General features: G+C 39.7%; 2 protein-coding genes and 2 long non-coding RNA genes across 9 annotated transcripts; 2 read left to right on the plus strand and 2 right to left on the minus strand.

Moving 5' to 3' along the window:
- Nucleotides 1-5,407: 5,407 nt before the first annotated feature.
- LOC107978309 lies at nucleotides 5,408-111,360 on the plus strand. Of its 4 annotated transcripts, none has more exons than XR_004768532.1 (4): nucleotides 5,408-5,483; nucleotides 6,978-7,721; nucleotides 102,902-103,091; nucleotides 110,887-111,360. It is a non-coding gene; the product is annotated as an uncharacterized LOC107978309 (long non-coding RNA). The 4 variants fall into 4 exon arrangements; XR_003482486.2 differs by having other exon boundaries at nucleotides 7,409-7,721; XR_003482488.2 differs by having other exon boundaries at nucleotides 7,409-7,721; nucleotides 102,902-103,026.
- On the minus strand, nucleotides 80,318-183,680 carry Ndufs4 (NADH:ubiquinone oxidoreductase subunit S4). Its single transcript, XM_027401435.2, has 5 exons — nucleotides 183,527-183,680; nucleotides 145,998-146,076; nucleotides 108,453-108,625; nucleotides 101,818-101,891; nucleotides 80,318-80,538 (listed from the first exon to the last, which is right to left on the minus strand). The coding sequence occupies exons 1-5, from the start codon at nucleotides 183,625-183,627 to the stop codon at nucleotides 80,435-80,437; spliced, it is 531 nt and encodes a 176-aa protein (XP_027257236.1). The 5' UTR covers nucleotides 183,628-183,680; the 3' UTR covers nucleotides 80,318-80,434.
- A 71,465-nt stretch (nucleotides 183,681-255,145) lies between these two features.
- On the minus strand, nucleotides 255,146-260,821 carry Fst (follistatin). 3 transcript variants are annotated; one of them, XM_027401433.2, is made up of 6 exons: nucleotides 260,222-260,821; nucleotides 258,102-258,293; nucleotides 257,501-257,719; nucleotides 256,963-257,187; nucleotides 256,039-256,266; nucleotides 255,146-255,281 (listed from the first exon to the last, which is right to left on the minus strand). In XM_027401433.2, exons 1-6 carry the CDS (start codon nucleotides 260,304-260,306, stop codon nucleotides 255,199-255,201), a joined length of 1,032 nt encoding a protein of 343 aa, XP_027257234.1. In that variant the 5' UTR covers nucleotides 260,307-260,821; the 3' UTR covers nucleotides 255,146-255,198. The 3 variants fall into 3 exon arrangements, with proteins under 3 accessions (XP_027257234.1, XP_027257233.1, XP_027257235.1); XM_027401432.2 differs by having other exon boundaries at nucleotides 256,039-256,269; nucleotides 260,222-260,816; XM_027401434.2 differs by lacking the exon at nucleotides 255,146-255,281 and adding an exon at nucleotides 255,421-255,558 and having other exon boundaries at nucleotides 256,039-256,269; nucleotides 260,222-260,819.
- A 12,990-nt stretch (nucleotides 260,822-273,811) lies between these two features.
- Nucleotides 273,812-277,547, plus strand: LOC113834140. The gene is made up of 3 exons (XR_003482485.2): nucleotides 273,812-275,249; nucleotides 275,454-275,564; nucleotides 277,450-277,547. It is a non-coding gene; the product is annotated as an uncharacterized LOC113834140 (long non-coding RNA).
- The last annotated feature ends 10,811 nt before the right edge of the window (nucleotides 277,548-288,358 follow it).

Here is a 288,358-nt window from a genome sequence, read left to right on the forward strand (position 1 = left end):
GTGTTCTTTGTTTCAGGTGGAATTTAAGAAAAACCAGATTTTTCTTTCTTATTTTTTAATTGTCATTTGTCTTAGATGTTTGTCTTTGATGATGAGCACTGGTCCCCTTAGATGAACAGGTTATTTGGGAGCTAAGCATGTCTTTTGTTACTTCATGAGTAAGGGTTTTTGTTTGGTTGGTTGTTTTTCCTGGATCCTTTCAGAAGCAGGTGCCAAGTTGGAACTTGACATGTGAGAGGTGACCTTAGGAAACGTCTGTGAAGGGAAACAGGAAAGAACAACAGAAGGCAGAGCCTTCAGACAGAGCCAGAGGATGGAAGAAAGGCCAGGGAGGCCAGACTCTAGCCTGCAGTGCAGTTCTGAGAAGGTCTTGACATGTTGGGTAGGGCTTTGCCCAGCAAGGATGCCTATTGCAGAAGTTCTAGAGTGGGCAGGGCCAGTCCTGGCCCCAGAACATCTGTACACATAGGCACTGGCTGGCAACAGCCCAGGACACACATAGTTTCAGCATGACTGTAGTGCATCCCAAGTGGCAGTTGGGGGCTATCAACCAGCTGTGCCTTTCTGGAAGGAAGCTCTGAATGGCACATCCCCATGGCTGCCATGGTGAGTCAACACAGTAGGGTACAGGTCTGAAGCAATCAAATGGGAAATTCCAGAAATAAAAATGTAGGGGCTGTGTGCTGTTCTGAGAAGCAGGGTGAAACTTGGGGTTGTTCTGATCCCTCCTGGAGTATGGATCATCCATCTAGTATATCCATGCTGACTACACTCTCTGCCCATCTGTCACTGAGTGGCCATATTGATTATTGATCAACTATCATAGTGTTTCTGTGTAAGGTGGGGTGAGCATAACTTTATTACAGTGCATTACAGTTTTTCTATTTTTCTATTGTGTTGTTATCAATTTCTTGGTATTTGTAAATTAAAATGTATCATATGTAGATTATATAGGAAAAAGATAGTATAAATGGAGTTAGCAACCAGGCATCCACTGGGAATCATTGACTATATTCCTTGTGGATGGGGAACTTTTTTGTTACATCCTGAAAAAGTTATCTGAGGGTATTCTTCAGATGAGTAAACAATGAATCAAAAATTGATTAATCAAAATTGATTAATCCTACCACAAAAGTCTGACAGTGACAGGAAGAATGGAAGATGGCAAAGGAAATAGTTAAATCTTAATAACTGTTAAAATGTATAGGTAAATTCTTAACTATTTTTACTTTTATTTTTATAAGCTTACAATGAAACAGATTTCCTTATGAATTCTCACACATACTTAGTTGGATTGACCCTTCCTGCCTCCGTCTCTCCTGTCTTCCTTCCCTGTCAGTGTTGATTCCCTCCCACTGTTTTCCATTCTCTTATCACACGTGTTCTTTTACCCTTCCAACCCTTTTCCTCAACGCCTTATTCCCACCTCATGGCCCCTTTCTTGCTTTTTGGACTCTACCCCCACATTCCTACATATATATACACATATGAAAATTAGAGGCCAAGGTTTACATATGAGAGAAAATCTGTGGTGTTTGTCTTTCTGGGCCCTAGTCACCTCACTTAATGTATTTTCCAGTTCTGCCCATTTTCCTAAATATTTCATGTTGTTTTTCTTTACAGGTGAATGAAATTCCATTGTATATATGTACATATGTTCTTTATTCATCCGCCAATGTTTAGAAATCTAGGCTCAGTCTATTTTCTTCCTGTTGTGAACAGGGAAGTAATGAACCTGTATGCACAAGTATCTCTGTGGTAGGATATAGAGGCTTTGGGTATATGCCCAGCAGTGGTAGACCTGGGCCACAAGGCAGTTCTACTTTTAGTTTTGAGAGCCCTTCACACTGATGTCTGTGGTGATGGTACCAGTTTGCAGTCCAGCCAATAGACTAAGATCCCTCTTTCCATGCATCCTCACCAGCATTTGTTACTTGTTTTCTCGTTGACAGCCACTCTAGCTGGGATGGAATGACATCTCAAAGTAGTTTTGATTTGCATTGTCCTGATGGCTAGGAATGGTGGACCTTTATACATTTGGGAACTGTCCAGTTCAATATTCCCATTTTTGAATCAGCTTGTTTCCTTTTTAGTTGTTTTTGTTCTTCCTATAGTCTGGATATTAACCCTCTGTCAGAAGTATAGTTGGGATTGTTTTCCCATTTTGCAGGCTGTCTCTTCATTCAATTAACTGTTTCCTTCGATGTAAGGAACTTTAGTTTCATGAGGTCTCATTTGTCAATCATTGCCCTTATTCTCTGAGTGACTGGAGCCCTATTCAGAAAGTCCCTGTCTATACTCTGTCTTGAAGTGTTTTCTTTATTTTTCCTCCAGTGGTTTCAGCATTTCAGGTTCAGGGTAAGGTCATTAATCTATCTGGAGTTGATCTGTGAGGAGAATGACAGATACAGATCTAGTTTCATTCTTCAACATGTGGATATCCAATGTTTTTATTTTACCTTCATGTTTTATCACTTTATTTTTTAAATATTTATTCATTTAGTGTGTATGTACCCACATGCCATGATTTGTGTGTGGAGATCAGAGGACAACTTTTGTCAGTTGGTTCTCTCCTTCCACCACATGGATCCTGGGTATTGAACACAATTCACCAGGCTTGACAACAAGCACCCTGATCAACTGAGCCATCTCACTGGCCCCTGGAATATTAATAATCTTTAAACCCTTAAAATGAAGGCTACAGTAAGAAAATGAAAGATGGAGAATGACAATGATAAAACAGAAGTAATAAAAACACCAAGAACTGGAAGCAAAGTAAAATGTCAGTTTTAAAGTGCTTTGATTAACTTTCACAGAGAAATAAGAAAAAAATTATATATATATATATATATATATATATATATATGATGTAGTTTTAAAAATTAGGATAGCCCCTAAATAGCTGAAATTTAAAAGTCAGTAATAGGATTGAATAAACATTTCCAGAAAGTAGAATTCAAAGACGAGCTGGAAAATAGCCAAAAAAAAAAAAAAGAAGACAATTAATTAACTAAAGAAATTCAATGTAAAACTAATTGGAGTTCCAAATATGCCAAAGGTAAGTAAAATGGGGATGCAGTATCCAAAGAGATGGATAAGAAATGTTTTACAGAACTGACAGACTGGTGGCTGACTCTGGAGTAAATGGCCTATGCAGTAAATGGAGAAAGATGGACATGCAGGGTGTTCCAGTGAGGTTTCAGAATAGCAGAGATAGAAGACAATGTAGGAGCTTCCATCAAGGAAAAACAGTCTATATACATGGGGTAAACATGGCATCAGAATGTGCTGGAAAGTGGGTGCACTGGAAACCGGGCAAAAAGAAAACAATTTCTTATAGCATGGAGGCAGTACGTTTTTACCCTGTAATTCCTGCCTGTTTTTCGCTTCTTCCCAATTCCCTCATCCTCATCTTCTGCCCTTCTCTATTAGAATATCTGAATTTTATTTTCAGGGTTGGAGAACTGCTAAGGATTACTGCTGACATTTCTATGTAGTGATAGATTTATACCAATTATTTTACTCTTTGTTTCACCATTTTCAATTCCCCCTGCCATTCTTTAAGCTATGATTTACTTCTCTGTGGGTGGGATGTAGACAGACTAATGATATTTTCAAAGACTCCAAGACTGAAAAACATTTAGCTTTTAGGGTTTTTTTCCTCAGGGAGCCTCTAGAAGAGGATTGTTCTGCTAAAATGGGGAAGCAAATTTGCTGTAGTGCTCCCCACAAACTGATCACCCCAAGGATGTGCATCAAGAATGAATGAATCCAAACATGGGTGAATCTTACAGTTCTGAGGGGAACGCTCTTTCTGGTATATTGAAATATCAGACATTGGTGCCAAGGCTATCCTCCGCCTCCTCCATCTTCCCACACAGCCATCACTCCAGATTACAGACCCAGAAACTTCCCGGTCTCTTTCAGTCAGCACCAGCCTGTACATTCATCCCACTGGTCAGTTCTATTCCACTCATTACTCCCTTCAGGGACAAGGACTTTGGTCCCCTAAAGCGAACAAAGTTGCTCTTGCTTACTGATTGGAACTGTAATCTGTGTGAGAGCAGAAGCCATGGCATGTTAGTCACTGTTTTATCCCCACTGTCCAGTTTGTGATCTTTCACTGGACCCCTCTCAGGGACACACATTTGAACTGTGGTCATCGTTCGATGGCATGGATGTATTGATTTATTTTTCACTCATTTAAACTTGTTTCAGTTTCTAGGCATTTGAATTCTAACATTCTGGCTGAGAGATGCGAGATCTTGAACAAAATGAGGGAAGAGTAGTAATATAAAATGTTCAGGAGATGACAGTAAATTGTTTAGTAAGCCAAGTCCCCTCACAACCTTCATCTTCCCAGCCAATTAAAAGAAAAAAAGCAGCAGCATTTTGGTGACCTGTAGGCTATGAGCTTCTTCTCTGGGCACCAAGTGGCCAGTCTATCTCTATTTCCAAGGGTCAAATGGGAAGATATTAACTTGTTTCTAACCCAGAAAACCAGCCAGTGTCTGGCCTGTTTCCAGCGCCTGAAGGGCCGGCAGAGGTGGAGGGTGTGAATTTGAGAAGAGAGTGGCTCAAGTAGTGGGGTACCTCTCTCTTTCAGGCTCAGAAAACTGCAGTTTTCATGTGACCTATCCTCTTCAGATTGTTAATTCTTGGTAGTTTCTGGCAAACAGATCCCCATATCTTGGAGGGTGTGGTAGCTTGAATGTAATTGGCCCTCCTAATCTCATAGGGAGTGGTACTATTAGAAGTTGAGGCTTTAGTGGAGTGGAGATGGCCTTGTTGGAGGAAGTGTGTCACCATGGGGGTGGGCTTTGAGGTTTCCAATGCTCAGGATAATGCCCAGTGTCTTAGTCAACTTCCTGTTGCCTACAAGCTATAGTGAAGGACTTTAGAATTAACAAAGAAATAACTAAGAAGAAAAACAATCCGCTCACCCTAAGAACAGGGAGACCTGACTTAAAACCTAACCAAGGTCACAATGACCCAAGCCCCTGGAATTTCTTAGCTGGCAGATATAACTCCCTTACAAGGCCACAAGACAACCTAACTGAATACCAAGAATTCCTAGAGGGCCACCCTGCCCTAGGGTCATGAAGATAGAAACAGACTATCCCACTGAGCCAGGAGACCATCCGGCCCCAAAGATAAGAGATCTCCAAAGGATCTGTGACTCTGGTCACGTACCCAAACCCCTAAAATCCTATGGTTTTTTCTCCTATAAAAGGAGCCTGCTTTAGAGGAACAGGGCTTCTTCTTTGTCTGTCGGACTGGGAAGCCCGTTTGCGCAAACGTCCCATAATAAACTTACCTCTTGTTTTTGCATCAGCTGGACTGGACATTGAGTGTTTTTGGGGGGATCGTCCGATTTGTAGAGACTCCTCGGTCCGAGGGTCTTTCAATAGGACTGTCAGCTACTCTTCCTGCATGTTTCCGTGCTCCCCATTGTGATGATAATGGCCTGAACTTCTGAAACTGTAAGTGAGCCACCCAGATTAATTGTTTTCCTTTATAAGAGTTGCAGTGGTCATGGTGTCTCTTCACAGCAACAAAAAACCTAAGTAACACAGAGGGACTGAAGTTGAGTCATGATATGTGGTGTTAGGAGTGGATGGTTTTCATCATATCTCTCTGGAAATATTTGAATAAGTGGCCTCCCTGAAAAGAGAGGCTTGGGGCCAAGGAAGAGAAAGATATGTGTACATGGTAAAGGAGCAGAGTGAGACACACCCTTCTGTGTGTCTTTCCCTCAGTGCATTAAGGCAGTGGTTCTCAACCTTTCTAGTGCTGTGACCCTTTAATACAGTTCCTCATGTTGTGCTGACCCCCAGCCATAAAATTATTTTCATTGCTACTTCATAACTGCAATTTTGTTACTGTTATGAATCATCATGTAAATATCTGTGTTTTCTAAAGTCTTAGACCACTTCTGTGCAAGAGTTGCTGGATCCCCAAAGGGGTTGCAACCCACAGGCTGAGAACCACTGCACTAAAGGAAGTGAGCTAGGAGTGGCAGAGGGAATGACTAACAGTGAGGCCCAAGCTGAATGTCTTTCTATGGCAGAGCCTGGAAGTTCAAGTTTAACACTGAGAATGCCACCAAGTTGGAGACACACTAGAATAATCTAGAGGTTAAAAAAAAAAAAGAAATACAAATAATGCACGTGCCAACCCCTAAATTGATTAAACCAGAAATTCTGGGTGTGCAGACTGACTGGGTATTGCCAGCTGGGAAACAGTGCCCAGCTGATTCTACTATCCACTCATCTCATGAAAGGGTACTTGAAGGCAGGTGTCTATCAAGATCTGTGGCCTGCCACCCCTGCGTTGCCTGGAGCTTTACAAAGACCAGCCCCAAACGCTAAGTTAAAACTCTCATCTTAGCAAGCTTCTCAGAGCATTTGAAGGGACTCGGCAATTTGCATGTCACTGAGAGAGGGAACAAGTGTCCTCAGCTGTGACTTGTTAAAATACTTATGGAGACTCTCCTTAACTAGTCCCACCTTTCCTCTCAAGTTTGCCAAGCAGGAGCAGGGATTCCCTGCCATTGCTAGGTGGGTAGAACTCTATCCTTTGGCCCCCTTGCTGCCATGTGTATCCATAGGTTCATCTAATCAAGCCATGGCATGGGTTTTAGCAGGAAAAATGTGCACTTGGCTACTTTTCTTTCCCTTTCCAGTCCCCAAATCTAGAGTGTGTGTATCCCGACATTGCTTGTGAGACAGAATAGCCTTTCACCCCAACCTGGGCCCCAGTGCACAAGCCTTCATGTAGATAGCACCTTCAGTACCACCTACTCCTTGGTGCCGTTTCCTTCGGAAGGTCACAAGACAGCCTGCACCTTAGAGTGTCCTACTGTCTAGTGGAGAGTTTGGTCACACACATAGAGGAATGTTGTCCTTTTATTTTACTTCCAGCCCCACTGCTCAATCTACTTAGATAGCTCTTAGTCACAGTCTCTTAATTCACAGGTCCCACCCTCCTTACAGGAACCAAGCAGAGCAGTGAACACCAGGCAGAACTGCATACTGCATAGCAGATGACAAGGACCTTAGACTTGGATGGAGGAGAAATCAGAAATAAACTAAGACTGACACACAGCCCCACTAGAGAAGAAATCCAACAATACAGCTCAGCTTCGATTCTGCCTCAGCTGCAACTTGGCCCCAGCTAACATCACCCTGGGAAATCGTTTCTCTTTAAGTGCTGGCAACCCATTGCTGTTTCATAAGTTGCTTTTCGCGGTGATGAAATGGTTGGTGTTTGTCTTGACTGGCTTAAGGAATACCCAGAGAGCTGGTCTAGCACTGAGTCTGGATATGTGTGTGAGGATGTCTTTAGAAGAGATTGGCATATGAGTGACTGCATTTGCTGAGAGAGACTTTCCTTCTCCCCTGCAAAGGTGGGCAACAGCCAATTTGCCAAGGAACGGGATGGAACAAAAAGGAAGGGGTCTGGCAGTTGTCAGTATTTGCTGGAGCCAGTATATGCATTTCCTATCGTCAGTCACCAGAAGTCCACATCTTTGGGCCTTACAAACTCTGGAACTTACATCAATGCCCTGAAATGTCTCAAGTCTTCTGCCCTGCACTGATGATACCAACTTCCCTGGTTCTCAAGTCTTTGGACAAACCCGAGTTCCACCACCAGCTTTCCCGAGCTCCTCCATCTTGAGACAGCTGTTGTGGAACTTCTCCACCTCCATAGTTAGTTAGGTAAGCCAATTCTTATAACAAATCTCCTCTTGTGTTTCTGTCTGCCTTCCTGTCTGTCTGTCTGTGATATTGGCTGATTACAGGGGAAATGTTTTACTAATATAGTAAGCAAAAAGATAAACCACAGGGCAGATTAATCAGTATACCCATATTTATAGCAAAGAAACCCCACACATTTTAATATAATCCTAATTTCCTGCTTTAAAACATCTTTTATGTAGCCAGGCATGCTATATAAAAGCAAGCAATAGGAGTATGCCTTTAATCCCAGTGCTTGGGAGGCAGAGGCAGGCGGATCTCTGAGTTCAAGGCCACCCTGGTCTAGAGAGCAAGTTCCAAGACAGCCATGACTACATAGAGAGACCATGTTTTGACAAAAAACAAACAAAAACAAAAACAAACATCCATCCATACAAACAAAAACTAATCTTTTGTGTAATGTGAAATGTCTCTCGGGCTCAGAAAGCATTTCTCTGCAGAGGCAATGAAGCAGCTCACACTCGGTATCTAGCTGTGTCATGTATTTTTAGCCCTATTCATCCAGTATGAAGGTGCAGACCAAACCCTTCAACATTCTCTCTACAACAGGCTTGCTTGGGAAGTCTGGGGCAGGTGACAATAATGACACCAAGAGTTTATGTTCCCAAGTGAAGTCAAAACATTCACCAAGGAACCTCATAAATCGGCTAGACTGAACTAAATAGTAAAGGGAAGGTGAGGGGACCACAAGCCCCTGGGTGAAAAGAAAGCAGGAGAGAAGCTTGAAGCAAAGAGAAAGCAGGAGGCAGGGATGGTTGGACTGGCCAATGAGTCAGCATCTAGTGTCTGTTCCAGCTTCAGCAGGTATTTACACAGTATCTACTAGTGGCAGGCATAGTTGTCCATAGTAAAGATTCCACCTTGAGCCAGCCTGGTTAAAATCAAGCCCATTTTTACACCATGTACCCTGCATCCCCAGCCTCTTTACATCACTGCCTCCCATCTTCACACCACAACAAACACCCCAATTCTAAGCTATGTTGTTACAACATCCTTGCATTTTTGCATTGCTTTCCCATTAACCATCCTGGACTCCAGGGATCTTGACAGACTTTGGTCTCCTCAGAAACTTGGAAAACCCTCAGGCTCCAATATTACTGTTGTCACCACAAGTTCCACATGTCCTATGCAGTGGGGAGAGTACCCTAGTATAATTCATACTATTGTAGGTCCATGCAATTTGGGTTGGAGCAATTGGCAGAATTTATTGTCTTGTGTCCTCTACCTGAAATAGAATTGTCAGATGTTTCATTCCAAATTTCCAACTCCTGTGACCTCTAAATTAAACCTGAAAAGCTTGGAGAGGAAACAGCCATCGGTAGCTCGAAGTGTTCTCTTGGTCAGATGTTTCACTTCATAGCATCCTTGTGAAGGAAGACACATGGTAACTTCATGCTGACACATAATCACTTCAGCTTGTTAGAGAGGACAATGGCAGTTCCCTCAAGAACAGACATACTGATCGTGTGTGATAATTGCCTCTGTTCATTCGGCTCATGTTCTTTATCAAGAAAGAAACGGTGATCTGTGACCAATGAGAAGTCTTGGGAAATTCTCACTGTTTACATCTGTAGAGGTAAATGTCTGTGGACAATGCTATTAATTCCCATTGCATGGGTAAATATCTGCACCCATATGAAAAACAGTAAATCACTTAATTCACCCACTGGGCATTAATAATAGATGTGGTTATTTTTCTGGGAATTCACTTTATTTTCCCTTTAAGTATTTCTGGTTTATTCGAATTTCTTTTGACTACAGTGACAATGACAGAATTCAACCCTGCCTGTTTAATCTGACATACCCATGAGGCCCAAATGTCTATTATAAAAGGGCCATGGTGCCAGCACATTGCTTCTTGTAGGGGCTGAGGCATTGAGTCCTCAGTAATTTACTCTTCATGTGTTGCCATTGCTTTCAAGGGAAGTCTATACCAGTCTTGCCTCAATGCACCAAGCCAGCTCCCTTCCCATCTTACAAAATTTTCCTTTGCTCCTGGAACTCTGTCTACTCCCCTCCAGCCCTTTACCCGCCTTGTTTTTTTCCCCCTTGTTAAACGCTTTCTTCTGTAGACATTATCCCAAATAACTGCTGCCAGTGCTATGTTGGAAGCACAAAACCAGATCCAACTGACAGCTGTAAAACAGAACCCTCAAGTCTCTATTCTGATAAGTGGATTTCTCTTTCTGATGGTGGTGGTTGAGTCACATTCATTGGCTGGGCAGACAGAAGTACAAAACATCTAGATCTTGAAGTCTGGAACTGGGTGAACATAGGCCTCCCAATAAAGAATATTCACAGGCAAATCCATGAGGCTGACTGCCCTGTATCCTGGATACTCCTCTTGGTACATGGATATCCCTCCAGGGACATTTGCCAAACCTTCTACTTAGCAAGATCTCCTTCATGTTTCTTGCTCATCCCTGGCTTCCCTTGGCAGGTGCTTCTGGTTGTGTTGGCTATGCAACATCTATTTTCCCAAGTTTTTCTTGTTGACAGATTTCTGATATTTTCATAAGTGACCCTGTAGTTTAGGAAAACTGAGGCCACCTTCAGAACTACGGGTTGATATCACATCTTGAGATGAGGCAGAAGCATGGGTGACCCTCAGTAGAGGATGCCAATCATATTTCCTGTGCTAGAAACTGGTTTAGAGAAGGGTTTGGGAACAAGTCTTCTGAGATACTATGAGTCACAGTCACCTAGACAGCCAGGGTGGCTTTCAGTCCATACTAATCATCCAATACAGCCAAGAGGGGCCACTGCTTGGCTCTGGGAGTTTTTAAATTCACAGAAGAGATAACAGCTCTTACTGAAGTGCACTTGACTTTTATGGTCTTCCTAGAGGTAATTTACTGGAGAAAATCTGGTTATCTAAAGCCAAGGCAGAAAACTTATCACATGGAATTTGCATATTAAACTTGAGAGAAGCAGCCACACTTGACTTAGTATAGATATTTGGTTTGTCCAAATAAACAAAGCATTCTATGGGCAGATGCAAGAGTAGGAAGACACCGGGAAGACAGGTGAACTGGTTTTACTGCTGGTTTTATCCCTATTCCCTGTTAACCATATCATTCAACTCACCCAGCATGAAACTCTAATGGCAAAACCAGAAATCTTGTTAAACGCCATATTCTGCATACACACATTCAGCTAATATGGAGCCTCTGAACTGCCTGGCACTGTTTAAATGACATGTAACTATACACAACTGTTTTCTCCGGCTTGTTCTCTAACTCAGGAGAACAAACCAAACCATCCAGTATCATATAGAAGCTGTTCAGTGTGCTCTGGTGATAAAAGGAAAAGTGGAAGGGGGCAGAGTCCATGCAGGACTGGAATCCACAACCTCGACTCTTCAACCTTTCATTGTCATACTCCATTGTAGTTCTTTGACCATGAGAAATCAACAAAGAAGCTGTTTTCATTAGTGATAATGAGCAACAGGGCCTGGGTCCCTCCTGAGGCAAGGAAGACACATATATGTGGCATGACTTGACTATAATGAGAATCACCCATGAAAATACTTAAGGGTGGCTAACAGGCCCCAGTGGAGGCCACAACTCAGCAACACATCCCAGAATTTAAATTCTCCCTGTGTTCTAAGCTCTGTTTTTGGAAAAGGAAAAGACATTTACAAATCCAATCCAAACCCCCAACAAAATGGCTTGAAGAGTGGGCAATGGTGTGCATCTAATTTACACCCATGTCAGCTATGGGAGTGGGGGATGCTGGCCCTCAGCTAAACCAGAGCTACACTCTGTAGGGCTTTGCTCATTTGTGAACACAAACCCGCTCCTGGCCTCTTCCCATCAGACCCTGCCTTACACGGCAGGCACTTCCCGAAACATTCATTTGCATGTTCATCTTCTTTTTTTTTTCTTCTTTCTCAACTCACAGGCAAGAAAATAGTCAGTAAGTAAAATTACCCACGGCATATAATTTTATCCACATTTCTCACAAAGGTTGTCTCCTCCAGACTTCAGCAACTAGTTGAAGCCATCAGGAAGGGATTAGTATTGTTATGAAATGTGTATAATTGATTATGCCAGATCCTCATTAGGGTTGGCATCTGGCGGGCTCCCCATGTGTCTGAGGGTTGGTGTGCATGCACACACACAGAATGTGGAAAGAGATAAATAGACCAGTGCCTCCCACAGAGTAGGTGATCAGCAAATGCAGAACTGACTTGTAAAATGCCTGAGCCTTGCCATTCAGCCTAAAAAGCTAACTTACTCTGGGAAAGAGAGCAAATGTCTGAAGCTGTGTTGCAGATATATTGCTGGTCTGGGGATGGGGGTGGTGAGCCATCCATTACTCACAGATGGGGCATGTGATTCCAGCCCAGCCAATGATGGGGTATCCTCTGGCCATGCAAATTAGCTCAGAGAAGGATGGTGGATGGTATCTTAGCCAGGTCAATGTATCTTTCCTGAAGCTGTCCTGACACAACACTATCTGCTCTTCCATGCCCCTGCTAAGCTGGTAGAATGTGAACCTGGACTCTGGCAGCTTTGCCTTGAGGACAAGGCCAGAATACGAGCAGTCACTTGAGTTCCTGGTTATAGCTGTCACCCTCAACAAGGTTCAGCTGAGTTTTTCTCACTTGAAGAAAAGTCATTCATTGCCAGTTCACAAATGATCATAACAACATGGCTACCACTTATTATCTACCATGGGACAGGCATCATGTCAGGTCCTTTAGAAAAAGTGTCTCCTTGCTTCTGTGACAGCATGCTTTGTTACATAATGTCATATTTCAGGCTAGATTTTGTGGGGGACTGTATTCATAGCTAGCCTTGTCCAGAAGTTAGTCATACCTGCATAGCAGCCCTGTGCATGGCAAGTGGTCCAGGCTGCCAATCCATGCTTTTTCTACCCTATGTCCTATCACTAGTCATCCTACTGGCCATATCAGCTCTCATATGATAAGAAATGAAGTCTTCTGGTTTCAGAAGACCAAGGGGCACATAACAGTGACTCGTGGATATTCATTACTTATTTGTAAGTGAGAATTCAGAGTATCCCATTAAGCAAATAATATGAACAAGATGGTAGAATATTCATCTATATCAATGTTCCTTTTGGAAAATGGTTTTATGGGGTCTGGGCTTCCCCATACAACCCATTTGTAAGAGTACTTGCTTGCCATGCACAAGGTTTAATCCCTGCTCTGAAAAAAAAAAAAAAAAGAAATAGCCGATGTGGTTGGTGGTACACACTCACAGTCCTAGAACTTGGCGGGCAGGGTCATTACTCCACTTTCCATTTCCATAGGTCTTAATTTACTAGACTTGCATGTAAATGGGAACATATTGGTGTGGTCTTTTGTGACTGATCCCTTTTTTTCCATGCAATATCAAGGTTCACACATGCTAAACCATATGCTTTATTCTGTTTTTATTATGATGTTCTCAACTTCTTTGGGGCTTAAGGAGCCTTGCAGAATCTGATGAAAGCCGAGGGCTCTTTGTCCTGAAAATACTCGTATGCAACTGTTTCTAAGTGTTCCTAGAGCCTGGAATCCCATCTACAGAACTCTGTGTAAACATATTTCTCATTAAAATAGTTGGGTGTGATTTTACATGGTAATTCCCTTCAATGGACTCGTCTTTTGTGGATCTGTAACTCTGAGGTGACATATATGGGGGACAGCTTGTCTGGGAACCCACTGGGTCACACCATGATCACTAACGACAGCTGTAGAGAGTCCTTCTTTTGGGACCTTATGTAGATGCAAGAGGATTAAATGTGAATGCTAAACACAGTGTGAAATGAGAAGTGTGCATGGCTTACTGTGTGGTAAACTTGAACACGCACAGCATGTTTATATAATAGGCTATAAATGAGACACAGAGCAGTCTGGTAAGAGTTTCCAGTCCCTTCATATAGTTACTGCTGGAATCTTATCAAGTGTGGCAGAGAAAAGAGCTGTTTTTCTAGATGGGTTGGGGCTCTGGTGAGATTTAGTTTCTCACTAAGCAGCAGTCTGCTCTTAGACGATAGATTTGTCTTCTCAAGGCCTCAGGTGCCACCATGGAAGCCTTCTGCATTGACAGAATAGGAACTGTTTAGATAATTGAAAATATTGTAGGGTTTTTGTTTTTGTTTTTCAGTGTCAGGGATTGAATCCTGAGCATTGTACATGCTAACCAAATAGTCTACCACTGGTCTCACCTCTAACCCAAAACAATATTTTAAGAGGGGATTGTACAAGGTAAACATAATATATATATATATATATGTATATGTATATATATATTTAGTATATTATAAATGTATAAAATGAGTATTTCTACATACACACGTTTTATTTTTTACTTAAAACACACATTATTAGGTCCATATAAGCATATATACTTAATGAATACTATTTCTGACATTCAAAATAGTATTTGCAAGCTGGGCTTGGTAGCATGTCTGTAAGTCTAGCATTTGGCAGTAGGAAAGCTACATATTCAAAGCTAGTCAGGGCTACATATTGAGACTCTATCTCAACAAACAAACCAAGTACTCACACTGGGTTCAACATAAAACAGGTATTTGTTTTATACAGGCCTTTTGATCAGGGCTCCAAACCATTTTATTTTTATTGGCTATACCCATAATGTGTCACAATTCTTGTCTCATTGAAGTGTGTCATAGATTACAAGCATTTACTCTATGGTATAAGTGCATAATTTATGTTTAGTTTCACCCCCCTCTTCTAATCTTTACTGTCTCCTTGCCTACATCTAATTTGATACCAGCTCTTTTCTTTAGTGACTTGCCCTTTGTTAAATCCTTTCTAAATTTCAGAATGACTATTATGGAAATGGCTATGCTTTGCTGAATAATACTCAAATGTATTACTTGATTACAGTAAAAGACTATGCCATTGGTTTAACCTTTTTAAGTGGACTCTTAGTAAGTCTATAGCATCACTGTTAGACCCAGTAAGGAATGGTGGGGAAAAATTTACTAACTACTGGGTTTAAAGGAATGGATGGATGACAGATATGTAATATGACAGATATATGTATATATAAATGTGTGTATGGTCATATGAGCATGCCCATATTCATATGGCCCACCTTCAAAAGATAGGATGTAATGGTCACACCGCTCTCTTGATTGCCTCTACACTGTCTATAGGCCCCATGCCTGAGTATTAGGACATACACACTTGGATCTCTGCAAGCTGTCATCATTTCCCATGTGAACTCTGGCAACACCTCCTTCATAGCTATCTGTCTGTCTGTCTGTCCATCTATCTGTCTATCTATCTATCTATCTATCTATCTATTTATCTATCTATCATCACACAGTCCCTTGACTTGAGTGCACATGCATAGTTGTGCTGGACTTGGGGAGTATGAATAGATAGTTTCCTTAGTGGGTACATATAACTTGAGACTCTCAAATCATCTCATATTTGGAATATAAATGGACTCTCCTTCTAAAGACTTTGTAGAATCTTTTTCTGTTCTCATTAAATTCTTCCTAGCATAACTTAGAAATAACAAAAATGGTTGGTACTCTTCAGAGCATTTCTTTCAAACTCCTCACCTTCTGTGTCTGATCTCTGGTCATATGAATGTGCCAAGACCCACCTTCCAAAGATAGGACTTGATGGTTGCACCATTCTCTTGCTTGCCTCTATACTGTGTCTGGCCCCATGGAGGCTTTGCTATAAATATCCAAGTAGTAGGACATACACGCTTGCTTCTCTGCAAGCCACCATCACTTCCCATGTGGACTCCTGCAACCCCTTCCTTGTTTCCCTGAAAGCCTTTACAATCCAGTCCAACACTGTTCCTGCTCAGCCACACACCAGTCACAGTGGACGTTTATGGCACACAGATCTGCCCCTGCCTCCTTCAAAGTGCATCCTGCTGTGGCTTCCCAGTCTCTCAAAACAGAAGCCAGATTTTGGACAGTACCCAAGAAGTCTTTTGTGAGAATGCCTATCCACCTTTCCAGCCATCTTTATGCCACCCCCTCTTCCTACTCCCTATGCTCTAGCATTTTGTTTAATTCCAGCTCCCTGTACAATAATCTACAGTCTCTGACTTCTTGTCTCTGTGCCTTCTAGCACCTGTCCACCGTCATCAGGGGGCCCTTTGATAGCAACCTAAACTTCCACAGCATCTGTGCTAACCCTTCCAAACATTCTTCCAACAGGCAGATCCTAACCCAACATCTGACTCCCTTAATAGACTTCAAGGCCAGCTAAGGGGCAGGACAGTGCCTGGACAATTATCGTTGAATCTCCAATCTAGTATCTGGTTTACAGAGATGAATGTTCATCTACTGGGTTGACAGTTGCATCATGTTTTCTTCTCAGAATAACTTGTCTTTTGATGGGGGTCTCAAGGTAACACAGAATCCTAATGCCTTCACCCAAGCAGGCCAATGGGTGAAGTGTCTTCAATGCAGGGGAGTGTCTTCTACTTGTGCCTTCTAGATAGTTACACTATGGGACCAAGAGCCCAGTAGGTTGCAAAGATTTATTTTTAATTCATATCTTTTAAATGCCATCTCTAATTGTATTAATATATCACAGTATTCAAACTGCCCAGGGAATCCTGGGCTCCTTGTCTTGAGGGGGTCTTGGAAGTCTCACAATTTAATTTGCATTCATGTTGGCCACCCACAGAGCACATTAAAGGTACAGGGACAGTGGTAAAAACACAGCTGTGGAGAAACAAGTGGGGCAGGCATGAGACCCAGGGTTCCTTGTCTGGATCTCCTGGCTCTCCCTGAGCATGGTGACCTCTGGCTTTCAGGTGACAGAGCAAACTCTGGGCAACAGACTAGATGTTGAACTTAGGTTTCTTGTCTGTAGTTGCACCTCGTCTCTCACCCTCTCTGTTTTCAAATTGAAATGCGGAAGAAGTTACATCAGATATTTCAACAGGAAGGCTAAAGAGCTAGGGGTACGGGCACATACCTATCACATCAGCTCTGGGGAGGCAGAGACAGGAGGACTATGCACTTGAGATCAGCATGGGATATCTAGTGAAAACTTGTCAAAAGATAAAGATAGGAAGGGGGAGTATAGTAGGAAATTACCAATACGGAGTCAGGTAGAAATATAAGGGTATTTAATAGGGAAAAGCCTTACTTACAGAGCGAACCAGCCAGCCGGTGGTAGTCTGTACAGCAAGAAGCAAAGAGAAACCGAAACCGAAACGCAGTCCCCCTACTCACTCTGACCACACCCTCACAAGCCCTCAGGTACTCCTGTAGCCAGCCCCTAAGAAGGCGTGGCTACAGCTTCCCCTACAGGGGAGAGCTGAAAAATGCCCACAGCCAATCCTGTCTCCATTTCAACATCCTATATTGGAATATGCACTGCCTTCCCTCTTACTCCATGATATTCATGCAACCCACTCGGTGTCTTTCTGTGCCTGATAGTCAGTGGCCTCCGTACGGCCACATGTGGAGGACCATAGAAACTCCAGACCTCAAGCTCTTGTCTGTAAGGAAGACTGGCTTCATTTCCTCTGCAACATTTCAGGCTGTTCTATTTTTTTTTTTTTTTTTGACATTATGTGAGGCTGTGTCTTCAGAAGAGAAAGAAACTCACACAGTGAAGTATGACCTCATGTTTGAGATGATTACCGAAACGAGGCCTCCTTGGTCTATTCATTTTCTACATCACTTTCCATTTTAAAACATATTGGTAACTTCCTATGTCTTCCTGTAAGCAGACAGACATCCTTGCCAGAAGGGGAAATGGGTCATTTTAAAAGAGCCAGATATATTTGCTGATATTTCAAAGGCATACTATAGACCTGTGATGCATTGCTGTGGAGTTGGGTTCCGTTTATGTCTTCCATCTTCCTTAGGCAGACAGGAGAAATAACCCAGTTTATGATGAGTTCTGCATATGTTTATGGGAAAATGTTCTGTTTTAAAGAGACCTTTCACCTTAGCCAAATGCTCATTCCCAGGGCAGTTTGAAACAACCTGTGTGTGTTTGTACTGTGGCAAGTTTCAGACATACACACAGAGGGTATAGCTTTTCTCCTGTGTTTGAAAAGTAGAGTTTCAATGTGTTCTCAGATACCAGGATGAGGAAGATTCATAGTGTGCTGGTTTTAATCAACCTCAGCAGTTCATCAACTGATTAGGTACTCAACTGTGCTGGTACCTTTAAAAGAATCAGGAAGTGATGAAAAGGTTATGGCAAATGTCTGAAACCAACCCACCTGAGCATAAAGTCTGAGTGGAGCTATTGTTTGTATGTTTAGATATGTTTGTTTCAGCAACCAGTATGCATGGAGGTTAGTCCATGTAAGATGCATCAGCAGTTCCTTCCACAAGACCACTCCAGATAAGACTCACCCCTATTCCACAGAATAGCTACAGAACAACTCTATCTTGTCCACATCAAAAGTTAGGCCGTCTTAACCTCCTTTGCAAATGGTGTCGTTTTATTTTCTGAATTTTCCTTCCATGCTTGGCACTTAACCTTAGTGTATCTTTGTGTTCTGTTTGGCAAAATGAGATAATAGAAGGTATCGTTTGGCTATGAATCCCTTTCCTGGGTAGATATTTAGGATATAAGACAAGAGTTTGACCATGTTTATTTGGAATGTGTGTGTGTAGGTAGCAGCACTGCTGGATTTTTCTTTTGTTCTTTTCTTGTCCACATCTGTACCTGAGTTTGGTTTCTAGCATCCATATCTGTCAGATCACAATAGCATATAACTCCAGCTTCAGAGAATCTGATACCTTTGGCTTCTTTGTGTGTCTGTACTCAGATGCACATACCCACACAGACCACAAGCACACACATCATGTAAAATAAATCTTAAGTATAAGTAAGGCCATGTATTTTAAGCCCCACTCTCCAAACTGGCCATATGGGTGTAGCATTCTGCCATGAGCAGCTCAGCAGGGAAGTGGTGGTAGCGTGGATATGGTGGGAGCATCCAGTCCAGGATGGCTGCATCTGTTGGGGTCACTCACCGTTTTGCAATCAGAAAGTGCCCAGTGAAAGGCTTAACGGGGAAATTCAATGCAGTTTCCTTTGAACAATGCAGTTTCCTTTTATCAGCCCCTCCAATTGATGTCTATACAGAGCGAGCCAGGCTTCCCAAATACACCAGTCTGTTTCAGATACACAAGATTAAGTAGCTAGTGACATTCAAGACCAATTGGCCCACCCAGGAGGACTGAAACCAGCAGAAAAGCTGTCAGATTTTGCCTTTTCTCCATTAATCTTAAAGCTTTTCAGTGGTGCCAGGTCGCATCTCCATCAGACAGGCGGAGAAGGGTGTCCAGCCACTTTCCATACCCCTACCCAGCACCCTGGTGTAACCCCTTCATTGCTGAGCACACCAACTCAGCATTTCAGAGTTTCTTTCCAGGGCTAGAAACAGATCTTTACTGGGCCCATTGCCTTACCACAGCAAGAAAGATGGGAGACCACACAGATCTGGACCACTCCCTGGAGGCTGTTTCCAAGGGAGCAGACTTTGAGAGCCACTGAAGGTAAGGAAATGGGCTTTCCCTCAGGAATGCAGAAGGCCCACTAGACAGATGCAAAATGCCTGTTAGGTTGAGAGGAAAACACAGGATGACTAAGGAAGCTGGTGCCAAGGACAGGAAATGAGGTCTGGATTTATAACGCTGCTCCCACCCCTCTTAGTGCTAAGTCCCTTTCGGAGCTTGTGACCTGGGTAATAGGTCACCAGTGAGGAGCAGAGAGATATCTGCCATATGTAAGTGGAATTCCCACTGGACCAGGATTGTCAATAGCTTCTGGCTCAGTTCCTGGCTGGGGCCACTTGGGCCGAGGCCATGTATGCAGGTGTCAGGATAGGCAGGCAGCCCTCAGGCTGGACAGGGGATTCTTGGTGCTGGCAGGATGGGAGATGCCTCTGGCTTTCTGACACCAGGTTTGGCCTTTAAGGAAGGAGCTCAGAGAACTGCTGGCCAGAAGAGCCAGGATCTTGTCTTTCTTTCTCTAGTGAACATCTTTTTGGTAGCGCTAGTCCCACTGTTCAGCCCAAGCAGCTTCCCAAAGATAGGTTTCTGAGAACTGTGGGCCCAGTTCTGTAAGCTGGGTGCTTTATGCCAGTAGGTATAGACTGACCTGAATCAGAAACTGAGTGCAAGCTTTCCCTGAAGCCATTCACAGCTCATAGTTTTAATACAGTCTTACTCAAAATCCCATTGGTGAGTAGCATGGATTGCCCACAACAGCCTATTTTGTATAGCCCCCACTGTTCCTGCCTATCCACACAGCTCTAGGTGGGAGCAGAGGGCTTACCTTTTCTCACTACAGTCTTTGGTATCAAGGATAACTTGTTTTTTGTTTTATTTTTTTCCAGTGTGTCATTTATTTATTTATTTATTTTGGCAAGCATATAACTTTACTACTTACTAAAGATGAAATCAAATTTGCATGAACAGTTGAGCACTCACTGAAACACCTTGGATTCATCACATATTTGAGTTTCAATTAGCATATATATATATATATATAGAGAGAGAGAGAGAGAGAGAGTGAGAGAGAGAGAGAGAGAGAGAGAGAGAGAGCAATAATGGCAATATGCTATTCATCAATAGCAGCAACAGCTTTTCCAGGTTCTGCAGTCATTTGAACAAAATTGTAGAGACATCCAGCACACTCTGTTTAAAAAAAAAAACAAAAAACAAAAACAAACAAACAACAACAACAAAAACAAAAAAGTAAAAAACAAAATCCCAGAAAACAGCACAGTTCTGTTTAGGACCCCTTTCTACCAGGAAAGTCCATGGGCTCACTTAAACAATGTTTCTTCGCTTTCCACAGCTGTCCTGGTGAATTAGAACTATACAAAGGTAGGGTTGCATCTTTACCAGTCTCACCCACCTGTTGGAAACAGATGCACCCATTGTCAGTTCTACTGACATCTCTGTTAAGGGAAATATTAAACCCAAAGCAAAGAAATCATTGGCATTATTATGTCTAGCATAATAATGTGTGTAGTGAATACTGTCTTACAAATACATGGATCCTAGTTGACTATCATTTCATATTTCACTATGAAGAAGCACTATGGAAAGGGAGCCCAACACAAGATGTGTTGTCTTGATACTTGGTGCTTTTCAACTTTATTATGTGCACATTCTGACTAATGCATTGGGTATACAAAGCCCTTGAGTATTTGTTAGGAATGTAAGTGTCCAGCATCAGTATGATCCATAGTCTAATATTACACTTAAGAAACGATAAGGAGTCCCACAAAGGGAACCTAAGCCCCTGAGGGCAGATGTTTTGTCTGGGAATTTAACAAACAGGCTTTGTGTGAGCAGGGCCTCTCTAGGAAAGACCAGCACTCCAGATCATAATCGCCCTGTAAGCTGGGGGCCAGTCTGTGTGATTGAGCCCCAAGACCATGCTGCTTGACACCCAGTCCTTAGCACCTGCAAAATTCTGAGGATGGAAAACCTCGGGTGGGTGACTGGGCTGACCTGGACAGAAGTCTGGTGAGCAGCTGGCTTCTAGCCACAAGTGCTCAGTGTCATCACCCAGTGGAGCAGTGTCCACTGCTCTGGCTTCCTTTCAAAGTGACAGCACAACCTTACCTCCCATAGAAATTCAGAATTTGGTAAGTATCGCCCACTAGGAGGAAAGCAGATTCACTTCCGGACTGCTGGTAACCAAGGAAGTTGAAGGTTCTGAGATCCACCCAGCACCACCCCTCAGACAATCCCACCTCTTAGGGAATTTGTCTCTACACTGTAGAGAGGGAGGAGAAAAGTCAGACAGCGTTCTTCCCCAGGCAAGATGCTGCCTAGGGAGGTACAATGGTCTGCCAGGGAGTGATTGACATGTGGGCCTTCAAGCCACAAGGCAGGCACCAGCTTTGTGCACATCTTTAGACTCCAAGGATGCAAACTGCAGAATTAGATTTGGAATTTTACTGTTTGGAACTAAAAACCCCTCCCCACCCTCCTTTTCTTCTATTCAGGGTAATTTGGCATGGGTAGAAATGTACCATGTCTTTATTTCAGCAAAGGCAGATTTTGCTTCTGGAGATAATCCTGAGTGCTGTCCCCTAGTTGTGTTAGCAAGCATTCTACCCACTAAGACACCTCACTGATGCTGTTCCTTCTTTTTAAGTCATGTTTTCCTCTTCTTCTGTTCCATTGTCTTCTAAGGGAAAGAATCATAGCCAAGTGTAAAAGTGCAGTTGACACTGAAACACAAATGGCTTGCAAAAGATAAGATATTTGGGATCTGCAGAATGTTTGCCTGCAAGCCTGAAAACCTGACTTCAGCTCTCAGGACCCACACAGTGCAAGGAGAGAACCAGCTTGACCTCCGACTCCACCTGTGTGCTGTGGCATACACACACACACACACACACACACACACACACACACACACACACAAATGAGAAAATAAATAATTGTTTAAAAATATAAGATTTTTTAATAATGATTGAATTTTCAGTATAGAATGTTTTGTTATATGGACACACATGAATTTACAATAAATAAATCAGTCTTTTTTGTTGTTGTTGTTGTTTTGGTTTTTCAAGACAGGGTTTCTCTGTGTAGCTTTGTAGACCAGGCTGGCCTGGCACTCACAGAGATCTGCCTCTGCCTCCAGAGTGCTGGGATTAAAGACATGAACCACCACTGCCAGGCTAAGTCAGTCTTATAGCTTGCTTTGTATTATTGAAAGCAAAATGTAATCGATTTAGGTTTAGAAAGTAGTATGTAAATAAAGTAAAATGGTGTGTGTGTGTGTGTGTGTGTGTGTGTGTGTGTGTGTTCATGTACACATAACTAAGATACAACAAGGTCCACTGTTTTGGATGTTAACTTAAAAAGAGAGCAAGGCTGGGGATGGTGGCCCTTGCCTTTAATCTGAGCAACTGGGCAGCAGGGGCAGAGGTGAGTGGATTTCTGTGGGGGGGGCAGCCTGGTCTGAATAGTTCCAAGATAGCCAGAGCTACATGGTGAGACCCTGTTGTGGGGGTGGGTGGGGGCACTTGGGTTAATTATTTTTCCTTTGGTGGTGAAGAACTTGAGGCTTTGAGTAACATTTATTTGTTCTCTTCTTCTTTTCCTTCTATCCACCCTACCCCCTGCTTCTTTGTTCTTGTGAAACAGAGTTTTGCTATATAGCCCAGGCTAGCCTTAAATCCTGGATCTTTCTGCCTGTTCCTCAAGTGCTATGTTTACAGGCATGTATCACCGTGCTCAGCTCATCATTCCTTTTTCAAAATGTGTATGTGTACCCAAACCCCAGGTAACAACTTGGGGGAGTCACCTATTTTCTTTCCAGCATGTGGATTCCAGATATGGAACTTTGTTATTAGCCTTGTCTGCAAGTGCCTTTACCTGCTAAGCCATCTCACTGGCCCCACTCTTCCATTAAGCTGCATTTCCCACCTCCTTTATGTTTCATCAACAATCATTTGCTCCCTTCTCTTTGCCAGTTCTTTGTACTTTATACCCCATTCTTAGGGCATGTCACATCAGCTCTCTCCTCCACCTGTTCTGAGCACAATCACCTCACAATTGTCAGGGTAAACAGCTAATTTTAATTATATTGAAATACATATGCACATCTAGGTGTATAACATGCAATGAATCTGCACTATTTTGCACTCAACATTCCTTGGTAGGACCATCCCATTAGCATACCATTTCCAACAAAATGTGCTAGAGACATTTGGAAATGGTCCCTGTTCTGGGATGTTTGACTTCTGTGTCTTACCACCTACCAGCCAAGAGTTCCAACTGGGGGCTTATGGGAGCCAGGCAAGGCAGAGTTTCAAAATAGAAAACCTGGCCAGTCAGGAGGTCAGGGCCTAGCCTCCTCTGAGAGGGTGCTGATTCAAGTTAGATTGTGTACTGCTTATGCTAAAGATGGTCTTTAGGGCCCACATATGTGGTGTCCACAGCAACAGGTCATCATCAACAGCACAGGAGAGACACAACTTATGTGTCTCGACTTACACTGTCTGGCAAAATGGCTTCTATGCAGTCATGACAAGGCAAGGGGCAGTCTTCAGGGATAGTTTAATTCAATGAGGCAATTCTCACTGTTTCAAAAAGCATGTTGGAAAAGGAAACATTTGTTCATAATTAGGCATGAACATTTAAAAGCACTTAAAAGTACATTTGTTTAGTTGGCCAAAATTTTTCAAAATACTTGACTCAATTGGATCTGGAGACATGATTAAAGGGACCTGGAGTGGTGAGCAGATTGAGAGACCCAACTGGAGTGACCTAATAACCTTCATGAGAAATGCCTGGATCACCAGAAAACTTCATTCTGAATCATACATCTTTGAACCACCACCACCAACAACACATGTATACATACCAAATGTATACACACAGCACATATGCACTCCCATACCACATGCAAACCACATGTATACATATACCACACACACACACACACACACACACACACACACACACACACACACACCACATGTGGATATACACCCCCACACCAAATACACACATGCCACATGTGCATACACACCATACATATCACATGTACACAGACAATACACACATATGAGTAGATACACACACACACACACACACACACACACACACACACACACACACACACACACAGATCAGAGTCCCCATATGACTACTTTTATAGAGTCAGGCTTTAATGAACTGTTTATTAACCTTAGAGGGCTAGGAACGGTCATACAAGAAAGCCAACAGAGTTTCTGTCTTCATATGTCTGAGAATATGTGTCCAGAGCCGTACTGCCTCATACAAGTCCAGGGACAGGAACATGCTTGTGTCAACCACCTAGTAACAGCCACTGGCTTTTGCTTAGATTTGAGCTACAGGCCAGCATTCGGGTTCCAAAGCTGTTTTTCTTCTGCCAGATTTTTATGTTATGACTTTTTTTGCCTTTGCTTTTTGTCTGTTTTCCTGTGTTTACAGGATCATTGTTTTGTTCTTGTGGTGGTTTGAATAAGAATGGCCCCAGTAGGTTCATATGTTTGGAAGCTCAGTAATCAGTGAGTGTCACTATTTGAAATGGATTAGGAGGTGTGGTCTCATTGGAGTGGGTGTAGCCTTGTTGGAAGAAGTATGTCAAATCCTGTGGGGAAGTAAATTAAGTATGACATTGTATGAAATGATCTGACACTGCTTTGCTCATGGGCACTAAAGTCATGCCAAGATACAGCTGTATCTGGTTCAGAGCTCACTGTGGCCTTGCTGAGAAGGCCATGGGCTGCAGTGTGTGTGGTGCTGTGGAATAACTGTGCTGGTTAGCATGTGAGAAGAATTGGAAGTACTTTGAAGCCACCTTGTTTACCTTAACACAAAAAGTGTGGACAAGCCATGAGTCCCTCTCCTTCACACACTGTAGCATCTGGAGAACCTTCTCCAGACCAATGCAGTAGAAGATCTGTGACTCAGTTGCCAGGAATGTTGTCGGCATCCAGCAGGGCTGCCCTCCTCTGTGGCTGCTGTCACTCACTTAGTAACCTAGACTTTTTTTCAGAAAGCAGTCCTGTACTGCTTCTCTGCCTGCTTGGCTGTTTAGAGGTGTGGCTCTTTGGGATTTTCTGTCTCTTGGGCTATCTTTGAGACATTGTTTGACCACTGTGCCTGCAACTGCCTGCTTTCTGTCTTAGCTCTGTGCATGGCATACACTGTATCTTAGGGTTTCTGGCATGGTGACAAAGCAGCGTGACCAAAAGCTATTTGCAGAGGAAAGGATTTATTTCATCTTACACTTCCATAACACAGTCCAACATCAGAGAAGTCAGGGCAGGAGCTCAAGGTATGAACCTGATGGCAGAAACATGCAGGAGCCACAGAAGTCAAGCTTCTCACTTGCTTCCCATCACAGGCTCAACCTGCTTTCTTATAGCATTCAGGACCAGGGATGTCACCACCCACAGTAAATTGGGACCTCCAATATCAATCATCAATCAAGAAAATGCCCCTGCCCAAGTGACTCCAGCTGGTGTGTCAAGTTGACATAAAACTAGCCACCCCACACAGACTCCTGCAGCTCACATCTCTGTCAGTGTTGGTTTGCTGGCCTTGGTCCAGAACTGGGTAGACAGTACAAGAAAACAAATAGGGTGTGAGCACAAAGCCATTTGCTCAAGGTCACTATAGTCCTTGATAGTGCCTTCTTATTCACCATGATGATTTTCAGTCTCTAGAAGTGCTTTGATATCAGGGACCCTTTTGTGTGTTGATATCTCCCAAAAGGAACATGTATTCTTGAAGTCTTTTTAAACACTAAGGCATATTCGTGCTTGTCCCAAAAAGCCTGCAGACCTGGCCCTGTAGGTTACAAAAGGAGCAATTACCTAACTTTAGTCAAGAAGCTGATTTCTCTACCAATCCTTAAGTTGCCTTGCAGCTAAAGTTTGAGTGTGGGACTGGGAGTGGAGCATTCACGCCCATCACATCCATCTAGCCTTTGATTGGGGAACAGAAGGCAGAAACAGGAAAGCAGCCATTGGTGAGGGTGGTGGGCAGAGTCCCTGTTTTAGACATAGTTTCTTCCCTTTTGAAGTGAGGCTGGGAATGAGAGAACACCAGTGCCCCTGAACTCTACCACTTGTATTCAATTTGAACCAAATTTAGCTTCCCTGCCATAGAAGGCTCCCGAGGGCCAGGCCTCAACTCTGAGGCCACATTCTGGGGTATATGTACAATAGGAACCAAAGATAGGTGAAGACAAGAGTAGAGAGGGGAAATAGGTGTTGGGAACGAAAAGCAAATGAGAGTATAACTTAGCACCCACCCAGGGAGGGTTTAAGAAGATTGGAGAGAGCCAGGTGGTGGCCCTTGGGAGGCAGAGGCAGGTGGATCTCTTGAGTTTTAGGTCAGCCTGGTTTATAGAGGGAGTTCCAGATAGCCAAGGCTATTTCGGAGAAAGCCTGTCTCAAACCAGAGGTGGGGGGGGAAGGGGAGAAGGAAGGAGGGGGAAGAATAGGCAGGCAGGTGGGCCCTGTTTGTAAGTGGCATGGGGGGGCAGAGACTGACTCTAGTTCCACTGGTTCAGCAGGTAATAGATGAAAGCATGTCGTCTTTGTAGCTGAGGGGAGCAACGCTGAAATCCCCACATTGGCTTTCTCAGTGGAGAAAGGCAGAATGTTAGGCAGGATCATGTCCTCTTTCTCTCTACACTTTGAACTTAAGGGTAATATCTGGGATCTATTGTATTAAAGCAAAAGCCACACAACTCTATTGAAATCCAAAGATAATCTCTGTACACACACACACACACACACACACACACACACACACACACACACACGGCTGGAAAATTCTGAAAGTGCCAGATATCTTCTCAAGATAGGTAAAACACTTAGTAATATTTCAGTTGGGAACAAAAATTGGGAAGAGCCTGCATATGTGTGTGTGTGTGTGTGTGTGTGTGTGTGTGTGTGTGTGTGTGTGTGTATTAGGTGGGGGTGGGTCAAAGGAAGCAAGATTTTATTTGAATTAGAAACAGAATACAGCTATGGTGTAACCTGAAGGCCAGAGAACAGTTTGGAGTTTCACCTCAAACTGAGGTAGGTATATGGCTAGCCCATTGTTGGGATCAACTCCAGTACCCTCTTCAGAAGAGCAGCTCAGGCAGTAGGAAAACCATGTCATAGATTTACTTGTTGCTTTTTTTTGAAGTAAGTGGAAGAATTCATTCTTCCATATATTCATCCATTCAGGTGTCCACTCGTGCAGGGAATATTTATTAAGCCCCTTAGGTGTGTCTCTGTTGTCAGCAATTTTCTTACTCTGGTGGTTGAATTAATTCTGTCTCAACCCACACAGTAGCCCTGAGACAGGTCCATTCACTGACCTCCCATTTTACAGAGGGGGAAACCAAAACAGCTTATCCAAATAGAAGCTGTCAAGAGCATGGGTGTTGTGGGCACTAACAGTACCTTGAAGGGTAAGTAGCTCAGCCTGGGTAGAAGGAAACCAATGAGAAAAGATCGGTTGCCCACATACTTCCTTCACAGTCAGTGGAGGTCAGGTCAGGTTGTGTGTCCCTTGGGTGTCCCATGAAGTTGTTAGGCTCTTCCAAAAGTGCAATGAAGCAAGCAAAAGGACATTCAATGTGTGGTGTTTACTGCACAAGTGGTATCTTGTCAAACAGTGGCACTATACCAGCTTACAAGGATTTGCCACTTAGCCTGAGGTCCCTCTGAGCTCTCTTCCCCCTCTATAAAGGGAGGAAAATATGCAAACGGAACTCTTTTGATGTTCTTAAGTAAAATAAATGATGATATGGAGCAGAGGATAAATATGAGCACTTTCTTATCCAGTGAAGAGCTCCAGACATATTTTGCCTTCATTTAAAACAGTTATATAAATATGTGCTGGTGGAATTTTTTTACTAAACCAAATACCCTGAAGGATTTTCACTGTCCTTGTCCAACTTGCTTCTGGAAAATGTTGACCTCTGGATTGCTTAGACTCTTTATGCTCACCTTAGAGTCTTGATTTTGTGGTAGCTTTTATTATGGTTTAGCTACATTGCCTGCCCAGTGGCAGGATGTGATGTTTTTATTGGGAGTAATATAAATTACAGCCTGCATTTTTCCACATACATCTCCCTATAGGAGCAGAGGGAATGGGGGATCCACATGGTGTCTGTAGCCTCGGGAATACTGGGATCTCCTTGAAAGGGGGAGGCAATGGCAGCAACGGAGAGCTTTCTTGGTATTTCTTTGACCCTCAGTAATGCCCACCAGTGGGTTTGGAATGGGAAACATATAATTTGAGTCTTCAGGATTTCTCTTAATAAGAATGTGTGTGTGTGTGTGTGTGTGTGTGTGTGTGTGTGTGTGTGTGTGTGTGTGTGTGTGTGTAACTTTGGGTCTTGTTCTTCAGGTCCTGACTACCTTTGTCATTGTTTGAGAGGATTCCTCATTACTGTGTAGTCTCTAGGCTGAGGGCATAACTTTTGTCTGACACGTTTTTCCCATTTTTCCACTTGCAAAGAATACTCTGGTCTGTTCTTCCAAGTGAAACTGATGATTTGCATCTTTGTGGCTCATAAAGGAAGCAGACATTCAAGCTATGTCGTGAATGCCCTTATGTTGTAGATAGAACCAGCAGTACTTGTGGAATACAAAACTTAACCATGGTTGCTTTGAGTTTAGTTTTAATTTTGGAATAACCTTAGAGAAAATTGCAAAAATGGCAGAGTGTTTCAGGATGCCTTCCCCCAAATGTGTCCTGATGTTAACAGCTTATGTAATCACTGTCCATTTCCCAAGCAGGGAAATTAAGTTTATTACTACTAAGCTTCAGGCTCTATTTGGACTTCAGCAATTTTCCATTGATGTTCATTTTTAGTTCCAGAACCCGGACAGCATACTGTATTGCATTTGGCTAGATTAAAAAAAAAAGAAACCTAGCTTATCTGTCTGTTCCTTTTTCCTGATAATGACTGTTTGCTCAGCGTCAGTGGAGTCTGGTATATACAAGGTAATTTTAAGAAAAAGAACTTTGATTTTCTTATTGTTATTTCCTATCTGTGTTATTTCATTCCCTCTGCTGTCTTGGATTTTCCTCAGAGTTGTTCTTAGTCTCTTGAACTGACCAGTCACCACACCAAAGTTTGCTTTGAAATTGTATATAGTGTATCTTTATGTCCATATGTTCAAGGTTCTCTGACTTTCTCTGCATCCTGCTTTGTATATCTCGAAGTTTTGACAGAGGTTTTGTATTCATATTTGAAATTGTATGATATTTTTCTTAATTCTTCAACTTCTCAGAGATCTATGAGGCTTTTGTTTGGTGGGAGAATTTTTTTTAGGATATCCAATTTCCTGGCATATGAATTTCATAGTTGCCTCTTCCACACCTTTGTCTCCTTGTACCATCAGCTTAGTGTTTCCACTTTCATTTACTTTATTTATCTGATCCCATTCTTTCTGTGTGTGAGAGTGTGTGTGTACATGTGCATATGTATGTTCACATGTGTGTGGGGACATGTATATAGTTACACATGTGGACATGAATGTGTAATCACACATGTGCCTACATGTGGAGGCTCCAGTTGATAACATGTTTTCCTCAATCACACCTCATGTTGATATTTTGAGGCAGGATCTCTCACTGAACCTAAAGCTCCCTGATTCCAGCTCCTGCACTCCCTAATTTGCTTGGGGAATACCTTGTCTGCCTCCTAAGAGACAGGAGTACAGGCAACCACCACACTTGCCTGCCTTTTACATGGGAGCTGCGGCTCCAAACTCAAGCCCCCATGCTTCCAGGGAAAGCTCTACATTCACTTGGCCATCTCTTCCTCCCCAACTCCTGCTTTCTTAATCTTTGGAAAAAACAAAAAAACAAAACAAAATAAAAAACCCTCTAGTTTTGTTGACCTTTCTATTGGTCTGGTTGCTATTACACTTCTTTCTGCCTCCTGGCTTGTTTCCCTTGTCTACCAATGCTGGATTATTTTTAATACAATTCCCTGTATTGTAATATTAGGCTGGTTATCTTGGATCTTTGCTTCCATATAGGCATTTATTGCTATAATCTCCTCTACCTGCTGCTTCTTCCATGCCACGTGTTCAGTATGTTATATATTCATTTTCATTTGTCTCAACGCGTTTTAATTTCCTCTGTGGTTTTTTTTGTTTTTGTTTTTTTGGCCTATGGGATTTTTAGGAGTAGATTCCCTGAGTCTTGTGTCTTGTGTACTTATGAATTTCTAAGATTCTTCCTGTTCTTGATTTTTAGTTTCATACTGCTGTGATTGGAGAAGATAACTTGATATGATGTCAATCTTCCTAAATTCACTGACTTACTTTGTGGCCTAACAGATAATCCATTCTGGAGCCAGATGCACACATATTCCATTGCTTGAGAATAACACATATTATCTTTCTTTCTTTCTTTCTTTCTTTCTTTCTTTCTATCTTTCTTTCTTTTTTTTTCTTTCTTTCTTCTTTTGCAGATTTTTTTATTTGAATTAGAAACAAGATTGTTTTACATGACAATCCCAGTTTCCTTCTTCCTCCCGTCCTCCCCTACCACGCCCCCCCCCCAACTAACACCCTACCTATTACATATCCTTTCTGCTCCCCAGGGAGGGTGAGGCCTTCCATAGGGGGGTCATAAGAGTCTATCTTATACTTTGGGATAGTGGCTAAGCCCACCCCCGTGTGTCTTGGCTCAGAAAGTGTCCCTCCATGTGGATTGGGCTCCCAAGGTCCACACCTATGCTAGGATAAGTACTGAACTACTACAGGAGGTCCCATAGATTTCTAAGGTTTCCTCACTGAAACCTATGTTCCTGGGGTCTGGATCAATCCTATGCTGGTATCTCAGCTATCAGTTTGGGGAGCAAGAGCTCCCCGATGTTCAGCTCAGCTGTTTCTGTGGGTTTCACCAGCTTGGTCTGGACCCCTTTGCCCATCACTCATTCTTCTCTGCAACTGGATTCCAGTTCAGTTCAATGATTAGTTGTGGGTGTCTGCTTCTACTTCCACCAGCTGCTGGATGAGGGCTATTGGGTGGCATGTAAGTCAGTCATCAATCTCATTATCAGGGGAAGGCATTTAAGGTAGCCTCTCCTCTGTTGCTTAGATTGGAATAACATGTATTCTGTTGCTGCTAGATTGTGTGTGTGTGTGTGTGTGTGTGTGTGTGTGTGTGTGTGTTAGGCCTGTCATCAAGGTGTAATGGAACCCTGCTATTTCTCTCTTGGTTTCTGTCCGGATGTTCACTTCATCACCAAAACTGCTGCATCAAAGTCCCCTTCTGTATTTGTCTGACAATCTGTTTTTCTGATTAATCAATTTATATCTTCTGTAATTAGGTTCTCTAATATTGTACATTTCTTTATAATTGTTATATATTCCAGCTGATCTTTTTACCACTGTGCAGTTATCTTCCTTCTCTCATTTTACAGTTTTTGATATAAACTCAATTTCATATAATATTAATATAGTCACCTCTGTTCTTTAGTTTCTATTTGCATGAAATGTCTGTTCATTTCTTCACTTTCAGTCTGTGCTTGTCCCTGAGGTCAGTGTCATTTAAAGGCAGTATCTGACTGTGACTTGGGTTGTATTTCGTTTCCATGGTGATTTTTGTGGTTGTTGGTGTGTGTACACGTGTACACATGTATTTAATACAGTCAACTATCCTATGACTATTATAACAACCTTTCTCTTCCTCATTATCCTTTCTTGTTCCCCTCTCCCTTTATATCTTTCCTCCCAATAGATCCCCTTCTATTTTCATTCACATACACCAAAAAACTCAAAAAATGAAACAACAACAAAAGCCAGATATACTTAAAATCTAGTTACCAATATGATAGAAAAAGTGATATTTGACTCTCTGAGTCCTTGGTTGGAGTGTCTATGAGTGTCTATTGTAAGATGGGAAACATCTTACAATAACTGGCTGTGGAGGCACATGCCTTTAATCTCAGCACTCAGGAGACAGAAGCAGGCAGATCTCTGAGTTGGAAGACAGCCCGGTCTACATAAAATTGTACCACCTATATTTTATATTTTAATCTCATAATTCACATCTTTATATATTGTGTATCCCTTAAAAACTATTGTAAATACAATACATTTATTTTTAAAATTTATTATTTTATATGTGGAGAATTTTCCCTGCATGTATATCTGCATACCACATGCATGCCTGGTACCCTTGGAGGCCAAAGGAACATGTCAGACCCCTGGAACTGGAGTTAAAGACAGTGGAGAGTTGCCGTGCTGGGAATTGGACCCAGGACCCCTTAGCAAATAGTCAGTGCTCTTAACCCCGAGCTTTCTCTCCAGCCCCTTTTCAATAAGTTTGTTTTTTAATATTCACGCCAGACGTAGGAATGGTTTCTGCACCACTGCATTGTTAGAACATTCTGAATTGGACTTGATGCTTGCATGTATCCTTGCATTAGTAATCTCTTCCCCTTCCCTTTCCCACGGTCAACTCCCATTAGCATTTCTCCTGAAACAGATCTGGTGGTCACACAGTTCCTACACTATGGTCTGGGGAGGCCTTTATTTCTTCCTTCCTGGAGGACAGCTTTTCCAGGTAGAATGCTCCAGGTCAGGAGAGTTTCTTGATCTATGTGGTTTCTACAACTGGATGGTGACACCCCCTTTGTATGTGCTATGTCCTTTCCTCTTGCAGCTTTCAGGACCTTCTCTGTATCTTTAGGTGTCAACAGACGATATGTCCAGCTGTTGTACTATTGGGATTGAATTTTATTGTAATCCCTCAGCTTTCTAGTACCAGAATATTTACATATCTTTACAGATTTATTACTCTTCTATGTAATTTTTCTGGCCTTTCATCTTCCTCCTGTCTTTTTAAACTTCTATAATTTGAAACTTTGTTCTTTTGATTTCTTTATTTCTCTTTACTCCTTTTCCTTTTTGTTCCTCTAACTGGGTGATTTCAGTGTCTGTCTTTTTAGCTTACTAGTTTATTCTTCTATTTGATCGACTGTTGTTAAAGTTTGCTGTGGAATTTTTCAGCTCAGTCATTGTGGTCTTTAGTCCTAGAATTTCTGTTTTGTCTTTCCCCTGGCTTCTGTCTCTTTGCTGAACTTTCCATGTTGTTGATGAATTGTTTGCCTGATTCTGCTTAGTTGTTTATCTGTAGTCTGTTGTAACTAATTTGGCTTCTTTAAAATTGTTTTGAATTCTTTGTCAGTTAGTTTATAAACTTTCATTTCTTTCCTTAGGGTCACTTTACTAGCATTTTACTTTCTTTCTCTAGGGATGTCATATTTCCTGATTGTTCATGATCTTTCTTGCTGGGCATTGGTGTTTGTGCAGCAGAAATAGGGATTTATTTTTGTCTCTAGAAGCTGAGCAAACATCTCATCTTAGGGCATCTAAAGATGCCAGACTGTTTGGCATGATCTCCAGGTAGCTTTTCTCAGGAATCCTCAAGCAGGTTTAGTTATGTGTCTAGGCCAGCAGAAAGGTGGGTGGCTCCAGTTCCACAGACATATTGGATGGGTCTTTTGATAAGACCATGGAAGTGGGCCTAGTGTCTGAGTCTACAGTGGCATGTATGGTCTATAGTACTTCCCTGGAACCTTGTTCTACACGTTTGGTTTGGAGCCACAGTCTCCAGAGTTAGCTATACTTGGGTACACTAGGGTGAACTCAGATGCCAGGCTTGCTGAAGAGGTTCTAAATATTTGAGTCATGAAAATTGGCCTAGTACTAGGAGATGGCAAGACTTAATAGCAGCCAGCATGGGGCCTGGGTTTACAGGGGCCAGTCTGAAGCTGGAGTTATGTTGGCCAGGTATATAGGCCAGCCTAGAGCTTAAAGCCATGGAGACTGAAGAGGAGGAGGAGAAGAGGAGAAGATTGAGAAGAGGAAGAAGAAAAGGAAGAGGAAAAAGGGGAGGAAGAAGTTGTTAATTTTGCTTCTTTTTTACATCCTCCTATTCTTTGGAGTATACCTTCTGTTTTTTGTCTTAAACAACCTTAACTTTTAAAACACAATAATAGTAGGTTTTTCTTCCAGACTCTTCTATTCGCTTCAGAAATTATAATGGTAATTCTCATGTTTGTTGAGTCCACTGAAGTCCATGTGTGCTTCACAGCATGATGCACTCTCATGGAGTCTAATTAATTTTCATTTAAAGCTCATTTTCACTCATGATCTGTGGTGGTGGGGTGTAGAGATTGTCTTCTTTGGTTGTAGAAACATAAGGCAAGAGGTGTTCAGACTTCCTTTAAACAATGAATTCTTGGGACATCCTTTGCTGAAGCAAGCTTACCCAGGTGGAGTCCTTTGATCTTTCTTTTGTAGAGAGATCTGTCTTTCTGCTTCTAGATGTCTACCATCTCCAGGCCCACATCTCAGTGTATTCCCAGGAGTCTTGATACTAAGGCTCACCCCTTCCCAAACTTTGAGAGCATCCTGATTCCTGATAATTTCTCAAGCTTCAAGTTACTCCTCCATCTCTGGTTGAAGATCTGACCTCTCTATTTTTCAATTCAACTTTGTAATTAATGATTTCTATGTTGTTTTTATGGCTTTCTTAGATATTTGTAACTAGAATGTTTGCTATTATCAATAACTGGGGGAGGAAGAAAATACTGTGGTAAATGACTGGATTTGGGGCATTTCCAGGGGCAAGGTGGAAACCTAGTGCAATGGAAACTCCATGGAACCTATGAGAGTAACCATAGCAAAGACTCCCAGTAATGGGAGATGTGGAGCCTGAACCAGCTATCTTCTGTAATCAGGCAAAGTCTCAAGTAGAGATTAGTACACCATGCCAGCAAAAATCCTTCAACTTACAGTGTGTCCTGCTTGCAGAGCGTTCTGGGACCAAAGAGACTTTATGCAGCAACTGATGGGAGGCAGATGCAGAATCCCACAGACAAACATTAGGTGGAGCTTGGGGAGAAACAATCAGAGGAAACCAGAGCCGTGAGGGACACCGTAAGAAAGCAGCCACAGAATCAATTGACCAGGGCTTGGGGGCGGGGCCGGGGGGGTTGCAGAGATCAGGGAGCCTGTAGGGGTCTGACTTAGGTCCTCCGCATATGTGTTATGGCTGAGTTGCTTGGTGTTCTTGTGGGATTCCTAACAGTGGAATCGGGGGCAGTCTCTGCCTGTTTTGCTTACTTGTAGCACCCTTTTCCTCCTGCTGGGTTGCCTCATCCAGCCTTGATGTGGTTATGTGCCTAGACTTATTGTAGCATATTATCCCATATTTGGTTAATGTCTCTGGGAGACCTGCTCTTCTCTCATCAAGACAGAGGGGCAGTGGATCTGGGACAGTGGAGATGTGGTGGTGGGAGTCTGGGGGAGGGGAGAGAGGGAAAATTGCAGTCGGGATATTATATATGAGAGAAGAATTAAAAAACTTGAAATTTTTAATTGCATTTATTTACATTTCAGCTTTTTTGTATTCATTAGTCAAATGGTTTTTTAAAATCTCTGTATCTCTATTAAGACTTTCTAGGTTGTACAAATGAGAAGTAAATAAACTGCTGGCATTTAGCAAATATTAGAGATAGCTCAGTGTAAATCCAATGCATATTCTGTGTGACACACAAAATTGTCTGAGTTGATGATGCTATGATCAAGCTGTTTTTCAGATGGAGACAGAGAAGCCTTGGGAAGATGAACTTCTTGAGGGTCACACAGCTATTGGGCACTTGACTATGCTGGAATCCATGATCCTAACCCCAGGGCAATATTGCCTGGTATCTTAGACCATGGGGTCTTGTTCATTGTCTTATCTGTTTGCTGTTGTTGTTTGATTTTGATTTTGATCTTCTTTCTCTGTCAGAACATCCTGGCTAGTGCTGACTCATAATTTCTACAAAGAAAGGGGGAGATCCCTGGCCTCAGAGATCACTGCTTTTGTGCTTTTGTTCTTTCCTCATTGACAAAGCTGAGAAATTCAAGATAGGCTTGAAGATTTGTCCCATTCTGAGAGTAGCTTATTCCATGTAGTTGCTCACTTAAAAAATAAGATTCATCAGTAGGGGATGAGTTCAGGTGGTAGAGTGCCTCTCTACCTAGCATGCATGAAGCTTGAGATTTAGTCCCCAGAACCTCATGAGATATGGCAACATATGCCTAACATCCCACCATTGAAGGAGGTGAGACAGGAAGATTGGAGGTTGAAGGTCATCCTCAGCTAATGCCAAATTTGAGGCCAGCCTGAAAGAAGTGAGAACCTATCTCAAAAACAAACAAACAAACAGCAAAATCCCTACTGTGCCCTTACTGCTATTAATCTTTTTGTCTGCCTGGTGGATTCCTCATTTCTGAAGTGCTGGTCAGATGGCAGCAATATCTCTGGGAGAGCTCTCTTCACCTTTAGCTTCTTTTTAGTGCACTGTTACTTACCCATTTCATGTGTGTGCACATGTGTGGGTATTCTCAAGACATAGCCCACACGTGGAGGCCAGAGGAGAGTCCGTCTCTCCTTTCTCCATGTGACTCCCTGGGATCAGGCTCCATACCCATTGATCTATCTCATAGGCCTAACCCTTCACCTTTAAGGAGAGGATGGGTGGTGCCGAGTAGTAGCAACAGCCTCTGGTGAGAACATGAGCTTCAACTTCAGTATTGTTCCATTTAAGCCATGTCAGCTCCTGAAGTTCTAAGCAAGTCTGGGATTCTTTATGGTAGGGTTGGAGATGACAGTGGGAGAAACCTCAGAATGCTAATGCCCTTCTCTAAGTACATTTCCAGGCAGTTCCGAGCCACAATAGAGAAGGCAACTAAGAAACTCCGAGACTCTGTAGGTTTTTGGGAAAAATAATTTGGCAATTTGTTTTTATGGATTAATTGTGCTGACCATCAAATAACACTAAACACTGTTTTCATTAATTACATTGTAATTTTGGTCACTCATATGGGATGTTTGGGAAAATAAGTGAAGCTTGTGTAGCTACCTATTTTGTGAGATTCCAGTATTAAATATACAGCATGCAGAGACAGTAGAAATAGAAAAATTTCTGTATCAGACTGCATTGATGAGAATGGAGCCATTTAATGCTACAAAAATATTACATTACTATTGCATAGAAAGCTACACTGCTTGCTGCTTTCAAAACTGTGGGCACTGTCCTCTACTACCATTAAGTAACATTTCTTTTGCCTAGACACTGGACATAATTCTTTCTTTCTTTCACCCATTTCTAAGACATTATAATTAAGATCAAAATTTAGTATGTAGGAAAGGACTGTAGAGGAATGAGTGTTATATAGGTGTATGGAAACGTGTGAGACTTTCCTGGTGAATCAGGACACCTGTGTCCATTCACCCCAGATAGAGAGCACGTGACAACCTAAGGTAAAGATCCTATTCAAGTTCAACTTGATGAACCATGGGCCTTTTTATTTTAAATTATGAACTATTTTTGTAATGTATTGTGAGATATGTGTATGTGTGTGTGTTTGTATCATATAGCACCTTCAGAGGATTTATAATTGTTCTCTAATCAACCGTCATTTCTGTAAGAAAAGGTATGAATATTTATACTTGGCTGTGATAAATACAACTCTAAATCATCTTGTCGGGGTTTCCTGCAAAATGACGCGTCTCTAAAAGCATAACATTGCAGATTTCAGAACTTCCTGAGTTTGGGCAGGAATTTAGGACAAAGGACTTGGGCCAGCTCTTATGCTGTAGCTAGAGCCCCCACTTTTGATACATACACATACGGGTAACAAGTGGGCTGCAGCACAAGCTTAAGAGACTAGTCATATCCCCCATAATGAATGGTGATGTTAACCTCCCCATGTCTCCTTCGCAGAGAGAAACGTGTTCACAGAGCTCTTGTGAGGATGAATCGTTTACCTCTGATATCCTTGCTTGGAACCTGGTGTTGAACAGGTGTCTTGTTCACCATCCCAGGAGTTGTGACAACTTGCATGTTTGTTTGCTTGCTTCTATGAGGGGATGCAGCTGACATGATGAAGTGGAGATAGTGAGAGGGCATTTGTTGGGTGTCATTGGTCAATATTATCACCCCGTATTCATCCTTCAGGTCTATTCAGGCTATTGTGCTGGTTGAGTCTACTTTCTATCTGTGTCTATGTTGGAACTGAGTCTGCCTACCCATAGGATTCCATAAAGAAAGCAGGTTGGGTTTTTTTTTTTTTTTTTCAGGAAGGGGATTATTCCTATTCCCCCAAAAGTAAACTGTACTCCGCCATTAATTTTAGCCTGGGCCCAAAGGACAATTGAAGCAAAGCAGGATCCCAGGGGACCGCCCTCATACTTAAACTATGTATCTGTTCCAAGTGAATCTAATCAATCAATACCCAAGTGAGCGGACAGTTTCCATAAACCATTCACTTATCTTCACCATCCCTCCGGAAATTCTGCATAAGCTTTCAGCATTGCAGGCCAGAGGTTTGCTCCCTGTTGTAGTCCAACAGGTTGATCTGAGCTGTGACTCAGGGAGGTCACTGGAGGCAAGTCACTGGTTCTACAATTAGAGTTACAAAAGCCAAACCATTCAGTTCTAAACCAGAGCTCTGGGAGGAAGCAGCAAGCAAAGTGGAAGGGCATTGTGTTGTATGGACACAGTTGAAAGTAATTCCACACAGTTTTTTTGGTAAGTTTGTGAGTAAATAGTTTCGTTGCGTAGAATTGTCTCTGTGTGGCAACATGTCAGTACTCAAACAGTTTCTGATTTTATGCTATTTTGGATTTTAAATTATGAGATCAGGGATGCTCAGACCATATAGAAAAAAAACTGATTATTTTTTCTTCTTTTCGGGAGTAATTCCCAAAGAAATTGAGCATCTCCTTGTCACTGCTAGACATCATACAATTTTTGAAATGGAAAACAATTTTGGTTTCAGATCAGTCATTTTCACCCCCAAATCACTCATTAACTTAATTGGATTTTCCTTACGAAGAATTGCCCTAGGCTGAATGTTTGTATGCCAAAGCATATTTTCACTATGAAATTACTAACCTCTGAGAAAACTAATAGTCTTAATAAGACCCATGCTACTGGAAACTGCTGTAACACAGTGACCTTTGTAACCTTTGTTTGTCACCTTTGTCCCTGTTTCTGTTTGTTACTTCATTAGTTTGATTTACATTATCAAGGTCATTACGTCAGAACCCACTCAGAGGAAACTGTAGTCACAACATAGGTAAAGAATCTCTTGCTCATTCCAAAATGATTTTTAAACCACTGTTGTCTTAGTTAGGGTTTCTGCTGCTATGAAGAGACACCGTAACCATGGTAACTCTTATAAAGGAAAACTTTTAATTGAGATAGTGGTTTACATACAGTTTCAGAGTTCCAGTCCATTATCGTCATGGCAGGGAGCATGGTGGCATGCAGGCAGACGTGGTGCTGGAGGAGTAGCTGAGAGTCCTGTATCTTGTGGGCAACAGGAAGCTGACTGACACACTGGGCAGTATCCTGAGTGGAGGAAACTACAAAGCTTGCCCTCAGAGTGACACACTTTTCTAACAAGGTCAAACCTATGCCAACAAAGCTACACCTCCCAATAGTGCCACTCCCTCTGGGGGCCACTTTATTTCCAGCCACTGCAACCACTATGAACAAATGATAGCTCATAATAACCTATGGCGTTTCCTCAGTCTATTCCCCACTGAAAGATGATGAGTCTCTTCCTTATTAGACACTAAGACCCCCCCTTTTTTTAGAGTGCTTGCATTGGCTGATGATGAAAGAAAACAGTAGCTCTGATTTGAAAAGCTGGAGTTTTTTTTTTATTTTGTTGAGATTTGTTTTATTTTAGTTTCTGTGTATAAGTGTTTTGTTTGCATGCATATATGTGGACCACATTTGTGCCTTGTGCCTGCAAATGTCAGAAAGAGGATGATTGATCCCTTTGGAAATGGAGTACGGATGGTTGTGAGGTACTATGTGGGTGCCCTTAACCACTGAGGCATCTCTCCAACCATAGCTAAGCAAACCTGGCTGCATTTCTCTGTAGAACTGTGTGTGCTAGAGGAAGCCAGCATGCCCAGGTCTCTATCAGGAAGCAACTTTCAGTTCTAATAGCTAAACATAAATTGCACTATTATTTTCTGTCTTCTAATAAAAGATATTTTGTATGTTTGTATGTGCATGGCCCTATAGGAGCCCACAGAGGCTAAAGGCAGGGTGGTGGTGCATCAGTTCCCTTGGAGCTGGAATTACAGGCATCTGTGAGCCACCTGATGTGGGTGCTAGGATCTAGATTCCAATGCTCTGACACAGCAGTTAAGTGCCCTTACCTGATGTTGAGCCATCTACCAAACCCCTCTTGTCTATCTTTCAGCTTTAAGATTAGGTTCAGATCATAAAGAGGAAAAACATAGACTTGTTTGTAGTTAGAACTACCATGAAACCCTCAAGAAAGATAGTCCTTTGCTTTATTTTACAAAATTTTCTAGGATTACAGTGTTAGACCTATTGTAGTGGTATGAAAGAAAATGGCCCTCAAAGGGAGTGTTACTATTAGTAGTAGTGGCCTTGTTGGAGGAAGTATGTCACTCTTAGGGTGGGCTTTGAGATCTCAGTCAACTTCCTGCTGTCTTCTCATCAACGTGTAGCAAGTTCTACATCTGCCTGCATGTCAACATGCTCTGTGTCATGATGACAACGGACTGAACCTCTGAAACTGTAAGCCACTACCACAGTTAAGTGTTTTCTTTGTAAGAGTTATCATGGTCATAGTGTCTCTTCACAGGAATAAAAACCTAACTAAGACACCTATCTTATCAAACCCTAAAACAAAGATTTGTTTGTGTAAGGAGTGAAGAGCTACAAAAGATAGTAAAGTCACTTGGAAACAACTCAACAAATCTAGAATATGAAATGATCTATTTCAAAACTAACAAAGTCTTGTTTATAACTCATAATAGCAAAATAAATAGGCAAACAGGTTTTTTATTCAAATCTAAAAAGTTAAGTATAGCAAAATTTTGATGGTAGTGGCAACGTTAGGGGAAAAGTATGACTATGTAGTAGATTTTTACAAAGGCAAAATGCTGTGAATCTACTTTAAATTTCATAAATAAAATGCCAGCATGTATGGAGAAATGTTAATATGAATTTAATCTACATATACCATATGAGGATATTTTTGTTGTGAGTATGAAATTTCATCCATAGTTTCATGTGTTTGAACACTTGATTGCCAGCAGTGGCACTGCTTTGGAAGGCTGCACCCTGAGGAGATGGATGTAAGTGAAGTTTTTCATTGGGACCACCGGCCAACTCCCAAATAACTACACAGAGACTTAATATTAATTATAAATGCTTGGCCGATAGCTTAGGCATAGAAAGGAGATTTTTTTCCATCTATCTCTGTTCCACTGGATCAGTTTTCCTCCACCTACCAGCTCCCATAGTTGCTTAAGAAATAAACAACTCAGAGACTTAATATATATTCACAATTGTTTGGCCATTGGCTTAGGCTTCCTACTGGCTAGCTCCTTTTTTAATTATTAAACCATTTCTATTAATCTGTGTATCTCCAGATTACCTAAGTGATGCCCTGGGATCCTACCTTCCCAGAGCCTACATGGTGATTGCCCTTTGTCTTTCTTTCCCTGACTCCTTGTTTAACTAAATTCTGCCTGTCCATTGGCCAAAATAGCTTTATTCATCAACCAGTAAGAGAAACATACATTCACAGCATACAGAAGAACATCCCCATCATCTCCTCTTTTCTGTCTAAAGAAAAAGGAAGGTTTTAACTTTAGCATAGTAAAATTATATATAAAAACAGTTATTAAGTAAGAATTAGAGTTACAATATTTAGTCCATTTACATTTGGCAAAATTTAAAAAAAAATAATTCTATCATCTATCCTATCTTTGTGAGTCTAAAGTTTTATACCTAACTTATCTTTTATCATAACTTTTGTCATATCATAAGGAAAACCATAACCATAATTGTTTTCAACTCCATCAAAGACCCAGAAGGTTATAATATAAACTCCAGAATTAACAGAGATATCTCGCTGCCTAGACAGTCATCCAAAATTTTTCCTTAACGTTAGAGCATCCATCTTTAGTCTATAGGCCCAGAGTATATGGCAGACATTTTAATGAAACAAGAATCTTGAAGTTCCATCCTGTCCCTTGGCAAGTTTAGTAGTTACTTTCCTTTGTAATCTGCTTGACCAGTTTGGACAGCATGCTGTCAAGTAGTCCAGGCAAGAGCAGTTTTTTGTCCAAATGGCTATCCCTGTCATATTGAAGGCAAACTCCATAATGAATTTCTTCAATGTCCACCTTCCTCTTTGATGTAATTGCTGCTGTCACAAGATGTGTCTCATTGTCACAAAAAGCCCTAAGCTAACAAACCATTTTAAATGCCATAATTTGTAGGTCTTTGAAAGGTTTTGAAGAATACCTATCTGAAATATATCTTTATATATCTAGAATACCTAACTAACATGACTACAAGTTATCCATCCCAATGCAAAGTATTCATTTCTATATCATATTTCATTTTTTCCTTTAGAAAGAGATTTACTGTGATCATCAACCATTTATAATGAACCCTGTTTAAATGAAAAAATTATAAACAATATTTGGGAATTTGGGTGTAGTTTTCTCCAAACTGCTTCCTGCCGTTTGGGGACACCGTCAACCCCAAGGAGATACTGAGAAAACCCAGAACCATGGCTAAATCCTGGCTGTACTAGTCTGTGTATGGGGCCGGCATGAGAGTCAGAATCAGGAGGCTGTGCTTAGTTCTGTCTATGCATTACAACCCCCCCTTTTTTAAAGATTTTAAAAGTCTTATATAGAAACTTGAGAGTCCCACATTGGACTGCCAGAATATAAAAGGGAAATTTTCTCCATCTATATCAGTCCCACTGGGCCTGTTTTCCTCTGTCCACTGAACCCCATAGTCGCTTAAAAAATAACCACTTAAAGACTTAATATATATACTTATAATTGTTTGGCCATTGGGTTAGCCTTCTTACTGGCTAGATCTTGCTTATCCTATCATTTCTAAATCCCCTTTTTTGTTTTCAGAAAGAAATTCTTGAATCCAATCTGCTTTGTTTAGTTTTTCCTTTAACCATGATCAATAACAACTTGCAACCAATCCCTCTAAATAATGACAAACATTTATAACCCACTAAAAACCAAAACCACCCACCCCACTTCTTGGGTATGTGTGCATTCTGTTCTCTAGACTGCTTCCTATTGTCTGGGGGCCATGAAATCTTTAAGTGACCCTGATAAAATTGTGATAATGATCAAGTCCTGGGAGAGCTAACTGTATCATTGATTGTCCAGTTTCTGTGTGATAGAAAAATATAGAGCTTATCTGAAGTCCTGGCTGAAGTAGTCTGTGAAGCCGGAACATCTCAGTAGCTTTGACATTTTTCTGGATGCATAATTTTGAGGAAACTTGAACAAAGGCACTCTGAGAGGCTGGATCACCTGGGCTATTTGTTTTTATTGGTATCTGGTCCTTTTCTCTGAAAACACACAAACTTTTAAAGGTAATACACATACCTGCACTAACACAAGTATGGGGTATGTATATGCACAAGTCAGCTAAAGATGATTTTTGTTCTATGTTTGAGCAGATAAACTTGACAGTTATCTGTCAAGTTTAGAAGTCTGTTTGGACTGTATAATCAAATGGTCATGAGAACTCTGTAGCCAACAAGATTTATCATGTCTCATCCAGTCTCAGAACTGTTTCCTTGTAGAGGGATCAGCATATACATCACCTGTCTTGTAGGTTTTGTTTGTTTGTTTTTTGCTTATTTGTTTTAAGTCTGTAGCCAAGATTTTCAGGAGGTCTCCCCAGATCAAATCTGGTCTTTATTAATTTTGAAGAAATCTGTAGTGCCTCCCCATGGAAACAAAAGCAAAACCTCTTCCCCAACACAACATACTTTTTGACTTCCATTCTGAAATTAAGACATTCTTAAAATATATAGGTTGGTTTAATTTAGCATTTTCCATAATGCAATGTCTCTTAGCAGCTATTGTTTTTATTTATTAGCATTTAAAAAATTCAAAGTCAACAAAACACCATACAGGATGCAGACACCCTGTGCATTTCCCATCTTTTTTTGGGGGGGGGTTTCAAGGCAGGGTTTCTCTGTGGCTTTGGAGGCTGTCCTGGAACTAGCTCTTGTGGATCAGGCTGGTCTTGAACACACAGAGATCTGCCTGCCTCTGCCTCCCGAGGGCTGGGATTAAAGGTGTGTGCCATCACTGTCCGGCTGCATTTCCCATCTTTATGGGTTTATTTATTACTTTTCTCTTTCTTTAAAGACTTTATTATTTTAAACTTTATTTTTATGACTGTCTATATGCATTTTCTTTTCTTTTTTAGTATCTTAGCACATTTTAAAACATATTGTACCTATTTGTGGGCTTTCTTGGTCTAGACCTGGCTCTCTGAACACCTGCATCCTCTTCTGACCATTTGAGACACATTTTAACTTGGTAGGCAGTGGCTAGACCATGTATATACTTAAGGTAAGAGAGTTTTCCATTTTAAACCATTTGATAATAAACTGTACATTCAATAGTGCTTTTTTCCTATGCATTTCAAGACATAACCCTGCAAATACTCTCTTTCACAACTATCATATATTTATCAACAAATATTTTTAATTTGGATTATGTTATTTTAATTTCTGTATTCTAATATCTTTCAAACAAATAATACCTTTGTAAGCCCTGCTTTACAATCTAAGATCAAATATAACCCTGAATTACCAATTTCTTTAGCCTTGTTTAGTCTGCTCAAGTCCACAAATTTCTTCATATATATGTGTACACACACACACACACACACACACACACACACACACACACACACACGAGAGACACTCACACAGAGAGAAAGAGAGAGAGAGAGAGAGAGAGAAATTTCCCCCTTTAACAGGACTGTTATCACTTACAGTTTACTAGAAGTTTTTGTTCAGAGAGTATCACATTTGGTATTGTCTGATGCTCACCTGCCTTCAAATTGATGTTACCTTTGGTCAAGCATCAACATGTTGTCTGTCTTTACTACCATATGTAGGGGACATTGTAACCATGCCTGCTAGGGGCTGGCTACAGGTGTGCCCTACAACCATAATCTGTATTTTCCCTTGCAATCATGATGACTCCATGGGAGGCTACCATGGAAATATCTTTCTACTCATCAAAAGGTTCCTCTAGGTTTAATATCCACTGATGAATCTTGCTTGATCTAATTTTTCAAGTGCCTTCTTGAGGTATGATTCACATATCATAGTAATTACTTTTTGTGCATGTCTATTATCATTTCAGAGCTGTGCAACCAGGACCACAATCTCATGACATTTATATCATCAACAAAAGAAAGTTTGAACTTATTTGTTCACTAACCTTTTCCACTTCTTCAGCTTTTGTTTTTTTGTTTGTTTGTTTGTTTGTTTGTTTGTTTTGGTTTTTTGAGACAGGGTTTCTTCTTTGTGTAACTTTGGAGCCTATCCTGGCACTTGCTCTGGAGGCCAGGCTGGCCTCAAACTCACAGAGATCCGCCTGCCTCTGCCTCCCAAGTGCTGGGATTAAAGGCATTAGCCACCAACGCCTGGCCATCTTCACCTTTCTTTAAGGTAGAAAGTTGACTCATTATTTTGCAATCTTTCTTCTTTATAATTGAGGCTCTTATAGGCGTTATACATTTGCTATGTTATATTTGCTTTGTTCAGTTAATTTTTTCCTAAATTGCCTTTTCATCCATGGGTTATTTACAGATCATTGTTTACTTTTGTACATTTGTGAGTTTCTCTAATTTCTTTGTGGGGTTTTTTTTGGCTTTGTTTTGTTTTGTTTTTCGAGACAGGGTTTCTCTGTGTAGCTTTGGAGCCTATCCTGGCACTCGCTTTGGAGACCAGGCTGGCCTCAAACTCACAGTGATCTGCCTGCCTCTGCCTCCCGAGTGCTGGGATTAAAGGCGTGTGCCACCAATGCCCAGCCTTTCTTTTAAATAATTTATTTAACTTTTATTTTATGTGCATTGGGGTGAAGATATCAGATCCTCTGGAACTAGAGTAACAGACCATTGTAATCTGCCATGTGGATGCTGGGATTGAACCTGGGTCTTCTGGAAGAACAGTCAGTGCTCTTAACCACTGAGCCATCTCTCCAGCCCTTTCTTTGTGTTTTTAATTTGTAATTTCATTGTATCACTCCAATGCTGGGAAAATTCATTGTATGGCTTCCATTCTTAAAAATTGAGTCTTGTTTCCAATGTACCTGTTCATGTTATATCCTTTAAAAAAAAATCCATATGCACTTGAGAAGAATTTATATTCTGATCTTGTGGAATGTTCCATAGATGCCACTTAGGTCTAGTTACAGACAGTGCTATTTAAGTCTTTTATATCTTTTCTGGACTGTATCATTTGACCTGCTATAGTTTGGACAGTGTTCCACAAAGGGCCATGTGTCAATGGTTTAGTCTTCAACTGCAGTATTTTTGTGAGTAAATGGGACCTAGCTATTGACTTTCCATCACATGTAGGTGGGTGCCCTCAAAGGGTATGTTAGGATCCTGGCTCCTCATCTTTTTTTCTTTGCTTTCTGGTTACCAAGAATTGAGTAGTCAACTCTGCCCATATTCCAACATTGTTTGTTGCTTTACCACAGGTCCAAAGCAATAGGAACAATGTGACATGTGTGGCAGCCACCAAAATTGTGAACTGAAATAAACACACAAAAAAACTGATTTTCTTCTTCAAACTGATTTCATTCAGGTGTTCATTAGTCACAGAATACTAATGTAGTAGGCATTATAATGAGTTGTTATTGAAATCTCCACTGTTATTACAGACTATTTTTCCATTCAATTCTGTCAGTGTTTCATAGCTATGCTTATCTTAGGGTTTCTATTGCTATGATACAACAGCAAGAGCTGGGGGAGGAAAGGGTTTATTTCATCTTTTACTTCCTGGTGGTCATCTATCACTGAGGAAGTCAGAGAAGGAACCTAAGCAGGACAGGAATCGGGAGACAGGAACTGAAGCAGACACTGTAGAGGAATGCTGCTTACTGGCTTGCTATGCATGACTTACTCAACTTGTTTTCTTACTGACCCCAGGACCACCTGCATAGAGGTAGTACCAACCACAATGGGCTGGGCCCTCCTGCATCAATCATTAATCAAGAAAATGTCCTACAGGCTTTTCCTATCGTTTTTTTGGAAATAGTTTTTTTGTTATTATTAGAAACAAGCTTCTTTTACATGTCAATTCCAGTTCCCTCTTCCTCCCTTCCCCTCTACCCCTGCCCTCCCCCATTCCAACCCCTTTCTGCTCCCCAGGGAGGGTGAGGCCTTCATGGGGATCTTCAGAGTCTGTCATACCATTTAGAACAGGGCCTAGACCCTCCCCCATGTGTCTAGGCTGAGAGAGTATTCCTCTATGTGGAGTGGGTTCCCAAAGTCCATTCGTATACTAGGGATAAATACTGATCCACTACCAGAGGCCCCATAGATTGCCCAGCCCTCCTAACTGACACCCACATTCAGGGGTTCTGGAACAGTCCTATGCTAGTTTCCCAGATATCAGTCTGGGGTCCATGAGCTCCCCCTTGTTCAGCTCAGCTGTCCCTCTGGGTTTCTCCAGTCTGGTCCTGACCCTTTGCTCATGACTCCTCCCTCTCTGAAACTGGATTCCAGAGTTCAGCTCAGTGTTTAGCTGTGGGTGTCCACCTCTGCTTCCATCAGCTACTGGATGAAGGCTCTAGGATGGCATACAAGGTAGTCATCAATCTCATTTTTGGAGAAGGGCAATTAAGGTAGCCTCTCAACCACTACTTAGATTGTTGGTTGGGGTCAAATTTGTAGATCTCTGGACATTTCCCTAGTGCCAGAATTCTCTTTAAACCTATAATGACTCCCTCTATGATGGTATCTCTTTTCTTGCTCTCCTCAATTATTTCCCTGACTAAATCTTCCTGCCCTCTCATGTCCTCTTCTCCCCCTCTCTTTCTTCTAGCTCCCTCTACCCTCCCCCATGCTCCCAATTTACTCAGGAGATCTTGTCTCTTTCCCCTTTGCTCTATGTCTAAAATCTATATATGAGTGAGTACATACCATGTTTGTCTTTTTGTGACTGGGTTACCTCACTCAGGATGGTTTCTTCTAGTTCCATCCATTTGCCTATAAATTTCAAGATATCATTTTTTTTTTCTGTTGAGCAGTACTCATCCATTCTTCAGTTGAGGGACATCTAGGTTGCCTCCAGGTTCTGGCTATTACAAATATAATGCTGCTATAAACATCATTGAGCAGATGTTCTTGTTGTATGAATGTGCATCTTTTGGGTATATGCCGAAGAGTGTAATTGCTGGCTCTTGTGATAGACTGATTGCCATTTTCCTAATAAATGGCCATACTTATTTCCAAAGTGGCTTCATGAGTTGTCACTCCCACCAGCAGTGGAGGAGTGTTCCCCTTTCTCCACATTCTCTCCGGCATAAGCTATCATTGGTGTTTTTTATTTTAGCCATTCTAATAGGAGTAAGATGGTATCTCAGAGTTGTTTTGATTTGAATTTCCCTGATGGCTAAGGATATTGAGCACTTTCTTATCAAGAATAACAGGAACATACCTAAACATAATAAAAGCAAGATACAGTAAACCAACAGCCAACATCAAACTAAATGGACAGAAACTCAAGGTAATTCCTCTAAAATCAGGAACAAGACAAGACTGTCCACTCCATACCTCTTCAATATTGTACTTGAAGTTCTAGCTAGAGCAATAAGACAGCAAAAGGATATCAAGGGGATACAAATCAGAAAAGAAGAAGTCAAACTTTCACTATTTGCAGATGATATGATAGTATACATAAGTGACCCAAAAAACTACCAGGGAACTCCTACAGCTGATAAATACCTTCACCAAAGTGGCAGGATACAAGACTAACTAAAAAAAATCAAAAGCCCTACTAAATACAGACAATAAATGGGTTGAGAAAGAAATCAGAGAAACATCACCCTTTACAATTGCCACAAACAGCATAGCTTGTCTTAATCTTTTGGAGGCATTTTCTCAATTGAGGCTCTCTCCTCTCAGAGGACTCTTATCTGCGTAGTATTTATTCTTAATCCTTCGTGATTAATTGGCCCCTTTATAAGAAACTTCTTTTTGTTCCTAATAACAGCTTGTCCCTTGAAGCCTATTCTATATATTAGTGTAGCTACTTTACTAATGTCTGCCGTTTTGCTTGTTATGTCTTTTCTTTCAATCTACATAGGTTTTGTTTAGTGTTTTTGTTTTGTTTTTGAGAAAGTGTCTTACTGTATATCCCCAGCTGGCCTGGAACTCATTATTTAAACCAGGCTGGGCTTGATTTCACAGAGATTCACCTGACTCTCTATCTCCAGGGATGGGATTTAAGGCATGAGCTACCATGCCCAGATTACATAGTTTTAAAAAATATGAAACTTACATAATCATAGAGTTGGATTTTTAAAATTTTAAATTTCGTTTGAGAATCTCTTTTCTTGTGTGGTTGGCTCATTATTGTTTAATGCAATTATTGACATAGTTGGATTTGTATCTTTCACAATGTGATTTGTTTTGTATAGATTTTATATACTTTTGTTCCTCTCTTCTTCCTTTTCACACATCTTTCACATATATGGTTATATTTTAGAAAGTCCTTTCAATTTCTTAAGCTTTTAAGTGTGTTATGAGTTATTTTCATACAGGTTTTTTCAGGACTCATATCAACATGTACGCCAGAATAATAATAATGAAGGTTCAGTAATGAGGAGAGGCTTCACTCCCGGATAACTCTACTCATTCCCCATGTTCTTGTGCTGTTACAGATGTGTTTTCACACCAGTGTATGTTATACACAAGAATGCTACATTGTAAATACAGCTCCCTGTATCTTCTAGATGAGGTGAGGCTTGTTTAGGGTTGTATGGCTGTAGGCATCCATATTCTCCTAGCTCATCTTTTAAATGCACTAAAAGAGTAGAGAGGAATAATTATAATGTCTTTTATATTTACTTCTTTTATATATTGTCATGGTTACTCACTTTTCTTCATAAACTCAAATTATTTATTGGCTGGTTTCATTTCCATGTTCCACTATAGCTTCAAATATCATTTTTTAATGATATTTGAGAAGTGTGTTAAGGGCTGGCCAGATGGATGCCTCACTGGGTAAAGGCACTTTCTGCCAAGCCTGGTGACTTCAGTTTGATACTGAGGGGCTATAAATGGAAGAAGGGAGCTGACTCTCACAAGTTATCCTCTGGCCTCCACAAATGTGCTCTCTCTCTCTCTCTCTCTCTCTCTCTCTCTCTCTCTCTCTGTATTCTGCAGGTTGGAAACATCCTCTTGGTCTGCTTTCAAATTCACTGATCTTTTCTTCTACAAGTTAAAAATCCACCATTGACTCTGGTTGTGAGTTTTTCAATTTGGTTCTGTTACTTTCCAATTCTAGTATTTCCATGTGATTGTTTTTACTTCAAAACTTTATTTGTGAGTAGTTTCATTTGATGAGTCATTGTTATCATACTTTCCTTTAGCACATTAAATATGGATTCATTTGACTATTTTAGTTTCCACATGCAAGTCAGATCATATGGCAGGCCAAATGACTCAATGGGTAAAGGCACTTTCTGCCAAGCCTTTCTATGTTTAGATAATTTCACTTATCAAGATCTCTTTCGTGCGCATCATATTGTAGGATGACAAGATTTCCTTTCTTTAAAATGTGTCCAGTAAAATTCATAATTTGCTTACTCCACATTCCTTAGCCATCTCTTCATGAATGTGCATTGTACAGAATTAGATAGTTGTCCCTCTATCGTGGGTAACACTGCAGTAAACATTGGAGAGAGAGTACAAAGCAACTCTTTGAGGTCTTGATTTCAATTCTCTTGAACAAAAAGCCCGAAGTGAGACTCCTAGGTCATATGTCAATTCTGTTTAACCTGTTGAGTCATCTCTACTCTATTTTCCTGGAAAATAAACTGATTTCTTCTCAATAATATGCTGGAACTCTCCTTCCTCTGCCTCTTCACCAACTTCTGTCTTTTGTCTCTGTAATGTCAATATTGACATATGAGAATGATGTCACATTGTGGTTGGGCTCAGATTTCTATGATGGTTAGTGAAGTTTAAACACCTTTTTATATACCTGACAGCCACTTGGATGTCATCTTTGGGGGAGATGCTTATTTAAATCCTGTGCCAATTTTCAAATGTATTTATTACTTTGCAACTGAGTTTATGAGTTCTTTATATACTGTTGTTGCAATCCCCTTATTAGATAAGGGTTATTTTTTAAAACATGTTTTATTTATTCACTGACAAGTTCACACACACGTGGATAATATATATATATATATATATATAATATATATATATATATATATATATCCTTAATCCTGCCTACCCCCAATTACTTCTCCCAGACAACCTCTCTCAACATGTCCCCTTCCCACTTCCATGTCCTCTCCAGTTTTTTTAACTCACTGTGTCCAATTCGTGTTGCCAATGGATCTTCGAGGTTTGCTATGTGCAGGTAGCTAGAGTTGCTGTGAATTCATGGGTGCAACAGTATGTCACATCCAGAAAACAGTACCCCAGAAAACTGCTTTTATCCTCTGACTCTTACCTTTTTCCCACCCCTCTTCCTCTGTATCCCTGAGCTTTGATGGGGTTATATAGATGTCACATTTAGGACCGACCACTGAAGAGTCATTTATTCTCAGCACTTTGACCAGTTATGAACCACTGCACTCACAGCTGCCCTCAGTAGAAAGAAACTTCATGCTTGGCGGTGGTGGTGCTCTCCTTTAATCCTAGCACTCAGGAGGCAGAGGCAGGTGGATCTCTGAGTTCAAGGTCAGCCTAGTCTACAGAGTGAATTCCAGTATAGCCAGGGCTACATAGAGATATATTGTCTTGTCTTGAACCCCCCCCCCCCCGCCCCTAGGAAAAAGAAGAAAGAAACTTCTCTGGCTCAGGTTGACAGCATCACCGATCAAAAACATTTAGAAGGTGGTCTGAGAGCCTACTCATTTATCACAACAATAGCAGCAGATTCCCTCCTAGGGTCCATGATCTCCTGAGCCATGGACTCTTGACCAGGTTTGCAGTGCCAGGCATGAATCCTTTGCTATGAAACAGGCCTCAAATCCAATTTAAAATGTGGAGCTACAGGGTTTTTAAATATCTCCTACCATTCTGTAGGTTGCCTTTTCATTTTCATGTTTGATCGCTTCCCATACTTTGTAGAAGCCTTATAGTTTTACTTAGTTCTACTTGTTTATTTTGGCTTTTGGTGTGATAAAACAAAATAAAAAAACCAAAAACATTGCCAAAGCTAATGTCAGAGCTACATTTTCTTCTAGGAATTTTATGGTTTCAATTTTCAGACTGAAGTTTGTCTTCTATTTCGAGTTTATTCTTGTGCATGGTAAAGAATCCAGTTTCATTCTAGTTTCCTCAACATTTTAAAAAAGAGACTATTATCCCTTCACTTGTAGTATTGTAGCTTTATTTCTGTACCCATTATTCTAATATACTAGCCCATATATTTGTTCTTATATCTTTGCCATGCAATTTTGATTACTGTTACTTTGTAATTTAAAAAAAATAGAAAGTGTGATACAACTGAAATTATTTTTTTTCTTGTTCAAGCTTGCCTTTCCTCTGTATCTTTGGTCATTCCATATGAATTTTGACACGAGCCCTGGCATAAAACATAAATATAATGTCCTTTTTCTGTGTAAGATATCATTGAAATGTTGCTAGATTGTATTGAATCTATTTATCACTTGGGTAATTAGGACATGTTAACAACATTAATTCCTTTAGTGTATGGTCATAGGAAATTCTTTCATGTATTTGTATTTTCTTTCATTACTCAGTGTCTCAGTTAGGATTTCTATTGCTGCAATGAAACACCATGACCAAGAAGCAAGTTGAGGAGGAAAGGATTTATTTGGCTTACACTTCCAGATCATAGTCCATCATTGGAGGAAGTCAGAACAGAAAAATCAAGGCAGGAACCTGGAGGCAGGAGCTGATGCAGGGGCCATGGGGGCATGTTGCTTATGGGCTTGCTTCCCCTGGTTTGATCAACCTGCTTTCTTATAGAGCCCAGGACCACCAGCCCAGGGATGGCCCCATCCATCATGGGCTGGGACCTCCCCCATGAATCACTAATTGGGAAAATGCCTTGCAGCTGGATCTCTTGGAGGCATTTCCTCAGCTGAGGCTCCTTCCTCTCTGATGACTCTAGCTTGTGTTGAGTTGACAGACAAATCAGCTGTACACTCAGTATCTGACACTTTCCAGTGGACACACACTTTACCCCCCTTACATTTGTTTTGTAGTGTTTTACTTTGTCATCATTATTTATGTTTTATGCCAGGGTTCGTGATCAGATTGGCATTTCACAGTGCATAAAAAGACAACTAAATTTCCTTTCTTCCCTCATTCCTTTTTCCCGTCCTGCAACTTGTGGTGATTTATTATTTATGATTTATTAAAGCTTGCCTGAGGGTTCAGAATGCAAAGCTGGCCACAAGACACAGAGGTCAGGCAATGGTGATACACACCTTTAATTCCAAGACTCAGGAGACAGGCAGATAGATCTCTCTAAATTCAAGGCCACCCTGGCCAACACAAGAGTGAAGAGTAACAGAGCTCACGCCTTTGATCCCAGCACTTGGGATCACACACCTTTAATCTCAGCACTAGGGAGTTGGAGTGATATGGCTGGGCGAAGAAAGGAATATAAGGCAGGAGGAGACAGCAACTCAGAGCTTTTGTCTCTGAGGGTTCTTGGAGACAGGATTGCCATTTCAGCTTGGTAGAGGTAAAATCTCCTGGTTTGGCTGCTTTGCTTCCCTGATCTTTCAGCTTAAAGCTTGAACCCCAATATCAGTCTCTGGGTTTTTATTATTTGTGTTATAACAACTTCACTGTTTTTGGTAAATAGTTCTAAAAGGTATTTTGTTTTGTTTGGTGTGTGTGTATGTGTGTGTGTGTGTGTGTGTGTGTGTGTGTGTGTGTGTGTGTGTGTGAGAGAGAGAGAGAGAGAGAGAGAGAGAGAGAGAGAGAGAGAGAGCTAGCTTCAGGTTTCTTTTTTTTTCTTAAGGGGATTATTCCATCTGCAAAGAGAAACCATTATTATATTTCTTCTTTGGATGACCTTATTTATCTTGCTTGATTTCTCATATTAGAACAATAAAGAATAGAAATGGGTATGATGAAAAGGATGCCTCCTTGTCCTAGCCCTGCTTTAGAAGAAAACTGATACCATATCATCTTTGGGATGTTAGCTGTGGTTCTGTCATATATGACTTTTATTTTGTTCACATGCATTCTTCCTATGCCAAATTTGTTGAGAGTTTATTATTGTTCATTTGCTTGTTTTTTTGAGATGAGGTTTCATGATATAGCCTAGGCTGGCTTTGAACATGCTATGTAATCCAGTGTGGTCTTGAATTTGCAACCCCCCTGTCTCAGCTTCACTATCATTGGTATTTGTGATATGCAGTACCACCCCTGGCTTGAGATTTTCTATGTTGAACAGATGTTGAAATGTTGTGTGTGGTTTAGTATTCGGTCTTGCTGTATTATCCAAACCAGTCTGCAACTTACTATATAGCCAAAGATAGCCTCAACCTCATGGCAATCTTACCTCAGCTCCTAAGTGCTGCCATGCCAGGCCTAAGCCACTGCTGTATAGCCAGACGGTGTGTTATCAATGACCTCTTCTGTGTCTATGGTGAGGATCAATTTCATCTTTCATTCTAATAAGGTAATGATGTATCCTATTTATAAGTTTTCAAATTATGAACGACTATTGAATGACAAGAATAATGCCTATGGGCTCATGATTTTTTTATATAAAAAATAAAACATTATTTTAATGTGCTATTGAATTTAACATTTTCTTGAGAATTTATGCATGTATATTACTCAGAAATATTGGTCTTTTAAAGGTTTTTTTTTGTTTTGGCTTTATATCAGGTAATGTGGGCTTATAAAATGAGTGTGGAAGTATTTTTTTTTTCCTTTCAATATTTTCGCAGGAGTTTGGAAAAGATTGGCCACTACACTTCTTTAAATGTATTATAGAATCTACCAATGGAGACATCAAGTCTTGGGCTTTTCTTTGTTGCAAAGCCTTTGATTACTGATTTAATTTCCTCCCTTATTATTGTTCTATAGATTTATTTTTTCATGGTGCAGACAGGTCGATCATGTTTAGGAATTTTTCTTTACATAAAAGTGCAGGTAGGATGCTGACACATGACTGTCCACACTCCTCTTCTCTGATCCTCTTGTGTTTCTATGACATCAGTTGTATTGCCCCCCCCTTTAATTTTATTCAAGTCCTCTATTTTTTAGTCTAGCCAAGGATTCTTAATTTTATCTTAAAAAATATTGGGTTCTGGCATTACCTCCTTTCTTAGGCCAATTTGTGGCTTAGTTTGCTATCTTTATTTCCTTGGGGTGTCAGCTTAGTTTTTGGACCCCCCTTTTTCAGTATAGGTATTTATTATCACTATAAAGTTTCCTTTTACAACTGTTTTTGCTGCTCACTGCAAGCTCCAGTATGTTGTGTTTCCATTCTTATTTGTCTCAAGATACATTTTTATTTCTCCTTTGAAATTGGCTACATATTTGTGCATGTTCCAACTTTCCCCCTTTTATTGGTTTCTAGTTTCATACTGTTATGATTAGGAAAGATATTTAATATGATTTAAATCTCCTTAAATTTATTAAGACTTTTGTGTCCTAACATATGATATCCTAGAGAATGTTCTCTGTGTTGGGGAAGGGTGTTTCATTCTGCTTCTGCTGAATTGAATAGTCTGTTTATTTTAGTTAGTTCTGTTTGACTTACAGTGGTATTACGTCTATTGTATTCAGGCTGGCTGATCTATTCATTGCTGGAAATTTTATTGTTTTGCTGTTTATTTCCTCCATCAGCTCTGTTTCATTTGGGTGCTCTAGTACTGAATATATGCTTACAATGGTTATTTTTTTTTTTTTGAGACAGGGTGTCACTACACAGTCCTGGCTGGCCTTGAACTCACAGAGATCTGTCTGCCTCTGCCTCCTAATTGCTGACATGCTTGTGTTTCACAAGCATGACTATTGTGTAATTTTGATGATTCGAACCCCAAGCCACTATAGTAGTGCTATCTTGGTCTCTTGTGATAGGTTTTGTAGCTGGAGTTTAGTTTTTTATTTTCTAAGAAAAGCCACAGGAAAGGTGATAGGATTGGGCAGTTTAGCCACTATACAAGATTGGCCAGTGTTATGATTCCATGGGGTTATCAGGAGATAGAAGGTTCTTCATGTCTCTGCTTTAGCCAGTGGGGAAAGCCAAGACTCGAACAACAGTGAAGGAGAAGGATGAAGCCCCCCCCCCCCCCCCCCCCCCCCCCCCGTGGGCAGTGTAGTGAGCACTTTTTCCCACCAGCCTGGTCCCACAGCTGCATCAGCCCCAAATGAACATACAGAGGCTATATTAATTATGAAACTGTTGGCCAGTGACTTGGGCTTCTTATTGGCTAGCTCTGTCTTAATTATTACCCATTTCTATTAATCTATTTATTTCCATGTGGTCTTATCTTACCAGAGAAGGGTCTGGACCTCTTACCCCTTTGCAGTTTCACATGGTGTCTGACTCTAACTACATTTCCCAGAATTCTCATCTCCTAGACCCGCCTATCGTGCTGCCCTATTGGTCAACAGTGTTTGACTCATCAACCAATAAGAGAAACATATACAGAATAACGTCTCCCAACACAGTGACAACCATTTTATCTGATCACACACTTTTAACTAAGACCTTAAGACTAGGAGATACATAAATTCTTTGGGTCTCTTTTTTCTCTTCTCTCCCCTTGCCCGCCCCCTTCCCCTTTACCTCTCTCTCCACCTCTCTCATTCATATAATCCAGCCTAACTCATGATCCTGCCATCTCAGCCTTCTGAATGCTGGTGTTAAATGTTTTCGTGACCATACTTAGGTATCATTGTGGCATTTTTGACCATCTATTTTATCTGAGTAAAACTACTTTATTCATTTTTTTGGGGGGGTTACTATTTACACACAATAGTTTTTTCTATCTTTTTGAAGGGCACTGGCTCCTGTTTTGGCTTCCTGTTTTCATCTTTCTTTCCCTCTCTACCGATACCTTGAAGGTGTGTGTGAGCAGATGCTTCGATGGCCCTTGAAGGTGTGCCCACAACTCTAGCCCAGTCACTAGGATGGAATGCACATAAACACTTGGTTGGTTGGTCAGCTAGAGTGACCATCCACCTCCTGATGATTCTAGTCAGGAAGGCCTCATTAGCCCTTTGACAAAACCCCTGAGAGACAACCGTTTGAGAGCTCTGCTTGTGTTTAAACTATTGTCTACAGTAAAACCCTTTTTTGAAACGTATTCAGGTTTGGGAGGTGAAAGACCAGGAAACCACTAGTTCTCAGTGGTTATTGATTGTTCCAGACCCTTGCCCCTAGTTATGGTCACCTGAGTGGAGAAAGCCTTCACTGTGCTCAACAACACTCCTCACACTCATTTCACTTTCACCCTGTGTTTGTTTTAATGCCCAGGCTGGGGTTTTGTAAGTTTTATTTCCTTTTTCTTTTAAATCACCACATATTTTAATGCTTCACCTACTCTGTCTTTTGATTGAGGAATTTAAACCAAGCACATTTAAGTAATTGTTGGTAGTAAGAGCTTGTGTGTGCCATTCATTCTTTTCTGACTCTTGTATTGTCCTCTGGCTTTTTCTTTTTGTTGTCTTACTTTGTGATTTGACTTTTTTTCTTTTTGAAATGACAGGTTTTTGTTCCTCTGTGTTTTCTGTATGTACCCCTGAGTTTTCCTATTGTATTACAAGATTATATACAGAAAACATTATATATATAAATATAATAAATAATATATATAATAAATATATATATAATACACATATATGTCTTATGCTTACCTCTCCATTTCTAAAATACTTGTAACAGTTGATTTTAAGTAGATATAAATTTCAACCCTCCAGTCATTCTTGTGACATAAAAATTTACACATTTTAATAATGTGTCTAAAATATTGTACCTATAGTTATTTTTCATACTTTCAATAGGTAGCTAGACACCAGCAGATTTTTGAAGGTCATTGAAGATGGATCTCTCCATCTTTGTCAGCTAAGAATGGAAGCTGGAGGGCTCTGCTTGCTACTGGTGCTTGGCAGTCCTCTATCAGCTGTCACTGCTGGGCCTATATTACCTGTCATTGCTACTAAAGCAAATTAGAAGACAGAGATTAGAAGAGGGGACAGTTTTATATCAGTGCTTGGGAAAATGGAACAGAGACTATCTCGAAGCAAAGTAGTCACCATTTCTGAAAGGGAAGGGTCTCAAGGTTTTCATGGGGAAATAGGTGGAAGATGTCCATGCTGGGCAGAGCCCCTTGTTTGTCCACAGGCTGTTGTCCAAATCTGTCCTGAAGAGGTTTGCCCTGCAGGCTTATTCACATCAAGCCAACTCCATATGTCCGCATTAACACTCTAATTTTTCGGGTAGAAAGTAGTAGGTGAAGGAAGTGGGAACCATCACAATTGTCCCTCCTTAGAAGTTCAAATACAGGGGAGAGAAAGGAGGGGTGGTCCAGATGTAAAACAAATGAAATAAATTTAACTAATAAAAAATTCAAATACCACGTGAAAAGAGGGAGAAAGAATTACAACTGCCTCTGAAATTCAAAGTGAAAGTATAGCCATAGATGAGGCCAAAGGCAAGAAGGTGGAAGTCACAGGACTTCGTTGAATTCAGCCAAAGGAAGGTTATTTCCTCCTGGTAAAGCAAGACCTTTTATTTTTTAGATTCATTTTGACTTTTGCTGCAATTCTTTCTAATCTGCTAATCTGTTACATATTACTCATCAAAAGAATGGGGTCTGAGTCATGTCTCCAGCCCCAGCTAGAGACATGGCGTTCTGAACTGGCTGGAAGGTCAAAAGTTTACTATCTAGCAGAAGGCTGTACATACCATTGTTTCTCCTTTAAGAGTCAATCCAAATGGGACTGTCAGTCACCCAGACATAAAACGCCCCTCAGGAAAGACGTCTGTTCCAAGATTAGAAATAGTACAAAGCCTATGTAAACATGTAGATCCCTCTGGCCACCGCCCACTCTGTCCTCTTCATCTTGTAATAAACCCCAGATAGCTTCTGCACTATGCTGCATGTCTCCAGGGGATTCTTTCGAGGGAGAGCACAAGGAAGGGAGGTGACTGGGAGGCTGGAGTACCACCCTGCTAAGGGTTAGGACATTCTGAATTTGTGTATATACTGACTTTGGCCAGCGAGTTTTGCATCTCTGTGTTTTTTTTTTTTTTTTTTTTATGTTGAGAATTAACATCCCATTGCTTCCACTGCTTGTTCTAAGCAGATCTGCTGAGGAATCTACTGAGGAATTTTCATTCTTTTATTCACTTGGGGAAAGTCTTTTCTGTCACCCACTTCAGGGTTCAGGGCCAGCTTTGCTGTGACGTGGTCTTGGTTGGCAGACATCCCATCCTTTCAACTCTTTGCATCTATCATCTAACTCTGCTGACCTAAAAGATTTCCAGGGAGAAATCTGCTTGCAGTAGTAGGGAGCTTTCTCTCTCTTACATGCAATGAGTCTTTCTTTCTTTCTTTCTTTCTTTCTTTCCTTTCTCTCTCTCTCTCTCTCTCTCTCTCTTTCTTTCTTTCTTTCTTTCTTTCTTTCTTTCTTTCTTTCTTTCTTTCTTTCTCTGTCTCTGTCTCTGTCTCTCTTTCTTTCTGGTTGCTCTCAAAATTCTTCATCATTGATTTCTAACAATATGTTTATATTGCGTCTCCATGAAAACCTTATTCCAGTGTGTTTGGAGCATGCTGGGCGTTATGTGTGCTCATCCCCTCCACGGGTTTTGTTCTTCCTTCTCTAAACTAGCTTTCTACCTTTCTTTTTTTCATTCTCTCTAAATAGACCAATTGCTTCACTTTGGGGATTCTTAATCTCAGCAACAAAATTATTTAAAAACAAGCTTGAAAGGAAGCTCGAAGACAACTTTACTAGGGTTTAAGAGAAAGAACAACAGGATGGGCATGCTGTGGGCCTTGGCAGCTGCCTGGAGAAGAGAAAAAGCCAAGCAGTTTGCAGTGGAGGTCTACAGGCAGCCATATGACAAAAGGACTTCAAAGGAAACATGACAAAGCCCAGTGTAGCATGGAAAGCATGCTCGGCTCTGGGTCAGTGTCTGAAAAAGTGAATAAAACAAGTACTAGTTATGCTTTTCTGAGTCCTAACTAGCACCATGGTGCTTCCTGCGGGCATCCCTAGCATCTGCACCAAAGTTGGTCTGGGAAGGAAAGTACATTGTTTCGTTAAGTGGACAATAATCCCTTCATCTCCTTTTGGGCAGCCTGAAATGCCAGGTCTCTACCCTAGGCAAGAGATGGAACTCAGAACAAAGCCCATGTACCTTCTTCACCTTTTCATGGGGTTAGGGTTAGGGTTAGGGTTAGGGTTAGAATTCCATGATGAGAAAGCAGATATTTGCATTTCTGGTGTTACCAGGGGATGAGAAGTAGCATTAAAAGCTTCAGTAGCCACAGGCTACTGTCTTCCCTTTTCTTCTCTGGGAGTGTGCTGTTGATACTCCCTATTATATTTTTATTTCAGTCATTAAAGTCTTTCACCTCTCTTTGCTGAATGGTTTTGTTCATGTATCATTTTCATTTAGTTGTCTCTTTATGTTCTCTTACAAATTGAACTACTTTAAGATTATAATATTGAGTTATTTGTCAGGCAACTTGTAGACCTATATTACTTTATGGCCAACCACAGAAGCTTCAGTTTGGTGTTTTTATGTTCTTTAAAAGTTGCTTTGTAAGAAGCACGCATTGCCCTGTTCTGACTGGCTCATCATTCAGCCCACAGAGGGATTCTAGAGTTCTTTCAGACCTTTTATAGGAATGTGCCTACTTCGATCTTCTTGAGGAAACCAGGTAACCAGGGCTGTATACTTTCTCCCAATATGACAAATTGAGGTTTAGGTTCCTGTTTATTTATCATAGAATGATATCCTTGGATATTTAAAGTTTTGCATGATTTCTCAACTGCACAGAGTTACTGTGGCTACTGGTACCCGTGTATAGCACACGCAGACAATGGGTAAGAAATGGATGCACAGATTTGGGGTTACGTGGCTAGTTGGAGGGGTTCTACAGGTGAAGCACCCATGGATTTTTAGGGAAGGCTCTTAGTGAGGGCCATAAGTCTGTTAATAGGATCAGGATTCGCTGTTGAGATCACCATCGTATTTGCTATAATACTGTGTTTGCTGCACCCTCATTGCCTGGGTGGGGAAAACAAATAATGGAATCCACCAAAATCAAATATCCTTGATGTTGCACAAACAAACAATAAGGCAAAAGCAACTTGGAAGTTAATTTATTTTCATAGAAAGGTGTACCAGGACTCAACTTCAGATAGTTATTATTTTAACACAGGTAGTGACTGATCCTTTCCCCCATTGTCTGGGGTCTGACCTTGCAGTCTTTCTACTGGCTGGATTTAAAAGTATTGGCACAAAGGAAATGAAGGGGTAATGGAGACAGCTGCTCTAAGTCATCACATTCCCACAATGTACAGGATCTTCTCATAAACAGCTTTACCAGGTGGGGGAGATTTATGAATATTGGCCCTTGGCAGGCTAGCTCCCTTTGATGGGAAAAGAAAACTTTCTTACAGGGGTGTGATCAAAGTGGGTCTCTTAGGCAGTACTCTATAAAGTCACACGCTTGTGGTTCTCCCAACCTGCCCTCACTTCTGGTGGAATGGAGCCTGTGGTCCAGCTCTGCAACAGGTGATGGTGGCAGTGCAGGAGGTATTAGTTCCCGACATAAGTTACAGACCTCACTTAAAAAGATGATAGATTTTCATGAAAAGTGTGTTGATTTCTTGTATGCTCTTTACATCAGCTTCTAAAATGGTAGTAGCTACATTATCATTTTTAAAAAAAATTTCTAGTCAGGGTTTCTTTGTTTAGGTTTGTAGACCAGGCTAGCCTAAAACTCACAGAGATCCACCTGCCTCTACCTCCCGAGTGCTGGGATTAAAGATGTGTACCACCACCACCCAGCTCACTATTTTTTTTCAAGAGATGACCTGTCAAGTTTTTTCATGTAGATACTTTGTAATTCTTGTTTCCTAATCAAATTTTATCCCTCATACTTTCAAATTGTTGATTTTTTTTTCAATTCCAGCATTTTCTCCAAATTTACCACTCAGGACTTGGTATTCTCCTTTGAAACAGAGATTCTTGTTCCTCCTTTCTGTTCTTATTTTAGACAGAATCTCACTATGTAGTGCTGGCTGGCCCTGGAATTTTCTGTGTAAACCAGGGTAGCCTTGGACTCACAGAGCTCTGCCTGCCTCTGCCCTCCAACTGCTGTAATTAGGGGTGTGTGTAACCATGACTGAATCTCCTTCATTCCTCATTAAAAGCTCTCCATCATTCATCATCTCTATTGTTAGTAATGAATTTATGAGTTCTTATTTTTCCCCAATGGTGGGGTCATACTTCATTGTTACGTGATCAATTTTTTTTTTCTATTCAATTTGTCTGGGTTTAATCAGTAGTAGTCCCTTCCAGTGACATTTCCATATATCATTTTTAACTTTTTTTTCTCACTATGTAGCTTTGGCTGTCCTGGGATGTGCCATGTAGACCAGGAGGCCTCAAATTCACAAAGATTCACTTGCCTCTGCCTCCTGAGTGCTGCTGTTAAAGATGTGTGCTATTAATTCAGGCTGTTTTGTTTGTTTGTTTTAAACTTAATGGCAAATTGAGATTTTTTTAGCTCATATTCATCATAACTCAGTCATTTTGAGGAGAAGACCCAGCTAATTTCAGGGAGAGACACTGTTATAGACTGTTACCCAGAACTTCATTACTAGAACAAATAACACCGAGACAATTTATAAAGAGAAAGGGATTACTTGGGCTCACAGTTTTGAGGGCCCTGTGAATGGTAAGGGCAATGTAACAGAGCAGAACTGCTTACCCCATGGTGAAGACATGGAGAGACAGGAAGAGTCAAGCATCCTATATCAACTAATTGCTACCTCCCTATAGTGCCCTGCTGGAAAAGAAGCTTTTAACACATGGGCTTTGGAAGGGACACTCAGATCCTAACTATAGCATTTTCCCCAGCCCACAAAAGTTTTTGTTCATCTCTATGTGTTAAATCCTTACCCAAGAATCTCCAAAATCTTAACTAGTATAGCACTGCTCAAATTTTCAAGTCAAAAGTCTCAACTTTGAATTGTAAAACCCAAAAAAGAAGCTACATACCTCCCAAATGCAATAGCATGGGATAAACATTCCCACTTTAAAAGAAATGGCAAGTGTCATGAGCTCAAAGCCAGACCAAACCCCAGCAGTGAAAACATTAAGTCTGAAATCTCCATGTCTGGCATCTGGGCCACACTCTGGTGGGACGTAGGACCCTAAGGACTTGTGCAGCTTCCGCCTGATGGACTCATTTGCTGCAGCATTTGCTCATGACCACTCTCCTGGGCTGACTCGATTCTCTGAGGCTTCTCTCAGGAGGACTTGAACATCTTTTGTTTTCATGAAGTCTCCGGTGTAGTTTTAGCTTCCTCACAGCTTCATGCATCACCCACGAGAAGATGCTCCAAGGGACTCTTCCCCTGCAACAGACTGCCTGGCCGGAGGGACCTTTCTAGGAATCTCGGTGCAAGCACTCATTATCATGTAACACGTTTCACACTCTTTTAAAATCAACAGCATGTGAACGATGCCAAGGTCTGTATGTAAAACCACGCATGCCTTCAGAGGCTCCATAGCCTTGGCAGCTAAAAGTCCCAAGGAATGTATTCCTTGGGTGCTTTTGGAAGCACATGGTGCTCAGGGATCTCATTAAAAGAATTAAAAATGAATTAAAAAAAGGGGGGGGGGAACTTGGGGGCTGGAGAGATGGCTCAGCAGTTAGGAGCACTGACTCTTCTAAAAAGAGGAGCTTGAAATTGTTTGGGGGAAATCCTGGGATGGATGTGGCTTTCCAGTTTTTAAATTGTTGGCATCTTTTGAATTGTGCTGTTCCTCTCTGGCTACCTTGATGTTCATTCTCAGGTCAAAACGAAGGTTTTCAACATCCCTCAGCTCTTTCTTTATGCTCCCATTTCTCACTGTAAGTCTAAGAGTGGCCAGTAGTATCCAGGCTGCTCTCTTGGCTGCAAACTTGGCTGCCTGGAAACCTCACCACACAGATAAACTAGTCCATCAGCTTTTAACTGGGCTCTTGCTGTAAACTGGATGGCCTCCACCCAATTCCCCATTCTTCATTTCCATCAAAACCTTGTCAGCAGGATCTTCACTATGCATATTTATGCAGGCATTCTGTTTTTTTGCACTCCCAGCAGTCACCCATTAGATTTAGCCCACAGGATTCTAGACTTGTCTCTGATTTGGCTGTCTACACCTTTTCAAATTTCTATTATAAACCAACTGTAAAGGCCTTTCCATGTTGTTTCAAGTGTAGTTAGAGAAACAACAATCACGGAAAGGATTTTTTTTTTTTTTTTTGAAATCCTATTTATTGTGTGTGTCAGCATGTAGCTGAGGGTGCTGTGGTGCATATATGGAGGTCAAGAGTACAACTTGTGTTAGACCCCCCGAAAACTCAAGTATCCGGGGTCCCAGGCCACGACTTCGGACACCCCAATCACCAGGTGGATTCGAGAGCTTGCTGCAAACTGCACGAGGCTTTATTGTAATTTAACGAGCTAACCCCATGTTAGCTCGGGTCTTTCACCCACCCGCCATGGCGGATGGCTAGCAAAGACAGTTTGAAGCCGCTGCATACAGATCTTTATAGGGCAGCATAAGGGGAGTGTCTAGGAGTATGCACAGGCTCAGGATTGGTGTGCCTCCAGGCTTGGAGGGCTTGCCCTGTGTTGATTGGTCAACTGGTTTTTATGGCCCATAAGCCCTCCCAGGGTGGTTGCTATGCTTTGTGCGTCATTGCTGTGTGCTTACCTGTAAAGCACACCAAAGGGTCGTAAAGCATAGCGCCACCAGCTAACTTCTGATTGGCTCCTTGTCACGAGACAGGCATCTGACTTCCAAGTGACCAAGGCAGGTTTATGGCAAGCACGTGTTCGGCTGTTATGGATGCCGAAAGGGGAGCAGGTCCCTTCACTTGCAGGGGTCAGTTCTCTCCTTCCACCATGTGGGTCTCCAGGACTTAACTCAGGTTGTCAGGCTTGGTGGTAACCATCTTTATCTGCTGGCCCAAATCTTTCTTCTTGGTAATAATTTCCTATGTTAGTCAGTGTCTAAGAGATTTATTGCTGTGAAAGAACACCATGACCAACACAACTCTTATAAAGGAAAACATTTAATTGGGGCTGGCTTACAGTTTCAGAGGTTTAGTCCTTTATCATCATGGTGAGAAGCATGGCAGCAGGAAGGCAGACCCATATGGGGCTAGAGAAGGAGCTGAGAGTTCTACATTTTGATCTGTAGGCAGCAGAAGGAGACTTCCCCACTAGCCCTAGCTTAAGCATTTAAGACCTTAAAGCCCATTTCCACAGTTACACACTTCTCCAACAAGGCCACACCTACTCCAATACCTCCTAATAGTGCCACTCCCTATGAGCTTATGGGGACCAATTACATTCAAACGACCACAGTATGTTAATGTACATGTAGATTTACACGTGCATATATTATTTTTGGATATCAATTTATTTTGATGTAATTCCCATTTCACCCCACAAAACTTATTTTCCCCACACCATATTTGTATGGATCCTAGTGAAAAAAAAATGGCTTCCCCCAAATATCAGTATATTTATTAATCCAATTTTACTGTATATCCAAATTTGTTTCAGAATTTTTTTACTCATACCATTACATAAAGACATCATACTGAAAGAGAATTTACATATTTGTTTGAAGTGGTCTCCAACCATCCAGCCAAATCTAATACCATGGATATAAGGTCAATTCTGTGTTCAAAATAACTTGAGTGTGTTCTTCCTTCTACTGCACTGTGGTTCTGGTTTTCATTTAAGATATATACTGGATCATCTCTCTGTTTTGCTTTATATTTTAGGACTTTTCCCCCTCATATTTGATTTACTTTTCTTTAAACATGTAGAATGTTAACATGCTTACAAGAGTCAAAACAACACAAAATTATCCATAGAGAGGTATCATTCATCTCCAAATCCTCTGCTTGGTCCCCATCTATCCCTTGGAGGTCAAGAATTACACTGGTTTCTGTTTTTGCCTTGTTATACACAAAGTAGAATTATATGTGTGCCTATCTATATATGTACAGTACATACAATATACACCAGCTGTGTTGTAGTTTTCTTTTTCCTAGAGGTTATTCCATATCAATTTGAAAAGTTTTTATTTTAAATAGATAGGTAATATCCAGTCTATTGATAGTCTGTAATTCAATCATCCAATTTCTCTTTTTAAGGTTTTATTTTTAACTGACCTAACATTTATAGGATCCAGTGTGATATCTGACTACAAATATAGACTATGAAATTATTGAATCATGTTGACTATCACCTCTTATAGCTTCTAGTTATTTTGTAATTTTCAGTACAATAAATTTAACTAGACTCTTTGCTGTGAAGAATACCAGAACTTCTTTTCTAATTGTAACTTTGAGCCTGTTGATCAATCTGACTAGCTTCTAGTATATTTTTTTACACATACACTCAGTTACTTTGTGTATGTATGTATACATTTTAATTATCAAGTTATTAAATATAAAAATATTTTACAAAAAACATCAATTTTTACTGTGTTTACTCTTTGAATCATTAATTTAAAGCTAAGCCTATCCCTACTCAGGCTTCAGAGAAATTCACCAATAAGATTTCTACACCCTCCTTTTCTTGCTGTCAAGGCCTCTCATCCTTTTGGTGTTTATTCATGTGCATGGTGCAATCAAACTTATCCTAAGACCACTCAAAAGGCCACCTTTCCCTCCAAGTGTTGTGAATGGTGTCTCTATTGCACACTAATTTCTCTGTGTGATGGGTCTTTTGCAGAATTTCCCATTCTGCCAGATTGGCCCATTCATCTCTCATGTTCCTGTGGTGAAGTGTAACTAGAGCTTTGTGGTATGCTTGATGCCCTTGGCTTGTGTTTTCCTTTCCTCCACGTATAGAGGTAGGATGTGGTTGCAAAGGGATCTATCACAAAGGGACTTACACCACCTTTCCATGAAAATAGGCCAGAGATGGCCTTTTCAGGCTTTCTGACTTGCTTTCAGAGTCTTGCTTTTAATGCTTTTCTGTGGCTTCCGTGATGCACTGGGGGAGGAGAGGTGGGAAAGGACCAAGGAGTCCTTGCTTCTGAGACACTTGCAACCTCCTTTGCTTCAAAGTACACCATACTCTGGGTTCTCCTTTGAGCCAGATAGCTCCTGGTAATCTAGAGACTTTGATCCTAAAGAGACTCTTCATTCAAGAGCCCTCTGTTGGCTTCCTCTATCCTGCATTTCCCACCTCCTCTTTACTTACCAGAAATGTTTTCCCCAAGGGACTGCTTTGCCCTTTCTTCTCTCTTCCTCATTATCCTTATTGCCACATCACTGTACAGCCTAGCAGTCTTGGCTGCTTCGCTAAGGTCCATTTCCTACCGTCTGCCATGGATCTTTATCTGGAGAGCTTACTGGACCTTCTGTTAAATACAACTTGAAGTGAATTCATCTTCCCATGCATAGATTTATAAACAGAAAACCAAATCACACCAAAAAGAAAATGCTTCATCAAACAAAGTATGTTAAGAATTTTGTTTTATACAACAATGGAAAGCTAAAGTATCTTATTTTCTGGTTTTTACAGATGCCAATTTTAAGATTTCTTCTGACATTAATTCATTTTACCTTGTTTCACATGGAACACCCTGTTCATAGTACAGTTCCAGGAGATCTGACTATTGGCTGTTCTGTTTATGAATTCTAACAGTATATGCTGTACCATATAATTCAGGTAACTGAGGAATAATACTTTTGATACCCTTTATAAATTTATTAATTTATCCATTTGTTTATTTATTTTGAGACAGGGTCTTTCTATATAGCTCTGGCTATCCAGGAGCTCACTATGCAGACCAGGATGGCCTTGAACTCACAGAGATCTACCTGCCTCTGCCTCCTAAGTGCTAGGATTGAAGGCATAAATTTATTTCTAAAGACATACATACAAAAATCTAAAGATATAGCTGGGCGTGGTGGCACACGCCTTTAATCCCAGCACTCGGGAGGCAGAGGCAAGAGGATCTCTGTGAGTTCGAGACCAGCCTAGTCTACAAGAGCTAGTTCCAGGACAGCCTCCAAAGCCACAGAGAAACCCTGCCTCGAAAAAAAAAAAAAAAAAAAAAAAACAAAAAAAAATCTAAAGATATATTTGTATATCATTTTAAAACTTGTATATTGCTGGTGGTATCAGAACAATAATTTTATTTATCTGACCATCCATTCATTTAGCAGTTCTGAGGACCAAACTTGGGGTTTTGCATGTGTGAAGCAAGTACTCTAACTCCCTTTAGACCATTTTGTGTTTGCAGTGGGATACAACAAATGAGTAGAAATATAGTGACAGTAGACACCGGGGGGGGGGGGGACGGGGGGACAACAAGAATGACAACAAGGACTAGAGAAGGGTAACTGTTACGGTGGAGAATGGCATCTACATGCCCTGTCTCCTCCCACAGGAGATAGTTAGGCCTGGACTAGCATGTAGCTAAGGGACCACTTCTAGGAAGAGCTTTCACATTAAGATAATGTACTTTTATTCCCCAGAATTCCTGTCCCCAACTTTTTTTTTTTCTTGGTCTTTGCTCATTCATATGCCTTCCCTGGTACTTTAGGCTTCCTTATTCTGTCTTTAAAGCAATCCTCTATCCAAAATCACCCCCAACCCCATACAGCTACTTGTCTGCCACTGACTACTTAACAGCATGCCCTTTCCCCTCCTCCTCTTCCAGGCAGCGCAGATGTGGCCTGTCCTGTGGGTTTTCTTTTACATTCTAATGATACTATCCTTGGACGACTTCTGCTTGAGTTCCCTATTAAGTTCTTTTATTAATGAGACTAAGAACTTTCAGGGAGTATCATGATTTCCCTGGTATCAACAGGACTAGAAATGGTTACTAAGTGTGTTTGTGTGTCTGTGAACTGTCTACTAAATGGGTCTTTTAATATAACAATGAGAACCTACAAGCCCTTAGTCTTGGTGTCTACATCCTGCTCTCCAATAAAATGAACAGTGCTCCTCAGAGAAATGATGCTAGTTATGATGAGGATGTATGTACAAGAGCATAAAATGTTATAGGAATCAATAAAGTACTCAAAAATGGATGAAGAAATATTAAGGACACAGGAGTCAGTTTGAAGAGCGCATAATGGCATGACAGTAAGCAATATGAATCCATTAGTTAGTAGTAATGAACGTAACCATGACACTGACAACAGAAGCCTAGTTGGGCCAATTAGTAAATTAGAAATAAATGACAGAACAAGAAGATAAACACCAACTAGGGAAATGTCTCAATTTGAACATGCAATCATGAAGACCTGAGTTTGAGCCCCAACAGCTACAAAACAAATTTATTGGAAAACTGGATGCATGCCCTTGGAAATGTCAACTTTCATGTTAGTAACGTCGTAACAGATCAAATTTAGCATGAGCAGTGCCTGGACAGTGACTTGTGTCTTCAGAAGTGAAGTTTTGAGGACAGACTTATTACAGAGAGAAAAATCTTACCATAATTGTTGAACCCAAATCTCATCACAAGGTAACAAGTACAAAAACATAATTTTGGAATCCTATATATTTGAATTCTTAAATAGTGTCCAACGATATGAAAGAAAAAGATCAGGGGAAATGTTTTCGGCACAATTACATTCAATTTAAATTAAAAAAAATCATTAACAGGGAGGGAAGGCAGGAGAGATGAATGTCTCAGCAGTTAAGAGCACTTGCTACTCATGCAGAAGACCTGGGTTTGGCTCCCAGCACCCACATGGTAGCTCACAATCATATGTAACTCCAGTTCCAGGGGATCTGCCACCCTCTTCTGGCCTCTGATGGCAATACATGCATCTGCTATATGTGCAAACATACATGAAGGCAGAACTCATACACATAAAATTAAGAGATTAAAAAAAAAAAAAGCTTGGCGTAGTGGCACATGCCTTTAATTCCTGCACTTCAGAGGCAAAGGCAGGCAGATCACTGAGTTCAAGACCAGCCTGGTCTACTGAGTGATTCCCAGGACAGCCAAAGCTACACAAAGAAATCCTTGTCTTGAAAAACAAAACAAAAACAAACAAAAAGGTTCAACAAAAAGTATTGGCTAGAGTACACTCTAAATTCTACTCTTGAAAAATTGTTAGGAAGAACAACACTGCAGCTGGGTGCTGTGGTGTGTTCCTGTAATCCCAGCACTTGGGAGACTGAAGCAGAAGGAGCATGACTTTAAGGCCAGCCTGGGCTACTCTACCATAGCCAAAGAACAATGTTAGGCAAAGTAACAACACTGAGAAATACATTAATTTATTTTTATTGTGACACTGTTATTCTAATGTAGAGACTAGCATATTGTTTTTTGTTTTTTTTTTCCTGGAAAGATATATGAAACTCATTTCACTTAACTGTCCATCATCAAATGTTCCATCATTTTATGAAAAATCTTGGAGAAAATTCTGGTGAAAAATAAAAATATCTGTGACTTTTAGTTTAAGAGAACATATACTATTATAATACACTGTTACTAAATAACATTATTAATATGCTTGATTTTCAAATGAGCATTGCTTTTGTGCCCTCTTAAATGAACTGATTGGATAAAACATGCCTAGGAGATCTGAATATACCTCTGAGGGCCTTTCCAAAGACATTAGTTCCTGAAAGCACTACTGTAATGAACAGATAATCCCTTGATGGATTCATAATGTGATGGCATTACTGGGAGGTGGTGAAAGGCTGGAGGCGGAGCCTAGTCTTGCTCATTCTCTTTGCTTTTTTTGGTTGCCATGATTTGGAGTGTTTGCTCTGCTCTGCTGTTTGCATCATGATTAACACCCACAGTTTCTTTCTGAAACCACAAGCCAAAATAAATCCTTTCTCCCTTAAGTGGATTCTGGCATCTGGTCAGAGAAAAAGGAGTAATTAATACAGCATGTTTCCTGCACTAATGGAATCTCTTGGGTGCATTCTTGTTAAATACCACCGAGTGAAGACACTCAAGCTTCCTTCCCAGAGCCGTCCCAAATCCCAGCATTCCCTTTCTTCAGCTCAGACCCACTACTCTAGTAACTAGAGTCAAAAGAACGATGGAAACAGTTTGCATTTATAGGTGATCAATTAAACCATAAGCCATAATCTAACTTTTCTTTGCAGCTTTGTGAGTTAAACTTATTTATAGTTGAAATTTATCTCCAAAGAAATCTATTCTGCACTAATTATATGATCTTTTTCAGTGCTTAAGACTTTTTGAGAGATTATCTTTAAAATTATTTAGAATAAAACACAATTTTATTTTATTTTATTTTATTTTTGGTTTTTTGAGACAGGGTTTCCCTGTGTAGCTTTGGAGCCTATCCTGGCACTCGCTCTGGAGACCAGGCTGGCCTCCAACTCACAGGGATGTGCCTGCCTCTGCCTCCCAAGTGCTGGGATTAAAGGCGTGCGCCACCAAAGCCTGGCCACAATTTTATTTTTTAACAAATTGATGCTTAAATTAAAAAATCATTTCATAAGTATCTTGAGCATTTAGTATAATTTTTAGATGAGTGCAAACAATATTTTGAGTGATTATTTAAGCAATGCAATTTGCACTGAACTAGCCTGTGGGTGAGCCTGTTACAGATATTATTTGTAGTCTAGCTAAAGAGTTACTAGCTAATTTATTACAATTGAAGTGCAAGACACTTTTTAAAAGGAAAGATGGCTCAATGATTAAGAGCACTGATTGCTCTTCCATAGGACCTGGGTTCAATTCTCAGCACCACATGGCAGCTAACAACTATCTGTAACTTAAAGATCTGATATCTTCACACAGACATCCAGACAGGCAAAAACAACAAGCCACATAAAAATATAAATAAAAAATTAATAATAACAAAAACTCTAAATGTTAAATAATGAAATTTTTACTATCTGTGCTAGAACAATGTCAATTAAAATCATAATATATTAAGTGAAAAAAAGAGTTTGGCATCTAGTGCAATTTTCTTATTTTTCAAATGTAAAATGGTATTACAATTTTGTTTTGTATAAGCAAAAAAGGAGAAATGTATACACGGGCATAAATAGCCAGAAATAGCCCCTAGCTGTGTAACAATTAGAGTATACTTCACATTAACATTCTTCTGTGTAATTTTTATATAGCATGTTATTCTAACACTTCTAAATTCAGATTATGTGCAAAGAAATAATTAGCAATACAAAAGAAGCAGATTATGAAGCACCAAATGGTCCTGTCAGTTCTGTAAGATCAACTTCATAGGGCTGAAGAAGTTAGGCATGTACTCTTAGAGGAGACAGTCCCCCAAGCCCCAATACCTTTCAGGGTACACAGGAAGTACAACCATTAGTTTATTAGTGATGAGTAGATATCCTAGTCATTTAATCTTTACCTTCTCCATTTTAGAAACATGAAGAAAAATTTAACTTTATTAGGATCACCAAATTGGTATTTGAATGCCCTTACTTGGTTTGGATTTGGGTTCAATCTAAACTAAATAAAGACTCCATTGAATAGTCAAGAGTTATTCTTATAGGTCTGTCTTTGTATGTTACTTGCTCTTTTTTCCTTGCCACTTTAATAATTTTTTTTCTGTATGTTTAGTGTTTTTGGTATTATCTGTTATAGGGAATTTCTATTCTGGCCTAATCTATTTGGTGTTCCATATGCTTCTTGTACCTTGATAGGAACCTCTTCAGGCTAGGGAGATTTTCTTCTATGATTTTTGTTGAAAATATTTTCTGTGCCATTGACCTAGGTTTCTTCTTCTCCTCCTTCTATTTCTATTACTCATTGATTTTTTTTTTTTATAGTATCCCAGATTTGCTGGATGTTTTGTGCCTGTTTTTTTTTTTTTTTTTTAGATTTAACATTCTCTTTGACCGAGGTACTTCTTTCTTATCTTCAGTGCCCAGCCATGTTCACTGCTACTGTGTTCATAATAGTCAAATATTGGAAACAGCCTGCATGTCCTTCAATGAGCAAATGGGTAAATTAAATGTGTTTCATTTACATAATGGATTATTACTCAGTTATTTAAAAAATAATGAAATTTGCAGGTAAATGGGTGGAAAAAAATCATCCCAAGTGAGGTGACCCAGAAAGACAAATATGATATGTATTCACTTATGTGTGGATGTTAGCTGTTACGTCTTTGATAAACAACCTACAATATAACCACAGTGGATAGGTACAGAGTAAAGGACTAAAGGGGAGGGAAGGATATCCCTAGGAAGGCAAAATAGGATAGTTATGGATGAGTGAGGCAGGGACAGGGAGAATCAAACAGGGAGGGGGAGTCAAGAGAGGGCAATACACAGAGAGAGAGAGAGAGAGAGAGAGAGAGAGAGAGAGAGAGAGAGAGAGAGCTAAAACTATGTGTCATTTGAGGGATTAAATGGAAACCCATTACAGTAGAAGCATCCTAAAATATATACATATCTGAAGGCAATTTAAATGAAATTGCCTTCTCACTAGACCATATTCTTGGTTTCTTTTCTCTTAGCAATGCTGTTAGTGTTTTTTGTTTGTTTGTTTGTTTGTTTTTTGTTTGTGGCAATCAGAGGGCCAAGGAATGCCACAAAGTGACACCATGCAATGGACCTCACACAAGACACTGATTGGGGGTGGGTGGGGGTGGAGTACTACAAAAGACTGCCACTGAACCAAGATGGAAGAGAAAGAGAGCACCATGAAGGCTTGGGCTGTCTCTAGGGTATAGCAGACATGTATTGGGACAATGTGAGACTTGTGACAGTGGAAATGTTTGCATTTGGCAGCTGGGGAAGGCATGGCACTAGGGGAGCATTTGGTTCTGGGATGTGGGTGGGTCTCTGTTTTCCAACACCCCCCCCCATTCATTATAAAAGGTGAGGAAATAAAGAGGGGTTTGTGGTGAGGAAGTAATGGGGGCCCCTCCTCTTTAGATTGCTTCCTGTTGTCTGGGGCATCGACATCTTCTGGGGAATGATGGTCCTCACTGTCAGGACATATTCTTTAGTCTTGAGTCTCTAGCTCTGTGACTAGGAGTTGGTAGTCTTCTAACAAAAACTGATTGTTTAATTAGACAACTTTTTGGTATTTGCCATTGGAGAAACATAGAGAAGAAATTAATAAAGCAGGTTGCAATTAGTAAAGGCAGAAAATGAGGAGGGGGGTATCCAATTGATATGGGGTTTTCAAAGGCCCAGGGGCTAGAGGCATCGAGTTGTTCCTTACATTTTTTTGGAGGTCTGTTTGAAATTGTTGGATTGACTGACACAGCAGCAGCATTCCTCATGGAGAAAGAGGCAGAGGCTACCTTTTTCAGGTGTCGGGTACCTAGTCCGAATTGGTTTCAGAGTACTACTGCTGCCAAGGAGCCAATTTGTCCTTGAAGGGTAAGGTTTGGGGCACCTGTTTGAGGTTCTGGATGAACTAGGATGAAAACTGGTGATAAAAGTTAGAAAGGTGGTCATTCCTGCTATCCCAGTGGTAAAACCCACAGTTAATTTCTATCATGGCCACAAGAAGCAGGATTTGAACTGCCCTTTTATTATGTCTGGCAGCTACTGAGTCCATAACCAGAATCTGTAGGGGGTCTTCTCTATGTATCCTCCCCAACTTGGGGAAGGGAAATGCTAGCACGCAAACTCCTAGCCAACTGGCAGGTTGGTGATGGCAGACTTAAGTACCACAGAGAATTGAGGTGCTGTGGATGGTAGGCTGAGGAGGGGTGGGTTAGGGTTTTATTGCAGTCTAAGAAATTTAAAATGTATCCCAAATGCCTTAAAGCAGTTTGCCATGCCAAAGAGGATGGTCTCTCTCCTATCTCCAGGGGTTGAGTTATTGGGATATATTTTCTTTGGATTTGAATTGTGCTTATGAGGGGTCAAGGGTTGAAGAAGTGGTAGAGTTTACCGGTAGACCTGTTTCCCACCTGAGAATCCCATGGGTCCCTGATACACAGGTAAAAGGCCCCATCTTGTCGACAGAAGAGGGAGCCGGAGCGAGGATGCACATGTGGCAAAGGGTACTGGCAAGACTAGTATGCACAGGCTCTATATGTCTGGCCATTCTTTACAACAACCTTCTGTCTGGTCATAGAGGAAGCAGGTGAAAAGGTCATGCATAGATTGAAGAAGGGGTGCATACAGGGGTGATGGGATTTTCATTGGCTCTTGAGAGCCTGAATGGAACAATTCCCTAATCCTACTTAGGAGGACTGTTTGCTAGAAGTGGGGGTTTGTGAACCTCAATCTCTGTATGTAAGAGTTGCCCTGGAAAGAAGCAGATGAGGGAAATACGGAAAAACCTATGTGTATTCAGATTTTTCTTTGGGCTGCCAGCTCACAAATAATGACAGAGGGTTATTATTATGAACACTTGGCCTTAGCTTAGGTTTGTTCCACTAGCTATTACAACTTAAATTAACCCAATTATTTTAATCCTTGTTCTGTCATGTGGCTCATTACCTCATTTCTCTGTATTGCCCATGTAGCTTCTTCCATGACTCCTGGTTCTCCTCTACACCTTGGATTATCTCCTCTTCTTTCCTCTCTCTGCCCAGAAGTCCTGCCTAGCTATTGGATGTTCAGCTCTTTATTAAACCAATCACAGCAATATTTCTTTACACAGTGTACAAACATCCCACAAAACCTATGTCCAATCCAGCAAAGTGGAGCATGGCTGCCAGGGTGAGCTCATTCTTCTGGAAGTAGGGACAAGGTGGTTGATCTTGGTGTCCTCTGAAACTTATGGGAGGAGTGTCCCATTGGGGTTGAAATGTAGGAAGGGAAGTTATCTTGAGGTGGAGGAGTAAAGGGCTTGAGATGGGATAGTGAATCCAGTGAGGGAGAGCCTCAAGCTTAGTGGCTGCGGGGGTTACAAGACCTTGAAGGGTCACTGCCACTTAAGGGTAAGGGGTGATGGATGTTGGTCTGGAAGGGAGAGAAAGACCTGAACCCCGATGTTGCTTGGGATGGACAGGTGTTGTTGTATTGACAGAGTAGTGGTCAGTAAAGCTCTATATAGAGGGAGTGGAGAGGACAGTATAAGAAGGTGAGCAGGTAAGTGATCATGAAGGAGAAGGTTTGGGTTATATACAGGGATCAGAACTGGTCATCTGTAGATGAGTTCAAATGGGATAGCCTGCTGTCTGAGAAAGGCCAGAGGTAGGAGTGTTACCCAATCAAGGTAAAGCTCTTGTGAGAGTTTGACAAGGGTGTTTCTTTAAAAACATACTTTTATTGATGATTTGGGAAGTTCACATAACACAAACCTATCACCCTTGCATCCAAGTCCTCCCCCCCAAAGACACACACACACACACACAGAGAGAGAGAGAGAGAGAGAGAGAGAGAGAGAGAGAGAGAAAGAGAGAGAGAGAGTCCAATTTTTGTTGCCCATTTTCACTGGAGCATGGTCAAACTCCCAGTGGCCTGCCCCTTAAAGAAAAGTGTGTCTTTCTTCATCCACACTCCCCAGTCACCATCTATTGTGGAGAGCTCTTTCCAGATGGCAACGTGGGACAGGAGGATGTGAAAGGCAGTATCTGGAGTCTCACGTAGACATTTAGGGATTGTCCTTGTGCCAATTGGAAGGCATGGTTGAGATTTATTAGTTCATCCTGTTGTTAGTGGTGTGGGCAGGGAGTGCCTGCGCCTCAACCATAGTGTCACTATCTAACACTATATATGGCTTAACCCACTTTTTGAATCCCCTTGTATAAAAAGGAGCTGCCATCTGTATACCAGGTGTAGATGGCCTGAAGCAATGTGCCCTCCTGTATGTGAGAGGGCAGTATTTCCTCTAAGGTTCCAATGCAAGAATGAAACAGGGAGTGGTTTGTGTTTGGTCAGGGAAGATCTGAGATGTTGAGGGATGGGCATGATTGGGAAGTAAGTGTGGCATCTTCTACTAGTGCCACCTGGAAAGAGAGAACCCGGGAGGGAGGTAGAGTTTGCAAGCCTTTATACATTAACAGGTGGGACAGGTTGTGGGAGAAGATAGTGGTAGGTGACCCAAAAGTTATTGGATCCACGAATGAGGAGTTGCTGAAGTGCATATGCAGGGTACCCATCCCTGGGTGGTAAAGTCTAATTACTTTGACAGGTATGGCATGGGTGCAAAAAGAGGTCCCAATTGGTGGAGTCCTCTTTATCTGTTACATAGAGGGAGAAGAGTTGGGCTGGTTCTAGAAGGTGTAGTGCTGGGACCTGAAGGAGGGTCTGCTGGAGCTTCTGAAATGGCTTGGTAATAGAAATAAGGGGTTCCTATGAGGAGGCAAGGGCTGCCTCATATAGAGGGCAGGCAAGGGGGGAAGCAGGAGGGGATCCAGGAATCTAAGAAGCCAGCTAATCTTAGGAATGAGAAAATCTCTTTGGTAGAGGGGCACTTGAGGGACAATCCAAGCTAATTGCTCTGTGGTTTGGGGTAGTGTTTAGTCCCAAGTAGATGAGGGATAGACAATTGGAACTTAGATGGTAAGACTATAGCACCAGTTGGAAAAGAAATTTAGAAGAGGAGAGGTGTCAGTTTGGCTAATTTGGAGGGACAGACTGCATAAGAGAAGGTGTTCTACATACTGTATAAGTTTAGATTTGGGAAGAAACAGAGTAGATCAGAGGCCTTGTGGGAGGTCTCAGAACCCCTGGGGTAGGACAGTCCAGGTGAGTTGGGTAGAGAGGTGGGTGTCAGGGTCAGTCCAAGTGAAAGCAAAGATGACTGAGTATCAAGGGGGCCAGAGAAGAAGGCATCCTTGAGGGAATAGTGGACAGTGTAAGGGTAGAAGGGGAATGACTGCAGAATTGAAGAGATCTTGAGCTAGGTGGTAGGCCGCAGTGGACTTTTTAATTGCAAGTATGGGGTGTTAGAGGGGGATGATAGTGGTCAAATAGAGTTTTTTTCCTTAGGAGGTCAGGGAGGATAGGGTAAGTCCCCTGAGACTCTGGAGTGAGAGTGGCTCCTGAGTTTGGGTGTACTGGGTAGGGTCTTGTAATTGTATGACAACAGGGGAATGGTGTTTGGCAATGGAGGGTTTTGGGTATCTCAGACTTGGGGGGGGGGTCCACCTAGGAGTCTGGCACAGGAACTGACATGTAGCAATCAGTAGTTTGGGTGGCTAGGAGGAGGAGTGTGGCTACTGACGAGCTTGGGATCAGGCAAATGGGGGGAACAAAAGGAATAGAGGCTCGCACTGTCTAGAAGATCCTTTCCCAGTAAGGGGATGGGACAGGTTGGCACCACCAAGAAGGAATGAGTGAGATGGACACCCCTGAAAATGCAATTGAGTGATGGGGTCTGGTGAAGTTGTAAGACTGTCCCCCGACCCTGACAATAGGGCAATGAGAGGTGGGTCCCCAAAGCTCCATCAGTAACAAGTAAATAGCCCCAGTGTCCAGAAGGAAGGAGATGGACCTTTCTGATACCATCATGACTATCCGGGGCTCCCTGTAAGAGATGACAGTGGCTGTGCCAAGGGAGCCTGGTACCCCTTCAGTCTCCAGGTCTAAGATGTTGCCTGGATGGCTATCTGGGTCTCATATCCCCACACCCTGAGGCACATAGGGGGCAGTCAACAGGTCAACATCCCTCTTGATGACACTTCGGACATGGCCAGGTGGTCTGTAGGGATTAGGCAGGACTAGGCCCAATGACCTTCCTAACCACATTTGAAAAAAGGACCCAGTAGTCCTCAAGCCTTAGGAAGCAAAGGAGCCTGGGTAGTCGCCAAAAGTGGTTAATGGTGTTGGCCATTACTAGCTTTTTAGAAGCTATTTTGCAGAGAAAATCTGTTTATCATCTCTGTTTATTTCTTGGCTGTTTAGTGGAATACGTATTCACGTGTTCTTAAAGGATTGTCAATATGCTCCCCCAAACAAAACTGTATTCTCACTCACTTTTTTGAGCAATGTTTTACAAGTACTTATATGAAATAATGAAGGAAATGTAAACTTACACACTGAAGAAGATACTTACAATCTAAAGAGGTAATATTCTATTACTAAAGCCCATTTCTTTTAGCTACTGTAAGCTACATGGTGCATGAGTTTGAAGCAAGCAGTTCCAGTGTCACCTTCAGTGTCTGGGAGCACTGTTATACTGAGCCCATTATTTAATCCTTGTTAGGTCTTGATTTGTGTTTCTTCTTTGCAAAATGGGCAACATTAAGTGCCTTTTCCTGATATGGTGATTGTGAGTGTTGGTAGCCATGGCATTTTTCTAAGAGCATGACGAGAACATGGCTTTGTGGGTATTCATTTGGGCCACACAGTTGTAACTAACAAAATATATTTTCTTATATTTTAAAAACACAACAGTTTAAAAACACCAAAGGTCCCAAAATACTTGGCTTTATTCTGTTTGGAATATCAATTTCCTAAGAATAAAAGATCTCCACTGGAAGCACTCACAATCACTGGATGCCATCTGGCAGAATGTGGTGTGGACACATCCATTTACTTTCACAAGCACTGAGAAAACACAAAGCTCCAATGGAAAAGGAGAACATTTTCTATAAGGGAATTAAGTTGAGGGTTATCAGGTTGTAGGATAATCGTGCACTTCTCTACCCATGGCAAAAGAGTTTCCCAGACAGTTTAGTATTGATGGCTTGGAGTTTATACATAATTGATTTGGGAGTGGCTATGAAAAGCAATCAGAAAACACCTGTTTCCAGGCATTTGCTTTAGTGGATTCTAAGTGCTATGATTTCCTAGAGGGATGAACACCTCAAATCTCTCTATGCAGAAAACTGTAATGTGTTCAGTGTGAGATATCAAAAACACTTCAAATAGAAAGTGCCAAGTGTACCTGTGGTTTGAAGGTCACATTTATTAGGAGATTAAGAGGTGCATTATCCATGGACTATAAATAGTGCACAGCTGACTTGATTCACAGTCAAGCAGAAATGATGCCAGTGCCAACCTATTTTGTAGACACTCTTGTTCTTTTGTTCCAAGAAAAGTTTGCACCATAAGACTTGGACTTGGGTTTTGGAACCTTCTTCTCTTCCACGTCATAGCTCCATCCTAGAAGGAAACAAAACAAAACCAAAACAAACCCACAGGAATAGAATTAATGAGGATGCTTAAAAAACAGCAAGCAGAGGGTAACTTTTATAATTTCATGTTCATTTATCAATAGGAATAGATATCAACATGTGAAATATAAACATTTAGTAATTTGTTTCCTCTCAGTCCTGTGTGCAGGAGTTCAAACAATGCCTGAAGATGGGTTGTCATATTTCAAAGTAAAGGTATAACTTATGATTTAATTTCTCCTTACTTAAGATTTCTTGCTTAGTTACCAATGGCTATGCATTATATAGAGTTAGATTTTTATACATGGCTTAATAGGTGACATCTTTTACCACTACAAAAACACTCAATAATATAATTCACCTCACTGCTCTAAGCTCTAAGATCTAGTGTCATTATGACAGTCTGGAACACATCTGATATAAAAGAGATCCCCTCATTCCCCGGAGAGATTACAAAGTTCTGTCCCCTTACTATAACTAAAGTCAAAACTGAATTTCAATATTTGTTTAATGATTATGTGACTAGTTCAAATCATAGACTAACAACACCAATTTTGAGATCTGACTAAAAGCCAGCTGGATCCGAACATCTGGTGAGGCCTTGAGAGTTGTACTTAAACTCTCAATTTCGGGAGATTTTAAGGCAAACCTAACTGAGAACCTTTTGTCAAAAATGTTCTTTTCTGAGTTTGTGTCTGTCTTCTTTCCAAATGCCTTTGTGTCTGTTTTATAACTTTGGAAACTGAACTTTTTTGTAAGAATATCTCTGGTTTTGAGTCCCATTTAGTTCTCCCCAAAGAGGGGGAGAATCAAATCAACACTCCTCCTCGAACAAATTGTACCCTTATGCTCCCTTAGGCTAAGCCACTCTTACAGCTTCTATTTTTCCACTTTCCCAACATTCTTTTCTCTCAGGACTCTTTTTCAAATAACTCATCTTGAAGCCTATTTCATGATTATCATGTATAAAATGTCCAAACTGCATATTATACAGTCAAAACAAGTGACTTCTTCTTTGTACAAACTCTAAAGAATTCCAGTATCTCTTCATGGGAACACTACTTGAGTACAGTAATGAGTAATGATAAGGACAGTGGGTCCCTGTTAGGAATTCAGTTATCAATTATGCCATAAAACATGACCTGTGAAGTTCGAAGTATCCACCCTACTGTAATTGTCCCAGAAAGGAAAACAGTAGCACTGAATATGATACTTTAATCTTTTAAACAACTTGATTCTCCACCATTCTATTGTTAGAATTTAATGTTCAAACAGAGCACAATACTTATAAGGAAATTGCAACCTAGAAAAGCAAATTCAATGTCAGATTAGCTTCAACTCTGTCACAATCTTTTCTTTCTCTCTTTCTTTTTTTGGTGGATAGTGCATACAATATAATTGGCAGTGAAAGGGCTTATAAAGAAAGCTCCATGGCTTCAGAATGGCCTTTCTCACTGTATATCAGTTCCCCAAGATGTCTAGAGTTTGGAATGTGGCAAATGTTTGAATGGCTGCCTCAATTTAGCTGTGTGATATATGTGAGCTCATCACAATAAAATAGTTAAGAAAGCCATATAAAAATACCTATTTAATTCATGTGCTCAACATTACTCTCAGAGTAAATGTTTTGAGTACTTTCTTACTGCTCATGAAGAAAACACTATAGTTTAAGAGAAGCTGATTTCATAAAATAAAGTATATTACGTGGTTATTTCCACTTCAAAACACGTATTAAAAGATATTAGAACAGTACATACTTAATAAGTTTGTCATGAGGAATGGGTCTACTCAAAGTATTAATGTAAAATTTCCATTACATATGACTGTGTGATGAACTGGATATGATTAGTAACAACCTAGCTATCAAGTATTGATAGGTAAGTTAATGGAGTTGTCTGAGCATGATCATTTAAATATCACAAACTTCTAAGGCACTTTCCACATCAATCAGCAAATGCTTAAGTGTAAAAACACAATTTAATGAAGCAGATACAACAAGTATTTACTGAATATTCGCTATTCGTTTAAATTACTGATCGCTTATTATATGTGAAGGACTAATTTTAGAGACTGGAGGTAAACAAAAGGAGTACAACAAAGCAAAGCTCCCCAAGCTAATAGGGAAGAAAAATTCATAAATAAACACATAGTAATCAAGGTGCTGAAATAGATACTATCTGAAAGAAACTAATGACTTTGAGATAGGCAAGCCCTCCCTCCCTCCTTCCCTGAGAAGGTAACAGACCTGGAGGTGGTCTGGGAGTGCACCAGGTGGTCATCTCTGAGGAAGGTTTCAGGTAATGAAAAAGTAGCTACTTAAGCCCTGAGGCAAGAACAACTGGTGGACTGAGGTCTGGGTTTGAATACTTGGCTTATGGGGCATATATATAATTATATATATAATAAGTTATACATATAATATAGTTATATATGCCAGGTGGTGGTGGTACACACCTTTAATCCCAGTACTTGGGAGGCAAGGGCAAGCAGATCTCTGTGAGTTCAAGGCCAGCCTGGTTTACATAGAGAGTTCTAGGACATGAGAGAAATCCCCCTCCCAAAAAAGTTATATGCAATTGGTTTTATTTTTTATACCTAAAATAAATATATCTATTTATAAAAGAAAAAAATAAAGCACATAGAAAATAGGTTGACTTCCCTTATAAGCCATACACTGTCTACCTCATATAGAAAACTGAATTTCTTTAAATATAACTTGCAGGGCTGGAGAGATGGCTCAGTAGTTAAGAGTACTAGCTGCTCTTCCAGAGGTCCTGAGTTTGATTCCCAGCAACTGCATGGTGATTTACAACCATCTACCAGAGGTCCTGAGTTTGATTCCCAGCAACTGCAAGGGGATTTACAACCATCTACAGTGGGATCTGATACCCTTTTCTGGGAAAAAAACAAAAAAACGGCAGAAAGAACATTCATATACATAAAATAAATAAATCTTTAAATACATACACACACACACATATATATGTATGTATGTATCTTGTAGTTACTGTTTTCATTTTACCCACTTCTTTCAACTTGACGGTGATTTTCTTTCATTTAAAAAGTATTTTTATAAGACTTTTAAGAATTGCTGAAAATGAAGTCTATGTGCCCACAGGGCTCACTCCAACTATGGAGGAGAACCAGGAAGTTTTCTAATGTCAATTCTATGTCTTGCTATGAGAGTCACTGGTTAGGTTACTCAGGAATTCTATGATCTTTTTTGCCAAATGATGGGTGAGAAACATGCTTTCTCTACTGCCTGCCAAGACAGACTTTCCAGTTTAATAATGTCGTCCTGGAAGGAAACAAAGAAATGGGGATGTACCCACAAATACTGCGAATTCTACTGCTTACCTTACATCAGAACCTAGACACAGTTCTACTATTACCTGTTCTAGTTAGAGACTTTGAAAATGCCATCAAGGCATGAGACAAGAGCAGAATATTCAGACACAGAAATGAGCACCTGGTTTAGTTTCTCCTGAAAATGTAAAGCTAAACTATATCGTTATCAATGGTGATCCAGTTCAGAAGAAACTTGTGGTCTGGAGCTGATCTCTATGACTGCTCCACCAGTCACATGACTGTTACGCTACACAGGGACAACTGTCTCCCATGATGTTTTTCTGTGGAAATCAACACTGTTCCTAAAGCTGAACAAGTGACTACGCTTGTCTGAAGAAAAGCAACAGGGGTCATGAGACAGGCTGATGGCAATCATCGTAGACAGTGAAAGTAAAGTAAGGCTATGTAACTTTAGATGTTCATTCACTCAGAACACATTTCTGCTTTGTTCTGGGACATTATTACGAAGAAACTTTAAGAATAACACTTGAGATATTGAATATGTATTTAGCAATGGGTAAGTCACATGAATTACAGTAGTTCCTTTATTTTTACTTCTCATCTAAAATTTGTTCCTAAAAAGAAAGAATTTTATATGAAATAAAATGTAGAATATTTATTAGTAAAATATTCAAAATGTCCAAATTTCTACTTTATCAACTTGAAGTTCTTTAAAAACAAAACTCCAAACTTGTATTTTAGATGAAACAGAGTATATTGTCTAAAGAATGCTTATATAAAACGAAGGTGGTGCAGTCTACGACAATGGTCCCATATGTCGTCTTATTAGGTCACTCAAAACCAGGCCCTGCTTTTTCCAGCTGTGCAACAAGAAGATCAAAGCAACTGAGTCCAAGGCAGCTGCCCAGGGATGGAGCAAAGCTCCCGGGACTGCCATCACTTCCCACCGAGGAGAGCAGCCATATGGCAGAGATTAGCCACAAATCCACCCACCAGCACCTACATGATGAGAGAGGCTGACTGCTGTTTCACACAGTAGAAAGCTTTCACAAAAATATTTTCAATGTTAAGCTATATAGCATAAGAGAAGTACATCTGGCAAATGCTTAGGAAACTTAAAATGTGATCTTTAATGTCCAATAACAAATTTCTCTTTCAAAAAGCAGGCTATCTTTTTTTTTTTTTTTTGAATTAGAAACAAGATTGTTTTACATGACAATCCCAGTTCCCTTGTCCCTAGGCCATCTTATTTTATAGATCTTTACATTGTGTCTGGATTGTTCTATTTCCAATGCAATGATTGGTGCAATCTTTTCACACATGAACATACACCATGCCTGCATGCACACATGCCTTTGAAAACAAACCAGATCACAATAGTTATGACTTTCATATGAGATAAAGAAAAGTACATTCATTTTGATTTACAGAACCATTTCCTTTGTGGCTCATTATAAAAAAAATCACACAGAAACATTCACTTGCTCTTTTACTGCTTTTGACAAATTTTACTCTAGAAACCCCGATTCTAGTCCTGTGAAAGGTTCTTCTCCTTTTATAACATAATCACAAATGTGACACTAATTAGAATGGAAGTGATCAGTTTAATAACTTGTGCTGGAACAAGCAAACACCACCAAATGTGAAACAATTGGAAGATACTGCTACATCTTGGAGGATCTGAACAAACAAGTCTGAGGCACTAAGGGAAGCACAGGGTAAATACTTAAGGCTTCAAGCAGCTTCACTGGATTCTAGTCTGGTATATCACACCCAGTGGAAGGCCAAGCAGACACCTCGAATTTAAGATGAGGAAAGGTAGAAAGACAGCTGTCCTGAAATTTCACTTCAAAAGTCCCACTCTAAAATGATTTTAAGTACTTTAGATATTCTTTTAGAAAATACTATGGAAGTGCCTAAGTTTGTGAATAAATTGGTGGAACAACCCTTTCTTTGAAAGAACATATGCTGTCAAGAAGCAAATAAAGGCATACATAGAGTGCCTGGAAGATTTATTAGATTAACAAACACCCGGTACCTGCTAGAGCTGAGGCACCATTCAAAATGAACTCTTTAAATTTATTTTTCAAATAATATGGTGTCATACAGATTAGTATTTTCCAGGCAGTAATTGGAAACAACTATTCAGAATCTGCCATAAAACTAACCAAGATATCAACCAATTACTGTGACTTTTGTGTTTAAAAGTACAGCTGAAAATCAGTTAGAAACTTAGAACTCGACAGGCGTTGGTGGCACATGCCTTTAATCCCAGCACTCGGGAGGCAGGCGGATCTCTGTGAGTTCGAGGCCAGCCTGGTCTCCAGAGAGAGTACCAGGATAGGCTCCAAAGCTACACAGAGAAACCTTGTCTCGAAAAACCAAAAGAAAAAAAAAAAAAGAACTCCTTTAAAAAAAATTTCCTTTCGACCATAGTTGCAAAAAATCACAACGAGAAATCTTGAGGCAATTAATCTGGGGCATGGGCTATGCACAGGAACCCTACCTAACTCATAATATACTAGGAATCCCACCAAACCACCACAGAGAATCCTACCATAAGACAAATAATTACACAGGGGGAGGGGTCCTAAGGAATAACCCTCTTCCTATTCTCATCCTCATTCCCTCTCTGAGCACCCTGAAATCTCTCAACCAGTGGTTAGGGATAAAGAGCTAAGCAGGAAAAAAAAATCTTTTGTAGGCTATTGGTACAAACAATTCTCACCTGTGAATTCACTTATTCATAAAAATTCATTTGTGGCCCCCACATCAATATACTCATCCTTCTGTGACCAGTTAGGATGTGCACAGAAGGGAGACAGACTTTCAGTGGCCTCCTAGCTGAGGTCAAGCAAAGTGCTCTCACTGCCTCCTTGGTTCAGCCCTCAGACTCAAGTGTCCTCTTCAATGTCTATTTGGAGCCACATTTTTTGTTTTGTTTCTTGTGGGTAGTTTCACTGACTGAAATAGTTCCTGGGTATGGTGCTAGGAGACAATGATGTGACAATATGGGTGTTGTATAAACTTTGTTCAGGTATTAACATGTTGTTGTTTACAAGTTCAGTGTAAAGTATCTTTAGGAGACACATACAACAAACTAGTGTTGAAAGGACCTGACCAGAGGCTTGGAGGAAGTCACCTCTATTGTCCTAGAACAATTGTCCAGTATTTGCTACTTTAGTGTTCTGTTGACATCAGAGAACATGATTATCTCCAGTGAAGTAATGGCTACAACTGACAGGCACATAAATTCTGTCCTATCTCCCACCCACTGACCTTATTCTAAAAATATCAAGTTTTGTTTGTACCTATTTGAAATTTATCTCAACATTCCTTACCCCATGTAAGTTAATGCTGTCCTTGTTAGATCAAAAATTGACAGGCAGACAGACAGACAGGCAGACAGACAGAGTAGGCACCCTCCCAAAAGGCAAATCCACTGACTTGGTCCAAAATGCCAGTCTTGGTTCAGCTCAAACTGGACTATAGAAAGATTGCAGTTGGATGCTTTCAGCACTTCCCAGGAACCTATGACCAGGTTTCTGTATGTCAACAAGAGCCACTTCTCTGGCTGAAGGGACATCTGGCTTTCTATTGACATGTACCTACAGTGTGAACCAAAGCCAATGCTAGCCTCCAGACCAGATTCCCGTTCACACACACTTGTTATGCATCTCAAAGCTTGTGTTAGCCTCTTGGCCCTTCTCATGTTCTCTACTCCTCCCCTTTGCTAGCTCCCAGGCTGTTCTAGATTACAGCTTCTTCCCACTCTCTTTATAATATAAAATAAGGTTTCTCCCCCTGCCTCTGCTATTCTCTCTTGCTATTCTCTGCCACTCTTCCCTTGCAGATAGTTCTGGATATGTCCAGGCGGCTGCGGCTTCTTCCTTCTTCTTCTTTTTTTTTTTCCTTTTCTCTTCCAGATGCCTCTGGATATCCTCTTTCTCTTATCCACAATAAAAACCTTCCTCCTGACCATGGAGTGACTATTTTGGTAGTGTCTTTACTGTGGCCTTGTTTATAGTACTGACTTGCATTTTTTGAGCTGTTTGTAACAATCTGCCAGGCTTTTTTGTATCTCATGAGTAAAGTAAATTCTTTAATTTATGTGTTCACTTCATTCACAAGTCAAATATGAGTGAAATGGCCAGGGAATATGGATTAAGTAAATTCGTGTCCCCATTTGCTAACTGAAGTTTTACAGTAACAGAACAAAGTTTCTGATTCTGTCACCTTTTAAAAACATTGGTAGGAACACTAAAGTAGGCAGGTTAAGGCAGAGGGCTCTCCTCGGTTACACCAGGCCTCAGACGCTATCTGTTGTCTGTTAATGCCCAAGATGTTATGTCAGGCCCAGGTGGACAAATAATTACTATTAAGGGGATAAAGACACTCCAAGAATTGTAATTTAGCTCTGCCCTGAATTGTAAATTCTGCTCTTTACACCATCATTACCACTTTCTGATCAGGAGAAGGTATAGTTCTTCATCCACATTGCACTCAATAGAAGGAAAGAAAGGGCTTTCTGAATTAGAGATATGCTGGTGGAGCTAGTCATGAGAATTAATGGCAGCACTTCTAAAACTTCAGATGGGTTAATAAGCACACAACTCTGAAGTTTTACTAATTCATACCAAAGAGCTATTGTCTTTTCAGAAACTCCAACTTCATAAACAGCAAGGATTAAATAAGCAGATTCCCTTGTTTTCTTACCCAGCAGAATAAATTTCTAGAAACTTTTCATTTGTTTATTAGGATCTTCAAATAGCCAGACTGTAAAAACAAGTCACAAAATTAATGGCAAAATTCAAACCAGAAAAGTGGAGTTAGCAGTGTTCTCTTGTGCTTCTGTGTATTGGCTGAAGCACAGGTACAGCGTTTTTTTTTTTTTTTTTGAGGAGATGTATGCCTACCATTGGTTGGTGAATCTGTTGTCTCATGCACACCTCCAAAACTGGTAAGCACAGACTTTTATTCTATTTGAATGTGTTCTTATTCAAGTTACCAATCAAATAAAACACTATTACTTTGGGTTAATGTTTATAGTCATGAGAAAGTAAAAGTCTCTTTTAACTGGGTTGATTAATCCCTCCAGCAATTTTATTTCAAAAGAAAATCATGTTCTATAGAATTTGCCTTAAAATTTTATCCCAGAGAGAGGGGGGGGGGGTTCTGTATAGCACTGGCTGTCTTGGAACTTGATTTGTAGACCAAGCTGGCCTTGATCTCACTGGGCCTCGTAGTGGTGGTGCTTGCCTTTAATTCCAGCACTTGGGAGGCAGAGGCAGAGGCAGGTGGGTCTCTGAGAGTCCAACATTATTTTTAAAACCTTAGACTGGAAAGATGGCAGAGCAGGCAAAGGTGCCTGTGACCAAGACTGATGACCTAAGTACCTGAGTATGATCCTCTTTCAAGTTGTTCTCTGACCTCCACAATGCACCATGGCATGTGCACAGTGTGGCACTCGCGTGTACGTACACACACACACACACACACACACACACACACACACACACACACAAAGTAAATAAATAAAATGCTTTTAAACTCAAATGACATGAATGGATATCTAGATCGGTAGTAAATGAGATGGTTTACTGACCCATTAAATATGACATGATTCAGGAACATTAGTCCACATATGGCACTTGGGTATTTAATAATGAAACAGCAATAGCAGAAAGGCTACTCTGATCTCTGGCTCTTTTCCCATGAAACTAAAAGAACTGTTTATCCTTCTTTTGAAATAGTATGTAAGACCCTCATGTATTCTACATGCAGAGAAAAGAAATGCCACAGAGAAGCAGAAAGGACAAAGTAAATAAACAAGCCTAAAGAAATCAAGCCTAAGTCACAACATTCTCTGTCCACCCAAACCTAGGCACAACCATGGGGTCAGTTCATCACATTCTGCACATTTTAGGGTGGGGTAGAGTCACATGTATCCTAGACTGGTGTTACACATCATATAGTATGAGCTTCTCATCCTCTTGCCTCAACATCCTAAGTGCTGGGAATACAGGGTTAAACCACCACATCCACTTCATGTATTTCCTACTTATTCCCTTTGTGATTTCATAATCAAAGTGACTCTAGGTAAAAGACAACTGATAAGAAAAGAAGAGGGGAGAGAGATGTGGGGGGGGGGGAGTTGCCAGGTGTGGTGGTTCATGCCTTTAATCCCAGAGGCAGGCTGATCTCTTGTGAGTTTGAGGCCAGCCTGGATGACAGCTTGAGTTCCAGGACAGCCAGGGCTACAAAGAGGAAGTCTCAACCTTCTCCGTTAAAAAAGACAATAGATATAATAATGGCAAAGAGGGTAAATCTTTTTATGTAAACAATGAAAAATTTTGGGAGCAACATGACAGGATTTGACTTATTTGTCAAGGAGAAAAAGAACATTTATGTCATAAAGTAAAGAAGACAGGCCCAAATACAGAAAGCTGATGAAAGCAAATGTGGCTTCCCTGGATTATGGCACATGAAAATATTAAGTCTGAAAAAAAATCCATAAAATACGTAGAGATCTTAGCAAAGTCTGCTTCATGTTGCTGGCCCAGGTCCTAGGTTACTATTTCCTTGTATAATATAAAGGTTATCTTTCTAGCACCTCTACCTCCCTCCAAGGCAAATGTTCTGGTTTATCAGTGATTTAATAAACTCTCTGTTGACTTCAAGAGCTAAGGTTTTTACAGCTCTGCTACCCTCTCTGCTAATTTTTATGTTTTACTATGACTTTGAAATGAGTAGCCAAATTTCACTATTTAGGTAACCATGGTCCTATTACAAGCTTATCCATTCATATACAGTACCTCCTGCTTTATTATGTATTCTGTGGCACTGGCTATCAAACCCAGGGCTTTGTTTATGCTTGGGTATGTGCCCTATTGCTGAGCTACAATACTTGACCCTTATTTTTTTTTTACCTTTCCAAAACAAAACATACAATGTTAAGACTCCACAGGTGACCTCATTAAATTCAGACACTCTTTCACACTGCAAAGGAAAGTGTTTGGAATAAGTACATTTATCTGGCATGCAACCACTGAAAAGCTGCTTTGGAAGAGACAGACATTAAGTCAGGAGATGCTTGGCCACTCTGGGGTTAAATTTGATGGGTAAAAAGGTTACCAAAATAAGCACATCCAAGGTTGTGTTCCAGTCTACGAGTATTGATTGGGTTTATTTTCTCTGCCAGTTAAAGAATTAAAAGTCAGGGAGAAGAGAGAAAATTCTGCTAATGGGCCAGAAAGACTCAGCAATGAAGAAAGGTATTTACTGGGGGTGACGCAGTACACAACAGACCTTCCCCAAAGTAGAGGGGGACTGGGAAGCTGAAAATCACCGTTCTTCTGGGATTTTTTTCCTCTCCCTCTCCTATTCTAGGATTGTTTGATTTGAAGAAAGAATGGTTGTCTGGCCCACAACTGTTGTGTAACATGTCCTGTTCTGGCCTCTACTTGTAGAGCCAGTCGGTCCATCAACAAGTGACCTGCTGTCAGAGAAGAAAAAAACCTATAAGGCCTTTGTCTTATGCTGCCAGGCTTTTGTTAGGTCCTGAGGATGAGGAAGAAGTTTGCCACCTTTTTTTTAACTAGTCATGGCTCCCTTCCTTATTGACCTCCTCCCTGGGAGTCTGTCTACCCCTAGTCCTGGAGATTGGTTAAACTGTCACTGTCTCTATGTCCATTTATCAAAGCCCTTGTATTGCTTTGCTTAACAATAGAAAACTATTTCAGTTACTTAAAAAAAAATGAACTCTAGTTTAAATCTCATCTTCCAGGTCAACAAAAATTAATTTGGAATCTATAACCACTTACCTGAGTTTCACACACAGGTATTTAGTATGTCCGTCAAACTTACTGTATCTCTGCCCTTGCTATTCTTCCCTAATTTCAATACATTTTACTGCATGCTTCCTATATTCTTATCTCAAGAACATTATCTCTACAAGGGAAATTACTGCCCTGAACTAGCTAAATGAAAGGTACTCAGAGACCAGATCTTTCCCACCTGTTCCTTTCCTTTTTCCACCCCAAGACAGAACACAGAAACTGAAAGTGTTGGTAATGGTGTTGCATTCATATAATTCAAGTACGTACATGCCTGAGCCAGGAGGATCACCAGTTCCAGTATAACCCAGGTTACAAAAAGGCTGCAGGCCATCCTGGGCTACACAAGACCCTGTCTCAAACACAAACAAAACAATTAAAAGGAAAGAAAAGAAACCCTGTCAGTTTTCCTTGTTTGACTGTGATCTGGTTTGATTTATGACTTCCTTTTGTTCTGTGAACATAAAAGTTCATGTAATCACTTCCATAATGGAAAGTATTATTGTGGCAACCCTGTCACTCATATTCTGCTCAGAATAAACTTATCTCTTAATTCCCTTTGCTGTGAAACTGTGTTTTGTGTGAACATTCAAAACCCAAGGCTGGCTATTTTTCCTGCTTCTACCTCTATCTTCAAAGGGAGATTTTCTCCACCAACAGACCCACTGTGAGCACAAAGCGGTTTCACAGCTTGTTCTGTTCTCTTATTCCTGAGGAAAACCTTCCTCATTTTGAGAATTTCAAAGACTTTTACAGCTAACAACAACGGGAAAAACACAGGGGGTAAAATGCCATAGCAGAGAAAAAGTCACAAAGTTCCAAATCAGATCAAACAGGGGGGAAAAAAAGCCATTTCTGGCTTTTATTAGCATGTAAATGGTGGTAGACTTTAGGCCTCTACCATCCATATTTTCCACAGCTGTCTCCCACCTCCTCTCTCTATGAGGTAGCTTCCTCTTCCTCCCCAGCTTTCACAGAGCACAAGGAAAGACAAAAGCCACCTGGGTGAGAAAGGTTGGTCTTTGCAGTCACAAAGAACAGAAGTAAGGTTCATCTACATTTCAGAGACCTCAGATTCTTCCCCCCTTTTACAAAGGTTATCTTTGAAGAGTTCCTTTGGATACATGCAGGCTGGAGGTTTGGGATGTGGCATTACAACCCAAAGACAATCAGGATCTTTGTATTCTCTTTACTTTGTATTAAGTATTCGGGATTAGGGAAGAGTTAGAGGAGTGAAAGATGCCCAGTAGGGAGAAGACTGAATCTGAATGAGCCCCATTCAGTAGGCTTTCCAACTGTCCAAATCTAGAGAACCAGCCTTCCACAGGAAGTGAGGTGTGATGAGAAAGAACTACATGAAAAGACAGAAGCCAGGGACACTTCAGAAATTAGCAACTTGCTGGGAGGAAGGAAACTTCTAGTTTCAGGAGTTAAGAGCATTCTCATGTAAAAAGAAGGCCTATATAATAACTTGTTTGGTTAAAAATTAGGTGATTTCCTCTTATTTCTCATTTGCATTCTCAGATATAGGCCAATGAAAGATTTAGCATATAATAGAGACAATATGTACCCTAAGGACTCTAGGCCAGGGCTGTCCTGGAGATGTGTGAACATGTATTTTGTTTTTTAAAAGTTTAGTAGTCACATCAAAGAAATGAATGAAAAGAAGAAATATTAGTCTGAATCATATACTTAGCTCAAAGTATTAAAAATATTTTTGACACATAATAAAAACTATTAATGATATTTCAAATTAATAGCACGCCTTAATTCTAAGCAGGATACTGAGAGTAGTGTTACCTCCCATTATGGTTAGAATGGCTCTAGATGAATTTTCAAGTCCCATCAGTGTGTCAGAAACAACACCGCACATGGACTTTGAAAACATGGGCTCCACAGAGTCGAGATACCATGTCGTCTTAGGCTTTGTCTTTAATGTCTTTAAATTTCACAACACTTAAAAAGTAAGCCTTTAGAACAAGGATCACATACAGTTTAGAAACAATGCCAACAGTATGAAAAGATTTTTAAGAATGCTGCAATATACTTTGGGGCGATCAGCCTTAAAAACTCAGGATATGCTCCACATTAGTTTGACAGAAAAACATTTGGTGTCTGTAGGGAGTTTCCCAGACACTAAAACGTATGTGTTGTGGCTCTGAAAGAGGTATCTCCAAGGCTGGTGCTTTGGTCTGCCAAGTACTTAAGCCAAAGGAGCGATCTCAGAGCCAAGGTCTCTCCGGCCTTCTCCCATTCTCCTCTTTCTGGCTCTGCTTTCCCAACGAAGTTTTTTCTTTATTCCCTTTATCTGACCATTATGGTTTAAACTGAATGTCCCCCAAAGGCTCAAGTGAAGGCTGGTCACAAAGGGGTGACACTGCTGCAGGAGCAGGGTCTGTTTGGAGGAAGCTGTATAACTAGAGGTCATCCCTCCCCTCTGCTTCTGAGGCACTGCCAGGTCAAGTGCACAGCTGTCTCCACATCACACTGTGCTGACAAAATGTTCTGCCCCAAAGCAAGAGGGCCAACCCACTGCAGACTGAGACTTCTCAAATAAGAAGCCAGAGTAAATCTTTCCTACTATTGATGGGAACGGGACATAGCAACTGGGGAGGCAGTTCAGAGTAAAAAGACCACAAAGAAAAGTGACCAGTGTCTTTCTTGGCTACCAGCTAGAAATGTCCTTGAGTCTGTGGGCAGCCTAGTCCTTGCCAGAGGCTAGAAGATGTGATCAGGAATGGGGTCTGGTATTTCTTTATCTCCTTTCCCCTGAGAGAGTATCCCTTTCCTGGAACCCATCCTGAGGACATGGCAGGAAGTGTAAGGCACTGCAGCACCTGGATACATCAGCTCACCTATTCCCATTCCACCACTTGGGAAAGCCTTATTAATCTAAGGCAGTGTAATGGTAGCATATTTCCTGAGACCCACATATGTATGTATGTATGTATGTATGTATGTATGTATGTATGTATGTGTGTATATGTGTGTGTGTGTGTGTGTACATAATCTATAATTTCTAAAACTCACCTTTGGTGGTTCCTATGTTTCATTCTTTGAATTTCTGAGTGTTAACATTAAAGCCACTGGCTCAGGGCAGTTTTGGTGGTGGTTGGCGGTGGAGTTTCTGGACCTTGGCTCCCCATAAATGATCCATCCTTCTCAAAAATTATTACTGTATCACTTTTGGGAGTTTTGGGTGTGAGACTGGGTCTCTAAGTGGCCCTGGCCATCCTGGAACTCACTCTGTAGATCAGGCTGTTCTCGAACTCACAGAGATCTGCCTGCCTCTGCCTCCTGAGTGCTATGACTAAAGGAGTGTACCTCCTTTGTCCAGCCCTGTATCACTTTTAATTGGCTTAAATTAGGTATTTTCGAATGGCAACATAAAGCTATACAATAAACCAACTAAATGCTCATAAAATAGCAGGCAGCTATCATTGAAAACAGCAACAAAAACAAACTTTTCATCACAAGAGAAGACGACTAGAGACCAACTGTCCACCTTGCTCACAGCAACTCTGCATGGCTACCATTAATTGTTCAAGGAATGCTACCTAAAAACTTAAGCTGGGCGAGTGACATGGCGCAGCAGCTAAGGATGCTTGCCACCAACCATGCCAACCTGAGTGCCATCTCCAGAATTCACATAGTAGGAGGGAAAAACTGGATAAGTGCACATGCACACACATGCACAAATTTTTTTTTTAAAAAATTTGTAATACGATAATCTTTGTTCATCATGAGTTTTCTCTTCTCATGCTTCTACAATCTATCCCTGTGTTCCAACTCCAAACTTTCATTCCATTCTACAGCTTACAAGATGAAATCTGGCAACTTTCTGGCCTTTTGGTAGTCTCATGTTTGTCAGCTTTTATTTTCAATGACTCACCTATCAAAGTTCAAGAGAAAGAGAAATTACCTTTGTTCTTATGAAGAAACTGTTACGGGGGCTGGAAAGATGGACTCAATGAACAAGAGCACTCACCAGCTGCTTTTCCAGAGAACTTAGGTACAATTCCTAGCCCCCACGTGGTGGCTCACAACCATCTGTAATCCCCTGTCTGAGGGCCTCCAAGGGCACATGACACACACTTGGTACACAGACTTGCATGCAGACAAAACACCCACACACATAATATAAAAACATAAATTGCTAATAATTTTTCTATAGTTTTTCTTCAAACTTCTAACCAGTAGGATTTAATGTTTTTATTATGAGACATGAGCAATAGTAAATGAAATTGACTTTGAAAATTTTACATGATATGGAGAGTAATTTACAAATTACTGTGTTTTCTGGAAAGTAACTGAATCTGAAACAATTCTAACAATACTAATTAAAATTCACCAATATGTATTGAACACATTAAAGATAAAGATGAATAAAATTATTTTCCCTGGTAGGTACTTATAATTTAGTAGGCAGGGTAAAAATATTACTGTTTGGGTGTGTCAGGACTATTTATCCATGCCTTACATAATGATTTAACCGAGGAGCCTGCCACACATCACTGACATATAACACAATGTTCTGAACAACTGCAATGCAAAAAAGTGAGATACACAACTGTACTGCAAGAATTGTAAGGGGATCATTGTAAAGTTCAAAGGACTTGGGGGTAACCAACCATTCTCTAATTGGATTTAAGGCCTGCTCAATAAAAGGGAAATCATATCTTGTACTAGAAACCTAGCCAACTACTCAAGGCTGGTGAAGTCATGGATCTTGGAGGAGAACCTACAACTAACACTTTACTAAACTAACATAACCCCTAACTACCTTCTAAATATTTATCCTATACCCACAGATAAGTGTAGTTCTCACCCTTCAACAATGAAACTTATCTTTGCAACAGATGGTGAACATTACAGAAACCACAAATGACCAAAATACAGAGAACAAATGGTGCTTAGTCCCAAATGATCCATCTACAACACAACTCCTGCACCTAAGCCTTCAGACATGTTGAGAAACAGGGACAGAAAAAAATGTAGAAGTCAGAGAATCAGGATGTCTGTACTGAGACTGTGTGTACTAGTAACATCAGAAAAGCTATATGCATGAAGTCTTAACAACATGGCTGCCTAAACAAGACCTGAAGAAGAATGACACCAACAGACCATATTGACATGGAAGGAAGAAGTCTTTCCAGGCCCCAACCTTACATAAAGAACTATAGGCAACTCAGGAATGTTGAAAGCAGGAGAAATAGTCTTCCACAGGGAAGAATTCCCTAATTAGCTATCCAATACCAAGTGCTCAGCCCTGGAAGCATATTCATACAAGCAACACTATACAGACTGCATTTATGCATATTGTTACATATATAAATATAATTATTAGAGAAAAAGAGGCAGAGACCACAAATTTGACAGAAGGTATACATAGGAGGGTTGGAGGAAAGGAGGGAAAATTATGTAATTATACTTTAATTTTTAAAAATAATTAAGGGTTTTTAAAGAGCTTACCCCAGTAGGAATAGGAAATAGAACTGGGGAAGAATAGGGAAAAGATTGGGGTCTGGGAGCAGAGCTTGGTGGGTAGGCTACTTGCCTGGTATGTGTAAGACCCTGGGTGTGATCCCCTGTACCACGAAAGTAAGTAACAAAAGCAGAGGACAGCTAACATTTTCTGTCATGGGATAAGATGTAATTGTTTTCAGGCCTTCAGGCCACATGGTCACTATTACAACAACTCAGTTCTACCACTATGGTGGAGAAGCCATCACAGACTGTAGACTGTATTAATGAATAGATAGGACTTTTTAACTATACTTGTACTTATTTATTTTGTGTGCATGTGCCACATCTGTATGTGTCAGAAGACAACTTAGGGGAATCGGCTCTCTCCTTCTACCAATGTGGTCCCAGGGATTGCTTAGGTTATCAGTGCTCTTACTAGCTGAGCCACCTCACTGGTCCATGACTTTTTAAATAAAATTTTTTCAAATTGTAAGTATGTGACCTTACTCCTTAATATTACTTAGTTTCCTTGAATAAGATAATGACTGTTCATGCTTCCTGGGGTTCTAATGAAGATTATGATTATTTCTAAATATTACCCTTTGTCATGAGGGCATTTGTTACCTGAGTTCTCAAAATACAATAGAGGTCAATAAACATGTCTGGAAAGCAAGCAGATCTCTAGATCTTATTTCTCAATGTACTGATTCTCTACAATGTACTGATTCTCTACAAATAACTTTATGCAAAGAAATGATAATCATGAGTTCTCTTTTTAAAATTAAACATTAAGATGTTGAGGAAAGGAAAAACTAAGAAAATACATGTTTTTGGAATATTCTGAATATATAAATTATCTTTTTCTTTCATGACAATTTTACCTTGACCTCTGACTTCTGGATACTACTGAAAAATAAACATATAATAATCACAAATGAAGAACCTTTGAAAATTTTACTTTCAACAGAGCCACCTTTACCAATACAAATATATTTTCTCCTGAAGAGAAAATAATGAGGTCAGGGCTGGTCCAAGAGCTTAATATCCTTAACATATGAAAGTCTGAGAATTACTCAACCAACCTCATTTCAAAGATGAAAACGAATGTGTATTAAAGAGTGTAGTGATGCATGATTGGCCAAGCTATCCTGTGTGGCAAGAGGATGTGAAATTACAATCCTAGAATTACAATCTTAATCCAGCATATGTAGATGCCCCTTATAATGATCCAAGAAAAGTAAATCATAATGGAGAGGGTTGCTGGGAAAGATCCTTTAAGCTATGAGGATTCTGTAACACTCCAAGCTATTTACTTAGAACTTCTATGGTGATATGAATAAGAATGGCAGCCATAGGCTCTTATAGTTGAATGCTTAGTCACCAAAGAGTGGAACTCTGATAGTATTAGAAGGATTAGGAGGTGTGGACTAGTTGGAGGACATGTGTCACTGGGGGTGGGCTTTGAGGTTTCAAAAGCCCATGCCAGACCCAGGCCCTCTTTCTCTGCCTGCAGATCAGGATGTAGTTCTCAATTATTTCTCCAGCACCATGCCTGTCTGCTAACAAGCTCCTGCCATGATGATAATAGACTAAATCTCTGAAACTGTAGTAATCCCCCAATTAAATGCGTTCCTTATAAGTGTTTGCCTTGGTCATGATGTCTCACAGCAATAGAAAGTGACGAACACACCTTGCTTCCACTATTCCTGAAGAAAGCAGGACTAACCTACTTAAAGATGCATAATGCCAAATGTTAAAAACACAGAGCAGATCACAAGTACCACAGTGAATACAAAGCAGGGCATTATCCTGAAAGTCAGTGTAGCTTTAAATTCTTGAGCCTACACAGTGCTAATTTCATTGGGTACAGGGTGTAAGCAGGTGCCAGGCTTGGTGAAAAGTGCTGAAGACAAAGCAGTGGTTCAGACAGTTCTGCAGTGCTGCAGACTGACTCTGATCAGCTGAGTGCAATTTACTAAGCCACTATCCTCTGAGCTTTCTCAGCTTACACTTCCTACTGACTTTGACTACCTGACTCTTTCCTGAGGAGGTAAATCAAATTAGAGGATCACCTGATTTCAATAGCAGCCATGTCTACTTCACACCTGCAAGTCACATAGCAACCATAGTCACATATGCCTTGTGACCACTTAGAGAAAGGCTAGCTAGGGATTTAACAGTTAATTAGATTTCCTGTTATTGAACTCATGATACAAACCCCAGATGAGTAATTTGCAAGGTGTGAGACATGAAGTATGGAAGGCTAAAAGGATGGAAAACATTAATAGAACTGTTTAATTAAAATACAGAAATGCTATCTTGAATCAAAGTAGTAATACAGTTACCCCACCAACAATTTCATATGTAAGAAATTTAAAACTTGGCCAAAAAGTGTTCAAGGAGAGTGGACCTAAGAAATCTTCTTGAATTAAAGTTTTTGGTCTATTACTAACAACATTAGATATATTTATGTACTTTCAGGCATAATATGTCATATCCTATTTAGTCACTTGCTATTTATTATTAATTCATTTAATCCTCACAGTAATTTTCATTATACATATGGAAAGAGAGGTACAAAGTCACAATGACTTTGTTTCAAATACAGTTTCAAATACAGCCATCATTTCAAATACAGTTAGTTTGGCTCTAAACCCAGGGTATGCTCAGCATATGCTCTGCCATTATCCTATATACCCCCAGATCCTGACTTTAGACTTTTAATCATAGTTTATATAATACTAAGTGAGGAAGTATAACAAATATTCTAGAAAACATTTATAGTACTTTCAGATGTGTACATCAAATGTATTAGATAACACAAAATTTTCACATATAAAACCTTATATTAACAATGTATTTAAGGTATATATGTTATCTAATTCCAATAGATAACAAATAGAGATTGAAATCCAAATGGCCCAGCTAGAACTTTAGTATCTCTTTCTGTATTAAACTTAGGAGATTTCCTAACATGTTATCTAGCTATTTCCTTTAAATTCAACTGTTCTATTCTGAAGAAGAAAAGAGCTACAGGAAGCTAAGGAAACTTAGTAAGCTCAGAAAGTTCTAAGACTCACAGGCCTGTTGAGGTTGTAGAAGCAGTAAACAGTTACTGGGGAGAGGAGACTCTTCAGTGGAGGTACCTACAAACCAGGCAGAACACTAGGGAAATAGCTTTTGGGGGTCATCATTCAGGATGCAGTGGGCTATCTAGTGATACAGCTAGCTTGCAGCCACCCATCCAATCAACTCACTGCTAAAGTAGAATCATGTGGAATAGAAACTTTGGTCTGTTGGTGGTGCCTTTTCTGGGGGAATAGTCATTGGCTGACATTTTCCCCAGGAAAAGTCATACAACTCATGCATTGTCAAATGCAATGCATCAGGTACAAATATACAGTAGTGCATTTAAATATAAGAGACAAACTGTAAGGATGCCAGATGCAGGCAGGGAGGTGTGGGTCAGAGACAAACATTACCAATTACCCACCATATTTCAGGTAAACTCCTGTCATTCCCATTTCATATGTACTATTTTAAAATTTATTTTATGTGTAGTGTGTGTGTGTCCATGTGTGTGTGTCTGAACACTACATGCATGAATTACAGACAGCTGTGAGTCACCATGTAGGTGCCGGGAATTGAAGCTGGGTTCTCTGCAAGAGTATTCCTAACCACTAGGCCACTTCTCCAGCCCATTATAAGTATTCTTAACTGTGAAAAAACAAAAACAAAAACATTAAATCCACTATGAAATTAAACACATAATTTAAAAAATGGAGTAGTATATAGATTGCTCCGGCCCCAATGCCTCCTTTTCAGTACAGTATATTGGCTTAATAGCAGAAAATTATTTTTTAAAAGAATTTTTAAATTTGTTTACAACAAGATCACCATAAACTAGTATGTGTTTGCTTTTGCAAAAGCTCCTACATATTATTATGCTGCATAAATGCAATGTACTGTTGAGATTATGTTTGGTATTAGACCTGTCACATCTACTAAGGCAGCAAATGCAGATGTTTAACCTTAAAGGAAGGAAAGTTTAGAGTGAATAAAATAACAACTCCCTTCAAGTAATTAAAAGGCTATAAGGTAGAATAACAGGCATTAGATTTTAGGTCAAAAAAAGAAAGAACTTTACAGTGAAACATCAAAACTGGAATAGACCACCTCATGAGATACGCAATTAGAGCTTAAGTAACTAAATATTAGGAATTCACAACCAAGGCAAGTGTGAGCCAGTGAACTCTCCCTCTGCCTCTGTTTCAAATTTGGTTTTCCATGTAACACTGGACATTCCATTTTAGATTTTATGTTTGGGCAGGGAGAAATTTTGATGTAGAAACAAACCTAAACACCATTGGGTTAGATACACAGATTTTTTTCAACTCAAATTTCATATACTTTAAAAAAATGTTTTCTTCACATTTATTTATGGTGTGTGGGCTGTGGGAGTTGATTCTCTCTTTCTGTCATGTGGATGTCAAGGATCAAACTCTGGCTTGGGGTGAACAACTGACCAGCTAAGTTATCTGTCCAAATTTCAAATTCTTTTTTTTTTCCCCCACATCTCAAATTCTTAAATGGTTTCAAGGTTAAGAACACAAAGTCTTATCTTGATTTCAAAAGAAAGGAAGTTAGCACAATCATACCATTTTTTTCTGCAAAGGCAACTGCGTCTTCTTTGGTACTGAAGGTTAGAACCATGTTGGAGAGGGGATCAGCCCTAGAAGAAAGAATGCCCATGATTTAATGTTAAGTTTTGGCTGCAAAACAATCAACATTCCAAACACAATGTTTAGAAAATAAACGGCTGGTATATGACAATATTTTATTTGTAATAATCTCTGAAAAACAATACTTTTCTATGTTAAAACTTACCTTTCTAGTATGCATTATCTAATAATAAAAATCATAATGGCAGGCCGGGCATTGGTGGCACACTGGAGACCAGGCTGGCCTGGAACAAACAGAGATCTGCCTGCCTCTGCCTCCCAAGTGCTGGAATTAAAGGCGTGCACCACCAACGCCCGGCTTAAAAATATTTTAATGTGTACGCATTTGTGTGTACACAAATGCCATAGCACACATGTGGAAGTCATAGGACAGCTTGCAGGAGTTGATTTTACCCACTGAGCCAACCCATTGGTCCAAGAAACTATTTTCCAAATTTTAAATGTTCAGCTGAATGATGAGCAATGGCAACGAACCAGTTAGCCATGTTGGACCACAGTGGTAAACAACTGCATCACTAAACTACCATACTCAACAGGTTAGCAGTAGGGAACGTCTTCAACTTATGACATTTTCTATTTGTAGTGAGTTTGCTGGGACATTAACCCCATTGAAGTTAAGAAACATCCATATACTATAACTTTTTTAAAAAACAAACAGCACCTGTTCTCCACAAGCCTTTCATCATCAACAATGTTCTTTTAAGGGAAAGGTCTACTTAAAATAAATAAAAAACAAATTTTATGTTTATAAAAGCATATTCATGTTTGCTACAAATGTTTAATGTAAATCTCTTAGAGATGAATATAACATTCTGTGGAAACTGTTCAGAAATACAGAAGTAGGGCGCTAAGGACATAGTTTGGCTGGTAAAGCCCTTGCCGAGATGCAAGAAGCCCTAGGTTAATCCCCAGATAAAACTGGATGTGGGAGGCATATACTTGTAATTTCAACACTCTGGGATGAAGGATCAGAAAATTAAAGTTATGTCTCACTACATAGGGAATTCAAGATTAGCCTGCACTACCTGCCACCCAATCTTGAGAAGAAAAAAAGAAGAACTACTTTGGATATCTCTCACTGATCTGAAGTCCCACAGATTGCTGCTGAAGTTCTGGCCATACACTGTGAGCTTCTCTAGGATAAATCCCTCTTGCAAGAAAAGAAAACCCTTCTATTATTGACTGGCTGTGTTAGTATCAAAAACTAAAGATAACTTTGTATTGAAGCTCCTTTTCAAGGCACATATAGCTTCTCAGTTGATAGTTAAATAAACTAGTTATACTCAGAAGTGCCAATGTAAATATGACCCAATATAAATTTGAAGAGTTTTGACAGGCATGCTGGATTAGTTCAGAATAATAATAGTGGGGTGTGTGTGTGTGTGTGTGTGTGTGTGTGTGTGTGTGTGTGTGTGTGTGTATGTGAGAGAGAGAGAGGGGGGGAGGGGAGGAGGAGGGGAGGAGGAGGGGAGAGAGAGAGAGAGAGAGAGAGAGAGAGAGAGAGAGAGAGAGAGAGAGAGAGAGAGAGAGACCTAGAAAGTCAAGAAACCATATCCACTTCCTACAAAGGTGATAGAACTTTTTAATTATCTGCTTTATGAAGAATTACATGTAAAAACTGTTAACAAGTGATCATTCTTCTAGTCAGTTTGACATTCTCCTTCTCTCTTATATTTTATAATTCTTTCTAGGCTATGTTGCTATCAAGATCTTAATCTTTCTGTCTCCTGTTTTGATTCCACCCCACCATTTAACATGTTACTGAAAGGTTCAGGCATTATGCTGGCCTGCCCCTGTTACCTGGTGGAACAGGCAGTACCCTGGTCAGCCCAAGGTTCCATGGGAACTAAGTCTACACGCAGGTTCAGAGGACCCCTTTAAAAGACAAGTCCCTGCCCATTTACGCTCTCTGTTCCCTCTCTCTGTTTCCTCGCTCTGCTTTGTCTCTGCTTTCTCTCTACTCTGTCTCCCACCTATGCTCTCTCTGCCTGTCTATGGTGACCGACCATGGCGGTCAGCCATTACCCTGTTCCTTTACTCTTCTTAGTGTCCCTACTCTGCCGGGCCTTATAATAAACATATAGTCTTATGTCTCATGTCTCAGCATTTCTCCCTTTCTTCTTTTTAAACAAAAGAATAACAGTTACCACATTTACCTTCCTATTATTTATTTCCCAAACCTAGTGCCAAGTCAAGCCTTCAAACAGTTTCTACTGCCCACTGTGGTGGTGTCCACTTCCTTTCCATGTAAGCGCTTGTATAGTATGGTCAGTATGCTTTTTCAGACATTTTAAACTATCCCTTACAACAGTCAAATCAGAATTGCTTCTAGGAAAACACAGCCTGAACTTTCCTATCAGTTCAGATGTTCCTTCCATTGAGAATACTTTCGTCAATACATATGGAGATCCACCCCAATCGTTTCTCGTGGCTCACTTTGAGTACCAATCTATCCCATGAAATCTCCCATACCCTATCCTCTGCAGCTGTACATCTTTCAATCTTTATAAGTATATTTCTACTTTCACTTTTATACTCTTATTTGCTCAATTCTCAACTACTGAGGTTCCAAGTCAGTAATGATAAAGAAACTTACATCTTCGGAAGTGTACCTGACTAACAAATGCATACAAAACAATTGTAAACTCTTACCAAAACAGACAAAAGTGGATGAGAGAGAAACCAAAAGCAGAAATAACAAACTAGCTGTATGACAAGGAATGGTTTATTCTGGCATTCACTCTGCTACCCTATTGGATTAAGGAGATTTATACTGTAAAAACCTTAGGCCAAACTTGTGATGATTTTTGTATCTTATAATATTTTTCAAGTTGACATAAAGATAAACCTTTTACCTTTGTGCGCTAACATTTAAAAGACTCGGGTAATTAAAAGAGCATAAGAAGCTTGTACTTCAGATACAAAATGTCAATACAGTATTTAAAAATGTGAATTTTGAAATCTTAAAAACAAAGATAAAGGCACACTTGTCTTTAGAAAATGGCCTTTCAGAAATTATTTTCTAAAAAGTAGTACAAATAGTTAACAATGAAATTTATTCACTATATTTAAAACAAAATTCATTAGTTATAAAATGTACTTCCACAGCAACCTCCTTATCTGCCTCCACTGAAACATGCAAAAAATACAAACAATATCTAGGATCAAGCTTCTGTCACAACACTAACAGTAACTGCAGAATTGCTTTTTCTGTTAGCACTGATCTACCCTGGGAATCAGTGTCTTTTCTATTTGTGTATTAATTGCAAGTCAGGAAAATAACTCCCAAACATATATAAAAGATTCTCTTTCTAGGTGCTATATCATGTTTCTTGCACTTCTAACTGTAAAACTTCTTCACCATTGGAACTATGTCTCTGTTAAATCCTCCATGTTACTGTATCCATATGGTAGATTCAAACCAGAGGTAATCTACCAGAGGGAAAAGTCAGCAACTCTAAATTACCTAGAAGAGGAAATTTAGGGTCTTTAGAAAAAGATGTATTTTGGGTATAAGACTAATCTCATTTTCAACATATTCAAGAATGGTCTGTCAGTACTAAAAATTAATTGAATAGATATTTTCTTCTTCCTGTTAAATAAAGTAGTTCTCTCATTAAAAAGAAAATTATAAACTGAAGACATGGATCAGATGTAGAATATTTGCCTAGCATTCATAAAGCCCTGGAGTTAACCCCAGTATCACATCCTCACACAACTATAAACCTACAGACATACATAGGTTTTAAATATCTTTCCTACACTCTACATGCTAATATTAGATATATAATGATAAAATATAGGTAGACTGAGAACCCAAATTATGGTGAAGCCATTCATTTATTTGAGATATAAATGTTTAAGATTTAGTTTAATTATTTTAAGTTATGTGTATGCATGTGTGTCTGTGTAGAGGTATGTGCACATGAATGCATATGTCTGCAAAAGCCAGAGGTGTCAGATTGACCTGAAGCCACCCAGAGTGGGTGGTGTGACTCAAATGAGTCTTCTTGAAGAAATCTTAACCACTGACACATCTCTCCAACCCAAGATGTAAATTTTATAAATGATAAACTTTTAAGTAAATATAAAAAGTTCACAATTTTATAAAAAGGATTAAAATATGTCACAAAAGAAGCCAAACCAGTATGTTTAAACAATAATTTTATGTACCTTTTTTTTTTTTTTTAAGAAGATAAGCATTTGCTGGGCAGTGGTAGTGCATGCCAGCACTTGGGATGCAAAGACAAACAGATCTCTATGAGTTCAAGGCCAGCCTGGTCTACAGAGCGAGTTTCAGGACAGCCAGGGCTGTTACACAGAGAAACCCTGTCTTGAACTCCCCCACCCCACCCCCAAAAGAAACTAAACATTGAAAAAAAAAAAGATTCTGATATCAGCAAATATGACAGTTCCTGCTTTAGTAAAACAAAATTAGTCATTTTTTATACCTTATTTTTTCAAGCTAGTGAGTGGTATTTCTTAATATGACAACAAAGAGAACTAATTTTTTTTTTTTAAATATTTAAGGTGAAAAACATCTTAGATAAACCAACTGTAGAAAAGTTCTCTTGTTGCCGGGCATTGGTGGCGCATACCTTTAATACCAGTACTCCAGAGGCAGATAGAGGCAGAGGCAGAGGCAGTGGATCTCTGAGTTCCAGGCCAGAGGGAGTTCCAGGACAGCCTCCAAAACAATACAGAGAAACTCTGCTTCGAAAAACCAAAAAAAAAAAAAAAAGAAGAAGAAGAAGAAAGAAAGAAAGGAAAGAAAAGTTCTCTTGTTTTAAAAATATGTTTACTTTGGAGAAACTATACAACTATACATGTAGAGTATATAATTTTCAACCCATATATTAATTAAGTTATCTGTATTTCAGAATGTAAGTGTGATATTTATGAAAGCAATGCTATGATGATGACTGGTGAATATTTGTGAAGCACAGCCAAGTGAAATTTACTTACTAAACCAACTGATAACGTTTAAGACATATTACACAGAGCATGATATCTGGCATTTGAGAAAATAGAGTAGCAGCAGTCAGGTCTCTCTGGCTCTTTCTTGCCCTTCTGTCCTGAAACAGGCTGACTAGAAGTCTCTGACCTTCCTCTGAAGTCATTATGAAATGACTTCATTCTAGAGGTGACCATCATACCTAGAGAAATTGATGTATCCTGGAAGACACTGGCTAAAGGTAAGAATTTAAACAAAGAAGCCTGGCTAGCATCCCCCAGCTTATGTCCATTAGGTCATAGCTCCTTAGTCTAGCTCTAGCCATACCTTTACACAACTGTCTACACATCATCAAATCTGAGCATAAGAACATGTCTCTGTTTCTTTGGGTCTTTATTTGAAGGCTGTTTCATATCAAGTGTATATATATTTGTATGCTTATTCTATTGTTAATCTTGTTGACACTTCAGCCATTAGTGTTGTGATGACGTGTGTGTGTGTGTGTGTGTGTGTGTGTGTGTGTGTGTGTGTGCAAACTTCACAAATTCAACATTTTCTTCTCTTTCCCTCTCTCACCCCAACTCCTTATCTTCTTGCCCCAATCTAAAGTGTTTTCCTCAGAAACAAGCTAGAATATAAGAGGTATCAATACTGAAACAAGGATCTATTGCTGGTAAAGCATTAGTATGTGAATCCCAGGAACAGATGAATATACTAAAACCTCATGTAGCACAAAAGAATGATAATAACATTCTAACCACTAGGTATGGACAAAGATTTTTCTTCTAAATTTCCTTGGGTCTCTGAAAATATATGACTTACAAAAGACTCAATGTATTACATGAAACATAAAATTTATGATACCAAAACTCCTAGAAACTATGTTTTATATAATTTGTCTATAATTATAATTCTATTGCAATTTCAACATGGAAGAATATCTAACAAAAAGTCTCCTGGATCCATCAACAAAAACAGATGTCTTCTGAAATTTATTCTACTAGAATTTTTATTTTAGAATTTTTACTCTAAAAATTAATTTATAACTAATTTATAATCTTAACTGTAAAACTTGGGTTCCCATACCTTGAACAAACAAAATAAGTGTTATATAGGAGTATTATTTGAATCTAAAATAAGTTGAAACTGGTGCACTAAGGTAACTTATGGTAGGACGGCAATAACACTGAGGCCCATCTGCTCTATATAGCAAGCTCTGGGATGGCCAGAGCTACACAGTGAAAGCTTGTTTCAACAAACTAAAAGCCACTAGTGTCACTAAATTATGATAGCACTCCCAGAGTATTTTCAACTAATATTCATGCCATTTACCAGTGCTATCTCATCAACAGTACCCAGAAATAGTTCTGCAGTTTACTGTTATGAGCCAAACACATATGAACATGTCTGTAAATATATAAAGGATATATATATATATATATATATATATATATATATATATATATATTTCCATGTTTTCAGTTGTAGTGAAACCTACCTGTACTAAAAAGGATTTTAACAAGCATATTAGCTCTAAGAAAAGTTAGTGTTTAAAGAAAAAAATCAATTATCTGAAAACAATATTCAAAGTACTCACGTTGATGCCCAACCCATCAAAGGATTTTCCCATCTCTCTCTGGTATCAAACTCCAGCTTCCATTTCTTTGTGTTGTTTACTCCAGACTGCATATTATTTCGAGCAGGAACAAAGATCCTGACCTTTCTTGTTTTGATGTGCTCTTCTGGAACACCTGTTAAAGTAGTGATATCCTGAGGAAGAACAAGAAAACAAACATCTTTGATCGCCTGCATATCAACCCACATGCCTTTCCCACTTCCTATCTCCATATGCTTGTTTTCTGATTTGTTTAAAAATTGGGATAATCTTTCTGGCTTACCTCACTACTACCCTGATATTTTGTTTTATAAATCGCCATTGTGCTACCTGTAAATAATGAATTTGAGAACTGGTATTGCGGTACAGTGAAAGAGGAACTATCAAAATTTCTCTCTCCTTTGTACAGATTGAACCCAAGGTTTTCTGCAGGCCAAGCCAGTGCCCAACCACTGAATTATGAACAGTTCGTCATGCTATTCCTTTCCTTTCTTTCTTTTCTGCACAGACTCTCTTGTATCCAATAGCTAAAGACAACTTTGAACTTCTATTTTTAATGCTCCTGCTTCCACCTCTAGAGCCAGCATAATCATTTCTGAGGAGTATGTAGTCAATAGTTCTTACTTTGTGACAGGGGATAACTGATGTTATAGAAGCATAAAAGGCCCATTAAGGGAAAGTTGTTACCTCCTAGCCAAAAGAATGGAATCTGTCTCCTCCCTTAATAGTTAATCTCATGGTACTAGCCAATCACCTAGTCAAGAGACCATCCTGGGGGATGGGTATCCACCTTAAGTCATGCTAAAGAGATAGGAGGAGTAATTAATGCTTAATATGGATAACTTTTCCTTCCCAGAATTCCTACCCCCTATTTGGGATGTGGGGGAGTGGTATGTGGAAGTCAGGGTTGATTTCATCTATCTTTCTCAATTGCATGTTCATCTTATTTTTGAGACAAGGTCTCTCACTGAACTGGAAGTTCACCTGTTGGCTAGACTGGCTGGCCAACAAGCCCCATGGATCCTTCTTCCTCTACCTTCCCAGAGCTGGGATTATAGGTATATGCTGCTGTGCCTGGCTTTTCTATGGTTCCTGAGGATCTGAACTCAAGGCCTCATGTTTGTGTGCCAGGAGCTTTACCCACTTAGCATCCAAACCTTCAACACATATAGCATTCTTTTAAATAAAATATTTCAAATCATTAGGGACAGGGATGGAACATTGCATCCCATGTGTGAGGCCCTGAGTTCCATTCCCAGTACTACCAAAGGAAGGGGAAAGTTAATAAAGAAACTTTGAATAACTGCTTAAAATTAAGAAAGAGAATGAAATGGTTACATCAAACTTGTAAAACAAGAAAACATAGCCTGTTTTGTTAGGTTTTGTTTCAATGTCACATATATCCTCTAATGAAGGCTACTTACTTGTAGCTTGTTTGTTAGTGCTATGAATCAAAGCGCTATATTAGGTACTAGGGAAACATGTTTGTGTTAAGATTGTTACTTCAGTGAGTACCCAATTCTCTGCTTAACACAGTATCTTTCTCCCTGTACCATGAGACATGGTTATTTTGTTACAGCAATAGGCTTCCTTGTGTGTACTGTGTGGAATGTCTGTGTGTGTGTCAGGTTTCTTTCTCAGTTGCTCTCCACTCTATTTACTGAGATGGTCTCTCACTAAAACGGAAACTCGCTGATTTGGCTACTTAGGCTAGTTTGCTTGCTCTGGGGTCTTCTGTCCCCCACTCTCAAACCCTGGGATTATACTCCAGCAGTTATATCTGCTAAGCTTTTATGTGGGTGGAAAGGATCTGAACTCTGACTCTGACATTTATGCCACAAACACTTTATCCCTTAAGCCATCTCCTCAGCCAGATAGATATGAACATCTAATGTGTACTGACATTAGATTTTTTTCAAAGTTTTCTTACATCTAGTATAAAAGGCAACAAAGTGCTTTATATCTAGGAGACAAGAAAATGATATGACTACAATTAGTATAGAAAACTTAAGTATTAATAATGAATGGTAGCTTCAGAATAATTTTATTTTTGTGTGTGAGTGCAGGTGCAGTGTACTTCTGGAGGTCAGAGGACACACACACACACACACACACACACACACACACACACACACTTTTTTTGAAGGGGCTGGGAATTGAACTTAGGGCTTCACACATGGCGTGGCAAGAATTCTATTACTAAGGTATATTTCTAGCCCAAGTGTTACATTTTAAGAAGTGACTTTCTAAAGAATAGTCCTGTACTTAGAGCTTGAAGTGACATGGCTCTGTGGGAGGGGTCCTAGATGTTTACTTCTTCCTTTGCAACTGCCATTTAGTTTATTAATATTCTCTATTGTTGAGCTAATATATTTTCTAAAAAGATTTATTTATAATTATGTCTGTGTGTCTGCAGATACGTACAGATATGAGAGCAGGTGCCTCAGGAGTGCAGAAGAGGATGTCAGATCCCCTGGAGCTGGAATTACAGGAAGTTGTGAGCTACATGTGATGCTGGGAAGTGAACTCCGGTCCCCTGGAAGAATAGTTCTCACTCTTCTAAGCCATCTTTCTAGCCCCAGATTGATCATATTTCCTTTTTGTAGTTGTAGCAACATATAAACAGCCATTATAAGCATAGTATAAAATTAATGAGCAGGTGTCTCCTCCAAATCCCACATCAATGCCTCTATTCTGCACCAAGTTTCCAATGAATGAAACTATGCTACATGGCTGTTTCTCAACAGTATGAAAGGAAACATTCAATTAACTTTTGTTACCTCCAGAAAATAAGAATATAGGAAGTATTTGTTTTTCCATACTTCTATACTGTGATGCATATCTGGCAAAACAATCCAATAAAGCTTATACTTTATATATGAATTCATAACTATTGATGTTTCATGTCTCCTCAAATTCTGGCATTCTTTTTATTAACACATGTCCTTAATTTTAAGCTGATATTCAAGAAAGGAGTTTCTGAATTTTGAAGCCCTTGCAAGCTGTCCTGACAGACTCACTGTTTTTGCCTGCAGAAGATGTGAGCTCCTGCCACCCAGCTGAGCTGCTGCAGGACAGAATACAAAAGCGTGGCACTCACATGCTTGAGACACCTAATGGTCAGAGCTCTACAATTCCAAGTCCCTGCAGATGCACTCTCAGCTTACACAAACTTATTTCTCATCCTAGTAAAATGCACTGTTGTTATCATTTCATGCAAACAGCATCAGCTAGTAACAAGAACCTGTTCTCAAACACACACTGCAATGGGCTAATGCTCCCATTCCAAGATTCCATTCAAACACTAACACTTGGAAAGATCTGTAAGCCCTATGTTGAATGTCTTCAATGACTTCCTTTTTCTCTCAATTCACACTGAACAACCTGTGACTCATATTTTGCAAACAAGCAAACAAATAAAACACCAGTAAAATTAAACTGCTTAATTAGTGGAATTCCCTATGGATTTCTACTTTTGTTCTAAAATGCTGACCACCTATGCTCTTTCTAAAATACTGTTTTTATATAAGAAATGACCTAATTATGTCAATATTATCTTTTATTCTTTTTTCAAATTTCCTAGAAATCAGGAAAAAGTCAAGTCATGTAAGATATAAGAAGCTATCAAGTTGGCACCAAAGAATCTCAACTGACTAGTTAAGAATATCTGTTAGTTCTAATAAATCATATTACCACACAATTTCCTCAATTTTAAAGTTTCTTACTTTTAAACAGTTGAGTTAAAAATGAAATCTATTTCTACTATTAAAGAATGTAACTATCCTAATAATATTAAATGATAAAATATTAGTTTTCCATATTAAAAACTGATTCGGTTATCATCTGTCCCCACTTATCTTGTGTGAATTCAACTTTTTTTCTTTTTTAACAAAGGAAGTAAGGAACAAGCAATGGGAAGTTGGTGTCACAATGCAGAAAAACCTCCCAGCAAGCTTCCTGCAACCACCCAGCATTTAGTCTTGCTAGCCCGGCTCTTTTCAATACCAGAATTTCACACATTTCAATGACTATTATGACTTCAAAGAATCAAATTTTCATCATTGTCCGTCATCTGCCGGCTGATTTGTATAAAGGAGTTCTCCAGCATGCACTCCAAACAAAAGCCTCCTTACTTCTGTGGCTATATATCAAGTTTAAAAGTTCTGTTTGTGACAGTTGTGTCTTTGGTAAATTAGGGTGACACTGAAGAAGTGCAGCTGCTCTGCAGGAACCTCCTTTTTGGCATCATTTCACTTAAATAAAAACTGAATAATTAGCTTCTGCCTTTATTAAACCACAAAAATGCCACTAGCTTTAGTAATTACTTCCGGTTGCCCCACCCACTTACCCTTATCAGTTCACACTTATTGTAGAGAAATAATTAAGTGCTTTTACATTTCTAGATGAAGCTTTACTAGAAATCTTGCTGCATCCAAAGAAGTCACAATGTTTACCAGGCTATTTGGTAATTAGTTCACTAACAGCATTAGCATGGGTTGAAGCTAGAAATTTAGTAAGAGTGTCCATTAGAACATTAGTGACAATACTTATAGAGACTTGCTCTATTACAGGATATTAAAGACCAATTATGTTTAAATTATAGTAGAGTTAAAATTGATCTAAATTTTGATGACTGTTAATACTTTACGTCAATCATGAAAGATTAAAAAAAATTTAGATTTGTAATAATAACTTCCTTGTATAATACCCATCTGTAATTTCAACACTAGGGAGACAGAGGCAATAGGATTGTGAATTCTGGGCCACAGAGCAGGAAAGCCTCAAAAAGACAAACAGACAGACCAAAAACCCTTGCTTTTAAGTAACCAACAGAGACTTAGACCAAGAAACTCATTACAGGTTTAATGAGCAATTACAAAACAAGAATATATAGGATACATAGTTTCCACATAGTTAGTTACTTTGGAAGAATTTTAAAAATTGCTGGCCAAAGGAATTTAGATGTAATCATAAATGTTGAAGTAAATTTGAGTTGTGAAAGTAAATGCAATTCTTGTTTGTTTGCTCACCAACAAACTGGTGAAGAAATTCAAGCAGGTCATTAAATACTGGATGTGACACCCCTATATTTCCCATGTTGGGCAAAGTTATCACAGCACTAAAGTTAGAGTGCTGGTGTTATGAGGATTATAGGAAAACATCATGCAAACAAAACAAAAACTAGAGAACCTTTCAAAATACTAAAATACTTCTGTTATTCCTAGATTCCTCTGAGGAGGCAAGAACAATTGCTATAGAAACAAGGTATGTCAAAATTGGTTTGAATCCCAACTTTCAACCATAGGCAAACCTCTCTTGTTGCATATCCATAAATCAACATTCTTGTAAGCTACATACTGTGCTTAGCTTGAACAAGAATGTGTTACATACTGGACACAATGCTCCAGAGTAAACATCAACTCAATTCTCAAGAAAACTACTAGACATTTTTGAGATCCTACAAATAATGGGAAGCTGGTATCAAGATAGAGAAATATCCAATCTTTCTTGAAAACTGGTATCTAGTCAGTAGTTTTGCTTCAAGTCTGGAAAAAAGAAATACCTAGCCCGACGAAATACCTTCTCTTTGTAAGGGTTGGATACTGGAATGTTTTGGGCCAATCAGCCACCCTGTCTTTCTTCTCTCTCTCTCTCTCTCTCTCTCTCTCTCTCTCTCTCTCTCTCTCTCTCTCTGTGTGTGTGTGTGTGTGTGTGTGTGTGTGTGTGTGTCTCCCTCTCTCTCTCGGTCCCTCCCAGAAAAATCATCTCAACAGTAGAGCACTTGTTGTACAATCGGAGGAAGAGTTTAGTTCCCAGCATATACACAACAAGCAAGGCATTCTGCGCACAGTCTCAGCTCCAACACAGAAGGATCACGGAGGCTTGCTGGCCGCCAGCCTAGCTGAAAAATTTGAGTCCCAGGTTGAGAGAGAGACTGCCTCAAGGAATCGGTAGATAATGATAGAGGAGGTCACTTGATTCCCATTTCTAGTCTCTCTCTCTCCTCTCTCTCTCTCTCACTCACACACACACACACACACACACACACAACCACACACATATGCCTGAACACTCTCTCACACACATACAAAACTGAAAAAAATTCAGAATACCATGTATGTTAAGTAAACTTAAGTATGTGGAAAGGCCTATGACACCCATGATAATGAAGGAATAATGTATAATTTACCTATATTTCAACTCAAAGATTCTTCTGTGCAAAGTTATCTTAAGGGTTTGAAAGGATATAATGATAAGACTTTATTCCTAAGTGTAAGGAATCTATGTCTCTCTGTGTATCTAACTGTGTGTGTGTGTGTGTGTGTGTGTGTGTGTGTGTGTGTGTGTGTGTGTGTGTGTGTGTGTGACATAAGGTGACATATATACTTCAAATATTAGTTAAGAGCAAGAATTTTAATTCTTGACAAATTAGGAGGAACCCCAATCCTAACATTTGTGATCTGAAGGGCATTGACAACTTAGTCGCTTCAGCTGTAGAAGTTTCCTCCTTTACAAAGTACACAGCAAAACTTATCTCCTACGACCGGTTAGATGGGTTAAGTCTAGATGGGTTAAGTCAAAACAAGCAAAACACACCTGCTACAGTGGCCAAAGAAAAGAGACCTTTAAAAACAAAACTGTTATGTGTATGAATGTACTGCCTGAACAGATATATGTTCACCACCTGTGTCTGGTGCCTGTAGAGGCCAGAAGAGGGCATGAGAGCCCTTAGAACTGGAGTTAGGGATGGCTGTGAACTACCATATAGGTCCTGTATTCTCTATGAGAGCAACAAGCGCTCTTAACTGTTGAGCCATCAAGCTACCTAAAAGTAAACTCCTACTTTTTTAAAGGTAGGAAGGTGTCATAAAATGTCAGACCAAGGAGGGAGGATGAGACGATTCTTTCAGGATATTTATTTTTGAAAGATACTACTAGCTGGGCAGAGTGGCATGCGCCTTTAATCTCAGCATTTGGGAGGCAGAGGCAGGTGGACCTCTGTGAGTTGGAGGTCTACAGAGTTTGAGCAGAACATTGAGAGCTACTTAGTGAGACTTTTGTCTACAAGCAAACAAACAAAACCAATAAATAAATAAAATTACTAAAACATCAATAATATTAAACAAAATTTAAACAATATATCAATATGCTTAAAGCCCTACCAAAAACTTTCTTACTTTTATTACCTACCAATAAGTACCCATATGTTTATCCATTTTACTACTACTAAAGTTTTGTATTGATTACTTTCAAGTAACAGCATTTTTTCTCCACATAGATACTAGGTCTTCCTACTTTTTGTTTTAATAGCCTCATAGCAATTTATTCAGTTGATGTAGCACAATTTCTTAGTGTAATAAAAATTGTTTATTATGCTTTTTAAGGATATTATACTGCAATGAAAATCTTAGTAACAAACTTATTTTCCCGAAGATTCATTTTTAATTAGTGTTTCTGTGTGTATCTGTGCAAATGAGTATGGGTGCCCTCAAGAGACTAGAGGAATCAGAGAGATTCCTGAGAAACTCAGTTACAGGTGGTTGTGAACCACCAACATTGGCATTGGGTATTAATTTGGGTCTTGTGTAATAGCAGTAAGTGCTCTTCTTAACTGCAGAGCTATCTCTCCACACTTCTTGTATTGTCTGGGTTTTTTGTTTTTGTTTTTGTTTTGTTTTTTTGTTTTGTTTTGTTTTTTTGAGATAGGGTTTCTCTGTGAAGCCCTGGCTGGCCTGTACCTCCCAAGTGCTGGGATTAAAGGCATGTGCCACCACTGCCTGGCAGTAACTTTAAGGTTAGCCAGGAAGAATACATTTAGCTGTAACAAAAATTATCAGAATTTCTATAGTCTGACATATTATCTAATTAGTTTGCAATCAGGAGGTAAAATCCCATACTGTTGATCAACAATGTAAAAACAAATCAATTTCCATTCATACTTTTTTGTTTCTAAGACACAATCTCACTATGTAGCCCTGGGAGTCTGAAACTCAATTGTAGAACAGGCTGACCTCAAAATCAAAGATCTTCTGCCTCGACTTGCAGTGCCGGGATTAAGGACATTCGACAATCATGCCTGACAGTTCTTTATACTCCTGAGGCAGACACAGATACACATCAGTTAGTTTGACTTTAGTGTGTGTTCTTCACTTCCAACTATAAAGGAGAAAGGAACTTGATTTTGTTTGTTTAGATTTTGTCCTGCTTTCTATAACCCAATCAAGGGCAATCCTCTTGCTTTGCTTTCTGAGTGCAGAGATCACAAATGTGTCCCACAAGACCAGCTGAGTTTAATTTTTGATATACCTACAAACAAAAAATTAACAAAAGAGGCAGGGACAGCTCTCTGAGTTCAAGGCCAGTCAGCCTTGTCGACTTAGTAAGCTCCAGGTCAGACAGGGCCACATAGTGAGACCCTGTCACAAACAAGCAAACCCTAACTGAAAATTCCTTTGTCAAGAGACACTAAAAGAAGAAACAAGAATGCTAAGAAAATACTCATTAAAAACTAGGTGAGCTACTGAAAACTACAATTCTGGAACATCAGATATATGTGTACTGACAGAGATTTTTACTTTGTGGAGTTACATATTATAAAGTCATGGCTAAGAACACAGTACCTGGAAATAGTAGTATTTAGAAGTCACTCCTGTCTCCTGGTGAAATTCCTGACCTAAGACTCTCATCACAGACATCCTGTCCTAAACCAACCCAGAGGCTATGAAGAATCTACACCAACAGATGTTGACTTTCAGCTTAAGCGCATTAGTTACATCCTCACCTTTTTGTTCAATCACACATCTACACAACTGTCCATTTAGGAACCTAAGGAGAAACCTAAGAAGAAACCCCTAGGCTTTGGTTATTTCTGAAGCCTCCTGTATCACATAAAATGTTGACTAAATAACTAACTTACTATGTTTTTCTCTTGTCCATTTGTTTTGTTACTGGATGTAAGCCATGAACTCTTTGATGATTGAAGTTGCTGCTGCTTCTCCTCTGTGGTAGTAAATAATTAGACATGGCACCACAAATTAAGTCTACCAACAAGTTATTTTATAACCAAAGGCTGCAATACAAAAGTAAGCTTTCCCACTGTAAATCTTGAAAAAATCTACTAGATGATTCAAATATACTTGAAATAATATTTATTTTCTATTAATTTAGGAAAAACAGAAAGTAAAGTTGTTAAAAATATCATGCTTTAGGATATGGTGGCCCACCCACACGCCTTTAACCCCAGCACTCAGGAAGCAGACAGATCTCGGAGTTTGAGGCCAGCCTGGTCTACATAATGAGACCCTGTCTCAAAACAAAACAAAAACAAAATCAACCAAGCAAACAAACAAAATCATGCCTAGCAATTCATTGAAAATCAGAATGCTTAACAAAGTACTTTAAAAATTAATATGATTTTTTTCCTTTTTTTAAAAAAAACCTCATTTTTTGTTTTGTGGCTGTTTTTTATTCTGGCACTTGGAAATGGGGGGAGGGGTGGATCCCAGCTAGCCTGGAACTTACTACATAGACCAAGCTAGCCTCAAACTCAAAGAGCGATGCCTGCCTCTGCCTTCTGAGTACTGGAATTAAAGATATGTACCATCATGCTTAGCTTTTCTTTCCAAAAGAGACTTATTTTTATTATGGGTGTGTTTGCCTGGATGTGTGTAAGTGTATCATGTACATGCCTAGAGCCCGTGGGGCCAGAACAGCTTGTCAGATCCTTTGAATTTACAGACAGTTGTGAACAACCATGCAGAAGCTGACAACCAAACTCGGGTCCTTTACTAAAGCAACAATGATCCTAACTCTGAGCCAACCTCCTAGTCCCATAAATGTGATTTTAATACTTACAAAGATGTAACATTTAATAATGATAAAATTATTTTTAAGTAAAATTTATCAAAATTTTAATAGCTAAAATTATGTATTTCTTTGCTTTTTAAATTTCATTGTTCTGGGAAGTCAATCAACTAACTATCTTAAGGTACCTTGTAATATTTTCAGAACTATAATAATAAAAATTGGCTACAACAGCCTTGGAATTACATAACAACATTACAGTATGAAAACAATCTGTTATTTCTTAATCTAATAGAACTTTTTTACTCCCTGGTAAAAAGAGGCAGGCATATACACAATATATACCAAGAGATATGAAAGCAGAAACGGCAAGAGAAAACTACAAATGGCATAAATACTGAGTAAGTATCCAGCCAAAGGAGAATGCATAAACTTTTCTTAAAAAAAAAAAAAAGAAAACTCAAGTGATGGTTTGAGCAATAAACTAAACTAATAAAATCAGAAAAGGCTGGAAATAAAAAGATCTTAATTCAGCAGAAGCTGAAATTTTTATTTAATAAAAATGTTTATTAGGCAAACTGGGTGGGGTGGCATGTACCAATAATCCTAACTACTTGGGGAGGCAGAGGCAGGAAGATCCCATAAGCCCATGAGTTCACAGGTTAGCTCAGGCAACTTAGTAATATCTCATATCACACACACACACACACACACACACACACACACACACACACACGGTTGGGGATGGGGAGGTAACTCAGTTGGTTAAATACTTGTAATACAGCCATGAGCATCCGAATATAACCCCCAGAACCTAGGTAAAATAAACAGTGTGGTGGCACACACTTTAATTTTAGAGTTGGGGAGGCAAAGACAGGTAGATTCCCAGAGTTCAGTGTGTGTGTTGGGGGATGGGCAGCTCAGCAAGTTAATAAGGTAAAGGTCAGTGAGTGATAAAACAGTGGAGGTGGAAGTAGAAGAGACCCAAGGAATGACATCTGAGGTAGTTTTCTGGCTTCCACACAAAGATGAACATATATATGCAAGTGCAATATGTATATCAGTACACACAAACATATGAGACACAGTACACAAGTGAATATACACACACACACACACACATATATATATGTATATATGTATATATATATATATATATATATATATATATATATATATATATATTGAACTCACTTTTAAAACTCTAGGCTGCATCTTTATTGTCTACAGAAGAATTCCTCTCTCTTTTGTCAGAACTTGTATCTAAACAGCTAACTGAGCCAATTAGTGGGATTGGGGAATCATGAAGTATTATGTAGCTGGATCCATATGCACATATTCTCACATTCTAAACACTGTATTTTGACTCAGAGTTTATTCAGGCACATTCTTTTCATAACCTGTTGATACATGAAAATACCTTTTCTTTTAGGATAGTAATTTGATTCCCAAGTGTTGTTTCTTCCGAAACTACCAACAAAATACATCCCCTGCAAATTGTTGGGGGGGGGGGTTGTTTTGCTTTAATGTTTTGTATTTTAATGTGAAGTAAGATTAGAAAGATGTTTGCAAAATAATCTAAAGTCTGGCTACAATTTTACAATTTCCTTTTACATCTCAATCTTTTACAATTGTCTGGCCCTTACCTACTTTTGGTAGGAACTGTTATAAAGAAAGAAAAGTCTTTTTCCTCTACTGAGTGCAGTGACCTTCAGTAAGGAAAAGAAAATGCAGTTTGGCAATAGATAAAGAAAATCACGTAAAATTCTTTCATGGCTGTGGAGCAATGTAACAGAACAAAGGGTATATGATCTGGTAATCAGCCTTTCATTCAGATTCTTCTCCATAACCCTTCATCTTGGGAAACAAGGATGGCTCTGTACTCAAGCTTAATGGAAGGCAGCCCTCTCATAAAAGGCCTAAGATCTGCATCAGGTGAAGGTTAGGAAATCTCTATGTTTTCCTACCCTACACCAAGAGTCATGGAAGGAAGACCAGGGGGACTTTCCTGCTTCTGCCATTTTTATAAAACAAATCAATACACTTGTCATATTTGGGGACTGAATCAACTGAACTCACCATTTAAAAATTACCTTTATTGTTTTTTTCAAGGTGCGCAATGGAAAAGAACACAAAGTATACAGGCACATTTTTAATAACCTGATGATAAGAACAATGCCTTTTCTTTGAGGATAGTAATTTGATTCCTGTGCTGACTAGATTTATGTCAACTTGACACAATCTAAAGGCTGTAGAGGAAGCCTCAATTGAGAAAATGCCTCCATAAGGTGGGCAATTGGCAAGACTATGGGACATTTTCTTGATTAGAGATTAATGGGGGAGGGCCCAGCTACTGTGAGTGATATCATCCTGGGCTGATGATCCTGGGTTCTGTAAGAAAACAGACTGGGCAGTCAATGGTGGCACAGGCCTTTAATCCCAGCACTCGGTGGGCAGAGGCAGGTGAATTTCTGTGAGTTTAAGGCCAGCCGGGTCTACAGAGCAAGTTTCAAGACAGCCAGGACTGTTACACAGAGAAACCCTGTCTTGAAAAACGGGAAAACAATAATTAATAATAAGTTTTCTAAAAACAAAACATAACAACAACAACAACAACAAAAGACTGAAAGAGCCACGATGAGCAAGCCATACAGCACCCCTCCATGTTCTCTGCATCAGCTCTTGACTCCAGGTTCCTGCCCTGCTTGAGTTCCTGCCCTGGCTGCTTCTGAAGATGAACTGTTATTTGGAACTGTGAATGATATAAACCCTTTCCTCCCCAAGTTGCTTTTGATCAAGTGTTTCAGCTAGTAACTCTAACTAAGACAATTACCAAGTGTTGTTTCTACCATAAAGTACAAACAAAATACTATTCTATTGAACTGTACAATTACAGCATTAGGTGCAATTGGCAGAGAAAGATAATGGACATAAGCACAACTGAATCTTGGCAAAGCATATGACTCAATTACTGAGCTCTGAGTCTGGCAGTACACTAAAAAGAAGCATAAATAAATCTGTATATGTAATATGTCATATAGGCAGTTAACATCATCAATCTCTGAGCAAACTGGTGAAAGTTTGTTTAAAAAGTAAAGATTCATTAACAAAGTCATTATTGCAAAAGAATGATCAGAGTGTAGTGATGGACTCCTGCTGCAGCAGTACTAGGGTTTTAGGTACCAGGCTTCTGTTCCTGCCAGTTACAATTACTACTTTTCAATAACAGACCATTTGTGTCTCTGAACAAAGAAAAACTCAAGGCACAGCATCTGTCTTCCTGGCTTCGCGCTGGAGTCCAGGCTGGCCTCGAACTCACAGAGATCCACCTGCCTCTGCCTCCCGAGTGCTGGGATTAAAGGCGTGCGCCACCAACGCCCAGCCCTGTCTCAGCTTTCTGCTCAGTGACACATTCACTATAGGTGTGGGAGGTGATGGAGATCTTGGGCTGGATACAGTGGTCTCCCGGAGCAGGAAGGGTAAGGTACTTGGAGTTTGGAGCTGATGAGGCGACTGAAAATTGTGAGGCTGAGTTATGAAGAGATAAAGAAGTGTGAAAACTGCAGTCTTGGAGACAGAACAGACTGCAGAACAGGACGGAAATGTGCAGTCCTAAAAGCCAAGGTGGGGACATGCTGCCGGACTCTCAACATTCAACTGACAACACGAACAGTGAAAGTTCAGAAGCAAGCCGACTCTAACCCACCTATCACTATTTTTGGTCTGTCAATCTGTTGCTTTAATGAAGTAATACACTCAAATGTTGTTGAACTGATAGCAAGTGGATCAGCCAGGAACTGGCTGCAGGAATAAAGCAAAACGTTCTTTATACATAGAAGATAATAAGATCAAGACACTCCAAAACTAAACAATCAGAATATTAATTACATACTCAAAAATCATTAAGCCTGCACATAAATAGAAAAATCTGGTTTATAAGCAGTTAGAAATAATCAACTGAATTACCTACTGAAATTAGCTGATAAAAAGGTTTTTATGAATTGGTACAGGAGACCGCTTCCTGAACATTACACCCATAGCACAGACACTAAGATCAACAATTGATAAATGGGACCTCCTGAAACTGAGAAGCTTCTGTAAGGCAAAGGACACAGTCAGCAAGACAAAACGACAGCCCACAGACTGGGAAAAGATATTCATCAACCCCACATCTGACAGAGGGCTGATCTCCAAAATATACAAAGAACTCAAGAAGCTAGTCTCCAAAACACCAAACAATCCAATTAAAAAGTGGGGTACAGAACTAAATAGACAATTCTCAATAGAGGAATCTAAAATGGCTGAAAGACACATAAGAAAGTGTTCAACAGCCTTAGCCATCAGGGAAATGCAAATCAAAACAACTCTGAGATACCATCTTACTCCTGTCAGAACGGCCAAAATCAAAAACACTAATGACAGTTCATGTTGGAGAGGATGTGGAGAAAGGGGAACACTTTTCCACTGCTGGTGGGAGTGCCAACTTGTACAGCCTCTTTGGAAATCAGTATGGCAACTCCTCAAAAAAATGGGAATCAGTCTACCACAAGATCCAGCAATTCCACTCTTAGGCATATACCCAGAAGAAGCACATTCATACAACAATGACATCTGTTCATAGCAGCACTATTTGTAATAGCCAGAAACTGGAAGCAGCCTAGATGCCCCTCAACCGAAGAATGGATAGAGAAAATGTGGTACATTTACACAATGGAGTACTACTCAACGGAAAAAAACAATGGAATCTTGAAATTTGCAGGAAAATGGATGGAACTAGAAGAAACCATTCTGAGCGAGGTAACCCAATCGCAAAAAGACAAACATGGTATGTACTCACTCATATGTGGATTTTAGACATAGAGTCAAGGATTACCAGCCTACAATCCACACTGCCAGAGAAGCTGGTAAGCAAGGAGGATCCTAAGAGAGATATACATGTGCCCCTGGAGAAGGGGAAAGGGTCAAGATCTCCTGAGCAAATTGGGAGCATGGGAAGAGAGGGGAGGGAGCTAGGACAATGAGAAGGGGAGAAGAAGAGGGATGCAGAGGACATGAGGGAGCAGAAAGTTCGAGTCAGGGGAAGAATAGATGATAACAAGAATGGAGATACCATAATAGAGGGAGACATTTCTGGTTTACAGAGAAATCAGGCACTAGGGAAATGTCTGGAGATCTACAAAGATGACACCAGCTAACAATCTAAGCAACAGAGGAGAGGCTACCTTAAATGCCCTTCCCTGATAATGAGATTGATGACTGACTTATATGTCACCTGATAGCCTCATCCAGCAGCTGCTGGAAGTAGAAGCAGACACCTACAACTAATCACCAAACTGAACTGGAACCCAGATGCAAAGAAGGATGAGTGAAGAGCACAGAGGCTGATAAAACCCACAGAAACAGCTGACCTGAACATCCGGGAACTCTTGCTCCCAAGACTGATAGCTGGAATACCAGCATGGGACTGATCCAGACCCCAGGAACATGGGTTTCTGTGAGGAAACCTCAGAAATCTACGGCACCTCCTGTAGAAGTTCAGTACTTATCCCTTGCATAGGTGTGGAGTTTGGGAGCCCATTCCACATAGAGGAATACTCCCTGAGCTAAGAAACCTGGGAGTGGGCCTAGGCCCTATCCCAAAGGATACAATAGACACTGATGTCACCCTATGGAAGGCCTCACCATCCAGGGGGAGCAGAAAGGATATGTGATAGATAGGGTTTTAGTTGGGGGGGGGCGGTAGGGGAGGTGGGAGAAGGGAACTGGGATTGTCATGTAAAACAATCCTGTTTGTAATTCAAATAAAAAAAAAGTTGGAAAAAAAGGTTTTTATGCAGCTGCTATAGTATGTTTAAAGATTTAAAGAAAAATGAACAAAATGACTGAACAGATGGGGAATTTCAATCACAAACTTAAAACCACAGAAAAGAACCAAATAGAAATTGTACTGAAAATAATATTAAAATATACTATTCTACATTAACAAAAATTGGTCACTAAAAAATAGCCATTAAAATCAAAGGAAAAATAACAGAAATTAGCCGGGCGTTGGTGGCGCACGCCTTTAATCCCAGCACTTGGGAGGCAGGAGGATCTCTGTGAGTTCGAGGCCAGCTTGGTCTCCAGAGCGATTGCCAGGATAGGCTCCAAAAGCTACACAGAGAAACCCTGTCTCGAAAAACCAAAAAAAAAAAAAAAAAAACCTAAACACACTGAGCCATCTGACAGAAAAATACTGGAAAGAAAAAAATCAAGCAATATAAGAGTTTAAGAGCTGTAGGGATGGCACAATGGTTAAGAGCACTGGCTCTTCCTCCAGAGACTCATAACCGTATGCAACACCAATTTCATAGAATCTGATACCTTCTTCTGGTTCCCGAAAACAATGCACAGATTGGTACACTGAGACACACACAAGGAAAAAAACCAACAAAACACCCATACACAGAGGGAAGAAAAGCTGAGGCAGAAATTTAAAGAACTGGAAGATTTCTAAGTAAGAAAACGATCAACTAAAAGATCCATGAATCCCAAGTAAAATCCTGGCTAAAACTACACATGAGCACAGCTTAATCAAATTTCCAAAGTTTAAAAATTAAGAATCTACTCTTAACTGTGGTCTTAGGAAAGGCTGTGCACATTACATGTGTAGAAATGACAAAAGACTGAACTGAAACTGTTTTCCTCTATGGTGGAGAGGGCATCAGAGCCCGCCTGTGCTACTTCTCAACAGAGTACAACAGGTTCTAGCCCGATTAATTAGGGAGGAAAAGTAACTTAAAACACACAATTATTTCTGTTCCCAGATCACAAGATGTACTATGTAGAAAACCTTACAAGATTGTCACTAAGAAATCCTGGTTACAGCTAATAAGCAAACTCAGCAAACTGGATGAGTACAAAATCAACACACAAAAATCAGCTGTGTTTGGGTTTTTTGGTTTTTTTTTTGTTTTTTGTTTTGTTTTGTTTTTTTCCAGACAGTTTCTCTGTATAATAGCTCTGGCTGTCCTGGAACTTGTTTGTTGACTAAACTGGCCTCGAACTCATAGCGATCTGCCTGCCTCTGCCTCCTCTGCAAGGAATAAAGGTGTGTGCCACCACTGCCTGGCTCAGCTGTGTTTTATACACTAACAATGAACAATCTGAAAAGAAACTTACATAAACAACCTCATCATAATATCTTAATGAGTAGAATAAGGCCAATTTTAACAAAAAAAATGAAAGGTTTGTATACTCAAAATGACAAACATTTTTGAAAGAAATTAAAGATGTAAATCCATGTTAATGGAAATCCTAATACTATTAAAAATGATATTACTACCCAAAGTAATCACAGATTCAATGCAACTCTATCAAAATGTCAATGATGGCCAGCTGTGGTGGTGCATGCCTTTAATTTCAGTACTTGGGAGGCTCCCCAAATTTGGGGTCAGCTGGCTGTCCTGTCAATATATGCCCAGAACTGGGACCACAAGCATGTGCCACCCTGTCCAGCTTTTCCATATGAATCTTAGAGATCAGAGCCAGGTCCTAATGCTTGCAAGCAAGCACTGTACCAACTGAGCTATTTCCCCATTTCTGCTTTTCTTCTGTGTTGATTTATTTAAAATAGGACTTGAAAGCAAAAACAATGCTGAGATTTATAACACATGCAGATGTAAAGTGGACATCAACCTAACACAGGACGGTGTTACATGAAGTGTAATTCAAGATTCTCACTGTGTATGTGTGTGTTACTTTTCAAGCTGCTGTGACACAATACCTGACAAAAGAAGGAAGAGTTTCTGTGGCTCACAGTTTAGGATGGCATGTGGTGCATTACAACAGGAAACAGTTGTGGCAAGTGTGTGCAGTAGCCGAATGTGTCTACAGACAGAATGCACAAGGAGACAGATGCTGGTACTCTCAGATAACCCTCTGTGGACAACCCTCTACACACACACACACACACACACACACACACACACACACACACACACAGACTCACACACGCATGCACGTGTCTGTCTCCAGGTGATTCTAAATCCTGTAGATCACTAAATTTAACAGACAACATCAGAACAAAACTCATCATTGTGAATCATAACATGCACACCAAGAGGTTTTAACAACTGAGCCATCTCTCCAGCTCTGAGACACACTCTTAACTGTGAATACCTATAAACTCAAAAGACAAATTATTTGTTTCCAATCAACAATGATACAGAATAAATATTTCTATTCTAAAAGAGAGGAATGAGGTATAGCAAGGAAAGACTAGAACAAAGCAAGATTGATACCTGGTAGGGCCAACAGCAAACCCTTCACATATATGCTTGACATTTGGGGCTTGCATAGAATCATGTGGGCCTGAATAACCCTGTCCCTCCAGCTCTATAGCTTATTACATACAGCCTCTTTTTTTATGTCTTGGTTCCATTCCATGACTGCAGCTTCCCCTGGCAAATACCAAATGGTTCTGGCATCTCCAACATACTGTGATCTCCATTCCAATTTAGGCTTATACCTCACAGCTTCTTACAATAGCTTTTCAGAGGTTTCTTGTGGGGAATCTAATAGGACAAGATAGCCTGGCCTCAACAGCTTTTTGGAACCTTGGTACTGGCATGCATCCATGACCCTATATCTCTTATGTTTTGCATGTTTATGTATCATGTTGCAGTATCATGTAGACAATGCTGACAAGTTTTGCTGCCAGCTCAAGATGTAGTTTGGCTTCCTCTTCTCACAGGTATAATGATGTCTATATAACTTGACCTGAGAAAACATGATGCTAGGCACTTGTTTAGAAGAAGGCAACCCTTGCCAAGTGGTGGGGCACATGCCTTTAATCCCAGCACTCAAAAGGTAGAGGCAGGCAGCGGACCTCTGCGAATTCAAGGATAGTCTAATCTACAGAATTAGTTCCAGAACAGCCAGGGCTATACAGATAAACCCTGACTTGAAAAACTAAAACAAAACAAGACAAGGCAATTCTTTCAGGAACATTCTCCTTACAAATGAATTCACATTTTCAAAAGTTCATACCCTTTAACTGGGTGTATAACTATAAACTCTGAGGTTTCTGTTAAATGATGTTTGTCTCTTTTAAGGAAGATTATGAGATACCAAATGGGTGTCAAGAACTGAACCCAGGTCCTCTGCAAGAGCAAGTGCTCTTAACCTCTGAGCCCCTTTGCAACTTCAAACTCCTATAACCTACCTCACCAAACCATACATTTTTAATCTTTCTGCTCCACTTGTTGTTCTCTTTCATTTATTTGTGTGTGTGTGTGTGTGTGTGTGTGTGTGTGTGTGTGTGTGTGTGTGTGTGTATACATGCCACCTGTGTGCAGGTGTCCACAGAAGACAGAAAAGGACACTGGATCTCCTGGAGCTGGAGTTACAGGTGGTTGTCAGCACCCCAACATGGATGCTAGGAATTCAACCCAGGGCTCCTGGAAAAGCAGGAATTGTTCTTAACTACTGAGCCATCTCTCCAACCACTGAAGGTAGATCCTTTGCCTGATTATAACATGAATAGCTTCTAGTCCAGTTCCTACATTCTTGTTCCCCTCTGAAACCTTATAAGCTGGGGCCCCTACCATCCAACATCTCTTGGTGTTCTGGTCTTCCAAAGTACCATCAGAACAGGTCATTAAGCTCTGCTTACAACACCATGGACTGCCCAGAACTGTGTCTCCTTGGTGATTCAAAATCCAGTGACACTGACAAGAAGACTAATCATTTGTAACAATGAAAAACTACAGGTCTATTCTGTAATCCCTAAAGCAACTACTGTGGTGTAGGGGTGGGGTGAAGAAAAGAAAAACACAAATCAGATGGGGCAAATGGAAAACAAAGAGCAAGACAATAGCTTTAAACCTAATCATTTTGCTAAGAATGCTTATTTTAAGTAGGTGTTTTAAAAAACTAAATTAAATGGTACATATAATCAAGCTGGATGAAAAACAAGACCCAAATATATTAAGTAAAATAAAACTATATATGAAAATTCACAATTAAAAGAGGTGGAATTCAATATGTACCATGCAAAACTAAGAATAAGAAAACCAGATTGTTATATTAGTATCAAACTAGTTTTCAAACAAGCAATAGTACCAGGATAAAGAGGGATGTTGCGTAGGATAAAACATCAACTCGTAAAGTACAGTCTTCTATCTTTATGTACCCAATAGTAGAGATTTAAAACAAGTGAAGCGAAGTCGTCATCAAAATAATGGAAGAACCAGTCAAATCATAGCTTAAGATGTTAACACTTCTCATTTGAACTAACAGAACAGATAAAAATATCAGTTAGAATATATAAAATTTGAATAATATCATTAATCAAATTAAAACTTAATTGCAGAGGCTGGGAAGGTGGCTCAGTGGTTAAGCACACTGGCTGTTCTTTGAGAGGACCCGTGTTTAGGTCCCAGCAGCCACATATGACTCACAACCATCTGCAACTCCAGACCCAGGGTATCTACCATCCCCTGCAACACACACACATAAAAACATAAAATTAAATTAATTAAAATTATAAAAAACATTAATCAAGATAAACCCACGGATAAGGATGTAACTCAGTGGTAGAGCACTTGCTTAGTATTCACAGGGGCCTTAATTAAATCCCCAGTACTACAAACGGAAACAAAGCAGATTCTAGGCAACAAGAATTAATCTCAAGAAATTTCATCCCTCATGGAAGAAAATCCACTGAAGCTGTATGAAGTGGTTAAAGAGAAGAAGGAATAGATTCAACTCCAAAGATGGGGGGTCTTCAGGAAGGCATAATAGAAAGCTGAAAACTGCTGAGAAGAAGATGGGAAGCTACACCAAACAGCTCCAGCCACATGGCTTCCCAAAGCCTTTATAAGCCTCCACTCCTGTTGCTGGTTTAGAGGAAAAAATTGAGGAAACAGATGGGTCAGCTTTGAGGAAAAACCCCATTTGTTCACTCCATACAAGGTGGGGCCAGTGGCTATACATTACTTTGAGAAAGAATGAACCTATCACTTCAAACTGAACTATTTTGAGAAAACAGGACAATCTCAGGTCAGTGAATTTAATTTTAATATGCCACAGCCCAGAGAACTTCACTTTAACACACCATAACCCCAGAGAACTTGATTTTAACATACCATTGCCCAGAGAACTTGACTTTAACATACCACAGGCCCAGAGAACTTGACTTTAACACACCATAATCCAGAAAACTTGACTTTAACACACCACAGCCCCAGAGAACTTGACTTTAACACACCTCAGTCCCAGAGAACTTAACTGTAACAAACCATAACTCCAAAGAACTTGACTTTAACACACCACAGTCCCAGAGGACTTGACTTTAACATACCATAACACATGGAAAAGGAGGATGTGAGGACAGGTACCAACTGAAAAACTAAACAGCACAGGGCCAGGAGGCTCAGACCAGTCAGTGAAGTACAAAGGGTAAGAGATCAAATCCTCGGTGGCCAGGGTGACAGTGGAGTCTGATACCCCTGAGACTGAGGTCAGCCAAGGATCAACCTCTAGAGCCACCTGTCTACCTCTTACTGCTGTTGAGCCCTAGAACTCTGGAGAACACACCTCCAGCAGAGCAGTTAAACCCTGCAGATCTTATAAACATGCTTGTACAGATATCAGTGCTGTGGCTGCTATCCACACTACCAATACACTTGGGAGTCACCTCCTAGCCAGAATATTAGTCATTCCATTGGGTGCTACATGGAGAGTTTTGGATGAGCAAAAGATTCTGTCCAGAACATATACATATAATCTGGTCGCCTAAGTGTGGTTAGCAGTGGTTCCCAATATACAAAGAAAGTAAGTTACTTGTATTTAATATTATCAATTTGACAGGCCTGAGAACCACCTAGGAGCCTCTGTGCAGTCCAGTGAGTGATTATTTAGATTAGGTTAGCAATCTGGCAATGTCTGTGAGGAATATCTTCTTTTAAAGAATATAAAACTTCTGGCTGAAGTCTATTTAGTATTGCTTTATGAAACTGTGTTTAGGATTGACCTTTTAGGGTTTGGATAATCTATCAAGTGGTTCATATATTGATTAGGTTAAGGTGTGAAGATCCACTCTAAAAGTAGGTGGTATCATTCCTTGGGACTTGGCTCTGGACTACAAAAGAAACACCTAGCTAAGTACCAGCAATTCATCTCTCTCTCTGCTTCCTGACATCACATGCATTGTGATGAGCTGACTTTAGCTCTGCTGCCACGACTTCCCTGTCACGATGGACTACACCCTCCAACTGTGAGCCAAAACAGACCTTTCCATCCTTAAATTGCTTTGTTAGGTATTTTACCACCACATCCAGAAAAGTATCTACTACATACTACAGTGAAGACAACTCTGTTGGGCAATGGGCACTTGTGGAGCACAGGCTCAACATCAGCATGAACCACAGGAAAGACAGGAGCTCACAAGTTCAAGCAACCCCAGCTTAGCCTGTACACATCCAGAAAACATGAAGACTGCCCCAATCCTCTCTTCCTTCAGTCTTCCTTGGCATCTCCTTCTTCCTTTTTTTACTATACTTTTAGGAGCATTTTCACCTGATTTTATTTAAAAAAAACAAAACAAAACAATCTTTTGTTTTCATTTTTTCTCTTCATATATTCACTGAAATGTGTTTTTTTCCCATTATAGGGCAACCTTTACCCTAAATATCTTTTGTTTCATAATACACTCTGTATTAGTTTTGTCATTTTATGTTTTATGTTCATTAATGACACACTAGGTGGCTTTTGACCAATTTTAAGAGCATTTCTATACCTTAATTGATTTGATGTTGCACTGTAGCAGTTTGTTTTCTCTTCTCTGAAATGTACTGGGGATTAAGTCCACAAACATTGGTTGCTCAATTAGAAGAACCAGGAATAAAAGTAGAAGAGATATCCAAAAAGATAGCACAAATTAAAAGATGGGAATACAAAATAACAAAGCAAGCAACAGGACTACTATAAAAACTAAACACCACTACTCACCAATTAATGAACCCAAAGATACTGAAAATTTAAAAAGTTCACTAGTAAAAAACTCAGAAAAGATACAAACAAACAGATGAGTTCAATGCAGGTCCAAGAAAGAAAAGCTAGCAACAGATGAAGCAGTCGGGAAAATAGATGAGAAAATCCAGCAACAGAGATGAAAAATTCAGCAGCATAAAAGAACATTTTCAATAAGTAAAATAGACTAAGAAAAATTGTAAAAAAAAAACCAACAACAAAGACAAAAAAAACTGGAAACGAAAAACTCAATGAGTGAAATACAAACACACTGGAAATCATGACCACAAGACATTCAATGGGGCACAGATGAGAGGATACATGACCACAATGTCAAAGAACTCTAAAATACAATCAAAAGATCCACAACATAGGCAGAGTTCAGATAAAAACTAAAGGCATAGGGAAACTAATTCAATGAAATTATAGCAGAACATTCCCCAAATCTAGGGAGAGAAAGGACATCCAAATACAAAAGGCATTTAGAACTCCAACAGACATGACTAGAAAACTTATCAGTGGTATAATCAAAGTATCAAAAATACAAGGAAAGAAAAAAAAGCTGAAGAGAAAAATGCCAACTCAACTACAAAGGTGAACACTATAGATCTCTCATCAGAAACCCTAAAAGAAAGGAAAGGGTCAGAACAATAACTTCAAACCATGAAAGTAATTAAGTGCCAACCAAGATTGCTACATCCTGAAGATTTAACTTATTACAACTGATGGAGAAATAAAGACATTTCAAGACAATTGCAAACTACAACTATTCATAACCATCAAGCCAACACTGAAGACAAGAGTTAGAGAAATACTATACACAGAAGAAGGATGAGTCTCAATCACGGATAGTAGAGGGAAGAATTTTCTGGAAGCAATGAGATGATTCAGTGGAGAAAGGCACTTGTTGCCATATCTGAAGACCTGAGTTTGATCCCCAGGAGCCACATGGTAAAAAGGAGAGAACCAAGTCCTCTACCTGTTCTCCTACTTCCACACTGAAGCTATGCCCTGACCTCCCCATTAATAATTGCAAAAAAAATTAAATAAATTGAATTAGCCCTAACTCTCAAAAAAAGGAACTTTATAAAAGAAATGGCTGAACAAAGGATAGCTAGGAAGAAATCCATCATGCCCAATACAGTGAAACAACATATTAAGGTGAAAAAAAAACAAAAAACAAAAACAAAAAACAACAACAACAAAAAAACCTAACCAGCCAGAAATGCAACCAATAAAACTATAAAAATTAATAATCTCAAATATAAATGGATCGGGGCTGGAGAGATGGCTCAGCGGTTAAGAGCACCGACTGCTCTTCCAGAGGTCCTGAGTTCAATTCCCAGCAACCACATGGTGGCTCACAACCATCCGTTATGAGATCTGGTGCCCTCTTCTGGTGTGCAGATATACATGGAAGCAGAATGTTGTATACATAATAAATAAATAAAATCATATATATATATATATATATATATATATATATATATATCCAACACATCAATAAACAGATGCAGACTTGCTGGCTGTGCTAAAAATTTATATCCAACTATCTGTTGTTTCCAAAATAAAACAGACATTGATAAAGATACCCACAGACTAAGAGTCAAAGGACAGAAGTCAATCTGTCAGTGACATACAGGTGGCATTTATTCTGACATCTGACAAAATGCACTAAAATAAAAAATGGTCTGAAGAGGAAAAGGTCACTACGTTTTAGTAAAGCAATCATCAGGTTCGGAATGTAGCTCACCTGGCTGAATGTGTGCCTAGAATGCATGAAAGTCCGGGGTTTAATCTCCAGCAATGTATAAACTGAGCATGGTAGCTTATCCTGTAATCTGAGGGAAGTAGGAGGATCAAAAGTTCAAGATCAACCTCAGCAACATAGTTACACGAAACCTCCTCCAATGAGGCCACATCTCTTAATCCTTCCTAAATAGTCCATCAACTGGGAACTGAACATTCAAGTAAATGAGTCAATGAGGGCCATTCTTACTCAAACCATCACAGGTATTAAAAGAAATTAAAAACAACCTAAATGTCCAAAGGTTATCTAACAAAGCCCCAGCACCTGGCATGAGAAACCTCCTTTTGAGTTGTTGGTCAGGGGGAATCAAAAAGACTCCTAAAAATACAGGCTATTGCTATTGCCCCTGGTTTCCTCCATATATTATAACTTGTTGGGGAATATTATTTTTAGGTGTGTGACTTTTGTTTATGCTGCATTTGTTTAACTCTGTGAAGCTGTGTTACTATGCCTGTCTAAGACACCTGGTGGTCCTAATAAAGAGCTGAAAAGCCAATAGCGAGGCAGGAGCAAGGATAGGTGGGGCTGGCAGGCAGAGAGAATAAATAGGAGAAATGAGGAGGAGGAGGAAGAAGAAGAAAATAAGGAAAGGAGGACATCAGGGGCCAGTTGGCCAGCCAGCCAGCCACCCACCCACAGAGTAAGAGCAAAAGTAAGGTGTATAGAAATAGAGAAAGATAAAAGTCCAGGGGCAAAAGGTAATCAGGATAATTAAAGTTAAGAAAAGCTGGCAAGAAACAAATCAAGCTAAGGCTGGGCAGTGGATGGGTGGTGGGCCCCTCAAAAGGGCCAAAAGAGACCAAAAAACCAAAAAGAGTAAAACTTCACATTACACCCCAATGCTGAAGGCACCACATACTTTGAACATGGAACTTGGAGGAACTGAGCTGAAACTAACCTGGAAGCTCATCTCTGAGGACTAGCTCTCATAGTATCTCAAAGTGCTATGCAAGCTGCCACGGAGAAAAGCAATCAATAGTCCTACCCAGCTATTGTAAGCCTACGGACAACAGCAATGACCAGCCTGGCAATATTTGATATCCCTAAGAGTGCAATAGTGGCATTTATATCTTGGGACAACCAATAGTTGTCTAATTGGACCTAAGGCTGCTCAATAGGAGGGAAAGAGAGGGGAAAATAAAGACAACCCACCAGCCAGAACGGTACAAATGACTGTCAGTTAATATTCAGAAGAGGGACAGTAACAAAAATAAAGGGAGACAACCACACAGACAGATATCAAGAGAGACAAATTCCAAGAGGCAAATAGAAGTACAGAGTTAGGAAAAAGATAGATAACAACAACTATTACCCAGCCATGCCACTGGCTGAGCAAGGTCCAAGCTTAAATGCATTAGAGCTTGTCAGCACCTCCTTGGTAGACAGCAGCTTATTTTCCTTGATTCATTATTGACAAAATTTTATTAAGCAACTTCCTTTTGGCGGAGAGGTGTGTGTGTATGACCGTTTTCCTTCTGTTCTCTAACTAGTACTAGCTAGTTTACATTTTGACCCTTATATCTGAAATGCTCTTACTTTAGACCTTCTCTAAATGATTCTTCATGGCACAATCTCAAAGCATATTCCTTGACTGACTATTTAAATAACCCTTACCCCTCCTAATCCAGGCTACTTTCTATACTATCATCAGCTGTTGTTTTTTTCTTATAACATTCCTTAATCTATGAAACTCATCTTGATTATTAACAAGTTGTTGTAAGCTTACGGCTGGGAAGATTGACTCTAAGGCAGAGGGATATCCTTTTCTCACTGTATTCTCATGACCTAGAATATGGTATATAGTAAGTTTTCAAAAACACTTGAGTACGTACAGGATGCATGTAAAAACACATGATGTTTAATATTATAACAGAGAGATTAATTTCCTTAGGAATTGCTCAATGCATATTCACAAACAATTATGAACTCTGTAATTTGAAAACACCAGGCAGCTACAGAGGAGTCATAAATCTCTGCATATCCTAGCATGGGTCACAGTAATATGTTTATGCTATTCAAATGTACCGAACTAGAAACTTGGTTTTAATTCTTTGGATATCAACTCTTAATTCAATTGGGATTTAACCCCAAGTAGCTAGGGTTGGGAGAAGTAAAGGTTATTTAAATAGGCAGTCAAGAAATATACTTTGAGAAAAGCATTTCAGATATAGGAAATAGCTAAGGATCAAAAATGTAAACTAGCTGGTACTGTTCAATTGAGTTAAACTATTTTTCATGGATAGATTTTTTTACATGATGTATACTCAATGGTCACTATATAATACATGCAAATATCCACAGTATGGAGGCCCCTGGCTTTTCATCATAAATTAGTAATCACAGCCTAGCATTTTAGTACATCTGTATTCCATGTGTTGCTTAAAAAAAACAAACAAAAAAACAAATTGTTTATGTCTAAGGAAGCATAAAAAAATGACGCCTTCAATAAATAACATTCAATAAACTGAAAGCCTTTGGAAGTGTTAACATGAAACAGCAACTGAACAAAAACCCATTCATACATTTCTAGAAAAGTGTGCCTTAGAAAGAGGCAGATTTGTGGAGGCACAGCACATTTCATACAGGGAAGCTTCCACATCACTGCTAATTTTAAAAACTTACTCACTTGGTAAAAAATGAATATCTGTAATCTTGTAGGCACTATTTTTGAGAGTAGAATTAAAGCAAAAAATAGGTCATATAAAATTACAAACTCTAAACAAAGAAACAAAGTTTGGTAGCCTCAAACCTTGAGGCCTTCTATATTCCTTGTCTTTTGCTCTAATTCTACATTTTAATACCTGAGTTATGTAACATAGAAAGGAAAAAATAATTGTAACTAAAATGTGCTACCATCAAATTTTTACCTCTCCTATCCCTTATTTTACTGAAAAGTCCTACAAAATGATGGGCACAATTGTTTAGCAAGTTAGTGGCAATCTAAATGAACTCTTTTCAATCTGGCAAGATGAGCAACTAAAACAGCTATACTAAAAAAAAAAAAATATTTTCTACCATAGATGAGAATATAACCACGACAAACCTCAAACCAAAATAAACATTTAAAGACAGTACAAATACAGAATGGTTGGCTAAATTCAGTTAAATGAAAACTATTGAATAAGTAGTTTGCTGCAAGGAGATAACACACAGCACAAACACTTTGGATTTGTTACCAACAAACTGATACATATTTTCACACTAGACCTGTCTTCAAAATAGCAAAAGAAACTTTACATAAATCTAAATAAATAAAATATTATCAACTCTAATTTAATGAGAGCCAAAATGACAATATAAAAACATGCAAGAATTTGAAATTCTTCAAAGCAAGTGTCCAGTACTATTCAAAATCTCCATACACAGCAGGTAGTAAGGCAAGAAAAGAACAGACACAGTTACTCTCCTGAAGAGACCACAATGGGAGCTGTTACACAGACCTCTCATACTCCAGGTCTATGCATTCACCATGTTGTGGCTATTAACAGTTTAAACCTTTACTGTATTTTGCTAATTGGTACATAGAACTTTAAAGCTTTTGTAAGATAAAACATTCCAGTCAGTTCAATTCTTCAGTATTGTTCAAGTGTTCTAAGTAGGAACAAAGAAGAAAATAATCTGCTTTAATTGCTGAAGAATCACAGATAATAGAGGTGGCTGAATACTGTAGACGAAAGACCTTTTGTTCTTCCAGCAATTTAATATAGCTATTCTCTAAGTTTAAATGGTTCTTGTCTAGATATAAAAACTAGTATTTTTAACATTTATTTCCTTTGTAACACTTCAAAAGTGTAAGTTTCATACAGCCTAATGATATGTTAGAATAATATTTCTGGAAATGTATTTTGGAAATAAAGTGCTTCGTTACAAAATTATATCTACAAAAATTATATATAAACAATCTGAGTTAATGATCATTATTGTTAAATGTTAGCTGTACTTGCTCTAAGACTGTCATGCCATGAAGAGCAGACACATTTCTATTTTAACGCTATTTAGACAAAATTTCAATAAATTTCACTGCATGTTTTATAAACAGAAAAACTATTCTTATATTAATTCCTATGTTTAGGTGTGTATATATGTGGTGATTCCAATATGAAATGCAATAATCTTATAAAAATATAAATAATCACATTTTGTGATTATTACATCACCAATTAATCCATGTAAGCAGTACAGAAAGAAACTTTCCTCCTAGTAAGCCTAAAAACATGTCTCATTGCTTGAATCTTTGATATTCTTCAAAATAATGGCCACACATTTGTAATACTACAGAAGCAGATTGAGGGCAGCGACCTCACTTCCGTAGAATTATAATCACTACCTCTGCAGTCTTCATGGCTACTCATTATTGTTTTCAGTAGCTAAGGTAACAGTTCATAGGGAAATACAGTCTAAAATACTATAGTTCCTTTTAAAATGCAAATGATATTGAGAAGTAACATTTACAGTCAGCCAATGCCTTTTCTTTACATTTTAAATTTAACAGTCCTATTTACTTGAAGCAACATTATCTAAATTTACTGAAAGAAAGAGAAAAACCCACATGCTAAACTGCCACCATGGTAGGCTCACAGAGACTGCTATTCTTTGATGTAAAATGAAATACTACTTAGCGAATAAAACATTAAAAAAAAAACTCTTGTCTACCCTTCAAAGAGACACATCCTTTGACCCAGTGCTCAAGACTAAAGCCTTGAAATGTTGCAAAAGAATGTGTGTGTGTAAAGTGCAGACAAAACAGACACGAGATGCTAGAAGGCTGCACAGCCCAACTGCAGACACTACTTACAATCTGGCAGAGATAGTGCTGCCATCTCCAAAGGAGAGTAATCTCACCAAAAGAAAACTGAGCATAACAGGGAAAGGGAGCACACAGTCAAGGAAAAGGAAAGCTTCAACTGAGCTTTATCTTTCTGTGCAGGTCACTGTTACTGGTCAATTTTAAATCTAACTTTATAAATCTCACTCATGAACTTATAGTACGTAAGAGGAAAAAAACAACACAAAACACTTGTATAGCATATCTACTTGTTTTACTTTTGAAGGTTTGAAAAAAGATTATTCAATTAAAATTCATTACACCAAGTTGAAGTCATGAGAATATTTAAAACAAAGCAACAAAAAATGTCTACAGACATAAGTTGCTGCTTACATACATCTAAAACAGTAATATTAAAATCTCATCTGCTAAGATTGCTGCTAGCGTCATGTGGTTATTATCAAATAGCAACAATTTACAGAAAGCAGTTAACAGTTGTAACTGCTATTTTATTGCAATTTGTACAGAACTTAATAAAATACAACAAAACAGCAAAACCAAACTATTTTTCACACACACTTTATTTTTAATAAAAATAATCAGTGGCAACTAAAAATGTCCAAAACACTAGCATTTTACATTAGTAGTATTATACTATAAAGACATTTCTCCAGAAAGCTGTGAAATGACAGCTGCCTTTCCCAGTCCTGTATCCCTCAAAAAAAGATGTCAGATTTATAAATTACTAAAAGCTTCCTATTTCATAGGCATTTAAGTTGAAGATACATGTATAACCATAAAACCTTCATAAAAGTTAAGAGACAGGTGGCATTAAGTAGTTTATGGACAAAATATGAAGCACATAAATGAAAAGTACTTCAGCTTTCAGGATACATACAGAAGCATTGTGTGTGGTATGTGACAATGCTCCGTGAGCACTTGGTGAAAAAGGAAAGATGATAGCCAACAGATTTCATAAAACTAATCTACTATTAGAGCTTACTGCGTAGTACTTTTATTAAGACCAGAGACTACTCTGATAAGAACACTTTTCTATCTTTGTAGTCACAGTTTTAATAGAGTAGTAACTTGTTAATTTTAAGAAATGTTGACAAATAAGTAACCAGCACACTAAAATGATTAAAAAGCAATTAAAAGAATGAGTCTAATTCATGCTTTGGTTATTTAGGAGAACAACTACTCAAAATCTTTAAAGAACATTAAAGATTGACACTCTATTGTAAAGTTAAAGGGAAAATAAAAGGACAACATGTTCACAGGCATGGGTGCTCATTAAATTCACTGACAGAAGGCTGAGGAGGGGAAACGTGCTTTTCCCTAACACTCAAAAGCAAGGGCTCTCTTCCTCCAACCTCATGGCCAGCTCCTCCTCTAATAGAACCAAGGCCAGAGCAGCCATTTGCAAGCTTTCCTCAACATCTGTGCAAAGTACCACATATTTGGAAATAATAACGGTGCAACTCACAAAAAAGTTTTTTTAAAAAAGCATAAAAAGATGCATACACAGGGGTAAAATTTAAATTCTTACAAAAATTTCACTGTTTCCTCACATAAACTAGTTCTTGTATTTCATAAGGTGACTGCAAAGAAGAGAAGAATTTAATGACCAGTAACACCCCTTTGATTGCTCAGGTTTTTTTCTTTTTGTAGATTATTAACACAATGAGAAGGGCAATTTAAGATGGTGTAATTATGAAAATAATTCACTTCTAAAGAAGTTGTAGGCATACCTACAACCATCCTTTAAGAAGGTCTTAATTTAACAGACCCAAAAGCTGCAGAATTCAGTATACAGAGGGCTAACCTATAGAATATGGCATGCCTTACATATGATTTGGGAAGACCTTAGAACTAACACAATCTTATTTTTTATTTAAAACTTAAGAAGTGACCTTCAAACCCTTCTTGAAAACTGAGTTTAAAAACAGGAAAATGTGCTACTGTTATTGTACAGTTCTATGGATTCTTGTTTATTTCACAAATCAAGAGAAATATGGGGTTTTACAAGAGGATTACCATCTCAATCAAGAAGTTAACATAAATTTCCTCATTTCTTTTAGATTTAATCCTTCCTGATCCACATCCAGCCCTGCTAACCACTAATAAATTTCTTATTCCTAGAGTTTTCCAATTATCTAGAATATCAAATAAATGGAATTACACAGCATATAGCCTTTGAGGCTGACATAAGTGATGTATATATTTTCTGTATATAATTTCCATTAAATACATTTAACAAATATATTTTACCTATCTGTGTCTTATCACTTTCTTTTTTCTCTTAAGACCCACACATCTTTAAAAATATTTGTTACATTTTAATTCATGTATTGTATTGTGTGTGAATGTGTGTTTGTTTTTGTATGTTTGTATGTGTGCATGCACACATGGGCCACAGTCTCAGGTGATGGTCACAGGACAATTTGTTGATATTGTTTCTCTCCTTCCAACATATAGGATCTAGGCTTGGTGGGTGGCAACTTTATCTACTGAGCCATTTTCTAGTCTCTGTCTTACATTTTTTAAGCACAATTTTAATTGTGAGAAAGTATTATGTTATAACTTTTAAAAACCACGAACTGAACACTATTGGTATCACATCTAAGAAATTATTTGTCTAACCCAAAGCTACAAAGATCGCCTCCTTCATTTTCTTTTAGGAATTTTATATATTTTAGTTTGAAATTTGACACCAGCAGTTTATATTTAGAACTTGGGAGTTAATTTGTGTATGGCATAGGTATGAAGTGAGTTGTTTTGTTTTGTTTGTTTTAATTTTGCATAGAAGGGTAGAATTTTATCATTTGAAAAGACTAAACTTTCTGCATAAGAAAGAGCTTTTTGGTTTGCTAGAAGTTTCTTTCTTTCTGTCTTTTTTTGGTTTTTTTTTTTCTTTTTTTTTTTTTTTTTTTTTTTTTTTTTTTTTTTGATTCTTGAGGCAGTGTCTCACATAGCCCAGGCTAACCTCAATCTTACTATATAGCCAAGAATGATCTTGAAATTCAGATCCTCTTGCCTCTACCTCCTAAATGCTGGACCTGTAGGCATGTACAACCAACCCACTTAGGAGACAACTTTCTAACACCTATGGCTCATCAGTAATATGAGCAGAAGCCTAACAAGAAAATGAGGGTCAATTAACTGGAACTTTTTAAGTCAGAGAAGCGATTATTAATCCACAAAAAGGGAAAAGATTAGAGACTATCTCCCAGTTTCCTCCACTAGACTCCCCTTAGATGTATGTGCTAAGGCTCAGAAGCTCTCCTTCATGTCTGACCTACAACCCTGGACCCCTGACAATTAAGCTTTTATCTATTCTACTTACTGGACTTTCCTGTAAGATTTCTCTGAGGGGAAAACGTTAAACATTTTTTTTTAATTGAAAATAACTAGATTCTGTAGAATCAGTAGGTGATATTTGAAGTTATACTCTGATGTTGAATTCCTAGGATCCATTTTCAGAAACCAGAAATAGCCCTCTAAAAGGGATCTGAACTAAGTTAGTTCATGCCCTGAGTTCTCAGTCATCATCTATATTATTTTAAAAACTATATTATATATGAATAACTATGAAATTATAATGGCTACCCATAAAAATCATAAGGGCCAACTTAGTTAACTTCAATTAAGAATCTAGCTTTCATCTAATTTAAGGTGTAAATATAACTATGGTATCTAGTATGGGGTAATTAACAGAAACAGCATAGGAGGGATGAGAATGTACCACTAAGAATACCAAGGAGCTGGAGAGATGACTCAGCAGTTAAAAAGTATTTGTTGCCTACCAGAGTACCCAAGTTGGATCTGGCCTCTGTGGGCACCCTCCCACACATGGTACAAGCATGTACCCACACGTGTACACACACGTACACACATGCATGGAAAATTAATAACTAACCAAACAGACAAACAGAGAAAAAAGTATACCAATCTAATAAATTGGTTTTTTTGGTTTTTCAAGACAGGGTTTCTCTGTATAGCCCTAGTTATCCTAAAACTCACTTTGTATACTAGGCTGACTTTTAATGCAGTGATCCATCTACTTCTGTCTCCTGAGTGATGGGATTAAAGACACAGAGGCACCTGGCAAAATAAATTGTTTTATATTACTTTATATTACTTACATTCTTTATATTACTTATAATAGCAACATTAAAGTGATAGTTCCACTTTCTTTAAAATATTCACATGATTTTCTTTACATTCTGAAATACTTTTATCATTAATGTTGATACATACATATAGCATATATGTATAACAATCTTCTTTTGCTCAAAATGCAAACATAATGGATTCCAAATACCCTCTCTGTATGTGTAAATGCTCCTCTGAGTCCATCCTATTATGTTACATATTTAGCCCGTCTTCAAAAGCTACATAGGAACAAAATAAAAATCTAGCAGTATTTTGTTACCTATTAGATTACTAAGTGCTATAATTTGAATAGAAAAATAAATAGCTAAAAGTCTAATTTAGGGGTTCGGTCACCCATATTAAATATTGCCAACTGTGACTATGTGCAAGAACTCAGCTGATATCTCCTAGAACACTGTTGTGGCATTTGACCGACATACTTCAAGAAAAGTAACAGTGCTGGAGAGAAATGTATATACAGCAAAAACCATCAGCAGTATACAACTGATTTTGTGGCATGTTATTCAAAAGCATCATACATCTCAATGGCTTGTTTAGAGCTATGGTTCTCAATCTTCCTGCTGCCTCGACGCTTTAATACAGTCCTTATGTTGTGTGGGGGGCCCATATATTGGATGTCTATTCCACCCTGCCATGAGTTCAGGAAAGCCTCTGTCTTTTAAGACATCAGTTAATGGCTGCAGGATGTCCTGACCTCAGTGGAGAATAGTTCCTATCTAAATAACAATAGACCTAGGCCCAGATGAGTTTGCACCCACCCTGAAGACTAACTGATATAAGCTGGTATGGAGTGCCTGAAGGCCGTAGTACATGCAGCTAAGGAATGTCTTTAATATTAAGTGAAATAATTGCCTTTATACATGATAATAGAAGTCTTCTGCCATTGCCCCCACCTTTGGATGATTACTTAAGAAGATGCATGAATAAATTGGGTGCATTCAGTATTGACTGACATTATCCTCCTTTTCTTTCCCTCATCCACACCCCCCCACCCCAACACAGGAATGGACCCAGGGTTCCAATTGAAGTCCCGAACTAATTCAGCAGGTCACTGACAATGTTGTGTGACCCCCTCCAACCATAAAATTACTTTCATTGCTATTTCCCAACTGTAGTTTTGCTACTGTTATTAATCATAATGGAAATATCTGATATGCAGGATATCTGAATATGCGACGCCTGTGAAAAAGTGAAGGTACCAGCTCCCCATTTCGGCAGCCATAACAGCTTGTCTGACCTTGTCTATTCACTAAGGTCAGATGCCTGCCCCTGTCAACAGCCATAACAGCTGAACACATGCTTGTTTGACCTTGTCCTAGTCACTAGAAAGTCAGATCGCTGCCTCGTGGCAAGGAACCAATCAGAAATTAGCTGGTGGCGTTATGCTTTACGGCACTGGGTGTGCTTTACGGACAAGTGCACAGCAATGACTCGCGGAGCATAGCAACCACCCTGGGAGGGCCTATGGGCCATAACAACCAGTTGGCAAATCAACACAGGGCAAGCCCTCCAAGCCTGGAGGCACACCAATCCTGAGCCTGTGCGTACCCCTAGACACTCGCCTTACGCTGCCCTACAAGATCTCTATGCAGCCCCTAGGAGCTGTCTTTGCTAGCCATCCGCCATGGCGGGTGGTGAAAGATCCCAGCTAACATGGGGTTAGTTTGTTAAAAAACAATAAAGCCTTATGCAGTTTGCATCAAGCTCTCGAATCTGCCTGGTGATTGGGGTGACCCCGGTCGTGGCCTGGGACCCCGGATACCTGAGTTTTTCCAGGGGTCTAACAAAAGGCTTATTCAACCCTCCCAAAGGGTCTCTACCCATAGGTTGAAAACTGCTGGTTTAGAGTAATATGTAAATTGGTTGACTCTTTAAAATAGAAAGAACCAGGAAATACTATTAATAAATTCTATAAAATTTGAATAAACAATAATACTGTAACAATAAGCTAATCTCTGTTTCAATGAGAGAGAAATTTAAACTCTAGTGCTATCATTTACTAATGACTACAATACATGTCACAGTAAAGACATGTTCCTCTTACACACAACTGCCTTGTTTCTTTTGTTCTAAACTAAACAAGAATATTTGATTGTATTTCTACAATGAATAGATGGTGACTGAATAAAGACCTGGGGTTAGTACAAAGCATCTGCATAGGGAAGCAGGAAGTCTGAATGCAAGAAAAAAGAATAGTAAGTTCCATGTCTACAGACTATTCTATAAACAAATGGTACAAAACAAACCTAGACAGAAAAAAGAACTAAATCATTTAAGGCCTTAAAGGCCATCAGTGAAAGGTTCAGGCTTTAATGCTGATCGGCTCTACCTCTTTGAGACAGACCCTGGCCCCCTGACAACAGTCAGGGCACACACAGGGACGTGCCATCACCACATCACCCACCACGCATTTACAGCCTGCGTGAGGACTCTGGGCATGTGTGGAACCTCAGTGCACATGCACAGTCTTCCCTTTAAAAGTTCCAACTTCCCTGCTTCGCTCTCTCTGCTTCTTCTTCACTCTCTCTCTGTTTGCTTCTGCTTCTCTTCTCTCTCTATAGCGACCGGCCATGGCGGTCAGCCATTAACTCTGTTTCTCTTCTCTCTTAGTCTCCCTACTCTGTCGGGCCTATAATAAACTGGTTAATATGTCTCATCATGCTGCCTCCTCTTTTTCTTTATCTTTAATTTAAACAAAAACATAACAATCAGGACTTTAAAGTTAACTGTCAGGGTAATAGAAGTTGCCAAAGGATTATGCACAAGAGGTAGCAAAACCAACACACACACAAAAAAAAATCACTGAGTGTGGTAGTGCATGCAGCACTCAGGAGGCAGAGGCAAGCAGATCTTGGTGAGGCCAGGGTTGTCTAGGAGAGTTCCAGGACAGCCAAGGCTGTAATACAGAAAAACCCTATCTTAAAAACACAAAATAAAATCTATCCTGACTATCCTGGGGAAAATGAATCAGAAAGAGATTAAAATACTCTGGGTTGGGGGGACCAATTATGACATCATTGCAGTAATCTACATGACACTGTCTACACCAAGATGAGGACAGTGTCAACAGACAGACAATTTGAATAAAAATCAGTTAACCTGAGGTATAAGTCAGGAATTTTCCAAACTGTCTGCTAACTTTTCTATTTATTTATCCATCTATTATCTTTAGTAGTATAAACAGGAATTTCAGAATGGCTTGTTTGGATTGTACTTATAGGTTCAAAGTCAGTGATAAAAGATTCTATCATTAGAAAGGGACTGGTGGTGCTGGGGTAGAGCTCAGTGTTGAGAGCTTGCATAGTAGGGGGTAATTAAAAGACACTTGCATTTAATCATAAACCAAATAATAAATGAAATGCATACTTATTCTACTATTATATATTTGTGCCAGTAGTCTTGAGAACCTTACAAAAGTAGTGCTGTTGTATCATATAAGCCCTTTATAACAAGATGAATCTAAACACTGAAGTTATTTTTAAATGATAGCTTCCAAATTTTATTGACTGATGATGGAAACATAATATTCATTTGTTAGCTGTAATTTAACTCATAGTATGCAGAAATGATGTCTATGGGCACACATACAAACAGACAGTGACATTAACACTGCATGGTTCCAAAAAAAAACCAATATATTTAATTTAGAAAGCACTTGTAAGTATCATATAACTCAAACAGAAATGTAACTTAGCAAATTTAAAAACAATGTACTTATTTCAAAATAGGACTTCCAATTACTACTCATAAGGATTTCAAAAATAGAAACCTTTCTTAATTTCTTAGTATTTGTATATGATAGTTTGCATATAATAGTCAATTTTTTTATGTTATTGTGAAAATCTTAAGGTTTGTGTAGAACTTTCCTAGAAGAACTCAGAACACTATACTGAATAATCTATTTTACAAAACAACCCCAAAGGCAGATTCATAGCAGCATGTTGTAGGAAATCCTTACCAGTTTTTCATCAACTGTTATAAGCTGTGTGTCTTGAGTTTGGTCCTGTGCCAGCTTCCATGTGGATGTGCTCAATAACCTGCAGTGCAAGATTTGGAGTTAAAGAATGATCTCTGCCATCAAGAGAGAGAAGCAGACAGACTTACATAAACATGCTACTTTAACAGTATCTGTCTTCTTAAAAATAAAATGAAAGGAAAGAAAGAGAAGACGGTACAAAAGCCCTTTTTCTCCCCAATTAGTTCTGTCTGCTGAGCTTTTGGCAAACTCTCACTTGACAGTTCACAACAGGCGGCACTTTATGTCAGTCTACAGACACTCTCACAAAAAGGCCACCAATGACAAGTACTGGACTGCTCTCTGTGAGGGTACAGTGGTTGGTTTGTCAAGACTAGGCAAAAACATGCAAAACAGTATCAACTTTTCTGGAATGCCAATTCCTAAATGATGGCATCAGGGAAGGGGGGGGGGGTCCTGTTATAAGAACAAGCTTCTTCATTTCATTCTCAATCTAGAAGCAATTTAAATAGAAATTATTTGTATGATTACTTCAGTGTTGTTAGTCCAGTCTACTGTCTTGTTCACGAAACTGAAAAAAGACCTGAATATTGAGTTGAAAGTTAAATTAGGCATAAAAATCAATCCCTTAATCCCTTTCATGACTTTCTTTTTCCTTTGACATAGGTCTCACATACTCTAGCTAGCCTTGAACTCCCTATGTAGACAAGGATTTCTTTCAGCTTCAGGTATTCTTGCCTATACCACCATGCCAGTTTATGTGGTGGTGGGGACTGAAGCTGAGTTTCTGCATATTTGGCAGGTATTCTACAGATGACTGGGCTATACATCCCAGTCCCACAATTTAAATTTTTTTTATAAGAAAAACTTTTAAGACTTGATATATTGTAATGAGATCAAAGGATTCTAACTTTTTCTGGCTTTTGGTTTTTAAGTTTCCAAATAGGCAAGACCAATACACTGAATAGGGATAATTCCCAAGCTTTCAAAGATTTAGCAGCAAAAAATAAAAGGAGGGAAATAACATGTTAGCATTTATATATTTATAAATGACCAGTAAGTAAATGAAAAATGTTCAAGGTTACTAAGAATTAAATGCAATGACATACCACTTCATATCCACTAGGATAATTATGTATAAACAGACCATACTTATTAACAAGAACATAGAGAAACTGGAATCTCTGTGGAATATAAGATGGTACACACCTGTGCAAAATAATGTGGTGGTATCTTTAAAAAATTAAACACAGAATTATCATTTGATGTGGTCATCCCATTACTAAGGATATGCCCAAAAGAGTGACAGTGGTGTCTTGAAATCTTTATACAGCATCAATCCTAACAGTGGTCAAAAGCTAAAAGATAGCACTGAGAATCATATAACCATTTACTTTTTTGTAATTGGACTGATCACATTTCCAGATATCTAAAGTATTGATCTTAATTCTTTGCCCAAAGGATAAATCTCTGCCAGTTGTGTTTGTAATTATCAGCTACCATTATTAAAGTATATAATTCATTTATTTATTTGTGTGTGTGTGTGTGTGTGTGTGTGTGTGTGTGTGTGTGTGTGTGTATAAATTCGAAGACAGAAGAAAGACAGGATATTGAGAGGACTTATTTCTAAGCCTGGCTTTACATTTTACTAGCTCCCTGTGAGGAAAGCATTTAATCCCTTTGTTTCCAGATGTTATGCTTTCGGTTTTTAAGCCAAGGAGTTGACTGCTTTAACACCTCTAATAATGACAGTCTACGATTCCAATAAATGCAAATGTGTACTTATTTTGTTTGAAGAATTCTCTGTGTAATAATAATAGTCTCTACATAATAACTCATGAAATGATGTTTTCTTTAAAAATCTGCAGTTACAACTTTAAATTTCCTAATTCATATCGTCATGGATGAACACTTGTGTTATTTTGCAAAAAACAAAACAAAAATAACAACAACAACAAAAACAATGTAAATGCTTTTGTGAGAACATAGAATTTTAGTTCATTTGGGAAAATATCTATGTGAAGAATTGCTAAGCTTATGATTATATTGGTTTTTAATAAACTTCCACACTAACATAGCTTTCTAACATAGCTGAACCACTATGCATTTCCACTAACAATAAGTGAGGCCTTTTTTCCTATTCTTGCTAGTATTTGAGTATGGTCATTATTCTAGCTATTAGCCATTCTAATAGGTAAAGAGAGCTATCTCACTGTTATTAGCACCTTGTCCCACATTTTAGATGAGCTATTTTTAAATTTTTTTATTTATTATTATTGTGTATGTATAGGACAGTGCATGAGCCAAGGTACACATGTAAAAGTCAGAGAACAACTTTATGGACTTGGCTATCTCCTACCTTTATTGAGATCACTGGTCTTTATGGAACAAGTATCTTTTCCACCACCACCACCCCTTTTTGGAGGTCAGGGTCTTGTTGCTACATAGCTCAGGATGGCTTCAAAACTGCCATAGTCCTGTTTCAGCCTTCCAAGAGGTGGGATTGCAGGCCTGTGCCACCATGCCATACTGTCTTCCAAATTCTTCGTGAACTGCAAACAGTTATCTTTCAAGGATGAGTGAGTGTATTGGAAACATTTCTTTCATGATATAGTTTGCTTTTCATCCTCTTTGGAGTATACTTCACAGGTCAAAAACTTTTTATCTTACTTTCTGAGACAAGGTCTCACTATGTAGCTCTTGCTTAAACTCACCGAGTTCAAGACTGGCCTTGAACTCACAGAGATCTACCTATCTCTGACTCCAGAATCCTAGGATTAACGGCGTACAAAACCAATGTACTTGACTTCCTTCATCAGTGCTTCACAGTTTTCTTCATTTAGATTTTCTAAATACTGGGCTGCTTGATTGTTTTGAAATAGCAACTTGCCAAAGCAGGACTCAAGTCATGATCTCAATTGGTCTCCCTAGCTCAAAAGTAGTTGAGAATAGAGGCAGCTTATAAATTCTTATTCTAATGTTTCAAAGCATACAGAGCATATACAACAGAGTAGACAAACTTCCCTGCCAAAATCTACTCAAACTGCAGATTTGTGAGCAGAAAAAAAAAAGGAGAAAAGAAAAAAAAAAGAAAAAAAGACTACTAGAACTAAACAACTGAATACTGAAATGGTCTACACACTGTGTGTTTGTGTGTGCACACACACTCATGTGTCTCCTTTGGTAAGGTATCAGCAATATTTTTTTAAATTTCTATAAATAATTGAATACAGCTTTATAAACATTAAAATTAAGCTAGTAATTTCAAGACCAGAACTTGTTTGTTGGTCTTGTGTATGTAAAATTGTTAATCCTATAGAAACCCATAGAGATTAATCCTCAGCCTTTTGATTAGAACCCATTGTGCTTGTTTTCAACTTAAAATTTTTCAAATGTTTTAAATGACTGAAACAATTTTGCTCAAATTGTACCAAAAACAATCTGAATAAGAGTAAACTTCTTAATCCAAAGTACAAATAATACCCCTACTTTGAAGCAAATTAAGCTTATTAACTAAAAATAATTTGGTCAATGTCCCCTTATCTGCTGTGATAGTTCAAAACTGTAGCTCCAAATTTCTTTGACACTCCACTTTGCCACTAGCAGCTGGAGGCCATGTCCCCCCTCAGTGAGCTCAGTGCTACCTGTTCAGGAAAATGAAGCTATGTGTATTTCCAGGGCAGGGTTTGAAAAATAAGCAATTTCTACGTCCTATCTCTTAGGACATTGATTCTTGGGATGTGTCACTCTTGGAACTCAGAGATCATGGTATGAAGATCAAACTGCCCCCAGAGAGGCCCATGTAAAGAGGAGGAACTGAGAGCCAGTATTGCTTTGCCATTCATGAACATGATTTCTGTTGAACACTTCTGTTAAGCTATCATAGCACACACAACACAGAGCAGACACACTTCCCACCAAAATCTGCCCAAATTTCAGATGTGTGCAAAACATACTACAAGAATTAAGCAACTGAATACTGGAGTGGTGTGTATGTGTTTGTGTGCATGCACACATGCATGTATCTCCTTTGGTGAGAAGTCAGCAGTACTTTTTAAATTTTTTCTGCATGTAACTGAATATCACTTCATAAACTTTAAAGCTAGGCTACTAATTTCAAGACCAGAAATGATCCATTGTGTATAGAATAAAATTCCTAATTTTACACAATCTCTAAGGAATTAATTAATCCTTAGACATTTTTTCAGAACCCATTGTGTTTGTTTCCAACTTCCTACAAATTGAATTAACCCAAATTCATATTAAATCAGAAAGTGTTTAGTTCCATGTTAAACCATAGAAAAATATTACTGAGATTCTAATATAAGTGATAAAGTAATAATATATGTTTTCCACATCATGGTAATTATCTTGGACCTGAAATGTATTAATCACCCTTAATTAATGATCTTAAATTTTCTCAAGAATTTGAATCAATGTAGAAATTTTAAATTGTCTTCAGCATACTGTATTCTCTAAAAAGCAGCAGCAGACAATTATTCATGAGAAAATTAAGGATAATAGGATTAAAGAGGACAGCAAAATGGCTTAATAAGTAAAAATGCTCAATTCCTTCGACCCACATAGGAGGAGAAAACCACAAATTGTCCCCTGACCTTCATTTGTCTACCTTAGTTTGTGTGTGTGTGTGTGTGTGTTTGTGTGTGTGTCAAATTATCAAGACACCATTTTAATATTCTGTGAAAATATACAGAATAGAATAAAAGGAAAAATAAGGACCCTACAAGTGCTTTAAGTTCAAAGGAAATACCAGTGAAAATATTCCACTTGTAATCTCTTCATCAAAACTAATTTACCTTATAATTCAGATTTATTACAATAATATCTATAGTTGAATACTTAATACTAACTTCAAACTGTCAGCTGGTCAAATCAATAAAATGTAAATGTCTTCTGATCATAGGTGTCCTTTCGCCTATGCCTCTGAGCAGGGAAAACTTGTGATAGGAACTAATATTTATAATATAATACAAAGGATATCACAAGACCTAATTCAACAATCTAAGCATCTATCATAGGAAACTGGAGAGAGAGAGAAAAAAAAAAAGAACCATATAAACCTGGCATTAAAAGAATAAAAAGGCTGGCAGGGAGGAGAGATGGTTCAACAGTTAAGAGCACTTCCTGTTCTTTCAGGTGACTCAGGGTTAGTTCTGAATACTCACAGGGTATTAAGTTTGAGGTAACTTAAGTTTGAGGGGTTCTAACATCCTCTTCTGCCCTCAGGACACCAAGCACACACAGTACACACACACACACACACACACACACATACACACACACACACACACACAGAATAGCCTTTATTCATGTTGTCCTGAACACACTTCCAACATGAAATTTTTGTACTTGCCAAACAGAAAGTTATGATTCAAGGCATTTTTCAAATACATTGATGGAAACATCAGGTAAGATGGGTTTCACCAAAGTGGAGAATTCTGTACTGTAGGTTTCAAATGCTATCTTGTAACATTCTCAACTGATGAAGTGGTAGAAACCAGTGGCCTGATAATATAGTCCAAAAAGGTTTTTCCTTACACTCACAAGAATGTAAGTTAGACATAGAGGTGGGCAATGAATAGCTATTAGAGACCGAAGATACCCTGGGATAATTTAGTTCTGGATCTTCAACCTTCTTTTTTGTCTATGAAATAGTGAGGTTTTAGCCAGTTAGCCTTGTAGAATCTTTTTTTTTTTTTTTTTTTAAGAGTCCACATTACAGCTCACTACTTGCTGTAACTACAACTTCATGGGATCTGATGCCCTCTTCTTTCTGGTCTCTTCAGGTACAAAGTGGTACATACACATATATTCATGAAGGCAAAATACTCATACACATGAAATAAATCTTTTTTAAAAACTTAAAACATTTTAAACTTTATTTTAATACTGTGTATTGTGGGGGTCTGTGTGTGGATGTGTGCATGTGCATACTGGTGACCCCTCTATAATTATGGAGCAGGAGTTATAAACAGTTGTGAACCGCTCACCATAGGTGCTGGGAATCAAACTTAGATCCTTTGGAAAAGCAGTACATGCTACCCTTTGTATAGTTTTTAACATAGTTATAGCTTTTTTCTGGAACATCAGTTAACAAACATATACAAAAGCACTACAACTCAGATCACTCCTAACGGTAAGTAACTATAAGCTTTCTCTCTAAAATCAGAAGAAAAGACAAGACTATTTTCTCTAGCCACATATAATCAGTAATGCACTGCAAGTTCAAGTTAATGCACTATGTACAGGAAATGAAAATCTTTGGTCCTGGTGGCACACACCTTTAATTATAGGACTTAGGAGGCAGAGGCAGGCAAACCAAGGCCAGTCCGGTCTACACAGGGAGTTCCAGGACATCCAGCACAATCAATCAATCAATCAGTCAGAAAGAAGAGAGAAAGAAGGAAAGAAAACTAAGTATATTAGTCAAGAATAAAATGGTCATTGTTTACCAATGACATCATAGTCTATCTGAGCCCAAACACAAGGTATCTTTGAACAATCTCCTGGAAGTAGTTAATGATTTTAAGAGTAAGGTTACACAATACAACTGCTTTTTTTTTTTTAGCTACCATCAATAAGCAACTAGAATGTGATATTAAAAACATAATTGCACAAGTCAACCCAACAATATAGTCATGCTATAAAACAGCATTTCATCAACAAATCATGAGGTTTTCAGAGGATCACAGGTATCTCAGTTCACTAAAGTACACTCTATGTTTATCTAATGAAGAAATCACCAATGCAGTTCTCAGAATTTATTCCTACAGTTAAGTGATATACAATTTAAATATTTAGACGAAGACCTAACCATGTAAAAGATCTTTATAAGCAAAAGTAGAAAACTCTAGTTAAGGAAAAAGTAAGATATCTAAGTAACAAAGATATATTTTATATTAATGAGTAAAGATACATGGTATTGTTAAAGTATCAGTTCTTCTCAAATTATTCTATATTCTCTATCAAAATCCCACTAAGTTGCCAAAAATTCCTGATTGTGGAACTTAAAACATGTCTGCATGTGGCAATGGATACACAAAAGATAAGTGAATCAACATAACACAACTAATAGAGCAGAAATAGAGTATTGAAATATAATCAACTGACCTTTGGAAAAGGAGCCTAGGCAATGTAATTAAGATGGGAAAAAAATTTATATGATGACTAATATTGCATCTGTTGGTCTGTCGTGTCTGTGTAGCAGCCATTATTTGAGAAAGGTAGCTCACTGGACCTGAAGTACACAAATCAGCTAGACTAGCAAGTCAGCAATCTCTGGGGAATCTGCTGTCTGTGCCTCCCAAAAACCACAGAGGCTCAGGCTGTCCCTTTTTCATATGAGTTCCGGGGATTTGAAATCAGGTCCTTGTACTTGTGCAGCAAGTACTATACCCACTGAGCCTTCTTCCTATGCTCTATAAACTGACCTTAAGCCTTTCAACAAAATTATCCAAAACAGATCAAAGGTCTAATATTAAGAAACAAAAACTACCAAGATTCTGATGCTCTTGTCGTAGGCACTTAGATTGTAGCTACCAAAAATATGATTCTTGACATACAAAAATTGGTTAAGTGTATTTCATTAAAATGAAAGCTACTGTACTATAAAAAATATACTGTTTTCAAAAATAAAAAAGCTACACACTAAGAGACTGTATTTGCAAAACATCTATCTCAATTTTAAAAAATCGAATCCACCATACACAAGCATCTCATAAATTTCACTAAGAAAACAACCTAATTAAGAAGTAGGCAAAAAAGAGGAGCTAGGAAACAAGGAAGAGTCCCTCGAAGAAGGAGATGGGGACAAGAACCCCTGACCAAAGTGGGGGGTAGGAAGGGAAGAAGGGGAGAGGGAAGGAGAACAAGAGGGGGAGGGGAGACAGGGGAGGAATAGAGGAGGGCAAGAAAGGAGATGCCTTGATAGAGGGAGACAGTACAGGTTTGGAGAGAGGTCTGGCACAGGGAAAGTGTTAGGGGATCCACAGGGATGACCCCAACTAAGAAGCCAGGCAACAGTGGAGAGGATGCCATTGATGCCCTTCCCCTATAATGAGATTAATGCCTACCTTGATTACCATTCCGAGAGCCTTCATCCAGTAGCTGTTCCAAGCAGAAACAGGCACCCACAGCTAAGCACTGAACCATACTACTGGAATCCAGTTGTGGAGAGGGAGGAGGGAAGAGTAAAACAGCCACGATGGTACTGCAGAAACCCGCAAAAACAAATGGCCTGACCTAGTGAGGGCATGAAGACCCTAGTCATAAAGCTGGGGAAACAGCATTGGACCAAACCAAGCCCTCTGAATGTGGGTGCCAGCTAGGAGGCCAAGATGACAGTCTATGGGACCTCTAACCGTGGAGCCAGTCCCTAGAGCACAAATGGGTTTTGGGAGCCCATTCCCTATGGAGGGATACTATTGCAGCCCAGATACAGCAAGGAGGGCCTAGGCTCTCCCCCAAATGATATCACGGACTTTGAAGGTTCCCCCATGGAGGGCCTCACTATCCCTGGGGAGGAGTTGGGGGGTGAATTGGGGGGGGTGTTGGTGGGGAACATGGGAGGATGGGAGGGCAAGAGAATGGGGAGATGGATATGTAAATATGAGTAGTAATTAAAGAATTTTAAAAAAAAAGAAGTAAGCAAAAGATGCTATCAGGCACCTCATCAAAGCAGACACACAACAGGGACATGGTGGGGCATGTTCTAATCCCCAGATCTTAAGAGTCAGAGGCAGAATGCTATAAGTTCAAACTAGCATGATCTGTATACCCATTTGCAGATCAATCAGGAATACATAATAGGATCCTATAGTCTCAAACAACAATATAACAATCAGATGATAATCAGCACATATGAAAAGGTGGCCCACATCATGTGTCATTTGGCAATCACAAATCAAAATTAAAACAATAGTGAGATAGATGGAACCACAGATCTACTAGAATAGCCAAATTTCACCAGCCTGATCTACATAGTGAATTCCAAGTCATCCAGAGCTATGCAGAGTGAGCCTGTCTCAAAAAAAAAAAAAAAAAAAAAAAGCTAAATTTCAAAACACTGATCACACTAAATGCTTGGCAAGGGCAAGAAGACCAGGAAGCATAACATCCATCACTGGACTACAAAAAGGTACAGCCACTTTGGAGGCATGTGTGGCAGTTCCTTACAAACATAACATAAGAACAACTATGTGTCTGAGCTAAAGCTTAATGGCTACACAAATACATGCAAAAATATTCAGGAAAACAAAAGTAAACAAACAAACAAAAAGCTTTTAAGATATGACGGTCAAGGCTGGATCTGGAGGAGCACCACTTTAATCCAGCATTCCGGAGGCAGACAAATCTCAGTGAGTTCCAGACCAACCTGGTCTATATATCGAATGCCAAGACAAAAATGCTAAATAGTAAGACCATATCTCACAATTAAAAACTCATAAAACAAATAAACAAAAAAAAGCCTACTTTGTGCTCACTACAGAAGTTATTACTACCAAAACAAACAGAAAGCAGCAATAAATGACAAAGGGTGTGGAGAAATTTGTTCACTGTAGCACCATGAAAAGGAGTGCACCCACCCCTCAAAATGTTAAAATGGAAGTTATTGCAGTATCCAACAACTTTACTTCGGAGTATATAACCAAAGACCCTGAAAACAGGAACTCAAAGACATGCTTGCCCACTTAACAACTGTAACAGCATTAATCACAAATAGCCAAAAGGTGGAAACAATTTCAGAATCTATTCACAGGTAAGTGGATAAACACATTGTGGTGAATATACACACAACAGAATATTTACTCCAAGAAAGCTGATTCTGGCACATAATACACAACTGATGAACCTTGAAGACATTGTGGGGAATGAAATAAAGCAGTTGCCAAGGAAACATGCAAGTTTCAAGAAACCTCAAAGCACATAGGCTATAGGATGGCTGCCAGAAGCTGGAAGGCTGAGAACAAATATCAGATAATGGGTCAGAGTTTCTACTGGGACTATGAAAAGTTCAGAGGAGGATAGTGTTGACAGTGGTAGCCTTTTGTTACAATAATGTACAGGATGCTAACTTACACTTGAAACAAATAGTTTGTTTTATATAAGAACATTGTATCACAATGAAAACCTGAGCACAGTTAAAACCCTGTCCAGAAGAAAGTAGCCTGTGAGAACTGTTGAACCCTAGTTTATCCTGATAAAGAGAAAGGCTCACTGGAGGTTTCCAAAGTTGTAGACTTGTAACGTTGCCTAGAGAAAGTCTCTTCACATATGCATGTAGAAATACTATGTCTGTATATATTAACCACTCAGCTCACAAAAGCTTAGAAGTCCAGATTGAGCTGCTGAACTTCACAATAATTATTCATTTGTACTGCATTATGTAGCAAATTTTCCAAAATTATAAACTTTTGAAAAAAATTATACATTTTAGAAACTTCTAGTGTCTGTGTAACAAAATATGGTCATGCTTTTTGTGACCATATGTCCCACCAATTGCCACCCTTACTATTTTTTAGACCTTGGGCTAGCACCAGTGTTCAGCACACATTTTGCATAGAAATAGTTGTTGATGTTGCATCTTTCTTAATAGATTTATATCACAAGCAAACATGTGAGAGCAATTATCCTTACAATACACTTAACCAAAAACTGTAATGACAAAACAGATTGGAAAGTAGGCCTAAGAGAGACAGAGATTCCTCTAGTCAGATCAGTAACTATTGGACATTTTAAGTTACCTACTTCACTTTCCAGCATCAAAATAAAAGATTTCACTGTTAAACATAAAAATTTTATTCATAACAGAAACAATTTAACCAAACTGTATATTTTACAATGCCACATAAAAATAGAGAAATATTTATACTTTAAAATATTCCAAACACACTTCAAAAATAGGGAAAGCAAGATTTCACAAGAGACTTTTTTGCAAGCAGAGAGACACTGGGGGGGGGGAAGTTTAAGGTGACAAAGACAGAACAGTTAACAGACTCTACAAGTAGGTATCACAAGTGATATAAATTTGTAAAGCATGTCTGAATGCTATGATAAACAGATTTGCATTTAAGACTATGTAAAACTTCATGAACTTCCTTTGCTATAAAACTGAAATTTTCTTTTACCCTCTAACCACAAGCAGGTTAGTATTTAGTTCTCTTCTTCAAATACTAAAAAGTTTGGGCTTTTTCAAGAATTTTTAAAAACTTAAATTTTATTTAACTTTTTTTTATTTAACTTTTATTTAACTTAAATTTTATTTAATTTTTATTTAACTTAAACTACCTTAAGATAATTATCTTTGTAAATTCTTTTCGCTTTTTTTTTTTTAATACCAAAGGACCTATTTTACAACCCCTTTCAGGAGCTAGTAAATGGAACCGTCTTTGATGTTACAATAATCACATAGACATCTTGTTCAATAATCAAACCCACAGCTTCCCCATATGCAGGCTGCATGCTGTAAACAGTAATGTGATTTTTCAGGGAATTACAGTGGATATAGACTTTTGACACTACTTTTTATTTGTGTGGGAAAGGGTGTGTATATGTGTGCAGGTGTGCTAGCCTTATGTGTGTATGGGGAGGGCTAGACAGAGGCTGCCAGGTGTTATTCTCCACCTTACTTTTTGAGAGAGGGTCTTTTTGAGGCTGGGATCTTGCAGCTTATCAGTTAAACTAGACTGACTAGACAATGCCTTGGGATCTTTTCTCCACCCTCAGTCTGGGATTACAGCCACGTGTTTAAAGGGATGGATTGTACATGAACGCTGGGGATCTGAACTCAGATCCTCATGTCTGCATGGCAAGTACTTTATTGAATCATATGAAGCTCTTCCATAGTTTTTCAGTGTCTTGGCAACTTCCAAGAACTGTTTGTGTCAGCTATAACTAGAACCTTTCCCAGTATGCTGATTCCTTAACTTGGTTTGAGCATCTTTTGGGGGAGCACCCAGGCTGATTTTTTAAAATTTAAAAAAGTTTTTTTTAGATTCTTTATTGTATATGCTTAAGTGTTCATCTGTATGTATGCATATGTACCATGTATGCTTAATGGCCAAGAAGGACAGACAATTGTTAGCCACCAAGTGGATGCTGGCAACGTAACCCAAGTCTTCTGAAAGAGCAGAAGTGCTCTTAATCTCTAAACTACGTCTCCAGCCCCACAGGCTGCTCTTTACTGAACAGAAGCTAATGCAGTTCAGAATTATGACATTCTTTGGCTGAAGTATTAATAATAAAAAGTTACTATCTTCGAAAGTTCTTTATATTTAATTTATTGTGCAGCAGAATAACCCCTCTTGGCTGCTAGAATCCTCCAGATTCTACTTTAGATAGACATTTTTTAAATTGTTGTATCACTAAGTAGGAAAATAATGAGTATGAGTTTCATTTGAAGGAGTTCACGGAGAGTATTCACACATTCTAGCACATTTTCCTGCCAATCACATCCCAACCCATTGTGGGGAGTGCTACCCCTGACAGGAGGAGCAGATTAGCACTCCTCCATGGCTTCTTCCTCAGTTCCTGCCTCCAGATTACTGCCTTGAGTGGCTGCTGTAACTAGACTTGATGATTCCTGTGAGTTGTAAGCTGAAATAAACCCTTTCTCTCAAAGTTGCTTTTGGTCATGGTGTTGTATCATGGCAATAGAAACCCCACATAAGCTATGTGGTCTGCTGAAGGTTGTCACTAGGCTGAGTGGCCATGGGTCCACCTCAGTGGAAGGAAGCACTAGAAGAGTGATGAGGGTAACCAGACACTCCACAGAACTACCCAGCATAAAGATCTTGAATTAAGCTCTGAGGATGCAGCCCTTACCAAAAAGGACCACCCTAGACTTGATCTCCAGCAGTTGGGGGTTGGGAGTATACCTTTAACTCAGTCTAAAGATGATTATTTAAGAGCTACTTACCATCTTTTACCAAATTATACTAATCAACAGTGAAAGATTCTGCATATTCTTCCTAAAGGCTTAGGCTTTAGAGCTGTGCAATAATATTACATTTCTCCCAAGCATCTGGTGAGATTGTACTATCTTACCACTTTCAAAGTTTGTTAGTGCATGTGACTTATGTTAGCCAGGGAAATGTAGGAGGAAGTGATAATATCCACAAGTTTAAGTCTACACATGACTGCCTCAGCTCCTTTACCTGTCACAGTAATCAAAGGTGGTTAGTATATGTCCACAAATGAGGACATACAGAATAAAGTTCCTAGCTGCCCCATAAGAGACACACAGCATGAGAAAGAAATAAATATTAATCTTAAGTCACAGATCCTGACACTTGTAGCTTGATAAGCAATTGTCTGTTGATAACACCTCTCTAAGGAAAGCCACATGAGAACTCAAGTTGCATGGTATCTGCGATACACTGACTGAAGTTCAGTGTGGAATTTTGAGAGTTTACTATTTTCAAGTGAATCAAGATGTGACATTTTACAAAGATACATTTTGGTCTTAAGGGCAGCATAATTTATTTTTCTCTCTGTTACATAGTGTTTCTCTGTGTAACAGTCCTGGCTGTTCTGGAACTCCCTTTGTAGACCAGGCTGGCCTCTAACTCACTGAAATGTGCCTGCCTCTGCCTCCCAAGTACTGGGTTGCCAAGCACAAAATTTATTTTCCTGAGCTCAAAAGACACCAAAAGCCATTAATGTTGTTTCAGGAAAGCTCTAAAGCTACTTTCTGTTACAGCTTGCAGCGTTTACCAGCTAAATTAAGAGCTACCTAAGCCTATGCATTAATCTGCAACTTTAAGTATTCCCACTTGCTGCTTTTTTTTTTTTTTTTTTTTGTCTCTTCAGCTAGGGAATCTTTGGTTTAGAACATCTCTGTATCTGCAATAAAAAACACCGGAAACAAGTTTCCATCATAAATATATTTACAACAAACAGACCATAGCCAATATGCTGAAATGATTAATACTTTTTGAACACATTACTGATGGGGAATGTACTGTGTATGTTTATCTTATTGATTGTTAAATAAAATACTGTTTGGCCAAAGAGACAGCAAGTAGATGGGACTAGGAGTCAAAGAGGATTCTGGGAAATTTAGTAGAGAAGTGCTGATCCAGGCAGGAAGTGACATAGCAAGGAGACTCATATTTAAGAGGAGAAACAGGAAGGGCCCTCTTTTCCCTTCCGCTCCTGCTCCAGTAGCACGATGTGATCCACCAGCAAGAAGGGATGCCAATAAGGCGTCCGATAAGATAAGTCTTATAAAATATATGTTTATGATAGTTAAGACTGAGCTAACAGATGAGAATCCTAGTCATTGGCCAAGCAGCATTGAACCTAATACAAGTTTCTGTGTATTCATTTGGGCCTAACTCGGGCAGGCGGCTGGCGTAAAGCTCACACGTGGCAGTGGGGCTCAGGCGGCTTTGGCAGAAAGATTTATCTTAACACATTACATTATCTTTTGGCCAACATTATTTTATCAGCAATATTACATCAAAGATCAAGCTAGTTAGTAGGTTCTGTTTACTCTTTAGATCAAAGATGAAGTTCTGTTGATCAGCAAAATCTTGCATTTTGAACAAACCATTTTTCAAAATTTGATGATCACAATTAAAATTAATTTATTTAAAAAACACCATTAATTTCCTCTCTTCATGAAACAAACTGGAAAACAATCTTGTAACTATGACTTAAGAGTTAGTCAGTCCCGTGCTAGAATTCCAGATCAGCTACTGAACAGCAATATGATCTTGAAAAGTTACTTCCAAGTCTGCACTTCAATTTCCTCCTCTATAAAAATAAGGTTAGTAACATCTCACAGAGTTATTTGTAGAATAGCATGTTAAATAATGTGTGTAATGCCTAGTATAGAGAAACAAATGCTCCTTTCTTTCCCTCCTAGGAACAAGCAGTGCTAACCCAAAAGGAAAGCCCTACACAAGTACCTTTTCCAGACTTTGATTAAGTAAATGTAGATGGCTGACTTTTCTGTGTGTCCTCCTGTCAACTACAGGTGTGACCATATCCACTGCCCTGATCTTCATTCCTCCCACCTGGGCTAGTACAACATTCCCTTAGGTCCACCTCTTGTCTCTAATCTGTCAAAGCATCTTTCCTTCTAATCAAGTAATTATACTTGATTACATAAATTTTTTTTGCTTAAAATTAGTCCTACCATTTACCCACCCTACTCCATGGGATTACAAGTGTGCAGCCAATTTTCTACAGTGTTGCTGGGGATGAAACCCAGAACCCCTGCATCCTAGCAAGCACTGTACTAAGTGAGCTATGACCTCAGCCTTATAATTTGTCTTTTAAAATTTAAGTAGAGAAGGCTTAGCAAGACATTTCTAATTACTTCAAATGGTTTAAGTAGAGTGAGTGAGGTAGCTGGTTTGTTTGATACAGTCTTGCTAAGTGGATATGGAGTCTGGCTAGCCTCAAACTTACAACCTTTATCCCTTATCCTTGTCACAGCTAGAGTTACAGGCATGTGCTGCCATCACTAGTTTATTAACATTTTTCTCATCTATATGCACATGGGTAAAATAAGAAAAAGTGGAAGGGGCCAGATGTGGCAGTTCACACCTTTAATCTCAGCACTCAAGGCAGAGACTGGTGAGTTTGAGGCAAGCCTGCTCTACATAAATTGAATTTCATGGCTAAACAGAGAAAAACCTGTCTCAAAAAAAAAAAAAAAAAAAAAAAAGGTGGGGAGGGGGACACAATAGCAAAATATTAACGTTATTAAATTTAAATATAGACCATCTGTAGATACATTTTACCAAAACTCTGTGTATAAAAATTTTAATAGCAGTAACATTGAAAGCAAAATGAAAATTAGAATTATATACCTCATCTTCAGAAAAAGGGGGAAAAAATAAAGTATTTTCTTAAAAATATATAAATAAACTCCAAGCATTAAAAAACTCCTAACAGGGATGGAGAGATGACTCAGTGATTAAGAACACTGGCTGTTCCTCCAAAGGACTCAGGTTCTATTCTCAGCGCCCATCTAATGGCTCACATCTGGAACTCAATTTAGTTTCAAGGGATCTGATGGCCTCTTCTGGCCTCTGTGGGCATCAGGCTTACATGCATGGACATAAATCCACACAAAGCATTCATACACATAAAACAAAATCTCTTTTTAAGAATTTAAAGAAACTACTAACTGATTGGATAGTTAAATGATAGAAACCGCAATAGTAAATTAGAACACAGGGGGACACAGGTACTAGGGAATTGTACAAAATTTGTTTTACAATATAGAACTCTCTTACCCATTTACAATATTACACTGAAAACACTATTGACTGTATTTTCACCTATGACATATGGATACTGAGAAAATTAAATGAGAGCATGTTCATAAACCCTTATTAAGTGGTTGAGAGTGTGTGTATGTGTGTGTATGTGTGTGTATGTGTTGCTAGTTCAGCTGTAGCATTAAAAAAAAAAAAACAATTCTTCAGTATTAACAGTGCCATCTAATACAAGTTAATTTTAAACTATACTCTAACGGATATTTATCCTTTTCAGAAATAACTATCCATAGCTATGAACTTTAAATACCATTCATTGAAACACAATAAAAGATTTTTTTCCCACTGGTACAAACCAAGACTGAAATGAACAATACTTGAAATATATATTGTTGGCTAGAAAAACTACCCAGGTATAACTAAATAAAGTTTTACAATTTAGCAAGCTGCACAGTCTATGTCTGGCAATGTTTAGAGCTTCATTTGGACCAAAGAAGGAAATTCTCCTTTGGGGAAGATATTGTTCTCTGACGGGCCCTCTTAACTACTCTTCCCTTAGATCACTCCCACCTCATACATGGGTGACCACTTGTGTCATTAGAATGCTACAATCCTATATACTTTCCTGAACCATAGTTTCATAGAACCCATTGAGTCACCAAGAAGATGATGTAAGTAACAAGAAGTTAGAACAATTCTTGACATATCCTAAGCAAAATTATAAGCAATTAATTGTTATGACCATTTGGGAAACAAAAGCTGCTAGACTGACAAATTCCATCTAGGGAGGTTTAAATGTTTTATAAGCTTAATCCGTAAAGTTCATGCCAACTATAAGTCATATGTTCATTTTTGTTAAGTTCTAAGTAATAAATTATATAACTAGAGGTAAACAGGTGATAAACACTGATAATATTCTGTACTAATCGGCAAAGTAGCTCCATTTTGGAATACAGTGTATGTTTGTAAATAATGCAGTCGATAAACTTGGTGAACATACAATGTGCTTAAACTTAAAATTCAATAGAATCTTAAAACAAGAAGTACACAATGTAATCTATACTTTATGGCCTCAGCAATATAAGACACAAAATATATATGCATAAAAAACTAATGGCCATATAAAAATAAATTACAATATGAACATACAAAAGTTCATAGTGGTTAGTGTAATAAAGAAAATCACCTGCCTATTATTCAATTTATAGTTTTACAGGCTTTAGTGCCATAAAAGAAACACTCAATAATCACAGTAAGATACATCCATATCCAGGCCATAAAACTACACACCAAAAGACTTGAATGGAGTCATTAAAACTTCTACTGACTTGATCAGTAAGCTACTTCACTAAATGCCTAAGTCAATGACTTTTTAATAAGAAGAAGCACTGTCAGAACTGTATAATATAAATTCATTATTATCAATTAAAAACAGTACTTTTTCCATTGATTTTTCATAATACATCATTTAAAAAATATTCACCTTAAGAAGCTGTTTTTAAACTTTTAAGCTGGGGCTGGAGAGATGGCTCAGAGGTAAAGAGCCCTAACTGCTCTTCCAGAGGTCCTCAGTTCAATTCCCAGCAACCACATGGTGGCTCACAACCATCTGTAATGAGATCTGGTGCCCTCTTCTGGCATATAGGCATACATACAGACAGAACACTGTATACATAATAAATGTCTTTAAAAAAAATAAACTTAGTCATGTTAACAAATATCCATGTGATAAAATACACTGGGGTTAGGAGTATGGAGTTCAGTGTTAGAACCCATGCCTAGCAAATACAAGGCCCTACACTTGATTTTTAACACCAAAAAGAAAAAAGAAAATGGCCAAAGTGAGACAAATAATGTTTTGAAGAGAAATGGGAAAGATCTAGCAAGTTAATACTAAAGTATAAAATAATAAATCTATCAAAAATCCTGTTGCACTCTGCACAACCATAAATACCAAAGGACAGGAACAGTAGCACCTGTCAGTAATCCCAGCACATGAGGCTGAGGCAAGAGGATCTCCATCTACATAACAAGTTCAAGGCCAGCCATGGCAACTTACTAGCAAAACCCTATTTTTAAAATAGGTATGTTGAGATGGCAATTCCTACTCAATTATCCAACATTTATCGAAACATCTATAATGCCTTACTCAAAAATGCTAGACCCAGAAGCTAGCCTTCAAATTTTTATAGTTACTGGAAACAAAACAGCTGGGCAGTGGTGGCATAGGCCTTTAATCCCAGCACTTGGGAGGCAGAGGCAGGCTCATCTCTGTGAGTTCAAGACTAGCCTGGTCTACAGTAAGTTCCAGGACAGCCAAATCTACACAGAGAAACCCTGTCTCAAACAACCAAAACTATATACACTAACTTAACTATCATGGGTTTGGAGGCTTATGGAATTTTCTATGATGCAACTACAAACAAGGTGCTTTCTAGGATAGAAGGTGTATACAAACTGGAGCATGGTGCTCTGTAGGATGGAGTCAGGAAATGCTTGCTCAACAAAACAGCCATGTCCAGGTATTATTGTTTTCCCTGTGTGTCCAATGCCCACAAACTGAGACAATTTAAAAACATTTAGCATCATCTTTCTTTGGATCACTCAGACATTTAGCACCCATTATAAGTGAAATAGTCATGTAGACAGTGACAACACTACCCACAATTTTTTAATGTACATATAATACCACATTTTAGCTAAAATTTTAAGTGAACAGCCATGAATTTTGTCTTCCTAGATATGTCCACTGATGCTTTATACTCTGCTTCTTCTCAAATTCTTTCTCATAAACTAAGTAAAATGTAATATCTATGAAATTCATATATACCTTAAATCCTAGGACATTTTACTTTTCAACTGGTTGTATGGCTAAAATAAATACTAATGAAAAAAATCAACTGAATAAAATTATGCGACCTGCTTACACAGTTTGGAACAAAATAATTTGCAAACCTTGAAATTCAAATTTTATTCTGTAGATTGAATAGTCTGCTGTTCTAAAGTCTACATAATACAGCTATACAAGCTATTCATCATAAAAAAAAATGCTACTACACTATTGGAAACTCCAGATTCCCAATATTTTCACTTTCATGAGAAAAAAATTATCCTGTAACAATTCAAATCCCACAAAATGTTTTCTGACAGAATTCTACTTAACATGTATTAGTAAATACTATCTACAATTACTGGGTGTATTGGCAAATACCTACACTTGGGAGGCAAAGGCAGGAGGATCACAAGTTCAAGGCCAAGCTGGACTACATGCTTGACCAGCCAGCACTACAGAGCAGACCATGTCTTCAAAAAGGAAAGATAATACCTGCAATATAATTATTCAATAGTATAGAAAAGACAAGATGGACTATTAAACTAAGCACTTTTATCTTTTTTTCCAGCAATCTATGCTATTACTATTCATAATGGTTATATTTAAAATCCAAAGCTCTGTAAGAATACTAAAATAGGGGCTACAGAGATGGTTTGGCAATTAAGAACCCTTGTTGCTCTTACAGAGGACCAGGTTTAGTTCTCAAGTAATCACATGCAGCTCACAACCATCTGTGATTCAAATTCCAGGGAATCTGATGCCCTCTTATGATCTCTATGGGCACCAGGCACACATGTGGCATGCGTATGTACATAAACGCAAGAAGTGCAAACACATAAAGTAAATATATCTTTTTATTGTTGTTGTTTTGTTTTTCAAGACAGGGTTTCTCTATGTTGCTCTGGCTGTCCTGAAACTTGATCAGGCTGGCCCAGAACTCACAGAGATCCACCTGCCTCTGCCTCCCAAGTGCTGGGACTAAAGGCATGCAACACCAAAGGCATTAATAAATATAAAGAAAAAAAAAGAATACCCAAAATGTTATCCTGCTTATTGGAAAGACAGTGAAACAGTGATGGGGGATGTTCTTCTGTGTGTGTGTTTCTCTTATTGGTTGATGAATAAAACACTGTTTGGCCAACAGCCAGTAGAGGCAGGAAGATAGGAGGGACTAAGGGACGTGGAGAATTCTGGGACAGGTAGGCAGAAAGGTGCCGGAAGATGACACCATGATGCCCAAAAGTGACATGATGGATTATGGGTAAATCACAACCTCGTGGCAATACATAGATTTAGAGAAATGGGTTAATAATTAAGACAGAGCTCGCCAATAAGCCCTAGCAATCAGCCAACAGTTTTATAATTAATATAGCATCTGTGTCTTTATTTGGGGCTGAGAAGGGGCTGAGAAGGACAAAAGAAAACTACAGCAACACAGCAGCATTTTGAAAGTGTTTAAGCTATTCCATAATAGTGACTCCACAGACATACTCTGAAAACACATAATAACAAACAGTTCTAGATCCAATGATCTTAAGTCTAGAGAGACACAGACAGTAAACAGACTATCACGATAAGACACAGAAGTACGGGAATCTCTAATCCAGGCATTTGAAACTCAAAATGCTCCAAACTTTGAAACTATTTAAACACTAGCATGACATCACGGATGGAATGTTCCACATTATAATGGTTATGTGTGTAAGAAACAAAGTTAAGTTTGTATTAGACTGGGTCCTATCCCCAAGATATCTCATTATGTACATGAAAATATTTCTAAATTTTTCAAATATTTCAAAATAAAGAGAACCTAACCATAAACCTCTCAGATAGGAATATCTAACCTATGCTGGAATCCAGGGCATGCTCTAAAACCACACAGACTGGCACTTACTCTAAACTTTTGAGCTTAAACAAAGTGGTGACTAACGTGCTCCCTGGTGATGAGAGGGTGGGAAGGGCAGGACAGGGGCACAGAAGCTTCAGTTTTACGAAGAAGGAAAGAAACAGTATAGAGAGACAGAAATTTAATTACAGAAGAGAGAACAATGGAATTGTAGGTAACTAACTTACAGTCACCAAATCAGTGTTAATGCATGGCTAGAGACTGGGCCAGGAAGAAGTTGTTAAAAATACAGATGCCACTGGGTATGGGTCCGTTTGCCTACAATCCCAGCGCATGGGAGGCTAAAGCTGAACACTGCAAGTTTGAAGCCAGCTTGGGCTACATAAAAAACTGGGCCAATCTGGGGCTGTATAACCAGTTCCTACTTTTAAGAAAAGAAGGGGTCAATGTCCAGGGATGAATACAAGATGGGAGCAGATAATACAAAGAATTTCATAACACACTTGAGAAGTTAGAACTTTATCTTGGATATAACATGAAGTACAAATGGACACATCAAATGCAGACCAGTTGGAAGCTGAATGACAATTTCTTAGAATCATAGAAAAAATGGGAGCTAAATAAAAGAAAAATAAACATTAGAATTTAGTAACTAGGAGCTGGAGAAATGGCTCCAACAATAAGAGGTAAGGGCGTGTGTATTATGCCTAATACCATGAATTCAATCCCTGGAACCCAAATAATGGAAGAAGAAATTGGTGTTTGCAAGTTGTCCTCTGACCTTGATACATATACTACAGTTTGAGTACATGCACACTAACATATACACACAAATTAATGCGTGTAATTTTAAAAAATTAAGTTATTGACTAAATTGAGAGCATGGGAAGAGGGGGGAGGGAGCTACGAGAATGAGAAGGGAAGAAGAGGAAGGATGCAGAAGTCATGAGGGAGCAGAAAGGTTGAGTCAGGTGTAGATTAGAAGAAAGGATATGTGATAGATAGGGTTTTAGTTGGGAGGAGTGGTAGGGGAGGACAGGAGAGAGAAGGGAACTGGGATTGTCATGTAATTCAATCTTGTTTCTAATTCAAATTAAAAAATGAAAAAAAGAAGTTATTGACTAATAAATAAGGCCTAGAAAAGTTAGACAGGAAATGAAACAAGTTCCTAACTTAGAAACCATCCAGGTTCTGATGGCAGTAATTAGGGAGGAAAGGCACAGAGTGATAAGGGTATGATATCAAATTGTTTCAACTCCAGTGAGATCAAGATGCCATGCAAAGTCTTGATCAGAGGTGTCTAGAATCACAAGGGAAGGGGAGAGAAGGTTCTATAGTCTTGTTAGATATGGACTAAAGCCTCCAGCAAAACTTCAAAGTTATGGCTGTAGTCTTTACTAAGGAGCTTTCAATGGACACCCGAAATTCCCACAAGTCACTGCTTCTCTAGTGAAGTACTAAATGATCACTAAGTAGATTAATGTGATCATTGTGCCACTTGTTTTTCAAATATCTTTAGCTGCTCCCTGTGGATTGAATTTCTTAAGATGTCAGTGTAAATGAGCTATATACTTAGTCTACAGTGTAAGCAGATCGTAGAAAGTCATAGTAGAGGATATGCCATGGTACACAGAAACACACAAAACCTGTGGTTACCTTCATGGCGCCTAATTAGACTAGGACCATAAACAATCAGTTATAGAAAGAGATGGACTCATTGAGACCCCATCCAAAGAAGATCCTTCAGTCTAGGGCTGCTAGAGAAAAGAAGTCATTGCCTTCAGTGAGGTAATCACTGGTGAGTCACACACACACACACACACACACACACACACACACACACACACACACACACACACACACACACCAGTTAAACCCAGTGAATCAGAAAACAAAAACAAAGACCTCAAAGTGGGTGGGGACCAGGGGATAAACAATGGAAGGGGTGGGAAGAGGAGAGAAAATCGAAGTGAATGTGGCTAGAATATATTATATACATTCATGAAACTGTTAAAGAGTAAATAATGACTTTTAAAACACATGGTAGAGGGCATGAGATAAAGCTCAGTGGAAGAGCACTTGCCAATCATGCAAAAGGCACTGTAGTTTTCAATATCTAGTAATGGAAATAAAGGGAGGAAGAAAAGAAAGAAAGAACGAGGGGAGACGGAGAAAAGGAAGGGAGGGTAAGAAATAAGTCACAGTGAATAATAAAAAAATTATTAGTTTCCTATAAAAGCCATAACAAATTACCAAACAATTAGTGGATTAAAACAATACAAATTCGGTCTTATGGTATTAAGTTAGAAATTTTAAGTTAATTTCATGTGAGTAATATAACTCAGCAGCAGGCCTAGTTGATCTAGAAGCTCCAAGATAGGCTCTGTTTCAAATCTAGATTTCTGCTGGCATCCTTGGTATATGACTACATTACTCCAACTCTGCTTCCAACTCCACACTGCCTTCTTCGGACTCCTCTGCTCATTGCCCTATGGTTAGGACCACCATAACAGTCTCCCATCTCAAAGTCCCAATAACATCTGAAAGACCTTTTTGCTACATAACATTAATAGGCTGCAAGGATTAGCATATGGGCCCAATTGGAGGAATCCACTATTCAGCCTGAGTGTACACAAAGAACAAAAGATACTGATGATTGTCTAGCTATCTTTATTAATTTATTATTATTTGTGTATGTGTTTGTATGAGAGAGATGGGAGAGAACATGAGTGCATGTGTGGATATCAGATGACAACGCAGTGCAGTTGGGCTCTAGGCATCACACTCAGGTTGTTTGGCTTGTGCAGTGAGTTCTTTTACCGGCTCAGTCATCTCTCCAGTTCAAATTTTCTAGTCCTTAAATTAGATAGAGTCCACAAGAATTCATTTTGCTGTTATATTTCCTAACATATTTATGTGTACATATACAAAAATGCTATGAAATTTAAAGCATTTTTAAGACATAACTGGGAGCCAAAGAGATAGGCTCAGCAGTAAACCGGATTTCCTGCACAAGACTGATGACCTGAATTCAATCCCGAAAACCCAACATGAAAAGCCACATTCAGCTTTTCTTACCGCACGGCTGTCTTGGCAACTGCTATTGGTTGGAGGCTGTCCTACTCCTAAGACAGGAAGATGGTGGCCACAGAGAAGGTGGAAAGTGTTATGGAGTCAACTAACTTGCTATGGAAATTGGAAAATAAGTGCTGATCAGACATGATCAGGCAGGTCAAGGAAAATCTGGTTATCCTCACCACCAGTTGCCAGTTTTTAGAAAAGCTGAATGGAATACTATGTCCATCCCTACAGTGGCAATGATATTAAATGAGACTCAGCATTTGGGAAATACTACAGAGTACTCGAACTGGCTATCATTGACCCAGTGATTTTGATATCATTAGGAGAATGCTAGAAGGCTGGTGAAAAGTAAACCAAGAAGGTTTACTTCTCAGAACTTCTTAAACAATTAAAACTTCTCAGAACTGTCTTAAACAATTAAAACAAAACCACTCATTTAGAAGTCTGGCATGGTGGCATACACCTTTAATTCCAGCACTTGGGAGGAAGAGACAGGCAGATTTCAGTGAGTTCCAGGCCAGCCAGGGCTACACAGTGAGACACTATCAAAACAAAACAAAACAAAATACACATAGCATGTAACATAGCAGGACACATCTCTAATCCCAGCACTCCTGTGGCAAAATGAGAGGAATGGACAGGAGAAAGTCACAGAAGCTTGAGGGCCAGCTATCTTGGGTATGAAGTGACAGACATCTGTTCTACTTCATGCCTCAACAAGGTGGAAGGAGAAAACTGACTCCTGGAAATTGTCTTCTAACCACTACATGTATTCTGTGGCCAAGTGCATACCAGCACTTATACAAGCACATAATATTAATTAATAATTTTCTCTTAAAAACCTGAAAAACATAGCTGGATATGGCACACACTTCTAATCCCAGCACTGGGGTGGGGGTTCAGCACAGGCAGAAGGAATTCAAGGCCATCATAGGCTGTTATATCTAAAAACATAAGGCTGGAGAGCTGGCTCCATGGTTAAGAGTTCTTACTGCTCTCCAAAGGCCCCCGGTGGTCATTCACTAGCCTCCAGGTCAGGTGGCTCACAACTGCCTCTAACTCCAGCTCCAGGGAGATCTGAGGCCTCTGGCCTTGGAGAGCACCTGCACTCATAGGCATAGAATCTCCCACCTCCCCACACAGGTTAAAAGCAAATTTTTAAAAACAAAAAACTTCTATTATGATTTATTGTTAAATGTATTATTAAATGTATTCCTTCGCCATGTCCTAGAAGAAAGGCAAATAAATTCTAAGGCATATAAGATAGTTTATAATCCTAGGAATATATAAAACTATAATGTTAATTGTCAACCCATCATCTAAAATAAGATCATTTACTTTACTGAGATGAAATAAGATACAATTACCTTAGTGTCTAAGTATTCAAAAATGATAGCTATTGGAACCTCTATTACCACATCAAAGCAGGAAGTTAGAGTCTCCTGAGTTACAAAGAAATCTAACCGACACCATTGGCCAGTTTATCATTTCAGTCAGGGCTGTTAGGAATACACTCTACAGTCATCTTCTAGCATATACATCAAGTGAAATACAAGTTCAGGTCACAGCACAGAGCAGATAACACATTTGCCAAAGAGGAACAAACACCTGTGGGTTAATGTTCAGGACTTCCATCCTTCAAATGGACAGGGCTGAGAAGCCCTTCTCTGAAGGCTTATACTTGTGCATAGTCCACAGTCCAAAACCAAAGAATGATGCTATCCACTTTAAGGCTGTGTCTCCCCACATCAATTAAGTCAATGAAAATAATGCCCCCAGAGTGACTACAGACCGAACTATCTAAACGATCCCTCCTTGAGACTCTAACTCAGGTGCTTCTAGGTTGTGTTGATGTGACAAACTAACCAATACAATGTCTTTGATCCAAGATTGTTGCTTGATAGTTTAAACTCAATGCATTATTCTGCTTCTACACCACTTACAAGCTTCCATTTTATTAAATGCCAACATTCCAAATGAGGAGCATGTACTCTGAATCTGAAATACTTTCACTGCTTCATTTCCCAGACTCTGATGTGTGAATTTTCCCTATGTGCCCACTAGAGTTGAGAAACAACTGGTTAATAATCTGAAGATATAATGACTTTTTATGCCAATTTAGATCACTTAAGTCCACTCAGATATTCTAAAAATGCAAGAAATATTATAATTAGATTTTAAGGAAATTCATCCTAGGACGGTTGGTCCTAAGCAACATCTAGCAAACACACCCCACTTGTCTCTCCCACTGAATGCAACAGTAATAAATAAAAATCTGGACAGGATGCATACAACAGGCAGAACAGGAAGAGCCCCAGACCTGGGAGCTTCATTTAACCAGCTGTGAATCCACCTTACACTCCCCTTCCCCAGTGCTCCAAGCCTGTGTTTAACATAGCTGAAAACAGAAATAAGCACTTCTGTAGACATTTGCCCCAAGAAACAAGAAAGAAAAATAATGCTCAGGAATTGTAGAAGTCACCATTTACCTTTCATATGCCTGGACCAATCTTAGATAATCCTGTAACTACACGGGAGGGGAAACAATGGAAATTTGCAAGAGCAAAAACTGAAGAAGAAAATTTGTTTTGTTTTGTTTTGTTTTTTGAGACAGGGTTTCACTGTATAGACCTGACCATCCTGGAACTCACTTTGTAGACCAGGCTGGCTTTGAACTCAGAGATCCACCTACCTCTCTGTCTCCTGGGTTCTGGGAATAAAGGTGTGCACCACCACTGCCCAGCAAAAAGTTGTTTCTTTCCACTGAGTGGAGTGATGGTTCTAAGGAAGTGGGCTCATGTAACACCCACTCTTAGTTTGCTTCTTTTTGTTCTAGGTTCCTTAGCCCTGACTGATTCCAGTCAACTGTGGGAATGGACTAAAAAGCCAGGCCAGGAGAGCCACACATTTTAGGATGGACACTAAAAAAAGAAGTTCTAGGGAACTGGGTTTTCAGAAAGTCAAGCAAGCACTTCTACTTTGTGTTTGTGTTGCAGTGCTGGTGGTAGAGGCCTGGGATTCACACACCTGGCAGGCAAATGCTCTACCACTAAGCTTCATGCTCAGTCCAACAAACACTCAGTAATCCATGGATCAAGAAAATCTCAGGGGAAATAAGATGTTTCAGGAAGAAATGGAAATGATGTAAGTACAGTACTCAGGCATGAAACTCTCAAAATAAAATTAAATGGTATTTTAAGCAAAATAAAATACAGCATATAAATATTTGTAAAACAAAATTACAGTAACTCAAAAGAAAAAGAAAGAAAAACAATTCCTGGCTCCTTAGAGTTTAGAATCATCATGATACAACTATAACCAAAAGGAGTCAAAGAAATGAAACTAGGGCTAGGTAGGTGGCTCTGTAGGAGCTTCAAGTAGGAAGTGCTTCTGGCATTCGGAAGCCCTGGACTCCCTCCCCCTAAAAGTGAAACACAAAAGTGTTGCATGAACCCACTGCCTTGGAACTAAGGCTATAGAAAAGGGGCCTGTGGATAAGAAAGGAATTCTCAGATACAGTACATACAAAATCTACACAGGAGGGTACCTTAAGTCAGGATTTCTACTGCTGTGACCAAACACCATGACCAAAAAGCAACTTGGGGAGGAAAGGGTTTATTCAGCTTACCCTTCTACATCACTGTTCATCATTGAAAGAAGTCAGGACAGGAACTCAAACAGGACAGGATCCTGGAGGCAGGAGCAGAAGCAGAGACCATGGAAGACTGCCACTTACTGGCTTGTTCCCCATGGCTTGCTCAATCTGCTTTCTAATAGAGCCCAAGACCACAAGCCCAGGGATGGCCCCACTCACTATGGCCTGGGTGCTCCTCCATCAATCACTAATTTAAAAAATGCCTTACAGCTGGATCTTATGGAGGCATTTTCTCAATTAAGGTTCCATCCATTCAGATAACTCCAGTTTGTGTCAAGAAGACATAAGACTGGCCAGCACAGCGGGGAAGTGTAGTAAACTTATAAGAACTTTTATTTTGTGTAAAGTACTGTTAAGAAATGGAAGAGACCGGGAAGGCAGCAGTGGCAGTGGTGGTGACACAGGCCTTTAATTCCATCCAGCACTTGAGAAGCAGGGGCATGCAGATCTCTGTGAGTTCCAGGACAGCCTGGTCTGGAAAGTGAGTTCCAGGACAGCCAGGGCTACACAGTGAAACCCTGTCTCAGAAAAATGAACCAACAAACAAAAAATGAAGAGTGGCCTGGAAAGTTGGCTTGGTGCTAAAGAACACTTGTTTCTCTTGCTGAAGAATCAGGTTCAGTTCCCAGTACTCACACAGCAGCTGAGAATAGTCTAGAGGATCAAACTCCCTCTTCTGGCCTCCATGGGCACCAGGCACAAACTCTCTCTCTCTCTCTCTCTCTCTCTCTCTCTCTCTCTCTCTCTCTCTCTCTCTCTCTCTCTCTCACACACACACACACACACTCGCTCACTCACTCACTTACACATACACATATATTATGCAGCTAAAACACTTCATACATATAAAATGAAAAAAATCTAAAAAGAAATGAAAAGAAACTTCAGGTAGCATCCTTACTATTGCCCAGTCTGCTGCTCGTTGTAGTATACTACTAAATAAGCCTGGAAGAGGGAGGAAGGGAGTAAAGAAGGAAGGAAGGAGAGAGGATGGATTAGCTCATTGAACATAACCTCTGATAATTGCATTTAATCAAAACTGCAATACATAGTTCAAACACAGGCACTAGCAAAATAGAAAAGATCTATTATCATTTCTTTTGCCTAGCTATGACCAACCTGCCTAAGAACAGGTTAAAAGTGGAATTTTTGTTTTGACCCACAGTTTCGAGTCACATAGCCCCATGAAGTTAGGCAAAATACCATGGCTGTAGGATATGTGGCACAACTATCCACTTCATTCATGGCACTCCAGGAAGCAGAGAAAGAGGCAGTACAGAAAGGAACTAGGTGAGGTACAGACCCAATGATATACCCCCTCAAGACTTACTTCCCCTAAAGACCACACCTCCTCCTTTTCACTACCTCCTAATCATGCATTAATAATATGAATCCATCTAAGGATTAATCCATTCATCATGCCAGAATCCTTATGTTCTAATCATCCAAGACCATCACTATCACAGACATCCAAAAGTGTGCTTCACTAATGACCTAGGCACTCTTCATCCAACCAAGCTGCTCATCAAAATTAACCATTACAACAGCCTAAAGATACAAAGAGGCAGGAACGCCTCAAGAAGTCTGGCCATCTTAACAGAATAAACAAACTGAATATGCTAAGCCTAGTTATGGGAAGGTATGACAAGTAGACAGGGGAAAGACTCACTCTGTAGAGCACAAAGAGAAATATCACTTATCAATGAGTATAAAACAACAATGTGTGTGTGTGTGTTGTGGTTTGAATATGAAATGCCTTCCACACCCCTAATGTCTTGAGGGCTTGGTTTCCAGCTAATGGCGCTATTTTGGAAAGTACTAGTAACTTGGGTGGTAGGGTGTAACTGGAAGAGGCAGATGCCCTCAGGGACTGGATCTAGCTAGGGCCCCTTCCAGTCTGTGAGCCCTGCCTGCCATGAGGTGAGCAAAAGTGCCGTGACACACCCTTCTGCAGCTACAATATTCTGCCTCATCATAGGTCCAAGGGAATAGAGGAAGCACATCACGAACTAAAACCATTCAACTCCCCCCTTGGTATTTTTAGAGGGCATTTTGTCACAGTGAAGAAAACTTTTCTAGAGCCACCAGAAACTCAGATCATCAACAGAAGTTCCAGAGATTCTTACACTAAATAAACAGTAGGGGCTGACAACAGAAGACTTTTTCCAGCTCAAGTATGACAAGAATTATGAACTATACTTCTAAAGTTAACCTATGAAGGCAGATAGATGCCACTTTCAATTAAAAACTAACATTTTTTCACTACCCAAAGGTAATTATTACAAAGTACTTTAAGTTTCATATTTTTAGAGGTTCAATAAATACAAGATCTTAATCAATTCGGTACAATGAGATATATTTTATTTCTCAAAAACTTATGTGTAATAAGGATATTAAAAAGAATTTCAAACTATTAAAACAAAAGGCATAAATTTCATCTTTAAGTACAATGAAGAAATCCCTTGAAAAAGAAGTGCTCTTTCCATTAAAAGAGCAATGGTCCTCAAAAGACACAAAACATCTGCATTCACTTTAAAGCTCATCAAGACAGAGTGACATTCTTAGGAGAAGCATATGACTTGCTGAACAGTCATCTAGAACGGAATCTTTGTCAAGCAAGGACCTTTTATTTATATGAAGTGGCCAAATAAAGGAAAGAATGTATTTTTGAGACCTAGAAAACAGCAAGAAATAATTCTTCACCTGGCTTTGTTAAGGACACAAAAAAACATACTACAAAAGCAGTAAGATCTGCACTCCCCTTAGCTGAAACAATTCTAAGAGATCACTGAAACAAAAGAACTCTAGAAAAGCAAGGAACTTCCTTAAAAACTATGTCCAGCCAAAGACCACCTCCCTAAAAAGCACATTCCCATTATAAAGGATAAGACACTTTCTTCTTAAAACTCTGAAGGGCAGAGTTCAACAGCTGTGCTATATTAAACCTGAGCCCTTCCAAAATGAAGAACAAGCGTCTCTAGAGAGGAGTAACATGGTCTCCTTTCTCGAGATTACCAAAATGCCTTCTCTGCCTCTAACCCACCCCCTCACCCCCGCCTCTGACTAGTATATGAGTGAAAAATGCAAAATTTGAAGTTTTCTTATGTCTGGAAATCTTCCTTATTCCTCTCCCAAAGAAAGCCATAGTTTTGAAGTCTTTGGCAATAAAACATTAAAACTACTTAGGAAAACAAAACGGCAGGAGTTTTCAGCCCTAGCTCCCCATCAGAGTCTGCAGAGCTAAACCTACACGTACTGAACCAATCAGTACATGGCCAAAGAACATGAATGCCTCAGATGCAGATAACAGGTGACTTTGATGGACAGCTGACATCTAAAAAACAAAGCGCTAAATTGGAGGACGATCCTATTTTTTCATGTAAGTCTAGCAAATGCAGGCAAGAAGAAAGATTATATTTGGTTAACTAATTCTAAAGAACTTAAGGCTGCATTTGCCTATCAAAATATTCAAGAAAGAACTTGAAACCAGAATTCAGAATTGTCCCCTTGTTACCTGAAGGAGAAAAACACAGAAATACTTTACAAAAATATTCAAATAGTTAGATGAAAGCAGCTGCAAAGAACTGTGGCTAATGTACAATTCATCACAACAGATTCTTTTAGGATCTTCAGACAATGCAATTGAACAAGAAAAGCTGTAAGAATTCTGGTATTAACTACAATATCCTGTCAACATTAAAAGAGTATAAGATTTCACTCTCTCTTATATTTATTTATTTTTGTGTGTATGACTATGTGCTTGTGTGTGGAGGTCAGAGAACAAAATTGCAGGAATTGGTTCTTTCTTTCTACCATGTGGGTCCTGAGTATAGAACTCAGGTCACAGTAAGCAATTTAACCCACTGAGCCAACTCCCTGGCCCAAGATTTTAATGACATTAAGTTTAAGTCATCATCGAGGCTTCATTAAATCTCAGAAACCCACACAAATTCTAATAGGCTAAGTTATTGGTATTTAACCATATTTTAAAAAGAGAGAGACAGAGAGGTAAAAATGATGAAGGTCGGTTAGAAATTGCTTAGGCAGATGCAGGCCAAGAACCCACAAAGTAAGCAACTCATTCTCATCCAGAATGAACACCTTGGATTTTCAGGCCAGGAAAGTCAGGTTTTCTTTCTCCTAAGTGAGCATTCCAGCCTGGAGGCTATACATGAAGGTGTAATGGAAACTCGGTCCTGACATGAATCCTTTCTGGGAACAAATTAGAAACTGACTTTCTAGATTATCATGGTGAAATGGCTTAGTTTCAGTCATTCTCTAAATGTTTTTTGAGTCTCAACTTTTTTTTGTTTGTTTGTTTTTGTTTTCACAGGGTTTCTCTGTGTAGCTTTGGAGTCTATCCTGGCACTAGCTCTGGAGACCAGACTGGCCTCGAACTCACAGAGATCCGCCTGCCTCTGCCTCCTGAGTACTGGGATTAAAGGCGTGCACCACCAACGCCAGGCGAAGTCTCAACTTTTGAGGGAAGAATATTGTTAAAAGTTCTGGAGGCCACTAAGGATGAACAGCAGAGCTCTGTTAAGGACTATTAAGAGAAAGCTATTTTCTACCAATCAAAACCGTGAATTCTACTCTGGCCCTTGGGTAAGACTGACATTCTGATCTGCTTCAAGATTCAAACTTTACATACTATTGTCTCCTCCCTTAAGAGTTAAAACCAGGAGGTAGAAAGATGGCTCAGCGGTTAAAAAGCACTTGCTGCTTCTTCCAGAAGATCTGGGTTCAGGTCCCAGCACCCACCTGCTAGCTCAGCCATCTATAACACCAGATCCATTGGATCCAAGGCTCCCTTCTGACCTCCTCAGACACCAGGTGAGCACATGGTACATAGACATACATGCCAGCAAAGCACTCATACACAAAAGGGAAAAATAATTTTTAAGTGAATATGGTTTGGCCAGTCACTTGCATGTGGCCAAGAAAACACCACCTTCTCAGGAAAGCTGATTCACACAGAACCATGCTACAAAGGAGATACAGTATTTTACCTTCCCCAGAAGCTGGGCCCTCAGTATAGCTACTTAGAGCACTTCTGTACATCAGGGAACACTTCATGCTGCTGACACCTGGCCTGTCTGCTTTTCCTTCCCCTCTTTTTCTTTCAGATACTGACCAAAGTCTGACCACGTTTTCCCTGATGCCCTGGGAATTCCCACTCTTTCTCTCCCTTCTTCGCCATGTGGCTGCATGCAAACATCACGCCTTTCTCTCTTTTCTATTTTCCTATTCCTAACAGCTGTCAGGATTTATAGCTCGCTTGTCCTGTTGTTTTTCTCTCAACTGTTAATAAAACTGTCCTGGAGCGCTCTCTCTCTCTCTCTCTCTCTCTCTCTCTCTCTCTCTCTCTCATCAATTTTTACATTCTTCTATTAATGAGACTAAAAACCACAAATACCATAGTTTTCCAGGTAACAAAACTGCAAAGGGGGAAGCAGACTAATCAATGAAGAATTAGAAAAACAAAACAAACAAAAGAAAAAAAAAAAAAAAACAGACTCAAGAGCTCCTAAAGGATAGCTGGCATACTCAATAATTTAAAAACAGAGTACAGTTTTTCCAATGATCACTGAAGTTCATAAGAAAAAATATGTTCAGGATACCACATTTAATACATGCATTATATGTATTTGCACTCTCAGCTCCTGTGAGAGGGAGGCTTGAAGATCAGGAGTTGAAGGCTATCCACAGCTACACACGAGTTTCATGCTAACCTGGCCAAATGATACTGTCTCAAGGTGGGGGTAAAAAGTAAAATGAAGTCACCCATAAAAATCTCTTATACTAAACATTATTTTCTTTTAAAGTCCAAAACACACTCATCCCTCCCACTATAGAGATGTAATATCGAAGTAAAAGACAAGAACATTAGATAGACAGTTTTTCAAATAAAGAATATACCTTGCTAAAAGAAAAAACTGAAGACACTGAAATTTTAATTTACTGTTATCAGAAATAATACTCATTACAAAAGTCAGCATATTGATGAATAAGTCAGACTATTTTCTACCACGGAGAACTTAAGGCATTTCTCTATTGTAGCTGTCTACTCAGCTTCAAAACAAGAACATCCTAATTCACAGGGTTGCTGAGAAAACGCAAGACACAATGTAAGGGAAGTCCTTGACACTGGCTGATCACTAAGTTAGAAAAGTTATGCTCAGAATAAATACTACAGAAATGATAAAAGGGATGACAAATCTTCTCCATTTGAACAATCTATGTTCTATCTGAATTCTATATTCTCCCCATCTCTAAACCTATTCTAGCAGATGTTACTCAGGAACCAAGAGTCTCCATCTTTTCTTATTATGCCTCATTAAAAGCTTCAAGTGAAGTCAGTTCTCATTCCAAAGAAGCCCTCGTGTTCCAGGAAATACCTTTCTCAAATCACTCATTCCACTTTCCATTTTTAAATTTTTGAATGAAAAAGAAGCCAGAATACTTGTCATAATGTGTTAAGTACAAATCCATTCATAAAACAATTTCAATACAGAAATTAACAGAGTTCAAGGTAAATATCCTAAATATTTATAATATATATATATTGTAGATACGTTTTAATTCTCACTTATGTAGGCTAGTGCCTACCTGGCTCTCACTGAAATGTCTCTTTTGTTGTTTGTTTGTTTTCTGTTTTTCCAGACAGGATTTTTCTATGTGGCCCTGGCTGTCCTGGAACTCATTCTGTGGACCAAGCTGGCCTTGAACTCTCAGAGATCTGCCTGCCTCTGTCTCCCAAGTGCTGGGATTTTTAAAAGCATGAGCCCCTCTGCCTAGCACTGATGTCTCTTAAGACCTGCTTTCCCACATTAATACTCACTCACACACACAAAATAAATGTAAGCAAAAATATTTAATTAAGTAGAAGCCAACCTATGATCTCGAATACAAATTTAGACTTTTCTTTCCCATGACTGGGGGTGTCTGCAGGTTCAGCTTCACAGTGAGAAAGGAAGCCAAAAAATAAAGCCAGAGATTGGGAGCACGAAACAGATTTCACCAAGGTCTCAGCCTAGTCTTCATCAGAGACTAACACATTCTGGGGATCTGCTTCCCTCAGAGATATGTTTTAGACAAGCACATGCTCTAGTCTAAATTTGAGAAGTACCTCATAAGAGCAGGTGATAGAAACATACACAATCATGTTGAAATGAACAAAAACCTAACAATACAGCAATTATTATCTTAAGTCCCAAGGGTCACTATTTTGAAAGAGAAAACCAACTTATCTACTGGTAGATTCATACCTTAAATAGAATTTGGGCTGAAAAATCCCTTAGGATACTTAGAGCCAGTAAGAGTAAGAACAGGTGATTGACGATGCTTTCACCCTCTTCAGACAAGGAAATGGAAGCTCACTCTAGAACACAAGCTGGGTAGATAGATAATCTGCCAACACTAGTTATTCGACTTTCTCTCCTGTCTGTGGTTTTTCTTTTTCATTTGCTGGCTTTTTCTTTGCATTGACTTTACAATTGAATCCAAATGTTAATGTAGTAAGTAATCCCTACTCCTCTCTCATCACTTTCATTACTGATTCCACTCTCCCTTATTTCATTCAAGACAACTACAGTATTATGCCATTGCAATGTCTTTAAGGACTGCCAAAAAAGAAATTTACATTAAATTTCCCAGATGGATTGGAACTTTTCAAAGCATTATTTTCCACACATATTGTAAGAAGTTTCCATATAAACAAAGAAGGGGAACTACAATTGTCAGGTCAGATGCACATCATAATATCTTTAGGGTAAATAAATAAATAAATAAATGTGAAGTCAAAATAATTTTCCCTAGGTTTTATATTTTTTAGAATATGAAACAAAGGTCATCTTATGTGATTTATATAAGCTATTTTCAAATCTCTAATAACATATTTACAAGTACAACTGTTAGGTTTAGATGTGTAGTAATAGGTATCAGTTTGTAAAGTCTAGTATTTTCTTAATTTAAACTGGCATAATTGCTGAGAAATACACTAATGGTCCCTTATAATTTGTTTTCAGTTCTAGTCCTATACTGAATGCATTCATATTTAGGTATGTAAATTAACCCCCATAACATTTAAGTGGAAAAGAACTAAACTAGATCACCAGTATGTTACCCTTAACCACTGGAGCATTTGATCTTAGAGAACTACTTCGTATTTCTTAAGTTCCTCATATGTAAAACACTTAATTACAAATTTATCTTTTACTTTCTACCAGTATTACACTTTTTTCCAGTGACTATATGTACTATATATGTACTGCTCTGCTACTGCCTACAGAACAGCCTCCCTGCACCCATTTTTGCAACTCTGGAGCAATAGGATTACAGTTCGTGTGCCCAAAAATGGATTTATTCTGTGCTAAAGACTGAACCCAGTACCTCATGAATGCTAGGCCCTCTACCAACTCAACTACATCCTCAGTCCCCGAAACCAAAAATCCCCTGACCTTACTAATGGCAACCTCTTCTTTCCCACAAAACCACTACTTGAAACTGTAATAAAATGTACCTTCAAAAGTTCTACTCAGCTCATTTTGACTCTGTATTCCCTTTGTGTTTAGTTTAACGCTAAATTAACAAGCATTTTGATAGACCCTATTTCCGTTTTTAAAAAATAATGTAATGGTTTGATTTTGTGTGAGAGAGGATCTCTATTTATCCCTGGCTATCCTGGAATTGTCTTTGTAGACCATGCTGGCCTGGAACTCACAGAGATCCACCTGCCTCTGCCTCCTGAGTGCTGGGATTAAAGGAAGGCGTTTGCCACCAATGCCCAGCAACTTTTCCTTCTTTAAAAACTACCTTCTTCCCACCCCTGACATAGTCTTCCATCATTAGTGTAAACATTTAGTGTAGTCTCCACAGCATGCGGTTGACAGACAATACAAGGCCATGCTTTACAGGAGCAAACTGTGAAAGGAGTGATAAAACATGGTATGTCGTAGATTAAAATGTTAATATGTGTATACAAGTGCCTTTAATAAACTCAGGAAAACAGAAACATATGTAAAATAAAGTAATGCTTTGGGAGCAGGGGAGGGATGTCATTCCAAAAAATGATACAAGGTAACAAAATAACAATCCCTCATCTACTGTAATGGTTAGTGAAAATGTAATTGAGGAAACTTACAGCATTACCATCAACCTTTTTAAAAAAACATCTTGCTGGCAGGCAGATCTGAGTTCCGGGCCAGCAAGGGCTACATAGTGTGATCCTGTCTCGAACAAACAAAATAAATTAATAAAAACAAAAACCACCTTGCTGGCTGAGGAGAAACGCACAGCCCGGGGGCGGGGCGGGGAGGGGGGTCCAATCCTCCCACAGACAGAAAATAGGTATGCTATCACCTTCCAGTAAATACTATTATTGACCCTGAAGTTCTAAGAAGTTTTCCTCGTATGCAGAATGACGACTAAAACAACCTTTCTGTTTGGAAGCTCGGTGGATATTACCTAAAGCCAGGGAAAAGTAAGCAGGGGATTTAACCTTCCAGCCAGGGCTGGAGTGAGGCAAACAGGTGACAACGGAAGGGCTGTAGGACATTGGGAGAGAAGTCGGCCAGACTCCTCCCCTTCCCGGGAACCAAGAGCCTGTTCAAAGCTCCTCGGCACAGACCCTCTCCCACGGCTGCAGACCCACAGCTCCCGAGAGCCCGAGAGCCCGCCGGCGCCTGGCCGGAGGCCCGAGTTCGTCCCGCATCCCGAGGAAGGGTCAGCCGAGGACGCGCTCCCCAAGGCCGCCTCCGGGGCCGGCCCGGCCCTGTCTCCGCCAAAATGCTGCGACCTAAGAATCCTAAATAAAGAGCCAGACAAGGCTGATAATTATGTTACCTGGATGGAACTCTAGAGACGGAAACGGCCGCTGTAGCCACTGCCCTTCTCCCCAACAACGCCTGTCTCAGCGCCGCCACTGACATTGAGACCGCCGCCATCTTCCTGCAGGCAAACGCCAGGATGGGAGGACGGATCCCCGCTAGGGACTCACTTCCCTCGTTCTCAAGTCCATGTGGCCGCAGTGAAACAGAATCATGTAGTGTTTGTTTTCCCTTTGATGCTAGGGTTTGCAAAAGAGTTAAAAGGTCTCGTTGGAAGAGTGAAAGAGAAAAATGGATGAAATAAAAAAAATAAAAAGGTTCAGTGAGTGTGAATGTTGCCTCGATAAAAAGTAATCCTTGCTAGTAGGGTCGGTTATTTAGACTGAGGCTGAGAAGCCCGAAAGAAAATGCTTCAAAAATGTAAACACCTGTAACTCATAATTTTTCAAAGAACTCAGAATATCTGAGTCTGAGCCCGCTGGAAGAGCCGGAGGGCTCCTTGAGTCTTTGAGAAACTAAAGTAGTACTTTCCCAAAGTGTTGCCAGATTCTGTGTGCGAGCCTTCAGAACAGGCTGCACTCAGTTTGATGATCTGTAGTTTTAATAATCATATTTTCCACACTAAAAGTCTGGCCTCGCCAAAGATGAAAAAAGAAGAACATATGGATTTACATGAAATCTGGTGGGGGATGGGGTTGGAGCTTAGTTGATAGAGTGCTTGCCTAGCATGTGGGTAGCCCAGGGTCTGGTGGTACACTCCTGAAAGCCTTTGGTTTCTGGTAAACCTTTGGTCAGGCTGAAGGAAGAGGCTCTCTACGGAGGGTTGTCACTGAAGCTATGATGCAAAAACTTCGGCGAAGAAAAGGACAAAGCTATCCTGATTACTCTCCTTATTTCCATTATCTCTTCCATTTGTCATCCATCCCATTCCAATCACCATCGAAAGGAACGATAACCTAAGATTATAGACAATAACCAGGTTTAACTGCCATGACCCCTATCTAATCTTATCTGGCTTCTCAGTACAGACCCTTGCTTTTTTCTTCCAAGACTGGTGGTCCAGCCAAGGGAAAGTACGCAGTTTATCAGTGAAGTACATTCCTAGCCTCTTTGTTTCTTGTAAGAGACAAGATCTCTCATTGTGTCGTCCAGGTTAGACATCAACTTGAAAATCTTCCTCCATTCTCCCAAGTGTGACTACAGCTTTTCCTCCACTAATGTTTTCAATGTCATTTCTCAAATGATACCTCAACACTGATGAGGGACATCAATTTTGTAAGAGCTTAGCAGACTGCCTGAAAAATGTTTTTATAATGATATAGCCTTGACTTGAGATGATTCTTTTTAAATGTATTTATTTATATGTGTATGCATGCAAACATGGGTCGTGGCATTCTTGTGGAGGTCAGAGGACAACTTGCCCGAGTCAGTTTTCTCATTCCACTTCATGTCACAGGCTTGGTGGCAAGTACTTTTACCACTATGCTCTCTAGCCAGGCCTCTTAGGGTGGTTCTTAATTTCTCTTTGCCTCAATCTTTCAAATATATACAGAATTTGACTAATTTCCCTGCCTCTCCTAGTAGTACTCTGATGCCAACCACTGTCCCCTTGTCCCCTTTTGCAGGGATGTTGGCATTCACTGTCCCCCCAGTTTGCTTCCACACAACAATTAAAGCTATTGGTTCAGAAGCCAAACAGTTCCCTTCTTTTCTTCTAAATACCCCTAGGGCTTTCTAACTCAGCCCCTCAGCAGAAAAACCAGAGGCCTTCTGCCGGGTGTTGGTGGCGCACACCTTTAGTCCCAGCACTAAGGAGGCAGAGGCAGGTGGATCTCTGTGAGTTAGAGACCAGCCTGGTCTACAGAGCAAATGCCAGGACAAGCTCCAAAGCAATACAGAGAAACCCTGTCTCGGAAAAACCAAAACACACACACACACACACACACACACACACACACACACACACACACACACGAGACCTTTTGATATTTAAAGCCCTATGTAGGGGATAGGATATAGCTTAGTAGTACAACATTTGTTTTTCATGGAGAAGAGCCCGGGTTCAGTCCCAGCACTAGAGGGAAAAGACTTGACTTCACTCCTTACTCTGTCCCCCTCAATTGCTACTCTCTTAGCCACACACCTCTATCTGACAGCCTGGAACTTAGACATTCTCTGTGCCCAGAACTATTTTCTAGCATCTGGAATACTCTTCCTCCATTTATCTTCCCTTTCCCTTGCTCCCACACTCTTTCGCCGTCCTTCATCCAACAATTTTGCTCATATGTCACCTTCACCGTAAGGTTCTTTCTACCACCATACCAACAATTTCAATACCACCCCAGAAATTTCTGTATGGCTTTCCAGATTTGCTTTTCTTCTGATTTTCATTTTGTAAATTTTAGCCCTTTGTGAAAATTCTGATATGACTTGTGAAACAAGAGAAAAAAAAAAAAGAAAGAAAAGAAAGAAACCTTTGAGAAATCAGATCAATTATTCTTTTTATGATTCAATTTTACATTATTGCATTGGTGTTTTGCCTACATGTATGTCTGTGTGAGGGGGTCAAATCACTTGGAGCTGGATTACAGACCTTTGTGAGCTGCCATGTGAGTGCTGGGAATTGGACCTGGAGTCCTCTGAAAGAACAGCTAGTGCTTTCAACCACTGAGCCATTTCTCCAGCTCCTAAGATAATTTTCTAGGAGATTTTCTGTTACCTCTGGCAATATTTTTTTAATTCTGCAATAAATACTGATCAACTAAAGTTTTTTTTTTCTTGCAATAATTACTGAGCTATATAATTTTATTCCACTTTACCACTATGGTCCATACTGAGTTATCAAATTCTGTCCTCCGATTTATATAACATTAATTTACGAATCTTTACAATGGGTTAGTATTGCTCTTGCAGCAAAGACAAAATACCTGATCTGCTCAGGCAAGGCTATTTCCTGCCTTCCTTTCCAGCCTACTTCCACTATACTCACTGGCAGTTTTTTCTGTCTTATCACCCAGTTTCCATGGATCTTCCACAGGCTGTTGCTCACTGGAGTGCTCTTCCTTGCCAATTCCCTCATTTCCCCTCATATCACAGCTATTATTATAATATCATTGCAAGAAATAGAAACTATATCTCGGACTTTTCCTGCCTCTCGTTGGTGGAACTTAACACAGAGACCAGAACTGCACTGTGCTTGTTTTTCTTGAAGAGGCCTTACAGCTTGCACATGACCATGTCCAGGGCAAAGCATCTAAAGGGAGGGGACGAGGAGGAAGAAAAGGAGAAGGAGGAGAAAGAAGAACAACAAGAAGAAATAGAAATGTTCATTACCCTTCTTTTGCTGGTAATTAAATAAGGACATAATTCCCAGGATTGTGGCATCTTCTCAGCAAGAAGGGATTGATGATAGCCAACGAAGACAGGATGGAGGAGCAGAGAAAATAAAAAAGCCTGTGCTTTTACTGACATCATTAATCCATACTTGAACCAACCCTGAGCAAAACATTTCTGAATTTTCTGTGATATCAGATAATACCTAGTTTAATTTTTCGAATGCTGTTCTACAAACCTCTGATTTCTGAGAGTGCATCAGTTATTTGTGTAGACTCCCCTAGGGGGGTATCTGTCTCCTTCCTAGTGTCTCCTTTGCTTAATTTTTAACTCAGTGTAGTTGTTTCTTTCTTTAAAATTAAAAGCCCGATATCCGATGAAAGGATCATTCCTGTTTCAACTGACCATTTTCCCTGCATGTGGCCTAGTCTATTATTCTCCCACTTCTGACAGAATCTTGGTATGTAGCCCAGGCTAGTTTCAAACTCACCACCCTCCTACCTCAGCCTCCTGAGTGTTACAGTTACCAGCATGGTGGTTTATTTAGTCTACTACTTGATACATACTAGGTGGCAAAAGATGTATAGAAAGCTAAGTGTTAGTGTACGCCTTTAATCCCAGCACTTTAAGGCAGAGAGGCTGATAGGTCTCTGTAAATTTTAGGCCAGCTGGGTCTTCATTGTAAGTTCCAGGCCAGCCAGAACTACCTAGTAGTGTCCTGCCTCAAAAAAAGGAAAAGAAAAAGAGAACTAATTATAACTTTAACGATATAAAAGTGTGTATAAATGATGTCTACTGTGATTATTTTCTCTAATCTATAGATCTTACTTGTTTCTAAAATACCATCCTTGATCAAGTGCTGTTTTCTGGAGACCTGGTGGATATCACAGATAAGGACTCCATGTGGCTGGCTAGAGATCTGAAAGCATAAATCTACTTTTTATTAATCTTTCATGAAAAACTAATAGTGACAACTTTCATTATCTTATTTCTTAGATACTGGATATAAGCTGGATAATGGAGCAGAAATAGTTTGCTGGTTGGGTTTTTTTTTTTTAAATGCATTATCACCCAAACTATAGACTATGCTAGTAAGTGCAATAGAATGTCTCATTGCAAAATGCATTTTATTGTTTAAAATAGGAGCATTAGGATACAAATTGACTTTATTTCTTGCTTGCATTTCATGCATGGTGGCCAAAAGAAACATTTAGCTTGGTATTTCTGATGCCATGTGAAATTTAAAGTGGATCTAAAGTTGTCTGCTTTTAATTTTTCTCCTTGCACATGGATCTTTAATAAAGCATCCAGAAAAATAAATTAAAACCAGATATTTCTATCAGAAGTTTAACACAAAATCACCAGAGGCATGGCAAAATTCCATCATCATTTACTGGATACAAACTAATTTTTTAAATCACAACTTATATTTTTATTGCTAATTTAATTGAAAAACCTTGAATTAATTCAGTATCATCTTATAAACTTATCATGACCTCTGGCAGGGTTTTTGAGACCTTGGCAACCAATGAAACAATTTCCATGTGTAGTTAGGAACTGTTTCTTGAAATCAGTTTTGGGAAATGGGTGCAAATGATCAAAGTCCTTATGAACTCAAAGAATTTTCCTACATAAATTTAATCACATGCCCCTTCACACTCTTGAATTCTTGTCCTAAGGTTTCAACTGTTTCTATGTCCTTCTCAAATTTAATACGTAGAAATCAAACCAATGGTGTCCTTTCTTTTTCTCTCACCCATTAGAAAATCTCTTGCTCCTCTATATATTCTCTGTCTTGGCAAAATATTACTACCGTTTTTTTAGAGTAGATGTCATCAACAATAATTTTATCATTATGTTCTGTTCTAATAAGAAAAAATATCTAGCAATTGAATCACGACACAGTACCAATTATGTATCTTACCTTTAGAGGTAAGGTATGGGGAAATGTACATACTACAAATAAAAACTACAGCAATTACCTAACTTAATATATTTTCCCTTTTGTTCTTGGTAAAAGAACTTGTATTTTTACTGACCACTGGAATAAAGGCTTTATTTTATTTTTTCTTTTTAATTGAAGTAAGTTCTTACAAGTCACCCATGGTCCTCCCAGGCACCTGTAATTAATAGGAATAGCCATATTATCAAATTCTAGACAATGAAATCTAAGAGAAGAGACAGGTGGATCTCTGTGAGTTCGAGACCAGCATGGTCTACAAGAAATAGTTCCAAAACTGCCTCCAAAGCCACAGAGAAACCCTGTCTTGAAAAAAAACAAAAACAAAAACAAAATTGTTTAAAAAAATGAAATCTAAGAGAAATGTGAATTGTCTTTTTAATTTTTTTTTCATTTAGGTGTGTGTGTGTGTGTGTGTGTGTGTGTGTGTGCGCGCGCGCGCGCGCATGCGCGCACCACAATGCATATACCATTACACATGTGTAGAGGTCATATTGTATTTCCACCATGTGAGTTCCAGGGATTAAGCTCAAGTCTCAGAGCATAGTAGCAAGCATTCTTAGCCCCTGAGCTATCTTGTTTGTCTCATGTAGCCCAGCCTGGCCTGAAATTCACCATATATCTGGGGATGACCTTGAACTTCTGATCTTACTACTTTCACCTCCTGAGTGCTGGGATGACCAGAGTGTGCCACCAAGTCAGGTTTCAAGTGATGTTGGAGGTCAAACTCAGATGTTTAGGCATGCTAGGCAAGTACTCTCCCCACCCAACTACATCCCCAGCCCTTATGTGGCAACTTTTGAGCATTCTTTTTTAAAGATGTATAGAAGCCATATTTCTTTTCTTCATTTTCATGTTTTCTGTTCTGCTGTGTACATATAAATATGAAAACTCAGAATTAAAGGACAAGATCTATTCCATTGTTGTTGGAGCCTAGGTCTTCCAACAATAGTTTCAATCATAACAACACTCCCATCATCTCCCTATCCCCACCTTTGCTGCATATATCATCTTTTTGGTTATACTCACAACTTCCTTGCTGCTCTCGTATCTTTATATACACCAAACCTATTACTGACACACTTCTCTCTATTCTCCACCTGAATCATGTAGCTGAACAGAGCTGGAGAAAAGCCCATAACCCCCAGTATTTGTCAGCATCAGAGAGAATGGAAGCCAGAGACACAACTCCAATTGGAGACCTGAAACAGCCCAAGGCTTCAGAGGAATCTGGGAGTCTTGACTTTGGTGCAGAAAAGAATTTCAGAGGTCTGGAGAGATGGCTCAGTGGTTAGGAGCACTGGCTGGTCTTCCAGAGGTCCTGATTTCAATTCCCAGCAACCACATGACAGCTCACAACCATCCAATAATAACATCCGGTGCGCTAGTACAAGTTAACAGGAGAGCTTATTAAGAAGATATTTTAAAGCCAGGCATTGGTGGCACACGCCTTTAATCCCAGCACTCTGGAGGCAGAGGCAGGCAAATCTCTGTGAGTTCGAGGCCAGCCTGGTCTCCAGAGGGAGTGCCAGGACAGGCTCCAAAGCTAAAGAGAAACCCTGTCTCGAAAAACAAAAAAAAAAAAAAAAAAAAAAAAAAAATCTGGCCCGCCTTCTTATGTCCTGCTCAGAGCCTCCTGAGGCCTGGGGACTGAACACTGGGGAACCTGTCCGGGTGGACCAGCCCATCCAGAGTCTGCCAACATCGAGGTACTGGTCCTGCCTCCACCCATGGAAAAAAGGAGAAGGAGAGGAATATTAGCCCTGCTTGCATCCACCAGAAGAGGACCTTGGCCCAGTACCCACCAGGAGAGGGAGAGACCCCACCAGTACCCACTGGAAGAAGGGATGGGAAGATGACAGTATAAGAACACAGTCAATAACAGATAGATCTATATGATGCCACCAGAGTCTTGGGACACCACAGCAGCAAGACCTGACTATCCCAACACATAGGAAGTAGAAGAGAACGACCCTAAAAACAACTTATGAAGATGATAGAGACCCTCAAAGATGTAATGAGGAAATCCCTTAAAGAAATGGAAGAAAAAACAAACAAAAAAATTCAAGAAATGGAGGAAAAGGCAAACAAAAATTGCAAGAAAAACTCAAACAAACAAGGCTGTCAACTCTCTCCATACCTCTTCAATATTGTCCTTGAAGTACTAGCTAGAGCAAGACACCAAAGGAGATCAAGGGGATACAAATTGGAAAGGAAGAAGTCAAATTCACGGTTTGCAGATGATACGATAGTCTACATAAGTGACCCGAAAAACTCTACCAGGGAACTCCTACAGTTGATAAACACCTTCAGCAAAGTTGCAGGATACAAGATTAACTAAAAAAAAAAAAAATCAGTAGCCCTACTATGTACAGATGATAAATGGGCTGAGAAAGAAATCAGAAACATCACCCTTTATAATAGCCACAAACAATATAAAATATCTTGGGGTAACTGTAACCAAACAAGTGAAAGACCTGTATAATAAGAACTTTGAGTCTTTAAAGAAAGAAATTAAAGAAGATACCAGAAAATGGAAAGATCTCCCATGCTCTTGGATAGGTAGCATTAACACAGTAAAAATGGCAATCTTGCCAAAAGCAATCTACAGATTCAATGCAATCTCCTTCAAAATCCCAGCACAGCTGGGCATTGGTGGCGCACGACTTTAATCCCAGCACTCGGGAGGCAGAGGCAGGTGGATCTCTGTGAGTTCGAGGCCAGCCTGGTCTCCAGAGCAAATACCAGGATAGGCTCCAAAGCTACACAGAGAAACCCTGTCTTGAAAAAAAAAAAAAAATCCCAGCACAATTCTTCACAGACCTTGAAAGAACAATACTCAACTTTATATGGAAAAACAAAAGACCCAGGATAGCCAAAAAAGACAGTACAATAAGGGAACTTCTGGAGGCATCACTATCCCTGACTTCAAGCTATATTATAGAGCTATAGTCCTGAAAACAGCTTGGTATTGGCACAAAAATAGATAGGTAGACCAAATGAATCAAATTGAAAACCCTGATATTAACCCACACACCTCCGAACACCTGATGTTTGACAAAGAAACTAAAATTATACATTGGAAAAAAAGAAAGCATCTTCAATGAATGGTGGGCTAACTGGATGCTGGCATGTAGAAGAGTGCAGATAGATCCATATCTATCACCATGCACAAAACTTAAGTCCAAATGTATCAAAGACCTCAACATAAATCCAGCCACACTGAACCTCTTAGAAGAGAAAGTAGGAGGTACCCTAGAACGAATTGGTACAGGAGACCACTTCCCGAACATAACACCAGTAGCACAGACACTGAGATCAACAATTAAAAAATGGGACCTCCTGAAACTGAGAAGCTTCTGTAAGGCAAAGGACACAGTCAACAAGAAAAAAGGCCAGCCCACAGAATGGGAAAAGATATTCACCAACCCCACACCTGCTAGAGGGCTGATTTCCAAAATATACAAAGAAGTTAGTCATCAAAACACCAAATAATCCAATTAAAAAGTGAGGTACAGAACTAAATAGAGAATTCTCAATAGAGGAATCTAAAATGGCTGAAAGACACTTAAGAAAGTGCTCAACATCCTTAGCCATCAGGGAAATGCAAATCCAAACAACTCTGAGATACCATCTTACTCCTGCCAGAATGGCTAAAATCAAAAACACCAATGACAGTTTGTGCTGGAAAGGATGTGGAGAAAGAGAAACACTCCTCCACTGCTGGTGGGAGTGCAAACTTCTACAGCCACTTTGGAAATCAGTATCGCAGTTCTTCAGGAAAATGGAAATCAGTCTACCACAAGATCCAGCAATTCTACTCTTAGGCATATACCTAATAGATGAGCATTTATACAACAAGGACATCTGTTCAACCATGTTCATAGCAGCATTATTTGTAATAGCCAGAACCTAGAAGCAACCTACATGCCCCTCAACAGAAGAATGGATGAAGAAAATTTACACAATGGAGTGCTACTCAGCAGGAAAAAAAAATGGAATCTTGAAATTTGCAGGCAAATGGATGGAACTAGAAGAAACCATTCTGAATGAGGTAACCCACTCACGAAAAGACAAACAAGGTATATACTCACTCATATGTGGATTTTAGACATACAGCAAAGGATTACCAGACTACAATCCACACCACCAGAGAAGCTAGAAAACAAGGAGGACCCTAAAAGAGACATACATGGTCCCCCAGAGATGTGGAAAGGGACAAAATCTCATGAACAAATTGGAAGCATGGGGGGAGAGGAGAGGGAGTTAGAAGAAAGAGAAGGGAAAAAGAGGAGGGGGGAGGAGGAAATGAGGGAGCAGGAAGATCCAATCAGGGGAAGAATAGAGGAGAACAAGAAAAGAGATACCATAATAGAGGAAGCCATTATAGGTTTAAAGAAAAATCTGGCACTACAGAAATGTCCAGAGATCTACAAGCATGACCCCAACTAACAATTTAAGCAATAGTGGAAAGGCTACCTTAAATGCCTTTCCTTGATCACCCTGGGGCTCTTGCCTTAAAAGCTCAACTTCAACAGGACCACTTACCACCTCTGTTGTTGGCACATGGGGCCAAACTACCATCATCTCTTGCTTAGATCGACAGCTCTGAGTCTTTTAACAAGCTTCATTCTTCTATTTTCCCTCCTACAACATCTCTTCTTTCTTTCTTTCTTTCTTTCTTTCTTTCTTTCTTTCTTTCTTTCTTTTTGAAAAAAGGCCATTTTAATGTTGTCTGTTCACACGTGAATTACATTGTCATTTTCTGAGGCTCCTAAGAGGTCTTCTACTTCTAATGCCTAGCATCCCTACCCTAATCTGGTGGAATTCCCTCTGTCCTGGAAATACAGAACTCTCTCATTGAGTTGCTTCTTACTCATCCTAGGAGAAGGTTGTTGTGGATTGTGTCTAACTCCCTGGGTTGTATGTCCCCTGCATTCTCCTAATGTGATGGAAATGAAGAGAGGAACAGATGTTCATTGTGCATTTACTGTGGTCTGGCCTTTTTAGTCAGCTCATTTGATCCATCCTCAAAGTAAAAAAGGAAACTGGGACTCATCTAGGATTTGAAAACAAATCCCAGAGTCATGTGGGTAGTAAATAGCAAAGCTAGACTGTAAACTCAGAGTGGGGCAAGCTGAAGCCTTCATTGTACTAGCCTATGGGCCTTACTTAGAAAGATATATATCTAAGATTTGAGATGGCTAGTAGTCATCCATTCTGCCATGCTTTGGTCTACTATCTGGCCTCCCTGTCTTCTGCTCTTTCTTTCCTTCCAATTATTTATTTAATTTTTGGTTAGCATACAAAACAATGAAGTTGTTCATGACATTTTCATCATATATATCATTATATGTTGCTCATATTCACTCCTAACTTGACCCCTCTGAGTCTCCTTGCTTTCTGGTCTCCTTCCTTCACCTACAACAGTTTCCTTTTTGATTTCCTGCTGTATGTGGTGTGTGTGTGTGTGTGTGTGTGTGTGTGTGTGTGTGTAGTTAAATTTATATTCTCTACATGTATTGATTAGTTTTTGTTGTCTTGACACCAACTAAAGTCACCTAGAAGAGAAAAACCTCAATTGAGGAATCACTTCCATCAGAGTGGTCTGGCACATTTTCTTGATGAATAATTGATGTGAGAGAACCTAACCCACTGTAGGTGGTGTGCCCCCTGGGTAGATGGCCCTGGAGTGTTTAAGAAAGTAAACTAAGCAAACCATGTAAATGCAAACAGTGAACAGTGTTCTCTCATGATCTCAGCTTGGTTCCTGCCTCCACGTTCCAGCTTTGAGTTTGTGCCTTGACTTTCCTTGATGATGGACTGTGACCTGGTGCCAGCTAGTATTATGTCAACTTGACACAAGTTAGTCATCTCAGAGGAGGGAACTTCAATTGAGAAAATGCCTCTATAAGAATGTGCTGTAGGCAAGCCTGGAAGGCATTTTCTTTCTTTCTTTTTTTTCTTTTCAGATTTTTTTTATTTGAATTAGAAACAAGATTGTTTTACATGACAATCCCAGTTCCCTTCTCCCTCCTGTCCTCTCCTACCACTACCCCCACCCCCACCCCCGAACTAAAACCCTACCTATCACATATCCTTTCTGCTACTCCTGGATGGTGAGGCCTTCCATAGGGTGTCATCAGAGTCTATCATATCCTTTGGGATATGATAGAAACCCCTATGTTTCTTGACTTAGAGAGTATTCCTCTATGTGGAATGGACTCTCAAACTCCACACCTATGCTAGGGATAAGTACTGAACTACTACAGGAGGTCCTGTAGATTTCCATAATGAAATCCATGTTCCTGGGGGTCTGGATCAGCCCCATGCTGGTATCCCAGCTATCAGTCTGGGGAGAAAGAGTTCCACCGATGTTCAGGTCAGTTGTTTCTATGGGTTTCACCAGCCTGGTCTGGACCCCTTTGCTCTTCACTCCTCTACATCTGGATTCCAGTTCAGTTCAGTGATAAGTTGTGGGTGTCGGCTTCTCCTTCCACCAGCTGCTGGATGAGGGCTATCTGGTGGCATATAAGTCAGTCATCAATCTCATTGTCAGGGGAGGGCATTTAAGGTAGCCTCTCTTCTGTTGCTTAGATTGTTAGCTGGTGTCATCTTTGTAGATCTTCAGACATTTCCCTAGTGCCTGATTTCTCTGTAAACCTAAAATGTCTCCCTCTATTATGGTATCTCCATTCTTGTTATCATCTATTCTTCCCCTGACTCAACCTTTCTGCTCCCTCATGTCCTCTGCATCCCTCCTCCTCTTCTCTTCTCTTTCTCCTAGCTCCCTCCCCCTCTTCCCATGCTCTCAATTTACTCAGGGGATCTTGACCCTTTCCCCTTCTCCAAGGGACCATGTATGTCTCTCTTAGGGTCCTCCTTGTTTACTAGCTTCTCTGGCAGTGTGGATTGCAGGCTGGTAATCCTTTATGTCTAAAATCCACAAATGAGTGAGTACATATCATGTTTTTGTGATTGGGTTACCTAGATCAGAATAGGCATTTTCTTAATTAGTGATTGATGTGGGAGGGCCCAGACAGTCTGTTGTGGGTAGGGTGGTGCTGTCTCTGGGCTGATGGTCCTCAGTTCTATAAAAAAGCATGCTGCATAAGCCATGAGGAAGAAGCCAGTAAGCAGTACCCCTCCATGGACTTTGCATGAGCTTCTGCCTTCAGGTTCCTGCCCTATGTGAGTTCCTGTTCTGACTTCTGTTAATGATGAACAGTGATGAACAATGATGAACAGAAGTATAAGCTTAATAAACCCTTTCCTCCCCAAGTTGCTTTGGTCATGTGTTTCATCACAGCAATGGTCATCCTTACTAAGACAAACCTATAAGCCAAATAAATTATTTTTCCCCAACATGTTGGTTTTAGTCATTGTTTTATCACAGCAATAAAACAAACTAGTATATGAAAGAAAACATTTAGTGTCTGTTTTTCTGAATTTGGTTTATTTTTTGTATTTAAAATTAATTACTTTGTTTAATTTTCTTATTTTATATACCAATCCCAGTTCCATCTCCCTCCAATCTTCCCATGCCCCCCACTGACTCCCCCAAAATATCCCCCACCACTCCTCAAGGATAGTGAGGACTTCCAGGACGGGGGATCATCAGTCTGTCACATCCCTTGGGGGAGGGCCTAGTCCCTCTTTCATGTATCTGGGCTGCAAGAGTATCCCTCCATAGGGAATGGGTTCCCAAAGTCCATTTGTGCACTAGGGATAAACACTGCCTCCACTGTTAGAGGTCCCATGGATTGCCCAGGCCTCCTAGCTGGCACCCACATTCAGAGGGCTTGGTTCAGTCCAATGCTGGTTCCCCACCTTTATGATTAGGGTCTCTGTGCCCTTACTAGTTCAGGTCAACTGTTTCTATGGGCTTCTCCACTGGCTTATTTCTTTAATACTCTACTTTTCACCCAACTTCTAGGTAGTGGTTGTACCTAGGACCTCATATGTGCTAGCCAAGTACTAAGCCTGTCAATACACCACACACTCATCCCCCTTCTTTCTTTTTTTTATTTTGAGAAAGGAACTCATTAAATGACCCAGGCTGACTTTGAATTCACTCTGAAGCCCAGAATGTGGCCTTGAATTTTTGATCTGCCTGCCTCAATTTCACAAGTAGCTGGAACTGCAGTCCTGTGCCACCAGGCTTAACCCTTCAGCATATTGTCAGTACAGCTGCCATCATTGTTTGTCTAGAAATACAAGACTTTTGCCAGTCACTCCCTCAAAGCCTTCCAACAGGCACTTGGTGGTCCTTCATCTGCTGCATTTTTTTTTCTCTTACCTCCTCTGCTATTACTCTTTCCATTTTCACTGTTCCTTCCCTAAATGTGTCAGTCAGGTTCTCCCCTTAGAGCTTAGCAATAATTGTTTGTCTGCCTGGAATGAATTTCTCCCGACTATCAGCATGGTTAACTTTACATCTTTGATCAAATGTCACCATTTCCGTGACGTATATATTAGTCAGTGTCCTGTCAGGAGAACAAACCACCTTAGCTATTGCAAATAGACACATTTAATCCATGAGAAATGTTTATATAGGTGATTGCCTTGTACAGAAGCCAAATCAGGTAGCTTATGAGTCAAGGCATATATTACAATTGGTAGGCTGTTGTGTTATCTCCCCTAGGGCTAACACACCACAGAATGTCAAAGTTCATGGGATCTGAACTGTAGCCAGGCTTGTGTAGCAGAGGCCGTGATCAGGGAAATAGAGATGATTCCAAAGGAACCAGAATCATGGGGTTGGGGCGGAGGGGGAGCATTCAATCCCTGCCAAGGCTGCACCTATCTGTAAGGCACAAAGTGAGGTCGGGCTGGTGCTAGGGGTGGAGGTAATGTTCCTGCTTTTCCCAGTAATCTGCCAATGCTTTCCTGTAACTTAGCTTCCCTAAAACCAAGAGTCTGAAGCAGGGAAGTGAAGAGAAGGAATCTACATATATCACCTGTATCAGCTACTTTTCTGGTGCTATGATAAACACCATGACAGAGGCAATTTATGGGGAAGAAAGGGTTTATTTAGCTTACAGTTCCCGAGGGTTATGATTCCATCGTGTTGGGAAGGCATGGCAGCAACTGGCAAGTGTGGTGGCCAGATCAGGAAACTGAGCTCACATCCTCAGCTAAGCACAAAACAGGAAGTGGTGTGAGACTTTAAACTCTTAAAGCCTGCATTCAGTGATGTACTTTCTCAAGGAAGGCCATACTTCCTAAAGTTCCCCAAACTGTGGCACCAACAGTAGACTGAGTATTCAAATACCCAATAATACAGGGAGACATTTCTCATTCCCACCATGCCAGCAGCCTATCCAAAGCTTCTGGCTCTCCATCCTCATCCCTACTCAATTCCTGACAATCTTCATCCTGCTCTCTGATTTTGTCTATGACGATTCCTAGTTATGAGAGAAGCCTGTTATTGCTACAGAAAAGGAAACTGCGCATCCAACCCAGGGCCCTGTGTGGAGCTCCATGCCACCCTCCAACCTCCATCCCAGGCACATACGCTAAGTTTAAGCAGGGCAGTAACAGAGAAAGCTGGGCAGAAAGAAGCACCAACATGAAATCATGCCACAAAAGCTAGCCCAGTGAATACTCCAGTGTTATGCTGAATGCAAGATGCACAGCTGCCTAGACTTAACTGCTGCACATGAAAAAATACCCTCTCTTACCACTAATGCCTCCTATTTCTGCAGCAGGTTCTCTGCTATCCTGGGCTCTTGTTGGCTCATTGTTCATAACCTGAGGCAAAATGTACTGAATACCCGAAGGATATTGGATGCTTGTATTCTTTTGCAACAAGTACTTATTTTCTCCACTCAGTTCTGCTAGTGCTGAAGTGTGCGTGGTCAGCATCACCTGTGCCAGCCCTCAAGCGGGCATGGTCAGCATTTCCCCCTACAGGTTCCCTACTTTCAGGTCCTTCTTGGAGGTGTTTTTTTTGTTGTTGTTGTTTTGTGTTATGTTGTTTGTTTAGCATGTGTTTTGCTTCTGGGTGTCATTATTCACAGTTTTTCCAGCTCCAAATTCAGTTTCCTCTTTGATGCCAAGTCACTAAGCTGATCTCACCAAAGTTCTTATTTTCAGCAATTTTTACTTCCTATATTGAAATATATGGTGGTTCAAAAATGATACAGATTTCCAATGCCCATAAAACCTATGGAATGAAAGAAAGTCTTCTTCCCTTTGGTTTGGTGGCAGCCATTGTAGGGGTCAAAATGGGTGCATACAAGTACTTCCAGGAGCTATGGTGGAAGAAGTAGTCCAATGTGGTGAGGGTCAACTGCTGGCAGTACCCCAAGGTCTCTTTGACTGCATAGTGAGCCTCAGCCCAACTGTGTTCAGCCTGGGATACAAGACCAAGCAATGTTTATATTATATATGAAATTCATATGTGTACCTGGCTTTTTCTTTTGGGCCATCAATCAGCTCCCAAATCAAGCTATGGAGACTTAATATTAGTTATGAATGCTCAGTCTTATCTTAGCTCTTATTTTAATCTGTTTCTTCTCTTGTATGTTTTGCCTCAGGGTTTTCTTTCTTTCTTACTTCACTGTCTCCATGTCTGGCTGGCTAGTGTCTGCCTGGCTTCTGGTCTCAGGAATATCCCTCTCTTTCTCTCTCATTATCATCTCTCCTTCTTTTCTTCTCTCTCCAGATTTCTCCTTCTACTTATTCTCTGCCTGCCAGCCCTGCCTATTCCTGTCCTGCTTAGCTAGTGTTGGTTCAGCTTTTTATTAGACCAATCAGGTGACTTGGGTAGGCAAAATGAAACAAATGCAACACATTTTTACATAATTAAACAAGTGCATAGTTAAAATAATACTCCACAACACATGTGTATTGCCATGACTGTAAATATCCATCTCCGAAGCATGCAGCTTATCCAAATCTGTCCATTATGGCACTAACCACCTAAAAGTGTACCTAAAGCGTTCACTCTGTTGCTGAGGAGAAAGTCGGATACCACTCTGGGGCTCTGAAAGTCTTGAAATCTTACTAGGTTTGTCTTTGAATATAAATTCTTTGAGGTTATCCTCACTGGTCCAGTCCATAAAGCTACCCAGTGGATCAATCAACCAGTCCACAAGCACAGGGAGATGCAGATGTGGGATCAACTGCAACCCACATTAAAAATATATAAAAAAATTAAAAATAAAATTAACTGAGGCATTAGAGTACCGCCGAAGTTCGTAATGCTGTGAGCTCCAGTGTTTGTGGGGTCTGGAATTTGGTTTCAACAGTAAACATTGCACTCAAACTGGTAAACTCAGGGAAGTAGGCAGCAAATTGAACATTGGGCAAATTATTTTCCTTAAAATTTGTAAACTAGGGGGGAACACTAAGGTTGGACTCAATTAATAGCAACCAAGTGACCTTACAAAAATTTTTGATTAAGATATAAATTTTCAGTTGAACATGGTAGCTCATGACTTCCATTCCAGCACTCAGGAAGCAGAAGCAGGCAGATCTCTGTGAATTCAAGGCCAGCCTGGTCTACATAATGAGTGCCAGGACAGTAAGGGCTACATTGAGAGACCCTGTCTCAAAACACACACACACACAAACACACACACACACACACACACACACACACACACACACACACACACACGATTTTAAATTGTGACTGGTCTAAGAAGCCTCTATGGTTGTCTCAGGCCAGTCATTTCATCTTGGGTCAGCTCATAACACTCCCACAAGCCTGCCAAGAAAAGCCAGTTGGTAGCAATAGGATTTCAGATTTAATTTTTTCAAATCAAACCTTATGTGTTGTCTGTAGTTACTTGTCCCATCTCTGGTCAAATTACCTTGAAAGTTCTTTCCATTTCACAAAGGCTATCAGTAAACATGCCACCACACTGTTTTGTTTCTGTTTGGGTCATGTCCTGGTAGACTGTGCTATTTCCTAGAATGAATGTGAGTGTGGAACAAATGTAAAAGGAATTGCCCTTATTACAGATCTGGGTTTGTTGTCTTAAAAACATAGATTGAATTCAAAATCTAATCCATCTTTTCCTTAAACTGACTTTTCTCTTTGGTTTGTAAAATGTCACTATTAATATCTAAAAATTATTCATAACCAACTTAAAATTCTGAGACCTAAAATTCTTTTCCTTATTTAAAACTTTAGATTTATTTATTGTGTATGAATGCTTTGCTTGTATGTGTCTGCACACCACATGTGTGACTGGTTCCTGCAGAGTTTAGAAAATGGCATTGAATTTGCTGGAACTAGAGTTATAGATGGCCATGATCTGCCCTATGGGTGCCAGGAATCAAACCAGTGTCCTCTGCATGAACAAGTTCTTTTAGGCGCTGAACCATCTCTCCAGCCCCTAAAACTTTGTTATTGTTTTGTTTGTTTGTTTTCGAGACAGGGTTTCTCTGTAGCTTTGAAGCCTATCCTGGAACTCGATTAGTAGACCAGGCTGGCCTTGAGCTCACAGATCTGCCTGTCTCTGCCTCCTGAGTGCTGGGATTAAAGGCGTGTGCCACCACCGCCCAGCTAAAACTTTTTCTGTTGAGCAAAGCAAGCCAGATTATGTGTAGTATTTGTTTAATTGAGAAAAATAATGTCTGTTAAACAAGTGTGGGTGGTGCTAAGTGATACATTATTGGTATTCCTGCCCAACTAGTGATGTTCCCCTTAAAAATATTTCTGAATCAAGACTTGTTCAAGGCTGGGCATTGGTGGCACACACCTTTAATCCCAGCACTCGGGAGGCCGAGGCAGGCAGATCTCTGAGTTTGAGGCCAGCCTGGTATACAGAGTGAGTGCCAGGATAGACTCCAAAGCTACACAGAGAAAACCTGTCTCAAAAACAAACAAACAAACAAACAAACAAACAAACAAGACTTGTTCCAGCTCCTGGCTCAGCTTCACCAAGAGTTTTCAAAATCACCATGCTCTGAACCAGGTTGGCCAATAGAGGAAGGGCATAAAGGAACAACTATGAGAAACTTGTATGGGCCAGGCTTGGCAATGAAGAATATTCTATTAGCTAAACATACTGTATTAGATGACACTCAGTCACATAATTGCATCAAATTGCAAAGGAAGACAGGATGTGAGGTCTAACTCTGTGCCTGAGTGAGGAAAGAAGGAGAAGGAAAAGGAAGAGAAGGAGGATGCTGGCTTTATTTGTTTTGCTTTGTTTTCTGAAAGGCCAGTCAGTCTCTTACTGTTTTAGAAAAGACATAATTTTACTTAGTTCTCAGACATAGGTTTGTGCAAAATGCAAGGGTAAGAAACTAAATAACACTGTGCATTAGGCTTTGAGAGGTAATCTCTTTTTATATTTTAATATGTATGGGGTTGATATTCTTGGAATGTCCTTCTTAAATCAGATATGTGCGTTACCTAGCTCTTGTTAATGCTGAGCTTTGAAACTGGTCAGTTTTTCCATCCACCCCTTTATAGAACCATTTATAGGTACTTTAAAAGTGTCTCACCTTTCAATCTTTGGAACCAAGTATGTGCTATTTCCACAAGCATATTGGTTTGCAGATTAGATGCCGATCAGTGTAAGACATAATAAAATCAGTAATCAGTCAGTATAGAATCAGATACCGTCTGACTCACTTCCTTTCATTTTCAAATGACTGTTTTGTGCTTATTCCATTGTCCTATGCGTGCTGGCAGTTAATCAGCATGAAAGGAATATTTTTCAGGAAATGAAAAAGAAACAGTGCTGGGAATTTAAAAGTTGACTGTACAAAGAAGCTCAACATTGTTTATCTTTAAGCCAGCTTTTGAAAAATTGCTTTCCACGTGAAATTGTCAAGAATTTTTGCAGAGACTTTAAAAATGAAAGACATGGCAAAAGCTGTCAACAGGCTTATCCCCAAACAGATTAGGTCTGCCCTTTTAGACTCTTAAAAACTAATTAGAGGAGAAGCTAGTGATTTTATTTGCTGAGCTCCCCCTCTCCTCATAGCTCTGGATCATGTCCTTGTAAGCATTAAAAGACTGAGGAGTCACTAGATTGTATTACCAGAAAGAATATTAATTTCTGGAAGACATCAAGATTCCAAAGCTTGCCTTGAAATCATCAGTTAGTCACGTGGCCCAATTGCAACAATTGAGGAAAGCAGGATGGAGCTATCCCATGCCACTAAAAGGCTTAGCATACTAATGGCCCTTTGACACTACCAGCCATTCAGAAATCAGACTTTGTCATGCTGAAGAATAGGCCACTCACCCCCAACAGGAAGCATTGGGGAGGCAAACGTGACAGTAATTCCCTGTCAGATAAAACTGAGGTATTGTTTTGGATTACCGTCATATGGGAAAAAGAATTATCTAGTCATAAATTCAAAATATTCCTTCTTTACCTGTTGGACACTCCACGTTCAAGTGAAGGATTGACATTAAAGTTGTAATGAACAATTTTTAGAATTTAGGCATCGTTGAGTAGGTCATGGAAATTGGAATTGAGGCAACCTGCTACACTGTTGCCAAAGGTTACAAACACAGTTTGGGGGGAGAAAAATTAACCAAGCTCCCAGTACTTTCCATTTTTAATTAGCTAGAAGGTAGAAAGCGGTGTGAGAAAACGAAACACCACCAGGAGCAATCTGTTTCAAGGTTACTTTTCTGTGTATTTCCACCGTGATTTGTATTAAAGCACAACAAAGCAGGAGAGACAAGCCAGCCTGGAGCCTGCCTGGAAACCAGGAACTGCCCTTGGAAACTAGGGAGGTGAGGGGGCTCTCACATTAACACATCAAAACTAATTTGAAGAGGGTTTAATTGATCCGTGGGCTGTCAAAGGAAGACTTCAGCTTGTAAATTACAAGTGGCTGTCTGCTCATTACCTCTCTCTTTTGAAAAACAGAGCGGAGAGAAATAATCTTGTATTTTGCCTGCTTGGATTTATTATTTCTCCACTTTAGCCCTGTATGGAGTGCCTTATTTTGCCCAACTATTCGTTTGTTTGAAACATTTTTCAAAAGGGGGAAATATTTATTTCAGGGTGATTATCTCTTGTTCTCTGAAAGAAGAAAAAAGCAGGTTCAAATGAGGGAGACTTCATCAAAGACATTTGTAACCCTCATTGTGTCTGTGTATTCTTCCCATCAGTTTGGGATAAATATCTCTTTGAATCAGGCATTGGTACTTTAAGTTTCGAGTCTCCGACAATTTAAATGTGATTCAAAAATAGTATCTTCAGATACAGTAATCTGTTTACTGCATTGAATTGCTTTTGACTGTTAAAAAGAAAAAAGTCTACATGCTCTCTTTAAAATGTGGCTTCCGACTAGAAGCAGATTATTTTTTTTCATAAATTTTACCACAATATGTTTTGGGAGGAGAAAAGAAAAATAAAATAAGATCACCCTTTGTGACTCAAAGTAATTGCCAAAGAAAAAGAGGGCTGAAGTTCTCACTGAGCACTGAAAATTTCCTCAGCCCCAGCAGCGCTCCCCTTTGACAGCTTCACACAACATGGGTGCAGTTTTCTGCTTTTCAGTGACCACACTTAAAAAAAAAAAAAAAAAAAAAATGCTTTCTAAAAGTTTGCCTGGTCTACTTGCTGAGTTCTGCACTGCTTTGATTTAACCTTCACCATTCGACCCCTTTATTGCTCCATGCAGCCTTGTTCTTCAGATACAATGCTGGTTTTTGGCTTTGTTTGCTTTTTTTAAACCAGAAGGGCAATCAAAGTTATAGTAGGTAGATGTTGAGTTACCTACGTGCTTTATTAGAAGCTTAGTTTTGAAAAATAATTGTGATGATAGCTTTCTTGAAAGAAAGTTCACACAGTGAAGTATAACACGTTTTTCCTGGGAGCGAGACGCAACATTTGAATTTTGTTTCATTGCCCCAGCAGTAGAGTTGAAAATACTTCATATTAAAATTAAATTTGATACTGTGAGTAGTGATAACTGGGTCTTATTTATTTGTTAGTTTCTGTAAACATTTTAAATTTTACAGAACAAGTCTACACACACACACACACACACACACAAGTTTCAGGTTTATCTCTGGTTTTCTCTTTAAGGTCTTATCAAAGCACTCAGTGCTGAGAGAACATATTTTCCAAACAGCACCCCCTGTCCCCCCTCCCCCCGTATTTTCTTCTGAAAATGCTATTTTGGTTTTAAGGGTTTGGATGCTGAGAACTGATGAGGCAAACAGTACGTTTTGCGATAAGGGTGAGTTGAAGCGGATGTATTCCGTGACGTGGTCATCATGAGCTTTCCTCCCATGTGTCGCAGTTCCCATCGGATGTCTAAGCCCTGGGCAGAGCTGGCGCTTCAGTTCACAGCTGCTTGGTTCCTGGTGATGCTGCTTGTAGCCTCTGCACTTTCCATGTTAACTCTCCTGCCTCTGGAGTGGGGGATGGGTATCAAACCTCTCAAGCCTAGCAGGCTCCCAAAACTGCTTAGCCAGCTTCTTCGAGGAACTTCTGTCTCACTCTTCCATCCGTAATATAAAAACCTCTCTTCACATTGAAAATCTAATGAAATACAAAGTAAAATTCTCATAATGGTTTATAGATAAGCTAAGACTTGAAAGAAAATCTGAGGTGGGAGAAAACATCAAGCCATCTTCTCAGGCCCTGTGCCATTGAGACACCCAGGCAATGACATGTGAAAGACCCTGAATTAAACCAGACTGTGGTGGCTTGTGCCTTGAGTCCCAGCACTCCGTAGTCAGAGGCAGGAGGATCTCTGTGAGACCATCCTTGTCTACAGAGTGAGTTCCAGGACAGCCAGGGCTACAGAGAGAAGCCCTGCCTCGAAAACCCTGAATTAAATATAGGAATGTGAAGTCAGGCTTTTTATTTTCTCATCTAGATTCTCCTATGTCTGAAACTTGGGCTTTTGAACATGTAAATCCCAGAGTAGCAGTGTGGACTCAGCTAAAATCCAAACTGGGTGATTAATGGTTGTTAGAACTATGACAGCACTGACTTACATGTTGGGAGATGGATGGTAGAGATGTTAATAGCTTTTTTTTTTTTCCCTACTTCCAATTGGGCAATGGTAGTTCACACCTCTAATCCCAGCACTCAGGAATCAGTGACAGGCAGATCTCTGAGTTTGAGGCCAGCCTGATCTACAGAGCAAGTTCCAATATAGCCAGGGCTACACAGAGAAACCCTGTCTCAAACAAATAACTAAATTTTCCATACTTGCAAAAATATTTGTTGACTTGAAGCTAAAACTATAGCACAGAAAAATAAAAAGAAAAAATTAAAATTCATTCCAGTCATCTTTACAACATTGGGCATAATATTGATTGTGTGTTCACTGTGCAACAGAAGAATCTTTCCATATATACCTATGGACAATTTTACATAGATATACTCCATATATTACTTTCATTACTTTTCACAAATAAGAAAACTAGATCACAAATAACAAATCCATGTCCCTATCATTTCTTATAGTTATCTGGTTCCTTTATAGACAACTTTCCTTTATAGAGTTCTTTTAATAGAGCCCTAGACTACTTATATAAATGGCTTTTCTTAATCTCTTATGCCTTCTTAGCATCGCTCCTGAAATGATTATTTCCACCTTCTTACAACTTTTCAATTAAAAATGGCAAAAGACAACCCTTGCACACATTTAGGAGTTTATTTCGATATATACATGTCTGTTTGAAATACGCATATCATTATCAACTTTAGATTCCATTCTCCATTTTAAACAATTCTCTCCTCAAGTAATAATAAGAAGCCCTAGATATCTTTACAATCATGAAAATTGGTTGTTTCCTAAACATAAGTACGCTGCATATAGCAGTTACTCCCTTTGAAAGAGACCTTTCAGATTTGTAACTCTGCCTTCAGAATAAATACATTTATGTGGATCTAAATTCACAGCGTAACTACACAACCTGATCATGTCTTCAGTTATTCTTCTCCCCTTCTTTGCATTTCATCTTCTCATGGAGTTAATCACCCAAAATGATTTTTTTCCTCCTCTGAGGAAACTATGCACATTTTTTGCATAATCTCTAGAGGCTAAAAGCTTTAGGGTCTTTGTACATAATGGAAGAGGAGAGTCCTTTGACCACATTGTCTATCCTTAAGATATTTTGTGTTTCATGAATAGGGAAGTCATCATGTCTTCTAAGGCAATCCTGAGACCCTGTCTGCAAGATATTTGCTTCATGGTGAGTTTATTGAGCAACACATTGAAGAGTTCAAGTTGATAACTACTAAATAAGCTCATGCTAAGTAGATTCTCTGTAAGCATGTTTTAAGGCTAAATGGTACCCTCAGGTTCTATCTTACTATACATGCCAGCATGTTGAAGGTATTTTTGTCATTGAGCAAAGTGATTTCTTTAAGTTGATACAAGTGAAATGCATTACTTTTCATTGAATGTGGGACATTTAAAACCTTCTTCTTGTAAGGTTTCTGATCTTTATTTTCAGATCTTTTACATAAAAATGGCCTTTCTAATAATTAATTTGTTACCAATATCTTAAGCCAGAATTCATATAGGAGTCTATTATATTTCTAAAATAATTTTACACTGTTTGTTTTGAGATTCAATATAGAATTAAAGGAACAGTCCTCCTTCATTTTTAAGATTGTTTCCCAAAGAAAATGCATAGACTTTCATATCTCCTCTTATGTCTCAACCTGCAGAATCCTCAAATACAATGGATGCATTTAAGAACATGGAAGCCCAATGGATACTGGATTTCTCTTTCCTAAATATTTATCTTAAGAGAGACTTAAACATACTTCCTGTTGTACAGTTTGCCTTTGGGTAATAAAGTGAACACGATGACTTCTTAAGATTCCCTCCAGTCTAGTAAGGGGGCCCACAGGCCATGCCAATTCTACTTATATTTGTCCTATTTTCAGTCTTCTCTAGAGACAGCTGAAGCTTCACATCTTTAGGGGCTTAATCCTAAAAGTTTGATTTAAAATAAAAATTGCCTTTGCTTTAGCTCTGGAAATGTTGACATATAGGCCTTTGAACACTTAAGTAATTAATTTTCAAAATTTTTATGCTATTCATGTATTCCTTTCTTCTGAATCCAGTCCATATTTCAGTAACTAAACTGAAAAATAGACAAGTGATTATTAAAGTAATGCAAGATCATATATATATATATATGATATATAAATAACTTCACAAAATATTTAAGAACAATTAGATATGTACATTTGATAAATGAATTTAAATAATCTGTGTTGTAATACATTTGTCTAAGACAGATTTCTCAATGAAGAATTATTAGACAACAGTATAATGATTTTTTGCCTGTGATGCTGGCAATCAAACCCCAGGAGCTTGCACATTATTGGTGAGTGTTCTATTACTGATCTATACTTCCTGCCCTAGTATGAGTATTTTTTATGGTCTTGGTTCATGGTACCAAATTACTTTGAATATCTGTTATCTTCCTAATTCTTGGTATAGACAGAGAAAGAGAGAGAGAGAGAGAGAGAGAGAGAGAGAGAGAGAGGAGAATTACCTCTCCTGTTCATTTAGCTCTACTAATTTGATTGATATAGTGTGCTGAATGATGAGATGACCTCCCCCTGCCCCAGATAAGTCCACATTCAAATCCCCGAAATCTGTGGCTATAATTTTCTATGGCAAAGGGTGAATATCACCTGATATGTAAAAATACATAATGAAGTTACAGAGAAGGAGAGGATGGATTACCGTGGGACACTCAGGTGTGGCTGAAATAGAATCTCATACATTCTTGTAAAGGTAAAGGGCAAAGGAGACACATAGAAGAGAAAGTGATGTAGAACAGGGTTAGAGATTGGAGTGCTGTGGCCACAAGCCAAGGATGTCATGTTGGATGTTCCCAAAAGACAGAAGAAGTAAGAAAGGAATTTACTCCCAAGTCCCCTGAGAGAGTGTTGCATTGGCAACATCTTGATTTTTAGACTTTTGGCCTCCAGAAATGTGAGAGAATGAAGTTCTGTTGTTTCAAGCCACCAAGCTGTGGTGACTTGATATTTAAGTCTCAGGAAGTAAATACAATAGGTTTAAAAAAGTGAGTTATATGCTGTAACCAGTGACATTTTTTCACTATATGTTAAAAGCAGTGAAATGTATATTTTATTATTGCTTTAATCTACATTTCCTTCACTAGAGATAGTTTTATACACACACACACACACACACACACACACACACACACACACTATTGTGGATTAATAATGAAGTTGGAAGAAGATGAAGCACAAAGCAGAAAGGGAAGGGGTGAATCCTTGTTGAGGCCACTGCAGTGTTTTAGAAGAGAAAAGGCATCATGATCTGAAATAAGGTAATAGTAGAGGATGAACAAACAGATACAGGAAGTGGGGCTAAAAAGATGCTCAGTGGTTGGTGGTGAGTGACTGCAGAGAAGGAGGTGGGGACAATGTATGAGGATAGATAAACATGCAGTTTACTGAGATACAAAATGGCGGAGGAATAGAAAAAGGTATGGAGTGAAAATAAAGACCTCAACTGGGATTAAAGTACCCAGGAAGTAGGGAAATGCAGATGTCCAGGAGGTTGTTAGGTATATGGGCCGAGAACTTAGGATGGAGACGTTGTTGATGTGAACAAGACTTTTAAGGCAGTGTGTGTGGGACAGAAAGAGTAAAACTTGAGGCATAACTCTAAAGGGCAACGTTGCGGGATGCCTAGAGAAAGTTTATCTCTAAAAGGTGACAAGGAGCTGACCCAGGACAATCAGACACTAATTCTTAAGGACAAAGTGATTCATAATATAAAAAGTCCTGGGATGTTATTTTGTTTTATTATTTTGTTTTACAGCAGTCTCAAATATTTAGCAAAACAGATGTTTCAGTGGCTAGGCACTACTTAGATTATCTTTCAAATTGAACTCAGCAGCTAATAAGCAGTGCAGTGCAAGGCTAGAGTTCAGCTGTTAGCACCCCTGGATGTTGTCCCAGCTTGCAGAGTTCTTCCCAGGTATGCCAGCCAATGATGGATAGAAACATCAGTGAAACTTTTCTTCTCCCCAACTCCCAAGTCCTACTGGACTAACTTAGAAAGTTCTCAGATTTGATCACCATATAAAGCCTTTCAGCCTCAAATCTGGCTTCCTCCTCATTTTACATTTTCCAGACAAAGCTTTTGCTCTTAGTATGTGACACAGTGATCTAATGTGAGCAGTTTCCATGGAGTTACAAGAATTTCCAGAGTATAGTATGGTATGGTAAGGTATAGTATAGTATAGTCCAAGACATTTGATGAAAAGAGGAAGATGAGAATGGAAGACCACCTGGACTAAGAGGTTCTTCTTTTTGTAAGATGGGACAAGCATAACCCAGTTAAGTCTGGTAACTTGGAGGAGGAAAAAGGAAGCATGCTAGGGTGTCAGAATGGCCAAGTAGTCTAAAGTCCTAGCCTCAAGGAAGCACAATAACCCCAAATCCATGAGAAACGTGAAAAGGGTAGAATCCGAAGCACAGATTAGACAGAAGTTTCTCTTTCTATCATTGTGGAAAGGGGTGGGTGGGGAGAAAGGGAGGGAGGGAGGAGGAAGAATGTATAGATAAGTTTATGGATACAGTAGCCAGAAGTTTATGGTGTTACTCCTGAATGGCTTTGATGTGACTTCCAAAGTAGCCTGTGCAATGAACTATTGAGGAGGGGGGGCGTTGGATGGGTGTTCAAAGATAATAGAGTTTTCTGGAGTTGTTGTATAAGATGGTTAACAGTAGCTGGGAGGTGGTAGCACATGCCTTTAATCTCAGCACTCAGGAGGCAGAGGCAGGCAGATCTTTGCAAGTTCAAGGCCCCCTGGTCTAGTGAGCGAGTTCCAGTACAGCCAAAGCTACACAGAAAAACCTGTCCTTTTTTTTTTTTTTTTGAGACAGGGTTTCTCTGTGGCTTTGGAGGCTGTCCTGGAACTAGCTCTTATAGACCAGGCTGGTCTCGAACTTACAGAGATCCACTTGCCTCTGCCTCCTGAGTGCTGGGATTAAAGACATGCGCCTCCACCGCTGGCTCAAAAACCCTGTCTTGAAAAACCAAAAACAAACAAACAAAAAAAGTTTAATAGTAGAACTCTACAAGTATTCCAAGTTGAGCCAGGTATGTATAGAACTATTCACTATAACTGTGGCATGTTTTAGGCTTCTCACAAGAAACAGATCACACTCATATTGGGGTATTCAGAGAAGAGAATGAAAACAACTATTTACCACAATCAAAGGGACATGCAAGCAAATTGGAAGGTTGGCAGAAACACTCAGGGCTGGTAACCCAAGGCTCTGTGATACAACTACCAAGACTGACCCAAAAGGAAAGCAGATATGAACTGAGGTTTAGAAAACTGCCAAAGAGTCTGAAGTTCAGGAACACAGATTCCTTCCTTCCTTCCTTCCTTCCTTCCTTCCTTCCTTCCTTCCTTCTTTTTTTCTCTCTTCCTTCCCTCCTTTTCTCCCTCCCTCTTTTCCTCCCTCCCTCCATTTAGTTCTTCCTTATTTCCTTTTTCAACAGGGTTTCAGATAGCCCAGGCTAGCCTCACATTCACTATATAGCCAACTCTCTTACTTAGGGTTACTATCGCTGTGAAGAAATACCATGACCAAAACAACTTGGGTTGGTTGGGGGCAGATTTATTTGGCTGACACTTCCACATCACTGTTTATCATTGGAAGAAGTCAGGACAGGAACTCAAACAGGGCAGGAACCTGGAAGCAGGAACTGATGCAGTGATCATGGAGGAGTGCTACTTCGTGGCTTGCTCAACCTGCTTTCTTATAGAACCCAGGACCACAAGCCCAGGGATTGCACCACCTACCATAGGCTGGGAGCTCCTTCACTGATCACTAATTGAGAGGTTTCCTCATTTCAGCTTGTGTTAAGTTGACATAAAACTAGCCAGGACACAACAATGGCCTTCAACTCCTGATCCATCTGCCTGCATTTCCCAAGATCTGGGATTACAGTTGTGTACTACCATACTCAGTTTATGGGGGAGTTGGGAGTGGACCCAGGGCCTGATGAATGCTAGGCAAGTACTCTACCAACTGAGCTACCTTCCAGTCTTCCGAACCTATGCCTTCTATAGAGAATCACACGTGGAGAATTGGAAGGATATTTAGTTAGTCTCACCATTGTTAGTCTCTCTGCTTATTGACTGGGCTCACTCAGATGCTTCAAGGTCAAGGAATCTGTGTTATTTGTGTTGTAGTTCCAAAGAAGTCAGTTTCTAGGGCCAGGTCCAGGAGAAAAGGGTAAATCTAGAGAGGTATAATATGTCCCTACCATACATTAAAATGTACTATAGAGCTTACATTTACAACAGTGTGGCTGAGCCTGGTAGCATAGGCCTGTGACCTCAGCTACTCAGTAGACCAAGGCAAAAGAATCTTAAGCTCAAGGCCTCCTTTGGTTACAGAGTAAGTTTGAGGCCAGTCTGAAAATGTAGTGAGACTCTGTCTCAAAGGAAAAAAAGTCTGAAAAAGGCTAAGGACACACACACACACACACACACACACACACACACACACACACCAGTATCACCAGATGGTGGTGGTGCATGCCTTTAGTCCCAGCACTTGGGAAGCAGAGGCAGGTGGATCTCTGTGAGTTAGAGGCCAGCCTGGGCTAAAGAGAGAGAGTTACAGGACTGCTTCCAAAGCTACACAGAGAAACTCTGTCTCAAAAAGCCAAAAAAAAAAAAAAAAAAAAAAAAAAGAAAGAAAAAAAGAAAAAGAAACAATTCAAAAAATAAATAGGAAAATATATTCAACTTTATTAATCATCAAACACCTGTAACTGAAATCTGTGAAAGATAGCTTCCACATCTAAAAATCTCTAAAAGGCTTCCATGGCTCATTTGTTGCAGGAGGGAAAATAGACCATCTCATTCATTGTGGACATATAAATCAGTAAATCTCTTCCTGGAAGGAATTTAATACAATGCATCAGAATGTAAAATATGTATAGTCTTTGACCCAACATCTTACCTCCAAGAGCTAAGTACAAAGGGATGACTGCACAAAGCAGAATGTCCTAGGTAATATTTTCATTTCTGTGAAAATACACCATGAAAATGACAACTCTTATCAAGAAAACATTTAATTGGAGTGGTTCAAGAAAACATTTAATTGGAGTCGTTCAGTCCATTATCATCATGACAGGGAGCATGGTGGCATGCAGATATGGTGCCGGAGCTGAGAGTGCTGCATCTTGCAGGCAACAGGAAGTCAACTGAAAGTTACACTGAGGGAAGCTTGAGCAAAAGAGATCTCAAAACCCACCTGCACAGTGACACACTTCCTCCAACAAGGCCACACCTCCTAATAGTGCCACTCCCTTTAGGGACCATTTTCTTTCAAATACCACACAGAGTAATACATGTTTTTAGCATGTCTACCCTGATTTTGTTGATATTAGCTCACCACTCCCAATCCATTCATATAGTGGATAAGAAAGTTAGGGTTCAATCTTTCAGTAGAGTTCTATGTGGATGTTAAAAATAATATCTGGTTCTATAATTAGTCACATAAAAATGTGTCTGCAAGATCCTATCAGTTAGAAAGAAGGTAAGTGTAGAATGATTCCAAATTGATAAACACAGGACTCTGAAATAATAGAACATAGAAAATATTTACAAAATTGTGGATAGCAATTTATAGCACGTGTTGGTTTTAGTATTTAAGGCTGCTTCTTTCTTTCTTTCTTTCTTTCTTCCTTTCTTTCTTTTTTTTCTTTCTTTTTCAAGATAGGGTTTCTCTGTATAGATGTGGCTGTGTAGAACATGCTCTGTAGACCATTCTGGTCTCAAACTCACAAAGATCAGCCTGCCTCTGCCTCCCTAGTACTGGGATTAAAGGTGTGTACCACCATGCCCATCTTAAATTCTGAATTTATTAGTGACTATATTATATTCTCCTTTAGAGCTCAGGAACTCTCTACTCCATATGTTGAAATCTTTTCTTTAAATACCAAAAGCCAGATCTCATGAACTGATATTTATAGAAATCCACCACAAGTCACGCTGTAATAGCCATAAACAACACAATGGATGGGGACTACCCATCAGGGAGGAAGAAAAGGGAAAAATAGAAAGTGACAGAGAAGAGTGAATAAAGTAGAAAGGCTTCCAATTAGAGAAGAAAGCAGTGATGGGTTTCTGGAATGAGGCATTATTCAGTGACCTTGGGCAAAGCAAGAGTGGTAATAACACTGTTCAGGAGGGAATCTGAGGACCTCTGGGCTTCTATTCCATTTTCCTGATGCTATCCACAATTTATCATAGCTCATTAAAAGTACAGGGAGCAATCTAAGGAGACTGGCCTGGAATATTGTGCACAGCTTAGATAGGAAGGAGAGATGCTACAAGGACTGGTAGATGAAAGTAGCTTGGAATGGACAAGAAAAGCTGGAGCTAGTGAGGAAGTTACTAGTGGAGGCCACACTGGGGAAGTTGGTTCCCACCAGTGATGTTACCATGCAGAAATCAACCTTCCTTTGTAAATGCCAATGTCAGCTGCTCAGGGAACAGATAGACCAGTGGCCCTGCATTAGAGACAAAATACCCAGGGTGCTGTCTGGAAATACAGTGCAAGGTGCATATGCAATTTAAAGTTGTCTGCTAGTCATATTTACAAGGTTAAAAGAAGTGAGATCTATTGTTAATACTTAATATTTTATTTAGCCAAATGTACTAAATATTTTAACTTCCACCAATAATCGATATAGAAATATTAGTACTCTGTATAATAATTATTGTGACTAATCAACATAATATTTTATATTCTTCCTCTAGGTGAAGCCTTTGAAATCTGTGTGCATTTTCCGTTGATAGTACGCTTTCATCTGGAGTACACACTTTCAAGTCCTAAATGCCTACATGCGATTAGTGTCTACTGTGTTAGAAAACACACAGCAGGAGAATGACTGCACACAGGCCAAAAGTTCTTTTCATTTTACCATCTTAAGCATCTGCAAGCCTGCATGCTCACTCAGAAGCAGGGTTAGCAAAAGAGGAAACGATCCAACCATGAGGAATATCTTTATTGAGTTAAAATCATGGCTTGATTAAGAAACTTAGATAAAAGGGATAGTTAACTTTAAGTAGACACTACACTTTTTTTCAATTATCACTGGCAATAAGAACTCAAGGACAAAGTCAGATTATCAAAAATAATGTGTAATTATTCTGACCTATCTAAGTAATATTGGGTATGTTTCAACCCATGTTGCAAAAGTTTGAATTGTTTTTACTGTGGGAAACTCTTTCAATTACTAAGCATATTGCTTAATTAAGTCACTGTGCCCTTCCACTGCCAGGCATGTGATTAATTTAAAAATTTACTTTTTGTTTTAGTTGAATCAACTGGGTAGTTTGTAATGATCCAATTAAAAAATTAAAGTATCAGAGCAGGGCGGTGGTGGCACACGCCTTTAATCCCAGCACTCGGGAGGCAGAGGCAGGCGGATCTCTGTGAGTTCGAGACCAGCCTGGTCTACAACAGCTAGTTCCAGGAGAGCCTCCAAAGCCACAGAGAAACCCTATCTCAAAAAACCAAAAAAAAAAAAAATAAAAAAATTAAAGTATCCAAATGTAGACACTTTAATCTAGTCATATGTGTTAGCTTGGGGATAGAGATATTAGAAGAAGAATTCTGAGAATCAGTAGAAATTTTCAAGGAATTAGGTTCTAACATTGGGTCAGCAGTTTTGTTTCCATTCTCAAATATGCTGAGCCAAGAAATAATCCCTACTTTATATTCTTTCTTCACTTTTTACAAAGCTGAAGGTTGTTTATACTTGGGTGCATCCAGGCCAAAGGGAGATCACTGTCCCTGTGTTCCTCAAATTGCCATGTGTAGTTGTTTTCAAGAAGATGCTGAATTTCTAAAGGCACCTTAGCTTTAAAAATAATGCTAGTGTTTAATTCTTTTGAAACACCTCAACACAAAGACACACACACACACACACACACACACACACACACACACTCCCACTCACACATGCATACCACACATAGACATGCACATACAACAAACAGACACATACAAATTCACACATAGATACATAGCACACAAAGACATATTCAAATATGCATATGCATGCATGAAGAGATTTAGAGTACTATGTTTGAGAAACAACAGCAGTGCTACTCAACCCAGTGTTAGGAAAGTGTGGTTCTCGCATTCCAGGGTCATTTTAGTCCTTCTGGCACACTGTAAGACAATAAAGATATCTAAATAAAGTGATAGCCCTGGTCTGATTTTGAATGGCTTTAGAGAACCTTGAGTTTATCGTGTTTTAATCATGACCCTTTAACATTTGCCAAACACATGGCTTTTCCTCCTGCCTTTCTGTCTTGAGAATATTTATATAAGTATTCTGCTGTGTAAATGATCTTTGTGGGGCTGCAGATGTAGTTCACTGGGGTAGACAGCACTTGCTCTGGATGTGTGAGGCCCTGAGTTCTATTCCCAGCATTGCAAAGATAAATTATTTTTTTATGGACTTCGTTGAGGTATGTGTGCTAGATAATTATTTAGCCCAAATCCTACTTTGCTTTTATGAAGGAATTCAGTTAAAAGACCCTTTACTTACTTGAAAAGAGAGTTGCATTTACTTGGAAGAAATAGACCACTTTAGTAACCATGATTCCTAGAGGGTCACAGACTTAAATCTAAGTGGCTTCAAAGAACGACTTTTTTTTCTGAATTATTTCATGTCTAGTTGCATTGAAAATAAGTGTGAATTGGAAGATTTGCCAGGAAGACATTAATTCATAGAATTGAAGATTTATATACAAAAGCCTGTGTAAAGATTGGTTATGTTCAAACTGTGTAACTAACTATTCATTTAGCAAATATCCATTGAGATTTGCTATATGCCACACATTGTAGGTGAGCTGTTATGAAAAATAGAGATCATTTCCAATGCTGGGAATTTAGAATCCAGTAGATGCTCATGTACTGATGATGGATGAGGTGAGGGAAACTTACTCCTATATGAACTGACTAGAGGTGTGCTGATGCACTCTGATACTCTTTGGAGTAATTGCAAAGAAATTATTGATTTCTTTTTCCTTTGCCATACTCCATATTAAAGGGAACTTGGGTCACATTTTACATGCCACAGTATTTAGTGCCTTGATAAAGGAAGCATAAAATCCTGTATTTTTGTTTCGTTTTGTTGTTGTTGGTTTTTTGTTTTGTTTTGTTTTGTTTTTTTGAGACAGGGATTCTCTATGTAGTCCTACCTGTCCTAGAACTAGCTTGGTAGACCAGGCTGGCCGGAACTCAGAGATCTTCCTGCCTCTGCCTCCTGAGTGCTGGGATTAAAGTTGTGCACTACCAGTTCTCTCTGGGCTTCACCCCTAATTCTTTTTTTTTTTTGTAATTTTTTTATTAGTTCAAATTAGGAACAAATTGGTTCACATGTCAATCCCTTCTCCTTCTCCCTCCCCTCCCCCCACCCTTCTCCCCTACCTCCGACCTACCCCCACCCCATTCACCCTCCACTCCCCAGGCAGGGTAGGGCCCTCAACAGGGGTTCCCCAAAGTCCACCACCACATCATCCTGGGCCGGGCATAGGCCCTCCCCCATGTGTTCAGGCTGAGAGTGCATCCCTTCACGTGGGATGGGCTCTCAAAGTCCCTTCTTACACCAGGGAAAAAATACTAATCCACTACCAGGGGATCCCTAGAGTACAGAGGCCTCCTAATTGACATCCATGTTCAGGAGTCTGGATCAGTACTGTACTGGCCTCCCAGACAACAGTCTAGGGTCCATGTGCTCCCCCTTGTAGAGGTCAGCTGTTTTTGTAGGTTTCACCAGCCTGGTACCAACCCATTTGATCTTCATTCCTCCCTCTCTGCAACTAAATTCCAGAGTTCAGTTCAGTGTATATCTGTAGTATACAGTGTATATCAGCCACTGGATGAGGGCTCTAGGAAGGCATAAAAAGTAGTCATCAGTCTCATTATAGGGGAAGGGCATTTAGGTTATCCTCTCCACCATTGCCTAGATTGTCAATTCGTGTCTTCCTTGTAGGTCTCTGGAAATCTCCCTAGTGCCAGATCTCTCCTTGGACCTATATGGCTCCCTCTAATATGGTATCTCTCATCCTGCTCTCCTCTATTCTTCCCCCAACTCATATTTCTGCTCCTCCATTTCCTCCTCTCACCTCCTCTTCTCCTCCTCTCATTCTGGCAGCTCCCTCTCCCCTACCCTCATGCTCCCAATTAGCTCAGGAGGTCCTGCCCCTTTCCATTCCTGGGGTCCATGAATTTTCCCCATAGAGTCCTTCATGTTTCCTAGTTTGTTTGGTGAAGAGGACTATAGGCTAGCAATCTTTTGCTGTATGTCTGAAATTCATATATGAGTGAGTACATACCATGTTTTTCTTTTTGTGTCTGGGTTACCTCACTCAGGATGGTTTCTTCTAGTTCCATCCATTTGCCTGTGAATTTCAAGATTCCATTGCATTTTTCTGCTGAGTAGTACTCCATTGTATAAATGTACCACATTTTCTCTATCCATTCTTCAGTTGAGGGGCATCTAGGTTGCTTCCAGGTTCTGGCTATTACAAACAACACTGCTATGAACATGGTTAAACATATGTCCATGTTGTATGGACGTGCATTATTTGGGTATATGCCCAAGAGAGGAATTGCTGGATCTTGAGGTAGACAGATTCCCATTTTTCTGAGCAACCACCATACTGATTTCCAAAGTGGTCTTCCAAGTTGACACTCCCACCAGCAATGGAGGAGTGTTCCTTTTTCTCCACATCCTCTCCAGCATAGATTGTCATTGGTGTTTTTGATTTTAGCCATTCTGACAGGTGTGAGGTAGTATCTCAGAGTTGTTTTGAGTTGCATTACTCTAATGGCCAAGGATTTTGAGCACTTTCTTAAGTGTCTTTCAGCCATTTCAGATTCCTCTGTTGAGAATTCTCTATTTAGTTCTGCACCCCACTTTTTACTTTCGATGTTTGGTGTTTTGGTGGCTAGCTTCTTGAGTTCATTGTATATTTTGGAAATCAGCCCTTTGTCAGATGTGGGGTTGGTGAAGATCTTTTCCCATTCTGTGGGCTGTTGTTTTGTCTTACTGACTGTGTCCTTTGCTTTACAGAAGCTTCTCAGTTTCAAGAGGTCCCATTTATTGCAGATCTCAATGTCTGTGCTACTGGTATAATGTTCAGGAAGTGGTCTCCTGTGCCAATTCGTTCAAGGGTATCTCCCACTTTTTCTTCTAGAAGATTCAGTGTGGTTGGATTTATGTTGAGATCTTTGATCCATTTGCACTTAAGTTTTGTGCATGGTGACAGATACGGATCTATCTGCAATCTTCTGCATGTCCGAATCCAGTTGTGCCAGCACTATTTGTTGAAGATGCTATCTTTTCTCCATTGTATAGATTTAGCATCTTTGTCAAAAATAAGGTGTTCATAGGTATATGGGTTAATATCAGGGTTTTCAATTCAATTCCATTTGTCTATCTGTCTATTTTTGTGCCAATACAAGCTGTTTTCAGAACTATGACTCTATAATAGAGCTTGAAGTCAGGGATGGTGATGCCTCCAGAAGTTCCTTTATTGTATAGGGAGGTTTTGGCTATCCTGGGTTTTTTGTTTTTCCATATGAAGTTGAGTATTGTTCTTTCAAGGTTTGTGAAGAACTGTGTTGGGATTTTGATAGGGATTGCATTGAATCTGTAGATTACTTTTGGCAAGATTGCCATATTGATTCTACCTATCCAAGAGCATGGGAGATCTTTCCATTTTCTGGTATCTTCTTTAATTTCTTTCTTTAAAGACTTAAAGTTCTTACTGTACTTGTCTTTGACTTTTTTGCTTAGTGTTACCCCAAGATATTTTATGTTGCTTGTGGATATTGTGAAGGGTGATGTTTCTCTGATTTCATTCTCATTGGATTTATCATCTGTATGTAGTAGGGCTACTGATTTTTTTAGTTAACTTTGTATCCTGCTACTTTGCTGAAGGTGTTTACCAGCTGTAGGAGTTCCCTGGAAGAGTTTTTTCGGGTCACTTATGTAGACTATCATATCATCTGCAAATAGTAAAAGTTTGACTTCTTCCTCTCCAATTTGTATCCCTTTGATCTCCTTTCTTGTCATATTGCTCTAGCTAGACCTTCAAGTACAATATTGAAGAGCTATGGAGACAGTGGATAGCCTTGTCTTGCTCCTGATTTTAGAAGAATCACTTTGAGTTTCTCTCCATTTAGTTTGACATTGGCTGTTGGTTTGGTGTATATTGCTTTTATCATGTTTAGATATGTTCCTGTTATTCCTGTTCTTTCTAAGATCTTTATCATGAAGGGATGTTGGATTTTCTCAAAGACTTTTTCAGCATCTAGTGAGATGATCATGTGGTTTTTCTTTTTCAATTTGTTTATATTGTGGATTACATTGATGGATTTTCGTATGTTGAGCCATCCTTGCATCCCTGGGATGAAGTCTACTTGATCATAGTAGATGAGTTTTTTGATGTTTTCTTGGATTCAATTCACCAGTATTTTGTTGACTATTTTTGCATCAATGTTCATGAGGGATATGGGTCTGTCGTTCTCTTTTTTAGTTGTATCTTTGTGTGACTTGGGAATCAAAGTGATTGTAGCCTTGTAGAAAGAGTTTGGCAATATCCCTTCTGCTTCTATTGTGTGGAACATTTTGAGGAGTACTGGTATTAGCTCTTGTTTGAATTTCTGGTAGAATTCTGCAGTAAAGTCATCTGGCCCTGGGCTTTATATGGTTGGTAGACTTTTGATGACTACCATTAGGGGTTATAGGTTGATTTACACTGCTTATCTGTTCTTGCCCCCCCCAAACTTCCCCATCAACTCCTGCTCACTTCTGCCTGACTCCAACTGGACAAGAGTGGACCTGCCCAGACCGGGAAGGCCCACCCTGAGTCTGGACCCCATCCTTGTCCACCCACAGCCCTCTGCCATCCAGCTGCCACCAGAGGCTAAGCCATCTTCCTGCCACCAGAGAAAGGGAGAGATCTCACCTGCACTCACTAGAAGAAGGGATGGGAAGAAGAGAGAGTAAGAACACACTCAACAACCGAAAAACCAATATGGCACCACCAGAATCTAGGGACTCCATACCAGCAAGGTCTGAAAAGCCCAACAGAGAGGATGAAGAAGAAATGGACCTCAAAAGTTATCTTAGGAAGATGATAGAGACCTTTAAAGAGGAAACAAGAAAATCCCTTAAAGAATTAGAAGAAAAATCAAGCAAAAAATTACATGAAGTGGAGGAAAAGACAAACCAAAAAATTCAAGAAGTAAACAAATGAATCACTTAAGGAATCTAAAGAAAGCCAAGAAAAAACAACCAAACAAGTGAAGGAAACACTCAAAACAGTTCAAGGCACGAAAGCTGAAATAGACACAATAAAGAAAACACAGAACAAAGGGATGCTGACAATAGAAAGGCTGGATAAACGATCAGGAACTAAAGATTTGAGTATAACCAACAGAATTCAAGAGACAGAAGAGAGAATCTTAGGTGTTGAAGACTCACTAGAGGATATACAGCCATCGACCAAAGAAAATCTCAAGTCCAATAAATCCCCAACACAAAATATCCAGAAAATATGGGACACCATGAAAAAGCTGAACCTAAGAATAATAGGTATAGAAGAAGGTGAGGAAATACAGCTCAAAGGTACAGAAAACATATTCAACAAAATCATAGAAGAAAACTTCCCCAACCTACGGAAGGATATGCCTATGAAAGTACAAGAAGCTTACAGAACACCAAACAGACTGCACCACAAAAAGAAGTTTATCCCCTCCCCCCCACACATAATAATCAAAACACTAAACCTACAGAATAAAGAGAAAATATTAAGAGCAGCAAAGGAAAAAGGCCAAGTAACATATAAAGGCAGACCTATCTGAATCACACCTGACTTCTCAATGTAAACTTTGAAAGCCAGAAGGTCCTGGATAGATATCCTACAAACACTAAGGGAGCATGGATGCCAACCCAGACTACTGTACCCAGCAATAGATGGAGAAAACAAGATATTCCATGACAAAACCAGACTTAAAAAATACATATTCACAAATCCAGCACTACAGAAAGTTCTGGAAGGAAGATAACAGTAGTGAAGATAACTACACTCACAAAAACACAGGCAGTAGATAACCCAATTTTACCAAACACGAAAAGAAACAGGAGGGCAAAATACACACACAGTGACACCACCAAAAATAAATCCAAAACAAACAAGAACCAAAAATCAATGTACATTAATATCCCTCAATATCAATGGTCTTAACCTGCCCATAAAAAGATACAGGCTAACACAATGGATACGAAGACAGAATCCATCCTTCTGCTGTATATAAGAAATACACCTCAACTTCAAAGACAGTCATTACCTCAGAGTAAAGGGTTGGGAAAAGATTTTTCAATCAAATGGGCCCAAGAAACAAGCTAGTGTAGGAAGCCTAATATCTAACACATTAGACTTCAAACTAAAATCAATCAAAAGAGGTAAAGAAGGACATTTCATACTCATCACAGGAAAAGTCCATCAAGATGAAGTCTCAATCCTGAACATCTATACCCCAAATACGAAGGCACCCACATTTGTAAAAGAAGCATTACTAAAGCTCAAACCACACCTAAAACCACCCACACTTATAGTAGGAGACTTCAACACCCCACTTTCACCACTAGACAGGACCACCAGACAGAAACTTAACAAAGAAACAAAGGATCTAACAGAAGTTATGACCCAACTGGGTTTAACAGATATCTATAGAACATTCCATCCAAACACAAAAGAATATACCTTCTTCTCAGTGCCACATGGCACCTTCTCTAAAATTGACCACATAGTTGGCAACAAAGCAAACCTACACAGATACAAAAGAATTGAAATAATCCCCTGTATCTTATCAGATCACCATGCTTTAAAGCTAGAATCAACAGCAATACAAACTGCAGAAAACCTATAAACTCGTGGGAATTGAATAATACCCAATTGCACCATTCCTAGGTTGAGGAAGAAATAAAAAAGGTAATTAAAAACTTCCTAGAATTTAATGACAATGTAGACACAACATACCCAAACTTATGGGTCATTCTGAAATCACTGCTAAGATGAAAGTTCATAGCACTAAGTGCCCAAATGAAGAAACTGGAGAAAAGTCACACTAGAGAATTGACAGAACAACTGAAAGCTTTAGAGCAAAACAAAGCAAACTCACCACAGAGGAGTAGATGCCAGGAAATAATCAAACTGAGGTCTGAAATCAATAAAGTAGAAACTAGGAAAATATTACAAAGAATCAATGAAACAAAGAGTTGGTTCTTTGAGAAGATCAACAAGATAGACAAACCTCTATCCGAACTATCCAAAAGGCAGAGAGAGAGAGAGCATGCTAATTAAAAAAATCAGAAATGAAAAGGGGGATATAACAATGGACACTGAGGAAATCAGAGAATCATCAGGTCATACTTTGAAAACCTGTACTCCACAAAATTCGAAAATCTAAAGGAAATGGACAATTTTCTAGATAGATATCACTTACTGAAATTAAACCAAGAACAGATAAGCAGTTTAAATCGACCTATAACCCCTAATGAAATAGAAGCAGTCACCCCTAATTCTTTAATTCACACTTTTTCCTTGGTCTGGAATGTATTCCTACTTTGTAGCTAGCTATCTCAATTTACTCTGGCACCTCCCTCACTTTCTCTCTGTCTCTCTGTCTCTGTCTCTGTCTCTGTCTCTGTCTCTCTCTGTCTTTCTGTGTGTGTGTATGTGGTGTATGTGTCTGTGTTTACTCATATACAGGCATGCCATAGTACACAGGTGGAGGTCAGAGGACTCCTCTGGGAGTTGGTTTTATCCTGCCACAGTGTAGGTCTGGGCATCAAACTCAGGTCATTAGTTCTGTGCAAATGACTCTACCCACTGAACTATCCAGCCAGTCCCTTACCCCTATCTATTCTTATAGGTTTCCTTCTTTTTCTTTAGGCAAAATTAACCTCTCTTTTAAGACAGAGTCACAGCATTTCATATACTTTTCAAAACAGAACTGATGGTAGAATTGTTTATAATTATGTCTGTGTCTCATAGGAGTGAGGATATGTTATGGGTCACAAAACCAAGCACATTCTCACTTTTAACCATCTTTATTTATGTATGTTTGTGAGAATTTGTGAATACAAATGTTCCATGATACATATGCAGAGGTCAGAGAACAAATTGTGGGAGTCAGTTTTCTTTTTCCATCACATGGTTTAAAATTTACAAATACTTCTCTGGGAAATAGAGACACTTAAGTTTTTTGAGGTGAATAATGACAAAGGAAAATTGAACCACATAAAAAAATGAGAACAGTCTCTTTCAAAAATTCTGCCCTCATTGTTTCATTCACTCATTCATTCATTCATTCATTCATTCATTCATTTTGTTTAGTATCTGATATGCACTAGGCACCATTCTAGGTGTTAGAGATGCAGGAGAGAACCATCACTCTTTCATGGAGCACACATTTTGAGTGAGGTGATGAATAGAATGATAAATAGCTAAACAAATAGACTTTTTAAAAGTGTATGTATAATCCATTTGGCGACAAGCTTGCGTGTGGCCTCAGGCTGGCCTTGAGTACCTGAGAATGATGTTGAACTTCTGATCATCCTGCTTTTTCCTGCCGAGTGCTGGGATTACAGGCATGTGCTACACACCTGGTTTTATATGGTGCTAGGGATCTGGTGCAAGGATTCCTGAATGATAGGCAAATACTCTCTCAACTGAACAACATCCCCAGGCACATGAATATATATGTTTTAAAGTCCACTATAACCTTTTTGAAGGGAAAAAGAATGAGGGCATTAGAATTGCTCTTTTATTTAGGGAGCTCATGGAAGGTATTCTAGGGAAGATGCCACTTGAGCACAATCCTCAAAGGGACCTTGGAGAATGCATTCAGGAAAGAGCGATTCAGAAAGCCGAGATGTCAAATGTGATGGTTCTGAGGAGGTCTTGTCTTTGGTATGTTCAAGAGATGACGGTTAGATTTTTCCAGAAATCTTCTTAACTAATGGTTACAAATCAATACGGTGCTAGTCAAAATTAAGTAATGCAAATGTAGAGTTAAATAAACTATATTTATACGAAGGTAAGTTACATGTTATAGTCCACTTTTTATTGTTTCACTGTTAACTGTAATGGTGAAGTCTTTCACATTTCGTCAATGGAACAGCGCCTCATCTCAGCTCTGCACTCAGTTACTTCACCATGGCAGTGTCAAGCCAACTGGTGGGATAAAAGCAAATGTTATAGATAGGTCTTCTCCCTGGAGAAATGATTGCAGGATATGAGCACACCACAAATTCTCAATGGAAGCAAACTGTTTCTCCTCCTCCTACATTCTCATTGAGTAATGAAAAACAATATCAAGAGTGGGCAAGATGTTTCTGCAGGTAAAGGTGCTGGTCATCAGGTCTGGTGAGCTGACTTTTAGCCCTAGAATCCACATGATGAAAGGAACTCATTCCTGAAAGTTGTCCTCTGACTTCCACATACTTGCTACACCGTGGTCTGTCAGTATGTGCATACACACATGTGTACACACACACACATGCATACACACACACACACACACACACACACACACACACACACACACACACACACTAAATGTAAACGATTAAAAATGTTTTTGTTATGTAAGTGAAAACAAACAAAGCAAAAACAAAATGATGAAAGAGAAATCACAGGTTGATGGGGAACAGGCACAGGGACCCAAAAAACAGATTTTTGGTTACATTCTTAATTGTTCATAGCATGTAACACCAAACAAATTCATAGAGTGTTTCATCATTGGATTTGTAAGAAGCCAACTTAAAAACCTACCAAGATTTAGGATTTTTCCAACTTTAATACTTTTTAAAATTATGTGTCTTCTGGACCATACCAATAGCACTAACAGTATATATCTCAGGTTAGCTCATGATATAAATACATTTCCAGGAACAAAAGTCCTGCTTGATTGTTGGGTATAACTGTGATATAGGTCTATTCAGCAGTATGTGGTATTGGTTTATGTTTTGACTTATTGCATTATTCTCAATTGTCAAATAATTGCATATACTTTGGATTCCTGGATAATACAAGCTTATTAGTTATTCTTAAACATCACTAACTTTCATTGCCAATCAAATATTTTCAAAGGTTATTTGATTACATTTCTTCCTTGCTCCATCCCTCAGTCCTCTCTGCTTTGGCTGTCTGTCACATTTATCTTCCTTCTTACATTGGCTTCTGGGTCTCATTCTCTTTTGTTCTCTTATTTCCAATCTGTCTGGCATTTTCTTCTTCTCTTCATTATTTGATCCAGCCCTTCCAGGATGCTTCTTGGGTTTATAGTATCTTTTTCTTCTATGCTTTGACCACATAAGTGTTTCCAATCTGTGATTGGAAGTGGACTTGGGTACTTTTCTATGTAACTTTATATGGACTGTCTCCTTTCTCTCTGTACCACACCCTACTTCTGCAATATGAAGCAGTCTATTTTATTCTTACTGAGTTTGTATGGCCTTGCCTGTCAGCCCCTCCCTCTACGAGGATAATTTTGCTAAATTATACAATATTTTTATTCTGGTCAAGAGAACAGTCTGGCCCTGCTTTAAATATGGTAACTATGGCTCTGTGAGGATCTTCCTGGAGAATTTGTACCAAATCTTCTTTTTTGTGTGCATGAATCCTTCCTCTGGCTTTGTGCTCTCATCACCTCTGCCTGGAAGAGCCCAAGGAACAAGTGGCATTAGACTTTGTTCCAACACAAACTGCTTCTTATATCTACCCATATAAGTATGGGTTCTTCTGCCATTTTGACTTATTTTTCAAGGTTATAAATTAAAAACTTAACAAGATAATTGGTGACCTTGCAAATAAGATTTTAAAAGGATTACTTTATATAGTGATTTTTTTTCTGTTTTAATGTTCTATATAATTTGGGTATTTGGATCATACATTTCTTTTCTTTTTTTTTGTTTTTTTTTTCAAGACAGGGTTTCTCTGTGCAGCTTTGGAGCCTATCCTGGCACTTGCTTTGGAGACCAGGCTGGCTGGCCAACTCTGAACTCACAGAGATCCACCTGCCTCTGCCTCCCGAGTGGTGGGATTACAGGCATGCACCACCAAGGCCTGGCTTAGATCATATATTTCATCATTTTTTTATTAGCTTGTCATACCCTTCTTTTCAATATACAATTAGAAAGAAGTGCTTATGTTTAAAATAGGAAGAGTCCTTATATTTGATTTTTAAATTTAGCTTAATTAAAAACTTTTGTTTTGAAACATGGTCTTGTTCTATAGACCTAGCTGGCTTCCTACTTGCTATATGCCTGAGTTGGCTTTAAATTCTTGGTAATCCTCCTGCCTCACTCAACCTACTGAATACTAGGATTACAGGTGTCTGCTACCATGGCCTCTTGATGTTTTTTTTTTAATTAATATGTTTATTTATGGGGCACAGTATTACAGCCCAATACCAAGCCAGAACAATTAACATTTCCATCTCCCTAAATACTACTACAAATCAGGTACCTCCAAACTCTCTCCTAGTTATTTCAAATGCATAATTAATTGTTGCAGACTATATTACCTAATGTGCTGTAGACCATTACAACTAATTCTCATGTAAATCTATTTTGATCCTCCTTATTTAAATAATCACACTTTAAAAATAATTATGCTTTAAGTAGCCTCATTTCTCATCACAGTTCAAATATTATACTTTTATAAGCTTATGAAGAAAGAATAAAATGTGCTTTGTTTATAAATGATATGTTTATGTGCTTAATTCCCCCATTTTTGATGAACAAGTAGAGTGTTCCAAGAGAGGGAGAGTAAGGGCACAATTTCCAAGAATTTGTTTTTTACTTGATTTTATCACTTAAGTGAACATGATGAATTATGAAGCAATAGGCATTAAATAATGACAAGTAACTCTTTTTCTTTTCTTTAAATTCTGTAGTGTGGTGGGTATAATTGCAAGATGGCACATTTTCACCTGTTTGGGCAGCTGTGGCAAAGTGTCATCAAGTTGCTGGCTGACCTGGAAGTCCAAGGTCAGATGCCAACCTCAAAAGAGTTCTGTTGTGAACAGCTAACTTTTCAATGCATTCTCAACCTAGTGAAAGGAGGATGAGAGAGCGCTCCTGGGTCTGTGAGAAGGACTCTAATTTCATTCATAAGAACTCTAGGACAGGATCCGATCACCTCCAAAAGCCCTACATCCTCAACATTAATGGGGCCAAAGCAACAGAAGTGTGCAGCTGTTGCAGTCCTTGCATATCCTGGCCGTTGGTAACATAGACCTTCTCCGAGGTCTTCAGGCAAGCCCTGATTCAGTACTGCTGTGAAAGGGTGTTGCACGTGCCACTTCCCAAATCCATTGATACCAGGGAAATTATCAAGATAAGTATGACCTAGTGACACATGCTGTTTACATCTGGTCTAGGTGTCAGAGACAAGCCTGGTTTGAGTTCTAAAATATGGGTCAGCCTGTGGAAGGGGCTCCCAAGGGTCTCTGTGGCAAGGGAGCAGCCAGCAGCCTCTGGCTCACAGCCAGCAAGGGACTGGATCCCAGGTCCCAGAGCTTCAACCGGCCCCAGAGCTCCAGATGAAAGCACAGATGTGCCAATACCTTGATATCAACCTTGTGAGACCACCAGGACAGAAGTCAGCCATCCATTCCTGAACTTCTGGCTGACAGAAGATAAGTAAGTGCGGTTTCTTCAACTGCTGAATTTGTACTTTGTTATCCTCAGTCAGTACCACAGTACCCATTACTCATTTTTTTAAAAGAAATTATACAAATTCCTAAGAAATATCTCTCAAGCATAATTCCAATGTCCTTCGAGGGTCTAGAAAACAGAAAAACCCTTTTATTTTTTTTACAATGCACCATTACAATATTCCTTACTACTCATCCATTTTATGGATTTATGAAAATGTTCCAGAAAATGTGTTTTACTAAAAATAATTTTGAATTATTTTGCTGGATTTTCTCCTCTACCATAAAAAGGGTTGTGTGAAGCTTCTATACTGGCCTAGTTTTGATTCTGTGTTATATATATTTTTTAATGATTCATTTACTTTTATATTATGTGCATTGGTGTTTTGTCTGCATGTATGTCTGTGTGATGGTGCCAGATTCCTTGCAACTGGAGTCACAGACAGTTGTGAATGATCATGTAGGTTCTGAGAATTGAACCCAGGCCCTCTGGAAGAGCAGCCAGGGCTCTTGACCACTGAGTCATCTCTCCAGCCCTCTGTATTATGTATTTATTTATCTTTTCTTTTCTTTTCTTTTCTTTTCTTTTCTCTTTTCTTTTCTTTTCTTTTCTTTTCGTTTTCTCCTTTTTGGTTTTTCAAGACAGAGTTTCTCTGTGTAGTCCTGGAACTCACTCTATAAACCAGGCTAGCTTTGGACTCAGAGATCTGCCTGCCTCTATCTCCTGAGTGCTGGGACTAAAAGCTCATGCTTCCACTGCCTGGCAACTATGTATCTTTCTAAAATAAAACCAGCTAATGCTATACTGATGTAAAGCAATCTATAAGATATAAAAGTGGATAAGGGCCAGCTGAAGGGCTCAGTTGGTACAAGAGCTTATTGTGCATTGTCTGCTTTCAACCAAAATCTGTGTCAAGGTGGAAGGAGCTTTCCTTTAACCTCTTCAAGCTTGCTGTGATATGCATGCCTACACACACACACACACGTGCATACACACATGCACACACAGACACATGTACACACATTCACACATACATATTCACACACAAGCACATGCACACACATGTGTACACACAGAGACTCACACAGAGACACATACACACAGGCACACATTTAAAGGAATGGATGAAAGAAGCTGTACAGCAGAATTTCAATATGCTATCATATATGTAAAACAAAATGTAAATACAAGTGTCTGCTGGCCATATAGTGCCTATTTCTGTAAAATATATATAGGAAGCTAGTGATCTCAGTTGTTTGTGAGGTGGGAAAGCATATCTATCATTAGGTGATTCTTGTTTCTTTCTTTCTTTCTTTCTTTCTTTCTTTCTTTCTTTCTTTCTTTTTTTTTTTTTCCTGGAGACAGGGTTTCTCTGTGGCTTTGGAGGCTGTCTTGGAACTAGCTCTTGTAGACCAGGCTGGTCTCAAACTCACATAGATCTGCCTGCCTCTGCCTCCCAAGTGCTGGGATTATAGGTGTGAGCTACCACCACCTGGCATTCTTGTTTCTTTTTTAGCCGTGTGTATTTATTTTCTGTTCAAATCAATCTAATATGCTTGCTTTTCTTTTAAATAAGTGCTTGAATTTGATGACCTTAAGAACATAATGTCTAAATGACTGGCAGCCTAAAGTCCAGCTTCTTAAACTATAGGTTGTCAGCCCACATAGGTGGAGTAAGTGACTGTAAGTTTTGAAAATTTGGCACACTGAGTGTGTGGTGACAAAAAAAGTAACTCAAATGCACAGTAAGCCAAACTGTTTCTGGCAGTGCTAAACTGTGGGCATGAAGCAACTTCACTATAGCGTTGGTTCTCAACAAACAACATGCACACTTTGCATTATGCCATTGCTTCATGTTCGCCAACAAACAAGCCTGAAACACCTTAGCTCAGATTCCTGGCAATGGTGTGTTGTTTACTGCAATGTTTTACTGAACATTTAAAGTATTCTACTCTTATAGAATATTCAGCTATGCAAAGATGCGCTGCATTTGTTTAACTACGTAAAGATGTGTTGCATTGTTTAACTATATAAAGATGTGTTGCTGTTTTACCTTGCCTGCCTCAGGCACCTGATTGGTCTAATAAAATGCTGAACAACCAATAGTGAAAGAGGAAGTATAGGCAGAACTTCCAGGCATGGGGGAGTAAGTAGGAGGAGGAATTTAGGTTCATAGGAGAAAGAAAAAGAGACAGCAGGAGATGTTAGGTGGCAAACAGACAGACATGGAAGAAACAGGAAAGTACGACATGCAGAATGAAAGAAAAGTAAAAAGCCCTGAGACAAAATGCAGGTTAAATATATTAAAAGAGCCAGTAGGGAAACCTAAGCTAAAGCTGAATACTTATAATTAATACTAAATCTCTGTCTCTTTATTTGGGAACTGGTTAGCAGCCCAAAGAAAATGCCAACTACATTCCTCCCTTGAGGAAACACAGTGTTTTAATTATGGGGAAAAAAAAAAGACTTTTAAAGTATTTTCCTACCATCATTCTGCAATATTTAAGTATAGGTCAGTATAATTCTGGATTGTATTGTGTTAAGATGTTTGTTTTTAAAAACTGTTGTTTGAGTTGCTGATTGGAGTTTCACACACACACACACACAATCACACACACACACACACACACAATCACACACACATAATCACACACACAAATCACTAAACAAATCTTTTTGCTTAGGAATAGAATTCTCATTAGTCTGAAATGGCTGTAAACATATTTTTGACCCTTTGTATTACATATTCATGTGAAGCAGTGAGACCCTACACTGAAGATTATAAAATCAAAATAGCAATGGATTCTGAAAAACAACTAAAGATGCTCTCCCTCCTGCAGTATCAAATATCCAGTTAATACTTAATCCTTTATGTAAAAATACACAAATGCAGCTGGGCAGTAGTAGAACAAGTCTTTAATTCCAGCACTCAAGAGGCAAAGCAGGCAGATCTCTATGAATTTGAGCCCAGCCTGGTCTACAGAGAAAGATGCAGGACAGCCAGGACTACATAGAGAAACCCTGGGAGATAATTCATACAACCATACATGCATACATATGCATTTATCTCTTTATTGTACAACTTTGTTTTCATTTTAATAAATGATGAAATTGTATGGATTCCACAATCATTTTAAAATAAAATTTTATTGCCAGTTATCAGTAAATGTTTGACTTCGTTTTCCCAAGATCTGATCATTTATTTGTTACTCTTAAAGACTTGTTTTTTACGGGACTCAGACTTAGTAGTAGAAACTCTCATCACGAAGGGCATCTATCTCTTGGCAACCTGTTCTGGCATATCCTACAGCTTCCTCCTCATTTTTTCTTAGTGTGTTCTCTCTTCAAAGTAAAATGTCAGCATTTGTATCACAGGACACATGGAATAGCAAGACACTGAATCTTTGGTACTTCAGTACTATATTTCTTACTTTCTTTGTTTAAGGGCTTCTGCCAACATATTGGGAATGTCACCTGCTCAAGAGATTGAAAAAGATTTGGATTCTGGTAGCCCTTTTGGGCCTCAACCACCAAGACACAGTAGTATCTGTCAGTCCAGGAATGTACTCTCTCTCTTCCTCTACCACCCTCTTCCCACAACTGCCACCAATAACCAAGTTGAGGGCACTCAGATTGGCATCCAAATGGATCCATGAACATCTTTTGCTTCCTCTCTCCAGTTCTCTTTGATCTGTAACAAAAATGCCCCTTACTCAACACACTGCTATAGGCAAAGATGTCGTGTTTCATGGGAAAACCTCATTTGTCATTCCTACTATTGATTTTAGACCATACAACTGTTCCACTCTTCGCCAGGAGCATCAGCAGCTACTTCTGTAGGTTGTACACTTCTCATAGAAGGAACAAGCTGGCATTCATGGTCCACTTCTATAAGTTTCTGACAGCCAGTAGCTGGGAAGGAGCCTAGGAGACTTCATGGAAAAGAATAGTGTTTGATTTTCATTCCTGTCATTATGTACCTATAAAGGGTCAGAGGTAAAATTTTCTTGGACAAACAGGCTTGTAAGCAGAAATACTAAAGAAACCTTGGCCTAATATTGAAGGGTGAACGAAGTCCTCACACCTTAAATGTCCACATTTTGTCTATTTTAAGCAGAGTTATGGCTACTTTAATTGTTTGTTATATAAGGACAGGAAATCTATTTTGTATCAGTTAAGGCTGCTCTCAAATGGTGTCAATATCCTTCTAGATATAAATACTATGTATTAGAAGATTGTTACAGGAAATTATGTTACTCAGTTAAAGGTATAAATGTTTTCCTTAACAATTTGACCGTATACATCTAGTTTGTGATAATTAATAGGTTGACTATAGTCTTACCAATCCTTTTACTAGCATCTTCTTCATTGACTAAGCACCACTACTTCTTACATTAATTCCAACATGAAATGGGTTCTGAGTCTAGATTGCCTCTTGGGTTGTATAGGGAATCAAAACATGCTCATTGCAGATTCATTGTCTGAAACATAACTGAAAACCATGCTTCAAGTGAAGTGTTGAGATGGTCTGAATGGAATATTGCAGTAGCCCCAAAACAGGAACTGCTAATAATGACCAGAGAGCTTCTGAAGCCCGGCTGTGGCTTTCAGTTGAAGGTGCCTGTCTTTGCCACGTATTTCTAGCCCTGGGAAATTCTTTACTCTCTAAATTAGATTTAAAAAAAAAATACACACATTCAGGTATTTAAAGGCAGTGTTAGCAAAAACAGTATTTTCCATGGGGGAATTTTCAAAGTCTGTCATATCATTTGGAGTAGGGCCTAGGCCCTCCCTCATGTGTCTAGGCTGAGAGAGTATTCCTCTATGTGGAATGGGCTCCCAAAATGCATCCGTATACTAAGGATAAATACTGATCTACTACCAGAGGTCCCATAGATTGCCCAGGCCTCCTAACTGACACCCACGTTCAGGGGGTCTGGATCAATCCTATGCTGGTTTCCCAGCTATCAGTCTTGGTTCCATGAACAACCCCTTGTTCAGGTCAGCTGTTTCTGTGGGTTTCCCTCCCTGGGGAGCAATAAGGGGATAGGATAGGGGGTCGGTGGGGAGCAGGGGAAGAGGGGATATTGTGCCCAGATTTCAGAACACCAAAAGAACCTGCCAACAAGGTTTCTTTATTGACTCGAGGATACAAGCCACAGCAAGGACCCCATTTGTTCGGGAACAAATGGAGTACCCACTTTTGACTGAGGGGTGTTTTTATAAGGGAAAATTGTAGCGCTGGATGCCCCAAGATTACAAAACTTCCATGGTTACACAGGACAGGACAAAGATTGTATATTTCAGGCAAGGTACAATTAAGCAGGATGCTGCAGAGGAAATGAGTTTGTTAATTGTCTCCTGGGCTGGGGACTTCTACAAATGATAACTATCTGATCCTCTTTGGGCCAGAGGAATGTGGACACCATTCTAGGGTGTGATATCTGGTCTAAGGGCTTGAGTCCTGTGGACCTTTGTTTAACCTTGTCTGCTGAGCTGCCTTTTGGGAACTCAGAGTTTTCTTTTTGGGCTTTGGAGTCTGAGTTTTAGACTTTATTAATTTTCCCCTTTCATTTCCCCCTTTGATTTTTCATCAAAAACCAATCCCTTGGTTTCTGGTAGGGAATTAACAATATGTCGCCCAAATGTTAGCAGGCCCTGTAAGCTTCTAGCTGACAGACTTTTCTGGGGAAGTGACATTGGCATGCCCTATGTAAGGGAGTTTTCTTTTGACTTAGCATTTCAACCAGGGAAAATGAGCAATGTATTCTTTCCCATGGTACTTCCTGCTGACCTCAGGGAGTTGTTTGGGACCTAAGAAGGCTGAAATGCTAGTCAAAAGCAAAAAGGGGAATTTAGGCAATGGGGAATCCATCAGGAGCTTCTGGTTGGCAGACTCTGTTGCTGAGACAGGGGGTGGTCACATCAGCTGGACTGGTTCACATCCACAGCACTTCCAGTGCTCGAAGTCTTTAGGAGCAGGCTGTAGTCAGCAACTGATACTCAGATGTGTCTGCCAGAAGCAGAAACCTGTTTAAGACATGTTTAAACTGGGAACAGAAGTTAAAACTTTGAGTCCTAGCAAAAACTATTAACTTGGGCTAGAAGCATGTACATTTGTCTTCTGTCCAGAGAGCCAGGTATAGAGGTGTCAGAGGTGCCTTTGGCCTGATGAAAAGCCCTTTAAGTTTATACTTAGATGACAACCAAAATAAACCTAAAAACCTTGAGCTTGTGACTGAACAGTTGGTAGTCACTACTTTATCAGCTACCAAGATGACTATATAGTCTTGTGGATCTGACTGCCTGATGCTGTCAAGCTGACAACCATTAATATTTCAGAGATCTGATTACGATAAATTTTATACAGTTTCCCGAATTTATTAAAAAGTTACAGGGGCCAGTCCGTATACAGTTAGCCCTACCCAAGTCTCTCCCTTAGCATTGGAGGCAGAAGTATCAAAGAACAGCGGTCTTTGCCAGGCCTATAAGGTGAGAGGTTTTTGTTTGTTTGTTTTTCTTTTCTTTCTCTCTCTGTGGAAGAGGGACATGGAAAAGACTGACCTTGTTTTGTCTAGGCAAAGGGGGTGCAATCAATTTTCTAGTGTCCAGCAATTTTGTTCACAGTCTGGGCCAGGTCCTAGCAGGCAGCAGGTGTTGGATCTGAGCATCTCGCTCAATGGTCAGTGTCATCATCATCCAGGTGCAGGAACCGGGGTGCCTCATAACCTCTTTTGGAGACTTTGGGTCACTGTCTGGATCTGGCAGTTTGTCTGATATTATAAACTTTTGAATGAACATTTTAAATGTCATGTTCTGCAGGTCTCTGAAGCATTAGAGGTTTGTATACTTAAAGACACAGAGTAGACTGAAAATTGTCAGTGACAAGAAAGCAGATCCACTGCTCAAGTGGAATAGGCAGGGTTTTTGTGTGAAACGTGTGCTCTACCCACCCCGGAAGGGCATACCATTCCACAAACAAGCCATGCACAACAGAGCCAGTGAAAGAAGAAGTTAGAAACAAAGAGATAAAAGGCAAAAGTAAACGAATTATGTCTGGCAGAAGCTGGCTAGATTGTTTTTCTGTCTGGGTAAATTTCTGAATAGGCAACTTTGTTTTTAGTTACTTGCTAACAAAACTTAGATTATGCCAGAAAACACAGATAGAACTTTTTGGCAAAACAAGCATAAAACAGAATTAACTTAATATGGTTAAAATTTTAATTTATATTACCAATTTTTAAAATTTAGTATTTGTAGATATGAAAAACCATAGCAAATAGTTCACATTTCCCTTTTGTAGTTTTTAATAACTTTAAAGCCATTGTGTTTTGACTCACCTGCCCTGCTCAGGGCAAAGACCTGGGGGTGGGCTGCTGGTAAGCCCAGACCCTCTGCCCATGCAGGGGCGGGAAAGAGACCCCCGCGTTTCCCTGTCCCAACATTCTGCACACCATTTGTGTGGGGCTTGGAGAAGGCCCGGCAAATGGTGGCTTTGCAAGTCATGTGCTCAGGGCCGGGAAACTCCCGCCATGGGCCAGGACCCGAGGTAGGATGGCAATTGGAGCAGAGAGAGCCCCACTTTGTATGCCTCACAGACAGGCAGGTGAGGATGGAAAGATAGACTCACCTGCACTAGCCAGGCTCAGCTGTGAGGGCCACAGCAGTTGGAGTTCAGTCAGCCACCTCACCATGTGCTTGGAGACAGGAGACCCTGCCACAGCATGCTGTAACCCATGGCACATGGCAGAGGTACTCAGGGCAGCAAAAAAAAGACCCATGACCCACGCATGTCAGTGTGTGGGCAGTAAGGACAGAGAGAGAGAGAGAGAGAGAGAGAGAGAGAGAGAGAGAGAGAGAGAGAGGAGACAGACAGACAGACAGACAGACACCGCTGGAATCTAGAGCAGCAGCTGTTCCGAAAGACCTCCAGAGTCAGGACAAAGATATGCTTGACAAACTCACAGCACAAACATGAAACTTGGAACATACAGCACAATAACACAGACTAGACAGACTAGGGCCCCTATATTCTTGCAAGAACCTTCAGATGGCCGGACAAATGTCCCTTTCCTTCAGACTGGATGACCTTGGGCCCTCTGGCCCCCTTTTTACAGACTGAGGAAGCTGCAGCCTGAACCTCCGCCCTAAAAGAGGGATTGGGGCATCCCCTCAATCCTCGTCTTCTTCCTTGTAGGCCTACTTACAGATTTCACCTTACAGATCTCGCTATCGTACCAAACATAGAACATTTACATTTACACAGTTAACACAAATAGACACCGGTTGAAAAATGAAACCTTTGGTAGTCGGGGTCCTGTGGGGGGGTGTTGGGGTTCCTGGACAATGTACCAGATGTTGTGCCCAGATTTCGGAACACCAAAAGAACCTGCCAACAAGGAGATGACTTACCGAATGCAAGGACAAAGGTTTCTTTATTGACTCAAGGATACAAGCCACAGCAAGGACCCCATTTGTTCAGGAACAAATGGAGTACCCACTTTTGACTGAGGGGTGTTTTTATAAGGGAAAATTGTAGCGCTGGATGCCCCAAGATTACAAAACTTCCATGGTTACACAGGACAGGACAAAGATTGTATATTTCAGGCAAGGTACAATTAAGCAGGATGCTGCAGAGGAAATGAGTTTGTTAATTGTCTCCTGGGCTGGGGACTTCTACAATTTGATAACTATCTGATCCTCTTTGGGCCAGAGGAATGTGGACACCATTCTAGGGTGTGATATCTGGTCTAAGGGCTTGAGTCCTGTGGACCTTTGTTTAACCTTGTCTGCTGAGCTGCCTTTTGGGAACTCAGAGTTTTCTTTTGGGCTTTGGAGTCTAGATTTTAGACTTTTATTAATTTTCCCCCATCAGGGAGGGAGAGGAAACTGGGATTGACATGTAAAACAAGCTTGTTTCTAATTTTAAAAAATACCAATAATATCAATAGCTAATATATCAGGAAAATGATATTAGTTTTATTAAGACAAAAACATGCTATTTGATGATTGGCCAAGGAGACGATATCTCTAGGTAACAGTCAGCTTATTCTGGACTAAAGTCAATTTTAAAAAATTAGCTTATATGAGTTTTGTTTTTACCATGAATAAATTATCAAAAACCATATACAAGAACACATAGAATTTGAAATAACAGAAGGAAAGTATAACTGTGAAAAAGTAAAAAACAGATAGTGGTGGTGCACGCCTTTAATCCTAGCACTCAGGAGGCATAGGCAGGTAGATCTCTGTGAGTTTGAAGCCAGCCTGCTCTACAGAGCGAGTGCCAGGACAGCCTCCAAAGCAATACAGAGAAACCCTGTCTCGAAAAACAAACAAACAAACAAACAAACAAAAAGATAGAAAAGAAAAGAAAAGGAAAAAAATCAAAGTAAATTTGTTCTTTGTGACTTTGTGAACCCACAGAGATAGGATGTATAAAAAACAACAATGCATATTAAAATAAGGAGTGCTTTATCTACTTATATTGGCACATAATGTTTGTATATGTGGGACAGTGAATGATCTACTATTTCAGTATATGTATTAGAGAAATATCTTGACCAGATAAAGGTAGTGATATAGTTATCACCCTAAATGTACGCTTTTTTCCTTGGGGTATCAAAACTCTCTACTAGGTCTTTCAAGAGCTGTGATTAAGTGATGTCAGCCATGCTTACCCTTTGGTGCCGGACACAGGACAAGCTACCCTCCTGTGCTGTGGCACCCATGTTCATGTGCCCAGCCTTTTTCCATCTCCCTTTCCCCTTGCCCATTCCAGCCTGTCACTACCTTCCCTTTATTTCCAGAGGCTTGTGAAAAGGAACAAAATCGAACACTGGATAGGTTATTAAATGGCATTTTTATTAAGAAGGGATAGTCACAGGAGGAGCTGATAACCAGATTGGCACTCTGAGAAGCCCAGTCCCAGATGTCACGGAGACCCGGCCTGAACCCCGAGAGAGGGAGAGCACATCTCTCCTCTCCTGGCCCTTTTTTTTTTTTTTTTTTTGGTTTTTCGAGACAGGGTTTCTCTGTGGCTTTGGAGGCTGTCCTGGAACTAGCTCTGTAGACCAGGCTGGTCTCGAACTCAGAGATCTGCCTGCCTCTGCCTCCCGAGTGCTGGGATTAAAGGCGTGTGCCACCACTGCCCGGCCCTCCTGGCTCTTTATCCTACCCCTCTACGTACCAGTGACCACGCCCAAACGGGTGTGGTCAGGGGTACAGGTATCCAGGGTTTCTCCCTAGAGGCTTGTTTTTACAAAGCTTCTCTCTATGTAAGTGAAAATGTGTTGTCATTTTGTGCTTGAATGATTTCACTTAAGGTAAGACTTCAGCTCGCTCATGTTGCCACACTCACAGCACTTCTTTATTTATAAACTTCAAATGGCACAATTATGGAGGTCAGGGGACAACATATAGGAGTCAAGTCTCTGCTTTAATTATGTTGTAACAGGCCCCAGAACTTAGCACAACTGATAACGTGTTAGAGGTTTCTGACCTTAAAACCTAGCACATAGGCCCCAACACCTGCCAAAAAGAGAACAAAAACCTAATCCATCGAAGACCTAGTCCATAGTTCCAGGAAAGTCCTTACATGTACTGACCTTGCTTCTTGGCTTCTGTAGCTCTGCTTCTTGCTAACTGAAGTGTTAACAACCAGGATGTAGTTTTTTGTTTTTTTTGTATATAAAAGACAAAGGGTGCTGCATGATTTGGGCAACTTCCCCATGCAGCCACTAGTGATTTCTTTTTCAGCTCTGAGAGTATCTCTCTGGTGGTCTTTCTGGTGGGCTTACCTTGAAACAGTGTGGGTTCCAGGGATCAAATGCAGGTCACCAGTCTAGGTAGCAAGTGCCTGATAATCTTGCCAGCCACATTGCATTTTGTTGCTGTAGTTATTTTTTTGTTTCTTTGTTTTTGGAGACTGGGTCTCATTATATAGTCCTAACTGATCTGGAATGTTCTTTACAGACCAATCTGGCCTTGAACTTATAGATATCTGTCTGTCTCTGCCTCCCTGCCATCCTTGTGATTGGATTAAAGGCATGTGCTTCCATGCCCTAGCCAAGATGAGTAATATTCTCTCTCTCTCTCTCTCTCTCTCTCTCTCTCTCTCTCTCTCTCTCTCTCTCTTTCTCTCTCTGGTTTTTCAAGATAGGGTTTCTCTGTAGCTTTGGAATCTATCCTAGAATTCTCTCTGTAGACCAGACTGGCCTCAAACTCACAGAGATCCGCCTGTCTCTGCCTCCTGAGTGCTGGGATTGAAGGTGTGTGCCACCACTGCCTGGTGAGTAATATGCTCTGTATATATGTTCCATACTTTCTTTATCTACCTGTCTATTGATGGACTATTGGCTATTATCAATAAAGTATCAGTGAATCTGGGAGTTCAAAAATATCTTTGACATTGGCTTGCTTTCCCATGGATACATATTTAGCAGAACTCTGACTGATAGTTTTATTTCCAGTTTTTTGTTAAGGAGTCTCCCTATTTGGTTTTCAAAATGGCTATATCAATTTATATTCCTTCATGGGAAAGACCCCAGGGTGACCACTTGGGAGTGGCGACCCCAGTCACCAGGTGGAGGCAAGAACTTGATGCAAAGAGCAAGAGGCTTTATTATTCAGCAACCAGCGCGCCAGGGCCCAGAACATTATTCATGCAGGAGCAGAGGATCTGGACCCCAAGCTGTGGTCTAGGGGCTTCTTAAAGGCAAAAACTGCAAACAGATGGGGTCTGGGGTGAGCGAGGGTAACAGTTCTGATTGGCTCATTCCAGGTGGCCGACCACAATCTCTGAGCACAATCTCCGGGCTCATGGGTTGTTCAGGGCAGGTTACATCTCTGTCTCTGGGAACCATTTGTTAGGGTGGAATTCTTCAAACTTAATGGCTCTTTCCTGTTAAGGTCATAAATTCAGGTTCTCACGTATCTGTAAAGAAAACATCTTAGGCTGGGGTCCTTCAGGATCTCATTGCATAGCTGGCAAATAAGATACCACCCAGCCAAAAGAGAAGCTTTTAAAAAGGGCAGACCATAAGGTTGGAGGCCATAAATTACAGAGTTTCCATGGTTACTTAAGGTCATACAAAGTACAGAGTTAGCTAGTAACTATACATTTTAAGGGAGATACATTTGACTGAGATAAGACAGGGCATGGGCTTGCAGGGTTACAGAGTCACTGGGTCTGTCAGTTATCCCCAGGGCTGGGGGATCTTTATGACCAGCAATTAGCAAAGGAATTTTGATAGTTACCTCTCCTTCTCTGAGAGCAGGGGATCAGGTGCCTGTCGTGGCACTCCTGATTTAAGGAGTTAAATTTTCCTTTATCATTAGAGGTTCCCTAAGTTTTTAAACTTTTATTAATTTGAATTTTTGGTCCTTCACATGCACTCCTCAAGTGACTTCAGGGCTTATTTACACTTAAGTTTTTGATCTAGTTTGAGTTTTATTTGTTTGTTTTGAGATGGGGTCTTGCTATGTATCCTTAGCTGGCCTGGAGCTTGCAGTGAAGAAACTTCATGACTTCAATGACTTCAAGCTTGTAGCAATCCTCCTGCCTTTTCCTGCTGAGTGCTGGGGTTACAAATGAGAAAGACCATGCTAAGTTCAAGTTTATTATTTTTGTAATTATGGTGAGAGACATGGATATTATTACATTCTTCTGCATGTGGATACCCAATTTTACTAGCATCATTTACTGAAGAAATTATTCTTTCTATAATAAATGGTCTAGTTGCTTTTGGCTCAAATCACTTGACTGTTTATGCACTTGTTTCTAGGTTTTCTATTCTATTCTATTGGCCTGTATGCCTGTTTTTTTATGCCATTATGACCCTACTCTAGCTGGGTAGGATATTTGAAGTCAAACACTGTGATGTCAGTCTAATTGTTTCTGCTCACAAAACTTTGGCTAATCAGGGTCATTTATGGTTACACATGTTTTTTTTCTATGACAGATTTCATTGGCATTTTGAAAGGGATCTTGTTGAGTGGATAGATGATTTTTGGTGGTATGAATATATTAACAATGTTAATTCTTTTCATTTATGAACACATGATACCCTCCTATTTCTTGTCTTCAGTTTTTTCATTACTGGTATAAGTTTTCAATGCATAATTTAAAAAACCTTGTTGGTTAAATGTACTCTTAAATTTTTTAAAAATTATCAGTTTTGTAGGTGTTGTAAATGAGATTGCTTTTTATTTTCTTTTATAGGTAGTTTATTATTATCAGTATACTTGCATGCTGATCTATCTTGCAAAAGCCTTAAGCAAGATTTCATATAGCCCAGACTGGTCTTAAAAGCATTCTATCATTCAGAATAAATTTGAACTTTGATCATCCCGAATGCTAAGATTACAGGTGTGTCCCACTATGTCTGGCCCACGTCCTTCTGTATGCTAAGCAAGCACTTCATCAGCTGGAAGAAATCACCAGTCACTTATCAGTATTTTTCATGCTATGAGCCTGACAGATCAAACTGAGACACTGTTGTGTGGAGCTGTGGTAGACAAACCATTCTCCCTTGGATTGTTTTCTCTGTTTTTTCCTGTATGGGTTAAGAACTGGTTAGAAAGTCAGGTCTGACCAGAATGCATAGATAGCTGCAGTCAGCTTGCATTCTTTTGTTATTTGTTTGTTTTTCAAGATAGGGTTTCACTGCATAGCTCTGGCTGTAGCTGAACTCACGCTTTAGACCAGGCTGGCCTGAAACTCATAGAGATCTGCCTGCCTTTGCCTGGAAGAGTTCTGGGATTAAAGGCGTGGGCCACCACTGCCTAGTTAATTAACATTCTTAGCAGGATTAGTTGAAGCAACATGGATGTTGGGGCTCATGGCGAAATTTCTAGCATGCAAGACAGATAAGAAATAGAAGTAGGGGCCACCTTGCTTCTAGTCATGAAGAAAAGCATCAGGTTTGGGCAATGTTGACACAAAGAGGAAAAGTAAATCCTGCTTCAGCGCCTCTCCTATCTCTCTTCTCAAAGGCCTGACAAAATTTGGATGAAAACCAGTTGTATGTGGTTGTGTGGCAGATGCTGTCTTCAGGGTGCAGGCTTCTAGGGCACAGAGCAGAAGAGAGAAGAACAGAGAATGGATAGGGAATGGAAATGTAAAACAGAATAGCCAACATGCTCAGGGTCATTGGTACTCACTTGGAACAATCTCAAGAGGAAGCAATGTGTCTTGTCTTCTGTTAGGTAAGTTACTGGTGAATTTAGTTTGTCTCAACTTCAAATCGTTTGGGATGATTTTCAAAGGCCCATGTTACTTCAGGTTAAGTTTTAAGGAAAGCTTTATTGTGTTGCATATGATATCCTGATACATATGATTAATATTCCAGATAAACATCAAAGTGTTTGCATAAATTCACAAGTCCCTATCCCCATAGAGAAAGTTAAATTAACAAATTCAAACCTGTAGAAAAAAAACACCCCACTACCAACTTTAAACAACAGGACTCTGCATAAAATGGAAGCTATTGTGAGTGATCTGGTTTAAAAGAAAAGACACTTAGCCCTTTCTTGTAACATTCTGAAAGAGCAAGATAGAATTTTAAAAGAAATTTGTGACAATAATTTAAATTAAGGAAAAATTAGTATTCAGATGGGTTCTAAGTGGAAAGTAACACATTTATTTTAGGTGCGAAAATATTCCTTAAAGAAGGAATAATTTGCTGTTACCAGAAAGAATGAGAGTGTATAAATACATTTGCAAAAAAAGTTGCAAACTTTTTTATTATGAGATAAAATATAACAAGTAAAACTATACTATTACTACAGATTGAGAGCTTTATGCAAATTATTTTCCTTTCTAATCTCATTTTGTATCTAAAATGCACATTAACTTTTTCAACTTAGAAGAATATATATATATATTTAATTACATGTATGTATATATGTCTATGCATTGGTGTATGCACTTGATTTTAGATCCCCTTGGAGACCAGAAGAGGGCATTAGATCCCATGGAACAGAAGTTACAGGCAGATGTGTGTGGCCTGATGGTATTATGACAGGTCTTCTGAATGAGCAGTCCATGATCTTAACCACTGAGCCATTTTGCCAGCCCTGACATTAACATTTTCTGATGGTGGAAATTAATAGCCCACAAATAAAAGCATTTGGTAACACACTTAGTTGCTTTAACACTATCAATAGAAGTTGGGCAGTGCACAACTTTAATCCAGCACTTGGGAAGCAGGAGGCAAACCTCAGTGAGTTCAAGGCCAGCCTGGTCTACAGAGAGAGTTCCAGGACAGCCAGGGCTACACAAAGAAAGCCTGTCTCCAAAAGCAAAACAGAACAAAAGACTGCTAACAGATGTAATCAAAATGATTCTTTCATCTTTGATAAAATTTCATAGGTGTTTGGTGATGGTTACTTTAATTTAATGATACAAACCATTCACAGAAAAGGTGTATGTAAGCATAGGAAATTTGCCATTTTTTTTTAGCTTGTTATTTTCTTAGTGATGCTAATACACGTGTACATTGGGAAAATAAATCTTTTTAAAAAATTTCTTAAAATCATGACTCCTTTTTCTATCATCTCTGGCAACAGTACAACTGTACTATATTAATAGTATTTACTATTTCAGTAAATTAAACCAGGATTAAGCATATTTTCTTCTTACCCATGAAATAATTCAATTCTTTTTTTAGTGACTCACATTTTTCAGTACTTACGTTTATTATCATCAAAGCTAGCACTTAGGGGTTTAAAAATCTCAGGTAAATGTGGGCACACAATTAGTATGTGTTTAAATGAATACACTATATTTCCTTTATAGATCTGTCTTTGTAATGGTAAAGGAAAAATTTAAGAATTAAGTAAAACTGTGAAATTCTTTCACTTAAATTACCTGCAAAAATTTAAAAATAACTCTATTGACACATAATCATAATATACATCCACTTAAAGTGTGAAATTCAGTGTTTTTATCTATCAGCAAAATGGGACAACAGCTAGCATATCATTCATTTTAAAGTGTAGTCTTTCCTAAGAATAACTGTGTCTCTATATTTGTTTGTTCAGGATGTTTGAGCAAATTTTTTGGGGGTGAGTGTGGAGGTTTTGAGACAGGGTTTCTCTGTGGCTTTGGAGGCTGTCCTGGAACTAGCTCTTGTAGACCAGGCTGGTCTTGAACTCACAGAGATCCACCTGCCTCTGCCTCCCAAGTGCTGGGATTAAAGGCATGCAACACCACTGCCTGGCTATTTGAGCAAAATTTTAAAAAGTGCTATTTATCTTTGACCACTTCTCAATCTTCATACTGATAAATATTTGTTCATATTTTCCCCATGATGTTTTGGATTCATACATAAGAATTTTGAAAAAAAATATGACTGACTTGCAAATGTTAAATACAGATGATACAAATGGATGCTTGTTAAGGTCCTTAAAGAGGTGAAGCAATTTTGAAGAAAACATTCAAACTGTATAGCCTTCATGATGCTATATTAATCTGCATTATTTCCTATGTCCCTATACGTTGGTGAAGAGAAATATTTATTCTAATTGTTTCTTTTTTCTTCCCTCTTATTCTTCCTTCTTTTTATTTCTTCCTTTTTTGGGGGGTCACTTGTGACAAGGTTTTATTGTTTAGATTGTTGTTTAATTAGCAGCAACCTCCTGCCTCAGCTCTTAAGTGCTGTGATTACAGGAGTAGCCTCCATACTTGGCCTGATCCTTTTTGTTTTATCACCTAGAACTCTGGCACGGTCTCTAAACATGGGCCCGACCTTCCAGTGTGAGTTTTTTCTGTTGTGAGAGAATTCTTAGCTGCCCATCAGCTTTTCTTGGCGGTTGGGTGCAAACTTGGAATACAGATTTGTAAATGCTGCACCGATCCACCCAAGACTACAGTTATTACTTATCACTCTTGTTGGTCATCTGGGAAGTTGCTTTTCTTTATTATCCTGTTGTCGTTCTCAACCACCATCCATGTATCTGTTGAGTGTTTTGAAATAATGCAGTGTTGGCAGCTGCCATATTATAAGATGTTCTGAACAGTTCCCAGATGTTGAGTGTACTCTTGGACCTTGTAATTAGTATCTATGTTCTCTCTTTGGCTGCAGCCACTTACAGCTCTATTTTAAACAACTCTTCAGTTATTATTATTTTCTTTTGTATGTACAAGGGCTATGCACACCTGTGTGTGCACTGTGGAAGTCAGAGGAAGACATGTTATCTTGCTCCAATAGTCTCCATTTTATTCCTTTGAGACAGGGTCTCTCACTGAACCTGCAATTAGGTTGGACCAACAAGTTACAGCTGTCCTCCAGTTTCTGTCCAGCACAGTGTCAGGCATATGAGGCAGTGCCTAGCTTTTTAACCTGGGTGCTGGGGTTCTGAACTTGGGTGTTTATGCTTGCTTTACAAGTGGTCTTACTCAGGGAGCAATCTTCCCAGCCCATTATTACTTTTGTTATCTAATTGTATTTACCTGTCCTTGATGCTAACATTTTTGGAACAGCCTTGCTATAATCTTTTACTTCTCTGTGATGAATTCTGTTTTTCCAAGTTAGAATCTAAGTAACCCTCACAGGGACTTAGTTTCACTAATCAGATGTCCCCTGGTATGCTTCTGATTTGAAAGGACTCCAACTGGGGAAACAAGCAGGACACAGGTCATCCGTTCAAAAGGGGTGGTGTGTTTTATGGGTGTCCCATAGAGGGCCAGCATCCTGTCAGAGAAGATGAGGTATGAACTAAAGCTCAAGTGTCAGGGTCAGCCACAGAGATCTACAGTTCAAACCCTGATGGCTGTGGGACACTGAGAAACGAATGGAAGAGGGTAGACCTGTGAGTGAGAGGGCAGAGAGTGGAGGTCCTGGCTCAGGAGCAGGGAAGTCAGGCAAGTGCTTGAATGGAGCAAAACAGTCAGAACAGTGAGAAAAAGGTAAAGGCTTCTTCCTTCTAAAGGAGAAGCTGCTGCCTGCTTTCCTCCCAGCAAAGGTGCCTGCCTGCCTGACACAGTGATGTCTAAGCTTTAAATTTAATAAACTAATGTAAGTTTTTATGCCTCTGTGCCGTCAAATAAAATTTAGGTCAGAAGGGATCTGGGGATTGCCCGCCTGCTTTAATAGCGAGAAGCAATAGAGTTCAGAAAGAAGATAAAGACATGGTGAGGTAGGAGGGGTGTGGGCACTGGAGAGTAGGGAGAATTGACAGGAGGAAAGGCTAGTTAGCAGTAGAGAATGCAGAGAGAGGCCCTGTTAGATAAGGGCTGAATGGTGTCCATTGTGTTCATTGTATTGGGAATCTTGGGAGTCCCTGGTGATCTTTGTCAAAGCTCTTCAGAGGAGTACACGAAAAAAGTCCAAATAGAAGTGTATTGAAGAATGAGTGAGGTGAGGCAGTGTCGACAAAAAGTGATGATTCTGCCAGTGGTCTCATGTACAGGGAGATATAAGGTGCTTATTAAGATCTAGCTAAGCCCCCAGTACACACACACACACCCCACACTTTGAATGAATTAGGTAAACTTTACTAACCATATTATTTCATTTTAATATAATTAAAAATATGAAGTAGAAACACAGATTAAGGTGAGTAAAACCACTGCAGAGGGAATTGTGTAAAAAGATGGGGAAGAGAGGAGACACAGTAGAAAATACAGATAGAGAAATAAAGTTCTTCAGGACTGAAGGAAAGGTACTCAGAATAGTATGGGACTGGGCACACACACGTAGGCTAATGACGCCAGTAGAGGGAAAGCTTCTAGGTTTGGTAGATGAGCAAGGTGCACAGACAACAAGGGGAGAGAGAGGTTTTGAGCAGAACATGGTTGGAAATGAGTGAGAGGAGGATGAACTGTGATGTACATACATTGCATGTTGATATTGACCTTACTGGGATTCTACCAAAGTTGTGAATTCTGGGTTCCTTTGGAGCCCTGGGTGATGGGGATCACTTAGAGAGCTTGAAATCATTCCAGAGAAGTTCTTAAATTTGTGTTGTGTTCACATTGCCTGAAGAGTTTGTTTAAACATGGATTCTTGGATGCTGCTGTCTGTGATTTGGGTGACTGATGCAGTGACAGAGAACAAGGACTTGCGTTTGTAATACATTTCCAGCCACATTGGTGCTTCTGGTCTAGGCATTATATCTTGCTCGTGTTTGAGAATTTCAGTCACCATGTCTTGCCTTTGTCAATGGCAGGGGGAGCTGGAGGAGGTACAGCTAGCTCCAAGCTGCTTTTTGGAGCATTCTGGGGCTGTCTTCAGTGTCTTCTGCTCTGGTGCTATGTACACTAATGTTTTTCAATCTGTGGGTCACAACTCCCACATGAGTCACATATTAGGTATCCTGAATATCAGATATTTACATTACAATTCATAACAGTAGCAAAATCATGGCAATGAAATAACTTTCTGGCCCGGGATCACCACAGCATGGATCATATTCAAGGGTCGCAGCATTAGGATCGTTGAGAATCACTGTAGATGAAGGAAAAGAATTTCAGGACCAGTCAGTACAGAGCAGAGCTAGAAATTTACAAAGAAGAAATTTTAACATAGACTTAAGCATGGCATTTACTAGAAAGCCATACTTTAAAAAAAGATAGCTGACACTCAAGTGTAGGTGTGGGCTGCAGTAAGCGTGTGTGTGTGTGTGTGTGTGTGTGTGTGTGTGTGTGTGTGTGTGTGTGTAGCCAGATACACGATTGTGGTGTCTTTGAAGTTTGTTTGTTCAGAGCGGTTTTGGTTTTTGTTTGTTTTTTCGAGACAGGGTTTCTCTGTATAGCTTTGGCGCCTATCCTGGCACTCGCTCTGTAGACCAGGCTGGCCTCGAACTCACAGAGATCCTCCTGCCTCTGCCTCCAGAGTGCTGGGATTAAAAGGGTGTGCCACCAATGCCGGCTTTGTCCAGGGAGGTTTTAAGGCGTGTTCTTCCCCTTCTTTTTGGTGAGATCACTATGTAGTTTCTGAGGTGTGGTAGATAGGATTGCAGCTGATAAGGTAAAGCCATAGGTCACAGTGGTTGCACAAGGGAGTAGAAAGTTTTTTAAATAATAATTTTTGAAATTGTAAATGGCTTATAGGCTAATCTGTGAGAGTCCCAGAAAATTGTAGGTTTATGCATGGCAACGGAGGGAGGCCAAAGCAGGCCATACATGACTTGACCATCAAGCATGATTCCTTGCTTTCTTAACATTCATATTTGAAATATCTGTATACAGATGGAATGTTATCTCTATGTAGGCAACCCAGTGAGAGACTTCAGTCAGTGTATGGGATGAAGCCTCCTTCCCTGTGCCATGTCCACTTTATTTTTACTGTGTTTCTGTACTTTGTTGCTGGATGGATAAATTGCACAAAGCTCATTTCTCCTGGGGCAATGATCTCACAGGAAAACCTATCTTTGAGGGTCTCTATGTTCACTGCTTTTTGAATTATTCAGTCCCTGTTAACTGTAGACATGGACTCAAGCCCACGGCATTGTCAGCTGTGGAATCATTCAATTGATTTTGTTTTTGCTGGAATAGAGATCTATCAAGATTTGGGCTTTCTTTCTTTCTTTCTTTCTTTCTTTCTTTCTTTCTTTCTTTCTTTTTTCTTTCTTTCTTTCTTAAACTCAATTTAGAGACATGGTAAGTGAATTTTTTTTCCCTCAAATTTCCATGGGAAACAGTATATCTAAACCTCTCCTTTACCCAGATTTTAACTTGTAACTCTGACTTCTTTCTGGAGTCCAAAGTTATTGAGAAAAACTTATTCACTGTAGCCAGAGACCTGAGTCCTTTGGGAATGAATACAAGAGATATTTGGTGGGAATATATCTAGCCACTAGCCTTGCCAGTTGGTTCCTTGGCCATATTCTTAAAATAGAAAAATGACAAAGTATAGCTTTGCCAGGACGACATTTGCTCTAATCCAGAGAATATGTTTTTAAGTGTTTGAAGGTCTCTGCCACAGGAATCTTGGTGGTACCAGCCAAGATGTCTGAGGCCCAAGGATGGCAAACCCCAGTGACCATCCAGTGCTCATGGGGGGATTCCAGCAAAATAGAAGCTGGGATTTGGACATGTCTGGGCAGGTCTGCTGACTACATAGGGCAAGCATGCCTGGAGTCTATTTACATAACAACTTTTGGCTGAAGTAGGATTGTGTTGTGCTGTGAATGGAAAATGGGATGGGGCCAGCAGAGATGCATCAATCTTGGGAGCTAGATTTTGAAAAAACAAACAAAAAACTCCTTTAATAAATTAATTTCACAAGTCAACAGGCTTCTTTCTAACCTGACAATTGCATAGTTTACATTTGCATATTTAATAACTTGTGATCTGTAGCCTGATGCAGACATCTGAACCAAAATTAAAGAACATTGACTTTGTTTATTTTACTATAGAGAATTAAGTTAGATGTGTGGATAAAAAGAAACAAGGCACATTTTTGGGTTTGGAAAAGTTGATAGGTGATTTTCTTTTCATAAAATTTCATAGAAAATAATATCTCCAGGTATATTTTTGAAAATAGTGCACCTTTGGTATAGAACTCAGAACTGTTAAGTTTTGTTAAATACCAACGTGTAAAAAATACATAAATATTATATTTGCCCTCCCCTCAAAAATTATTTATGCTCCTGCTTCAGATCTCAATTGGTATTGTTTCTTCTCATTTATTATTATTATTGGGTGATAATCACAATAGTATTTTTTCTTTAGCTAAAAGAAATTATGACACCAGAGGAGGAAACTTATTTACTGTTGGTTTGGGGTCCCAGTGATGGAAATCAACACTATTTCTTTTAATTCTTTTAATTCTGTGACATTGTTGTGAGATAAGTAGTTTCACTATCCTGATGTCAGATAAAGAAACCGAGACCCAGAAAGGTTAATTGAGTTGTTCACTTTGTATGGCAAACAGCGGGGAGAACAGCAATGCTAGGCATCTGGAGTGTTTTTCTCTCATTTTTAAGAAAAGACTGAGTCTCTATTTGGGAAATTTATTTTTCAGAAATTCTCTTACTGCCAACATTGGTTATTTAAGTCAAATTACTGATTCACTGGAATTGTTTTCCAGGCCTTTTGTAATACCATATCATATTTTTAGTTTTTTTATTACATTTATTTATTCATCTTGTTTGTGTGTTTATGTGGGTGGGTGCGCTCTTGCCACATGGTGCATGTGTGCAGTGGTAAGAGGACAACTTTTCAAGGTTAGGTCTTCTCTTCCACCAAGCTGGTTCCAGGGATTGAACTCTGGTCATTTGGCTTGGCTGCAAGTTCCTGAACCCCCAGGGCCGTCTTACCACAGGCTGCCAGAGGTTTTACAAAATGGCTTTGTATTTACTTGCTTTCTTGGAGAATGCGGGAGATGTCTGCTATGTCCCTTCCTTGCTGAGAGAATGGCTTTCTAAAGTTTTAAGTTTTCATTTGGATGTATTTTTAAACATACAGAAAATTTGATACTTAGTGCTATCAAAAATGATAGCACTAAAATTACAACAGCTTTTAATGTGACTTGTCTGTTGGCAACATGCTCTGTTTATCTTTTTGTACTGTCTTTCCATATACTAGATATGCAGACTGTGATAAAGCAGAGAATACTTTCAAAGCCGCTTAAAGATTATATGTACATTTTGTTTTTCCCCCTAAGTTCCTCTATTCTTCCTGACTGTAGGCCTATTCTTTGACATAATTACAGTACAGTAATCAGTTTCAGCATATTTAATGTGGATACAGGACTTTTCACTGAAGAATATTCCAGGTCTGTGAATTAACCCAATGTGCCTTATGGCATTTCTCTCTAACATACAGTCTTGCAGGTGTCTTTTAGTTGTCTTGTTTGAAAGTGTTTTCAATTAAAACAGATTTAATTTTTGTCATCCTTGAGGAACCATATTCTATAGAGTATACAAGAATCTAAATTTGAGTGACATTTGACAAAAATTGGGCTTTGGACTGATTTTTCATTATCATTTTATATTTTGCAATTCTGAAGGATTAGGATGTTATCAAATCAATATTAAAATTACTAGCAACTGTTTCTCTTAGTATCATTATTAGTAGATAATGTTTAAGCTCCATAGTTTTGAGTCATAGTTGAAATTCCAAAAATAATAGTAATCTTTAAAAAGAAACTTCTAGGGCTGGGGATGTAACTCAGTGGTAGAGTGCTCACCCAGAGAAGAGCTCTCTTCTTCCTTTTCTTGTCCTGTGTGTGTGTGTGTGTGTGTGTGTGTGTGTGTGTGTGTGTGTGTGTGTGTGTGCTTGTGCAGTGGGGGATACTAATGGAGCTAATGTAAGACTAGTGGGAAGTATGCAACTCTGAGAAGGAACTTGAGATACAGGTGTCTTTTAAAGAGATTTGATTGATACTGACAACCGTAGAATACAGTTTTACATAAATAAACTGATGTTGTTTAAAAGGCAAGCTGTCCGATTTACCAGTCCTCCTTTCAAAGTCTGATGTTTTTACCCTGATTGTCAACGGCAGCTTTAAGGGTGTGTAGCATTCCAGGGTGAAGCCACAAATCCACTTTCCATCTTAGGGTTACTGGCAGTTGGTTAGATTTCTGCACCTCCATTTCCCTCTTTCCTGGGAATCTGGGAGACAAAACTCTCCAGGATCCTGATCATTAAATAAGTGCCTACCCCTGGTTCTGTGTAATTTCTCCTTAGGTGACTAGTTGAGAGCCAATGGTCTCTGATGGTAATTTTTGTAGTCATTCATAAGAAAAAGGGATAAACTTAATAACCAAGACCTTGGTATTTGAACGAACATACTTGTTTAGCCCTGGTGATAGTGCTTTTGGCTCTTTGCCTCCTGGTTTTGTTCACTTCTTTCCAGTTTACAACTCACTGACATTTTTAACATGCTTAGGTTTGGAATATAAAGGACACAATGAACTGAAAACCTGTGTTGATGATTTATGTATTCCTGTGTATTACGGAGACCATTGTTTCTGTCCCAAATACCATTCTGAGGTTCTTCAATGTATTGTAAAACTATAAAATATTGACAGGCTTTCTCCCACCTTGTTATATTATTCATTGTGAATCACAGACAATACAGTGGAAATCACCCCTGCTCTCATCTTACCATCACTACACTGCCCAGTCCAGTATGTGATATTGGATTGTTGACTGTGCTTGTCAAATATGTATCTGTCTGTTTCTACTTTTCCTTATGATGTACGTCTTTTTTTATTTTAAAACCAATTTTATTACTGTTTATGCCTGTGTGTCAGAGTGTGCACACATGCATGCAGGTGTCCAACTGAGGTCAGAAAGATTATTAGATCCCTCAGAGCTAGAGTGGTAATGGGCAGCTGTGTGCTGCCTGATGTGGGTGCTGGGAATTACACTCTGGTCCTCTGGAAGAGCAGCAAGTGCTTTTAACCACCGAGAAAATTCCTTAGCACATGCTGCCTTTTAAACAATAGGACACATGCTTTATTTAGATGAGTTCAGTAGGCTATAGCAGGCCCCTGGCTGTGACAAGATAGCTAAGACTAGTAATGAGGTGTTTATAGAGACATGTAACATAGATGTGCTTCAGGGGAAAAGTCACATCTACAGTGGCTATTGGCACATGCCTGTCCTGAAAGAATTGCTGGATCTCTGATTCTCTTAATTTTCAAGCTCCACTGGTTTGTGTCTTTTTTTTTTTTTTTCCTAACATTTAAAGCTGGCAAGATGGCTCAGCAGTTAAGAACACTTGCTACGGGCTGGAGAGATGGCTCAGAGGTTAAGAGCACCAACTGCTCTTCCAGAGGTCCTGAGTTCAATTCCCAGCAACCACATGGTGCCTCAAAACCATCCCTTATGAGATCTGGTGCCCTCTTCTGGTGTGCAGATATACATGGAAGCAGAAAATAAAATCTTAAAAAAAAAAAAAAGAACAATTGCTACTCTACTAGAATACTAGGGTTCGGTTCCCAGAGCTCACATGGCAGCTCACAACCGTCTGTAACTCAAGGCATAATAAAACCCATGAAAATAAGGTAATTTTAAAAATTGCTATGTATGTGTTTCCGGGCATGTGTGTATATCATAGGCATGCCTAGTGATGGATTCTATAGAACTAAAATAGCAGATGGTTGTAAGACTTCACATGGGTGCTGGGAACCAATCCTGGCACCTCTTACAGAGGAGCCATCTCTTTAATCCCCATTTGTCAACTTATAAAAAAGAGATCATTTTATTTTTAAACTCTCTCTCTCTGTGTGTGTGTGTGTGAGCACATGAGTTCAGGCCCCTTAAGAGACCAGAAGAGGGCACTGGATCCCTTGGAGCTATAGTTAACTGGTGGCTGTGAATCTGATATGGGTTGTGGAAGCTCAGCTTGAGTTCTCTAGAAGTGGATGGAGTAGACATTCGTAACTTCTGAGCCCCCCCCCTTCACTGCTGGGTGATTTGTATCTTACCCCACTTTATAGCATCCATTGCCCTCAGCATTTAATACCAGTGGTAACTATATCCTTGTATCATGTATGTTTTTACTCAAAGGCCAAAATAAATTAGTTTTCATCAACAGGAACTGAGACCATTGGCTTTTTAATTTTTTTTTATTTTTTCACTCATCATTTATTTACAAATACACATTATAACTTTTATATACATTGCACATTTACATGGTAGAAAAGTACAAAACTATATATTTAAATGAATTTATATTTAACTTGCCATGTTTGAAAATATAAAATTGCATCAGAAAAAAGTATTATGAAAAGCAAGAAACTTGAACTGATAAAGCTTTGATGGAACTTTTAGTGACACATTGGTTGAAAAAGAACTAATTGAAAAGGTACTGCCAACTACCTCAAAGGAGAAACACTGAATGACAGGTTGAAAGTGTAACTTTCACCTTCCTTTAGACTCCTGACGCCCACATCATCATGTCTTTGGATCTGTAACATCATAAAAGTACAATTCTAGAATTTTAATGCCGCTTGCTCTCATGCTCACTCACAATGTTTTCATCAGAACAAGGGACCGGAAGCAGAGGTTTCCTCCAAGATGTACAGCCTCTGTACCCGGGGCAGAGTTACAATGCCTTTTGGTCAGTCAAGATTCCTTGTAAACAAAACCCGAAGGATCAGGTATGTACAGAGTAGGCAGCTGAGAATCCAATAAATAAACATGACAGAAACTGACATGCAAATTTGTTAGAGAGTGGAGAAGAGTCTAACAGCGGTGAAATGAAGGGAGACAGATGAGTGAGTGAATCATAAGGAATGGACTTCAATGGTTTACAAGGGGGGAAAAAAACGGTTTTACTTTACAAGCAAGAGACCTCACAATAAATAACAACTGCTCTTCCTTTCACGAATAAATTTCTTCAAAAACAAGGTGTACAGTCAACCAGACATTTTATGTATAAATTATAAAACATGACACAGTATAAATAAATGTCTACAAGTCTCAACTATAGGCCTCATCCAGTAGACCACAAAATGACAATCTCTCCATGCCCAGTGAGTAACAAGTGGCTCGGGAGAGAGCTTTAGGACAAGGTCCTGTCATGTATACTTTCCCCCCCCAAATAAATAAGCATACACTTATTTACATTATGGACAATATATTTTTTCTTTTTCTTATTTTCTTTTCTATCTTTTTTTCTTTTTTTCTTTCTTTTGTTGTGTTTTGTTTTGCCCAGAGGCTATGTCAACACTGAACACTGGTGGAGCGTTTACCACTCTAGAATGGAAGAGATAGGAAAGTTGTAGTCCTGGTCTTCCTCCTCCTCCTCTTCCTCCATGTCTTCTGAGATGGCTAGATGGGGGAATACAGGGGGAGCTGTTGTTTAAACACGGATAACAACAGCGCAGAAGCAGCTCAGTGTATGTTTTCAAAGCCCTCTGATACAGCCACATTACAGCATTGTAATTTTACATGACTTGCAGTGTGATGCTTTTTTTTTTTTTTTGGCATCTGCAGTTATGCAATAAGTTTACTTAAAAACCAACAACAAACAAACCACCATAATCTATGAAGTCAAAATTGGAGAAAGTTCTGAAGAATCAATGGCTCAGGTTTTACAGGCAGATTCCTGAAATCAGATAAAAAGCGCTCTTGTGTTCTAGTTATAACTGCTTTTCGCCTTAATCCAGAGTTAGTAGAGGCAACTGCGATAAGCCGCAGCCCAGGTGTGATAATATAAAGCTGTCTTTGAAAAACAAAACAAAAACAAAAGAAAACAAAACCCCACAAACTTTTGAAGCAGTTAGTTTAGATTCCAGTGTTAATGAAGCAACAGCAAAGCAAAATACTAGAAGAATTGAGTGTCAAACAACTGGAGAGAGGCTTTCATAGGCAACCCAATGGAAGGCCATCAGGTGGATCCTAAAGGCCAGGAAACACTGCAGAGTTTGGCTGAGGATCAATGAATTTGCTGGTGAAATTTAGCAGCTACCTAGCTTTAACAGACATGGGTTTACACAGCGAGGTCTGCGTGCTTTTTAAACTGTCCATTCCCCAGGGCTTGCCTGGAAATGCCTTAAATTGCAGCAAGGTTAAAAATCACACTTACAGTTGCAAGATCCGGAGTGCTTCACTTCAAGCAGCACGCCAGAGGAGCAGGCAGCTTCCTTCATGGCACACTCGCTGGCATAAGTGGCATTGTCACTGGCGCAGACCGGCTCATCCGACTTACTGTCAGGGCAGAGCTCATCACAGAGAGAGCAACGGCCTCGGCCAACCTTGAAATCCCACAGGCATTTTTTTCCACCACCACACTGGATGTCTTCACAGGACTTTGCTTCTAGGATATAAGACACCTGTGATGAGCAAACTGAGTGTCTCATTCCCTTTCTTTCTTTCCTTCATTCCCTACTCATAGATAGACATATTATACATGTTATCACTGACTAAAGGGGATAATGAAGGTGTTAAATTGCTTTGCAATCACACACACACACACACACACACACACACACACACACACACTGTGGTTTCTTAAATCTTATAGACCTGCATTAAACACAATATTCTGTGGTATAGAATTTCACAACATCCTTGAGTTAAAATATGCATCTGATTGCTTCCTATAATTGGGATTAAAAAAAATCAAATTCCATCAATTACTGGAATCTGATAACAGGTTTTAGGAACTGTTAAGTAATTATTTTTCGCTTCCAGCAAGTCTGGCACTTAAAAAAATGTGTAAAATTGTGTGAGTTCTAAGTTTTCTAAGATAGAAAACTGTTTTCTGCTTCTTGCTGGTGTGTCAATGCATCTGGAAGACAATGGTTCTTCAGGAGGAATGTTTCAGTTAAACAGTTTTCACCCAAACTGAGGGGAACTTGCATTTACTCACTGAATAGCCCTACAAAATTAGAACAGATACATTTTCTTCCTCTCCCTTCCTTCCTTCCTTCCTTCCTCCCTCCCTTCCTTCCTTCCTTCCTCCCTTCCTTCCTTCCTTTTTTTCTTTTCCACAATCCAGAATACCTACTGATACATTTTCCCTCATAGGCTAATCCAATCGATCTGCCCAGCAAACATGTGGCCTTTCTCAGGTGGCAGGCACTAGAGTAAGTCACTCCATCATTCCCACACAGGTACTGCTCAGAAGAGGAGGGCTCTGGGCAAATCCGATTGCATGTCACACAGTAGGCATTGTTTGTCTGGTCCACAACACAGGTGGAGCTGCCAGGACAGAGAACATCCCGGCAAGTCTCTGGAAAAAAAGAAAACAAGGAGGGAGACTTTACAGTAGGCACCTTCTGGTCCTTAGGGCATAAGCGGTTGACATTATGAAGGAAATCATTAAAGCGAAGCATCCAGATTTTAACAGGCATTTGGGGGCCTGGCTGTTTCCCAGAGGATCTGTGACTCCAGGCTGGCTCCTTCATTACCCTTTAAGAGTAACAAAAGAGCCCCTTTATCTGGTATCACTATTCTGATCCCTGGGCTCTTTATGCAGACTGTACTATCCCCTTTGGGTCTTCAAAAGTTTATGAATGTATAAGATACTGAAGGGTGGGACCTACTTTTACATTTGCCTTGGTACTGGACTTCCAGTTCCGGCTGCTCTTTACATCTGGCCTTGAGGAGTGCACATTCATTGCGGTAGGTTTTCCCATCCAGCCCACACACTGGGCCCTTCCAGGTGATGTTGGAACAGTCTGGGGCACAGACACAGCGGGGTTTATTCTTCTTGTTCATTCGGCATTTTTTCCCAGGTCCGCAGTCCACATTCTCACACGTTTCTAGGAGTTGGAAAGAGGCAGGGATTCAGACCCGTGTGGGGTGGTGGTCTCAAATGCCTTGGGCAGTCATGCCTGGAGGGCCCCAGGCTGTCTCCTGGAAGACTGCAAGGGATGGGGGCTCAGGACTCATGTCCTGTATCCAAATTTTCTCAAAGACCACACTAGTTGGCGGCTTTCACTACCACACTCAGCTAAGAAGCCTGAGGACCGACCTCTGCCGACCTTGTTTTGCCTACAGCGCTGGATTCCACCTAGCTCACTCTACCCGGGGAAAACATGGAGAAACCGAACAAAACTCTGCCAGTCCCAGCCAGACAGTGGGAAAGCTGAGGGCAAGACGCCCTCTACTGAGGGCCTGCCGCCTAGGGAAGAGAAGGCCCACCTTTACAGGGGATGCAGTTGGGGGCGCCTCCGTTGAAAATCATCCACTTGAAGAGAGTATTGTGGTTCACATCCTCCTCGGTCCACGAGGTACTCAGACGGCCGGTGCTGCAGCACTCCTCTTTGCTCAATTCTGTCTTATACAGGACCTGGCAGCGGCCATTCTTGGCTTGGCGGAGCCAGCAATTCCCAGCTGTGAAGAGACAGGGATCAGGAGGTGAATGAGCAAGCAGTGGGGTAGGGCAAGGAAGGGGGCTAGAGACGGCAAAGAGGCCTGATGGGTCTGGGAACCAAACGATCGAGGGAGAGTGGGTGGGGGGCAGAGAGAGAGAGAGAGAGAGAGAGAGAGAGAGAGAGAGAGAGAGAGAGAGAGAGAGAGAGAGAGAGAGAGAGAGAGAGAGAGAGAGAGAAGAGGAGAGGAGAGAGAGACCCATACCGAGGTGGGAGGTGGGCTAAAGCAGCCACAGCCGCAGTGCCCTAGCCATATCAATGTCAGTTACCAGTGACCCAGACACAACACGTGCAGCTTGCATTGACTTTTACTAGACTGTTTACTTTTATTCGTCCCATTTCATAACCTGCAGCGACTGGAAGAACAGATTAAAGAACCTGACAAAAACAGGATGCGACGGATGTTTTTACATGTTGGTTTCATGTAGGCGGTAAGAGAATTATTTGTGACAGGGGTTAAGAAAGTAGAGAGAGCAGACGTGGAAGGGAGGGAAGGAGGGAGGGAGGGGGAGTAGGGAGAATGAATATGAATCTTCAGAAACAGATCAAGCAAAAGACACTTGTGAAAAAATGAAAGCAAAAAAAAAAAAAAAAAAAAAAAAAAAAAAAAAAAAAAAGAAAGCAGCCGGGCCCAGCCTGGGTTTGCCCTGTGCGGCCTCGAGGCGCAACCCGCCCGTCGGGCCCGTTTTGCAATCGGCCAGCCCGGAGCACGGCCGCAGCCACCGCGATCTTTCGAAATCTCCGAGGGCTGCTTTCCCTGGCGCCCACGTTCCGGCACCCAGGCAGCGCCCCTATCAGAGAGGCGGGCTGCCCAGCCTAGTGTCGGGCAGACGGCTAGGGCCAGTGCCCGGGAGGGCAGCTTACAATACACAAAACTTTACCGCTCTAACAAGCAAAGCAGCAGTACTAAAGGGGGGAGGTGTCCAGCAGGTCACATATACCTACCTCATGTCTACCAAGAACTCTTTGCAAATAGTTTTCTCCCCTAGCCCTTTTCATGGGTTCGGACTTTGGACAAGAAGACTTCTCATGAATCACCAAAGTGACTCGAGCAACTGGAGCGCAAACTGCATGGTCACCACTATTTAAAAAAAAAAAATCCTGCCCGGAGACTAATTGTTATAAAATAAATCATTTAAAAATTTTAGAAGATAAATTTCCGAAATTCGCTCTTTAATCCACGTCAGAATTGAAATCGCTCGTGGGCTGCTTATTGTTTTACAGAAAGTTAGCAGACATGAATGAGGCAAAGTGGAGAAAACTGTAAAGTACTTAAAATGCTTCGGGCTAATAATTTGGCTTGTCCTTTTTCTTCTCCTTTCTCGCGGGGCTCAGGGAGAGGAGTGGAAGGAGCATCCACTAACACTACCTCCCTCTAAAAATTTCAGTACCCACATTTCCAAGTTTGGGCAAAGTTTCTGAAACCACGTCCCCCAGCCACCCAAGAAAATTCGTTATTTCCCATCCCCCACCCCAAGTCATTTTTTAAAAAGTCACCAAAAGATATGGAAGGAAGATAGGTTAGATCGTTAGTAGGTCGACTACAGCCTCCAGGCTATTATGGATGCTCGTCCTTCTCCTGAGCCAACTAGAGGAGATAACATCTAAAGTCATTATGACCAGAACTTGGAGCATCTATCCCTAACTACTGAGGTTCCAGCTCACCCACTCACGCCTTTTCCTTTTTGAGGATAACCCGACTCTAAACTCTGCTCTCTATCCCAAAGTGTCACTGCTTCAGTCCTTTCCCCCTACTCCTTTCTCCCGGAGTGGCCGAGAGGTTCTAACATCTTCCGAGAGCAGCGTCGGTAGAAACAGACCGAGTCGAGACCGCAGAAAAGTAGAACCCCTGCTCCAGCCGAGCCTCTGGGCGCATCCCGCTCCACTCACCCTGGGCGCTGCGGTCCTCCATGAACTGGCAGAGTAGCAGCAGCAGGAGGCAGAGCCCGCCGGGCTGGTGCCTGGCGCAGACCATCCTGGGGCAGGCGCAGGGCGAGGAGCGCGGCGGCGGGTGGCTCGGACCAGCGGCGCGCGTCGCAGAGGCGAGCGGCGGAGGGCGCAACGATCCTGGCGCAGCCCCGCGCTCGCCACCGGCCGCCCGCGCGATTCAATGGACGTCAGAAGCCGGGCGCAGCCGCTCTTTAAATCTAGACGGGGGTCTTAAGGTTTGAGGTGGGCGGTCTCCCAGTGTGTGGGGCTGTGGGAGGGCGGCCGCGACCGAGGGTGTGCCGGCTCTTTGGGGGTGGGGAGCTTTTAAAAGTTCAGTGTGAATCAGGTGACATTTCCCACCTTCTGGAAACCCTTCCCAATTATCTGTCGGAGGTGCCCGAAATCAAAGAGGCAGGAGGGGAATCGCCGAGTTCTTATTTGCGTAGAAGCGGGAGGGGTCGGCCACAGGGGCGGGGGCTGGGGGCGACGCTTCGGGGTTGGAGAACATCCACTTCAGTCCTGCACGCCGCCGCTCGGAGCCGGCGCGCCCGGGGTGGCGTGCGAGTGTGAGTGTGTGTGAGTGTGAGTGTGTGTGTGTGTGTGTGTGTGTGTGTGTGTGTGTGTGAGCGCGAGCGCGCGACTGTGTGTATGCGCGAGTGTGTGTGTGTGTGTGTGTGTGCGCGCGCGCGCGCGCGCGTGAGTGAGGGTGCTGGAAGAGGCGGCCAGTGGAGCAAGGGGGACTCCGGGAGTTGGTCCCCCGCACCTTTGCTCCAGGGCTCCAGAGAGACTTCTTCAAATGCCGCAGGATCCTGGAGCTGCTGAAATGCCCCCGGGAACAGTTTCAGGATCCTCCCCGCTGAGCCTTGGCGCGGGGTCCAGGCGACGTTTTGTGTCCCGGGGTCTCTTGCGTGTCTTACTTTACGGCCACCGTGCCCTCTCCCCCCCACCCCCAAGTCCCCCAGACTGGAGTGGTTGCTAAGAACCCCGACCCCGGACACCTTCCACCCGGGCGGAGCGCTGCCGAGACGCGGCCCTCGGTCTCCACAAGTCAGAGGCAAACAAAAATGTTTAACACCTCGGAGCCGGTCGCCCCCGGCAGTCTCGCCCTCTCCCTTTCTTTTCTCCCCTTTCACTTCGCAGCGTCTGGAGCCGCAGCCCGGAGCGGGGGCGCCGACGTAGGCGGTCTGCCCCCCTCCTCCTCCGCTCCGAGACGCCCCAGTTTCTGTCCCGAGTCTCAGTCTCCCTCCCTCCCTCTCTCCTTCCCTCCCTCCCTCTCTCCCTGTCTCTCTCTCTCTCTCTCTCATATTAAAAAAAAGATTGCACCATGATATTGAACTTATGCAGCCTCAGTTTATTGAGTGCAATGCCTGGCATTCTTCGCCGAAAGTTGGCGGGTCTTCTCATTTATAACATTTTCTGGCACGGCTGAATGAAACTGAGGAGGCGATATTTCCTTTTATATAAAACGATTACTTCACGGAAAATGCTATATTGTTGATTTCAAAGCTGCCTTTTAAATTTCTATTCTTTTCGCTTCTGAAGCCCGAAAGACAACAAACAGCGAACTATGCAGACAAAAATTCTTGGACATTCTCAGATCATTGGGATTTGTTCTACGGATTTCAAATTCTCCCTTTTTTTCTCCCCCCGCCCTACCCCCCCCGACCCTCCTCTGGTCCTCCTCTCATCCTCCCACCCCCATCTTCCATCACCCTCCTCCCACCCCCTCCACAACTGCAAATAACTCAGTGATAACAGATTTTTTTCCACCAACTGCAGGAGATAGTGCTAATCTTTTAATAAAAGATCCCATTACAATGGGATCTGTCTGGACAGACTATAATAGATCCCGAAATACAGCCGTGCTAATATTAGAAGACAGTTGTTTGGGTGCCTCTCAGACGGGCCCAAGCCCCCCTTTGAAAGTGGGCATGAATCACAAAGCCCCGCGGCCGCCGCACCTGCACCGCGCGCATTCGGTGCAGCAGGCTGGTAAAAACGGGTGACCTCGCCGCCGCTTTTCGCTTTATAATTACAGTCATGAGGACGGGAGGAGAGGGGAGGGGAGTGGGTGGCCCGGGAGAGCCGGCTTTTTGCTCACTTTAGACGGCTCTAGGGGCTCCACATCCTTCTTAATCTTTCCAGATTCATTTTGTCTGTTTCTGTCTGTCTGCCTGTTTGTCTGTCTCTTTCCTCTTCTGGCTTTTCCTCCCTCCTCCCACTTCCCTCTTCTCTCTTTCCCAGCCCTTCCCGGCTTCTGTCTCCCCTCCCTCTCCCCGGACTCTGCCCATACTCTCCCTCCCCTTTCCTCGTCTCTTTTTCTTTCCTCCAACGCATTAATGTGGAGTTGTTTAGTGCCCTCTAATGGTAGGCGACATTAACAATTAATAGCAAACTGTCCCCCTTGCAGGAGCTCCAATTAATGGCAGAATTTCAAAGTTGAATTATTCCTTCTTTACTCAGAGTTGCTTATAATGTGACACTAGAGGAAAAGTTTGTTTTCTCCTCTTCAAATGTCCCCACCCCTATTCCGGGAAAATCCTACCTAAAGGAAAACTAACAATTACTGTTACTCGTCTCCTCCCCATCCCGTACATTTTTTTTTTCCTGCCAGCTTCTGTTTTAGCTAGATTTTTTTTAAAAGCCAAACTGTATATCTGGAGTTGGAAAATAAATTAAGCATTCTAAATGCAGAGAGGACCTTAGGTGGTAGACTGAATATTATGACTGCCAATGGGCATTAAAATGTCTTTAATATTAAAACGTATCAGCACAATTTTATATTTGTTTCCAGTTTAAGCACATCAAGTTACCAGATAGCCTTTGGAAGTTGAGGGAACTTTCTTAAACTTTTCAATATGGGACCTTGTAAGTTGTCCAAATTATACTTATGCCCACTTGTAGATTAGATCATTTTATAAAAAGATTATTATTTTTTTATTGATTTTGCTATACACCTGTGAGTGCAGGTGTTCCAAACAGTCCAGAAGATGGACCATGATGGGTGCTGAACTCAGGTAATCTTTGCAAGAACTGGATGTATACTGAACCTTCTTGACACCCCCCCCCCCAAGTCATCTCTTCAGCACCCTGTATGAGGTCCTTTTGCTCAGATGTATAGGACTGTTGTGTAACAGTGAGGATTGAGACATTCTGTCCTAAAGAAAACTCCTTAAGCAGGAAGGCAAACAACTCAAAATAGCTTCAGTAAGTCCCCCAAACTGACCAGATTCTCTGGGCTCCTCCTGGCAGATGAGCTGCCTGGAAGAAGCAGAGCTTTGCAGAGCTGCCTAGGAGAGGTTTAGACCGTAGTCACTTGGGAAGGACACTCTCTAACCTGTGCAGTGTGCTTCAGGTTTCCTAGTTTTTGTGAATTGTCAGCCATGCTGGGATGGGCAGTGGTGATGCAGCTGTCTTTGAGTCATTTGTGCTCCTCACCCATACTTCTGTAAGGAACCCCAATAAAACTCATTGATTCATCAGGTTGGACTTTGGTGCTATCTGTCCCTTGTCCTGTCATGGGCTCCCTATCTGGAGTGAGTAGATGTGCATGTTGCATCTCCCCATGGAAAGTTTTGTCACACAACAAGAACCACATTTTAATTCAGTTTATTTTTTCAGCACTTTTTGGAAATACTGTCTTAAGGACTATAATTTCCCCCTTTAAAAAATAACATTAAGCATGGAAACACTGATAGACCTTGCATGTGCTTATTAGATTTACACATTCATTTATGTAAACACATAATTTGGTATAAAAGGATCATACAAGTATCTATGAATGCTACCCTTTTGGAGGGTGGTATTGTTTACCAAGTTAAATAGAAGCTAGAAATCAAACAATATGAGGGAGTTAAAAGCATATTTATGTGGATAAAATACTTGGTTTATCCACACAAATTAAGCATATAATGTATGAACATATAAGTACCATAAAACTACTTAAATTAATTTAATCCAAGATGTACCCATATCATTCCAGAATGACTGGGAAAAAAGTTAGTTTTCTTTGTTTGCCTTTTTAGACAGGACCTCATGTAACCTGGGTTAGCCCCAACTTACTATGAGCTAAGGATGACTTTGAACTCTTGCCTCCACCTTCTAAGTGCTGGGATGACAGATATGTGCCACCATATCTGGCCTCCTTTTCTACTTTTCATTTTCTTTTTGCCATACCAAATACTTAGAGCACCCACTTGACTAACTGGGCTGCAGTGATGAGTCATTTGGTGTCATGTCATTGTCTGGCTAGGCCAACACAGATACAGCCGTTATCATTGCCAGAAATTACCACTCCATAGGTTTCCCATGTGACCAGAAGACCCAATACAAGATTACTTCTAGTTCCAGAGAGGGTGGCCTTGCAGGTCAGGGTTTAGGTCACTGGCAAACACACTGTGGAAAACACAAGTTCCCATTGCTTTTGGACTTGTGAATAAGCAGCTTTGGTGTTTGCATAGCGGTACAAACCCATCCTGTTTTTCAACTGCACCTTGGATAGTATTGATCTGTTTGGAAGAATGTCTGCTCCGAATTTGCCCAGATCGGTCAGCAGAACTCTTGTCATTCCATGTTGTTTTCTGACCACATCTGAGGAAATGAGTCCCATGTCAATACCAGTTTCATATGGGCTTTCTGTGGGCATCCCCAGGAGATCCATCCAGTTTCTGTGGTGTGATGCAGCACCACACACCTGTTCAGTGATATCACAGAGAACAGCTGCAGCTTCTTTTACTGTTTTGTGTTTTACAAACGTTAAATATTGGCTTGGTTGATATCTAAATGTCAAAGGAACATTTTAAAATGAAAAAGAAAAGATGCCATCTTTCAGTTTTGTTGTATGCCTTCAAGTTTGACTTATTTTTTTTCCTTTCTTCTTTGCCAAAAAGTAAATGTAAATTATGAGAAACACAATAGGACCACTTTGTAACTGGATTTCTGGGCGCCACACAAAAAAGACTACTGTTCTCTGTTTTTTTTTTTTTTTTTTTTTTTGTTTTGTTTTGTTTTTTTCCCTAGCTTCAAAAGCTATCTTCCTTCTGAAGTTTATAAATTTAAAATATTAGTGTTTAACAAATTATCTAAACCAGCTCCTAAGACAGCTATTAAACTCTTACTAGAATGTCTTGGTTTAATTTCAGACACTAAAAACAACCCTAGAAGGAGAGAGATGAGATTACATGTAGAGAATTTGAAAGTCATAACTTGGCAGATTTACTTTTGTGCTTTAAAAGTCAAACATTTTTGAATCGTATTTTGTCCTTTTGTGTATAAAAACAGTTGGTGCATTGGTAGTTTTTGAAACAGTGCGATTTCATAGGCTAGAATAAATATTTGGGTAGGGTGGAGCAGTAGTTCTGCATTGGCGAAATTATTGTAACCCTAAAATATTAAGAAATATGGTCCTAATCAGGCAGTGTTTATACAGGCTATGCAAACCACAAAGTGATCAGGTTTAGAAAAATTATTATAAAATATGTCTTTAAATAAAGCACTAAGGTAATGATTAATTGGTTGTTTTATGTTGTACCAATCAACCACAATCTGCTCTTTCTTTTGGGGAATGCTTCTTCTTTTTTTCTGTGTAACATTTGTATAGCTTTATTTTCTCTTTCAATTTTAGGAGTGCTTTGAGATTTCAGAAGGCCCCTGAGATATGGGACACATAGGCACTTAAACTAGTCACCATCAGTGTGTTCAGTTCAACATAATTAAGTCATTAAGGGAAGCCATTAATATTATGCCCCAGGATAGAAATATTATGTGGGATTAATAGAAAGGTCCAAGTCTTTCAGGTCGCTTTGATAACACAAAGGACTCATATATTTGGGTGTGACTGACAATACCAATGTGTGACCTTTAGGACTTTCTGTTCTAATTCCATTTACACCTTCTCCATCATAGAAAGCACAAAGAGATCAACCCAGTACTTGCTGGTCTGCTTCCCCACCTTAGGTTCAAAACAATGCATTAGTCAAACAGAGTCTCCTTCTTGGATTGTTCATTAGCTAAAAGTGAGTTAGTATATTGTAAGTAGGTTACTATATTTTGATTTCTGATACCTCATTTTGTTTTTCCATCAAGTAGCAAACAATGGGTTGCCTACTGGAATAATTAGGGCTTGCCTATTCAATACTAGAATTAGTAGTTGATGCAATTATTATTTGGTTATCTGTCATGTTGTCACCTTCATTAAAAGATATTGGCATGGATCTTATCTTTGTTCTGATGTATAGTTCATTAAAGTAGGAAGTATTGTTTAGAATAGATTCAGGGTTCAGTTTTTAGACAGACTAACTCTGGACACCTACTGTGTTATATTCATGATTTTCCCACAGTCATCGCTATGGTTTAATGTAACACATTCGGGAACTGAACCCCAAAAGTGATATTGAGAGGTAAGGCACTTGGGAGGTGATGCCATGAGGGCCATGCCCTTAGGGGTGGGATTACAGCTTTTATCAAAGGGGCTTAAGGGAAGGAGTTTGTCTCTTTAACTTCTTTTTACTTCATTCTGTTCGAAGCTGCAGTAACAAGGACTTGTCCTGGAAGCAGGGATCTCTGGAGCCTAGATCTTAGAGTCCAAAACACTTAAAACCAGTGACCAATACATTCTTATTGTTTATAAATGACCTAATATTAGACATGTTGCTATAGTAGCAGAATAGTACAGGACAGTCACCATTCTGTGGAGGGAAATTTTGTTTTGCATTGCTTTTGCATCTATATCTGGTCTGTGATCTGTTCTATTGATCTATTTGTTGATCCTAAGCCAGTGCCAAACTGTTGTGATTACCAGCTTTAGGAGAAGCAATGAAGTCAGAGAGTGTAGCTTCTACTGCCTTGTTCTTTCTTCTCAAGATCACATTAGGTAATCTGGTGTTTTCATATACAATTCATAGAATCTGCTTGCTTATTTCTATAAAATCTTGATGGGGTTATGATTTGAGATAGGTTAGTTGTGGAACATACCCTGTTAAGAGTAACATGTCTTTAAAAACTATAAACATTAGTCTATCCTTTCATTCACATTAATGTCATTTCTCTGAACTATGGCTTAGAGAATCCACATTGCGTTTTGTTTGCCAATGAAAAGCATGTGCTGAGATAGGATGCTTTTGTGTGCACGATTTGCTTCCGCATCTCAGAGGAGCAGAATGAGCTGCAAACATTTCCTTGTGCAGGCTGACACTTGTATTCACCCTTCCAATGGCTGATTACCTGTGGCCGTCAAAAGGAATATATCCAACACACTTTCCAGTAGAGCTATGCTAACTTATCCAAATCTCTTACATGTACTTGCTGGTGTTTCTTTTATACCATAGTCACTCTTTTAAAGGAAAAAAAAAACTTTCACCATGGATTTACACTCAGTGAGTGTTAAGCAAGAGCCCTTTTTGGCTAGTGGTTTGTTTAATATTTTATCTTTTTTTTTTTTTTTTTTTTGGTAAGTAGATCCCTATCCATCATTATACTTCTGAGAGGTAGAAACATGCAGTTTCCATTATGGCAACATTTGGGTGGCAGTTACTGTCTGCTTTCATTCTTTATTGGTGAGTTATGACATCTTTTCAGTTGTGGTTGCTGCCCCTGATTCATTGATCTTCCCTGGACTCTCCCTTCCCTTGTATTTCGTTTTCCATCCATCAAAAGGGTAATGACTGAATATACCTTGTACCTTTTAGAGCATGTATTGGTTTATTTTTTCATGTAAATGTTGCATTCAAAAGTAAACAATACTTTGTATTGTTTATTCAACAGTACTATTAAATATTTAACAATGGGTTGAGGTCAATTGGTGATGACACAATATGTGGAAATACAGGACTGATGATGCATTAAGTGTTGAAATAAATTATTTCAACACATGGTGAGCCTTGTTATTTTTTGAACTAGAATGGGAATATATATATATATATATATATACATATATGTTTATATAAAATACTGGTAGATGAATGAGCGAGAGGCAGTATTGGTCAATATGGGCTTAATCCCAGAGTCACTGTGTAGCAATATAAAATAGTATATATTAGAGGAATGTTTATTTGGTTTTCCAATACATGAGCTAAATAATTCTTTTCAACTGGTCTCAGTGCAATTTCCTTGCAAATAGGGTATGAAAATCAACAGGAAGCATGTGCTAATGGCTCACATGCTGGACAGATGGAAACACAGAGTAGAAGAACCATTTAGTTGAGATCATTTTGGCCTCGAGACTTCTAATCTTTGCTTTAACAGAAAACATTGTTTTGGCCAGCCAGATGACACAACCATCACACTGTCAACATTTCCATTTTTGCCAAGGCACCAGATTTCCCGAAGAAACTGTTAGGCAGTGATTCTGAACTTTTTCATGTTTGTGGTCCCTTTGAACAGCTTTGCAATATATGGACTGTCTTCTCAGAATAGTACAGAAAATAGTACACTTGAACACTCAAATGAAAAATTGCACTTGTTCTGAAAGAGTTACAGACCACAGAAATCCATGCATGGATATTATATGGTTTCATGGATCCTGGATGAAGACCCAGATTTTGAAAGAGTGAGCCTCTAGCACAGGGTGATTATTCTGCCAGTACAGTTTAATTGTCAACTTGCCTTCCAAGAACCCTTCAGATTTTAGAAGTTAGAAACTTCTTCCTAGTGCATAACTTCATATATTATGGAGCCTTACAAAATTACTGATTGCTACTGCCATCATGGCTTGAGCATCTTGAGTAACTCTCTCCCCCCTTCCCAATCGCCCTCCATAGACCAATTAATTATTTTGAGTACATATTGCTTGCCAGAAACAACTATGCCATCACTATTTTCCTTAACTGTATTTTGCAGCACATGTATATATTATCATCACCATTTTTGGGGTTGTTCCAGAAAATGTATAACAAAGCTGAGGTAATTTTAGGAAGTACTCCAGTTTTCATGATATTTATTTATTGTGAGTTCATATGCTACTACAGTGCACATGTAGATGTCAGAGGAGAACTTGCAGGAGTCAGTTTCTCCTTTCACCACGTTGACACCAAGGATTGAACTCAAGCTTAACGTTAGGCTTGGTGCCCATCAATCTAACCTGCTGAGCCACCAAACTGACCTTACCCCAGCTTTTAAATCAACCAATAAGTAACCCCCTACGTATATTAACAATTTTATATTGAGAACCCCTTTCCCCATTTTTTTTTCTGAGACAGGGTTTCTCTGTAGCTTTGGAACCTGTCCTGGAACTCCTCTGTAGACCAGGCTGGCCTGGAACTCACACAGATCCACCTGCCTCTGCCTCCCAAGTGCTGGAATTAAAGGTGTGTGCCACCATCACCCAGTTTGAGAATACCCTCTTAAAGATGGTTTGTCAGGGTAAATAAACAGGTCTGTAATTACTAGTATATTCCAAACAAAGTAAGACTCTCTCTCTCTCTCTCTCTCTCTCTCTCTCTCTCTCTGTATATATATATATATATATAGCTGTCTCTGCCGTTGAGGTACATTATGAGGAAAAAGAAGAGAAATCCATTTGGAGCCTTTATGGAGATTTTAGTATAAAAGAGAAGGCAGCTATTCAGTAAGTACAGTGAATAGGGATAAAGAGAACCAGGAGGAGCATTTTTTAAGTGGTATTTAGAAGTCCTGTGTGTGGAGGGGCTGTCAATTATGAGAAGTGTCTGGTGGTTGTGTTTTTGGAAGAGATCATAGAAGAAGATTTGTGAAGCCTAGGATGTAAGAAAGGACTTGTTCAAAAAAACAAAAAACCCAAGAAGTTCTAATGACCAAAGCACTGAGCTTGAGAAACATAGAAACCGAGGTAAATGGGGAGGCTGGTGGTCTGCATTACATAAGCTCTGCAAACATGACAGATGCTTTGGGTTTTCCAGAGGAAATTCTGTGAGAACAAAAGTGGTGGAGTCACTTGGCCGCCTCATCTGTGGAGATGGATACAGAGGTCCTGGACAGTGAAGAAAGGGCTGCTTTCAAGAGCCCATGAAAAGGTGGAATTGACAGGCTCTAGTAGTTGGTTTGAGGACTGAGAGGAAAGAGGAAGCAAGGTCCATTCTTGTGTTTCCAGTGGGATGGAGTGAGTGGGTGGCAGCATCATTTCACAATATAAGCAACAATGGAAACGGGAGCAGTTTCTGTTTAGGATTTGGATTTAAAGAGCTTTCAGAAGGTAAACATTTTTCTAGTGACCTAATTTGCCAAGGTCATTTTTATAGATAAGTCCAGTATAGGTAGCAAATCTTAGTTTTCCTTTATGATTTTGGAAACAGCAAGTTGTATCAAGATACAACCAATGACCACCAAAGACTCAAAGCAGTTTGACATGAATTAGCCAACAAATGAATGAGAATGTTTCAGAAACCAACACCCAGGAAAATGCATCCTCCCTTTGTATTTAAGAAGCACTAGCATTAAGTGAAAGGAATAACTTGAGATTCACAGTGTACTTATTAATAGGATGAAAGAAGCCTAAGCAGTTCCTCAGGTTGCAGAACTGTTTGGAGCTGTTTGTGTTATACAGATTAATCTCAGTCTCTTGAAGGCCACCTAAAATCTAATACCTGGAGTGAGATTAAGGGCAATAAAGATGAGAAATATATCCCCACATGTCTCTGACATACTGTCACACACTGATTATTCTGTGTAAGATTTACTGAATATCATTGGATGACAGCTGACAGAAAAGCCATTGGGGGAATGATTGATGGGCAATTGTTGTGTGACAAAACCTTACCTTGGAAACACAATATACATGTCTACTCACCCCAGGTAGGGAACCCAAAACAGTCCAAAGTGAGATATCACCAAAGTCTAACTTGGTGAAGCAATAAGTTTTATTGGGGTTATTTACAGGAATATGGGTGAGGGGTTACTTGGAGGAGCAGATATGACTCAAAGACAGCTGCATCCAGGGACTTCCTGAAGTTCTTTTGGGTTGTATACCTTCCTGTAACAATGTAACTACAGCAATGAAAATTGGTATGAGGGCTGGCCAATGGCTCATGAGGGAAAGGCACTTGCTTCTGGCCTTGATGATCTGAGTTCAATCCCTGGGAACTATATGGTGCTGGTAGAGAACTGGCTCATGGCAGGTTGTTCTTCAACTTGCACACATGTGCTCTGGCACACACACACACACACACACACACACACACACACACACACACACACACTAAATGTGAAAAAATTTAAAGAAAAATGATAGGACTTGCTACATACTTTGTACCAAGTGCTTCCTGCAGGATGGAATGTTCAATCTCAGAGGCAGTGCCTACACAACAGTAATTGACATTTATATCAACCCAAAATATTCATATGTCTCTCTTGTTTCAAGGGGAAACTTAGAATGACATTATGAAGATAGCAGGCCACCACTGAAATCCAGCAGTCAGCTGTTGTATCTGCCAATCAGCTGTAAGTGTGTCCTGACATGATTGAATGCTAAGAAGTGATTTCACCCATGAAAAATTTTAGACAAAAATGTTTAAGTAGAATCTAATCAAGATGTTAGCTCTAACTTTCTATTTATGGGTTATTCAGGAGATGAAGACCCTCACCATAGGGAAGTAGAAGGATCATTCATTCCGCAGAGAGCTGACCTCATATCATCAACATGGGAGTCCATGTATAAAAGCTTCCCCTATCTTCCTATGGAAACTTTCAGGTTTGTCTGTGCAGCTGAGCAACCAGTCACAGTGAAGGCAGCTACGTGAATAACGTTGGATTGGCTCACTTTTCCTTCTTTGTTCTTCTGTATTCCTTACTTCTGGTCCATGATTTACATCCAACAAGAAGGAGTTTAGGATTAACTTATGCCTTCTCACAGGTTTTGCTTTTTGAGCAAGCCACACTTAGGGGAAATGAAGTACATCCCATAGATTTAAGAAACTATTAAGTTCTATAATGTTTTCTATACAATATGGGAGTTCTGACTTGGGTAGGATTAGGACTACAAGTATATGTTTATTGAGATTATAGAACAGGAGTAGTAAATAGGTAAACTTGATCTAGTGGGAATAGAAAAGAATTCTAAAGCTATACTTAGAAATATTTGTCTTGAACACCGAGTAGAGGTGTTTCATGAAACCTTGCTTGTTTTCATTAGACTGAAGGTTAAAGGTGATGAAAGGGAAGAGAGGAAGCAATTACATAATATATAATCGTAATATGTCATAGGAGAAAATGTATGTGGATCACTTTCTCAAGCCTTGGGTAGTGCTCATAGATAGCTTCCTATCAGCTTTCCACACTCTAGCTCACCACAGAGAGCCTGTTTCCTGGTATAGTGTCCTAGATAGGCATGGAATAACCGTTTTTATCAAGAAGCTCCAGTTTTCTTTAAAGCTGGGGACTGATATCAGAGTTGAAACTGGCTGCTAAGGGTACTCCTTGCAACTGAAGTAACAATACATATGCTTATGCCATAGTGTACATGTGGAGGTCAGGTGATAACTTCCTTTGTCTGTCTATATCCCAGGGATTGAACTCGGTTTGTCTGACTTGGCAACAAATACTTTTACGTACTAGACCATTTCACCACTCCTCTTTGTTCCTCTTTATTTTTTAATTGCTGAATAATATATCATTGTGTGGATTTATAACATTGTTAGTGGTCATTTGGGTTATTTCTACTTTTTAAAGCTATTATGAGTAATGCTTCTACAAACATTTAAATACACATCTTATAATTTTTTCCTCTTAGGTTTGTAGACATGGATGGAATTTCTGAATCATTTGGAATTCTATGTGGAAGTTTTTGAGGAATTATCAAAGTAATTTTGGAACAGTATTTTGGAAACTATTGTTTTCTACATTGACAGCATACACATTGGAATGTATGAGTGTTCCCATTTCTTAGGCATTTGTTATTAACTACCTTTTTGAATGTAGCTGTATTAATATGCGTGAAATGGTAGCTCACTGTAGGCTTTTTCCTTATGTTCTAATTTTTTAAAGTAAACTCTATTAAATTCCTATGTGGGGATTTTTATAATAAGGAAATCAGTGACAGGGACCTGTAGATTTCTCACTAAAGAAATACAAATAAACAGCAGTGGGTTTTGATGCTTCTAGATGAAGAAGAGGAAAGTAGTTTACAAACTCTTCAACACAACATAAAGAATGCATTCTGGATGGACACATACTTCCCAGGTAGAATGAGACCAATAAGACAGGTATACACCATGAATGCAGAAGACCCATGTCTTGTAACCAAAGCATGGCAGGGTGTATGTGCGGTGTGGGAAAACCTATCCAAAGCTGAAGGACATCTGGCTTTGTATCTAAGACACAATTCTCCATTCCCAGGCATCCTTCATTTGTGGTTGGGAGTCATATTTTTCCAACTCAGTTTTAACTGCATTGTTTAAATTTAATTATAAAGACTATACTTAACTTTTAATGCTATGACTCATATAGTACCAAAATAATAAGAATATATCATTAATAAACCACTTACTTTCTTTTTCTTATGTTGTAAAGTACATGGTGACAAAACCAGGCTGTTACTGTTATAAATGATTTAAAAACCTTCAAAATGTATTTTCTCTTAAAATTTCATCTTTAGATTTTAGCCTTCTTTATATACTAAACAAGAAACACTGGAAAAGGTAAATAACATGTCTAGGTAAAATTTTAAATAAGATGTAAAAAGAAAAACTTTCTTTTTGAGCATGAAAGTAATTTAACACTGAAGAACACTTGGAGAATGCAGTATATAAAGGAGACAATTGATGTCATGTATTCCCTTACCACACAAAGATAATGATTAATGCTTTGGTACATACCCAGAGTTTTTTCCATATGTACATACAGCAAATCAGGCAACCACCAATACCAGTCCAAGATGGTAGGCAGACTCTCCCCAGTAGAGATCTAGGTATTCTGGAAAATGTAGAAATGCTCATCTTTCAAGATTTCTGCCAACATGCAGGGACTAAGAAGGAAGAGAAAACGAAGATGGTAGGTAGAGAGTTGACACAACTTAGCTTGTGTACCAAGTTACAGACTGAATGCCAGATCTGCCTTCCAATGAAGAAGACAAAGGAGGCAGGAGGTATGTAAGTGTGGGAATATTGACCTGTTTCTAGGTACTAGAAGAATGGTGGAATTATGACCAGTGTATGCTTTTTCCTGCTCGGGCCATCTCAGGAGATGAAGCTGACGTCCTCTTCGGGTGGAGTTCACTAAAGGTGCCATCTTTGGGTTTTAGAAGACAGCCACAGGGGAAATCAAGACATGGGAGTAACATTGTACAGATGGAAAACTAATCCATTTGGAGCTGGGGAGATGGCTCAGAGGTTAACAGCATTGGCTTCTCTCCCAGAGAACTCCAGGTTTGATTCCTAGCACTCATGTGGTGACTCACAACCATCTTAACTTCATCCCGAGGAATCTAATACCCTCTTGTAGCCTCTGCAGGCACTAGGCATGCACATGTGGCAGGACATACATGCAGGAGAAATACCTACACACATGAAATAAAATGAAAGTCAAAAAAGAAAATGAATCAATATTTCTAGTTATTTTGCACATTTTCTGGAAAAAGAACTTTTGAAATAACTTTATTTTTCAGCCAAAGCTACTGGCAAGCTTAGGCAAATGTTCCAAATATGATAGTAGACATGGGCTTGCAGAGTCTATTATGTGTCTTACTACTCTTAATGGCAGTGGCAGGAAATTGCACTGTGTTATGAAAACTACAGATATTTGAAGAATGTGTATCTTTGTTGCCTTTACAATGCCTTAACAGTGTTTAGCTTTCAATGTGATTTTTTTTTCTTCTAGAAAATTTTAACAAGTTGCAAGCTACACATCAGTGGAGTGCTTAGTCCAGTCATGGGTGTTGGATAAATATTCAAAACCACCAACGGTTGTTAGAATTTCCTCCATCTGCTTCAGAAAAGGTTTCTTCAGCAGTGCTATGAATTAAGAGTAGCTCCGGGCCGCAAGAAAGAGACACATAGAAATGTTGCCCACAAGCCAATCCCACACAGTATGTCCGAACAAAAAGATCAGTATATGGTGGTAACTCTTGCGGTCTTCCCTGATTACTTAGCTGCCCTTTCTTGTTATTGGCTCTTTATGAATAAGGAGTTGAACCAGCTCCTGATAAGGCAACTAAAAAGTGCTGGCATTTGAGAAAGGATGACCTGTGAACATGGTCTTGGGTTTTACTTACATATTTATATCTCCCCAGGTCTAGCTGCAATTTGAGAAGAATTTGGAAATAAGGAGATAAGTATTCTTGTAGTCAAACGAAGGGCAGAAGTCAGTCTCTCCTGTGATCTACAGTCTGGATCTCATATCTGTGAGTTGAATCTCTCTTGCATGTGGGGTGAGTGCAGATTGTTCAACAGAGGCTCCTGTGTGCATCCAACAGGAGAAGTTTGTCATAGTGTTGCCTTCATCTTGATAGAGTAGTACAATCTGGCGGATGGTGGGGGTGGGCACTGGGGATGGGGGAGTGCTCAGGTAGGTGAACAATGAGGGCTAACATGCTGCCTGTAAAAAAGAAGCTCAGTGGAATGGATAGGTGAGCTGAGGCAATGGAGAAAGTGAACTGGGCGAATTTCAGAAAGAGTGGCCTTTGTAAATGCTGAAAGTGGCAGAAAAGCTGCAACAGGTATTGGATAAGTTGGTGGGGAATTCAGTAACATGTCCACTAACTCAGTACCAGCACCATCCACCATCCTTAGGCTATGATGAGAATTCAAATTTCAAGAGACAGTGAGAGGCTGGAAAGATGGTTCAGTGGCTCAGTGGATGCTCTTCCAGATGACATGGGTTCATTTTCCAGCACCCACAAGACAGCTGTGACTCCAGTTCCAGGGGATCTGACAACCTCACACAGACATATATGAAGGAGAAACACAAATGAATATAAAATAAAAATAAATAAATTATTAAGACATAGAGACCCATCTTGGTCTAAGTCTATACTTCGTATTTATCTTTAACCTTGGTATTAGGAAATACTGCGTCTGATGGCATGGCTATTCATGTGTGTGAGCAGAACTCAAAGCTACATGTAAGAATCCTGTGTCAGTACATTGGTAGCCAGCCTGTCTGCCTCTCTGATGGCATTGCCTCTTTCCCTCTGAGGCTGCATGAAATCTCAGTTAACAGAAGTCCCCCCAGGTTGGAAGTAAGCAACATCGATCTGTTGACTGGTCTTGCAGGGATCAGAGTATATGCCACATTGCTAACCGTTCAGCTTTTCCATGTTCTTCCCATCTCTTCTTTTGTTGGCCCTGCTTCTGACCAAGACCTTTGGTTTGTGGAAGGTGCAGATGCTGGGCCAGAGAGTCAACGAACAGAACTTGAATGCTAATGGAGTGACTACATTCTGGGTCTGTGTTCTGGCACTCTGTGTTTCCACTCATGTCAATTTGGCCAGTGGGTGATGTTATGGAGACTGCTTCGGGAAGCAGATGGGAGCCCACATTTTGTCATTTTTCTATCAAATAGAGGCTTAGAGTGTATAGGTTTCTTCCATTGCCTTCAGTGCCATGCCTTAGTCCTTCTGGGGTCATTTCCCCTGGAGGGGACCCTTGGATGTGTACTATTTTTGTAGTCTGACCTGCATGTGTCCTAAGAGGTGGAATCTGCATTGCTCTCCTCTCAAAAGACTTGGTGAGCTTCCTCTGTGAAAACTGGCTGTGCTCCTTCAGTGTTGATTTACATTTCTGCATAATCTAGGAAAGGATCCCAGGGATCTTGTGTTCTTTCTTGTGCTTTGGGTTTAGAGGTAGGAGTCACAGACTGCATAGAAGTCCCTGAATGAGTGCACCAACGTCACATGACACTGCCTTCTGTGCTGGCTTGGTTTTTAAGAGGATGCTGGGCATAGTCTGATTCTGGCTTGTAGAAGCATGGTTTTGTCTAGCACACTGCACAAATAGATGTACCCAAATTCAACTGGTGGTGGAGAGCAGATTTCACAGCTTAGCAGAGTCTGCCATTGAATCTAACATGTTGGCTTCATTGTAATTTTCTGAGTTGAGGAAAATTGTCCTGTGCAAAGGATCTGATGTAAGAGTGTGAATTGTGCTAACATGGGGGCATTGAACCTATAGTAGGAAAGACGTGAAAATAAAATAAAGCAAGATTAAAAACTTAAGTTTATAACTAAATTCTGTTTTCTCTCTCTCTCTCTCTCTCTCTCTCTCTCTCTCTCTCTCTTCTTTCTTAAGGTGGAGTCTCACTATGTTGCCCTGATCAGTTCCAAAATCCAATCCCTCCCACCAAACTCCCCAATATCTTCTTATTAAAATTTCTCATTCTAAATAGATTTATTTGAAGAACAAATTATGTCTGGAAGTCAGAGGTGAAATTTGGGCCTTAAAAACATTTTCTATACTTAATATTCTGCTTCTTATTGAAACTTCTCTTTCCAAAATAGGCTTACTGGATATAGGAAAAATAAAAGGGATGAACTAAATGCATAAGACTATTTCTATTGTTTAAAAGCAGAACTGTTGAAATATCAATCTATATATTTAATATAAGAAAAAGTACATGCTTAATATACATGAGATATTTAGAATATATAGACACAAGGTGTCTTATATATTATGCAATAAATTGACATATTGTGGGGTTGTTAAGGAGGGATTTGTCTTTCTGATTTCTGGTATTATTTGAGTGTTTGTACTCAGTATATTTATCTTTAAAAGAAAAACACATATTTTAATGGTCAGCGTTAGCAATCTTTTAGGAGATTCAATTATCTCTACAAAGGGAAACATCTGTAAAGGATTTCTTAACGATAAATAATATAGGCTAGTTCTTAGTTAGACATGGGAACGCTGAGGAAACAAGCTGGAAGGAAATAAACACTAAGTAATTAGCATAATTGAAAGAGTGGAGGTAGAATTAGCATCTATAAAGAATGGAGGTAGTCCATGCTTCTAATAAATATGTGACCAGTCACTCCATTATGTGTAGCCATTGCACCCAACTCTTTTAAACTCAAGAGAGAATAAAAGAACAGATATGATCACTTCCCTTAAGGATGTCTAATTAAGGTAGAATGTAAAGATGTGACAGGCTAAGGGGCCACTCTAAGAAACTCTGTTATGTAACAGTTTCCTTTGAGATGGGAAACATTGTATCCTACAGGGAAGCTCTGTAAGCACCAAGATAAACAATGCAAAAGAGCTACAGGAAGTCCCTGAAATTGACCAGATTCACTAGGCCCCTCCCTGCCAGAGTAAGCAGTAAAAGCTGAGAGATCCTTTCAGAGAAGCCAACTTGCAAAGAAGACTCAGACCAGACCAACTTCCCGGAAGAAACTCAGAGCAACAGAGACACCCAGGAAGGTCACTCTCCAACCTGTTGAGCTGCCTGCAGGCTGTGCAGAATACTCCAGGTTCCCAGCTTCATGAGTTGTCACCCATGCTGGGGTGGGCCTTTATAATGCAGCTCAGCTGTCTTTGAGTCCTATCTGCTATAAATAACCCCTCACCTATATTGCTGTAAGTTACCCCAATAAAACTCATTGGTTCTGCTCACCTGTGCATGCAAATTTGATTTCATCTTTAGTAAGTAGTAAAGTTATATGCTTGCAAAAAAAAAAAAGTGACACACTGGAAGACAAATGTAAAACAATTTCAATTTTATGTGTAACCTAGAAATGATGAACTTATGGGAACAGAGAGCAGAATTGTGGCTATTAGGCTTCAATGTGGGACTTTTAACAATGGGGAAATGATTGGTTTAAGGATATAAAACTGCAGTTGGACAAGAGGCATGGACTCTGTGAAGTCTTGAGGTCTACTGAGAGCATGATAAATATGGTTGATAACAATATGCTATATTTTAAAAGTTGTGAGATAGTATACTTTAAGTGTTCTCAAAACAAAAATGATGAATATGTGTGATATAGCATGTTAATTGGTTTAATTTAGCCATGCCATTGTGAACATACTGTATTCTGTATCATAATTGTGCATGACTTTATTTATGAACTAAATAAATGAAGGGAAAAAAAAAACCTCATTGGTTCACCAAGTTGGACTTTGGTTTGGTTATCTGTACTTTGGTTTGTTGTGGGAACCCTGTGTGGGATAAGGAGATGAGTGTGTTGCATCTTCCCTGGAAAAATTTTGTCATGCAACAAACTCCAACAGTGTAGCAGCATAGTATGTAGATACTTTGATTAATGGCCAACAGAAATTTTTAAAAATAAATTTTATTTAAATGAAAAACAATTTATTTTGCATACTAATCCCTGTTCTCTCTCCTTTCCATCCTCCCATGCCTGCCACCAATCCCCCATTCTACCCTTCATCCACTCCCCAGGGAGGGTGAGGCCTCCCATAAGGGATCATCAAAGTCTGACACATCATTTGGAGCAGGACCTAGGCCCTCCCCCATGTATCTAGGCTGAGAGAGTATCCCTCCATTAGGAATGGGTGCCCAAAGACCATTCGTGCACTAGGGATAAATACTGGTGTCACTGCCAGAGGCTCCATAGACTGCCCAGGCCTCTCAACTGACACCCGCATTCAGGGGGCCTGGTTTGATGACCATCAGAATTTGATAGAAATATATTGTGTGGGTCTGTTAGTATAACTAATTGAGGTTATTGTACTTCTGAGAAAAAGTGACTTGAAGCTAGTTAGTCTAATTTAAAAAGTAAATATGAAGATGATGTGATGGCTATTCTTGGTTGTCAACTTGTCTACATCTGGAATTAACCAAAGCCCAAGCTGCTGGATATACTTGTGAAGAATTTTTGTTGCTTGGATCATAGGAGGTGGGGAGACTTGCCACAAATCTGGGCCACACCTTCTGGTGTCAGCTTGTATAAAGAACATGGAAGAAGGAAGTACTTGCTCTTTACCTGTTTGCTCTTCCCCTCGCTGGCAAGTTCAGTCCTTCACTGGTATTATAGCCCATTTCTTTGGAATTTTGAAGTATACTGAAGATCATATTAGACATCCAGCCTTGGTAACTGAATAACTGGATTCTTGGACTTGTGGACTTGGTCCTGCAGGCAATGTAAAGCCATTAGAAATATAAAGCAAAACTATGTACTTACTATAAAACAACATCATGATCCAGAAATTAAAGCAATTTACATGGGAACTTATGGGATAAGTTTTATGGCTTCTCATATAGGCACTGCTGACATTTTAAGCATGCCTGTTTAACCAATTATATCCCATACAATCATGACCAAAGACACTACAATGAATACAGTCTTTGACATACTACCTTTTTTTCTATATGGGTAAAACAATAAAGTTCAAATAGTAATAGTTAGAGTCACAGAATTTTGTTAAATATTGTGCCAATATAGAACCTTTAAAGCAACAACAAAAAATAGAAATCATAAGGGCCAAGAAATTAATAATTAATAATTTTGTAGGTTTCTAAATTAGCTTTTTACTATAGTTACTATAGTATGCTTCTCAATCAAAGCTATGCCCTTTTTTTTTTTTTTTTTGGTTTTTCGAGATAGGGTTTCTCTGTGGCTTTGGAGGCTGTCCTGGAACTAGCTCTCGTAGATTAGGCTGGTCTCGAACTCACAGATATCCGCCTACCTCTGCCTCCCGAGTGCAGGGATTAAAGGCGTGCATCACCAACGCTGGGCTAAGGCTATGCACTTTTAACTAAATGCCTAATATACACCATACAGTCTTCGAGTGCTGTAACTATATTTGCTGGTTAGTTTTAAAGGTTAACTTGATTAACAAACAAGAATCTTCTGGGAGGTAACTCTTTAAGGGGAATTATCTAGATCAGGTCTGTCTGTGAGCACAGCTGCTGGGAGTTTTACTTTTTTAAAAAAAAATGATTATTGAGATAGGAAGATCTACCCTGAATGTGGGCAGGACCATTGCTTGGGTTGGACCCTAAAGAACTCTAGCTGAGAATAAGCAGAAGCAAGCAGATAGCATGAATGCATTGGTTCTTTGTCTGCTCTTGATCTTGGACATGGTACTTTGAGTTCCTAACTTTCCTGCATGCATGTGTATTGCAACCTGGAATTCTAAGCCAAATACACTGGTTCTGCCATGTAGAACATTGCTTTTGGTTAGGACATTTTATCAAAGCAACAGTAATTCAACTAGAACACTAAAGAGTTTTCTAACTAAAACTGTGTATGGGAGTTTTTGCCTTGTATGCCTGATGCCCATAGAGGCCAGAAGAAGACACTGAATCTCCTGGAACTAGACTTACAGATGTTTGTGAATCTGCATGCAGATTCTGGTGTTTGAACTTGCACCCTCTAGAAGAGGAGCCAGTACTCTTAACCACTAAGCCATTTATCTCTCCAGTCCAAAATTTTGTTTAATAATAGATATTATTGTGCCATATGCACCCTAGGGATAGAACTCAGGTCCTGTACCATAGCATCCTAGGGCTAGAACTCAGGTCATTAGTCTTGCTAGCATGCGTCTCTGCCCAATACCATCTGCCAGGCCCTAAACTATATACTTTCTTGATTATAGAGTAGATTTCGATTTTTAGAAAAGTTACAAAGGTAGAACAGGAAAGTCCATATGCTCTACACTTTACCCAAGTATATATTTAATTAAGACAATTTAATAATGGTGCATATAAAGTTTGAAAGTCCATACGCTACTTGAGTTTTCTTAGTTGGTGATTCTTTTTTTCTTCTCTGGAGCCATGCAGTGGTGTACACTGTCTTTGTTTACCCTGTTTTCCTCCCTTTCTTGCTGTGACAGTTTATACTAGTTTATTTTATTTATTTGCATTTTTTTCCAAGAAAGTGTCTCACTATGTAGCCCTGGCTGTGTAGGAACTGACTATGTAGAACAGGCTGGCCTTGAACTCATAGAAATCTGCTTGCCTCTGCCTCCTGAGGGCTTGGATCAAAGGCATGTACTACTAAGTATGGCTAGATTTTTTTTTTTTAAGACAAGGGTTTATTGTGTAGCCCTGGCTAGCCCGGAACTCATTATTGGCTGTCCTGGCGCTCACTATGTAGACCAGGTTGGCCTCAACTCATAGAGATCTGCCTGCTTCGGGCTCCCAAGTGCTGCATAGTCAAATATCAAGTCACAAATAATTTTATGTGGTAGGCCTATTCTATCTACTTATTTACCTATCTACGTCCTACTTACCTATCTCATTATCTGTAATCTATTATCAAGCTAAAGCACAGGATCTGTGGTTACAAATTGTTAACTGCAAACTCCAGAAACATAGGCCAGAGCCCCCTCAACCCCTTCACTGTGCTCCTAATAGATTGGGTACTGTTCAAAAGGAAAACGAGCACATGGCACACACCTGGACCATGAAGGCAGCTTCTGGCCTAGCAAAGCTTACTTCTTCTTGCAGGAGTCTAGTGAGACATGTGACATACTTCACAGTGACATAATGTTCTAACAAGGGTCTGAGGAATAGAAAGAATAATTGAAAAAGAAAGTATTATGCCTTCTAGTTCATATTAAAAATACTAGAATACATACTAGAACTCATTTTCATAATCTTTCCTTGGATAGGTGAATGCTTTTTCTTCTCAAAGAAACTGTCCTGAGACAAGAATTTTTTTGGGTCATGGTTTAATCAATTTTCAATGTTTGCATAAGTTACTCAAAAAACTCGTTTTACTTTCAAGATGACAAAACATTTAAAATTCTAATTAAAAAACATTTAACCTATTGATTCCATTAACAAACTCTTTCCCAACCAATTGAAGATGAGGGTGAGGTCAATTTTGTTTGATTAGTAGTACACTGTTGATTCTTTTACACCATTCTGGCACATAGAAAGTAATAAATATTTGTTGAATGAATGAACGAACCCTGATTCAATTCAAAGAGATGGTAAAGATTTCTTGGTGATACTCTGGACAAGGAGGGGCCATAAAGAGTTTGAAAAGGCAAACATAAGCATTGTCCAAGAACACTAATGCCTTTTTGTGTCTATGCAGGTCCCCTGGTGTCTGTGGAACCTAAGCCGCAAGAGGCACAGGGACAGTGGTTCTCAACCTGTGGGTCATGATGCCTTTACCAAACCTCTATATCCAAAAATACTTACATTATGATTTATAACAATAGAAAATGACAGTTGTGAAGTAGCAATGAAATAATTTTATGGTTGGGGCTTACCACCTCATGAAGAACTGTACTAAAGGGTCCCAGCATTAGGAAGGTTGAGAACCACTGCTCTAGCGACTCATTGCCCTTGGCATTACATCCTGGCTTCTCCAACTAGAACCCTAACTCCCTAAATTTGTAAAAATTCATTCTCAGGATTAACTATTCATGTTTACAACTGTTTTCTTTATTTCTTTCAGGGTCTTGCTATGTAGCCCTGGCTGGTCTGGAACTCTGATATGCAGTTCAGGATGGTCTGGAACTCACAGAGATCCACCTCTAGGTGCCTGCCACCATACCCACCTTATTTGTAGTCTTTCTAAAGAGTAAGGGGTGAATTTTAGGATAGTGAGTGTATTTACTAGAAATGAGCTTCAACAAGATGTTATTTTTTAAAGTGACATTAGAGGCAGTTTTGCTTTGTGTCAATTAACTCTGTTTATCTGGTGCAAAAAAACAAAACAATGTATGGTGGTTTTATAAAGTGGTAACTTTTAAACTTCACTCTGCTTTAGGGATGACATCTCATACTTGATCTTTAGAAGGCTCTTGTAAAACGGCTGGATATGTAGCTCAGAGGAGTGCTTGCCTAGCATGCACAAAGCCTTGGATTCAGTCCCTAGCACAACATAAACCTGGTGTGGTGGCATAAGCCTGTAATTCCCATCACTTGGGAGGTAGAGTCAGGATAGTCTGAAGCTCAAAGTAGTCTTCAGCTTCACAGTGTGCTCAAGGCTAGCCTGGGATAGATAAGGCCCTGTCTCAAAATTTTTTTTTTCTGAAAATATCCAAAATTTCCAGATTTGGAACATGGTACTTATATCAATGCTAGTTATGATCAAAAGTGTGATCTTTGGAGTTATGAGGCTTTCCCTGCAACCCTTACTTCCCCCAACTAGTTAAAAGGGGAATAATGATCAATCAGAAGTAGTTCTCCCATTTATTCAAAAGGCTGTGAGAACCCAGGAAACTTCTAATGGAGCCTACTGAAGTGTGTGTGTGTGTGTGTGTGTGTGTGTGTGTGTTTAAGGAAGGTCTATCTTAGGATCAAGGGCTATATGCAAATCTATGGGTTTTAAAAATTGGAGCAGTGATGGGAATAGACATTTAAAATGGAAAAGTTGAAGGTCAAATGTCATCTCCACGGTATGTATTTGTTACTTTACTACTCTTTCCATTTGAATGGTAGTGCATAAAGATAAGGGCTATGCTCTCAAGGTAATTATAATTGTATTAAAAGCATGTCAAACCTCTAAATAAAATTAGGGAAAGAAAAAAACAATAAAGCATAGAAGTATGGTTAACTATTATGAGGTAATTGTATTTGGTTTTGACCATGATTCCAAAAAATTGAGAATATCTTTAAAATAAATATTTTTTGTATAATTGTGTTTTTATGTAGGTATTTAGATGATGCAGTGGATTTACTGTAGCAACCAAAGCAGTGTTGGGACCTTGAGCAGAGGATTGGGGTGGAGCTCCAGAGGTCAACCTTACAAGGAGGGAAAGTAATCACCTTCTTTAGATCTTGATTTAAATACTAGTTGTTTATAAGGTGAATGACCTTTAACAATGATTTTTGTCATCTAGTTTTCATTTTGAAATCTGCTTTAAACAACCCTCTGTGCGATTAGTTGTATTTGAAAATCATAACTTCCGATGGATATGATGGCTGTGCTTTTAAAGCTATAAGGCCAGTTGAATGACATAAAATGTTCATGTGCTACACAGATGAGCAGAAATGTTTTCTTCTTTCAAGTGAAAGATGTTGATGAGAAGACACAATCCTTTGCCTTTAAAAATACTTATTCTCCAGCCGGGCATTGGTGGCGCATGCCTTTAATCCAAGTACACGGGAGGCAGAGGCAGGGTGATCTCTGTGAGTTCGAGGTCAGCCTGGTCTACAGAGCGAGTTCCAGGGCAGCCTACAAAGCTACAGAGAAACCCTGTCTCAAAACAAAAACAAAAACAAAAATCAAAATACTTACTCTTTAGTCAACATTCCACCATTTGAGATAGGAATCTTTAGTTTTCCATCTGGTCAGCCACAGGTTCTTCATTTACTCCTAAGGCCATGGTCATTGATAATTCAGGGACACACACACACACACACACACACACACACACACACACACACACACACACACACACTGGTGCTATTAGCTGTTCCATCTGTGGAGCCTCTCCATCACCACTAACTAATGTTTCCTTAGGAACAATCATGTATGGAACCCCACAATCAAATTTAGACAGAGTATCTGGAAGCAGGGGTGATGAGTCAGGGTGGTTCTTCTGGCCAGTGATGTTCTAGAATCACTGGAACAACTCAAGGAGAACACTGTTCTTTAGAATATAGAGTAGGCATTGCCAGAGGAAAAGGAGAGGATGCTGGCACAATGCAGAGAGGTGAGGTGAGCTGGAGGTTCCAGAGCTAAGTGTTGGCTCCTGCCACGGATCTGCCCAGGGCCTGTTCCTGTGAATGCCATTTTTACTTTGGTCAGTGGCTCTCTGACTTGTCTTCCTCATCCAAGAAAGTGGGAGACATGAAAACCCTGCTTTGGAAATGGCAGTGCTAGACCACAAGAATGCATGAAAAACAAAGAATTCTGAGAGATAAACTCCCTTGACTTAACTGAGCCCCTGGGGGTAGAGGCTTTTTATTTGTGCTGGCCCCAGTGACATGTGGTGTAGATCCAGATATGTCCTGGATCTTGTGATCATAGACTTTCTTTTGAAAACAGTTGCTGCCAATCTGTCACTCCTTTGTGCCCGTTTGAAAATGTGGGGTATCAGCTGCTGCCGCTGTAGGTCCATTTCTGTTTCCCAGCAGGTGGGTGTGTCTGTTTCTTTCCTTTCATCTCCATCCAGCTCTCTTCTTTCAGCCACTTTCCGGTTTGTCAAGCCAAGTATGCCTGTCATGTTGGAACCTAGCCCTGGGACACTCACCAGCTCTCTTTGTATTAGCGTCTGCCTTGCGTGTGTGTCCACTCTTCCTTATCTTCTGAAAGCCCATGAGTCCCTTCACAAACTCACCTACATCTTAGATTTTAAGTTGTGGATGTTCAAAAACTGCCCGTTCCTTTCCTGGAGACCCATTCTTGCCTCGAGCTTTCTACTCAGCCACTTTGCCTGCCCTCCACCCCCCCCCCCATGTTTTCCATCTCAGGTCCTGCTAACTGCTTTTGTAGCTCCGCTGAAGGAATCAGAAGAAAACTCAATAGGTTTCAGAGTTAGATTAGGATCTGAACCCTGTCTTTTAACTCTGAAAACAATCATTGTGGCATGGAATCGTTGTGAACATTTCCCTAAAACACGTGAAATATACAAAACATAGCACCTGTAGACGGGTACTCCGTAAAAGATGGCCGTTATCATCCATTTTCTTTTGGTAAAAACAAAACCTTCCCACATTACAGATTTTCCTGAGTTTGCAATTCCTAGAGAGGTAGGACATGGAGAGGTATACAGTCCCCAGTCGTTATGACTCTAAAGCAAACAGACCTGAAGCAGAAGAAGCAGTGTGATACTGCAGTGAGCTGAATCTGCTGTGTGCTCACAGGCATCTTTCTTTAAGCACAAGCTTGATGAGAATCACATGGTTCTCTCTGTGCCTTTTGATGAGGGAAAGCCTTGAGACCCCAAATGGACCATTTTAAAATGTCCTAGGATGTTCTCTCAGTGGGCCATGAAGCCTTTCACATGCAATAGGTTCTTGTCATGTTCTGCTCCAGTGCCAACATAATCCATCCTCTAGCCTCCTGATATGCTTTCTGTTGTTACTCATGTTTCCTATTTAGGGATATACAAGGACTGTGTAGACTGAAGGATCCACAGATGAGCATGTCTCTGATTTATAAATCTCTGAGATACTCTTCCCCTAGGTTTGAGTTTCAGAATAAAGTTTACTCTTTTCTCTCTTTCAAACTTGACCTTCTTATTCTACGGTTTACTTTGCTCCCAAATATTACAGGTAAGCAGATAGTACGGCTGGAAAGTATTCTACCAACAGAACAAATGGACAACCAAAATCCTCCCACTTCCCTTCAAATCCCTAAAATTCTCCAGGAGTTTTCAATTCTGCTCTCCTGGGCTTTGTTCACTCTTGAACTTCACTCTCTCAGCTTACCCATCATTGGTGGTTCTAGGGCCATGCTTCCGGCCACTCCCCAAGCTCTACATCTTCTCAGGACCCACCACAACTGTTCATGTTTCAGTTGATGCCGATCCCAGGCTTCTTAGGAGCCATGCTGTTGTTGTTTTAACCGAGTGTATGCCTTCTGTGGGTACAACAGCATATTCCTTCCATGGAAAGTAGAACAATAATTTTAAAAATGCTCAGTACAAATATATTGACAGGCTATTGATGTTTTCCTTGCTCATATTTCACAACATTTTTTCCTTCTCAGATCCCGTTTCTAGCCAACATGGGATTATATTTGACACTTGGGGACAAAGATGGCATGGAGAACTAAAACCTAGAGATAATCCTATAAGCTCATTTAGAACAAAGGTTTAATTATACCCCTATCAACTGAGTCTTTTATCTTAGCTGAGTTGAAATAAGCAACAAATTGGTGAGCTTCATCTGGTCTGCTTGCTTTGGCGGCTTTGGCAGAAGGAACACAAATGGGAGTGAAGGAGAGAGACAAAGATTCTGTACAGGACAACTGCATTGTGTTTGGTCATTTTGGTCAGAGAGCAGTATGTGTCAAATGCGTCACTGAGTACATCTTTGGTCTTTCTATGTGAAGAAATAAACACTTGACAATTTGTTTCAGGGGGATGAAACCAGTCTGGGAATGTTATGTACTTTCTAATGACTAATTTTCTTCATTTATAAACCAAGAGGCTAAGTGGTACTGTTTCTGGAGATGGAGATGGCCAAGTGCCAGGCTATGTGTGGGTGAAATAGAAACAAAGAGAGGGCACCGATGGAGACTAACTTGTGTTGTTGCCAAGGGGCAGGGCTCTTGTCCTCCTTTTATGTCATCACTTCTTGTACCCTCTGCTTCTCAATAGCCATAAG

This window comes from Cricetulus griseus, chromosome 2 (genome assembly GCF_003668045.3).
Source record: "Cricetulus griseus strain 17A/GY chromosome 2, alternate assembly CriGri-PICRH-1.0, whole genome shotgun sequence".
In the NCBI taxonomy this organism is placed as follows: Eukaryota; Metazoa; Chordata; class Mammalia; order Rodentia; family Cricetidae; genus Cricetulus; species Cricetulus griseus.

What these genes read in the sequence shown, in the direction of transcription:
- Ndufs4 (XM_027401435.2), bottom strand. Translation starts at nt 183,627, where the DNA reads ATGGCGGCGGTCTCAATGTCAGTGGCGGCGCTGAGACAGGCGTTGTTG. An exon ending in GTCTCTAGAGTTCCATCCAG is followed by an intron (nt 146,077 to 183,526) that starts GTAACATAATTA and finishes CTTGCACTGCAG; the next exon opens with GTTATTGAGCACATCCACAT. An exon ending in TGCCTTTGCAGAAAAAAATG is followed by an intron (nt 80,539 to 101,817) that starts GTATGATTGTGC and finishes GTTTCCTTCTAG; the next exon opens with GATGGAGCTATGACGTGGAA.
- Fst (XM_027401432.2), bottom strand. Translation starts at nt 260,306, where the DNA reads ATGGTCTGCGCCAGGCACCAGCCCGGCGGGCTCTGCCTCCTGCTGCTG. An exon ending in CAACTGCATCCCCTGTAAAG is followed by an intron (nt 257,720 to 258,101) that starts GTGGGCCTTCTC and finishes TCCAACTCCTAG; the next exon opens with AAACGTGTGAGAATGTGGAC. An exon ending in CTATGAGGGAAAATGTATCA is followed by an intron (nt 256,270 to 256,962) that starts GTAGGTATTCTG and finishes CTTATATCCTAG; the next exon opens with AAGCAAAGTCCTGTGAAGAC.